The following is a 213,241-nucleotide window of genomic DNA, read 5'->3' as shown; positions in this document are numbered from 1 at the left end:
TGCGCTTCCTGGCTTTTAAACAGTTTATGGAGGCTCGGCTACATTTTACAAATCTAAAGCATCCTAACGAGAGCATTTTTAAAATGCTTTTTTTAATCAGCACAAGATGAACTTGAAGCGCTGAAAAGCCACTGGAGCCCAGTGCCAACAGTCCAGGCCTTAAGCTCTTCTGACGGGCCAAACTGATGTCCAGTAACAACTAGTGCCTACGTTTACACTGCGGACTGAACACAAAGCTAACCAACGACACACGAGCTACAGGACGGACATCTGGACTCGCAGCACTTTCTGTCTGGTTTTCTTTATTTGAAGCACATAAAACTGTAAACAAATCTTGCAACTTGCAATGCAATTTGTGAATGAACCAATTTTGTGTGTTTTTATGCATGATGTTTGCAGCAGACGGAGCCAAGTTCAGGAAACTTGAGCCATAATCACCAAATTATGAGTATGTTTGTATTTATGGCTGTTTGTGTTCTGGTGCCAAACACAAGTTATGCAAAAAATAAAATATTTTAAGTATTGTTTAAAAAAAAAACAATGCAGCTGTAATTTTGTTATATGTTCACTCATTTTTAGAGGAAAATTTCACATAAATACATTTGTAAAAGGACCTAAAGTTAAGGCTGCAAACAAAATGTTTAGTTTGTAAACTAAATATTTAGTTTGAAAACTAAATATTTTGCTCCAACCTAAGTATTTTGTTAGCTATCTAAATATTTTAGCTTATATATTTAGTTTAAAGCTAAAAAATAAGCAAAATATTTGGTTAGCAAGCTAAATATTTAAATTTCTATTTTGCATATTTAGTTTGGAGCTAAATATTGAACTTGCGATATAAGCTAAATATTTAGTTAGCATTTAGCTAAATATTTAGGTTCCAAACTAAATATTTAGCTTGTTAAATATTTATTTTGCTCCTATCTAAATGTAGTTAGCAAACTAAATATTTACATTTTAAGTTTGCATATTTAGTTTGAATCTTAGCTTGACAGACAAATAAGCAAAATATTTAACTAGAAAGCTAAACACGTACAAGCTACATATTTAGCTTGATGGTGAGAATTTGGTTTGAAATTATTTAGTTTGAAGATATTTAGCTTCCAAATACAATATTTTGTTCCAACTTAAATATTCAGTCAGCAAGCAAAAAATATATTTTTTAGTTTACACAATTAGTTTGTAAAATAACCTCAATAACTTGCTAACAAAATATGTAGCTTAAAGCTAAATATTTAATTGGTTAGCTAAATATTTAGCTTGTTATTTAAATATTTTATTTGAAACTGTGACTAACCCTCTTTACCCCAATAGGGACAGAAAATGGATGAATGAAACTGTGACTTTTATAGGTGAATGAAAAACATGTTGAAAATATGACTTTGAGACGAATAACATAAATAATTTCTGTTAATTTTCAACATTATAAACTGGAACCAGTTAAATCCGTTTGGTCTGATCTGTAGTTCATCCAAAGATAAAAGCTTCAGGATCAGAAGTCGGTCGGTTTTTGCTGCTGTGTCTCCATTCAGGCCCGTAAAACGCGATAATCTAAAAATAGTTTGTGTTTGCAAACAGGCCCAGATGGTGAAGATATGCAAACACAAAATGTTTTGTTGAGCAGATTATGATTTATGAGCAGCAGGAGGAAGAATCTGTTCAAATGGATTCAACTTCTACAAATTTCTTCTGTTTTTCATTTTCCTCAAATGTTTAATATTTCAGATCATAAAACAGTGTTTTAAAAACTAATATTTAATTTTGGACCTAAAATTTGATCTTTTATAGCAGGGGTGTCAAACTCCAGTCCTCGAGGGCCGCAGTCCTGCAACTTTTAGATGTGCCTCTGCTGCACCACACCTGAACAGAATAATTAGGTCATTAAGGCTCTGGAGAACTGATCTACACAAGGAGGAGGTCATTAAGTCATTTCATTCCAGTGTTTTGTACCTGTGGCACATCTAAAAGCTGTAGGACAGCGACTGGAGGACTGGAGTTTGACACCTGTGTTTTATAGTGTTTGTTGAGTGAAAATTTCACCTTTAGTTATTAAAAAAGTAACTATATGAATCAGCATTTACTTTACTTAGGGGACTTTCTAAATTCCTGCAGGGGACACAAATGGCCCACAGGCCACATTTTGGACAACCCTGATCCAGATCAACGTTTATTGTTTGGACGGCCTATTCAAAGCCCGGACATGACCAGAACAAGACAAGACAACTGGGGTTCGTTTCCATGTTGGTGATAAACATTTAACCTGCTAACTAAATATTTTAATATAAACTAAATATGTGGCTTGATAAGCGACTTTTTTTTAAACGGTGAGATTTACAACTAAATGAATAACTTGGTGAAAAATAAACATTTTCTCCTCTCATGAATAAATAAACCAAACTGTTCATTTTTAACAGTGTATCTTTACAAACATTTAGAAAATCATTTTATTAAGAACATAAGTTATGATTATATATCATTAATAATGAATAGTAACTAACTCTGCCTTATTAACTGCATCACATTTCGGACGGAGTGAAATAAAAGCTGCTGCTGATTTGAAGGTCGCAGCTTCTTTATGACTCTGCCTGTCATCATAGGCGGGGTTTTATTATGCTGCCCTTAAAGGAAGTTCTCTGAATCACGCTAGTGTCACTCAGGACCGACCAAACCGGAACAGCGGCGCATTCCGAGGAGTTTCTGTTTACCTGTCCGTCAGGTGCGGATCATCCAGCGGCGCGGCTCACCGCGGGGCGCCAAGCGGCTCCAGGCCGTTTCCTCGGCAGCGATGTGTGACTGTCTGATGGCGTGTGTGCGGCGGCTCCTCCCGGAGAAACCGAACCACGGAGACGGGAATAACAAGGTGGATGCTGACGGTAAGAGTCAGCCGGTCAGCCCGCCGCCGCCGCCGCCGGACAGGCCGGAGAGGCCGTCGGAAAACGCCATCTACACCGGGATCTGGCCGTTCGACGCGCGGCACCGGGACGAGCTGTCCTTCCAGGTGGGGGACCTGCTGGAGGTCATGTGCCGCAACGGAGACTGGTGGACGGCCAGGAAGATCGAGAAGAACGGGCGCATCCTGGGCACCGGGATAGTTCCGCACAACTACCTGGCCAGAGCGGAGTCCCTGCAGATGCAGCCGTGAGTACTTTCCACATCACCATCACCCACGGGACGCATTTACAGCTGAGAGCCCGGAGTGACAAGCAGCCGTCCAAGTAAAAAGTTTACTCAGGTTCTCCGGGCGCAGCTACTTTCTGATGGTTTCAACGAACCAACAGCTGTTAAATACAGAAAATGGCATTTAATGAAAACTTTCCACTTTTTTTGGCGCCTCCTCTAACACGACGCCCGCAAACAGTGCCTTTTGTTTTTGCGTCACTGCAAGAGCTAACTGATCAAAACATTATGATATTTAACAATTACATCATAAACGGACCAAACGTTATGTGGACGTTTTGTTATTTTAGACAAAAAAATGAAAATAATTCATATAAATGACATAATTGCAAAATAAAAAAATTTCCAAATCGATTTCCTTCAGTTAAAAATTGATCAAACTTGAACAAAAACGGCCAGAATGTCTTAAAAATTAAATAATCAGACGGACCAAAATATAAAGTTATGTGGAAATATTGTTATTTTTATACCGAAAACTAAAATAATTAATTTGAATGAAATTACAAAACAAAATAAGAGCAAAACACAATTTTTAAAAATCTTTATAAAACTTATTAAACCAACAAAAACAGCAGGTGTGTGTGTGTGTGTGTCTGCATCTGGTGAAGAAATCCAGACATTTTACTCCAGTAAGAGTGGCAATACTTCAAAATAAAATTACTCAAGTAAAAGTATGATAAGTATAAATTAAGGTAATTATATTTATATAGCTCATTTTCAGCAACAAGGCAGTTAAAGTGCTTTACACAAATTAGAAGGAAATACAAACAAAACAACAAAAAAAGACAAAAAGGTAAAAGTACAGCGCAGTAAAAATACATTTTCCAAAAACTTACTAAAGTAACTATCAGCATCCAAATCTCCCTTTAGCATTCAGGATAATAACATTTTATTTTCTTTATTATCTGTTCATGTACAAAACAAGCCTGATTATATCTCAGCATATAATCAGATTAAAAATCTGGTACTGAGCTGAAACCTGCAGACTAGCAGTGATATTTATTCCAGTCCAGATGTTTCCTCTGTGATCGGATCAGAAAACAGGAGTTAGTTACTGCCAACTTTCTAGAGAAAATAAGGAAACTTCTGAGTTTGAAAAGTTAAAAGTTTGCTAGAAAAAAAGCTGAAATTTTGAGATTAATCTCAGAAATATTCTAGAAATTCTGACTTTTTTCAAAAGAGAAAAGAAAAGAAGTTTTTACTTTTTAACTTTTAAACTCAGAAATGTTCTTGCTGTTTTTTTATGTTAATCTCAAAACTTCAGATTTTTATAGTAAACTTTTGACTTTTCAAAGTTAGAAAATTTATTTCTTGAAAATTTTCTAGAAAAAACAAGAACATTTAAAAGTAAAAATAAAATTGCTTGAAAAAACTCAAGGAAATTTCAAGGACATTTTCAAATTTTCTGAGTTTCAAAAGAAATTTTACTTTTTAAATTTTCTTGATTTTCTAGAAAATTTCTGAGATTAATATAAAAATTTCAGATTTTTTTTGGCGGACATTTCCTCCTCTGTTTTTCAATATTCTGACTCTTTGTGAAGAGAAAACATTCAGACCTGAATGAGTCTGTGGAAAAGTTTTAAGGGTGTAAATACTTTCTGATGGTGCGAGAGCATCGCTGTCACCGTCTCTCCCAGAGCAAAGCATGATGGGACTGCAAGGCAGTAAATTAATAACCAGCAGCCTGCGACCGAAAGCAAAGTCCTGAAACTAATCTGGCTCCGAGTTCCCTATCATAAAATGTGAGGTTCCTGTTATGAGGAAGTAATTTAGCCGTGGGATTCAGACGTTTAAATCACCTGAAATCTTTACGCCAAACACCTAAAAATGCTCCCAGTTCTGATTGATCAAATCTAACCTAAAAATGTCCAAAAACGACTTTCAAATTGATGGTTTTGGACAGTCCTGATATAAAAGGTGTACACCTTTTCTCTTTTTTAACCTCACTTTTTCCTTCCACTCAACTTTCCCGTGGCTACAGCTCTCTAACCTGACAATCAGAAGTGTCTCCATGTTGTTATGAGATTATTTTTGGTGCTTAATTAGCTTTAAATCATAATTGTTTGCTACTTTGGACTTTCCAGAACCTTACAGTGTTTCAGAGCTGATGAAAATGTGACCTAAATGTTTTCTCCAAGGCATTAGAGCAGAAACTGTAACCTCCTGTTGAACACTGTAAAAAATGCCTGTCATGCCTTGCATACCAGTGTGATTCCAGTCTGATGAGTTACTCTCCAGTTCATGCCAACCCAGCCACTGGGTTCGTTTCACGTCGGTGTCTCTTGTGGTTTGCGGCTCCAGAATTGAAAGTGCTTGACCGGGTTTTCCCAGAAGCAAGCGGGTTTAATCGCCGTTCCTGGAAAAGGTTCAGAAACTTTGTGAAACTGGTTGTTAATGTTTAGTTTGTGCTAAAAATATGTTTCAGATGATTGAAATAATCTTCACGCTGGCAGAAATATTACGGTTTAACATTTCAACAAACTGTAAAAAATACAGAAAAACTCAAACTTTTAGTTAGTGGACAGATGTTTTTATTAATGTTTTATGCTGCAGCTGAAACAATTAATCTGATTAATCTGATTAATCATGATTAACTGGATTAATCTTGATTAATTGGATTAATCTTGATAAGGCGATTGTTGAAATGATTGTCAATAACCCTGTCACAATAAGAAATAAATCAATTAATCTCATGAAAAATTAAAACAAATTGCATAATTTTTTTAACCAACAGCTGGATGATAAAAGTTTTCAGTCTGGTGTTTTGGTCTCAACCAGCTTCTTTTTGAAGGAAATGTTTGGTTACAGAGACTTCATAATTCATTTTATTTGTTTTTTCTGTTTTTGTTTATTTATTTTGGATATTTAACATGTTTTCCAGTGTTAAATATTCATTAGAGTTTAAAGTTTATTACTATTATGCCACTATCACTATATTATTTGAAAATGGTGTCAAAACAACAATATTATCGTTTATTGCAATAAATTCTGGGGCAATTTATCGTCCGGGAAAATTTATTAATATAACTGGCCTAATTACTACTTTAGTGATCAATTAATCGTTAATTTGAGTATATACATTCAAAAATCTGCCATTTCCTTAAAAAATAAAAATAAAACACGCAGAGTTGTTATAAAACAAAAACGGTACAAAAATATATAAATATTGCATTTTAGATGAAAAACCATCTTTGTTTATAAATATGTTGTGGGATAATTTTAGCTTCACCTGGTTGAAATTCTGTAAGATTCTCCTATAAGCACATTTAGCTGTCCAGTTGTTAATGGATTAATTGGTAAAATAGATCAGCCCTGCACTGTTTAGTTAGCATCATTAAGTTAGCATCAATAAACTGATGCTAACCAAAGTTTAGCTGCAGATAAACTTTGTTGGACAGTAATTATTGTGATAATAAAATAGTTGCTTTGACACCATTTTCATGTAATATGATGATAATACCAAACCAACTAATAAATTTGAATTTAGTAAAGAACTCTTAAGTCGGTTTTGTCTCCATCCAGATGGTTTTTCGGGACGATGAGTCGCTTCGAAGCCCAAAACATCCTAATGGAGCCAGCAAACGAGGACGCCTCTTTCCTGGTTCGGAAAAGCGAGAGGGACAGCATCGGATACGTTCTTTCAGGCAAGAAAAGAAAAACTGGGCTTTTGATTTTACAGCTGACTTCCTGTTTTATGTTGGGGTTAGCAATCTGAACATTAGCTTAACTGCTATCTGGTTGATGCTCTTTCCTCCAGAAGATGGTCTGTTCTTACTTATCCATGCAGGCAGCTAATGCTAACTAATATTTAGTTTAGCGCGTTAGCCTTCATGCTAACTTTGAAAATGTTTAGCGCACTTAGCTTCCCGTGATTCTATTGGATAAATTCCAAAGGGTTAATTTACTTTGCTGTTTTTTTAAGGTTTCAGTGGAATAAAGTTTTAGTTTTGTTATCAACCTTAGAATTAGCAAAGTGAAACCTTTGCTATTAGCACTTTAGCTAATTTTAAAAATGTTTATCATATTTAGCTTATCATACATACATTTTTCCAGATAAATTCAAAAGTGCTAATTTACTTGGATGCTTTCAGTTGAATAAATTATTAGTTTTGATTTTCACCCTTTCACAATTCTGCTGATAGCAGAGAAATATCTTTGATTAATGCTTTAGTACTTTTGCTAACATTAGCATTTAGCACATTTAGCTTCCCCTAAATTACTTTTTTTGGATAAATTCTAAAGTTTTGTGAACTTTCAGTTGAATAAAGTTCAACATCTGTGTTGAAGTATCAACTATTAAGATTTCTTCAAGCAATTAGACGCTTATGTGCTCTTATTTTGAAGTGGCTAAAGATTGTTTGCACAGCAATTGTTTCCTCTCTCCTTGTTTCCTCTTTTTCCACTTTATTTCAAACTAACATACAGACAGTAAAGAGCAAGACATAGAATTACATATTTAAGGGAATTATTATGTAGCTTATGTCAAAATTAAATTGGTGCTCAAAGGTTGCAGATATTAGCATTAGCTTCTGGTAAATATGGTGTTGGTGTAGCGCTTTAGCATTAGTGGAACTAATGTTTACAAGTAGAGCTTTAGGGTTAGCGCAGCTAGCTCTTTAGTTGGCGCCGCTCACCACTGCATGCAGGATAGTGTGTGGAAGCTGCTTCATCCGACCTTCTTCAGACCAGACTTGTATTTTCACATCTTGTTTTTTTAGACTTTACGACTCTTTCCACTTCTGCTTCAGTCTCACCGTGTGTAAATCCTTCTGCAGTGAAATCCGACAATGCAGTCCGGCACTTTCGCATCCTACATAAAGAAGAGAGTTTTTATGTGGAGCAGACTCAGAGGTTCAGTTCTCTGGCTGACCTGGTGAACTACTACTGCGAACACAGCCTCAACGACATCGTCTCTCTGGGGAATCCGTGCAACAAGGTAAAAAGGTGAAATGAAAGCATTTCCACCCGCAGCCATGAATATCTTCTAAAAATATTTGTTTCCGGTACCAGAAAAAGCCAAACATCGAAGATATCAACCACTTGCTGGATGATTGGGTTCTCCCGAAAAACGAGTTCACCATCGAGAACCAACTGGGCAACGGCTGTTTTTCACAGGTCTTCCGCGGTCGCTGGAAGAACCACATCAACGTGGCCATTAAGGTCTTGAAAAATGGTACGTAGTCAACCAAACCGATAAACTGAAGGCTGGTTTTGGGAAATGCTGTTGGAGAAAAAGGTGGTGAAGCAGGGGGACCCAAAGTGGGTCCTTGAGGCCCGGCATCCTATATGTTTTAGTCTCTCCCTGGTTTAACGCACCTGGATCAAATGACGGCTCGTTAGAGGCCTAAGAAGAACATTGACCTGCTGAAAGGGTTGTTGATACCAGGGAGAGAACTAGAACGTGCAGGATGCCGGCCCTCCAGGACCCACTTTGGGCTCCCCTGTGGTAAAGGGATTCACGGGGGAATCCCTTTACAGCAGTGCTTCTCATTTCCAGTCCTCAGCCCCCCCTTGCTCTGCATGTTTTAGATGTGCCTCTATTCCAGAACAGCTGATTCAAGTGATTGCATGACCATCAAGTGCTGCAGAAACCTGTTGATCACCCATAGATTCAATCCAGGTGTGTAGCAGAAGGGAAACACCTAAAACATGCAGGGCAGGGGGGCCTGAGGACCGGAACTGAGAAACGCTGCTTTACAGGGACCTGTATGTTCAGGTCTGAACACCGTTTGGCTTCGTTCACACAGCAGGCAAATGCAACCAAAAATCACTACTGTTGCCTAAATGCATTTTTATCACCCAGAAATTGACCAACTCTGATCGATTCACCTCCCAAATCAATAAAATCAGATGCTGTTTCCAGATGTGGTACTATTTTTTATACTTATTTGATTTCAAAGCCATTTTTCTGAGGGACGAGCCCAGAAAGGGAAATTTCTACTGTTTTACCGACATTAATATCAATATTTAGTGTTTTAAACCATAATGACGCATCATCTAAGTGCTGTTGTGAGGTAATCAGTTTCCACTCAAATACAAATAATCAAACATCCGGAGATATTTTTAGACAGATATGCAACGTAAAGGACCAAGTATTGATCCTTGTGGGATCCCATTTCTGATTATTATTTTAATGTTGATGATGAACATGAACTATAAATGCAAAGTTATTGCAAAATTTACAGAAAAAGATCCAATTTTCTTGTTTTCTTCTGTAGAAACTCAAACATCCTCTGGGTTTTAGAAAATAGAAACAAAATAGCTAAAAATAATCATAATCTGTGTATCTGGTTTTTACATTTCCAAAAACATTTCAAAATGAAAATAGTTTTGCAATAAGTTATTCTGCTTTTAATACTCGAATGAAAAAACATAAAAATAAAAAATAATAAAAAATCTGCAGTTTGATCTATGATTCAACTACTAAATCTAAAATAAAATGTTTTTAATTTATGTTTTAATTAACAAAGTAAGGAGGCATTTCGCAAGTTTTTTGGATGGCAACAGATTGTTTTAACTACCAGGAAGAACAAATATAAATAAAGAGAGGATAGTTTCAGTCTCTGGCTTCTCTGAACTTTTTAACGTCTGTTTATATCTGTTCCCTTTTTCACCAGACTCTGTAGACAACGCAGAGTTTCACAGGGAAGTTGAAATCCTGAAGAGGCTTCACCATCGTCACCTGATCTCCCTGTTCGCCATTTGCATCGAATCGTCGCCGTATTACATCATCACCGAGCTGATGGAGAAAGGCAGCCTGCTGCAGTTCCTCAGAGGTAAACCTGGTGGGATATCCAGGAACTTTATTTAAAATGGACCGTTATTTAAAAGAATTGAAGGTTCCTGGGATCTTTGTAAGAGTATCAAACCCAGATTACCATCCTTTGGTTTCAGGGAAAGAAGGACAAAATCAAGACACTGCATCTCTGATTGACATGGCATCCCAGGTGGCTGATGGGATGTCGTACCTGGAAGAGCAGCAGAGCATCCACAGAGACCTGGCAGCTCGAAATGTTCTAGTAGGAGAAGACTACATCTGCAAGGTGGCCGACTTTGGGCTGGCACGACTCGTCAAGGTGCGTTGGTCAACAGGAAGTTGTTTTGTTGGTTGGTTTGAATTGAATTCACAGCTTTTGAGGATCAAATGTTTTTTGTCCAGGAGCCATTTTACATCTCGGAAGAGAAGAAGATTCCCTACAAATGGTCGGCGCCTGAAGCCATCAGCCACGGGAAGTTCTCCATCAAGTCAGACGTTTGGTCTTTTGGGGTTTTGCTCTATGAGATCATGACCTATGGAAGTGTCCCATACCCAGGTCAGTTCAGCAACCTGCTTTTTCATATTTACGGTACATCCAGCCCTGTTTGGTCCGCTTTAATCCAACTCCGGTCCGTTTGCGTAGAAAGTCCGGTTCGTTTTAGCAGGTGTGACCAAAATCGCTAACTCTGGTCTGCCTACAAACCTCGGCCTCTGACCAATGTGAACTCAGGTGCGATTCAAAGGCACATGTGAATGTCAAGCGGACCAGAAACCGCTGCGAAAGCAGGCAGTGGACTACAGCGCAGGGCATTCTGGGTAAATACAACCAAAACAAACGTGTTAGCTTAGCGCTAGCTGGAGATGGGTTTTTTTTTTTTTTTTTACCAAAGACAAAAGAGAAATCCTACAACCGCTAAAATCTGATGCCACTCCGTCTTTTATTTTGGGAAGAAGGAAGTTGCACTTACATGAGCATGGTTGACAGCGCTGATTGGTTGTTTCTAACCAGGAGCGGTGTATTTCTGCAGATGGCAGTAGAACCACAGGGTGATTTTTTCACAGATTATCCGTCTCATATCCTACTGTCAGGACAAAGTGACACTTTGAACAAAGATATAAAATATTTATATATATGTAGTGCAAATTTAAAACCTAATCATCTGATGAAGTTCTTCCAGCCGCAAATAAAAATAACAACTTATGAGCCGTTTTAGTCTCTTAGCTTAATTGACAAATAAAAAGCTTTTGCTAAAAACTGCAAACATTGCCACCGAGAATGAAGGACGTAACTGTTTCTCCTGTCTGAGTCTAACGATTAAATGATGTTTTACAGGAAATATCTGTTATTTTTAGTTGTTTTGTTTATTTATTTTGGGTATTTAAAATGTCTTCCAGTCTCATTTTAATAATCTTCAGAAGTTAAAGTTTTACTGATCTTTGAAAGGATGAACTTTGGTTATTATACAAATGGTTTCAAAATGGAAATCTTTCCATTTTTCACAATAATTTAATCGCTGTTCTCTCTGTGGGTCTAATTATGTCTGAATTCCTCCGTATTTTCTGCTGTTTATGTTTCTCATTCATCATTTACAGCTCACACCAAACCCTGGAAAAGTTTACACGTTTCTGAAACTCAGACCCCTGCACTAATTTAATGCTTTTTATTCCGGTAAACCATATTCCTCTGGTAGTTTGTGACACAGTCATCCGAAGCTTTAAAATGTGTTTTGATGTTTCAGCAGAAGAGGGTCAGTGGTGAAACTATGACCACTGAGAACCTGTGGAGTTCATGTCAGCGGCTGCTGTGGTTAAAAGCTATCGCATGTTTGAGTGAAGAAATACAAGTTGCATCTGTTCCAGACGGCCGTTTCGCAAACTAACATCAACTAATAATACTTGCGTGTCACATAAACTATAAAACATGGCAGGTTTCATGCAGTTTAGCTCAAATCAGCTTCAGTTAGAAACTAGAGATCAGGGTGAACTCTGACCTGAACCTTCAGGGCCACATAAAGACGGTTCCAAAGTCGGCCTTCTGTCACCTGCAGGACATTTCCAGGATCAGAGGATTAACGTCTCAGCAGCAGAGAAACTCATCCAGGCTTTTATTTTTAGTCCCATTGATCAAAATAACTTTTTGACTCAACAGAAAGAATTTGAAGAATAAATAAACAAAATTTTGACAAACTTCAACTCTAGAATATTAGAAGAAATATCAAATTTGTGACTGTTTGGTGTTGCTGTAATGATATGAAGCACTTTGAACTGCCTGTTGCTACGCTAATAAACCACACCGCTGCTGTAAGGCGTTTTATTTTCGGGTTCTGCTGCAATCAGACGTGCAGAAACATCAGATATCTTCACCACTTCTGCTTTCTCCTTCCTTCTCTTTCTCTCTCTTCTTCCAGGCTTCAACAACCGTGAAGTTTACAACAAAGTCAAGAGCGGCTACCGGATGGAGGCGCCCAACAAATGCCCCGGCTTCGTCCACAGCATCATGCTGAAATGCTGGCAGGAGCAGCCAGGGGACAGGCCGACCTTCAAAGATCTCAAGGACATGCTGGAGAGAAGCTCCTATGAGCTGGAGTCGCCTCCAGGGGGCAGCAGGGAGCAGTGATCTGCATACAAACATGGCCGCCGCTGTGACAGAGAAGTGAAATACGGTAGTTTCACAGCCAAAACGGAGACTGGACGGGCCGCTTTTACAGCTTTAAAGACTCTTCACATCATCACAGCAAGAACAGAATCTAAACCAGGGGTGTCCAAAGTACGGCCCGGGGGCCATTTGTGGCCCTCAGAACAATTTTGGGCAGCCCTTGATTATTATTCAAGACTACTCTAAATTTGAAGTTTTTACTGAGGCCAGGTTGTTTAAAAAAGATACAATTAAAATCTTAAAATGGATTTTAATTGTATCACCCAAGTTTTTGCTTTGAATTTAATGTAATTTATTAATAACAGGTACAAAAGCATCCAGTGGCATAAACAAAACCAAAGACATAAAAACAAATATAGAAAAAGAATCTGAAATATGGTTTGTTTTAAATATGGCAAACATGCGAGATCCTTTTTGAAACTGTAATAATTGTCAACAGAAATCTGACAATCAAAAACAAAATAGTTTCTTTTATTTTTTATTCTGAGCATTTTAAAATACTCAACATGTTGTGACCCTTTGAACAGTTTCAACTTGACTTTTATGGCCCAAATATCAAAAGTTTGGACACCCCTGATCTAAACTTTGCTCAGAAGGTTACTGAAGGTGCAACTTATTAATAAACTTTTACACTACTAGTGGAGATGTTTAAAAATGTGCAATAGGGATGAAGTGTGTCGTCCAAAAGGGATTAATTTCTCTTTGTGTCTTCGTTCCTACAGAGGAAACTAAATATTCTGGAGCTCATGTTCAAGTCTCATTGACAGGTTTTAGTGAATATTACAACTTTCAGATTGTGAAATAAATTTGAATATCAAGACAATCTGAGTTGCAGACAGTTTTAAAGCAACCAGGCTTAAGTCCAAATTTTCCCAAAACTTCATTTTGTGCCAGAGTTGAACTCGGTGGTGAAATCTGGATGATTCTCCTGCTGTGTAGCTTCAAGAGTAACTAACATCTAGATCCACTTTTTTTAAAGTTAAAATGTCTAAATTTGTCATTTAGGGCTCTATATTTATGTTTCTGTGCAAATGTTGACATTTTTATGTAATAAAATAATAATAATCCAAAACCGTCTCGGTGCTGCCCTCTCTGGGTTGAATGGTGGCCACTGCAGTTTAATGTTCCTATTATTTCCAGCTTGATTGATGTTTATGTCACACAGTGGAAATTTACAGCAGCTAAATGTGTTGCTTAAAAAAAGTGGCTAAATATAGTAAAAACAGTCAAAGTTGTTTTTCTGACCACACCCACGTTTAGCCCTGAACGTGGCCACGCCCCCAGAGTCTCATGGCTCCGCCCACTTGAAATTCATGTCAGGGGGCGGGGCTTTGCGTTAAGGTGACACATTCTTTTCCTGATTGTTGCAGACTGTTTTCTTAAATATCTCATTGAATCTCTTTATATTTAGTCACAATTTGCTTCGTTTTCAGATTTCGTAGCCAACTTCATGTTGGTTCTGTTTTAGTTGTTTCGCTGCTGCAGTGATCAGGCAAGTAAAACTGAACTCAGACTTACAAAGAAATGTGCTTAATTTACAGTTTATCATAGAAAAAACCCGATCTGGTTGTTTTGGAAAGCTTGTCATTCAGTATTCCCTCGAGTTTTCACATAAAGGTGGAAATATTTTTATCTTTAGGCAATAATTGGACTTTTGCAGCAGCATGGAGGAAATTAGATAAATACTTAGATAAAAACTGTGAATTGTCATTTTGATCAGTTTTTACATAATAATTGTTAAAATGTAGATTTTTTTAGTTTCAAACTTTTCATTTTTTATTCTGAGAGTAAAGTCAAAGTAATACGATAATTTGTACAATGATAAAGTTTGTTAGGTAAGTAGGATTAATTTGAATACATTTTAAGTACATTTAGATGACATTTGTGTGTAAAAGCAATGCATGGATAAACATTGAAAATGTAATTGAAATCATTTGGTGTAATGTTCACAGTCGGCCAGCAGGGGGCGTCCTAATCTCACGGTACGATCCTCTGATTTGCTTTAGGTCATCAGCAGTGGAGATTGCTCTCCTGTGAACTTTTACCTTTTCTTTTCTATGTTTCCACTTAAAAAATTTGAATTTTGCAGCAGATATGAAATTATATAGAAAAATGTTGAAAAGATGAAAAGAAACCAGACAAACTTATCAGGGGTGAGAAGATTTTTGAGAGCCACAGTGCCGTATTTTCTGGTTTCTTTCATGCAGATATTTTGTGTGAATGCTGGGGTTTTTTTTTGTGAAAACTAAAGAGAAAACAGGAGGGGATAAAATGTTTCCCAGACATCAGCAGCTCCTTTTTCTGCCTCAGGAGTTAACTGGGTCAGACGTGTTTCACGTTACGCCCTCACTCCCTCCCTGACTAAATTCAAAATCTAATCTGCTTCTTTATTATGAACCGAGGCTCTTTATTCCTACTTTCCACTCGTCTGGCTGGGGAAACTCAATGTGGCTTTTTAAATTCTTTACTATGAAAACATATAAATATACAATTTCAACATTTTTACAATAAGTACAACCGAAATAAAAAACTAAATCCAAACATGTAAGTCAAAAACATCAAATTAGACAAAATATTTTCTTAAATTAAATACAAAATAATAAGTAACATCACTATGTGACACTGACTAATAAATTGAAAGTTACTGGAGAACATTTGTCTCAACATAAATGTTTATTTAATCCCAGCTAATCCTGACCTTTAATGCTCCCTTAACCAGGACTCTGGTCTTTTTCTGCCATTAGTTTTCCCAACCAGCCTTCTGTCGCTCCAGAACAGTGCAGAAAGTATCGCTGTGTAAAAATCAACCTGCCAGCACAGACCAGACTTTGTGCTGCAGCAGCATCTTTCCAGGTGTCTGTGCTCAGCGCCAGCAGAGGCGGCTGCATGAAACTGGAGTCTGCTGAGTCACGACACCCAGTTCACCCAGTATGAGCATTTAAACACGAAGCCGGTATTAATAACTTACATAAACCAACAGTACAGACACTTCTGTATGGAAGAAGATTAGGGCCATTAAAAAAACAAGGAAATCTGACTTTAATCTCAGAATTGTGACTTTTGATCTCATAAGATTGAGGTCAGAATTCTGCAAAAAATGTCAGAATTATGAGATTAACCAGAGAAACCCGAGGAAACGGCGCAATGATACCAACGATGTTAACGATACAAACAAGATCGATCGATTGATCAATCAATGGATCCACCATCCATCCGGTTCTGAAAGTTCCCAGGTCATTTCAAGATTATACGGTCGATTCGATTCGTCTATCAGGGAAATCCAATCTCTGCTTCCTCAGACAGAAAACACTGACAGATTTTTCTGCAGGTGAAATATTTTCCGTTTATAATTTCCTGAAATAACTCCACATTAAAAAATTACTATTTCTCCACATCTTTTTGCTTTCTTGGTGACTTAAACTTTAATGGAAAGTATCACTGACTGTTTGTGTCCATAAACAGGTTGTAATTTCTTATCATCCAGATTCGTTTGCCTCAAAGTGTCTCCATTCAGCTGGAGTTTAACATGAAAACCTTTTCCAGTTTAAACCCTCAGACATTTCAGGAAGGATCATTTAAGCAGAATGTCGCCTCCTACTGGCCTTATTTGGATTTCCTGTAAAGTTGCCGTCACCTTTATGCAGCGTGACCTTTGTACAGACTAAACTCATTAATGAGAGCAGCTTCATGCTCCATGCAGAGCATGTTAACCTGAATACAGAGCATGTTAACCTGAATACAGAGCATGTTAACCTGAATACTACACCAGTTATTCTGTGCCATGCTGCTGTACTCAGGTTAAACTGTTTAAATGTTTCTGTCCTTAAGATGATAATTCATCTTTGTTTGTAACGCAACTGTCCTTTCTGACAGTTATATTTTTACCTTGTTTTTTATTTATACATAAATGTCACTGTTTCTAAAGAATTATTTAATTAACAAGCTAAATATTTAGTTTGTAAACTAAATGTTTAGTTCGCAAGCTAAATATGCAGCTTCAAATTCCATCTAGCCATCCATTCATCCTGCTAATAAGCTAAATATTTAGCTTCAAACTAAACATTTAGCTACAAACTAAATATTTAGTTCCAGGCTAAATGTTTAGTTAGTTAGTAAGCTAAATATTTAGCTTCAAACTAAATAACTGGTTTGAAGCTAAATAATTAACAAGCTAAATATTTAGTTTGAAGGTAAATATTTAATTAGAAATCTAATATTTAGCCTCAAACTTAATATTTAGCCTTAAATTAAATATTTAGTTTGAAGGTAAATATTTAGTTAAGAAGCTAAGCACTTAGCTTTAAACAAATTATTTTGCTCTTCTGTTTAGTTTGAGGCTAAATATTTAGTTTGAAACTGGGACGGTGAAAATATGGCTTTGAAAAATTAACCCCCAATTTTTCTCAATAATTTCTTTTTTTTTTTTTTTACTTTACAAACAGCGACTATATTTATTGTTGCAATAATCTTTAAAATCAGAGCTGCTGTACATTTTATATTAACTAATGAAAGATTTTCATGCTGTTGTTTTGGTGCAGAGGGACGGTTTGAGTTTGCTGTCTGTGTGTTTTGGCTCTTTGTGCTCATCCAGGCCTGCTGCCAGTGAAACTCTGAGGTTCAACAAGACGAGGAAGAGCTGCGTGAAAAGCGCCCGGCCTCCTGATCATGTCTGAGTCTGTGTTGGGAGGAGAGGAGACACACCTCACTGCTCCAGGGAGGAAAAATAAAACACTCAGACAGAAAATAACCAGCTTTCCTCCAGATCCTGCATCTTCCTGCTGATCCTCACTGACCTGCTGAGCTTAGATTTCAGATTTTAACTCTTTTTTTGTTTCCTCTGGAGTCATTTCTTCCTGTCCTGCAGGATCCCAGAAAACTGCCTGAAAAAGGTGGGAACTGTTTCTTTCCATGCCGGTGATTCTGTTGTGTTTGCAGAAATTTAACTGCAGGAGTTAATATAATGTTCCTGTAAAAATGTAGAAGTATTATATTGATGAAAGCAAATCGCATGTAGAGGCAGAAACGTATCTGACCTAGAATTTATTTTTTACTCACCTAGTTCTCAGTTTGCAGCCGCCTGAAGCGTCTCCTGTTGGAAATGTCTCGGCAACCAAAGTGTTGATCGCTGCGCTAAACTGGAAGCAACACAATGCAGTGAAGAGTCAGTGTGATGCAATATTCAAAATAACAGAAACAAGCAGCTAAACCTCAGGTTCTGCTGTTATAACGCCTCTGACTCAAACAGTCACCGTTTCCCACCGACCTTTAACCTGAGTTATGTTTTATAAACCTTATTATGATATTATAAAACCCCCACTGTGTGATTTCAGTCAGAGGTCATATAAATAAAAATGCATTTAAAGCATTTTAAAAGAGAATCAATGATTTGTATGGAGCTAAATTGGAGCCATGAAGTTTGTGCAAAAGAAACAAAAATTAATCTGAAATTAAAAAAAAGATTTAAAGCTGGAAGAAAAGTTCAAAAACTGAAAAAAAAAATCAAAACTAACAAAATATTTAGAATCTGAATTAACTGAAATAAGTTTTTAGAAACTGAAAGTAAAGATTTGAAACTGAAAAAAGTTTCAAATCTTTTTTCAGCTACTTTTCAAATTAATTTTTAAAGCAAACTTTATGACCTTCATGTATCTCCATACTTCTCCACCATTTTGGACCTGATCTTGTTAATTTTCCATGGATTCATGGACAGATTTGTTGTTGTCAACAGGCTTTTGTTTCCCATCAGATACGGCAGAAGAACTGAGAAGCAGATCATGTTCTCTGTATTTTAATAACCGTTTTTGCTTTTCATGTGCAGCAGCTGAAAAATGCATCACAGCTCTGGACAATTTTTATCATTTGTCCAGAATTTTTCCAGACCAAATCTGATTCGGTCAGTGAATGGTGCACTGCCTGACTTCATGTTCAGTGAGATTTGATCGGAGGTCAAAGGGTTTACGGCTTGTTTTTCTTGCCCGGCTCCTTTCTAAGACTTAATTGCTTTGCTGTTCGCTGACTGAGCAAATCTTTGTGCCATTACACAGATTACAGCAAACTTGTTTCTCTGGCTGTTTTTTTACCCAACCTTTTCCCATCAATCACAAGACATGCTGCACCTAGTTTAATAAACGTTTAACAACAACATGTATCAAGTAATTATTTACTACCCTTACTTACAAAAATACAATTAATTAAAAGTTAGGCTTGTTTTGGTTCTGCAGACACACAGTGTAGATAAAGCAGGAGTTCAAAATACACCGTTAACATTTCTTATGGCCGAAGTAGCAAAAAAATCAGCAAAAGGGATCAGAATGATTAATCGATCAGTAACTCTCTCCTTCATCCTGCATCTGTCGCCATAGCAACCTGCACCCACAGTAACCATACTGCCTAACTAAATATTTAGTCAGCTAGCTAAATATTTCCCTCCAAACTAAATATTTAGCTCCAGCTAAAGCTAAATATTTGGCTAGCTAAAAAATTTGAAGCTCCATACTAAATACATTTTTATTTCACAAATATTTAGTTTGAAGATAAATATTTATCTCCACGTTAAGGTAAAAGGTTCACTAGCAAGCTAAATATTTACCACCAATCTAAATATTTATTTTCATATTATGTTCATAATATTCAGCTTCAAGCTTCAGTTCTGGTGGTTTGTGGATCTGGATGAAGCTTCAGCTGCTGCTAATAGAAACATTTAATCATTTCAACTAAAACATGTTGTGTTTTATCACCAAAGTGAAAATGTGCAGCAGGAAGGAGGACAGCGACAGCTGAGTGTTGATATGAAACAGCTGTTATGGTTCTGCTCTCTCATGCCAATGGAAAAAAGTTTCTATTTTTACCCCAGTGACCTCTGACCTTCAGATGTAGGTCTCACCAGGACATCAACATGTGGCTTTGTGTCTGAGCGGTGCAACGTCCTGCTGGCTTTTCCACTCAAACACGGCTCTGATTTGAGCGATTGAAGGTAAAACTACAGCAGGATCAGCTCAGATTTATGAAACAAACTGGGTTCATCTGCAGGGTTATGAAACCTGTGGAGTTCTTCCAGCTGATCCAGACCTATTTTAAGATGCACAACAAACAGAGACACAGGTCAAGAGGAAAATAATGAATTTATATTATTTATTTATTTATTGTGGTTATATTTAGTTACTTTACAGACAAAAACAATCGGTATCAGGGCCAGCTTTGTGTATTCGAGGCATTTTGATGCAAAGAGCTCTATTAGCAAACATGATCCCAATAACAGCCATTTTGTTGATATATTTTTCTCTTGCACATTGGTGAAGAGTCAATATACCTTCTTTTTGTTGGTCTTGAAGAAATGGTTCACCTGGGCCACAGGTGTCAAACTCCAGTCCTTCAGTGTACTGCAGGTTTTAAATGTGCCACAGGTACAAAACACTGGAATGAAATGTCTTAATGACCTCCTCTTTGTGTAGATCAGTTCTCCGGAGCCTTTACGATCTAATTATTCTATTCTGGAGGTGCAGCAGAGGCTCATCTAAAAGTTGCAGGACACTTGAGGACTGGAGTTTGACTCCCCTGATCCAGGCTTTGCGCTGCCTACCAAGATGGCGCTGATCACTTCCGGTTTGGACTTGTAGGAACTATGTATTAGCAAAGTTCTCACAAGTCTTCTTTTAACATTACAAGAATAACATAATAGTAATTTGAGGAAAATTTAATATTTGAAGTCTTCACATCAGCAAAAGCAAAACAATATAACCAGAAAAAACTCATACAATTTCAAGAAAAAAAGTGTTTAAATGAGAAAAACGATCTGGCAGGATCAGTTTGGCAAGTCCATGTGATTCTTACTTCAAAATAGTTCTTTACATAATGGTTTAAAGTTCTGCCTCTGATAGTAATTTGAAGCTAACGTATTAAAAAAATTAAGTATTTATTTATAAAACCAAAACCAGATGCTCAAATTTCCGCATTTAAATTTCTTTAATATTTTTTTGTGTAGGAAATTACTATTTAATTTTCCTAATTTATTACTTCATTTTAGTTTTATTTCAGCTATATTGTTGCACAACTTGTTTTCTGACTCCAACGTAAAAATATAAATTTTGGAAGTTAATAAAGGAGTTTTTCAGTAAAATTATCCAACAAGGTGAAATGTCACTAAAATAATCACGATTTCGTCACCAAAACAAACGTTTTTGTTTCTGTTAACAGAAAAAGTTCCTTATCTAAAGCCGGCTGCTCTGCACTGACCTAGGCAAACAGAAATCTCATGCTTTGTGAACTTTGACCCCAGATTTGCAGTTCCTCACAGACATTCCTGCAAACGTTGGAGAACGCAGAGGAAGTGGACATGTTTTTGTTCAGTCATGCATTCGCTGCACGCGGTCCAGTCCACAGAAAGGGCGAAAGATCCGAACAACAAACAGCGACGTGACAAAATAAACGGTGAAGCAGCTATTAATAGCAGCAGGAGAGCAAACTGTTTGATCTGGAACCAATCTGTTTGATTTTCTTCTGTTTGGACTTTCAGGTGAGATCAGATCATCACTTCCTGCCCTGAACACATTCTCCGTTCCACATCGCCACAGTGCAAAAACATCAAATATTACCAAATAGTTTTAGTCCAGTTTCTGTTTCAGTACACATGAAATGAGATAAAGCTAAAAGTAACTTTGCAGCAAGAAATGGGAGAATGTTTTAAGTCAATAGTTCATTAATACTGATGTAAACATTGTAGTTATAAGTGAAATAATCTGCGAGTGCAACATGACATTTTTCCCATAACTTCTATAAATTTGTTTAGAATTTCTGTGCATCTCATCGTTTAAATCACGTCGCAGTTTTCTGTGCGCTTCTGCGTTTTCTTTGCCTGTCTGCGTGTTTTTGCAGTGTTTTGTACATTTCGGCATTATCTTTGCATTTTGCCGTTTTCTGCACATTTCAGAGTTTTCTGTTTATTTTATTGTTTTCTTTGCGTTTCAGTTTTCTGAAAGCTTCAGTGTTTTTCTCTGTTTTGTTGTTTTCTTTGCATTTTCTGCACCTATTTGTGTTTCCACATTTTCTGCGTTTCGTTTTTTTCTGTGTCTTTTGGCGTTTTCTGCATGTCTCTGCGCTTTTGCTGTTTTGTGCAAATTTATGCAGAAAACTAAATTCAGCATTTCGGTATTTTTTGTGCATTTAGGTGTTTTCTGGGCGTGCTGACCATCGTACTTTCAGCCGCTGAACGAAATGCTTGATGCGCCCAGAACGAGCTGAAGCAGGCAGCAGAGACACTCAGCGCCCCTTTGAATGCCACCACATATAAAATAATATAACTGCTGTATTTCCTAATTTGTCTATGATGATCTGTAGATGACTTGGAAACACCAAGGAACATAATCTCTGTCATGCCGACCACATTATTAGCAGTAAATGCTGCTGATCTTCAACATTCTCTCCGTCTCTCCCCGTCTTCAGGGTCCTGACCCGGTAGGTCCAACAGTCTGCGAATGTCTGCAGCATCATGACCAGCGTCAACTCTCCAGCCTGCCTGCTCGCCCGGAACCACTTCTACAGAAGTACGACAAAACCCAGACCCAAACACGGCTTCCAGAAGCTTTAAATTCAGACAAAAGATAAATATTCACCATGTGAGCACTGGCTTTCTTCAAGCTTGAGTAAAGGTTGGAAAATCCACTTTCAGTTAAGAAAATCAGAACCTTTGCTCCTGATCAATGAACCCACATGCAGGCAGTAACTAAACAACCTCATTTGGGTTTAAAGTGCTGGACGGACCAGTGGAAAACTTTACATTTTTACTTCTACAATCCAAGCAGAGCATTTAGAAACAGGAAGAGAAAAACTGATCAGATCCAAACACAAGAAAGACGTGACTGGGCCTCCATCAGCCAGGATCTGATTTCCAGAGAGGAAGACAGAAGTTGGATCAACGCTGGAAATAAACCTTTTCTTATTAAAGAGCAACTAAAACCCAAATCTACTGTTTTTGGTAAAGTGTCTAAATTGGTAATTAATGCTGCTATCTTTATGCTTTTATGCAATTTGTGCAAAAACCATCTCAGTGCTGCCCTCTTTGGGTTGAACGATGGCTACTGCAGTTAAAGTTTCTTATTGGTTACAACAGTACAGCTTGTTGTAACCAATCAATCAGGGATTAAAATGGTAACATCTGCTCCACCTGCTGTGGTTCTCTTTCTCTCAGCTCTGAGTCAAACCCTTTGAGCAACCTGTTCCCCTCCTGGCCTGCGGGGGCGCTGCACCCAGAACCACTGAACGACTTTGAAACTGACTTTATGTGACTAAAGGTTTAACTGATCTCTGGCTTCCAGCTGTAATAACTGAAGCTGTTCGCTGGCTCGATCGTTCCTCTTTAGGTCTAAAGATAACAACTTCAAACCAAACTGGTTTCGCTCATTTCAACCATACAGGCCCAGTTACTCCATACCAGCACACAATGTCCCAGCAGAGACAGAGAAACAAGAACTTCTGGAATATTCACCAAAGACCTGGAAGTGACCCAAATGGAAACTTGGGCATGTTTCCCTCTGTTTACGTAGAAACACAGAAACAGAAGCTGCACGGAGCAGATCCGGGGTGCGAAGGCTTTTGTTCAGCAGATTCCTGCAGATTGAGCTCTCAGCCTGGGGATGAACAGGTTCACGGGAGCCAAGCCGGGAGCGCCTGATACACGAGCTGACATTAAAAAAAGTTCTGGCCCTGGTCCCGTTCACGGCCCGTTCACTCCGGCAGCACGTGATCACACAGGCGCAGAGCATGAGAGCAACGACTGATGGAAACTTTAGGGCTCGGAGGCACAGAGACTGTAAAACGAGTTTGTAACTAAATGCTAATGTGGACGGATTTATTTCCAGGTGTTCCCTCAAGCCCAGACGGGATGAACCCGACGTCCCAGCAGAACGACTCTGTCATGACCCAGATCCTCCTCTGGATCAGGATGGGAATTCCTCCTGGTAAAACATTCACTTCTGCTTTAACCCGACTTTAATCCCACCTACAAGCATTTAATTACGCAATGTAACAACGTAATACTGTTGTTATATTACAACAATATACTAGGCCCATTATAGATAGAAGAAAGGAGAACATTTCCATTAAAAAACCCGTAAATTTAGATGTTGATCTCAGAAATCTTCTAGAAAAACAAGAATTTCTGAGCTTGAAAAGTCTAAACAAAAAAAATGCAGTAATAATTTTACTGACTCTGAGTTTTTTGACAACGGCTCCTATTGGGGGTATTTTAGTCACTTTATGGTGTAATTATGTTTCCCTGTGTTTGCAGGGCTCCCGGTTTCCATGGGAACCACAGGGTTGCTGATGGAGATCGCTCTTGGTTCCTCGTCCTCTCCCAGCACCAAACCGGCCAACCCAGCAGACCAACACGTCAAGTAGACGAAGCAAAAGAAAGACTGAAAGAACTGACCAGGAGTTCACGACAAACAACAAACACGCAGGAAAACCGAATTTACACGGAAAACTTTGAGACTTTTAACGCTGATTGATTTAAGATAAATCTGATGCTTCGTGTCCAACCTTCAAAACATGAACAGCAGTTGGACTTTTGAATTTAATGCAACATAAACACCGAGCTTCACCAAAGTAAAACATGCAGCAAATGAAGGAATGAATGTTTGTACCCTAAATATGTCTGCCCGTTCCATAAATGTCTTTATAAGTTTCCATTTTCATTTATTAAACTGCTCTCTTCATTCATCAGCTGGAAAACACTGATATACATAATTGATGAAGCATAATGTTAGAAGCTAACTTCATCTCAGTTTAGTCTTTCCATCAGTTCTTAAAGCTGCAGTGTGTAACTTTTATAAAGAATAGTTTTTATGTATATTTGTTGAAACCGTTTGTGAACAGATCCTCCCTGAGCTGCTATTACCGTCTGAAGAAATGAACCGCTACCCACCAGAAACAGAGCCAGGAGGAGGGGCTTAGCGCTGTCAATCACCCTCATGTACTCACTGCTAAGTGTGCTAATGGCGGAGAAGCAACTCACCATTACAGAAAAACTGTTTGTAAACCGCCACCGGTGGCTATGCTAACTAGCTTTAGCATTGACAGGCGGAGTGAAAATGGCCCCCACTTTCCTCAAATTTGTGCAGCAGAAAGTTTCATTGTCGCTGCTTTTGCTTTGAACTGCTGCTGATGACCTCTGGAAAATTTTCATTAATATCTTTAAAACACGAGCAGCACAAACCAATACAAATAACTGGCACATTCTGCAAATTTTTCATTTAACCACCCAACTTTATTTTGCATAATATTAAAAACATGTAAGAAACGCAAATAAATAATTCAACTTATTTTTTTGAATAAGAAAATAAACGTTTTATGTCTAAAATGCAATAATGTAGCATTCCTTTAGTACAGTGTGTCTAGAGATGCACCAATCTTTTTTAACTTACGATACCAATAGATACTTAAAACCGACTATCAGAACCACTAGAAAAGATGGATTAAATTTCTGCCCAAACAAATTGAGACATTTTTAAATTTATCTCAGAAATTTTCTAGGAAAAACTTGAACATTTCTGAGTTTCAAACGTTACATTTTTGAAAGAAAGAAACTCAGAAATTTTGAGAATAGGTACAAAAAGACAAACATTTGTGAGAAAAAAAATCACAGAATTTTTTAGATTAAACTGAAAGTAAAAAAAGAAATTTCTGAGGTTTCAAATTAAAAAAATCATAGAAAGACTCTTAGATTAATCTTAGAAATTTTCCAGAAAAACCTGAAAATCACCATTTCTGAAAAGTCAAAAATTTGTTAGAAATAAAACTCGGACATTTTCAGTTATCTGAGAAAAAAATATCTAAATTTTCTGAGTTTCCAAAGTATAAAATGTTTGACTTTTGACAATCCAAAATTTTTTAAATCCTACAGTTTTGTTATTTCTGTCACTTCCTGGAGTTTGTTTACTCCAGTTAGCGATTAATCGATTAATCGTGATTAATTTGACTGGTTTCATTATTTGGTTCAGAAGTTGTAAAGCTCAACAGTGGAGAAACTGGATTAAGAAGTTAATTTAATCACTAATTAAACCTTCAGAACCTAAAGGAACAACTTTCTCTTCTTTCCTTTACAACAGAAACATATAAACTGTTTAAAAAACAATTTATTGTATATTTTTTTACTGTAGGTTACAGTAAAATCTGAACTGAAGGGGAACCTTGTCGCTCAGAGACGGAGGTTAAAGTCAGCTTTCTGATCAGCCAGTGAACTAGAAAAACTGCAGCGTGGAAGAACAAACGCGCTGCAGAGAAAAACCTCTTTCAGCTTCATCAGGCAGAGCGGCCGCTTCGCTCTTTGTTGGTTTTTCCTCTGAATGGAGGACAGCTCTGCTTACATAAGCCCATTTTACACTCATTTAGAAAAATCCGTGCGTCAGGATTCGTCACTTTGATCCACAGAGTTGGAGTCTGCAGGTCCCAATGATTTCCTCAAGTTAAAACAAAAAACGTATATTAATTTGGAAAAAAATATTCTTTTTCCGGCTTTATCATCAGCATAATGCAGATAAAGTTGATTAATTCAGTGTTGATTCACTCCAGAAGATTTTTCATCCAAACACTTAAAGCTGACTTGAAACTTTCTAGAAACAAACTAAATAATTTTCTAAATTAAAACAAGTTATTTTTTTCTAATTATGTGAGAAGCTGCATGATGCCAAACATGCCAGAAATGTAGTTAGGATAAAAAAATAATTGGATAATTATCAATGTGAGCAGCATTTTTCAGCCTGACACTCCTAAAAAAACACAAAACCTTTAACACAACTAACAGATCTTTGTTCTCTGAAAGTGATTTTCTGACTGAAATATATTATTTTATTCTTACTTTTATCAATGCACTACATGTTGTATCCATGTTAATGTGTATTAAAAGACATTGAATTTGTCTAGTTAATCAGAAATCCTCTGACCCCCTGGCGGTACAGCAACATTTAATGGTTTATTTGGGATTAATTAATAAAGGTATTTTTTTTATTAAATTTGAATTGTATATAAATGCATACATAATAAAATGCTTCAAAACATCCATCTGTGTGTAAGAATATTTCTCTTTGTGGATTTAGTTCCTGAAATAAATTAACTTTTCTATTATAGTAAAATTTGTTTGTAAATATGTCAAACTCAACTGAAAATGGAAATGAATTTCCATCAATTATGAATCAATTATTGTGAATTTATTCAATGATTTTATGGTTTCTTATAGCTTGTAGAAAAAGTGACTGGTTTACCTGCACAGGAAGTCCAGATTAGGTCACGTCCCACTTCCTGTAATAGATCAAAATTAAAATGTCTCTCTTTTTATTTCAGTAACACATTTAAATATCATAAATAGTTTTAGACTTGTTTTTAGTGGCTATATTTGCACTTTGGGGGCTCTATAATAGACTGTTTTGCTTTTTCTAACCCAGGAAATATAATAATATGATTTATAAGGGCTCCAAGGGCTGGAAAATCACAAATAATACAAGAAGTTAAAAAAAAGCTGCAGGAAACATTTAGAAAACAAACAAACAAAAATCCATGAGGATAAAAATATTATCCCAAAGTACACAGAAATTATTTCATAACTGTGCAGCTCACTCATGAGTCATGAAATGTTTGGATTGAGAAATCCAGAGACTAATTTGGCTCCTAGTGGATCAGGAGGTAGAGACCTTGGATGGTTCTGGTATGTGATCCAAAGTACAACCAGAACCAGAGCCAGACCGTGTTGAGACAAGATAATCATCAACATTAATCCGATTTAGCTTCAAACTTTTTTTTTAAAAGTTGTAAAACAGTTGGAAGCAGGGTTTAACCAAATACAATTTAGGACTTTAAAATACTTGTTTAGATTAGATTAGATTAGATTAGATAGCATTTATTGTCATTGAACAGAATTCAACGAAATTTCCATTGCAGCTCCCGTGCAAAAGGTCAAATATATACAGTAAAAATAAGCAAACAAAAATAAAAATAGTGAAGTCTATAGCTAGCTTAATTCCTAACTGCTGCTGTTAATTAGACTACCATTATGAATAAACTTTAAGAAAAAGGGAGCAGTACAACATATATATCGCGACAGAAATGTATGAAAGACAACAAACTTGCGGTAAATTATTACTTACCCAAGCTAGTCGATAAAACACCTAACCAACTAGCTAGCATTAGTTAGCATTAGCCTCAACCGCCTCCAATAGGAACGCAATGAAGATAAATGCGGGGAGCTAACTGCTAACTGCTACTTCTGCCTGACAGAAAAGTCCCGAGAAAAAGAAGAAAAAAAAATATAGATTATACAAGATTAAATAATTTTGCAACGATAAAATTTAGGAACAGTATTAACGTATGTATGGTCAACTTGAATTGTTTTTTTTATGAATCCAAGACATTTTAAGGCCTTGATTTTAGCTACATTACTTTAAGACTTTTTCAGGGTGTGTGTTTCTCCTGTAGCTGTTTTTATTTTCACCTGTAACAGCAGATTTACTGCATCTTCCTGCAGACTCTGCATGTATGCAGAAATGCCAAGGCTGGAGTTTGATACAAAACTGCAGATACAGAAGATTTAAAATAAATTAGATATCTAGTTTATTTTAAATCGTCTGTAACTGCAGTTTTTAGTTAGTTTTTCAATAAGCAGACAGAAATCCAAGACAAGTCAGTTACACAACATGGAGTCACTGAGTTCAGTACCAGCAGGAAGAGCTGCTTTTCATTGTTTACAGTTCCTGGACCAAACCCAGCGAACAGCCGCTCTCCTGCTGAAGGTTATTCAAACAGTTCATCACTGGTGAAGCTGTTTGAAGGTTGACCCGCTTCTCCAAATATCCTACTTTTGTAAAGCCATTGGTAAAAATGAAATGAAATATTTGCATTGGCATACCTGCACATAACTATTGTGTAAGATGGATCCACATTAGCTGCACTGACCGTTTCCCTCCTACTCCTCCAATTTGCATCATTTGCTGTTATTTCAACTGCTTGTTTTCTCAGATGGTTTTTTAAAAAAAAACTTGAATCTGAAAAGTAGTTTTCAGCTTCAAAAGAGTTTTCCCTCTCCACTGTCGCTACATGCTGGTTCAGGAAGTGAAAGGCTTGAGTTTCCTTAGAAACTTTAATCTGAACAGTTTACTGAACTAAATGAATTGTTTAACATTCCTCTGCATTCTGTAGATCCAGAAACTGTGCTTTAAATTCTGATGTTTTTAACGGACAGACATGGACACCAAAGCGGCGTTGGCTGCAACAGACTACTTTATTCCGTTTGCAATGTAACAAGGAGACAACAAGGGTAACAAAAACATGAAGGTATGCACCACGGTGTCAATGCGACGAGGTTACAAAGCAAAACGTTACAAATGGTAACGAGCTCAGTTTCTTTTTTTTGTAGTTTTAGTCATTAAAAAATATGTTAAAAAACATGAAATGTAAGAACGCAGCCGTTACTACCACGAACATTTATTAAGAAAAAAAAACAAAACAAAAGAAGTTGTAAATGGGACGATCTCCGTCGCCTAGCGTTGGCGGTTGGTCCGGTTCTCCCCAGGGCGAGGCTGACGAGTCGCAGGATCACGAGGAGACGGGGCTTCCTGCCTCGCTGCTCTCGCTCGCCTGCCGCTGCAGCACCATCTCCTTGGCGATGCAGGTGATCTGACCGGTCGTCACGGCGCCCGAGACCCCCACCCTGACAGAGGTGGCGGTTAGAAAAACGAATGTATAAAACAGGAACGGCTCAGGCAGCTTCGGACTTACTTCTGGTGCGCCTCTTCGGTAAGCGGCGTCATCCCTGGCTGCTTCCCAAAGAAGAAGCTGGACCACCAATGGCCAGAATCCTGCTTAGGGAGTCCTGGAGAGACAGAGCAGCACTTAACGTGGCGTAACCAGCTGCTGAGCTCTACAGCCGAGTCAGGATGACTGAGCAGCTCAGGAAGCTGCTGCTGCTCAGACTCTGGATCTAAACGTACGCTGCATGTTTCTGACCAGCAGGAAGTGAGCTGGATGGGTGCGGCTGCTTTAAGAAAAACCTCCTGGCATCATTACAACCTAGCAGAAATGACTCAATCCTCTGTGGCAACACCAGTATTAACTGATGTAATGTTAGCAGAGAAACCCCAACATGTGGGCAGGTTGGTTTCTGGGTGAAAGTTTAAATCTCTGAGCAACAGTCTGTCACTCCCCTGCAGTTAAAACTCTTTATGGGCGTGTTTATTTTCCCAGCCTAAAAACCAACTTAAAGCTGCAGTATGCAAGTTTTAGAAAATCTTTTTTTTGTATATTTGACAGAATAGTACGAGACAAAATGTGGAAAGAAAAAAAAAAAGAAAGAAAGAGAGTTCCTCCTCCAAGTGCTAACTAGAACCAGCCAGAGCCAGGAGGCGGGCCTTAGCGCTGTCAATCATCTCCCTCTTCCCCCCTTGATCTCTAAGCTGCAGCTAGCAGTTCTTATTGTGAATGCTAAGGCTAGTTAGCATATCTCCCTGTAACAATTGAGTTCTTTCTCTGCCATTATATTTAGCAGTGAGAACATGAGGATGATTGACAGCGCTAAGCCCCTCCTCCTATAGCTCAGGGAGGAGGTGGATCTTTTCATTCTGTGACAACATGGTGAGTTAACTCAAATATAAAAAACAAACATTCTTTATAAAAGTTAACCTGCAGCTTTAAGCCACATTTGAAGCCGTTTACCTGGATGGTGAGGGATGACCTCCCCACTGTACTCCGAACTGCCGCATGAGCTGCTGCTGGACGTAGAGCCGATGCGCCCTGCAGGGGAGGTAAATGTTAATTAGTGATTAAACATGCAGTGAGACGGTCAGCAGAGGCGGACGGACAGAGGGACTCACTTCGGTAGTAGTCGGTGGTTGCGACGAGGGAACCGCCTGCTGGAATGGCTGCCATTCTTCAGGAGTTGGTCACTGATGGAAACCTGGAGCAGGAACAGACTCGGTTACTCATCTCCACTACATGAGGCCTCAATAGAGATGAGCCATATAACAGAAGTTTGTAGGTGCTGACAGAAACTCTGTAACTGTAATTTATTGTGAAACGCTTAAAAAAAAAAAAAAAAAAAAAAAAAACTAAATTATTGATTCTGCCATTTTTATATTGTTGATGCTTCTGCTATTATATTCATTTTGTCGTCCACATCGAGTGGATGCTACTGCGCTGCTCGTCTGCAAACTTTTGACGTTTTTGCTCTCATTTTAGTTATTTTGTTAGTTTTGTGTTTTTATAGCCATTTTTTTTTACTGATAATTGTGTTTAAAATGTTGCAAAGTGTCTTGGGTTGTTTTGAAAGAAAAATAAAATGCATTATTATTTTCTTCTCTCCACACTTTGTTCTTGCCATTGACAAGACATTAATACAAGACAATACAATGCGCGACAATACAATTTTTTTTTAGTTCTGTAGAGCAACATTAAAAATGGCCAAAAATAAATAAACATGTTGCGTTTCATATTCCTAAAAATAAAAAGTCTGCCAACCTCAGATTAGTTTAGATTTTGATCAACTAAAAGGTTTACAATAATGGCAACGAAGTCAAATGAAATGGATCAAATAACATTATAAAAATTAAAATAAAAACCTCTTGTAGTTTGGTGCAATTAATGAACAATGGGAACATTTATTCATTAATGACCCATTGAGCTCCGGTCAGAACTGATCTGGATTTTTCTATTTAATCTCTTTTGACACAAAAATTAAAAACAGTGGGTTTATCGTTTAAAACAACATGAACAGGCTGTGGAGGAGCAGATTTAGGTTCTGCACCATAAACTTCATTGTTTCCATCATGACGTCTCTGTCACTGTTCTGCAGTGAGGAAGAGGAGGAGGAAGAAGGGGGTGTTTACATTAAAAACAGTCACTGCACCAAACCGACATCTTTACATTCAACGCAAATGCTGAACCAACAACAAAAAACAGCAGGTTGTGACCGGTTTTAGACTGAAACACACGGAGCTGGTCTGAATTAAGCTGCTGCTTCGTGAAAATTCTGGGTCAGAACAACAGTAACCCTAAAAACTGCGGTGACCATTTTGTCCGTCTGATACCACACAACCTACCGTGATACGACCGTTAAAAAAACAATTTAAAAAATGCGTTAACTATTAATAAACAACAACGGGTACCGCAACGACAAAGGGAGAAAACGGTTTTATCCGTTTCTAATTTTTAACCGACGTACAGCCGCTAGCTTCCAGCCGTTAGCTCGCCTCGCCTCGCCGAGGGGAGAGAAGCCCTTTCCACCATTTTCTGACCTTAAAAAAAACTCACCTTTACTTAACCCAGACGATGTGCTGATGTTCTGTAGCACCAACTCAATTCAGACGGCGAGGATGGGGGGAGCAAACGCTAGGCGACGGGGCCCATTTGAAAAAAGGTTTTGGGTAAATGTAACCCTCCAAGGTCCGAGACGATATCGACAATGCTTCTTTTCTGAGGCCATGGAGGGTGCTCGAACTTTTATACTGCGGAATGGGTGACGTCACCCAAAGGAGGCGTGGTAACGGAAGTAGGAAAAAAATCATCTTTCTCCCCGTTACATCATGGCTCCACACACCCACAGCCAAGCATAGCAGCGACATGCGTGTCCATATATACAGGGGCGCAGCCAGGAACTTTTCAGCCTCTCAGATGACTTTATTACCCGGTGAAAATAACTCAAAAGTAGTCCAAATAATTTGAATGCATTTTTCTTTCTTTCCTTCTTACAGACAGTTTGTGTTTATGTCTTAGAAGGGACAGAATGAGATGACTGACCATGTTTGACCTGTTTTACTTTTGTCTTTTGCACATAAGTTCGTGGTCCATTTATATCCTAAAGAAAAAGTTAAAAAACTTAAACTATCTCACAAACAAGATATTAAAATACTTGGAAAAATCTTGAAAAACCTGCTACAACCTTGTAGATGCTGCATGAATTCACTAATACAATATTGCGAGAGATTGCAAAAGGATAAAGGGGCTCTGTAATACATTGTAATTCACTATTTGAAGCAAAATTAAAAGCAGATTTTAAAAATGAGCTAAAAGTCAAATAAAGGTGCACTTTTTATTTAAAAAAAAAGTTTAAATTTATATATATATAAAGTATATATATATATATATATATATATATATATATATATATATATATATATATATATATAAATAATATTAATTTTAACTTATATATATATATATATATATATATATATATACAGTATATATATATACTGTATATATATATATATAAACAAAGACTTAAATGTAACAATATATAAAATTATAACTTCTAACATGTATAACTTTAAAATTACATTGACTCATATTAATCATCACCTCAAAGTGATGGAAATAGCAGATTTCTGAACATTTTGTTAATTTAATTTAGGAGAACAAGAGGGAGTAAGTTATGAGGGAAATTGAGTTAAGGTACAGTACCTGTTTTTCAAACTGTCCAGTCCAGACAGAAAGATGTTATAGTATCATTTTATAACAATTATTAGTAATCCATATTTTAGTTTTGTTGTGAAATTAAAATGAAAAAGAACAAGGGACAGAGAGAAATCTCCATACACTTTCTGTAATGATGCTAATTAGCATGTCATTAATCACAGTGTTGCTCACCTTCTTCACTGAGAGACTTGGACTGATTTGGGGGATTATGGCTCCAGCTGAATCTGACTCAACTTTAAATGTGGTAACAAAAAAAAAACACACACAAGTTAGATAAATGAATATCATGCTAAACAAATGTTCCTTCACTGACTAACTGCTGGTGAAAAAGAGATTAAAGTTAACATGTAGCTAAGCTAACAAAGCTAAAAGGTTGATAATCACATTATTTGACCCACCGTTCTTATTTTATAAAAGAACATAGAAAAAAGATAAAAGAAAAAAACATAAATACACAAATAAACAAAAGTTTTCCAAGATACAAATTGCATAATGTTCATCCAGAGCTCTCTGTTCATGAGCCGTTTACTTTTCCCTAACTGTCGAAATTCTTGTTGACATGGCGACCGGTTTAAAATGCGTCAAAGATAGTTTGCAACTAAGAGGGCTCACTCTGTCATGTTTTTACAAAAACAACATGACAAAGACAGTTTGCAACACATATATATCACACTTTGAACAAATTTTTAAACAGTTCTCAGCATGAATTTAGTCATATAATTTACTACTGGATTACTAGTGTAACTTAATTCCACTATAATCTAATTTACAGCATATTTAATTAATATATCATAGGAAATACAATGTCATGCTTCTTGTAGTATTTTAACGCCCGACATCAGGAGAGCAACTAATATGAGTTGAATTAAAAATATGACTCACAGGTTGAGTGACTATGCAACATGAGTCATATCCGGAGCTCTTCAGCTTTTGTCCTGTACCAATCAAAATAACTTTGTAACTACCGCCATCTTGTGGTAAAATTAACCAAATGAAATTGAAGCGTGTAAAAAAATACATTTAGGGCATAAAATCGTTTTTACTTTTTGAAAATAAAAAGAACCTTTGTAGCCAAAGGTAGTAAATATATATTATAGATCTTATAACGCTTATTTCTTACTATTTAAAAGATACACTCACCCAGATCTGAATAACCATAAGGAAAATGTTTCCTCTCATAATTACAACGTAAATTCATTAAACTTGAGATTGTTTGGAAATTATGTTATGGTGCTTCAACAAGGCAGAACAGATCTAAAAATTAAAAAAAAAGCAAAAATTATGGAGCCAAAATCAGGTTTTCATTTAAAGGAATGCTTTATTGATCTCTACACATATACAACAAAACCAGAGATCTTTAATTATTTCAGCATGATTTCCCAAATCTCATCCCTTTCCAGTCAGAGACGAAGACAGGACAAAAAGTGAGTAAAGCTGCACTTCCCTTGGCACCCAAAACAAAAAAGATAAAGGTAAACCGTTCTTGTTTGGCCGTCTCCAAAAATACAAATAAATGCAGAAAAGGTTCATCTAAATCTTCTAAGTCAGTGGGGAAAACATTTCCAACTAAATCACATTTTTTCTCATTTGGAAAAGAAAATTCTGTAACAGACAATTCAAACGTTGGCAACTTCAGCTGAAGGCGTACAAGTTCTCGAAAAACAAAATCTAACCTACCAAAAATAAAATAAAATAAAAATGTAACAACGAAATAGACTTAAAGCAGTTTGATGAGAAGTTATAGTTCCAATTCTTAAAAGACATTTCACTTAAGGGAAGAGAAAAGCTGCAGGAAAATATTTCAAAATGGTACAAATGCAAAGTTTGTTTGAGCAAAACAAAATTCCTCCTTTTTTTAATCAGGCTCAGAAAAAAAACCCAGATTTTCTGCATTTTTTAGCCATTAAATTTAGTTTGTTTTTGCTAGCAGCGGCTAACTTGTGTACATTCACATACCAGTTGGCAAAAAACAGCGTGAGATATTTCTAAATTGACACCAAAATGAAGAAAACCTGTAAAGTTTTCCTCTTTAAGCTAAATCTGAGCAGACGAGAAGAGCAGAAACAAACCAGGGTTGGATTAATGGAGAAAATGTTGAAATTAAAACCAGTTTTTATTTTTATTCCCAGTTGCTTTGGTTTGATTAGTGTAACGAACTGAGAAAAACTGACCCACTAGTGTTTGTTTCCTGCTGTCAACCCTGATTACTACCACCGACGATATAATATAGTCATATATATTTATACATATTGATAAAAATTATGTAAAAACGTTATGCAAAGCAGTGTAAAATAGTTTATAATACAAAATGGGTGCAGTTTTTACAACTTGGGTGTTTTTTGTGAGTTTCTTTAGGTGTGATGTGGCTGCTTGCAGGGTTTGTGAGGTGAGACAAACATGCTGAGACCGAAGATTTCCTCAATCAAACGGCGAAGCAAAAATCTGCATTTAAAGAGGAAACGAACAGAATATGTGCTCACAGTGTGAGAGCAGGAAAAGTGAAAGTTTTTAACTTTCAGTGAGGATCACAGATGTTCAAAAAGAAGGAAAAACGCAACATTTTTTAGTTTCTTTTTCTGATTTCTGACTCAAAATTATTATTTTAATGAGAGATGATAACAGGATTTACAGATTGTAGGACAAAATGCAGAGTGTTGCTGAAGGGGTCAGAGGTCAGGGCTCCATAACAGTACAGTCTGAGGTCGTGAGGAAGATGGCAGCGAGGATGAGGAGGCGGTGCGGTGGGTTCAGAAGGGCGGGTTCTCGAAGGGCGGGTGCTCCCGAGTCGGGGTGGTGTCGGTCGGGGAGCTGACGGCGTCTCCGTTCCCTCTGGGTCCCACCACCTTATGCTGCGCGACACCAACAGGAAAGACGAAGACAAGAACAGGAAACGAGTGTTTAATGATTGTGACGGTTCGCTGACTCAGCACTTTCTGCTTCCTATTTACGGCGACAGACGAGAGACCCGAGTGAAGTCCGAACCACAACCTTCTTCAAATTTAACAAAATCTGCATCAAATGTTTGTGCTGCAATTTATTTTGTGCCGCCATAATTTTAAACACATTAATAAAAGTTAAAAGGGTCATGAAAGGTCAACCAGCCACCCACTCTTCTTCAAATCTAAAAATTGGTGTCAATCAACTCTACTACGTTTGTGCTGCAAACATATTTTGTTTGTCTATTACCTTGAAGATATTAATAAAAATTTAAAGGTCAGAAGGTCAACCAGCTCCGCCACCTGCTTCAAATTCAACAAAATTGGGTCAAATGTTTGTGCTGCAAAAATTTCATTTGTGCCGCTATAATTTTAAACATATTAATAAAAGTTTCCAGAGGTCATGAAAGGTCAACCAGCCTCCCACCTTCTCCCAATTTCACAAAACTGGTGTAAAATGTTTGTGCTGCAAAAATTTTGATTTGTGCCGCTACCATTCTAAAGATGTTATAAAAGAGGTCATAAAAGGTCAACCAACATACCATAACTTTTAGTTAGCGGTAGCCACTAAAACTTGTTCATGTATTTCTTTTAAAGAAATGATCAGCTAACTTAATTTCATTTTGGTCATATTACCATGAGAAGTTGGCTTATGAACAATTTTTCATTGACTTTTAGCGTAAAAACAAGCAAAATATATAAAAATACCCGTTAAGAAAAAAACATTTCAAGCTCTTAATGTTTGTCGTGAATTTCTGCGGTTTTACTCGCCTTCAGGTTTCCCACTTTGTCCTCAAACGACTTGAAGGTTGGAGAGTTTCTAAAGAGCAAAAACATGAATTAATTAGAAATATAAAGTTTGATATCGTAATAAATCGTAAGAAAAACGAGCTTGGTAATTAAATAAGACGCTGTAAACATCAGGAGGAGCTCATCGGTTACTTTACCTCATGGCGGGCATACTTATGGAGTGGCGAATGGAATAGTTGCTACTTTGAAAGCATTAAAGGAAGGAGAAAATCCAAGAGTTACACAGCGAAGCAAAGAGCAGCAGAGATTAAAATGCCTCCAAGTTTAAAGAATATCCTGATCTGAACCAACATTAGCCTTACCTAAAGGAGTTAGAGAAAGGCAGAGCTCTGCAATCGAACCGGGCAGCAATAAAAACAAAACAAAAAAAAAACAAGACAACAATGTGAGGCAACGGCTTCAGAGCAAACAGAAACAGGAACGGGACAAAAAACGGAAAAACAGCAGAAAAAGGAACGGCATGCAGATAAGACAGCAGAAGCTGTTTGCTGCGGATCCAGAATCAGTAAAGTCATGAATTTCACCGTTTTTTGTCTAAAACAAAGGAAAACCACAGCAAATATTTAAATATTTTAAACATGTTGGCTGCTGTTTTCTGACGGCAAGATAAGAACGGTTCAGATCTGCAAGACGCTGCTGGTCTTAAGTAAACAGCAGCAGCGGTTTCACACCAGAACCGGTCCGGTGAGATAAAAAAAAATAGAATAAGAACAAGGCAGAAGTGAAGTGATCATGACACAATAGGGAGGAGAAACTAAACAACTTCTACTTCTCATTTCACTCTAAAAACGTTAAAAACTCTGGTAATTTAAATATTTCCACTACAGCAACACTTAGAAAGCAGGGGCGTCCAAACTTTTTATCACAAGGTCACATCATTTAATCACATCACAAATAATAAACTGAGCATAAAATATTTAATTGAACAAGGGAAATAGTCAATAAGAATTTTACTTCAAAATGGTTTCACATGTTTTCCTTAATGGAAAAACAAAAATCATTTTACAAAATGTATTTTTACTGAAGAAAACTGAAAAAGATTTAGTGTATTCTCAGTAATCAAAACATTATTTAGTCACTCTTTATTTGAAAAATATTTAATAAAACCAGATTTGAGTGCACTAACTGGATAAACATCATCCTATCACCATGGAATTAAAGAGATGGTTTTAAAAGATGAACAGTTTGTGCAGTAACAAATATTTTAATTTGTGAGATCGTTTTGTAATAATTGGGGGAGAAAAAAAGGAAAACTTAAAGTGGGACAAACTTATGTCATTCAAGGACCACACAAAATCAGTCCAGGGGCTGCAACTGGCCCCTGAACCGCACTTTGGACCCCCCAGACTTCAGAGTTTCATGCAGAACTAAAACTATCTGAATTATACATGCAGGCGTGCAGCAGCAACAACGAAGGTTAGAAACAGAGATGAAGAGGCTCGCTGGACGCTCGGGTGGCAAACACAGGAAAAAAAAGTGAAATATTCAGTTTTAGGGTGAAATTTCCTTATTGAAGCTTTTGCCCAACTGTTCAGCTGATACAGTTTCTGTTTTCATCAGAACAGGTATTTAACAGGTGCATTCACACAAGCCCAGAAAAGCTCAGGAACATTTTACTATTATCTACTTAAAAGTGATAATTAATAGGCCAAAAAAATTATCACCGTCTTCCTGTTTTTAAAATCCAAAATATTTCCAGGCATCTTCCTTCAGGTTTGTTGGCGGTGCTTTTACCGCTTCCGCCATTTTGATTTGAAAAGTCACATGGCGTTAATGCGTAAAAAACGGACTAGAAGAATCCATTTAAGCTTTTTATGAATCGATATCGGACCATTCAAAGGAAAATTATCCCAAGAGCAGTGAAAAATGTTCAAGTTTTGCTGCTGTTGTCTCTGTTGTGATTGTTGGGTTTCACCTTGGATTGCGGGAACTTTCGCCTTTTGCTGCTGTATCAAAAACACATCTGGTAGAATATTCAATATTTAATAACATTCACAGACGTAGGCAGAGGAAACACCTGAGCTGTTCAACCTCTAGCGGCTAGCAAAGTGAGCAGAATTAACTAACCCACTCACTCTGCGGTTGCCTAGCAACAACCTGCTGGGCAACTGCCACAGCAGCAGTTTAAAGTTTTGCCTCCTAACTGCTTAAAAAGAAAAAACAACAGAGGTCACTCCATCAGGTCGGCTGTATTTCAGATATTTATAATCAAAAATAATCAATAATTATCGACAGACTGATAAGAAACGCTTATATCCTGATACGTTCGTCAGCCATAATTGTAGCTTGAATTTTTTACGTTTTCTGTAAATTTCACCTGAAAGCCAAACACCCCCAACTTTTAGTTGGTTTTATGTGTTTAAGTCTGTGTTTTCTACTGGGCTTCACCAGCTACAGAACTTCGTTTTAACTTTCCACCAGCAGGTCAGGTCGGCCATTTTATTTGTACCTCATGTCGCCCAGCCTCCTGCTGATGGCCGTGCCCAGCGTGTTGAGAGCGGCGCTCGTCTTCGATCCGGCCTCAGAAAGAGTCTCCTGGGTTTTCTTGTATCTGCAGAAAGAGAACAGCGAGGATGAACAAACAAGATGGAGCCAGAGCGTGAAAAACGAAGGAAAAACATAGGAATACAGAAAGTTAGCAACATGGCTGACGGGAGAGTGAAGCAAAATAAGGAAATAGGGTGTGGGAACTTCAGTTAATACCCAAAATACATTAAAAAATTGTTTATGTGCCATTTTGACAACTTTATTACAGTTTTTTCCTCTATAATCCATGAACATTTCTTTTTAAAAAGAAAACAAACTAAGCAGCATTGGCTTAAGCAGACTAGACAAAATGATAGCAGTAACTGAAGAAAGGGAAATTGCTGCACAATGTCAGAAAAATTATGATTAACCTTCATATTTCTAACTCAATATTTACTCTGTGAGCTTTAGTTTTGCATTTACTACAAATATTAATCAGGAGCATCAGGAGTGATTATTAGGGGAAGTTAACAGTCCATCAAACTGGTTAAACATGCAAAGCATCAAAGCATGACAATACCATGTATTAGCATAATGAAACCAAACTTTGTTTTAATTCAACAACTAAAATACAAATAAAGGAAAAACGTTGCTGTGGGTTCAGCAGTGAGGGTAGTTTTTAACCCACAAGATCTTCCTGTTTTATGCTTCAAAGTGGACATGCACTGAAATTTATCTGATTTTTACTGAACTCAAGTCAAGCAAAGTAGAACATTTCAGCAACAAGGCAGTTCAAAGAGCTTAGATGATAAAAACATAAACACAATAAGATGTTGACCTACATGTTCAGAAAATAAAGTGAGTTCTCACTTCTGATTAATTCAATCAGAAGTGAGCAGCAAAACACAAAAATCAGAAAAATATTGCAGTATTTCACTTTCCAATCTGGGATTAAAAGCCAAACAGAGAAATTGGTTGATGGGATGATAACCTCAGTTACTCATGAAATTGCACAAAGTAAAGAGTGAAACTACATTTGCATGATATGAAAAACATCAGTATTACTCAATATTGATTGTGATTAACTTTCTGTTTATTGACAAATAAATGACACTTGAACATCCTAAATATTTCATGCCAGCAGTCCTTTACGCCTGCAGTATAGCTCATACTAGGTGCGTTTCCATTACAAATGTAGATATTCTGCTGATGTTGCAAAAACAAAATTTAGCAATTGCAATGTTTCCAATAGCAACGTAATTAGAATCACAAGTGAATAAGTTTGTTCACATGGTAATTCATTAAAACCATGTCACGCCATCATCCTCAGACGACTTCCTGTCGTCTTTTTCTTTGTGGTTTCCAGCAGTAGTAACATCCACTTGTTGATCACGTGACTCATGGAAAAAACAAACAAAGCAAAAAAACCTCATCCTAACACCAAAACTTTTTATCCAACTCTACATTTACACTCACAGGTGAAAATGGCTGCAAACAGATGCATAATTAATACAACCATTCATCTTTGAAAAGCAGAAGAGGAAACTCCTGCACAATCAACAAGAATGCAGGAAGTTGTTTCTGGATGGTAAGTCAACAACAAAACGCCTGTCTTTTCCTGCAGCCATACAGAGGTAAAACCAGCTGACCAAACATACTGGAATTCCTCTGGGGTTGCTGGGTAACGGGATGAGTTCCACTGGGGTTTCTGAGTAACGGAATGAGTTCCACTGGGGTTGCTGGGTAACGGGAAGAGTTTTGCTGGGGTTGCTAGGTAACGGGCAGTGCCTGCTGATTTGTGACATCACATTCCACAGGTTTTTGAAATGTCTTATTTTCCAGACACCCAAAAACATGAACTTGCTGCCCAAAAACAGTTGGGTTTTTAAAGGTTTTTAAGCACTTGGACTGCGTTTAGAAGCATTAGAAACCCAAATGGAAGAACAAAAACATGTAAAATGTGAATTTTTCATAATACGTCCACTTTAAATCCATTAACCATTTAAGTTTATCCAGCTTTGAGTTAGGAAAAATATGATGGGTCAAGATACTTACTTGTGTAATAACTGCTCACAGAGTTCGGGTTTTATTGTGATCTGGGATCGTATGGATAAGTCACCTGAACTTCAATGCAGTTTTAGAGAGAAAATGTCACAAAACTGTGGTGGGTTACAGGAAACCAGAGTTGGAATATAATCCAAGATGTATCCTCGTGGATTCAGTGTTTTGTTTAAATCTTAATTCTCCAGATCTGAGCAACATCATCATCCTCAGTAACCTTCAGCATCCTGCCAAACTGCAGCTTAATAAACAAACAGCCTAAATGAAAGTCATGTTAGTTATTTAGAGTCCACCATCCCCTAAGCATAACATGGCCTCCAACACCAGAACCTGAGTGAACCCAAGCTAACTACTGGACCAAATAGAGACAGAAAACAGAGCATGGACAACAGAGAAATGATGGAGAAAAAAGCTCCCAAAATGAAACTCAAAGAAACCTTAGCTCATCTGCAAAGCCAAACACAAGCAAAAACTAAAAAAAAAGGATTAACTCACGCTTCAGAGTGGGTTATGTCATCCAAAGTGGCTGAGGCAGACAGATATCTGAAGACACAACAGCGGGATAATGACACAAAGGAAGACACAGTCATAATAAACAATAATCCTAAAACCTGAAAAACTCTCAGTATAGATCTATAGATCTATATTTGAATATATATATGTGTAAGAACTTTAACAGTCATTCACTAATTTCTACCATTTGTTTATTTACTCCATTAGCAAACCAAAGTATGTGAAGGCACCATTGCTTTACTCCCCATTTTAAAACGGTTTTAATCTAAAAAAAAAAAAAAAAAAAAAAGAAAATCATTTTCCCAACTACAATAAAGCAAAGAAGTATTTGAGGATACAGCAAAAATTTTCACATTTCTTCTCACTGTCTTGTAAATAAAAAAATGCAAGTAACATTTTAATAATATGTGATGCACCAATACAAAACTTTGGGCCAGTACAGGTGGCCAATATTAATATTGCTGTCACAACTGATATCATATTTCACCACCCTTTTAACATGAAAAAAAGATAAACTATTATTTTATTGATTATTTTGACAATTAATTGGAAAAAAAATTGGCACATTCCTCAGATTTCATTTAATTGTTTCAGCCCTAATAAAGTTATATCTTTTCACAAGTAGTTACTCAATTAGGTGATGAGTTTTTTGAATAATCAATTAATCACGATTAATCGTTTCAGCCTTCATAATTAGCTACACAATCAGTTGAAGAATTGATTAATCACAATTATTCAGATAATTCTGATTAATCGTTTCAGCCCAACTGAAGTAATGTCATTTCAAAATTAGTTGACGATTATTTCAATATTCAATTAATTGGATCAATTCGATTAGTCGGATTAATCGATTCGGATTAATCAATCTTTCACAATTAATTACACAACTAGTTGATGATTATTTGAATAATCGCTTAGTCACGATTAATCCACTTAATTGTTTCAGCTCTACTAAAGTTATGTCCTTTCACAATTAGTTGACGGTTATTTGAATAAACGATTAATCATGAGTAATCGTTTCAGCCTTAAAGTTATGTCCTTCTTTCCATGTTACTGTCAACAAGGCGCTGAAATTTAACGAAAAAGAAAAAGATTAGAAAGTACATGACTTTTGAATAAAACTGCTGAGTAATAAAGTTTTGATCTAAAAACTGTCTGTTTTTTTTCTTTCCTGAATACTATCAGCGTTCTGTCTTCAGATAACTGCTGGTCTTTGACTGTGTGACAAATAAACAGGCGGTTTATTGACCAGCTCCACGTTTCAGGAAGCAGGGAGGGCAAAGATAACAACGTGCAGCAGAACGGCTGGAAACGCAGGAAGGGAAATCCTCCCACATTTATACTCCAATGATTCATGCTTTAGCAGATCAAAACACCAGCTTACTCACTCATTAGTGAGGAGTGATAAAATGGAACAAAAACACCATTTACTGCCTCATTTTTACTGTATAAAAACCATCGTTTTGATTCTGGTTCTGGTCCAAATACAGACGTAAAGCAAGGACAAGACGAGTCTGTATGTTCTGACCTCCATTAGCACAATGCAGCTTACAGTACAGCAGCACAGCATCACACTGGGCAGATCTGTGCTGTAATTGTTTCTGAACAGAGGAAGGGAGGATGTTGCTGATAAATGTCTGAGCTGGACTTATTAGGGTGCCTTCAGGCTGAATGAGGACTCCACTGTGCTCTCCAACACGACCTACTAGAGACAGACCGCATGGTAGAAAACATGAAGACGATCAAAAAGCTGCTAAACTTTAGGAAGACACTTACTTCAAACTGACAGGAAAATGTGAACTTCAATACAACAAACATCTTATCAAGGCCACCAATATCTCCAAGAATGACATTGCAACTATCAGTGGAAACTTGATTTTCATTATTTTATGCTTGTACTAAAACAAATGTGTCTTAAAAACAATTCAGCAAAACCGATATAAGCCTCCAGACAGTTGGATACGTTTTTGGAGAAAATATCAAATTAATTTCAGAAATGAAAAATTATTCAAGCCCGAAGCAAGAGAAGGTTTTTTTGAAATTACAAGAATGTAGTCAAAATGTGAGAATTAATTCGTAACATTACGAAAAGTCGTACAATAAAAGTCCTAATACTTTTATTAGTTGTAGCAACATGACACAAGTTCATGATGCGAGAATAAAGTCATAACAGAAAAACAAAGTTTGAATAATACGAGGATAAAGTTGGAAAAACGCTAAGATGATGTCGGAATAAGGCTAGGATAAATTCATACGGGAATAAAGTCGTAATGTTAGGAGCATGAAGTAATACTCCATACAGTTAAACTGAAGAATGTTGAGCATCTTGATGTTATACTTTGGTATCAGTTTTAAAAATAAGAAGGTACTTCATATTTCAACACATCAGCATCAAGTCATCCTTAGCAGCAGGACTTTGAAACGATTGTGCAAACCACTGAGTCTCTTTCAACACAAGAACCAAACAATGTGACATCAGATCTTGATATCTCTATCGAAGCTTTTTTTTAAAAATAGTTTTTTACTTTCTTCTGGTAATAGTGAATTTTTTCCAACTGATACTACGACTTTATTCTCTTCATTAAAAAAAACAACTGTCTGTTGTAGCAGTGTGAGTTTTGTGTACTTTTGCACCCCTGCTTACTAGCTGCTTGCTTTAATCTCTTCACTCTATTATAAAAAAATTTCAACTATAACATGAAAATTAAGAAAAAATTGTGACATTTTGTCCTTACTTTACAACCCTATAAATAATAACAATTAAATCACAGAGTTTTTATAACTTATGCTCTGTGAATTTCTCTCTGACATTTTTATTTGGTTCTTTTGGCACTCCATAGCCACATTTCCCTCCTCTTCCTCATCTGTCATTCTGCATCTCACATTCTTTTCCTCCCGTCCCAGTTTGTCCACTCTGCGCGTCCTGTCTGGTCACTGGAACCAGCGAGGGAGGGCGCTGGGGAACAATGTATGTCAGAGATACAGACACATTTTCCTGCACTGGGTGTGTGTGTGTGTGTGTGTGTGTGTGTGTGTGTGTGTGTGTGTGTGTGTGTGTTACGGTAAATAAAAAGCTTCATGCCTGCCTGCTTCTCCTGTCCTACATTTTTCACCAAATAGATACAATCCACAATTATCTCAACAGCAAACAAAAGAAAAATCAGCCATCTTGGTTTCTGGGTGCAACCACAGAACAAGAGGAGCCACCGTCACCTGCTGGTGTTGGTGGCTGAATGTTAAAACAGAGACCAGACCAGTTAGCTACATCCTGTTGAGTTACATCTATCAAATCTAAAGCTGGTCTGTTCAGTTTATTAGCAAGTCAGGCAGATAAACTCAGTGTTTAAACCAGGGACGTCCAAACTTTCGGTCAGATTGGCCAAAACCATCAGCTGAAAAGTAATTTTTAAAACTAAAATCACTAAAATTTTTTGCTTTTTTACCTACTTATCAATAAGCATGAACTATTTTAATCAAACAAACAAATGAAATAACCAGATATTTTTTGTAGGAGTGGAATTGAAAATAAAAAACTTCAAATCAAGTTTGCACATTTTTTCCTTGTTAAATGAAAGGCATCCAGTTTGCTTATTATTCTGGGCTAAAATGATTAAAAACTGAACAAATATTTCATCTATTCTCAGCAATAAAAACAGGATCTGTCAGTCTTTATTTGAAAACACTTGCTGTATTTAGCCGACTTTGAATACATTAATTAAAAGCAGATTTTTGTGCACCAAGGTGTGTTTTAGAGTCAGTGAGTAGATGTGGTTCTAGTTGCTATAAAAAGGAAACCAGAAAGCTTGGAAATGTTGATGCATCTAACATTTTTGTACGTAAATTTTAATTTAAATAAAGTTTGTTGGTTGCACAAAATCAATCCAGAGGCTACAAATGGCCCCCAAAACTCACTTTGAATATCCTTTGTTTATAAAAAAGTTTTTTAGTCGGGACACGACGCAGCAGTTGGACGTTAGCATCAAGCTAAGCTAGCCCCGTTCTCCTTTAAAGGTTTCCTCTGTCCTGATAAACAGGGTGTCCAAACACTCACTGTAACTCCCTAAAGACAAACACGCCTTTATGCTGCCCTCCTTGCATAAATCACACAGAGACGTGAAGAATGCGTCTCAGCTCTGACCAGAACTGACCTCAAATTCTGCAGATTCTGACCGTTTGTTGTAAACGCTGCAGCGAATTATTTTCTCCCAAATAAAAAAAAACTAGTGAAAAAGCCATTTAGCATCTTAAATTGGGTTCTATTCAGGTTTGAACAGGAAAAAAATAAATAAAATTTTATCTTAACTTCAGCTTTGTCCGGCCAACAGAACAAGCAATTTCACCACATCTCTGCTTTTCTTTCTACTGGGTTGGTTTGTTTACTTGTTTACTTAAGGATCCTCCTTAACCCCACAGAACATTACAACAACATTCATAGTTTTACAAAAAAAATTAAGAGATGAAGAATACTTCAGCCTAAAACATCAAAGTATCTCAGAAGAGTCGTCGTGGATGTGATGCTGTTGCCTGGAAGGATTTCCAGTAGCAGTCAATCTTGCAACGCATCTGAAGAAGCCTCTGAAGGAAGTGTGGTGCTATGATATGCCAACAGCTCCATTTCCAGGCAGCGTAGATGATGTTAAACAGTATGACATCATCAGTTGTTAGCAAGCTCTGCTAATCCACCACCTTCACTTTTGCAGCTCCACTTTAAATCTGAGAGATGTTGGAGTAGGGGATTTGATCTTCGCCCATCATTACTCTTTGCATCCATAAAACCTTTTCATCTCCTCTGGGATTTGAGCTCCTATTTGTAGCTCTTAGCCACTGATCAGCTGCTCCTGGTTGCCTTAGTTACTCATCATAACTTTCCAAAAATAAAAAACATCCAAAAACGAAGGGAATGATTGTCCAAACATGCAACACCTCAACCAAAACCTTTATGAACAAAAGTCTACAAAACAAACAAATTAGAGGTAGTGCAACCGTGAGCAGTCAGATTGACTGCAGTTGGACGTATTAGAATCAGGAGATAAATTTATGCTCGCAGTGATGACTCAAAGGCAGCATTCAGATTGGAAAAACACCGTCTGCTACCAGAACTGAGAGAGAGAAGCTGAAAATATCCACCAGAGTTTGACCAGGGAGGAAAGAGAAGGAAACATGTCATCAATCTAAGAGGAAGAGCCAACAGCTGATCCAGAGAGAGGAAGTCATCTGCTGATACAACAAGACAAACAACTGATTCACACTAAAGGATCCAGAGATGCTCCTGAACCACATCAAGCCTTAATGGGTGAACGAATGGGTGAGTGGAAAAACGAGTCAGATTTGGACCCGGTTCTGTTACTATTAGAACTGAAAGAAGAAAGAATCTCACTTCCGTGATACAAGTCGGACCAAATGTCCAAGAGAATCATCAGAAGAGCAGATCCAAAGTCAGACTGTTACACTTAAAGCTACATTTTCTTACAAACAAAATCAGCAGATTAATGCAGTTATACTGAGGAGGCTTCAGGTTAACAAACAAATCCACACCAACTCTATAACACTCGGTGTTTAGCAGCAGCCACTGCAAACATGGTTAGAAGGTGAGAGGAGTGAGGCACTGGGGGTGAGTCGGAGCGTGAGAGAGTAAACAGCGGCGCCCAGATCAGCAGCAAACAGTTGGTAAAACTCACAGATCTGAACTGGTCACCCTTTCATTCCACTCGGTCAGTTTCTCTGTGGTTCTCACGTAGCTACAAACAGAAACAGGAGCGCGTTACGCAGCCGCCGTCCAGCAGGGGGCCGCAGCTAAGCTAAAGCTACGTCGCTACGAACAGTTCAGGTCCGAAATGCTGCAAATCAACTTCCTGACTGAAAGAATTAAAGCGTAGGGGGTCAAATCTTTAGTCTTAACTCATCTGGAAGATGTCGGCAATATTTCCACAGAGTGAAGATTAATATCGTCTATCTAAATGCATCCAGATAATATACAAGAGATAAGAAAATATTGCAATGAAGATAATATTTGGAAATCGTGATTTCCCATACATTGGGAAATATTGCGATGATAATGTCCCAATAATAATTCCCAATATCACTGATGCTGGGAATTATTGCATGACTACAATGTTGGGAAATAATGCGATGGCAACAATGTTGAAAAATATTGGAATGGAAACAATCTTAAAATATATTGCGATGGCAATAATATTGGGAAATATTGTGACAATGATAATATTGGAAAATTTGCAATGCCAATATTATTGAAAGATATTGCTATGGCAATAAAATTGAAAAATACTGGTAAATATTGAGCTGACAATATTGGTAAGTACAGCAACAACAATAATATTGGGAAATATTGCAATGACACTATAATTTGTGATATATGGCTGTCGTCATCTTTAATCTCTTGATAATCTGGGCTTCCTGCTCTGTGTGACCTTTAGTATTTTTAGCAACGTCATTAGTGTCCAGGGTGAAAAATATAACTTCAAAACTCGTAAAATCTATTAGGCAACAATTCTTGTTCTCCAAACTGGCATAAGACCATGGAGCCATGGAGCCTGCATTATTACGATTCTTCATAATAATGCAGTAATATTCTCCAACAGCTGCACAGGAAGTCAAAAGTTTCAACTTTAATACTTAGAAAAAATTTCCAGGAAAGTAATAAATGCTGAAAAGCAATATTCTCAGACTGAAACAACCTCAGCGCTTTTATTCTACAAAGGAAATCCTGTTTAAAGGAGAGGTAGAGATTAAAATGATCCATCTGCAAACAACACAAATACTTTCTGGATTTATGAGCCGAACCCTCTGGGACCAGAACCAGAGAGGTGACCGGCTTACTGGTACGTACGCTTGTGAGGTCTGGACGTCCTGCCAGCTCTTGGTGATGTTCTGCTTGAGCTCGTTGAGCGGACTGAGACCCAGTTTCCTCTTCAGCTCCGAGGCGTGCCTCTCTTTAGCGGACAGAACCTGGCGCAGCGTGTTGATCTCCTCCTCCACCTGAATCAGAACCGCACAGCTCAGCCTGCAGCAGCTCCTCTCTTAGAACCAGACACTAAACTCTAAAAACCACTTTGGCTGAAGTTCTTTTAAACGTTCAACAGATTTTCACCAGAGCCAGAACCAGAACCTGCTGTGTCTGTGGACCAGAATGTGGAAATAATGTTGAATTTTAGCCAAAAAGGCTTTAAAGTTTTAGATATTAATGAGCCAGAAAACCTCATAACTGGGGCTGCAACTAATGATTATTTGACTAATCGATTATTCTATCCATTGTTTTGACAATTAATCAGATAAAACAGAACTCCACATTTTGCACATATTTCATTTAAACATTAAAAATTCATTAAAAGATGCAAAACAATTTGATTCCTTTATAAAATAATAAATTAAACCATTTAAAAGGCTGTCCAGCGTACGTAACATTTGTTTGATATTTTAATATTTCCAGTATCAACATGTGAAAAGATAAACCTTTTCTGCTTGGCTTTACTATCAGCAGAAGGAGCTTAATGGTAGATTTGTTTTGGTTTAATTACTTCTTCATTGTTTTTTCAGCTCCCCTTTCAGGCTAAATTTAAAGGCCCATTTACGGTTCTGCTCAAGCTGTCAGATCAAAACTATCTGCTGCCAACGCCAAGGCATAGGAAGTCAACACAACTTTGCCATGTAAATTTATTAAAACCATATTACACTCGGGATTCACGGGTGTCTGCCATTAAAGGTGAGGAGGCGCAGGTTGATAAGACTGTCTCTCTAGTTACTACAGCAGGTGGTTTAGGTTTCTTGTCTGCACTTGAAAACGATGGGGTAATTCCACCTAATGAAAGTTTGTTGACTGGCAGGCTGACAAATTCTGATGCACTGAGGAATCTGGATTCTTTATTTGCACACTTGTCTCAGGAGGGGTCGCTGAGTTGACTGCTATGTTTAATGAATATCACTGTTTGTTTGGTGATGTGCCCAGTAGAACACACTTAATCCAACATGATGTCGATGTAGGTGAGGCACAACCAATTTGGCGGCGCTTTTACAGAATATCTGAAGAGAAGCGGAAGGTCATGGACGGCGAGATTCGGTACATGCTTGATAATGGTATTGCTGAACCCTCTGCATCTAGCTGGGCGTCACCGTGTCTGTTGGTGGAGAAGGCTGACAAAAGTTTTAGATTTTGTACTGATTATCCTATGCCACGCATGGACGACTGTGTTGATCAGGTGGGTTCAGCTCCGTTTGTCAGCAAATTTGATTTATTGAACAGTTATTGGCAAGTTCCATTGTCTGAGAGCTAGAGAGATTTCTGCCTTTATTACTCCCTTTGGTCTGTTCTCTTACTCTGTAATGAGTTTCGGATTGCGAAATGCACCAGCAATGTTTCAGCGTCTCATGAACATGGTTGTGTCTGGGCTGGAGGGGTGTGCCGTATATTTGGATGATGTGGTGTAAAGAACATCTGGCTCACAAGCTGTTTGAACGACTGGCACACCTGACCATTAACTTGTCCAAGTGTGAGTTTGCTAAGGCCACTGTTACCTATCTGGTGGTGGGTTAAGGGACAGCGCGTCCAGGGGAAGCCACAGTAAACTCAATTTTGCAGTATCCTGTACCAACCACAAAAAAAGAACTCCAGCGGTTCTTGGGTCTTGTGGGGTACTACCGTAGTTTCTGTAAGAACTTTTCTAAATGGCCCGCGACCCCTACTTTGGACACCGTTGTGGTAATTGGTTCCTGACCTTCGTCAGTTCAAGGTGGAGCTCCTCGGCCTCTTCCTCCGTCAGGCCGGGTGGGAGAGGGTGAGCCGAGTTCGCCGCCGCTGCCGCCGCGCCCTCCGCCTGAACGTCGGGAATGTTGTCTGAGCGATCCATGCTGTTGCCTTTGTTAGGAGAGTTCAGGTTGATATCTGCAGCAATGGATGATGGAAAAAAGAAAAAAAAAAGATTAGAAAACATTACAGAGAGTAAAATTTAAAGGATCCAGATGTTCTTCATTCACATTTATAAAGGAAACTACATTAAGAAAGCAGCTTACCATACTGCTGAAACTGATTCAACTCACAGTTGAAGAAAATGCTCCCTTTTAATGTATTTAAGGCCACTCTTAATCAGTTTGTAAATAAGGTATTTTTTTTAAATGCTTTGATTAATATCATGATGTATTTTAGTCCTATTTTTGCATTGATGTTATCTTTATTTTATTATTTGTATTGTATCTTCATCAGGTTTTGATATCTGTAGTTTGATTTGTAATTGTGTGTTGCTGCCAGTCTTGGTCAGAAATCTTTAATCTTAATGAGACATATCTGGATTACAAGTATAAGTATTATATACAAATACTTAAAAATAATCGTCAACTAAATCGATTAATCATTAACTGGATTACACAGTCTAAAAATAAGTCATTTCAGAGCAGTAATTAAACAAAATAAATAAATACATATATACAGTACATATGTATGTACAAATGATTGATACACACACACACATTTTGCATTTTAGATAAAAACATCTTTGTCTGTAAATATATTTTAGCCAAAACTCCTCAAGTGGTAGTTTTAGCTTCACCTGGTTCAAACAGACTAAAATGTTTGTTTTCTTAACTAAGAAAGGAACTGAATTGTTTATTTTTAATCTTTGAATATATTGCATAAAAAGGCTTCTGTGGTTAAATGAAAAATCTGATGAATCGATTAATCATCAGAATAATCGACCAATTAATCATTTACTAGAGTAATCATTAGTTGAAGCCTTAATGAACAAATGAATTCTTTATTGATTAAGAGCTTGAAACTGTTAGTGTGCACTGATTAGGATTCCTTAACCTTAAAGAACTGAGTCCAGGATTCCTGCAGTGCAGGCATGCAGGTCTGATAGCCGCTCTACGAAACTGAATAAGTGTCGAGTCATTTACCTGAAGACTAATTTTAGCAGCTTCGGTTGAGTCAGAGGGGGGAACAGAACCCAAGAAAGGAGAAAATACGTCTCCAATAAATGCAAAACGACATCGAAATGGGCTTCAGGCAGCTGTAATCTGCTCAACACAACCAAATGTTAATGTAACATAAAAACAACACGCAGCAAAGAAAACTGAACCAGAGATTCAGGGAAAATGGTGGCTAGTAATTAAAGTTCTTCAACAAATCCGACGACAGAGTTTCAGACGTTACTCCGATAAATGATAATATTGTTGTTTTAAGACCATTTTCAAGCAATATAAATGGTAGTGGCATAATAATAATGCAAGAACACATTCTTAGAGATTAATAAACTTTAAATTCTAATGAACATTTAACGCTGGAACTGGAAGACATTTTAAATATCCTGAATAAACAAATCAACAGAAACAACAAATAAAATGAAATATTAAGTCTCAAACAGGCTGGTTGAGACCAAAAAAACAGACTGAAGACTTTTATCATCCAGTTTTAGGCAGAAAGAGAAAAACCATAAATCCTACAAATAGAAATGATTGAGCTTGTTTTCATTTATCTTGAGATTAATTGATTTATTGTGACAAGGCTAAACCAGCTGAACATTTTCTGATGTTGGGAAACGACAGGATTAACTGCCGACAGCTCAGTAATCTAACAGCTTGACAGCAAACAGTGACTCCACCTGTAAGGTATACAGGCGTCACCAGCCCAGACAGGAAAACCCCCGACAAAAACAAAAATTTAAATAAAAACACTGAGGTACACGGATCAGGTAACAGAATTACTCATTGTTTTAATGATTTCCTTTTTTTTAACAATAAGCTAAAAAAAATTTTTTTATTTATGATAAGGCTGTAAATGGGTGGACTTGTTTGGCAGCAGACTAACCTGTCTGCAAACACTGAGGTGTGGAGCAAGTGAGGTCATCCGCCCACTGAACGCCACGCTCTTCTACCTTTTGTTTTCTACGCTCCAGTAGCAGCCAGTCATCCAACGAATCAGAAGAAGCCTCTGACTGAAGACTGTTGCTCTATCAAAGCAGAGATTGTACTCAACAGCAACATCTCCTGGATGCCACTATCAATTATTATTAGCTAGATCTGCTAATCCACCTCCTTTGCTTTTTCCCACCCCCCTTTTTAATCTGTCTGAGAGATGTTGGAGTAGGGGATATGCTTAAGCCTGTCACAATAAGCAATAAATCAATAAATCACATGACTTCTTTTGTTGAAAAATCTGCATTTTGAGAAAAAACAAGCAAAAACAAAAACACATTTGACACCTGGTAGTTACAGCAAACTGGTCAGCTTGCACTTTTTCCCCCACACAAGTCCTAAACTTTTGCCTGTTTTCATTGTCAAATTTTCTGAAATGCAATTTTGGTTACAGAGACGTCATAATCCATCTTAACAATTATTGTTTGGTAAATTTATTTAGGATATCTAAAATGTTTTCCAGTTTAAGTATTAAACTTTCTTTAGAAATGAAAGTTTTTTTATGTTAACCAGCTACTGCTGATTGTAAAAAATAAGAAAAAAGGAACAAGAAACAAACACCTAGTTGCCATAGTTACATACAACTACTGTCTGAAAGTAACAAATAAATAAATAAAACATCCTATTCATATCGCCAGCCAATAGCGCGTCAGTTAGCATAGCATCTAGATATTTCAACGTCCTTAGTGGCATTTCTTTTGAATATTTTAGATATGCGATATGAGAAAATAAAGTCTGCGAATAATTTTTAACAAATAAAATTAAATTACGCTCCACAGAAAAATCTGCCAGATAGTGAAACACAAATAGGCAGAGGTCCACTGTAACTGGCCCGATTTTAAATATCAGAACTGCTTCTAGGTACAGACAAAAGTATCATTCTCCTCTCTTTGCTGCTTATATTGTTTGGATTTTTATATTTTTTATTAGCAATGTGCCCATTTTCTACTGGAAAAACATTTTTACAGTCAGTGGATGCAAATTAAGTTGCCATGGAAACCACTTTCAAGTATAGGAGTTACTATTGAGCCAAAGTTAGCTATTTTCAGTACCAGTGAGGTGTTAAAGTCAGAAGAACGACAGCGACATAAGATCTGATCTTAAATAGAAAGTTGATTTTCTACGACATTGAGAGAAAAAGGCTGTAAGACAGTGAGAGAGAGCAGAACGTAAAGTCGCCGCTTTCATTCTTAGAGCTTCGAACGTCGATCATGGAACATGTTGGAAGCTGTTTTAGAAAGCTCAGAGTTCAGATAAAGAGCTAGATCATCTAGAATACACACAGGAACATTTCTGTAATGCTAACGCAAGATGCTGAGCTAATTGAAAATGTGACCTACAGTCTAGTCCTGTTTCACGGTAACGGCTCTCTGACACTACAGGATGATGTCATCTCTGGTCCCATCATCAATATTTAACCACCACTCAACAGGAAGGCTAGAAAAATATCTGGCATCCTCTTTTTGTATTATAGTTCCTAAAAAATAATCTGAATTTGACCATTTTTCCTTACATGTTTTTATTTAAACATAACTTTGAATGCAAAAGTGATGGTCTAACAATGCCTATGCCCAGAACAAAGTTGAAGAGCAGAACTTTTAGCAAAATGAACAGAATTTAGCATTTCTGACTAAAATACATTATTTTATGCCTCATTTGATCAATTAGTTATGTTGGATTCATGTCAATGTGTAAAAAATACACAAAAAATGTCTAATCAGAAATCTCATGACCCCCTGCAGCATCTCTGTGACCTCTTTAAGGACTGCGACCCCCATGTTGAAGACCTCTCGTGTATACACATTGTTTTGGGAATATTTTAGATTGTAAATTTTGCCCCTACTTCGCAGTATATTATTCTTAATTTTGTTTATTTTTACATTTTTTAACACTTTTATCTTTGTGAAGTTATATGCCTCGATTTTCTGTCACTTTCCTGCTGTTACACCTCAATTTTCCCCCACAATATTCCACTCTATTGTTTTTTATTTTGTTCATTTTATGAATAAAGTTCAATAAATGTTTAAAAATGAATGTTCTGGGGGTGTGTGGAGGTCAGCTGGAGTTAATGACACAGCAGAAAGGAGGTTTCCTCCTCTCCAAACAGCAGCACCTGGTCTCAGTTTCATCACTCATTTAACGAGATTTAGAGGCTAAAACAAGCGGATGTGTTGAAGTAATGGACCCCAGTGACTCAGGTGGTGAAAACTGGGTTGAATCAGCTGATAATGTCAGTGAAATCAGTGCAGGGAAGCTGCTAACATCTGTAACTCGATCCTCCTCCTTTCTCTCCACCTGCTGTTGCTGTTCCTGTCACGGATCGGAGGGCCCGTCCGTCCTCCCAACACCCACCCTAACTTCCCGGTCCAACAGTAAAACAACACGGAGGAAACGGTTTTTTGTTTTATTACAGGGTTCTGGGTGAAAAACCAGGCTGCTCTCAACTTGTTTACGCCGTTTTTCAGCCAGGGAGAGAGCAGACTTGTGCTAACTTGCTCGGTAAGCTAACAATTACCTTGACTGGCTGGGTCCATGGCGTCAGATCAGCAGATTCGGGGTTCTTCTGATCGGTTCTGCTTGAAGCAGATCGGTGTGTTCAGCCTCCGCCTCGGTGTGTGGAAACCTCCCCGACGAGAGCGACCAGCTTCCACGTAGAGAAGGACGTCGATGGGGAACAGCGAGCGGAGTCAAAACAGCCCCAACCAACAGCCAGCTCAGCCTAAGATACTTTCTGTCAAGCTAGCGGCTGCTTTACATCCTCATCCGGTGACGTCATTTAAAAATAAAAGCGTTTCCGTTGACGCTACTATTTTTTGTTATGCAGTCGAGTTAAATGTACTTGCGGGCCAAGAGAAAAAATCAAATCAAATCAAATAGATTTTTTAGGGGATGAAAGGTATGTTATTTATTGTAGATTCAAAGCTTAAAAACTCTTTTGCACATTTTCTGTATTTAGGATCAGTTGAACAAGCTAATAAATCAAATATACTGAGGGCCTTTGTTCTATTTTTGATAAAAATATTACAATATTTTAGTAAAATAAATAAGTCTGATTTCCACAGAAAATTAAGGTATACAAAATTATAGATCTGAAAGATAAAACCTACCCGGCTTGCCTTGTTTAAAATAAACAATTTTTTTTAAAAAAGCAAATAATAACCTGTTAATAGTTTTTCTATTATATTTAGATGTTTTTCAATGCAACATAAAAAGAATATGTGTCACTTTTGCTTTATATTGTGGAGTTTACTAAACTGGAGCACCGGATGTTCACAATGACATTTAATTTAAAGTGAAAAATATGGTTGATAAAAGATGAGTACTTTAATATTTAGAATACTTTAATTTAGGTTTTTTTTAACACTGAGCTGGCAAAATCTGTTGGTGTCATTTTTGTATTGTGGTTGAGGACCGCACAAAATCACTTCAAGGACCACAAATGGCCCCCGAGCTGCACTTTGGGCAACCCTGATTTAAATGTAGACGAAGTACACAAAATATTTTGTAATCAAACACAATAGAAAACGTTCAACCCAAAAACGTTAGGAAAATGTAAAGTTTTTCTTAAGACATTTAAATTATTTTTTCTACTTCATTTAATTAAAATATTAAATGTTTTACTGGTTCACAGAGAAAACATTTTTTTTTAGAATAAAGTTATTTTGTGTTTTTATTTGAAAAACATCTGGATGCCTGAATTTATTTTTGTCTCCTATTCTAAAAAATAAATGAACTACCACCTCACTTGTTTTTCAAGCCAGCACAAAATAGAAATAATTAGTCTTGGAATTTGAAAGTACAATAATTTTCCTAATTTTTGGTTTAAATATGTGATCCTGGTAACAACCGAGAGAGCAGCTATTAAAAAGGAGCTCTATAAAACAAAAGATAAGGTCATATTTAGTTAATTTATGTATTTTGCTACTTCTTAAGGCATTCAATTAAATTCAAAAATACTTTTTGACCCCAAAGTTAAATTAAATAAACCATGTGTTATGCTTTAAAATATTGTGCACTAATTCAAGAAAAGAAAAGAAAGATAAATCAGTGATTTATCTCCAGGAAGTCTCTGAAAAAACGTCACCTTTCATACAAATTCAATCTAAAAACATTATTATTGCTCCTTTGAATTGGAAAGTTGTAAAAGTTTGTCCAGATTGCTTTCCACACAGGAACTAAAATATTTGGACACACTGTCAAGTATAAATACTGGATTTACTATTTATACATACGTGGCGACATTTCAATGCTTTTATTTTGAAGACGTGCCGCCCAAACCGGAAGCTGCAGCCTCCAACCGTTGCAGGACATCCGTTTCTAAAACTTTGCGTGGATAAATGACATCAGACATGTTTTGATGGGATTTGTCTTCATATTTTAACTCATTCTGAGATTAGAAACGCGTGACTTTATGTTTTAATCCCCCAAAATCTACAAAAACACGTTTTACACGATCAAATCTGCAAATCTGATTTGTTCTAAAGTTTCCATCCAGCAATTCGAGCTAGTAAAAAAACCAAAATGTACTGAGACACCCTTAGATTTTTAGACCAAGACCAAAGTTTGGACAAAAACAAGAAACAATCTGCAGTTTGCAGCAAATCAAAACAACTAAAATAAAACAGAAAATAACTTCCTGTGGCACTTTGGGTTTTAAAAATGATCATGAATGAAGCAAAAGAGCCTCATTTTTCCGCTCCTGCTGCAGCTGAGAGACACAGAAACTGGATCTACCAAGAACCAGGACCAGAACCGAGGAGGAGGAGGATGAAAAGAGAGGAGAACCGGAGGAAGGACAGCTCTGTTTCTCCGTATTCTTCTGAAAAAATAAAATAAAATAAATAAGTAAATTAATTCAAGCCACACCTGCATGTTGTTAGGGCAATTATAAACATTATTTTTTGGGTTTTTTTTATAGAAGATGCTGCAAAGCTCTAAATGTTTGTCTTAAGATGAGCAATTTTATTATATTTCTTTGGTAAAGTTAAGAAGTACAATTATATTTTAGTATTAAGATCTGAGGAAGCCAAAAAAATAAAAGTCATAATTTAAACTTTCAAAATAATAACTATGAGTTCCAGACATAATTTTGAGATACAAAGTCCTAATTTTGATTTTCCAAGTCATGATTATGAGAGTTAAAGTCCCAATTTTTTTGTTTTAAAATTAATAATTGTCATATTAAAAATCAAAAGGATTATATTGAGTCATAATTTTGAGATTTAAAGTAATAATTAAGCAATACAAAGTCATAGTTCTGATGTCCTAAGTCATATTTATGACACTTAAAATCATAATTTTGATATTCTTATTAACAATTATGATTTAGTCATGATTATGAAATACAGAAGCAGTCACAATTATTCAAATTAAAATACGAAATACTTTTAAATGGAAATTAAATTGACCTTAAAAGTCGAAATTATGTCTTCAAAATACATAATTATGACTTCCTGTTGGGCTTTTATTAGTTTTTCTTTCATAGCAGAAATGGGCTTTATGAATCCAACAGCCGCAGTCTGAAATGTAAACTGTAGTTGCGTGATTTAACCACAGGGTGTCAGTAAAGGGCGAGGAAACAACAAAAAGAAGAGCAGCGCGGTCTGACCTGCGTGGAGGCGCTGATTCATGTCCGCCTCTCTCTTCTGGGTTCACAAGTAAATAAAACGGCCGATGTAAGACCAGAACCTCAGCAGGATGACCAGCAAGCCCAAAAGGTAGAAGACCAGTGTGACAATCTGGAGGGACAACAGGAAGGAAGCGTTATCAAAGCTGCAGCACCCCCAAAACGAGTAATTACGATAATGACGATGCGAGTTTGAAGCCACTGTAGATAGATAGAAAAAAAGAGAAAGATATAAACTTCTGCGAAAAACCTCTTGACATTTTTAGATTAATCTGAAAATATTTATAGGAAAAACTGAATTTTCTGAGCTTAAAAATTTGCATGGAAAAACTTTTTAAAATTAATTTCATTAATTTTTTAATTAATTTCAAAATTTCTAGAGAAAGACAAGGAAGTTTCTGAGTTTGCAAAGTTGACAATTTGAGGGGGAAAACAACTTTATTTAACACAATCAAGTAACTATGTTCCCTTCAGTTGTTACAAAAATGTTACAAATATGACTTAACGTTTTTACCAGCTTCTTACTGAGCAGTAATGAGCTCAGCAGTTCCACCAGGTGTTTGCTAATTGTTTCTAGCTAGTCTGAAGGAGCTCTGTGGGGGAGGAGCTACATCTGGAAGGCGGGGCTAGTTCCCCCCAGGCATTTTACACAGCTGAATTGTTGCCATGGAGATTAAAGGATTTCTCAATTATTAATGAAAGAATCAAAGCAACACTCCAGGTTTGTTTTTGGTGAGGGAAAAACATTAAAACATAATGGAAAGCTAAAAAAGAGTCAATTTTAAGATAAGATAATTTTATTAGTCTCCCATAGGAGAAATTTATCTTGGATCATTTATATCATACTGCATCTTTAAGAAGTACTTATCAAATACAGAGACAGCTATTTATTAGTATTTTAACAGTTTGTTAGGAAGTTTGATCAAATCATGATTTGATTTGGGCCAAAATGAGAATTATTTTTCCATCCCTGGTTTACAGAGCAGGAAGTTGTTGGAGGTTTTAAGACGGTTCCTCCAGATTCAGGTTTAAGAAACAGCCGAGATGTGTTGAAGGGGGAATCCCCCCATGGCCTAGTGGCATATCATCTGCTCTGAAATGTTACCCTTTGGCAGGGTTTCCCAGAGTGCAGCGCTAATGCTAATGCTGCGCTAACAGCTTTGATCTCCGTCACCTGAAGGAAAGCTCCGTCTGTCCTTCAGAAGGAGGGCAGTTAAACTTAATATCAACTCAACGTAGGGGCTGGTCTGGTGATTATTTTTTCTGGTTCACCAATAAATACTTTGAAGGCCAAAGGAGCTTAATAGGAAATTTATTTTTACAGAATTTGATCCAGGTGAAGCTAAAACTGCTGCTTGAGTAATTCTGGCCAGAACAGATTTCTTTCTTTCATCTTAAGTTCAAAATGCTTGTATTTTTATAAATTTTTGGCTTTTTTCGGTTGTTTTTTTTCACATCACAAGAGTCATATGATCAACAACAGGATGTTACTACTGGAGGAAACAACAAAGAGGACAACAGGAAATAGTAGGAGGATGATGGCGTGGCGTGTTTTTTATTGAACAAACTCCACTGTGATTTTGATTCTGTTTCTTATTTAGTTTAAAAAAACGCAATTGCAAAATTAAGTTTTTTCGATTTTAGTGGAATGTTGGCAACGTTTTAAAACATTTTAATGGAAACACAACCACTGTTCAACGGACCTCTGACTGAAGGAGCTACACCAGGACTGGTGTGGTTCGGGTCGGTTCTATTACAGACTAATACCAGAACCGGACCTGATGCCCTACCTGCTGAGTGTTCATCCCCTCCTGGTCTTTCCTGAGGTTTTCCTCTCTCACAGGCTGCTGTGTCTCGGCCCCAACCCGCTCCACCTTTCTCTCCACCTTAACCTTACTCGGTCCAACGTCACCAGAACCTGGACCATCAGTTTCCGGTTGCAAATGTTCTCCAGCAGACTCTAAAGAACCGGCCGCTGGGCCAGGAGCTGCAGGATCTGGGTCAGCTCCCAGTTCATCAAGCTGTAATGGTTCCACTGGTGGAGAGATGGGAGGTGGAAGTGGCTCTTCATCCGGTTCTCCCAAAGCGTTACGGTCCGGGATTAACGGCTCCTGACATAGTTCTGGTTCTGTGTTCTGGATTAAAGGTCCTTTGGGTTCTTCTGGATCTGGATTGACTTCTGGTTCTTCACAAATATCTTCTACAACTAGTAAAGAGAAAACACACAATAATCAGTGGTTCTTTGAAAACATCTCTATTAAATCCTAATGTTATTTGGTGAAGTTTCTTTTTACTTGTCAGAAGTGCTGACGGAGTCTAGATTAAAAATTTGATAATAAGAGTGGAAAGACGGGATTACATCGTTTTTATAAAAATTCTCCTAGTGGTGTAATTTTTATTTAATTTTAGATATTTTATCTGAGCAACAACAAAATCTTTATTACAGGAACAAAACCTGCCTGCTAGCCTTACATTGGGTAGGTGTGTAGATGTAGCATTGCTATCTTAGTAGCATCATACCCAGCTGGAATTTATGCAAGTCAGGAAGTTGGTGAGATTTGCTATATGTTTTGTTCAATGACCAAGCTAACTAATGTCAAAACCACATGCTAACAGCTACAAGTTTTGATCAGTTATGAAGCTAAATAATAATAGCAGAACATGCTAACAGTAACCAGGCTAATGTCAAAAACACATGCTAACAGCTACAAGTTTTGATAAGTGGCCAGGCTAACTAATGTTACCAATACATGTTAACAGCAGCAAGCTTTGTTCAGTGAACAAGCTAACTAATTTGAGCTTTTTATGCTAACACTTACATTCTTCGTTCATTGACTAGACTGACTATTGGTAACAATACATGGTAACAGCTACAGTTTTTGTTCAATGAAGAAGCTAACAAATGTTAGCTGTACATGCTAACAGCTGCATCTTTTATTCAGTGACCAAGCTAATGAATGTTAGCTGTACCTGCTAACAGCTGCATCTTCTATTCAGTGACCAAGCTAATGAACGTTAGCTGTACATGCTAACAGCTTCATGCGTTGCTCAGTTAGTTTGTTTTTTGTAGTGTGCAGATGATAGAGAGACATAATAAAATATCAGTAAATATTGATTATGGACCATTACAGAAATATATATTGGATAATAATATCAACCAGTAAAATTTTTTTAAAAGTATTTTTAAAGTATTTTTTTGAAGATAAAATCTATTTTTTATGGCGTTAACTATTATATTTCTCCTTGATTTTACAAACTAAACTTATGCTTATCAATTTCTAAATTTAATTTTGCTCCCAAAGAAGAATCTCTTATTCTTACACTCAGAAAAGAATCATTTTCATTTTTTCCTTCCAATTTTGTTTTCTTGCTCACCTTTGTCAAAGTCTATGCTCCTCATCATTTCTTCCTGTTTGCTAAAATTAAACCTGTAGAGACTCAGACTGTCATAGCCTGGTGTCAGTGTCTCGGGTGGACTGGCGCTGGACGCTGCAATCACTCTGCAGAGGAAGAGGAGAGGAAAGAAAATAATACGTACAGAGGGAAAAAATAATGAGTTCATGCTTTCTTTTGTCTCTAATACTTACTTAGAGGTCAATTCTTTTGAATTCTAAGAGTAGGATGAAAAAAAATAAAAGAATTTTGAGAAAATTTCTGTAACAATTCAGATTTATCATGGTAAGAACAAAAAAAAATGCTAAATAATACTCTGAAAAAAACCTTTTTTAATGGTGTCAGTTTCTTACATGAGAAGCCGGTTTCACCTGCACAGGTGTGACTCACCTGAACAAATGCGGCCATATCCAGCTCCTCCATGCTGCTCTCCACGCTTGACAGCAACTTCCTGTTGGCCTCCATGCTATCGCCATAGCAACGCATCAGCATCTGGGTGTGGTTTACCTTCTCGTCTTCTTCAGAGCTGATTTGTTGCGTCATAACCTTCAGGAATCATAAGAATCAAAGAAGAAGAAATGTTTATTTCACTTAATTTAAAGCAGAAACAGTTTCACTGCAGATAACACAAAACCTTGCAGAGTATTTTTGGTCTCGTTTCTTGTACAAATATCTTAATACTCTTGAAATAATACAAAATTAACACAGAAGCAACTTTTCAGTGAAGTATATAATCTTGTTTTAAGTCAATAATTCCTTAATATTAATAAAAAAAGAACTAGTTCCGTTGGCAAATTATTTCACTTATAGAATCAACTGGCCCTGCACCGTTGCCTAGCAACACCGACCTGGCCCAGCCCGTTACCTAGCAACCCAGTTCTAGTTCCATTAGTTCATTTAACTTGTAGCATGGGGGAAAACATCTTGTTATAAGTGAAATAATCTGCCAGTTAAACTAGCTCGTTTTCATCCATACTGAGGAATTATTGACTGAAAGCGAACTCCTCTCTCTCGCTGAAAAGCTACTTATTAATTAGTTTTCCCTCTTTTCAAGTGCAATAAGATATTTGCACTAGAAACTAGGCCAAAATTACTTGGTAAGATTTTGTGTTTTTGCACCGAAAGGACAAAATTATCCATAGATATTTAGAGTATGTATTGATATAAACTACATGTCAGCCAGTGAGTGTTTTATAATGATAAATATAGATGGCGCTTACACTGAAACAAACGTTATGTTGCATAAAAGTGAAGATAATCAGATAAAAACACCAATTCTGACCTTCCGTCTTTCCTCCAGGATGGAAAACATGCAGCTGAACTTGTCACACACGTTCTGTTTCTGGGTGTTGTAGCTCTCCTGTACACAATTAAAATACAAATCTGGAAACTAAAGAAAATGTCATCCTGTCCTTTATTACAAATACAGTACCAAGTCAGTTAGTTTTGATCAAATCTAAGGGGGATTTCACATCTGATAGTCCAGTAGATCTGGTTTGACTGGGAACCAAAACTGAAATATTTGTTACATTTCCTGAGTCAAACCAACCGAACCGTTTGAGCAACCTGATCCCCTCTTTGCCTGTGGGGGCGCTGCACCAAAAATCACTGAAGGAAACGGCACAAAAACCTCTGAAGAAGACACTAAGCGCAACTTCCTTCTTCACAAATTCTAAACAAAAATGGCGTCAGAATTTAGCAGTTGATAATTTCTCTTTTGTCTTTTCCCAAAATTTACAAATTTTCTGTTTGAAAAGTTGAAAATTTTCAAAATTTGCCAGAAAAACTCACATTTTTTAATTAATCTCAAATTTTCCAGGAAAAACAAGAAAATTCTCAAAATGTGTGTGTTTTTTCTCACAAATTTTCAACTTCTGTAGTTTTTCTGAGTTTCAAAACTTGAAAATTTGCCACTTTCGGAAATGTTGTAAATTTCAATGTTAGAAAATATTTTACTTTTGAACTTTTCTCATTTTTTCCCAAGAAAATTCCTGAGTTTTTTCCAGCATTGTTTTATCAGAATAAATTCTGAGATTATTATCAAAATTTCAGGGTTTTTAGGCAGCAATGTACTCCTCCATTTTTTCTACCTGCAATTGCCCTAATACACTGTGGTAGTTTAGAGTTGCCTTTGATTAATAATTGGAACACTGATCAACATATTTGATGATGGAGTTTGACAGAATGTGAAATTTGTTGCTTGCTTTATGATGTTTTTATGATGTAAAGCAATTTGAATACCTCTACGGCTCTACAGGTGTCTTCTATGTCACTGACCAGAGCCTGGACTCTGTCTCTAAACTCCCCAAGAGAACTGATGCCTTCGCTCAGCTCATCCTGCAAAACAAAACATTTATTTTAGCAACGTGGAGCTTGAAACGCGTCCAACATGGCGGCTCGGTTCACCTTCTTCTGCTGGTGGACGTCTGTCAGAGGAGCCACCCGGCAGTTCTGATGCGCTCCGAAGACTTTACAGAAAGAACAGGTGGGAAGCTGGCAGGTGAGACAGTAGATGTTCAACTTTTCACCTTCATGATCAGAACAGGTCGCCTCAGCAGGAGGAAGAGGAGGAGGAAGAGGAGGCGGGCTGGAGAGGAAGATATAACACGTCTTCATTCAGGCACTTTCCTTAATAGGCTGCGTTCACACAGCGACCGAAACAACAGGCGGGTAGAAAACCCAAATATTTTACTAAAGTAAAAGAAAAAAGTAGCATCCAAGAAATTACTCAAGTAATAGTAAAAAGTATTTGGTAAAAAGTCTACTCGTGTACAGAGGAACTGATGAAATTATAAATCATTCAATATTTTAAAATGATATAATCAGATGGACCAAAATATAAGGTTAAGTGGAAATTTTGGTATTTTAAGGACCAAAATGACAATAATTTATACAAGTAAAAACATAACAAAATCAGTTGAATTTTTTTTTCCAAATCAGTTTCTTTCAATAAAAAAACTTGTGAAACTTAAACAAAACAAAAAAACTGCAGGTGTGTGTCTGGTGAATCTTTGGTTGAAACATGTTTGTGTTTTATTCAGTGGGTAGAAAATCCAGACATTTTACTCCAGTAAGAGCACAGAAATACTTCATGATAAAATTGCTCAAGTAAAAGTAAACAATACATTGTAGTACAAATTCACCTAAAAGTAATTTTTTTGAAAACAAGTTACTCGAGTAAATGTAATAGAGTAAATGTAGTTAGTTACTACCCAGCTCTCACCAAATCTGATTTTTTGTTCTTTTGTCTCAATGCGACCTGCATCTGATCTTTTCACGACAGTCTGAACATCAACGGGACCCGGGCTACCTGATATCCGATCTTTGCCAATGTGACCTGAGTCTGTTCGGCCAGGCCTCCTTCATCCTATCTGAACGTCACTGATACTCGACGTACGTCACTAATCTGCGTCCTGACAAGCGGAAGCGGGAAGAAAAACAACAACCATGGCGGACGATAACGAGGATTAAGTTGCCGCCTTCGGTCGAAAACAACTTGAAAATCGTAAGATTTGCCGCACCATTAGCATCTATGTTTACTTCCACAAAGACGGAGCATTTCTTCTTTTTATATGGCGGTTGGCCTAACAGTGAGCGCGCGCTCTGAGTGACGTTATTGCGCCCTGTAAATCGGATGTGCGTCACGTAGCCCAGCGTTTTCTGTTATTTTTAGCGGATTCCCTCCACCTTGGTATTTGGTTGAGCTCCTGTTTGTAGATATCGATGATGTTTTCGACCAGCAGGTTCCTCTGCAGGCCGTAGACGCCGTGGCGATCCAGCACCACGTCGTGTCTGCAGGTCGGACAGCGGAAACGGCCGCTGTTCACGAGCATCGTGGTTCTGGCGTGGAACAAAGATGGCTGCACATAGAAACCAAACCAAAGATAAATAAATAAAATGATGCTGAAATGTTTGGTCAAGAAATTAATACAGGCTGCTGTTTGTAAAAATTAACAACAATAATTGGGGTTATTTAGCTGATTGATAGAGGAAAAAACTAATTAATAAATGGCACCATCTCAAACTATTTAGTTAGCAAAGTTCATACAAAATGAGATCTTACAATAAGACTTAGCTGGGAGCTAAATATGAAGCTCTAAACTATTTATTTAGTTAACAATCTGTTAACTAAATGTTTAGCTTAGTAACTTAATTCTTAATTAGCAAGCTAAATAGTTAGTCTACTCACAAAATATTTAGTTAAACTAAAGTTCCTAACTACATATTTAGTTCACAAAATAAATTCAGAGTTGCTTACTTTGTAGCTAAATATTCAGTTAGCAAGATAAATATTTTGTTTCAAACTAAACATTTAGTTTACAAATAGAGTTAACTATTTACTTTACCAACTAAGTAACCCCCCTCTAATTGAATATTTAGTTTACAAACTAAGTAATTTGTCTGTAGTTTAACATTTATTTACAGACTAAATAGTTAATTAAATATTTAGCTAGTTATTTGTAACTAGGTACTCAGTTAACAAACTAAACCCTTAGTTGACAATTAGTTCAAATCATTGTGTTTACTTCTGATTGCAATAAGTTTGAAAGAAGATTTTAATCCAGTTTCTAACTAAATAATTCTAGAATTAAATATCTATTAACAAACTAAGTAATAAGTTTGTCATTAAATATTTAGTTTACAAATGAAGTAATTAGAGATGCTTGGTTAAAACATAATAATTTGATCAGAGCTTTCAAACTATATATTCATTTTACCAACTAAACTTTCAGTTTACAGTTTAGTTTGTAAACTGACTTCTTACTTCTGCTTCCAATAAGTTTCAAGAGACACTTGAAACCAAGTTCAGAAAATAAATATTTAGTTTGTAAACTGCATATTTAGCTTTTTAATTAAATATTAAGATAGAAACTGCAACAAAAATGACTTTGAAAAACTAACTCGTTTTCTTCTTCTCCTGTTTTGTAGTAAACATTGAGGTTGGATTAATTTTGGGTTCCAGTAATTCACAGTCGGAACGACAGCGGCTGATCCAGGTGATGGCAGCAGTAGGACCAGCTGCCATCACACCAGTTCATACCAGTTAACCACCATCATGTCCCAGTTTAGACTCAGATAATCCAAACACACCCTGAATGTGTGTTTGTGTTATTCCTGCTATGCGGTGCAGAAACAGTGGCGTGTCTGACCTGGTAAAGCTCGTTGGCGCATTTCCTGCACAGGTTGTGTTGGCACGGCAGGATGACGACCGGCTTGCTGAAGATGTCGGCGCAGATCGGACACATCAGCTGCTTCTCCAGCGACGCCAGCGACGCCTCGCGCTCCGCGCCCTGGCTGCTCTGGAGGCAGCTCAGGTCGGCCGACAGAGACATGGCAACCGACTGCTGGGGACAGGAAGTTCGGCTTATTGGTCGTCAATCAGAGCAGCTGCTGGACACATGAATAATCTACTAAACTTTCTCTCTTTTGGTTGATGTGCAGATATGTTCTGACATGTCAGTAAAATTACACAAATATTACACAATATCACCAAGTTGTTCATTTATTAACATCACAGTTTTAAACTAAATATTTAGTTTATAAACTAAATATTTAGCTACGATTTAAATATTTACATACAAATATTTAGTTAATCAATATTTAGAAAACCAACTAAATATTTAGTTAGCAAACTATATACTCAGTTTACAAACTAAATATTTAGCTACAAACCAGATAGCAAGTTACATAATTAGTTTGAAGCTAAATATTTAGTTTGAAGCTCAATATTGAGTTAACAAAGTATATATTTAGCTTAGCAACTAAATATTTAGCTCCAGTTTAAATGTTAAGTTTCAATTTAAATATTTAGCTTGCTAACTAAATATTTGGTTTGTAAGTTAAATAATTAGTTTTAAGTTAAATATTTAATCAAAAAACTAAATGTTTAGTTTTTAGCAAAAATATACAGCTTTTGCTGTATATTTAGTTGCTAATGATGCTAAATATTTAGCAATTAAATAAATGTTAATTTGAATCTAAATATTTAGTTTTGACCTACATATTTGGCCCGGTAGCTAAATACTTTGTGAATATTTGGCTTACTAACTAAATATTTAGTTGAGCAACTAAACATTTAGCACTAAGCTAAGTATTTGTTTAGCAAGTTAAATATTTAGATTTTCAACTAAATATTTAGATTTCTAGTTAAATATTTAGATTTCTAATTGCATATTTCGTTTGAACTGGTGACTTTATAAATAACATGGTTAAAATCTGATTTGAACCCGATTTTTTTCTTATAAAGCTAAATAACCTAAATTATTGCTGTTAGTTTTTGTAACATCGGGTTGTGTTCCTTACATTTGTGTTTCTGGTTTGATAAAGTCAGAAGTTACATATTTTGAGCAACTTTTTGTTACAAAAGGTTAGAAAACATCAAACAGGATAAAAATATTAAAAGGAGATAATAGGTGAGCCTACATTTTCACTATTTATTCTTGTTTTTGTTGCACTTTTGCAAAAGCAGTCAGACTTTAAATAGCCGACCGCAGCCTTAAGGTGAAGCTCAACGGAGATCTTTTTGCTTCTGCAGGTTAGTGGGTCACTCAGTTGTGTTGCCTCCCAGAATAGACGGAGCAAAAGTTCAACGAGGGCTGGCGCCATCAACGTGAAACCAAACGGAGAGAGAAAACTGCCCGGTTCCTACCTGAGCCCGGTTCTCTTCCTGGATCCGGTTCTTCCTCACCGGTTCGTCCTCCTCTTCCTCCTCAGCTTTGCTGCTCAGCCGCAGCCTGATCAGGACCGCAGCAGCAGGAGAACCAGGATGCACACTGGGGTTCGGACTGGTGTGTGTTGGAGTCAGGTTTCAGCTCCACACACACACACACACACACACACACACACACACACACACACACACACCATATGAGGAGACGGCTGGTATGTGGACAGAATAAGACTCTGCCATGCTGTGCTCCGTCTTCTTTTACACCCTTAATGTCCTGCGAAAAGGTGCTAAATATGAATTATTATCTTATTTGCCAAAGGAAACAGCTGATTTTGCAATAATGGAAACATATTTTCTGTTAAAGGTTTGCAGAAGAAATAAAACTCTTCAAATTAATGCAAAAAAATTTTTTTTTTTCTTTTGTTGACAAAACATCACAGTAAACATGAAAACATCACAGTAAACAGCAGCAGCACAAAGTCTCAGAAATGTTCAATAAACCTGTTTCAAAAGTCAAAATGTGTTAAGAATTTTTTTCTGGAAAATTTCTGAAATTTTTCAAGAAAACATTTGACTTCTAACACTGAAATTCACAAGTTTTCTTCTAGAAATTTTCTGAGCTTAATCTCAAAATCTGAAATTTTTCTAGCAAATTTTTGACTTTTTGATCTCAGAAAATTGCAGAATTTTTTTGAACAAATTTCTGGGATTAGTCTCCACATTTCTGAGTTTTTTTATTTATATAGTCATTAATAAAACACACAGTGAGAAATTCAAGCATCAGAACTGTTTATTTTCCAACAGGACATCGGACACTTCATGTAATTTTCTCACACATCTCCGGCCGACAGGTAAAAACACGAGTCCATGCTAAAAACAGAAAAGCCTCCACCTATCTACAGGCTGCGCTGCGTATGTACAGCAGGGCTAACACTCTAAACATCTGCTTCACACACCGGCTAAGAATCAAATGCCAAAGAGAAAATAAATTAAACAAAAACGCTGCTGGATTATTTTCTGTCAATGTTTTGAAGGATGAAGGTGTCAGGATTCGCTCCAGAGCGAAACCTGCAGATTCCCTGAAACACTCGCAGATTTATGTGATGGAAGGATTTTAGCAGAGCAGTTTCTCATGATATGCATGAAAACATGACGAGGAAGTGATGCGATGTATGGCGGCCTATTAGGGACATTATAGATATGAAAAGGAGGAAATTTCAGCCAAAAAACTAAAAAGAAGTACGAGAAAAAAACTTGGAAATATCTGAGCTTCTATAGTGAATTTTATTAAACATCTGTTTCAGTTTTTTATAGCAAATTTCTGAGATTACAATTTCTGACTTTTTTTCAACAAAATTTGAAGTTAATCTCAAAATTTCAGTTTTATTCTAGCAAATTTTTGACTTCTCAGACTGAAATTTCCAGGTTTTTTTTAACATTCCTGCAATTAATCTCAAAATGTAATTTTTTGTTGCAAATTTTAAACTTCAAACTGAGAAATGTTCTGATTTTTTTCTCAAAAAATGTTCAGATTTTTTAGATAAATTTTAGAGTTTTTTGTAGCACATTTTTTGACTTTTCAATTTCTGATTTTTTTTTTTGTAGGAATTTCCTCTTTTCTTGTTTCTATATTTATACTGCCCCTAACATGCTGTGGTAGCAGTGGGCTACAGAATAGAATCAAAGTGAATAAATACGCCCAGTTTTATAAAACTGATTCGGTTCGCTTAAAGATTTATGTAGGATAAATAAATCTCGCTTCATGAGATCGATTGTTGTAAACTGCTTTTCTACGAAAACACGATTAAGTAAGACTTTGGATATCAGTATCGTCCCTTCATGAACCACATAAACAAGGAAAACAAAAACAAAGAGAAAGCAAATACAGATGCAGACAAGAAAACAAACAAAAGACACAGTAAAATCTACAGTAACTTTACACAACATGTACAGCATTTTCACCATTTCACAAAACAAAAACAAAAAACCCCCGGGGTAAAATCAGTGTATAAATTCGCGATGGCCGCTAGGGGGCGCTTCTTTACTGTTCTAGAGCTATTTTCCAATAACAAAGATGCCGGTTGAAACCAGAAGAGTTTCTGTGGCCTCTGTTTTCAACACTGAACAAACCTTCATAAGTTCCTTCATGTTCCTACCTTCATATAAGAAGAAAAAGAAATGGAGAAGAGGAAGAATCAGCTGTGATAAAACAGAAAACCCAAATCAAAATGGCACCTGGTTCTTAAATCTGATGGGAATGGCAAAATCCCATCACTAAACTGGAAAGTTTCCATAATTCGTTTTTGTAGATTCAGGAAGAATAATCTGGCATTCAAAGTAATGCTGGTGATTCTACAGACATGAAATTATTATTAATTATTCAAATAAGCTGGAACAATTTCCCATCTTCAAAGAAAAACATTTTTGTTTTTAAATAAAACTGTTAAATGTTATTGCATAAAGTTAGATATTTCATCAAAGTACTTTTTTTAAAGGAACAATTACATTTTTACAGCTGATTTGGTTCTGATGGGTCATGGCTGATATAATTAAAGCTACTGGAACAAATGATTAATTTGCTACTGTCCCTATTCTTCCCCTAATTTCATACCTGAAATTTTTTTTTTAAAAACACGAAGAGCTCACGTTTACTTTTATCTGCAGGATGAGGTTGAAAAAGAGGGGAAGTGGAAAACTGGCAGGGATGTGTCTGTGTGTGCGTGCGTGAGTGTGTGTGTGTGTGTGTGTGAGAGAGAGAGAGCAGCTGTTAGGGCTGGGCTGCATCTTTACACACAGTGGAGACAAATAAAAGCACCAACTGAAGCTTTTCTCTGTTAAAATATCCCGATCTGCTGAGAAACATCCGAGCGGTTCAGCAAACTAACGCTGGAGTTCCAAAATGTCCTTTCAGAACCAGCTTTTATTTAGTTTCAATTTTAAATTTTAACAAAAATGTCTGTTTCTCTGAGCACATTCCTGCTGAAACGCCACATTCTGTTAGCATGAAGAAAATGAAAAGGTGCCGTTCAGAAAGGCAGCATTCAGTCTCTTTCTTAAAAATATTAAAGATGTAGTTCACATAATTTACTCAAAAATAAAGTCCAGCATTTTAGAGCCGGAATGAATCACCATTAATCGATTATTGAAATAGTCGTCAATTAATGTAGTAATCGATGAATCGTTAACTGGAGTAAAAAAGACTCAAAAAAAGGCCAATAGCTGAAAGAGCAACACACTCAGAGCAGTAATTAAACCAAATGTGAACAAACCACACACACATTGTGCATTTTAAATGGAAAACCTTCAGTGCTTGTAAGTATTTTCTACCCAGAACTCCTCAGGTGTCAGTTTCAGCTTCACCTGGTTGAAATTCTGCACAATTCTCTTATTAATCACATTCTCCTTCTTAATTATTAATTGGTTAATTGAAAAAAAACAGCCAATAGGTCAACTCAAGACAGTATTGATGTTACGTGAAGCAGAAAGAGCTGTATATGAAAATGATAAAATGTTTATTTAGTTATTTTAAAAACTACATTTAATTGTTTATTAGAATGTTTTTACATATTTTGAAATTGTGAAATAATCTTAAGTTGTTAAATGGAAAAAACGTCCAGATATTGCATTTTTTTAAATCTGAGTAATCGATTAATCGTCAGAATAATCTATTACTAATATAATTGTTAAATGTGGCAAAAAGTATGTTTGGCACAGTAAAGCACGGTGATGGCAGCATCATGCTGTGGTGATGTTTCTCTGTTGTGATCAGATAAAAACAGCTTTATGTTCAATTCAGAAATGAGTCCAAATTAACAAAAGTGGCAGAAAATAAACGTTTTGAAAACGGCGTTGAGCAACTAGACATGGTCAACTTTTGGCAACTTTTAGGGTCGATTTAGCAAATTTTTGCCAGTCCATTTTTACAATTATTCTGCATTCCACACAGATTTATTAATTTCAACTGCAGTTTCATTTTGATGCCACAAAAATGTGACATGTTAACAGAGATGTGAACACAAACCTCAAAGCAACGCAACTGAAACAGCAGCAAAAGTTTGTCCAAAAAGCTCCAGCGTCTTTAGCAAGACGAGTGAGTGGGTTAAAGTTGGTGCAGCTAAATCCACCCGATACTGATGTGTTTTTATGCTGTTTCACATAAATATTAATAATAAATTAAAGTGGATGCACCTCCCAGCCCTAGCAGCCTCTTTCTGCTGTGTGTGTGTGTGTGTGTGTGTGCGTGCGAGTGTGTGTGTGTGTGTGTGTGTGTGTGTGTGTCTAGTAGGAGTCGGTTTTGTAGCTTTGGTGCGCTTCAGAGGTGAGCTGGGTGGTTTCTGTGGCCGATGACGGCTGCAGGACGATGGGATCGCTGCCGTCTAGAAGAAAACAGAAACAAGAAAAACATCAACGATTCAAAAAAATTATTTATTAGATCGATTTTCATGTTATTTTTGTTGAATGTGTTGATAACAGAAAGAGCAGATGCAGCGAAATGCAACTAATGGAGAAAGAAAGAAAAGAAGGAAAAAGATAAAAAAGAAAGAAAAAAATCACAAAAAGAAAAGAAAGCTTAGAGGAGGAGCTGTGCCTCAAAGGCGGGGCTAAGTCCACCCGGCCATTTTATACAGCTGAATGGTTACCATGGAGACCAAATAAAAGAATCAAAACAACACTCCAGGTATGTTTCTGACATTATAAACATAAAGAAAAGCTCAAACAGTTGATTTTACATGACATCTGAAGCTGTAAAAATGGATGTAAATGACGAATCTGGTGACGTAATTTGAGATACTTTGAAACAAATTCTGACTCGTCAAAATGTAATTGAAGATATCTTGAATTATTATTCTTAAACCAGAAACTAACTACAGATATCTTAAATTACCATTCACAGTAGCCAAAATAAATCCTTAGACATCCAGAATGTGATCACGGACATTCAGAGGAAACAGATTTGATGGTAAGACGGCTTGCCGTAGCGTCCCGGTCCTCACCTCTCTCGTCTGCAGTCATCTGGGCCTCCAGGTCCTCAGGGGACACGTAGAACTCGGGCTCCTGGTCCATCGGCGGCCGGGGTTTACATTTACCGCAGCAACAGTTACAGCAGCAGCACAGGCAACAGCAGCAGTAGCAACCTGTTGCCAGGCAACAGAAGGCGAACAAAGCCTGGGGGGCAAAGGTCACATGGACACAATGTGAGAAATCACAAATTAAGTTAATCCTAAACGCTGTTTTTAAAGCCTCAAAAAAATCCCCAGAAAATCCCCAAAATAATCAATTAGTCATTGAGCTATTGGAAATAATATTCATCACATTGAAACAATCCAAACAAATTGTGTTCAAATAAATTACCTTTAAAAGCTTAATTTGAGGAATATACAAAGAAAGTTACAAAATAATTGTCTTGCTAGGTTTTCTGACATTTAGCAAATAGAAATATGTTTTGTAATTCTAACTGATCAACAACAAGAAAAGTTTAGTTTGATTTAATTTTGGACAGCGAGGGAAAAAAGGTCTTTTGATTATCTTTAAATATCCGTAAATAACACTTTCTAAATGTAGGCTTTTAAGCAAGCGTTAAACTACAATTCCTTACAAAACTGTGCGGTTTGAATATCAAGCACTTTCCAGACCATTTTCAAGGATTCAAAACCTCCATACAAGCCCTGGATATTGTGATTGGGATGAAAGAGAGCAAACGAGGCTAGAAAAGTGTTCAGGTTCTCTTCATCTACAATAAAAAGCAAACTTCAAACTGTAGTGGGTCACAGGGACGCACCTTGGCCCACCAGCTGGACAGAACAAAGTAGGTGTTGACGTTCTCCTCTCCAAACTGCTCCGCCACGTAGAGGCCCAGGGAGCCGTATTTGTCGTAGATGTTCTTCTTGGTGGGATCCACCAGGATGGAGTGAGCGTTGTTTATTTCTTTAAACTTTTCAGCCGCGTCCGGGTTGTCCGGGTTTTTGTCCGGGTGAAACTTCAATGCCAGTTTTCTGCAAGTTAGAAAGACGAAGAAGCACATCAGATTTCTGATTCAGGCTGTTTTCACACCCGATAGTTTGGTAGAATCAGTTTGATTGGTGACCAAATTTGTTACATTTTCAGCTGCTGCAGCTGCACCAAGTCAAATGACACAAACCCAACCTGTTCCCCTCCTGGCCTGTGGGGGCGCTGCACCAAGAACCACTGAAGGAAACGACACAAAAACCTCTGAAGACGCTGAGCACAACTTCCTTCTTCACAAAATGGAAACAAAAATGGAGTAGCATCACATTTTAGCAGTTGTACGATTTTTTTTATCACAGTCATTTCTCCTGCTAATGCTAGGCTAACGAGTTTGTTTTGCTTGTATTTACCCAGAATGCCCTGCGCTGTAGTCCACCTCCTGCTTTTGGAGCGGACGCCGGTCCACTAAAGTTCACATATGCCTTCTAACCAAACCAGAGTTCACTTCAACCGAACCCAAACCAAGGTTTGTAGGCGGACTGGAGTTTGCTTTTTTAGGCCCGGTTGTGCATTCTTGCCTCCACAAAAGAACCAGACTTTCTATGCAAACGGACTGGTACCAAAGGATCCTCCACTATAGGCACCTTTATCCCAAACAAGATAAATTATTTTTGATTTGTTTGGCATTTTAACCAGACCTAGGAACAAGAGTCTCACTTTTCATTCTTGGCAGAATTGGAAGGAGGCCCAACTGGGTCAGGATGCTTCAGTATTGGTACCAAACATGTCTTTTCTTCTCCTTTCCTTAACCTTGCATTTAATAACAATCCTATGATCTCTCAGGGTTTGTTGCACCATGTGTAACATTCTCCTGTTTGTTTCTGAAATACCTCCCATAGTCTCCTAATGATGGGACATAAGGCTGGATGATCGTAGCTTGTTTTTTAGAAAGGCCCTCTTACAGCTCTCTGTCTCCCTCTAGTGGTAGAAAACATCACAGCAACAGAGGGATTTCCTTCCCCTGTGCGTCAACATTATTGCACACCTGTAACATTTCTTGATGTCCTCTGTTGTGGCGCTCTTGTCGACTCCGAGGACAACGTAGAGCGATTCTCCTGAAGTGGACAGAGTCCTCTGCCGTTGGTGGTCCATGGTCGCTCTGTTGCTCTCTTCTTCCCTTCTCACTCAGCTTCTCCCTTAAACAGACAAAAACAAACAGTGGAGGACACATTTAATTTAAAAAATCATATTAAAATATTAAAGGCTGCTGCAGACAGTTACAGAATAGCAGCACGTAACTCAGGCTGATTTATCCTGCAGCTTAGCTCAGGAAACAGGTTTGGAGTTCAGTAATTAATCCATCCATTTTCTGTTCACCTTTGTCCCTAATGGGGTCGGGAGGGTTGCTGGTGCCTCTCCAGCTACGTTCCGGGCGAGAGGCGGGGTACACCGTGGACAGGTCACCACTCTGTCACAGGGCAACACAGAGACATACAGGACAAACAACCACACACACACACACTCACCCCTAGGGAGAATTTAGAGAAACCAATTAACCTAACAGTCATGTTTTCGGACTGTGGGAGGAAGCTGGAGTACCCGGAGAGAACCCACCATGCACAGGGAGAACATGCAGAAAGACCCCGGGCCAGGAATCGAACCCAGAACCTTCTTGCTGCAAGGCAACAGTGCTACCAACTGCGCCACTGTGCAGCCCTCAGTAATTAATAAACAGCAGAAATATTGATTACTTTGACGATTAATCGGATGGAAAGATCTGAATATTTTTCACCTCAGGCTTTATTAATATAATATTAGAAATATATTAAAAGATGAAAATAAACAAATAATACAATTTCTTTTCTAATGAAGAAATTAAACATATTATTGCCTAAAACTGAACAGTGTTACTTTAGTGAACACTTGATTATTTGTACCAAAACATGCAAAATACTTCAAACATCAACATGTGAAAAAAATTATAAATAATGAATCCAATTAATTGGATAGCAAATTCACAGAATTTGAATGATTTGAATCTAACACTGCCACATGAGGAGTTCTGGGTAAAACATATTTATAGACAAAGAGTTTTTTTTCCATCTTAAATACAAAATGTCTTTATTTTCTTGCATAGCTTCGGCTTAGTTACTGCTCTCAGTGTGTTGTTCTCTAGCAAATGTTTCTCTTTTTTGAGTCTGTTCACTCCTATCAATCAATTACTACATTTGTAGATTATTAATTGTGATCATCTTTGAAAAGCAGAAGTGGAGCCTCCTGCACAACCAACAAGAATGCAGCAAGTGGTTTCTGGATGGTAAGTCAACAACAAAACACTTGTCTTTTCCAGCAGCCGTTGTTCGGCACGTAAATCCAACTGACCCAACGTTCTGGAGTTCCGCTGGGGTTGCTAGGCAATGGCAGGAATTCCACTGGGGTTGCTAGGAGACAGCGGGATTTTTTTGAAACAGCTCATTTCCAGACAATAAAAGAAGCATTAACTTACTGCCAAAAAAACAGCGGGGTGGAATCAGCAAAGTGTCCTCATTGCTATAACCGACATAAAGTAAACACAGCTGCTGTAAACACACAGCAAACTAAACGCCACTCTGATTCTGCGCTCCAACTGATCCGTTTCAACCGCAGCTCAAACTGAATACCATCATAAAACTGAGGACTGAAGTGTTTTGAAATGCAGAATCAACACAGATGGAAAGACAGATGGGTTCCTATCCGAGCTCATCTAACCTGAGTTTCTGCTTTCAACTGAAGATGACACAGAATGACTTTCTGTTTGGCTCCTCAGAGATAACAACGAATGAAACGCTGCTACAAGATGATACAATCAGCAATGATCCATTAGTTTAAAGCAGCGCTGGATAGTAATTCAGTAATAATATATATCATGATAGACACATGATCAATTTCAATAGGTAATACATCTGATTGAATATTAAATATCGTCACCTTCCTAAAGTAATGGCCTAAGTCATTTATTGCTCACAGGGAATTAAATAAAGTCTGGTGAAATCAACTGACTCACTCATTCTTCGGTTACCTAGCAACAACCTGCTGGTAACTCCTGGTTACCTAGCAACAGCTTGCTGAGTAACTTGTGGAGTTTCAAGTTTTGCCACTGAGACTCATAATTGATTAAAAATAAAATACAACATGGAGTGAAAACTGGATAAAACAGAAAACAGGAAAGGTCAGACCACTAGTTTGATAGCATTTCAGGTATTTAAAACAAGAAGCTAATCAATAGTTATCAATAATAATATGTCCAAAGTGCGGCCCAGGGGGCCATTTGTGGCCTTTGAATTAATTTTGTGTGACCAATAATTTAAGAATGGCACAAATTTAGCCATCCAACACTTTTTGTACAATTTTTTAGGATGAACTTTTCCATGGCAAGTTTATAAAAAATGCACAGATATGAAAATTTGGGCCGATATTAACATTGCTGTTAATACTGATAATAGCATTTATCAATATTATAAATATTTCTCTGCACATCTCAACAACTTTGAAAAAAAAAACTGACCAGAAACAGACAGCAACAAGATGAAAACAATCATCAGTTGGTTATATTAGCCCAGTTTCACTAATCGGACCGATACCGATATGTTAAAAAATTACTAATATCGGCCGATACCGATGTTAGTGCCGACATATTGTGCATCTCTAAAGTTTATATTTTCTTACGCGGAAAGTGTTAAGTAAAACACAAAATTTTTCCTTAGTTAGGCCTTATTTTTATATTTTTTATTTAATATTAAGTCTTGCCACTGCCACTCAAACACAGACCTTGGTACACCCGTCCATTTCATTTGGCTAAATACAGCAAAAGGTTGTACAAAAATCGCACTTTTTTGCAGGGAATAAACTGAAAACATTTCATAGAATTAAAAAATAACAATCCCAAAAAGGTAAAGAAGTGTAAACATTTAGGCGAACGTTGCATTTATTGTTTTGTAACTATATTTTTGTGTTGTTAATTGGGGAATGAATACATTCAGTTTGGGGATTTTGGTCACCACTGGTTTAAAATATTATTAATCAGTCATTCTTTAGGTAAACTGGTGATTACATTTGAAGCAAAACTAATTTAATTTAAAAGTTCCAATTAATTTAAAATTAAGAGTGCTACCAAAGCAAAACGTTAGCTTCATGTTTGACAGAGAGATTCACTCTCTGTTGGCTATAAAGGGCCATCAGCCAATTCATTAGCTGATGGTGAATCGGCACTCTGTCAGCATTCACTCGCTGGTTTTCTTAATGGATCCAGAGACGTTAACAGTGCAGCACAAAGGAGGAATAATCTGGACTAAAGCAACCTGGAACGACTGCATATAGATTTACCTTCGTTACCTATTATCCATGATGATAGAGGAATTTTATTAAATCAATTTTCAGATCCATGTAAGATCAGCTCAGAGTTTACAGACTTTTAGGATTCTATGTCAGCGTTTTTTTTGTTTTTTTTACTTATTGGAGTCTAATAGTATAAATTTTATACGATTTTGCTTCTTTTAGGTTTGTGCCATTGAGGTTCTTAATTGTTGTGAGATCACTTTATTGCTCCTGATTCTTTATATTACCAATATTTGTGCAGTTTTGTTTAATAAATGTTTGTAAAACTAAAATGACCTTCTATTTACAGCTGTTCTTGGTCTCCTGTCTTTTATTGCAGCTTTTGCAATTTCAAGTTAGAGTTTTTATTGCTGACCGTCGGAAGTCGTAGCTGTTGTTAAACCTCGCCCAAGTTCATGTCAGCTGCATGTGACTGCAGCAGCATCACATGCACTGATTGGTTTTAACTTTCAGTTTTCACACTTTGGTAACACTTCCTTCAGATCCTACTGGGATATAAACCATTTATAACCAACTGAGGCCAAATTTGTACACATGATTTTTGCTTTTTTCTAATAAATTACAAGTTGCAACTAAAGAAACATAATTGAACATTCATTTTGGACTTTAAAATATCTAAAAGGAACTAGGTCTGAAACGATTAATTGGATTGACTGTGATTAATCAATTATTGTAACAATCATCTGCTAAGTTAGTAATCAAATAATCATTAATCTGAGTACAGAGACTCTAAAAACAACCATTTGCTAAAAGAACAATACAGTCAGAGTAGTAATTAAGCTAAAATTGTACAAAAATATTTACATTTAAGATGAAAAAACCCTCTCTGTCTGTAAACATGTTCTACCTAGAACTCACCTGGTTCTATTTCTGTAAATAAATATCTGATAAAGTACTTATTGGTTTCCAACTTTTAATCAATTGATGAAAAAAGTAACAGATCAGCCTTACACTGCACCTATTAGTTAAGGTAACAATGCCTTAGAACAGCAGAAGATGTTGATAATCAAGCGTAGCTAAAGGAACATTATGCTATTGTATTGTATGGAATAAAAGGATTATTTTGTCATTTAAAAATTAATTGACTCATTTGTTCATTTAAAAATGTTAATGCATTTCTAAGACTTGTGTGGTTACATTAAAAATAAGCAGAATGTGTCAATTTTTATTTGAGTAATTGATTAATCGTCAGAATATTTGATAACTCAAATAATCGTTATCTGCTGCCCTAAAAACAACTAGCTGTTTAACTTCAATGTATTAAAAAAAAAACCTTTAATTAGGACAATAAAGAATCCTAAAAAACAAACAATAAAATCTAAAAAACAAAATGTCAAACACTTCTGTTATTTACTCACATGTTCTAGTTCCTCTTAAAAGTGAAATTGAATATTAAAAAAGTGGTTTAAACCCCAAATACAGGGAAATTTTAATGGCAAGAACTGCACAAAAATTTTACCACAGGTTCCTTGATAGAATCAAATAGAAAATAAAGGGATTACAAGATAACATCTCCCTTGCCTAAACTCATCTAAGAGAACATGGTGTTGGTTATAGATTATAAATGGTGGGATATTGTTTTGATGCATTTTATTTGTCACTTATTCCCATTTCCGACAGATTGGTGCATTTCCAGTGACTGCTACTGAGGGAATAACGTGTATATTACATATAACCTACTATTTATTTTAGGAAATCTGAATATCCTGGATAGTGAAATCTTTCAAAGATAGGAAAATACCTGCAAATCTAGATGAATAATCGGTTTTAGAAAGCTATTTTTTTATTCGTGAATTATTTCGATCATGAATTCATACATAATGCGTTAGAAACAAAGTCTCCCACTGCTCTGTAACAGCTGAAAAGGCAAAACATAAAAATAAAAACCATTTTTATCCATCAGCTTAAATGCACCTGTCTCTCCTAATGTTTCAAACACAGACGTCAGCTGAGACATCAAAAGCGCAGAATGTGCGTTACTACAAGAACTAAACCTGAAAGCAGCGCTAGTCCGAATTGTAGTTATAACTTAACTGAGCAAAGATTTGAGAAGCGAACCAAAAACAGGTTGGTTCCGGAATCAAACTGTGGTTAAAGCGGATAATCTCCCAGCACCGCATCAAACGAAAGCAACCAGCATCCATGTTTGTTAACAGGGGTGTTTAGCTAGTCCATATCCTTGCCTGCATTTAGCACTTTGCTCGCTAACTAATCCAAGGGCAGCAAAGCTGGCTAATGTTAGCCCCCTTTGGCTAACTCTGTGCGTTTCTTACCTCTTTCTCTCCAACCGGAGTGGTTTGGCTGTTGTTGTTTTCCTTTTTGAACGAAGCCAACTTGGAGTTTTATTGTTCTCGCATCTCAGTTTTCGCTTCGCTCTCTGGCGCTAAAGCATTCCAAGACAAGGCAGCAGCAGAAAGTACCGCCGAGCTAACGGCTACACCGGGTGGGAGCGACCTGTCAGTCCGTGACAGCGATCCCTAGGAAACCGCCTCCCATATTATGGCAAGCCGTTAGCGTCAACAATAATCCGTAAATCCGAAGTTGTGACATTTCAACTCAATTAGACTTTTTTGTGTATTCCTTTTTTATTTATTCAACGCTATGAATATAAGTCCACGTTAACATAAATCCAAGATGTAAAAAAAACAAAAATAAAAAACGATAAATGTGCTGTAAAATAATGTATTGAGGTAAGAAAAGCTTACTTTCTGTAAGAATAAATCTACTCAATATATTAAAAGTTCTACCTTTCATGAAAAATAACTGTTTGTTCATAACAGTTGTATTATTAGCCCATCACCGTGAATTGACGTACGTAAAGCACATTATTTACTAGTGTCTCGTTAATGTAAATTATGATAAGGTTTGCCATATTTATATCTATCTATATATATATATATATAAGTGCATATAAGTAAATATGTGAAGAACTTTGAATAATATGAGTTACAACATTTAACTTCCCTTTGGAATCGATTAAGTGGTTTTGAAATTTAATTGTATTATTGTTGATGCTAAGGCTTGCCATAAAACTCTGAAATGCGTGCGCATCGTGAACAGCAGGCGCGTTCACGATGAACAGGAAGTTCACTCATTCTACGTAAGTGGCGTAACAGTCAGACGCAGCGGAGAGAAAACTTCTGAGATATTTCAAGATTTAGCCGCAAGTATTTAAATGTAAGTTTTTAAAAATGTTAAGTTTGTTGTTTTCAAAGGAGTATTTTGTGTGTGTGTTTATTTCCTTAAACAACTTAAGGTTTTTGCTCTGCAAGACTTCGGCCTTTAGTCGTTCATCTGTTTAGCCATGTCATGGGCTAACGTTAGCATCGACAACCAGAACTACACACAGCTAACAACAACTTCGTGGCTTAACTGTTAAAATTTAATTTAGTGAAAGCAAACTCACCACACAGGTTAAAGGAAGACATTAACTAAATAAAACAATCAGGTGTTAGTCAGAAGATAAAACAGAAAACATTTGACAGATGGCTCTGCAAAGCTAACTTTTACAGCATTGTTCTTTATCTGTAGGCTTAGAAAGTTGTTTATGATTAAAAAGTAATTCTTCTTTCAGTCAAGGATGTGTGTCTAAGGTAAGCAATATTTTTCTTCGCAGAAAAAGTGTGTAGGATTTTTGCTTTTAGTTTGGTCCTGGTTGCATTAAAAAACAACTTTCTCGTAAACAACTTCAACTGGGTCAATCCCTGAAATCTGGGTTTTATCATCAACCCCGGCCGTAGAATCCAATATGGCGGTCCGCAAATAAAACCAAATTATCTAGCTGTAAAAAAAACAACAAAAATTTACCAATTTAAATTTATTAAATTAGTAAAAGGTCTAACCAAACACCAAGCTAATGTAACTTGGTATAATTTGTGATGAATAGGGAAAAATGAACAGATTTCACTAGGATTTGGTAGATAAAGAGGAAGTGGTTCAATTATGGACAGAAGTGATTAAAACACTTTTTTATCTCTAATAAATCATGATTATTTAACTTGACAACTTATTATGGATACATAATTTTACATTTTTTGTCTTTTTTTTTACATTTAAAAAACTACACAGTCAGCAGTTTGGACCAAGATGGCAGCTGGTATTGTAAATGAGATGACCTCAGAAAACTGACATCTTGTTGTGTTTTTTTTCCTCAGTTTGGGAGTAAATATGTCGTCCGGCGCTCTGTTTCCGAGTCTGGTCAGCGGCTCTAGGGGAAGCTCCAGCAAGTATCTAGTGGAGTTTCGTGCTGGTAAAATGAGCCTGAAGGGGAACACGGTTACACCCGACAAACGCAAGGGCTTGGTGTACATCCAGCAGTCCGATGACTCCCTGATCCATTTCTGCTGGAAGGACAGAACCACCGGGAACGTTGATGATGTAAGTAAAGATTTTATCTTTAAATTAAGCCAATAATTTAAAACACACATTCAGTGAAATCTGAAATGTTTATTACTTTCATGATGTGATTGGAAATTATTTCACTTAACAGTGCTGTCATATTCTCTGTGGATAGTAATGTATTTTCTATTTTAAACTAAATTAAACCAAAATAATTTCCTTACCTTCTCGTTACTGGAGATGTTCTGCTGTGTTTTGCTGTTGGTTGGCAAAACATTCAAGCTTTGATTCTTGTTTTAGAAACGTAACACAGAAAACTGTCCCAGGATTTAATGATTGGTTTTTTTGCAATGAAAATTCCTGATTGTGGTGGTACTCTAGCAATATTTGAGATAGACTTTCTTATTTAAATGTGGCTTTTTATATTTATAACATGGCATGAAGTAAAGTTGAGGCAGCAGTGTAGCAGAAATAAGAAATACTGCCACCTGCAGGTGGGAGTTAGCATCACATAAACTCAATGCTTTTGACCATTTTTTGCTGAAAATTTTGAATAAACTCTTAATAGCAAAAAAAATGCTGGGTGGTTTTCTGAAAAAACTCAACAGACTAATGTAAATGATAAAGAATATCTGATCTTTATCATTTTTGGGTTGAGTATTTTTTTTGGTGGGGTTGAGTACGAGGCTTATTTTCCAGGAGAACTAAACCAGAACTGAAATGTCCTGCAGGACCTGATCATCTTCCCTGACGACTGTGAATTTAAGAGAGTGAACCAGTGCACCACCGGACGCGTCTATGTGCTGAAGTTCAAGGCTGGCTCCAAAAGGCTCTTCTTCTGGATGCAGGTGGGAAGACGCTGCTAATCTGCTGAATGGAAATCTAAGTGCACATAAGAGACAATTTTTCAAACTGTCAACTCAGGAGCCCAAAACGGACAAAGATGAGGATTTCTGCCGTAAGGTGAACGAGTTCCTGAACAACCCTCCGATTCCTGGCGCTCCGGGCAGCGGAGGTGGCAGCGGTCACGAGCTGTCGGCGCTGGGCGGAGAGGGCGGCCTGCAGAACCTGCTGGGAAACATGAGCCACAACCAGCTGATGCAGCTGATCGGTCCGACGGGGCTCGGTGGACTGGGTGAGGCACTCTGGGTAACGCTTTAGGTTTCACTAGCTGCAGCTCTACTAGCCATAGAATTGCGCAAATTGAAATTAAGAAAATACATTTGCTTAATTTAAACAAAAAATAACTACGTTTTTTCGATGAAAAGTTTTTGCGCTTGGAAGAGGTGGTTTTTCAGCCGTATGGAAATCGATGTACAGTGAACCCTCGCTATAACGCGGTTCACCTTTCACGGCCTCGCTGCTTTGCTGAATGTTTTGGGCAGTTTTTTTTCACAGTGCATTGTATTCTGCGTCCTGATTGGCTAAACAGTCTCCACGCTTCTTCTCTACCTGTGTGCCAATAACGTTACGGTATTTAAATATACGTAATACAGCTTGGTAAATGTTTTTGCCCAGAAGAAAAAAAGAGCGACAACAATTACCGATAACTATGTTCTTCCTTCGAAAAAGCACACCTGCACCTCAGGCTTCAGAAGAAAAAGCCACTAGAAAGTGGAGTCAGGCCGCAGCGTCACAGTCAGAGGATCAGTGAAATACGCGAGTCACAATTTGTCCTTTTGTACTTCGTACTGATGATTAAAATGATTATTTTACTGTAGTTATTTGTAAGAAAGCGTTGTATTTGTTAAAAAATATGCTTGGTCCTGAAAACAGGTTTTGTTCTTTGGTTTCAATGTAGAGTATTTAATTATGCTGTATAATAATTGTAAAAAAATAAAGGTTACTACTTCACAGATTTCGCCGATCACGGGTTCTGTTCGGAACGCAACCCCTGCGAAAAACGAAGGTTCACTGTACGTCACAAAATTGCAATTAAAACACTTTTTTTTTTTCCCCGTCACTTGCTGAATATCCTAATGGAGTCACTTTTTTTCTGATTTCTTTTCCTTCATCACCGCGTTTTATTAGTTTTGGCATCACCAACTGGGGAATCAAGGGAAGTGAATGCCTGCTGAAATTGATGTTGCTATGGCGATTGTGATGGGTTATATTGTGCAGGCCTGATGTAAAGCCTGAATGCTTCATCAGAGCAGCTTTTATAGATTTGTTGTGATTTGTGTAAGGAGGCCTGGGAGCGTTAGCTGGACCTGGACTGGCGAATCTGCTAGGCAGCGGCGGCCCGTCTGCCAGCAGCTCCTCATCCAGGTAAGACCTCACCTCTGCATCGTTAAGACTTCCTCCTCTAGCGTGACACTAACGCTCGGTCTCCATGCTAACCTCAGCTCTAGAAGCCAAGCAGCCACGGCTGCCTCTTCTTCATCAGCTGCAGCCCCCAGACTGAGCTCCACCCAGGCACCGACCACGCCTACGCCTCCTGCTGCCTCCGCTCCTGCCACCACTGCTGCTGCTGCCCCTGCTACTCCAGGTACAACAGCCTTAGTTCTATCTCACACTGCAGGTCTCGATGCTCAATTCTGATTATTTGCATCGTCGTTCATTCTACTAATTAATTGGACTTCTGTGTTAACTGATTACGACCCCAAAGTAGCTCTCTGTTTACCAAATTAATAAAGGACGCCGCCATCTATGGATTGATTTTAAATTTAAGTTGTTTTCACATGTGAAAGTCTAGTAGACTCAGTTCAGTTGGGGACAAAACTGCAACATTTGCTATGTTTCCTGTTTTAAATCAACCAAACCGACCTGGACGGTTCCTGAACTCCATGCTGTTTTTTCCCATTTGCAGCTCCAGCTCAGGCTCCTGTGACGCCGGCCTCCGTTGGAAGCCCTCCTCCTCACCAGCCCATCCAGCTCAGCGACCTGCAGAGCATCCTGGCCAACATGAATGTTCCTGCAGCCGCTGCAGCGCCGCAGGGATCTGCAGGTCAGCAGGCCGTCGGGTCTGCTCTGCTGCTGCAGGGCGACGGAGGACTCTCCAGCTAACTGTGTGGTTTGTCTCCTCCAGTGGACCTGGCGAGCGTTTGCACCCCGGAGATGATGGCTCCCATCCTGACCAACCCTGAAGTCCAGCAGAGGCTCCTCCCCTTCCTCCCCAGCGGAGAGAGCTTACCGCAGAGCGCCGAGGAGATCCAAACCACCCTGAACTCGCCGCAGTTCCAGCAGGTAGAACCAGACCAGGGCATGGACGGTTCTTCATCTGTTTAGTTTGGTTCTGACTCTGGTTTCTGTCTGACTTCAGTCCATGAGTATGTTCAGCAGCGCTTTGGCTTCGGGGCAGCTCGGCCCGCTGATGAATCAGTTCGGTCTGTCGGCTGAAGCTGTGGACGCTGCCAACAGGGGAGGTAGGATAAACACACTGCCTTACGCCCCTTACATTATGGAACGTTTTATTTTTTGTAAATTTAATGCATTTGTCCATCTATTTTTAAGAAATCTGGTCTTTCTGCATCTCAGGCATATTTCTGTTTCCTCCTCAGACGTGGAAGCGTTTGCCAGAGCCATGCAGGGCAGCAAAGGAGACTCCAAAGAGAAGAAAGAAGATGACGAAGACATGAGTCTAGATTAGAGACCAGCCTGCCAAGTCCCATATCTCTCTCTACTTTTTGTTTACTTTTCATCCCACTTCAGCATTGTCTTAAATGTTTTTCTATACCAAAGGCAATGTTTCTACACCATGTAGATGTCTCTCTTGCTGCGACCAAGCCTTAAGTTTTGCTTTCTGCTCTTGAAGTACAGTCTGCTTTTTGGGACTAGATCTTTATTAAAGTACAAATTGGAAAAACACTCAAGCGTCTAATTTTATATGAAAAAGACTTTATTCAAACAAATGAGGGCTCGGAGCGGCAGCTTATTCTTTGAGTTACTTTAAAAACGTTAGCATACAAAAAAGCTTAATTTTCTTGTTTTTTTACATGGGTTCAAAAATAAAAGGGGTGCAGGTCATATGAGAAAGTTGGTTTAAAAAAAAAAAGGTAAATAATGATTATAGAGAAGGGGCAAGTTAAGGTCAAAATTATTGGTTTGCAGTGATTTTTTTGTGTGACTGAAAAAATTAAAAATGTTCTTACATTTACAAAAATATAACAGCTTATTTAACTTAGCTCAATTTAAAAAGCCAAATCCATCAATTTCTATGAATTTAACCAGTTCATGAAGCCCTATTGACATAAATATTAATGTAGTGAAGTCAAAACATAACGCTCTCATAAAATATCGCAAAATTGGAGCATTGTTTTGTTTTACATTTTAATTTTAGATCAGTGCATCTTTATGTGAAACCAATAATGACAGACATAACACAAAAACGTGAAAATATAAAATATGTTGTTTTTTTTCTCCCCAAAGTATAAAATAAATATTAATATATATTTTAAATTAGCTACATTAACATGACACCCACCACCAGTATTTTGTTGTCGGGGAATGTGAAGGCTCTACATGTGAGGGCAGCCTCGGGTTCCGACGGCTCCGTGAACAGACAGCGGTCCAGACAACGTCACGGGTCGACGGTTGACGCTAACATGGCGGAAACAGCCGTGGAAAATAGGAAACCCGTTAGGATGGCTGGCCGTTGTGACGCCACCTGGCGGACAAAAGAAAGTTTACCGAGTGATTAGAAAAACAGGCGTATGTTATTTCATTTTTGAAGTTGTTGTTTTGAGAAAAAAGTACCTTTTTAATTTTAAGAAGCCAGATGTTAAATTAGATAAAGCTGTACAGCGTTTTAAAGGAGGAGGAAAATCTGCCGAATTAGAAGATCGTTGTCGCAGAAGCAGGAGGACCCAGACACTAGGGATCGCGGAAGCAACATTATCTTCGCAAATACTTTAATTAAGGGTCTTAAATTTAGACAAGGCAGTACTATTTGAGGTATATTCTATGTTTTATTTTTTACATGGGACTTTTCTATTAAAAGTTTAAGTCGCGCGCGTTCTGTGACGCCAGGCGGTTGCCGCTACCGCTAACTAGCGGCTAGCAAGCAAGCTAGCTAGCTTTTTCTGCATCGATCAAGGGTAAGAGCAAACATATGGCCATTTGCTACACTTCTCTTGATATCCCCATAAGATTCTAGGTACATTATGTGCAAAGAAAAGCTTGTCACTAAAGAGAGTTAGCAAGCCCTCGAAGAAGAGTTTTTGGCACTAATGGCCCATATTGAACAGGAAGTAGGGTAGGGTCCATAATCACATTTGTTCTCTTAACTGCTGGTGTGAGTTTCATATCAATAAGATAATATTTGGGGGAAAAAAAAACAGGGCATGCAAATATTGTCAGGCTCAACATCCATATAACCAAAAAATGCATCCTCCTCTTAGCTTGAAGAAATATAGAATTAAGAGGGATTTGACTTTTTCTACATAATCACACTTCTCTTAACTGCTGGTATGAGTTTCATATCAATAGGACAATCTTTGGGGAAAATACAGAGAGCAGGCAGATAATGGGGGGTTAATAATTGACTTTGCTTAAAAAAAATGTCTCCCTGCTAATATGGAGAAATAAAGAGCTAAGAGGGATTTCACCTTTTCTACAAAATCACACTTGTTCCATGAGCTACTAATACAAGTTTCATATCAAATATTACAATAGACAGGGGATGCAGATATTGTCAGGCTCAGAAATTAAAATGCATCCCCCTCCTATATTAATAGACTGGATAATTAAGGGTGATATCAAATTTTGTACATAATGGGCCTCTGTTTTGTCATGCAGTAAGCTATTATGGTGTTAAAAGAAAAAGTGGGGAATTCCAAACCATTAGCGGAAAACATATTCATCAGACATTGACTGTAAAATGTTCAACTTGTATGTCTCAATGAAGGTGTCAAAACTGTATTTATTTCAATTCATCTGCGAAATAAATCCTACCGTTTTAGGGCTTACATAGTTAAGAAACATGATAATGTTACAAGTATCTTTAAAAGTTGCCTCTTTGGTCATATTTCAGTCCGTTTTCCCATATGCGAGAGTTTGGAGTGATGCATTTTCCCACGACAGGGCCTGCATTTCTCTGCATAACACTGGGAATCAAAGCCAGGACAACCGCAATGAGGACTGCAACTTCTATACCAACCGAGTAAGTAAGTAAGTTTTTATTTACTGAGTCCGCTGATCTGAGAGTCGGAGAAAGAACTTGGAGCCACAGAAGAAAAGTTTCTGTCTCCTTCGGTTTTTAGTTTTGTACGGTGACGAGCAGCAGATCTAGAGTGGCCCAGTGCCCCAACTATCAAGAAAACTTTGAAATTGCAATATGATTGACCCATAGCATCTCCACCCATTTTACATTATACAAACAACTTTGTTACCTTCAGTTTTTGTAAAAATGCTGTACATATCAAACATAACTTAAAGAGATGGAGGTCAATTTCAAGTTGTCAAATTGTGAAGTCAAAATATTTTTAAGACACTTCGCCTTCTCAACAGCGCTTCTCTGTGATGCCGTTTAGATCCGGTCTCTTAGGAGTGTTGAACTGAAAAGTCGTTCAGCAGATGTGCAGTCCCACCAGGTATTTGCTAATTGTTGCTGCCGCTAGTCTGAAGGAGCTGAGCATGAAGATGCGGGGATGTGTATAAAGTTGATTTTAGATTTTTTAATATCCTCTCTTTAATATCCCAGCCACAGAAATAAATATACATTATGTGTGAGCATTACCAGACACTTTCTGTAAAGACAAAGTGGAAACCCTGAAATTCTGCAGAGAACTGTGATATTGTACTCACTTGGTGCACCTCCAAGGTACATGGTAGCTTTGGTCCCTGCAGAACGGTTCTGTTTGGGGCCTGCGCTCTGCTTGGCGGTTACATCCACAAACAACTTCAGAACGTTGTTCTTCTTCTCCACTGGAAGAATACATCAGCATTAACAGAGAGCGGTTCTGTTTGGGGAAGATGACTGGTTTCTGTAAACCCACCTTTGATTGTGTGCCAGCGTCTATTACACAGAGGTTCTTCAGGCATTAGCGAGGTAGAGAATTCACCTTTGCCACTGATTACCGAAACAGTCACCTAGACACAAAAACATCTTCCTCAGTTTTGGTTTTTAGGATTTCTTGAACGACGACGAGAAGGAAAATCTCCACCTTCTTCCTGCTGTTTCTCTTCTGCTTGGCGAAACCTTAACTCACCTCTCCCTGGCTTAGGAACAAGCTCAGGTATTGGTCAGATGAAGTTCCAGCGTACAACAGCAGCCCAGAGTCTGAAGCGGGTCGAACGTCCAGCTGGATCTCTAGGTCCCGACCCAGAACCAAAGAGTCACCTGCCAGGAGGTGGAGACACGTCAATCAGTGCATATTCTGACCAAAAAAGGATTCAAACAGTTGAAACTTGGAAAAGACGGGGAGGGTAGCTACCAATCTTCAGGTGTCCTCCCTGTTTGGAGAAGTACACTCCAGGTTGTAGAGGGTTCTGGAAGCATGGAACCGCCCCCTGGCTGAACGATGGGCTTCCTGCAGGAACTGCGTTCAGTTTCAGGTCCTTGACGCATCCGATGAAACCATCAAAACGTTTCGGCTGGAGTTCAGACACAAACAGTGAGAATGATGTCTGATGAAGGTGTACACCTTTTTAACTTTATTTCTGTCTCAAACTTGAGATAATCAGAACATAGCCAGTAATCCTCAGTGGGACTTAAACTCTCGCGGTCTTTTAGACCCCATGACTTTTTTTTTACTCTGCATTGCCCATCAGGGTCACATTGACCCCGTGTGCGCTTGGTTTCAGAAACTGACGATCTGTTGTCTCACCCAGACATTTGTCACACTAAGACTGCGGGAGAGTTAAAGAAGAGCTATTGTTTTGGATCATTGTCCTGTTGATGACCCAGTTAGGGTTGGACAAAAGGCCTCATGCTTGACTCAGGAATATGTAACCCTGACCCGGTTTCTAAGGGTGTTTTCAGACCTGATAGTCCAGTAGAGTCGGTTCAATTGCAACATTTGTTACATTTTCACACTGCAACGTGTCAAATGATCCAAACCCTTTGAGCAACTTGTTTCCCTCCTCGCCTGTGGCGGCGCTGCACCAAGAACCACTGAAGGAAACAACAAAAAAACCTCTGAAGAAGACAGTGAGTGCAACTTTGTTCTTCAAAAAATGTGAAAAAAAATGGAGTGGTACCAGATTTTTACTGTTGTAGGATTTCTCTTTTGTTGTTGGCTAAAGACCTTGAGCCATTTCTCCTGCTGGCTTGTATTTACCCATAATACCCTGTGTTGTAGTCCACTTCCTGCTTTTGGAGCGGTCTCCGGTCCGCTTGGATTTCACATATGCATTCGAACAGAACCAGAGTTCACTTCAACCAAACAGATTTGCAGGTGATCCAGAGTTTGCCTTTTTGGTCCAGTTTTGCATTCAATTCTTCCCAAATGAACTGAACTTAATAAGCGGACAAATTGGAGTTAAAATGGACTAAACAAGGCTGGTGTGAACGCACCCTATTGCAGATAGCTTTAATTGGTAAAATTAAAAAGTTTTACAGCACAGTTTGCCATTTAACAGAACCCAGTTTAAGAACCATGTGTCCAGTGTACAAAAAGTCAGGAATTAAGAGGCATCTAGGTCCTTTTTTAGAAAAAATACAATTCCTGAAATGGACATTTTACCATACTTTGACTCCTCCAGACATGGAAAGTAATAAAATAACATTTAATACTTTAACACATCCTGAGCATATGAATGGTGAAAGTTAACTGTGTGAGTTTTGAAATAAGTAAATTTAACCTTGACTGTGGCTGGGACCCCTCCAATGAATAACGGTCCACTGATCCGGATCTTTCTGCCTCCGGCTGTCCTCTTAGCTCGACTGCTGATGCCATCCACCGTCAGACTGATTTTATTCCCCTCATGCTTAATGAAAACCTGTGATAGAGAAACATCTGGTGAACCCATTTCTGACGCGTTACTTTCATGATTTCCCCCTGTAGGAGAATATTGCGATCGACTAGATCAGGGGTTTTCAAGCTGCTAGTGGCTCTTAATAACTTTGGATAAAAATCAAAAAGAACCAGCTGATGTTTTTAAATTTAAAACTTGTGTTTGTTAATATATCTTACCAGTTTTTGAGTTTATTCCTGCAATATTTACATTGAATTTCCATAAATAATGACACTAAAAGTACTAATAATAGGTTTTTAGAGACATTTTTTCTTGTCTTTATGTTGGAATCTATGTGCATTTTTACGCACGCTTTATAAAAAGTGTACGAATTTTCAGGAAGTATTTAGAAGTAAGTAAAAAATTCAGAACGTGTAACCCGGTTTAATGTAGTTATTTGTATGTTATTTTATTTTATTATCCAGGGGGTCTTTTGTGGGCTCTAGTGTCCCTTATATGACAGTAGGCTGACAGGAGAGGGGGGGAAGACATGCGGCAAACATCGCCAGGTCCGGGAGTCGAACCCGTGACAGCCGCATTGAGGACTCAAGGCCTCCAAACATGAGTCGAGCTGTCCCCTACAAGACCCAAATAACACGGCACGCCCGAGTTATTAGTATTTTTATGTACATATCTTGCGTGGAAGACCTTACCGGGTGCCACCGCTCGTCGTCGTATTTGTTCAAGCTGCGCACTTTGACATTATTCCTGGCTGACTCCACCGAGAGGATCAGGTGACCTTTTAGGACGCTGAGCAACATGGCCGCTCCGCCTTGCTGCCTGCTGGCTGCGTACAGAACGCAGCCATCAGAGGAGTTGATCTTCACCTCCAACGACAGATGAGAACTGAGGAAAAATCAGTTTAATTAGTGAGTATTTAGGGCCCCTGTACATGCAATATTAGGGCCGTTGTAGATAGAGTTTGGCAGTAACTACTTATATGAGTAACTTCTTTTGAAAAAATTTCCTTTTAGGAGTATTTTTAATATACAGTACTTCTTACTCTTACTTGAGTAAAATCTCTGGATTTTCTACCCACTGAATGAAAAACAAACATGTTTTAACCAAAAATTCACCAGGCATAGACACACACCTGCAGTTTTTGTTAAAGTTTGATAAAAAAATTTTATTCAAAGAAACTGATTTGAAAAAAACTTCTTTTGCCTGATTTTATTCTTTGTTACTTATATGAATGATTGTTATTTTCCTTCTTAAAATACCAAAATTTCCACATAACTTAATATTTCGATCTGTCTGATTATGTAATTTTTTAATATTAAATGATTGATAATTTGATCAGCTACTCAGTAACAGACTTTTTACCAAATATTTTTTTACCCTTTCTTGGACGGCTACTTTCTACTTTTACTAGAGTATACTTTTTGGGTACTCTGCTCATCCTCTGGTTGTGGATGGGAGTACATTTCTGCCAAAAAATTCTGATTTTGAGGTTTATCGTGAATTTTCTAGAAAAGATTTATCCCCAAAAAAGTTACAAATTTGCAAGAAAAAACATGGTAATTTTTTTTCTTTCATTTTTTTTAATTAAAGAAAACAATTTGCATGTTTTTTTCTTTAATTAGAAAAATGTATAATTAATTAGAATTAGTCTCAAAATGTCAGTTTTTCCTGCAAATGTTTCACTTTTTAACCAAAGAAATTTCAAAGTATTTTTTTCTAAAAAAATTCTGAAATGTCACCCTTACATGGATTTGACCACTGGATTGTATTTCTGGTAGCTGTAAGTGGAGCCGCTGAAGTGTGTCGCTCTGCTCTCGGGGTGTGACAGCTCCCCCTGGCAGGACTCCCTGGTACTGCGGCTGCGAGATCTCGATGGCTTCTTTTGATTACTCTGAGACAGAAACGTGTATACAGTTTCTTGAAGCGGCGGTTCCTTTTTACCTGGAGGAGCAGAGCTATCGTGTGTTTATGCTGTACCTTTTGTTTGCGTCTCGGCTCCTGTGCGATGATCTGCTGAGGTTTTTCAGCAGCTGGACAGTTCAGAAGAACGTTCTCGATTTCGTTCACCTTCAGCAGGTTCTCCACCATTAGATTACCTTGCCTCCTGGAGGCAAGAATCACGCACACATTTTACCTTTTGGTTCTGCAGTCCCGTCATCCTAGTTATATGCAAAGGCAGCAAATTTTGCTGTATGGCAGGCTCTTTTATCATAAAATCGGTTTTGTCCAACTGTCCATAATTACATTATGGATATCTAAAAAATAATCTAACTAGACAAAACTACAAAATTACCATTGACAATCCATAATGGTAAGAAATCTGCATCTACATCCCGACTAATAAGAATAATAATTCAGTATCTTCAATTACATTTTGATGAGTCAAAATTCAATTCAAATTCAAAAATACTTTATTGATCCCAAATGGAAATTAAACAAATTAATTTAATTCATACAATTGAAGACCACTTCAGAAATCTGCAAAGAACTTCCTGTTAATTCACTTCCAACAATGTCTCTCAAATATCTGGAATTAAACTGGTAAAACTGATTTTATGTTAAAATGGCCTGCCATATTCACTCAAAATCAATAGTTAGTGTAAAAGTTGTGCAACCATCATTTGAAAACCTTTTTTGTACTTTCTCAGGTCATTTTTTATAATCTGTAAGAAGACATGGTTTCTCCGTGACTCTGTAGGGCTTTTCTAACCTCTTTATGATGACATTGCTGATGCATCCTGTGAGGTTGTCAACGTTTTGCTGAGGTAATCCTCCCAGGAAGGTGACGTTCTCAGGACCCGTGTAAGCAGGCGGCTTCATGTTCGGCTTACTGTCATTGCTCTTCTTTACATCGTCCATTAAAAGATAAAACCTGTGAAAGCCGACAGTCAGCAAAACACTTGTAGCAACAAAACAGCTTTAGATATAGATTCACAAATCTCAAGTCTTTGAGGAGCAAGTCCAAGTCAAATTCCTAACAACTAAAACAAACATTTTTGTGACTTCTAGGTCACCTAACTGCATGATTTGAGGTTAGAACTGTTTGTACTCAGACTTAAGTTATTACATTAACATTTAAAAAAATTATTACCCTTTAATCAGTCAGGTTTATTTGTGTAGCACATTTCAGTAAACAAGCAGTTCAAAGTGCTTTACATCATAAAACCATCAAGAAACCATTAACAATGTCAAGTACCACCATCAAAATTATCAATACACATCAGATATGTTGGTCAGTGTTCAATTTATTATGGTTAAAAAGCAACTCTACTTATTTTATTCACCATTCAAAAATCCTCTGAAGGCCGCTTCATATTATTTAAAACACTTGTAAATTGTAATATAAGTATTTATGTTTTAAGATAAATAACAGAACAAGATTTAAATTAGTAACTGTAGAATTTCTGCTTTTTAGTCTTTGTAATGACTAAGCCACCAGCTGTTTATCTTATTGTGTGTATAAACGATGTCCTGGCTGTTGTTTTGCTAGCGGTGGCATTGAGCCTTCTGGTTATGTCATCGCAGTGTGCTAGCTGTTAGCTCCTTGAGGACATAACCGTACTGTGTTTTGGAAAAAACTGATCCAATAAAAAGTTTAGCATTGTTTTTGTCATTTTTGTCTTAGGGAACACATAATCCAAATGCTTTCAGTGACGTTCTCGTGTTGGCTTGTGATTGCTTTAGCTGCTACAAAAATGTCTGAATGCGGTAAGACGGGTAAAAGAAGGGGATGTGGAGCTAAAACATCAAGCAATTCAGACAAAAGCACCACTTCATATAGTCCATAAATTACTGATTAAATGTGAAAAGAAAATATTTAAAACCATGTCCACATCCAGCCCAAAGTGTCTTGTAATGTCTCAACTAGCTTGGCAGGAAGAGAACGTCGGTCTATACAAACGCCCATAATATTCCACCGCATCCTTTTACAGGAAAACATTGCAGCAGCTGTAGTCTGTAAACCGCATACCGGCGTCCTTTCACGCTTTCGTAGCACTACGACTCAAGTCTGAGACCACAAGTCAAAGTCAAGTCTGAAGACTTATTTTTGCGACATTAGCATAATGAAACCATCTCTGGCTGTCTTACCCATTGGTGTCAATGTAGAAAGCAACATTGTGGTTGTTGTTGTCGTTGTACGTCTTCTGAGTCTTAACCTCCGAGTTCTTCACCCTCAACACAATGTTGCCCTTCTGCAAAGAGACTTGACAGATTCCCTCCTGCAGCCACGGATGGAAAACAGTAAGGTCAAAGAGTTAATAGAAAGGGGAAGCAGGAAAGATCATGGGAATCAAAGTTTTTCTTTTCTTACCTGATCTTTATGGAAAAACATGAGTCCGTTTTTCTGATCTGTTCTGAAGCTGAAGCTGGTGTAGAATTTGTCATTTTGGCTCCTAACGTCTTTTGGGGCTAACTTCACGTAGCTCTGACCTCTGAAATGAGCTTCCCGAGCGACCTGCACAAACACACAACATTTTAACAAACGGTCCTCCCCTGCTTCAGCGCAAACCAGTTCAGACTGTTCACACGAGCAAAGCAAAAGGGAAAAGAATTAACAGTCATTTCTGTTCGGTTCACTGCAGGTAATTCCAGTTACACCTATTTTAGAGTTGCTAATTAGCTCATTTAAACATCTGATCTACTGATAATCTGTCAGAGTTGGTGTTAGGTAGCCTTTTTTATGTTGTAACTGAACCGAAACACACAGAATTCCACGGCACATCTACATGATATATTTGTCATAGTCAAGCTAGCATGACCTCTGTCCTTTCCCTTGCTACTTTTTTCTTCATGAAAATTAGCATTAGTGAGTATTAGCAGCAAAGCACTGCATCCCTTTTTATTTTATATATCATGCATACATTTGAAATTTAGAGCGTTATATTAATAACATCACAGCTAAAACCAATGCTAGTCATCGTTTTGTAGCAAATGAAGCCTCTCAAGTGCACTGATGGTGGTGTCATCATTTTAGCTCTGTAGATTTCAGTAAGTGTGTTCTTTTACCAGCAGGTTGCTGTTACAGCCAGAACTGACTCCAGAGGCTTTTATGGTCTTCATGTCGACAGTATTGCCGGTGTGCTTTAGGTTCTTGATGCAGGCCTTCACAGAGTTGCCCGCTGAAAACAGCTGCTTTAAACTGGGAGACAAAAAAAACAACAGCTTAAAATCCACATCTATAGCTATGCTATTTTTATTATTTTTACATTTAATATTCAGTCACTCCATCGTTTTTCTCTTTGTTGGTTCTGATCCATAATCAATTGGTAAAATAATAAATCACAATTTTTTTCTAGCTTGTAAAACCAACATGACATCATCATGACATCATGATCTTTTGTCCAGTCACTTGAAAAAAAGACAAAATTAACTTGCAATAAATCTGACCTTGTTTTAAGTCAATAGTTGCTTTGCTCTTTCCTTTGGTTTGTTGTTGTATTTCTTTCTAATTAATGTAAAGCACTTTGAATTGCCTTGTTGCTGAAAATGTGCTATATAAATAAAATCATCTTACCTCACCTTTATGTCTAGTGCCATTGGCTGATTATTTCACTTATGACATGGGAAAAATGTGTTGTTATAAGTGAAATAATCTGCCAGTCAAACTAGTGCTTTTTTTATAAATACGAAGGAATAATTTACTTAAAACAAGCTCCTATATCTTGCTGAAAAGTTACTTATAAGTTAGTTTTGTCTCATTTCAGATATTTGTATCAAAAATGCTTGGTAAGATTGTGTGATTTTGCAGTGCGCCATAGCGTTAACTGAACATTGTCTGTCTTTGACCAATTTTTTGGCTTCCAAACATTAATTAATTAATTAATTAAAGTTTATTTGACAGGGACAGACACACATCGACATAGACAAACTTTGTTTGCATCAAAGTGTTTATAGTCCTAAAGTCTAACTGAGCATCCAAAATGATTCCTAAATATTTTTCTTGTGATTCTTGTTCAACAGAATCCCCGTTGATCTGAATATACAAGGACTGTAATGGTGCTTTCTTTATTGAAAAGCAAACACACTTTATTTTCTTTGTATGAAGAGTTAAACAAGAACTCATGTAACTTTTTCAGCTGGAGAAAAAGTTACACTTTTGCATCTCCTTGATGTGTGATTGCATGGTGTATGTTATCTATTCAGCTTGTTCGAGTTGTTCAGTTTAAGAAATTATTGGACATGTCATTTTTAGAATTAAAAAAAATTGACAACTAGTACAAAAACAAAACTGTCTAGTGCAGCCTCGGTCCTCAGTGAAAAAAGGGTGATGGCTGAAAAAAGCAAAAACGTTTTTCCTCTGCTCACAAGAGGCAATAAAACTGAAAACACTAATAGTTTACAGTCTGTAAATACAGATTGACAAGAAGAAAGACACTAGGAATCCACTATGTTGACATCAGATTTGTAGAAAATTTGTGGAAGAAGGCAGAAAACTAACAATGCAAGTAAAACTGAACACATGTGCACAATAAAACATGGCAGCAACATGATAACCCATCATGGACACCATTCAATCCCTACTGACAAACATTTTCTTTACTTAAAAAGATGCTTTCATGTGGCTCCACTTACCTTTCAGGCAATTCCTCCTCTGGTGCTCCTCCCAGATAGTATTTACCACGGAAATCTGGTAAGTCTTCTGTTAAAGTTAGTGTAAAGATAGAGGCATTGCCATTGAGTACTGTGATCCTTTTATACTTGTCAACCAATATAGTCTTCAGCTGAAAAACAATAAAAAGAGGAAAATTAATTTACAGTTTAAATGACTGAGAAGATTATGATACAGTAAATATGCTGCTGCAGGATTAGCAACTCATTAAAATGAAACTTGAACCTAAAGCTGATAGCAAAATATATAAAATCACTTCCTTTGTTCAATCAGTTGTTTTACTTTGTTGAAAACTAATGATTGGACAGTAATCACTTATAATGTCTAAATGTATGTTCATTTGAGATATGGTTTCTGTTGATAATTGGCAAATGTTAGCTGAATAATGGCTTTTCATTTCTAAATGGAGAGGAGCACCAACCCCCCTCTTGACCCTGCAAAGAACACTGTTGGATAATAGAAGATGGGTTTGCATTTTTGCTCATTAGCTCTTCTTATTTCAGGTATGTTATTGATATACAGCTTTTGGAATGAGAAACCTATCAGTGTGCATCCCCAGTTTCTACTGCTTCACTTAATTACACCACCCAGCAAAAATAAGTTAATGATTTTTGGCATCTGGAAAACGAGCCAATTCAAAAATCTCCCAATTGTTGAGTCATATTCGACGAGCACTACGCCGTTACCTAGCTACGCAGGCTTGATATTCTTAGTGTATTAGAAAAGTATGAAAATATGTTAAATATTCTGGCTACTAGAAACAACACAGTTGCACTAAAGCATAAAACATAAAGTGAGAAACAAAAACTCTACAGCGCTCCTGCTTACTTTAAATCAATATTAAGGAATTATTGACTTAAAACAAGCTACTATTTCTTACTGAAAAGTTACTTTTAAGTTACTTTTGTCTTATTTCAAGTGTACTAAGATATTTGCACTAGAAACTAGACCAAAATTACGCGGTAAGATTTTGTTTTTCTGCACGTGAGAATTTGCTGCCTTCGTTCCTAAATAGGAGCCAAATGATGGGAAGTCAGAGGGTTACCAACTGCAGCTTCATAGCCAAAACTTAAGATAAAACAAAGATAAAAACATGTCAGACTCACAAGCCTTAACTCGCCATCACTAATCTTCAGCAGATTCAAATCGTTACTGTCAGGCGGATGTTCGATCAAAGTACCGTTGAAATCATAATAAAGTCGGAGCTGTCCCTGAAGTACGGCCAGGCACAAAACCTTCTCCTGATGGACATAAGAGAAAGCAGTGAGTACCTCTGAAGAACGACAGCAGACATCAATGAACAGATAACAATAACACAAAGCTGGGAGTGTTGTAATCAATTGAAATGGGTCTTTACCTCATTTTTGAGAAGGACTAATATTCCTTTGCGTGACAGGAGTCTGATGTCCTGGTCAATTGCCATCACTGAACGTAAATGAGTAGAAGTAAAGTTGATCTCAGCAAAGCCGGTTCCATCGAAATATTCCCCGTCAACCACCGAAGACCTATTATAAGAAATTTCTTTCAGCAAGCATATTTAAAATAATAACAATAACAAAGATGACTATTGTGGAGTAGTGCTTTGCAGCAAAAAGGTCCTGGGTTCAAGTCTTACAATTGGGTTTCTGTATGGATGTAGAGTGACTAGTAAAAATATTCATATCCTGTAAGTTTTTGTCACATTATGATCATAAACAAAAATATATTTAATTGAAATTTTATGTGAAAAACTAATACAAAGTGGTATTGACCCTTTGCCTGTGACGTCACAACCTATTTGCTCCTGTAAAGCCTGTTGGAAAACATACATCTGTTACCCTAATGTTGCTTTTATTCAGTTGATTTCACTGTAAAAACAAATAGATAAGGATACAAACCAAACTTGTCATTTTATTGTGTAACTTTTAACGAGGAAAGATACGGTCGTGATGGCTATAACAACCCTCGGTGTAATCGCGGATTTGCAGCGAACACTTTATACAAAGTAAGAACATTTAATCAACACGTCAGGAGGGAATGGATCGGTTTTTAAACTAGCTTTTTAAAAATTTTGTAGCCCCATCCAAGTGTATTACGTTCACAGACAAATCAGCTTAACTTGAACAAGTAGAAGCCATAAATATATTGGCAAAAACAACTTGGGAAAACAATTTCAGCTGCTCTGTTCAGTTGACATGATGCTGGCTCCGCCTCCATGCAGGAGTAGAGCAGACCTCCTACAAACAAACAGTGTTATAATGGCAGAGGAGAGGAACTCAATGTGTGACATTTGTGGAGTCATTTTTACCTTATCAACAAACACTGAAGCAAAGACAGCAGGCAAGAAAATTCTCTAATGAGTCCTACATCAGGTCTGTAAAATTAGTTGTGGGAAACAACGGAGAACTCAACGATAAACCCACGATAAAGCTCAGTCTTTCGCAGCCACAGGAAGAATGAGGATGTGAGTGTGAAAGCTGTGTCAATGCATTTTGCACGTTCAAAATGGTTGAGTAATGACTTAAATAATACTGGCTTGTGAAAATCTGCCTTCAGGAATAAGCCTAAAAATACACATTAGCGGGCGTGCCGTGGTGGCGTAGCGGTTAGCGCGACCCGTATTTGGAGGCCTTGAGTCCTCGACGCGGCCGTCGCAGGTTCGACTCCCGGACCCGACGACATTTGCCGCATGTCTTCCCCCCTCTCCTTCCCCGTTTCCTGTCAGCCTACTGTCATATAAGGGACACTAGAGCCCACCCCTGGAGGGGTAAAAAAAATACACATTAACATAAACATGTACCGCAGTTACTGCGGCACATGTTTTCATGCTGCCTTAGAGCTACCATTGGAATTTACACACATAAAATCAAGCATATACCGTTCTGGGTAACGGTGCCCAGATTGCATGTTCCCCACTGACAACGTTGGACCATGATTTCCTATTAATTTCTTCGAAAACTCCCTAACCGCAGTTCCTGCAGATAAGGGGCGTGTACTTCCAGATAAAGGGACAAATGGGTTGATTGGTCAGTTGCTGACAAACCCCATAGAATGATTGACAGATGGCATCATGTTAATACTTTTGTCCTTCACTGCCGACGTCCGTCATTGCGCCTCTAGTGACGTAGTTGCAAAGGGTCAATACAATTGTGAACTAGAAAGAAAATTATATATGATTCAAAATGTGTTGTACAAAACAGCTGAAGCTCAGTCAGATTAGATGCAAAGTGTTTATGAACACCAGTTTTCAGAACTTGCCACCGATTCTCAACTGGGATTAGGTCTGGACTTTGGCTATGCCATTCTAACAAACAATGAATATGTTTTGTTTTAAACCATTCCACTGTAGCCCTGGAGGGAAAGCAAACAGAAAAAAACTTATGCTGCTAAGTACAAAATTAAGCAAACATGGTCTGACCTGCTGCACGGTTTCTCTGTTTTAGTGTTGAGATTGAAGGCTTTTTCAAAGTTATACAGACTGACTACTTCCTGGTTCAGCGACTCCAGCTGAATGCAGCCCTCAAATCCAGTTGAATTGTTAAATGGGGCGGGAAGCTGAAAGAAAGAAAATAAGAACAAATGTATTTATTTCTGTAAAACACATAATAAACACTGTAATAAAGAACATCAAGTTTATTTATGCAAACAATAAAAAAATGTTATGCTTACAAAATAAAGTTGAAGCTTTGTCTTGGTAATATTTGATTTTCAGATTTCTTACATTTTGAAGGTTTATGATATCAATGCTGCTAGTAGGGCTGTTCAATATGGACTAAAAATTCAATCTGATTTTTTTCTCACACAATCCAGTCTTAATTAGAAATGAGAGAAAACATTTTCTAAAAGGAGCTTTTATTCCAGTCATCCCTTCTGTAAGTTAAGAGAGTATTGGGGTCAGGCGATGACAATGTTGTTTAATTATAAGAATATTATGAGTTGCAATATAAGCAAAACATAGACACAATTTTACCAAAAGAAAGTCTTTTTAATAAGAAAAAATCTTGGATAATAAATCTAACACAATTGCTGTCCAGTGATTGTGCAGAAATTTTTTTGTTTGTGACGCTATCTTTTTAAAGATGTTAGTGTTTCCAGAGGTCACAAAAGGTCACCCCCCCCCCCTTCAAATCAGACAAAATTGGTGTCAATCAAGTCGGCAATGCTTGCGCTGGTTTGTGCAGCATAACTTTTCATCTGTGCTGCTTTTGCTTTCAAGATATTAAAGGTCAAAAGGTCAACCAGCCTGCCCACATTGTCCATATCTAACAAAATTGGTGACATAAATTTTTATTAATGATTATGGCACAAACAAACATCTTTGCAGCACAAACGTAACACAAATGTATGAGATTAGATTTGTGTCATGTGGATTGCTGGTTGACCTTTCATGACCTCTGTAAACATTTTATTATCTTTAAAAATATAGCAGCACAAACAATCTTATTGCACAAACCAAATTTAGCAGAGTTGATTTTGAGGGGTCGGTGGCTGGTTTACCTCTAACCTTCAAACTTTCATCAATATCTTCAAACGTTTTAGCTGAACAAATGCAGTCGAGTTGATTAATGCCAATTTTGTGTGATTTGGGGAAGGTGACCTGGCATGACCTCTGAAAACATGTATTAATATCTTTAAAATGATAGTAGCACAAACAAAAATTCTTGCCGTACAAACATTTGACATCAATTTTGTTAGTTTTGAAGAAAATTGGGGAGTGACTTCACTCAGGACTTTCAGCGCCGTGTTGCAGCATTCCGTTCTTTTGTAACAGTGAGTGTAACCTGACAATGGCGGCACTTGGCCCGCCTTTGCTCACCTGGAAAGAATCTGGGGGTCCGCCAACATAGAAGACTGTGTCGTTGGTTTGGAAGTTGAGCAGTCCCATATCACCTTTGCCCTCCCCTTCTGCCTTGAAGATCTTTTCGTCGTATTTCAAGAAATAAGACATGGACATTTGACCGTACTGGAGAATCCTACATTAAAACAGACAAGGCAGTTACAAGCATTAACTAAATACATGCTCCCTAAGCTTGGAAGTCTGAAAAGCTAAGCACATTTTTAACATACGATAAATTAAACTTACAATGTTTTCGAGTTGTTTTTCTGATCGATTTTTCCCTATAACTGCATGTTTTTGTGGTGTGATTTCATGATTCCGATGGCTACATTTGACAGAAGATGATGTTTATCACAATAAATTTTGCTGGACAATAAATTATCCTAGAAATGACTGCGATAAACCATAATATTGTCATTTTGACACAATTTCCTACTACTACAATGATAACGGCATATTAATCCAAGTACATCCTCAAACTTTATTTTCTAAAGAACATTAACATTTTAAATATTTAAGTAAATAAATAAAACAACAATTAAAATGGATTATACAGTTTTATAGCCAAAATTTATTTTCAAAAAATATCTTTCATTCAGCTTTGACAGGGAAAATAAGAAAAAGTGGCAGGTAGAGCAAAGTACCTACTTCCCATTGTTACATTTTTGCAGCATTTTTCAAAATGCCGAGTTTTCAACGATTTTAAAGGGTAAAACCTCTTTGATAATTGTCCACAAGTAAATTGTCAATCTCATTTTAATTTATCACATCATTAATTGGTAACTTGTTGCTGAAATATGCTACATAAATAAACTGGAGTTCTTTCTCTGACAAAAAACTTTTCAAAATTTGTCAAAAGTTTTGTTCGCTTTGATTCTTACAAAGCCATTTGTAACTATCAATTGACTTTGTGTCATTTGATAGTTACAAATCTAAGGGGGAACAAAATCACATATGTGGTTCCTCAGGGCTCCATTATCAGTCCAAATACAGTATATTCAATATTTACATGCTTACAGTTTCTGAAACGCCACGATTAAGTGGTGTGATAAGCTTTTTCCCCCTCCTTGATTTTTTATTTTGTGCATGTTTGTCACCATAAAGTGTTTCAGAACATCAAACCAATTTAAATATTAGTCAACGTCAACGCAAGTAAACACAAAATGTAGTTTTTAGGTGTACAGTATAACGGGAGAAAAAAATTAAACCTGGGACAGGGTTATCCGATTAATCAATTACTGGAGTAATTGGTAGTTGCAGCCTGACTATGAATCATTGTTAGAAAGGGTTAAAACTCTTACCTATCCAACACAACTCTGTTGAATGTTCCATCAGTTTGGGCATCGTGAGACGACATCACCTTTATAGTTTCTTCTCCAACATTGAAATACCAGCTCAGTATCTTCCCCTCCAACACCATGCCCAAAAACTCCTTATTGGACTACAAATACAGCAGACATGAGTATAAAAATAACACACATTTGTTCCTCTTAGCCATAAAATGTCCCTCTGAGTTGATGTTGTAGGACGTACATTTTTGTTGCCGAGGAAGAAGACAAACTGTGTTTTCGGATCAGTGGTGGAACGTTTTCTCTGCTTTGGCTGTGATGGGCTGATGTACAGCTTCAGGGAGGTGTATGCAGCCAGGTCCGCCAGGTTAGAAGGAGTACGTACCTGAACGGCCGACTTCCCGTTAAACTTCATGGACACGCTCACCTGGAGGGGAAACAGCCGGTTACATTTCGAATCCAGTCCAGACCAATAAACTTTGAAGAAATGTGTAAATACTTTGAGTTTTGGACAGAAAAGTATGCACCTTGTTGACAGTGTTGCGCGCCTCCTGAATGAGCTGCCGGATCCGGTTGATGTTCTCAGAGATGTTTGGCATTTGGACAGAATAATTCTGCAGGTTGTCAAGTTTCTTCAGCAACGTCGGGATGTGTTCTTCCAGCTTTCGAACTAAGAACGAAAAAACATTATTTGAGGGAATGTAAGTTTCAGAGGTATTTGTTTAATAAAATTAAAATCAGCAATATGTCTAGAAGTAGTTGATTGTTAGACTTCTTGTGTTTGCTTGGGACTAAAACGATTGATTGGATAAATTACATGCTGCAAGTATTTAGCTGCAGATGCATCCTTGCATTCACTGGAGGAATGTTGTTATTGCTGTTTACTTTATTATTTTAAAAAAGAATTGTAATCATTTCTTTTTTTCATATTTAAATTTATTTGTAAGTTAAGTTGTTAACTGGGTTGTTTTTTTTTATCAGACTGATTAAAGTCAGAATAATAACATTTTTTGTAACCAATAGATTAATTGATTACAAACATAATCATTAGTTGCAGCCTTAGTTTTGTTTCCTTCCTTAATCATTTGATTACTGACAGGTTACTTATTGATTCTGTAACTGCCAACAGTACAATAATTAAATTTCAATTGAAGCCTAAATCATTTTGAGATTTTAAGAATACATTTTTATAATGAATGCATCCTTTTTCTTTTTATTAAATATTCAATAATGGCTCATTAATTGAGTAAAACAATTTATTATTAATGTCCTACTGAACATTTATTTTTTTAGAACTACCATTCTATTTTTACCGTTTCTGGAAACTGGTGAAAAACAAACAAAAAAAACCCCATCCTACTGAAAAGAAAAATCAACACAAAATACCAGTTGTATTATCACAACAATTATTCTGTTGTGATAATTTAATCCTATTATCCCATAAAAAATAGTAAAACTGCTAGGGCCTGTTTTGTTTATTATATCTACCTTCAAAAATATCAGTTGGTTCTTTGTCATTTTTAGGCATAATTATTAAAAGTCATTGTGGACGATTTGAAGAGCAATTTGCAGCTCCATATGCCATTCCCGATTTATGTACAGGGGGAAAAAATACTAAAATCAAGTACTAAAATCCTTTCTGCAGTATTCCCACCCGTTTCGCTGGCGTTGATCAGGGCCTTGTTGATGTCATCGCTCGTGGAGTTGGTGTCACCGTAAGCTTGTTGCCATTGGTCCAGTTGCTTTTTAATGGGGAGCAACATGTTGTTGACGTCAGTGGCTGTGATGTTTGCTTTATTCGCCACAGTTTTTGCTTCATTGATCTCCTGAGTCACATCTGCAAATAAAAAAAAAAAAAGCAAATGCCTAGAATTAACGCTCTGCAAAAAACAGGCGTGTACAGAGAATTTAATACTGAAACATTACATTAATAATGTAATGTTTGTAAAGTTTAAAAACAATATTTTAAAAATCTATAATATGCAAATTGATGAGATAAATGAATTTATACATTATGTGAAGATTGTTACTGTTGGTTTTTAATTTATCTCAGAAATTGTTCAGGTAGTTGGTTGTATTTCTGTGTTTTGATTTTGTTCATGTGTTTTAAGGTATTTTGTGATGTATTTTTGTAATGATTGAAAAAAGTATGATTTCATTGTAATATTTGCGGTGTGGACCCCAGTATAAATGGTCTAAGCCAGCAGTGTCCAAACTTTTTGTCTTGTAGGCCAAAATTGTGAAGGAAAAAAACCTGAGGGCCAGAAAAATGTAATATTTTTAATAAAAACTTATATGGTAATGCTATTTCAACCAACATGATAATGTAATAGTTTAAACAAATTAAGTAGTAAGATTTTTCTGTTTGTCCTTTTGGTTTTAAACTTGTAAACTATTGTAGAGCCAAAACTTGAGGTTATTTAAAATAAAATTGTATGGCAGAAACAATTAATTGGTTTAACTGGAAGTTAATTGTTAACTTCCAGTTGACAATTAATCGATTAATTGTTAACTGGTCTATTTGCTGAAAGAACACACTAAGAACACAGTAATTAAGCCAAAACTGAACCAAAAATATATCCTATTAAGCACATTTTGCTATCAAATTATTATTTGGTTAATCCATTAAATAATCAATAAATAGTTATTTTTCTCATCAAGCATTCTAAGAATAACCCGAAGAGCCCATTTGATTCAAATTTAACCTGCTGTTGCGTCATCCAGCCACAGAGCTTTTCCAATGCATGAGGCTTGATTTAATCTTTGTAATTCTAGAAACTGCATTGCTTTAAAACGTTTTAACTGCTTACTTGAGGTGGAATTGAGGCTTTTCTGAATTTCTGCCAAATCCTTCACGGCTTGATCGTGTTTGGCCTTGGCTAAATTCAGCCGTTTCTGAGCTTCTTCCAGCTCTCCCTTCAGGGCTGCAAGACAGAAAAAATTATTTTACCACTTCAGATTCTAAAAACTGGGTCATAATTTAAAGCAGAAGATGAAAATCTATTTAATTTTGATTAAAAGACACTGTACTTACTGTTGTTGAGTTCATCGTTCATCTGTTGGACTTCTCCATGTAGTTCCATGCTGTGGTTCTTCAGACCGCTCGCCGACTGTCCAAGGTCCTGGTTCTTTATATTCTAAAAGTATTTAAAGCCAAACTAGATATTAACAGCAACAAAAAAAGATTTGCATACTTTTAAAAAGAAAGGGTGTATTTGTGTGTAGGCGTGTGTGTGTGTGTGTGTGTGTACTTGTTATGCTGCATTTTTAGGACCGTTGTGGTATATTCAATCACCATCTGATGACCTGCTGGTCTTATGGAAACCAATATGGAGAAAAATATAAGCGTGTGTGTTTATGTACCTCTAGAGTGTCATTTGCAGCCTTCTCAGCCATTTTCGCGGCATGTTCTGCTGCAGTGATGTTATTGACAACATTGTTGTAGACTTTTGTTAAATCCACAGACGGATCCTTCTTGGTCTCTGCGATCAAACTGTAGTAGCAACACATCACAGGTTAACGTTGTTTTATTGGAACCATCTATCAATTCTCTGTCTAACTGGGAAGTTTTAGCTGGACACACAGAAGATCCCTACCTGGTCAAGTTCATGGCTAAGGCATTCAGCAGCTCAGCGTGTTTCTCTGCCTCCTCCACTAGAGGGATTAAGGTGTTGGTTGCAGCAAATGTTTGCACCTTGTTTGCCAAAGGCGACCTGGCACCATCTAGCTGTGCTGCCAGATGTTCATATTCCTGACAGATACATTTTAGAGGGATAAATTCAGGGTCTGCTTCAGGTATTCATCACCACTCACTAACAAGCAGTTTGGAACTAAGAAAGATCGATCCAATGTTAAGGTTGTCCTGTATACAGCAGAAAAAAAATAGTCTCAACTTACAAACTTCCTCAAGTTTAAATAATGGAATAAATGACTCTCTAAAGTGGTTAGTTCTTCATCTGTCCTTGGATGGAAACTTAAGTTATTTTCAGACCTGATAGTTTGGTATATTCGGTTCGACTCGGGACCAAAGTTGCAACATTTGTTCCACTGCAGAGTCAAACCAACCAAACTAATTAAAAAACCTGTTCACCTCCTCACCTGTGGGGGCGCTGCACCAAAAGCCACTGAAGGAAATGACATGAAAACCGCTGAAGAAGACACTGAGTGCAACTTTTTTCTTCAAAAAAGTAAACAAAAATGGAGTAGCATCAGATTTTAACAGTTGTATCTCCTTTGGCTTTGGTTAAAGACCACAAGTCATATCTCCTGCTAGCGCTAGGCTAACACGTTTGTTTTGGTTGCTTTTACCCAGAATGCCCTGCATTATAGTCCACTTCCTGCTTTTGGAGTGATCTCTGGTTCGCTTGCTGTTCGCATATGCATTTGAATCAGACCAGAGTTCACGTCAACCAAAATGTGACCGAGGTTTACAGGCAGACTGGACTTCACTTCTTTGGTCCGGTTATGCATCCACACCATCCTAAATTAACCGGACTTTCTAGGCAGTATCCAGTTTAGTTTAGTGGCACAGATTGGATTTTTTGGGGGGCGATTCTAGAATTCTCAGTACCACTTTTGAAATGCTAGCTCTGCATAATTGCAATATATGCAAAATAAAATGAATGTAAACATTTTCAGAGTTGGAAAACCTGATAGTTTTTATAGCACTGAACATAATATTCCTGAATCTTGACTACAAATAACCAATTTTACGAAACTAGAAGTTTGATGCACTCTAAATATTTATGTGTTTTGATTTGTTCCTACCTCTTTGGACTCCTGCAGCATCTGAACCACAGAGTTGACTTGAGTGACATCAGCGACAGCCATTTCTAGCGTGTCGTTCACTTCCTTCTGCTTCATTAACAAGTCTTCGATCTTCCTCTGAGGGAAACAGAGACAGCAGACATCAGATGCACTCACACACACACACGCACGCACACACACACACACACACACACACACACGCACGCACGCACGCACGCACGCACACACACACACACACACACACACTCACTGTTTTATCAGATTTCTTACGTTGTTTTCCTCCAGAGTTTTCTCGTTGATGCTGTTGAGTTCTGCGGCTCTGGCAGTGTTGTTCACAGCTTCGTTCAGAGCGTCTCGCAGGTTTATCATTTCAGTGGTGAAGCGGTGCAAACGGTCCCTGATGGCCTTTGTCAAGTTTACATTTTCCTGCTGACGGTTTGCCAGCTCCTTGATAACACGATCCAATACTAACACAAACATACAGAGGGATTTACTGGACATTTTGTGATCATTTCCACAATATTTTAGCTCAAAATGATCAGCTGAAGCAATTAATTGCGATTAATTGATTCTTAAAATAATCACCAACTATTTTAGTAATAGATTAATTGTTAACTGGAGTATACAGACTCCAAAAAAGGCAATTTGCTAAAAACAACAACAACAGCATATTCAGAACAGTAATTAAACTACTATAATATTAAATTATATTAAATACACATTTTGGATTTAATATAAAAACAACTACACCCTGTAAAAATGTTTTCTCCAAAACTCCTTGGATGAAAAAAAATTATATGTTACTGTGTTTTAGAGAATAAACTGTTTATCTAAAAAAAGGATTTGAATTATTTGTTTATTTGAATTTTTTAATGTATTTTTAAGAACTTGGTGGTTAAATGAAAAACATGTAGAATGTGCCAATTTTTATAACTTGAATAATCGCCAAAATAATTGATAGAAAAATTGATGACTAAAAATAACCAATAGTTGCAGCCTTAGTAACTGTGAGTAGGGGCTCAGATGGTAAACTTACATTTCTCTGTTTCGTTTTTCTCCTTGTCTGCCAGTTTCTTCTGACCCACACAGCTCCTGTACCTCATCTCCCTCAGTATGGCCTGAACCTCCCTGATCTTCGCCTCCTGCCCCTCCACATCCCAATCGCCCTCCGTTTCGTTTCGGGACTGGTTCGCCAAGTGCAGCGTCGCTGCAGACAGAAGCAGACGATGGTCAAACAATCCGCCGTCTGTGGCCGTGTTTTGGGGATAAACAGGCGTTTCTCTCACCGTTTATGTCCATGCTGATGTTGTTAATGAATCTCAGCAGATCTTCTGCCCTGTTGTGGGTGTGGGAGGTACTGTCATCTAGCAGACCGACCCGGCCTGTCATTACTCTTGACTGAAAACACCACACAATTTTACGACCGTGAATTAGGGCCATTGTAGATAGAAAAAAAAACAATAAACAGGAGTAAATTTCTGCTAAAAAATCCTGCCAAAGAAAATCTCAGAGATTAATCTAAAAATTTCTCAGACTTTTCTTGACTTAATAGCAGCAGAAAGAATCAGTTACAATTTCATCCTGTGACAAACACATCTATGTAATTATCTAAAGGAAACTTAAATAAATAAATAAGTAAACAAAAAATATTTACTTAAACTTAAAATGTTTTAATTTGTGAAATTATCAAGACTATCATTTAAGCCGTATTGACTGAACAAGAGGCTTGAATATGTGCGTTTCTGACCTTCTTCTGCAAGTCATCAATGTCAGCTTTGATGGTCGCGATGTCCATGTCCAGCATGTCGGCGCGACTCCTGCTTTCGTCCAGCGTGTTGTTGTAGCTCTCAATGGCGCGCTGGAATCCAGATATTTAAATTAAACACCAAAAACACACAAACAGACAAACCTGTTGATTTGGTGAAGATGTGTTGATCTCACACTGAGCCAACCTTTAATTGGGAACCTTATTAGAAGTTCATGAACTGATTTAAAAATCAGCAACATTAAAAAAACTAAAACACTACCATGCTTAGCTGTGGGTTTCATAAGACAAGGGCTGCAAACAATTGACTTACGATAAATTATTGATTAATGGTTTATTAGATTAAAATTAGTTACGATTGATTAACTAATAACGTCTGCTTAGACCAGGGGTCTCAAACTCCAGTCCTCAAGGGCCGCAGTCCTGCAACTTTTAGATGTGCCTCTGCTGCACCACACCTGAATAGAATAATTAGGTCATTAGCAAGGCTGGGAGAACTGATCTACACAAGGAGGAGGTCATTAAGCCATTTCATTCCAGCGTTTTGTACCTGTGGCACATCTAAAAACTGCAGGACTGCGGCCCTCGAGGACTGGAGTTTGACCCTGGCTTAGACCATCTTTTAGTATTGTAGTTTCGTCTCCATCCAGCAGAGGGCGCTGCTGGTCATCTTTAAACTAAGCTAGATGATAACAGGATTAAAGATGGCGGCCATACCAGAACAGGAAAGAGAAACAACCCAAACAGAGTCCAGTGCACTTCATGCAGTTTTGTTTTGAAATATAAACACTCAACAAGCTCCTTAAATTATCACCTTAATAGCGCTGCATGATGGAGCAGCGTCAACTTCTCAACCAAAAATTACTGATTTGCTATAAAGATGAGGATGTGATCATGACACAAAAAAATCGCCAATAAGTGCAGTTGATTTTGAGGGCTTTCTAAGTTTAACAATGTGAGAAAAATAAAATTTTCTGTTTATTCAGTCAGAATAAAAGTCATAAAACAATTCCCTCAAAGTTTTGGAGACATTTAACACAGGATGCACATTTGGTTTGGTAGCAATATTTGTATCTTGTTTTTCATTCAGCTCCATCGTGAAACACGATGATCAGTTCATCATCGTGTTTCACACCAAACTCACATTGCAGCTCTTTGAAGCAAATGTTTGGCTTGTGTGTTTAAACTCACAGCGACGTCCTGTATGGACTTGTTGAAGCTCGCAAGCTGAGCCCAGGACATCGAGCTGGCGTTGAGGTTCCTCAGCTGCCGCGACATGGAGCTGAAGTCGCTGTCCAATCTCTCCAGATCTTCCAGCAGCACGATGACGCAGCTGTCACACACTGAGTGTCCACACCCACAGGACGCCGTCCGTCAGTGATTAATCCTCCGGTTTCCATTCTCGGTCTGCAGGTATGTGCGATTTACTTACCTTCGCAGTGCATGCCGCGCCGGTCCTCCACAGGGACGCTGTACCTTTCCAAGCAGGCGTCACACTGTCTCCCCGTCATCCCGTTTGGACAGCGGCACTCACCGGTCCGGGGGTCACAGCGACCTCCATGACAGTCGCACCCTAAAATGACCCACAGATCAGTTCAATCAACCAATCAAATTTAAACACATTTCTGCAACAAGGTAGTTAAAAGTGCTTTACGTCATTAACAACACGAAAATTGACAATTGAAGCATTACATTTTGCCTAGTGCCGTCATCAAGACCGTGGTCAGTGTTTCATTTATGATGTTTCTAAAGCAGCTCTAAACAGGTGCTGCTTGTCTAGATTTAAAGGAACTCAGAGTATCGGCCGGTTTGCAGTTTTCTGGAAGTTTGTGGTGCATAGAAGCTGAATGCTGGTTCTGGATGCAGAGCAAACCAGAACCAGAAGTGTAATAGCATAATAATTCCATCCAAGCAGCCTTGGACCTAGCATAGATACAACAATGTTTGTGATAAAGTGGAATAAAATGGTCAAAAAATCTAAACACTCCCATTAAGGAGTCAGTCAGCTGCTGCAACTAAAGCAGAAACAGTGATGTATGACGGTACCGTTAGCCCAGGTGTGCACACTCACTCTTGCAGCCGTCCGGTCCATAGTCCCAGTGACCAGGAGCGCACTGCCTGCAGTTCGGTCCGTTGACCCCAGGCTGGCAGGCGCACTGACCGCTCTGAGGATTACACGGCTGGACGAGCGCCGCCGAGGCCTCGCACTCACACTGACGACAGCCGGAGCACGAGTTGAAGCCGAACGACCCGTCCTTAGAACAACACAACAGGATGGAAAGTTACGCAAACATTTCCCTTGCTCATCAGTTTTCTGAACAAGGCACACAACAAATGCATCTTACCAGATATTTTTGTCTAATTTCTTGTGCAAACATGTTATCACACTTGAAATCAGACAAAACTAACTATGAACTTGTTTTAAGTCAATAATTCTTGAATGTTAAATAAAAATCCTAGTTCTGCTGGCAGATTATTTTCACTTATAACAAGACATTTTCCCACATTATCAGTGAAAGAATCTGTCAGCCGACCTGGCACTTTTTCTTGGTCTATATCCAAGAATTATTGATTTAAAACAAGCGCCAATATTTTACTGAAAAGTCACTTCTAAGCTAGTTTTGTCTTATAGTGTACTTAGACATTTGCATAAGAAATTAGACAAAAATACTTGGTAAGATGTTGTGTTTTTGCAGTGCAGAGGCAAACAATAGGTATTGATAGAAGGTCTTATTGTGTTTTGAACACCATCACTTAGACCTAGTTCCCATTTTGTACTTGATCAGAGCAAAATAACCTGACTTAGTGAGCAAACAGAAGCAGAAAGTGTTAAAATTCATAGACTGCACTGTAAAATCCACAAAAAATGGTCAGAATCCTAAAACTGGATCCTACCTGGCAGCGGTCACAGAGCGGTCCGGTGACTCCAGGTTTACAGCGACACTGTCCCGTGTGTGGGTTGCAGGATTCGGTTCCACATGGAGAACAGTTGCATCCTGCATCACAAAAGGAGTCATTTTCTTTTAACTGTGTAATTTTTGTGCTGTATTTGTTGCTGCCTCTTGGCCAAGACTCATATAGGTTGATAGGAAACAGATGTAAGAGTCCAGCGTGCTTCGTCTATTGAAGGACATGTGCATTGTTAGAAAATTACACCGATTGGTTGAGAATTCTCCACACACATTATATAACAAACTTTAATATGAACATGCCAGTTTGGTATGAAAGGTGGAGTTTCTTCAAGATTTTTGTTATTGTTGGCTTGATTAAAGCAGACAGATACTGAGTCCTCTGTGATGATTTACTTTTGTAATTTGCGTCGCCCAGCTCATGACATATTGGCGCCCAACGTGGGGCTCGAACATGCGACCCTGAGATTAAAATATTTATTCCCTACCAACTGAGCTAGCCTTTAAAGCAGACAGATACTGAGTCCTGCACGATGATTTGTTTCCAGAGAAAAGTAAGTTCTTTGGATTACATATGTTACCCTGAAGCTGAACTCACTGGTGCAGTTTTTGGCGTGTATCGCGTCTCCGTGGAAACCAGGAGCGCAGATGTCGCAGTGGGGTCCTGCCGTGTTGTGCATGCAGCTGAGGCATTCTCCAGTCAGAGGGTGACAGTCGGTGAACAGCATGTTGGGGTCCGTGTTACTGTTGCAGTGGCATGGCTGGCACCTGCTGCCCAGAACCATGGGGTTGCCGTAGAAACCAGGGGCGCACCTGAGTAACAGGGAACAAAGTAACAAACGAGCAAGAACCTGAACCAAGTAGCTGAACCTGGGGTGTGTGTTTTCCCGCTGCTTTAAGGAGAAGTTATGATTACCTCTCACAGTTTGGTCCAGCATAGCCGTGCATACACAGACACTGCATCCTGTCACTCCTCTGCACGCAGCCCTCTGCAAAGCTGCACAAAGGTAGAGCAGGATGAGTTCCTGGAAAACTCAGTAAGAGTGAAAAAACAGCAGCTCAGAGTGTAAAAGGAAGGCTGACTTGTTGGATGGAGCCCTGAGTGGACAGGGACAACTGGAGCAGGACACGGCCTGTCCGTCCAGGCTGTTGTTGCTGAGGAACCCTCCCCTGCAGCTCTCACAGTGGTCTCCGATTGTATTGTGCTGGCAACTCTGGAAAGCATGTAGAGTGGAGTTTATAGTGTAAAAAAGTCAAAAAGCTTTGAGAAAGGAAAGTGAAACTCACCAGACAGATTCCAGATCCATCCAAACACTGGTCCGAATGTCCGTTACAGTTACAGGGAACACATTTTCCCAGGAAGAGTCCAATAGTGTCTCTGTAGTAACCTGGAGCACATTTCTACAGGCAGAAAGGAACGTCAAGCATCTAGTAAACACTTAAGCTTAAGTTTGCCTAGTTGAATCCAAGAAAGAAAAGAGACTTCTTAGACAATCTACATTGGACAGAGGAAAGAACAGAAATCGTTTTCTGACATCCAGTCTAATTCCTCACCTGACAAGAGTCTCCCTGGTAATTGGCCGGACACATGCAGATTTCCACATTGTTTGCATGGCGACCTGAGGTCAGGTCCGCTGCTCCCTCCAACACGGCACCATGGAGCGACACGGAGTGGGCCGACTGAGAGTGAAGGGCTCGGATTTGTAGAGACTCCAGGTTGACCAAAACCATCATCAACTCCTCCCGAGAGACGGGGTTGCCAGTCCGAGCGTGACGGAAACTTCCCTGTAATGACAGGAAAAATAGAAGAAGAAGGAAAAGAGGAAGAAGAATAAGGAAAAGAGGAGGAAGAAGAAGGAAAGGAGGAAGAAGAAGGGGTTTAGAGTCCCTTTGATGCAGTTTCCCATCATATGGAGGAACTGTGGGGATATTAGATCCCAGAAACAGAAGCATATTGCTTTAAAAACTAGCTTTACTGAACATCAGGGCTGCATTGATCACAATAGATTATAACATACTGATTGACAGACAAAACTAGAGTGAATAACTCTGTTTGCTGTGGTAAATGGCCTGTGTCTGTATGGCTCTTTATCAAGTCTAAAGCTCTTCACATTACATTGTAATGTAAATTAGTTCAAATCTTATGTCAATTAGCAAATGTTAATATGAGCAAACAAAGTTTGCATGTGGGGTTCCTCAAGGCCTCATTCTGGGACAATTTTTATTTAAATCTAAACTACTCAACATGGATTCAGAGCAAAGGCTTAACAATCACATAAAGTCTAACACGCCTTAAGCAGCCTAGCACGATCTTAAAAACAATGTGAATCATGTTTTTTGTCTATTAATTTGATTTCTTTGATTTGGTGACTTTACCTCGACTATGTGAACAATTCCCAGGTGAGGGTCTTCAGGCGCGGAGTATTCTCTCTCCATAAACACCAGGGTCATCTGGTTCCCCTACAGGCCACAGGAACAAACACAGAGATGAATTAATGTGCAGTTTGGATGCTGCGGTCCAACCTGGTTTTGTTATTTCGCACCTTCAGAATAATGTCGGGTCGGGAGGCTTCAGCCGGTAGAGGCAGAGCGTCTCCTCTCATGGTCTGGGTGTGAAGGCGGTACCGCAGGGAACCACCGTAAGACGAAACCTGGAGGAATGAGAAGTAAAAAACTAAAATAAAACCAATTAATTCAACTGATTTAAACTGGACAGTCTACTGGTACCTTGTCTCCCAGATAAGTCTTGGGTGCGTGCCAGTGGAGGTCCTGGTAGACATCAGGCACATCACTGAGGTCAGCCTCAATGAGATCCTGATCAGGATACACCGTCACGGGTACTTCCTGTCTGTCTGCCCCGAGGAGCACCCAGCCTTCCATGTCCATGATCTGCAAAACACAGAAATAACCCAGGAGAAAACTTAATAACACCTACACACCTGAAACAAATGAAAGTCTACCAGGACTCCAGAGCTGAAGGACTCAGAGAAAAGATGCATCTAAAGGTGGCAGGATAGAAGCTCTCCAAGATTGGAAACACCTGATCTATTCATAGTTTCCACAAGTCTGAACCGGCAGCGATCAGCGCCATCTTGGTAGGAAAGCCCAGTCAAAGCATGGCTTCAAGACCAACAAAAAAAATATGTGGACAGTTACATGAACAAAATGGCTGCTGTTGACCCATATGAGACGGAGAAGGAAAATATTTCAGACGATGTGGACAAGCTGCCTCTGACCTCATTACCTGCTGTAAAGAGGTCAGAGTGCGTACAACATGGAGGAGCTTCATGGCCAGACATTGATGAACTGAAACAATCACTGTTTTAGTGGATTTTTAGTGGACGTACGAACTCTGTGTGAATAAGAAGGTTCTGGTGACTAGCAGAGTAAATACATCTAGTAACAAACACATAGACTACATGTCCATTTTAGCTAGCAGATAAAAGCTACATAAGCTAAGCTAATTTTGCTAGCTTGGCAGATAAGTAATACAGTACATATCACTGATATTTATCTTAGTATTATACAGAGGAGAGTAAAGTACTCAGCAATTGTTGCCAAGTAATAGTTTTAATAAACTTATATTGTTTAAAAGTTAAGAACGAGGCGAGAGCTAGTTCAACGCTTGCACTTGCTGTTATCTGAGCAACTGCCTACCAAGATGGCCGTCAGTTACAACGTTTACGGACGTGCGACGTCACGTGAGAACAATTAATCAGTTCCAGCCGGATGTGACTGACGTAAGGCAGTCCTGGCTCAGTTCCTCTAAAACAGGATTGTTGATGCCAAACAGGACAGCCAATAATCAATAAATAAAAATGAAGATCTTCATCTTACAGAAGGCTGCAGGTCTGAGTGAGTGAAACCAGCATCTTCATGTTTTAACACATCCATGTTCATAAATCCTTAACGGCGCATCGAATTATGGATGATGACAGAACAGACATCTGAAGAAACGGAAAGCTTCTTATCTCCTGTAGCTACAGTCAGTTGGCAGAAACGTCTCGTTTCAGCTGATCCTGGATCAGGACATAAATCAGTTCTACCTCTATCCGTCTTTTATCCGAGCTTTGACACCGGTCGGTGGCGCCGAAGCAGAAGCAGCTGGTGCATCCTTTCGGGTTGGTAGGGTCCAGGTGGAAGGTACCGATCCTGCACTGGTCGCATCGGGAGCCCTGGACGTTCTCCTACACACACACACACGAACACACACGCACACACACACACACGCACACACACACTTTGAGCTGCCCAAACTGGTGGCGGTGCCTGAAAAGGGACGAGAGTTTTGGGCGTTTCTCCAACCTTGCAGAGACATTGTCCTGTGAAGGAGTCGCACACTTCCTCCTCGGTTCCCGCCTCGTTGCAGTCGCATGGCCTGCAGTTGGGGTAACCATAGAAACCGGGCGCGCAGCGGTCACACTGGCGGCCAACGATGTAGTTCCTGCATCTGGAAACAGATTTTTTTATTTAAAGGTAATCCTTTATCCATCAAACTCTTCGGTGTTTGGATGCTGGTGTGTCTGTCTGGTTTTCTTAATTTTCTAGAAAAATCTTTTAAAATTTTCAGCTACTTTTTGCTTTTACTTGAGTAAAAATATGTCGAAGTAGTGCTACTCTTACTTGAGTATAAATTTTGCGTACTGTGCTCGCCTCTGATTGTAGATAGCAGTAAATGTTTTCCGAAAATTTCAGAAAGTTTGAGATTAATCATGAATATTTCAGAAAAAAATTCTCCAAAAAAAGAGAAAAAAAACCAATCAAAAATCTTGCAAAAAAATTTCTAAATTTTTAACTGTTTTTTTCTGCAATATTTCTGAGATTAATTTCACAATTTCAGTTTTTCTAACAAAACTTTAGACTTTTCAAGCACAGAAATGTCAATGTTTTTTTTCTTTTAAATATTTTTTTTAGAAGCAACTTCTCAGGAACATATAGGATCTTGTATTACATTCATAATTTCTTAATATTGATAAAGTATTAGTACTTTGAAAGTACCAGTACTGGCAGATTTTTACAGTTAAATCAAAACATTATTTCTGTGTTATAAGTGAAACAATCTGCCAGTATTAAGTAATTATAAACTTAAAACAAGTCTCTACCTCTTGCTTAAAAGTTAACTTAGTTTTGTCTTATTTCAAGTGTATTAAGATGTATTAAGATGCACTATAAACTATAAACTAGACCATAAATACTTGGTAAGATTTTTTATTTTTTTTTCCCAGAATCCACTTTGTTTTCACTTCCTAGAAATGAATGTCTGTAGACATCTGATAAAAACTGAAGGAATTTAATTTTACCTGCACTGTCCGCTGTCCGTGTCACAGCTGACGTCAGGAGAGACGATGCCGGGCCGAGAGCAGTTGCAGATCTCACATCCCACCACTGGGTGGCAGCCAAAGGTCTGCGGCTCGCACTGGATGCACTCGGGGCGCAGAGTCCGGGGCGGACAGATGCAATCCCCGGTGACCGGCTCACACAGCCGCGTACCGCAGTTACAGGCTGCAGGGAGAGAAGTTAAATAAAGGAATATATAATATATAATATATATATATATATATATATATATATATATATATAAGTTACCGACAGCCAGAGGAAATGACCCTCAACAACAATGTAATGAAATATACACATGTGAACTTGGAATATATGCTCGAGTATTTATTTCCACTGAAACAAATTTTTATAATAGTAATACATCAAATTAATGTTGTGTTTGTTATTTACATAGAAAACAAACAAACTGACTGTTTAATTCTTATTGAATTGTATAATTTAAATCTTGTTGGCAAGCTAAATATGTAGCTAAAAACTAAATATTTAGTATGCAATCTAAAACTAAATTGCAAAGTAAATTTTTAGAATGACGCTAAATATTTAGTTTACTAGTTCTGTCCACTAGTTTGCAATTTGTTTGCTAAATATTTAGATTGCATACTAAATATTTAGTTTGAAGATAAATATTTAGATGGGAAACTAAATATTTACCTAGCAAGCTAAATATGTAGCTTCAAATTAAATATTTTGTTTGCTAATCAAATGTGTAGTTTCGAGCTACAGTAAATATTTAGTTAGCCGGCTAACTAAATAAATATTTAATAAAACTAAGTGTTTACTCTGGAACTAAATATTCAGTTTGGAACTAAATACTTTATTTAGCTTGCACACTAAATATTTTGTTAGCAAGCTAAATACTTAGTTTCACACTAACTATTAAGTTTGACGACTAAATATTTAGCTCAAAGCTAACTATTAAGTTTTTTAACTAAACATTTAGCTTACTTATTAAATATTTAGTTGGAAGCTAACTTTTATAAATCAATGGAATAGATAATAACCTTTAATTCTAAATATTTTTATGAAATATATGCACTAATGTGAAACATTCTCTCAGTCTGTATTTTAAATTTCTAAACTTCCTGTTTCAGGACTAAATTTTTCACCGATTCTGGACCTGAAAGCAACTGGACTCACGCCTGCAGTTGGGAAACCCCCAGTAGCCCGTGGCGCACATGGAGCAGTCCCGTCCAATCACGTTGGGCCGGCACCGGCACTGACCGCCAAACGGCTCGCAGGCGTCGCTCTCGGCTCCGGCCTCGTGACACGCGCAGGGCATCGCGCCGTTGTTGAAAAACGCCGACAGCGACACCGCCGAGCTGAGGCAGAACGGCGAGGCGGCGGCGGGACTGCAGCGGAAACGTTCATCACGTCAGTGAAGCAGCAAGACATAAAGTAAAATATTTCTCCGCTTGGGCAACTGACTTCACAGAGAAGCTGTTCTGGCCACAGTTGCTGATGAAGTCGTACGATTTGTCCAGAGGTTCTTCGTTCAGGTAGCTGGAGCTGTAGCTCCGCTCAGGAACTACAAGAACATAATCCTGTCGAGACATTAAACGGGAATTCATTCATTCACATTACGAACCAACAGGGAGAGCTGGTAACTAGTTACATTTAGCTGAGTAACTTTTTTTAGTCTTCTTTTACAGACCGTTTCATTAGGGAGGTCAAAAAGTGCCAAAATTTAATCTGTAACAACTCTGAAGATATTTGATTATATGAGCTGCAACAGATTCAGATCAGAGTTGGGTAGTTCAGCCTCATATTTTCGGCGTATTTTGGAAGAACAGAATCGATTTGATCATCTGATAACGGAAGCAAAATCTCACCAGCCACAATGTTCTGCCTGCAGGAATCTGAACGGTGAGGAAAATGTCGTGTTGGGTCACATCCAGCATGATCTGGTTCTCCGAAACCAGAATGTTCCTGCAGCCGTAAGCATGGGGGCAGAACGAGGCGTTGGTCTGGCCTGAAACACACACACACACGCACGCACGCACGCACGCACGCACGCACGCACGCACGCACGCACGCACGCACGCACGCACGCACGCACACACACACACACACACACACACACACACACACACACACACACACAGAATCAAAGTCAGCTAGAGCTCCGTAATTATCTCTGCTGCGTTCTATGGATGCACAGAGTACAGAAATGTTGACATTTTAAATATTAGCTGCAGATGCATCCAATGAATAATCAAGCGTTCACTAAAGGAATGCTAGGTTGTTGCATATAAGGCGATAAAATGTTTATTTTCAAATGTATTAATATTTTTAAGTAAGCTTAAATGGTAAAATGAAAAATCGGAGGAATTTGGAAATTGTTTTTATCTGATTAATCAATTAATCATCAGAATACTCAAGAATATTTGCTTACAAGCTGCATACATAATAATTTCATTTAATTATTATTTTGTAAATATACAATCTTTTGTGAATTTTTTTTTATCAGGATTGATTTGTAAAAGCATACATCAAAGGAATGCTACTTTATTACATTTTAAGGAAATTAAATGTTCCTTTCCCTTTTTAAAATAAGGAGTTGAGAATTTTTAATATTGCATAAAAAAAACTATACTGATTAAAAAAATCAAGAGGATGTAGATTTTTAAAAAATCCAATTAATCAATTAACGTCAGGATAACCGACACAGTACTGCTACAATAATACCATAACTAAAATAATAGTTAGCTGCAGTCCTAACTGTTGTATTTTTTAAAAATCAGTTTCAATTTCACACATTGTTTTTTGGCCTTTTTTTTTTTTTTGGTCAAAGGAGACAAATTTTGTTGATGTGTAAAAGGTGTGAGGTATTTTTTACAGTGTAGTGTTTGCTACCCTGCCAGATGACGCCTCCATTGATGTAAACCTGGACTGGATATGTGGGATGAAGAGGCTGGTGAAAATGGAGGATGAAGACGTAACGGCCGAGAGCCTGGAGGCGAGTCGAGTACACCGCTGCATTCTGGGTAACGGAGACGCAAAGGGAAACTTAAACAGGAAGTTACTGTAAAATGATCATCTGTTTAAATCAGCAGCTTTCAAACCTGCAGCGAGTCCAGGCGCATGTGGAGGCTGTTGTCGGCTCCGAACGGCGGCCGGACGTCTCCCATCCAGACCGGCTCGTCCCTCTGGTTGGGGGACAGCGGCGGGGCGGCGGCGGGGGACGCCTGGACCGGAGCGTCCTCCGTGGACGAGCTCTGGCCCTCCTTCAGGACCAGAGAGTCCGACGGCGTCTGGAAGCGGGACAGGACGCAGGAGGAGCTGCGGCGGAGAGCGATCACAATGTGAGGTCATCATTTCTGCAGCTGCGTTTCCGTCACAAATTCACACAAATTTTTTCAAAATTCTGCCGATGTTGAAAAAAAACTTGCGATTTCAGTGTTTCCATTAAAAATCACACATGAAGAAGCTTGTTCACGCGATAAATCACTATTTATTTATTGACAAATTCAGTAATTTTAACCTTATTTATTTTTAGCAAGACAACAGAAGGAACAGCGGATGAAAAACAACCTTTTGGCTAATTCTGTTCATCAACGTCCCGACCAATCAGAGGCCAAGAGCAGCAAAACTTCAACACATTTTTACATTACTTGAAAGGTCTAAAAAAATTTAAAACAGAAATTTTGAAATTAATTTCAGAAATTATCTAGAAGAAATTTGAATTTTTCAACATTTCAAAAGTTACAAATTTTTTCTTCAGTTTTTTGGGAGCATTTTTTTTCTAGAATATTTATGATTAATCTCAAAATTTCTAAGATTTTTGGAACAAACTGGCTCCTACCTACAATAAGAGGTGGGTAGAGTGTCCAGACATTTTTAACCAGCTCCTAAAACTAAATTAAATTAAATGAGGAAAATCCAGCCATGTCGCCGTCAGTCATCAGAAGAGACGTCGGCGTTGGAGTGATAAGCTCCGCCTACTTGGGAGCGGCTCTGAATGCGGCGTTTTATGGAAACAAACCATCATCTCCCTCCTACTTCCTGTCGTCTTCTTTGTGTTTTGTTTATTGATCATGTGACTCATGTGATGCAAAAACAAGAGAAGTGTTTCCACTGCAGTTTTGTGAAATGCGTCTATTTTGATTTTGATTCCTAATCACAGCGCAGAAACTTTTTATCTTCTCTCAAAATTACTGCATTTCTACTTTCATGATTTCAGATTGTGTAACCTGTGTGTGTGTGTGTGTGTGTTTACCTGTCGTCATAATTTCAGTTTATGTAACCTGTGTGTGTGTGTTTACCTGTCGGGGGAGAACTGTCCATGCGTCCCGATGCAGTGGAGTCCAGGCTCAATAAACTCCAGGGTGAAATCGTCTTTGGGCACCAGGTAGACTTTGTGCTGCAAACAATGGAAAAACGGTGAAAAGATAAAAGTTTAAACAGGTACAGCTACATTAATTCAAATAATGTGATAAACGTTAAGATTTTCTGTCCCTTATTTTAGCGAGTGAAGGAGATTTTTCAAGCCTCTTTCTCATAATTAAAGCTGCAACAAACTATTTTAGTTATCAGTTAATCACTTATCCTGATAACTAATCAATTAAAACAAATTAATTTAACCAGTTATGCATTTTTTAAATACAATATCAGAAATGCATTAACAAATGCAAATAAACAATTCAATTCCTTTTTTTAAAATCAATATTTTATTGATTAAAATGCAATAAAAACAGCTTTTCTTTAGCTTGATCGTTTGTGGCAAAGGATAAAAAAATATTTCAAACATCAACATTTCTGCTTGACTTATTTACTGCTCAACTCTGATTATGAAAATGTAAACATTGGAAAGTCGCGGCGTCTCTCCACATCCAGCTGCTGGGAGCCTGATACACCCAGAGTTTGGTTCTTCATCTTCCAGTGATGGTTCATAGATTTTTTTGTTTTTGTGACGGGACAGAAGAATAATTCTCACCAGAAAGAAGGAGGCGCGATCCGACGACAGCTGGACGTCGGCGTCTGTGGCCAGAGAGAAAACCGCCACCCTGTTCTGCTCGTCGACCGCCACGACTCGACACAGGAAGCTGCAGAACGCAGACAGGAAGATGAAAGAACCGCCGACCGAGAACAAACCGGAGCTGACAGGCAAAACGTTCAGCGCTCTGTGTGTTGGTTTCCATCCTCATGGTCACTGAGGACCACATGATGGATGAATTTTCTTTTTCAAATAAGTTTTTTATTTGGGAAGAAAGATTTCCTGCACCGTCATTAGCTTCAGAGATTCAGGGTCAAAGGTGAAGGTGGAAGCAGAAAGTCCAACACACAAAATCTTACCAAGTCATTTTAAGTTTAGTTTCCAGTGCAAATATCTTGGTACACTTAAAAAAAAAAGACAAAACTAACTTACAAGTAACTTCAGCGAGAAATAGCAGCTAGTTTGAAGTCGATAATTCCTTAAAACTGACCATATTGATTCTTACTGGCAGGTAAGATATTTCTCCCATTTTACAGGTGAAATAATCTGCCAATGAAACTGGAACTTTTTCATCAATATTAAGGAATTATTGTATTAAAACAAGCTCCCATAGCTTGCTGAACTTATAAGTTAGTTTTGGATTATTTTAAAAGTAATATGACAGTTGAGCTAGAAACTAGACCAAAAATACTTGGTAATATTTTGTGTTTTTACAGTGTTCTTCAGGACAAATCTACAGAAAAAACGTTTTCATCTTCGATGCAAAATGAATATTTTTTGTACAGTTTTGGCTTAATTGCAGCTTTCTGTTTTTGTCCCCAGAAATTTGCCTTTTTTGTGAGTTTGTATGCTGTGGTTAACGATTAATCGTTCACAGCTATTTAAACAGTCGATTAATCACAATTAATCGGTTCAGCCCTAGATCAAATACCTGTGTGGTTCAGTTCCAGATAAACAGGAAGTGGGTCAGAGAGGCGGACGGATGGACAGGTGTTTGTATTCACCTGAACTTGCAGTGCAGCAGCGTCACCAGGTGGCGCTGCGTTGGCGCTCCAGGCGAGTTGACGGCGACGCTCAGCGTTTGCGGCAGCTCTTCTTCGCTGGAGTATTCGACCACCAGCGTGTAGTCTCCGGGAGAGGCCAGACGTCCCCGCAGCTCGATGCTGATCTGGACCAGAACCGAACCGTTACAACATCTTTCCCTCTTTTAATGCTGAAGTGTGCAACTTTCACAGAAATATGTTTTTTTCTGATGTTTGTTAAAACTGTCTGCATCTCATGACAGTTTGTTATGGGACAGATAATCTGAGAAAAGGTTGATCTCCTCCATCTCCTCCTTGGCCAAAAACAACCAATCAGAGCCAAGAGGAGGGTCTTAGCGCTGTCAATCAACCTCATGTACTCGCCGGTAAGTGTGCTAAAGGAGAAACAGCATATCGGTGCAGGAAAACCTTTTGTCTGCTGGCTATGCTAACTAGCTCAGCATTGGTTGCATATGCTGTGTTGTGATGAACCAACTGTAGCTTAGCAAGGAGCCACAGATTTTCTACGTAATGATAATTTTAACATGTAAAGAACTTTTTTTAAAATAAAGATTACATTCTGCAGCTTTAATTACTTAATTACTCTTAAAACATATGAAATAATCAGATATTCCAGCGGTCGTCTTACATCCAGCCCGCTGCAGACGGCCATGTCGGGGTGACGCGGCGTGACCCTCTCGGTGGGGCATGGCCGCGGCAGGTGGTTGTCATGGCGACAGCTGGCGTCGTTTCCGGAGATGGAGGGGAAAGAGTCCAGAGACAGGTACTTGTACAGCAGACAGCTGGACAAACATATTTAAAAGAAAGACAATTTAGAGATAATGAACTTTGAACAGAAAATTTGTTATTTTAATATTTTATAGTGATAAAGACATTAAAATTGACATTGCCTGAACAAAATCCTTTGAAAAATCAAATAATAATATTTACTTCTGGCTGTTTTCAGGCACAGAGCTGTATGTGCAGGGCTCAGTAACTCTGATCTGCAGGATGGGAGCTTCATAGTAGGCACTGGGCAGCAACACCAGGTAGTCCTGGAAGACAAGTAATAATAAAAAAAACTCAGTTAGTTTGAAAATAAGGATAAAATATCATTGCAATATTCAGTGGTGCGTTTTATAAGATCAATGAAAATAATGATAAACGTATTATTAGTTATAAATCCAGTCAAAATCCTGCAAATACAAAAACTTCTGTAAAAATATAACTTTTATCATTACTATTATTAACTTCAATAAACTGTGTTGAAGCCTCTAAACAGAATGAAGTGGCTGAAAAAATTGTGGGAAAAAAAGGAGAAAAAAAAAAATTTAAATACAAAAAATTAAGAGAAAAGAAAAACAAACGACAAAGGTAAAAACAGAAAATAAGACGGAAGAAAAACAGGAAAAAATAAAGAAAAAATGCAAAAAGAAAAGAAATATAGAAAAAATTATTCTATGAAAAAAGTAAGCAAAAAATAAATAGATAAAAAAAGAGAAAATTAAAAAACAGAAACAAAATTTAAGGAAATAGAAAGAAAATATAAACTGTAAAAGAACAGGAAAGAAATTAAAGACAAAAGTAACAAAAGATGTTTAGAAAAGATATCTTAAATGAAAAAAGCAAAAAAAGAAAAAGGAGAGAAAAGGTAAGAAAAAAATAAAATATTTAAATTTACAACAAGACAACAAGTTATAATAAATAAATGATAACAGTCATTATGACAGTATGAACAGGGAAATGAAGCCCAGATCCAGGGTTCAGACGACACTGCAGGTGTTCCTGTTACCAGGGAGATCCCCTCCGCTTCGATGACGACGGTCCAGGTTCCTGGGTTCAGCACGAACGGCTCCACAAAGCTGTTCTGGGGAACGTTGACGAAGGTCGGCTGCACACTCGGAGCAAAGACGATTTGTTTGGACTGTTCCGAACCTTAAAACCCAAACATCAGAAAAAAACTGCATCAGTTTCCAAATCTTTCCAAAAGAAAGTTAAACTAAAAATCAGTGACGTGTTGGAGGAACTCAGGAAGAGACAGAACTGATAATCTGCTGTTTTCACTGCAAAAACACAAAATCTTACCAAGCAAGTCTGGTCTAGTGCAAATATCTTATAACACTTGAATGAGACAAAACTAACTTAAAAGTAAATTTTCAGCAGGAAATAAGTAAATAATTCCTTTAATATTGATGAAAAAGTTCTTGTTTCATTGGCAGAATATTTCACTATAACCTGGAAAAATATCTTGTTATAAATGAAATAATCTGCCAATGAGACAAGAACTTTTTCATCAATATCAAGCTACTATTTCTTCCTGAAAATGTACTTTTAAGTTAGTTTTGTCTTTTTTCTAAGTGTTCCAAGATATTTGCACTGGAAGCTAGACCAAAAAGCGTTGGTTAGATTCCGTGTTTTTGCAGTGTTGGGTGGGACGTACCTCTGCGGTTGGCCTGATAGGCTGTTATTTTACCGCTGGAGGTGACTCCCTCAGTATTGACATATCTGAGGATGAATCGAGTCAGATAGACGTCTGCCTCGCTCACATAAACCTGGAGCTTCACCGCAGTCTACCAGGACCGGGTCCGAGGCGAGAGAGAAAATATGTAAGTCTTACACGCTGACATATCTACTGATCTGTGGCCCTGAAGAGGAAAATATACGGAGCTTAAAGACAGAAAGAGAAGTCACCACCACCACCGCTGCAAACAAACGACCTCCGTCTGACGGGACAGGTGGGAAAGACAGACAGGAACGATGATGTTTCTCCACTAGAGTTTTGCTACAATTACAGCTTTTTGATTCTGCAAAAACATTATAAACACGTCGCAATGTGACGTCTACATTCCAAAACTGCTAGCTGACCATGGCTAGCATTGGTTTTAGCTGTCAACATAACCTTAAATGTGTGTGTGACGCATAAAAAAAAATAGTGTTTGCTACTAATTGTCAACACTTGAACAACTAAATAACAGGATTTAAAAAAAATTGAACTAAAACTGGTGAGGGAGAGGGATGTAGGTCGGTTATGCTAGCTTGACTATGACAAACGTAACATGTAGATGTGCTGCAGAATTTAATATTTCGGTTCAGTTTAAAATAAAAAAGCAACAGACACATCAACTCTGACAGATCATTAGAGCAGCTGTTTAAATGAGCTGATCTCTGCATCAGTGTTCACATATTTGTTTTTTCCCATTGTTTCACCTGGGAAGAATAATTACAAAAGTTATGATTGGGATGAACAAGGAAGACAAGAAGAGAGTTAAGAGACTAATATTTTCATTTCTGGTTGCATGTATGAAGACAAGAACTTCAAGTTAGCTGGTCGTTGAGATTTTGTTAAAGTGTTTGTTAAAAGGTGGATCGGGTTCCATTTGTGGCCCTTGAAATTAAGAAATTCCAAACAAAATTTTACATTTTTAATTTAATGAATTTCCACTAGTCTGAAGTTGCCTGTTTACGCCCCAAAATGCGGAAATTGTTTTTCTTTTAATAAGTGAACAATTCAAAGTTCTTTTTATGTTCTGAATCTCTAAAGATAAACAAAAAAACATATTTTTAAAAAGTAATAAGCAGAAATAATCAAGTCATTTATAAATTTTTAATCTAATGAACTTTGTGGTCTGCCTCCAGTCTGAATTTTCCTTTTCACCCCCAAAAATATGGAATTTTTAAAAATCTTTAATGATAAACAAATTTTGTAAAAATAAATAAATGTTTGTTGTTAAGCAGGAAGATAAACCTCTCAAACTAAATGTTAAATTTTTAATTTAATACATCTTTTGGTCCACCAGTAATCAAAATTTGCCCCTTTTGGCCCAGAGGGCAAAACGTTTGAACTCGTCAGGGCATAAAATCAAAGTCCAGATGAATAAATGAGCTTAGAAACATTATTTAGAGAAAACGAGAGGTTCAGATCCACCACCTCCTTTTCCAAATATATTAAGTGAACAAAAAGACAGAAAAAAATGCAGTTTTTCCCCTCATTCTCACTCACAGTTACCACAGTAGTAACTCCTGCCGTCCTCTATGACCGACACTCTGCCCCAGACAGCAGAACCGGCCCTGTTGCTATAGCGAAGCGCCACACGGAAAAGGTCCGGAGAGGTGACAAACACCGACACCAAAACTTTGGACTGCCAAGGAAACGGAGAACCAGGAAAGACGAAAAGATGGGACAGAAAAACAGAGGAGCCAAAAGTTAGAAAGCAAAACGACCCGAGAGAGAGGAAGAAAACGAAAAATAACAAAGGAAAGAGGAATAATTCACAGAGAAATCACCATTGACCAAAAGAAAAGTTTGATACCATCACCTTTAATACCAAACATCCTTTATTCAAATCAGCACATTTCTCTTTGGTGATTAGGGCTTCGCAGTAACCAATAACCAATAAATCAATAAATCACATGATAAATGAATACAAACTCAATCATTTCCATTTTTCCTCTGTCTCTCTCTTTCCACCAAAAACTGGATGACAAAAGTCTACAGTTTGGTGTTTTGGTCTCAACTTTCCCTTCTGATGAAGGACAATTTCTGTCCATTTTATTTATTGTTTCTGTTTTTTTGTTTATTTATTTTGGATATTTAAAATGTTTTCCAGTCCCAGGGTTAAATGTTCATTAGGATTTAAAGTTAATCCAACTTTGAGAATGTGTTCTTGCATTATTATGTCATTAGCATTGTATTACTTGAAAACGGTCTCAAAACAACAATATTATCGTTTATCACAATAATTTCTGGGACAATTTATCGTCCAGCCAAATTTGTTATCTTGACAGGCTTACTTTTTAATTTTTGCCCCCCAGAAAGGTATTGATAAATATATTTCCCTAAAAACATGGACGATTGATGATCATCAGGCTCAATTCATAAGAAAACCACAAATGAAATGTTTTTCACTGTATGATTCTACCAAAGAGAAATGTCCAACATTGTTCATTCATGAAAGAAAAAGAAAGAGGGGCCACAGTCATCTACATATCTCTACATATAATATAGTTTTTAATAAGACAAATGAAGTCAGTATTGTGCAGGTACATTGAATGCTGACCCCACCTGGATCTGGGACATCTGAGCGTAACCTCTCCAGCTGAATTCTGGGAACTCCAGGAGGTTGTAACCGAATCTCACCGGCCGGCCGTCCAGCATGGTTCCCTCCTCTATCTCAAACTTCAAATGGTGCAGATCCGGGAAGTAATGATCCAGACGAGGCCTGCAGGCAAACGACACAAACAACCAACCGTGAAGACATGCTGGATGTTACCGTTCACCTCCAGAAGTTTGGTGCATGTGCGCAATTGCTGGATGGCAAAAAGAGGACCTTCTTTTTTATCCAAGTAAAAAAAGTCACTTTTATTTGTCTTTTTTCAGGGTCTTTGTATCTCCACATAGACCAGTTGCCATGGCAACCATCTGACAACAGCTCTACTGGGTTGTTGTTTTTTTTACTGATCGGAAACACACCAAATTCTGCAGCACATCTACATGTTAAGTTTGCATAGTCAAGCTAGCATAACTATGACAGGCATAAATTTACTCCTATTTTTTCTTCTATCTACAATGGCCGCCATCATACAGAACTTCCCTCTTTATAATTTTTGAATTAAATCTTTTTCCTGGCCTTGTCTTCCACTTGTCGTGTTGCCAATTAGTAACAAAGCCCTGCTTCCTTTTTCTTTTATGTACAACACACATTTAAGAGTTAGTGTCTTATGTTGAGATGCTTCATAAAGAGAGTCACAGTTGAGGTAAAGATGAGGATATTTCTGCATTTATGAAAAAGAAATGCAGTTCTGCCAGGTGTGTTAGACTCACTGGTTACACCTTGGTCCCTCCACGTTGGGTCTGCAGTCACACTGACCGTTTTGTTGGCCACAAAACTGACCCACTGAGCCTCCGATGTCACACTGGCAACCTGGAAAACACCAATGCACATTAGCGACCAGCTAATGTAGAAGAACAGACATTTAAATCCATCAGGATTACTTCACCCTGGCAGCCGAAGTAACTGTGAGTCTGCAGGTTGTAGAAACCCTGTTTGCAAGTGGAGCATGTTCCACTGCAGACGCCGGGCTTACAGTGACACTCTCCAGTTTCCTGCCAAACACAAAAATACAGTAAATATATACAAAATGGAAAAAAACATAAATGTATACCAAAGACATGAACTATTTCTTACATCCATCTCATCAGGAAGTAAAATCTTCCAGAGGAAATTTATGTTATTGACGATATTATTTAAAATTAATTGGAAAAACATACAATTTCACCAGGTATTTTTGGTCTGGTTTCTACTGCAAATATTTTGTTACACTTAAAATAAGACAAAATTTACTTCTAAGACACTTTTCAGTAAGATCCAGTAGCTTGTTTTAAGTAAATAATTACTTAATATTGATGAAAAAGTTCTAGTTCCACAGGCAGATTGTGAAAATGTCTTGATATAAGTGAAAGTTTCACCTAAGAAATAATTAATGTTAGAAATTCATGTACAAACATTTTATAACTCATTAATAACTTGTATTATGCATTAATTAAGGGAGAGAAGAAGACTAGATGATAAAAATGGTCTACGAATGTTTATTGTTCTTACAAAGTCGTCTGAAATGCTCAACTCCAGATAAAATATATATAAGTGAACAGAGTTGGTTCACTATTTAGTAAGAAACCAGTTGATTTTGTCTCCTTCTCACACTTAATAAATGCATAATAAATAGTTATAATGATTTATAACGTGTTTGAAAGATGAGTTAGACTTATATTTCACAGCTATCAGCTTCTCCAGCTGGTGTAGAGATGCTTTCAGAGGAGTAAGAAATGTTTATTTCACCTGTACACATTCTGCAACCCCACTCAGCGTCCCAGCGATGTTGCACTCACAGTCTGCAGGAGAAACCAGACAGCTGTTAGATCTACGGTCTGCATCCGTAGAAATGAGGAAAGTGTGAGATTTCCTACTGGAGCATCCATCAGCGGCATCAGGGGAGAGATTCCAGTACAGAGGTTTACATCTGTCGCACGCCGGGCCCTCCACATGAAGCCGGCACTCACACTCACCCTGCAGGCACCAATTAGAGTCCATTAAAGCTGCAGTATCTAACGATTATAATACATATTGTTTCTCCATATTTGCCGAAGCTGTCATCATGTTGTGACAGTCGGTGAAAAAAATTTAGCTACTCTGTCTTATCCCAGTGCTAACTAGAAACAACCAGTCAGAGCCTGGAGGCGGGTCTTAGCGCTGCCAATCACAATCTTGCATAGCCTGTCGTGAATGCTAAGGCTTGTTAGCATAGCTACCTATATCGGCGGATAAAGTGTTTTTTTCTGTAATGGTAAGTTGTTTCTCCGCCATTAACACAGCAGCGAGTACACGAGTTTGATTGACAGCGCTAAGCCCCTCCTCTTGGCTCTGATTGGCTGTTTTTGGTTCATTTCTTCAGACAGCAGAAGCAGCTCAGGGAGGAGGTGTTTATACGTCTCATAAACGTGATACGGTGACACTTTTAACAAAAATGTAAAAACCATATTCCTCTTAAAGTTACAGACTGTAGCTTTAAATTAAAACTGTTAAAAATGTAAAGCTTTGGAAAGCATGAGAGAAAAAGCAAGCAGGACTTACAACAGGCGGCAGCACAACGTACTGAACGGATCCGGCTGGGTGGCAGGTACCAGCTGGCAGGAGCAAAGAAAACAGGGAGCAAAACAGGGAGTTTTGACATGTTATAATTTATGTAAGGCTCCAATTCAAACTGAAGTACAAAAACAAGTAAATTGTGAAATTTAGCATAACAGATCCGCTTTTGTACTGTAATATTTCCACCTCCAGTAGTAAGATGTTTGTTGTCGGGTTGCAGGCGGTAATTATTTTTTCCGTTTTATTACCTTGGCAGTTGGGGAAGCCGTAGGAACCGTGTGCGCAGCTGTCGCACCGCAGGCCGCCCACGCCGGGCAGGCAGGCGCAGCGCCCCGTCTGCTGGTCGCAGGTGGAGAACCGCGACCCGGCGGGGGAACACTGGCAGGCTGCAGACGGAAACACACAGTCACATCATGCTTTCAATCAGCGGTGTCCAAAATGAGGCCCGGGGGCCATTTGTGACCCTCAAACTAATTTTGTGCGGCCCTCAACTGCAATTCAGAAAGGATCCAAATTTTGCCCGTATAGATGCAGATGGAAACTTATAATTTGTAATCATGGTAAAAATGACTAATATTGTCTTCTTACACAGGAAATGTAAATATTCATCTTTTCATAACCAAGTCTTAACAAAAACCAAATCTATCCAGAGACTTTTACTGAAAAGACAACTTTGCTGCATTTACATTAGCTTCTATTCCCTCCTAAAGTTCACTAAATATAAAAAGATTTTTGAAGAATTGGCCCAAATCCTGTTATTCAATGGCGTCTAAAAGGAACTAAAAATTAGATGATTTTCTTTTAATACAACAAACACGCAAAATCTAAAAAGGATCAAATTTATAAACTCCGAGTCATGATAAGGTTAATGTCAAAATGTTGCAATTTTAACATTAATGTCAAACATTTTCTACAAAAAAGGGGAAATTTCAGAATTTCAAATGTCAAAAATTTCTGAGATTAATTAGAAAATATCTGAGTTTCTGGCAGAAATTTTCTCTTTTTTTCCATCTACAGTACAGTGGCCCAAACACGCCATCATAGATCTACAATAAAGTTGTTTGATTTTAGGTTGTGTTTTTCTGACTTACGCGTGCAGCTCGGGTAGCCATAGTAACCGGGGGAGCACTGGTCACATGACGCGCCGCCGTAATTGGGTCGGCAGTGGCAGATACCCGACACGGTGCAGCTGGTACCGAATGAGGTGCGAGGATCACAGGAGCATTCTGGGAAAAATAAAAAATGTTTAAACTTCAATACAAAGAAACAAACATTTATATTAGACTGTTTCATTAGGGAGGTCAAAAGGTGCCAAAATTCAATCTGAAGATATTTGGATGATGAGTTATGACAAAATGTAACTTTCCTTTGAGATTCATAAAACATTTTAAAACTGCTTTTTCTATCTGCTGCCCTCTGCGCTTCCTGTTCAATTGATTTTATTATTTTCATGTTGTATCTTTTAATTTATTTTCTGTATTTTGTCCAGAGGTGTCAAGAAAGATGCCTATAAATAACATGTACTATTAATATTGTTATTCATTTTTGGAAAGTAACAAAGTTGAAATGAATGAGTGGAATGGAACAAAATAAAAGAAAAACATGTAATAAGATTAACATTAATTCATACATCTAATATTTTTTAATAAGAGAGTGATACTTTATTTAGGCTTTAGAGTTGAATGATTGAAACTGTTTTATCTGTATATTAATACACAAAGTTTTCTTTATGCATTTGTACTTTTTTTCTGTTTAGCTGAATTTTATTTGATTTTATTTTACATCTTGAGTGTTGATTGTGTGTGGAGATAATTGATGATTATCTGACCGCATATTTTATCAACTCTGTAAATATATCGTAAAACAAAAAGTACCTTTTTAATTGAATTAATCACATATAAGGTACAATGTATAAAGATATTTTAACTTTTTTTTTTTTTAAATTAATCAACAAAGTCCCAAAATGAATCTGACCTTGCTGTCAGATTCTCCACAGGCTTTAACTGAAGTTATTGTTGCTGAATCCCGTCCTGTAGTTGATGTGTTAAAAAAGCTGACTTCTTTCCCTTTATGGCTCATTTATTAAAAACCTTCTGGTTTCAGCAGCTGAGTAAGCAAACTCTGGGAGCCGCCATTTTGTTTTTCATAACCCTTGAACTAGACCTGTCTCATATTTTCACATTTCTCTTTTTGTTTTTCCCACCTACTCTAACAAAAAAACCTGTTCTTTATGAAGCACTGTGCCACTCCATAAAGTCTAGCCTCAGATGAAGTGCTTCCATATGTGCGGTAGAACCAGAACAGATAGATTGGGTCCGGTCTGAGGCTGGTTACCTTGACAGTTGGGGAAGGAGTGGAACCCAGATCTGCACTGTTCGCAGCGCGGACCCTGAAACTCTGGCCTGCAGAGGCAGCGACCCGAAGCGTCGCAGCGCTCAGGGAGAGAGCCGACTGTGCTGCAACCGCACACTGCAGAGAGAGGTCAGAGGTCAGGGAGCGTCCAACTAAAGATGCTGCAGTGGCCGAATGGGCAGAAGAAAAGGAGGTAGTCCAAAATGTATGCATTTTTAAAATATCTTCACTGAATGTTATGTTGATTTATAATATTTCAATGCATTTATCCAACTTAACAAAATAAATAATGACATTTAATTTATTTTAAGCCAAGGCTGTGACTTTAACACATTCATTTTGATTAAATGATCATATAGACTCAGAGGCGGAACCTTTGTGTTTGTGTGTTTCTGGTACGCCTCTAAATCTGACACACAAACAACATCCAAAAATAAAAACATAACAGTGATGAAGTTTTTGATTTTGTTTGACCTTATCAGTCTTTTCATTTACTCAGTTAGACAAGGTTGGAAATTTTAGGGTAAATGTAACGGAAATTAAGAGAACAAGAACTGAATTACTAATTATTTTTTAAAATAAATAAAATAGATTTATTTTTATGTAATCAACTAATGAGTGAAAATTTGAGTCGGGCAACATTCAGAGTCAAAAAAAAAGCACAAAGGTCCCGGGAGGAGGAGGCAACCCACGTTGGCAGAGGGGGTAGTTGAAGTAACCAGGCGCGCACTGGTCACAATGGTAACCATGGAAACCGCTCCGGCACATTCCATGGCCAGTCACCAGGTCACATGACCCGTCCAGGCAGCCAGGACCCGAACACTGGCAGGCTGCTCGGAAACACAAACACAGACTGAGAGAGAGGCGGCAGAAACAAAACCGGATAACAGAACCGGACAACAAAACCGGACAACAGAACAGAACCAAATAACAGAACCGGACCAGACAGGAGAACAGAACCAGACAACAGAACATCAGAACCGACAAACAGAATCTGATATTTATTAACAGATCTATGAGATAAAAATAAATGAATCATTATGATTTTAATATCCTGAAAGTAATTTGACCAAACTGAAACTTTAACTTCAGTTTGGTCTGGATGGAGAGGAAGGAAGGAAGGAAGGAAGGAAGGAAAGAAGGAAGAAAGGAAGGAAGGAAGGAAAGAAGGAAGGAAGGAAGGAAGGAAAGAAGGAAGAAAGGAAGGAAGGAAGGAAAGAAGGAAGAAAGAAGGAAGGAAGGAAAGAAGGAAGAAAGAAAGGAAGGAAGGAAAGAAGGAAGAAAGGAAGGAAGGAAGGAAAGAAGGAAGGAAGGAAGGAAAGAAGGAAGAAAGGAAGGAAGGAAGGAAAGAAGGAAGAAAGAAAGGAAGGAAGGAAAGAAGGAAGAAAGAAAGGAAGGAAGGAAAGAAGAGAAGAAGGAAGGAAAGGAAAGGAAGAAGAAAGAAGGAAGGAAGAAGGAAGAAAGAAAGGAAGGAAGGAAAGAAGGAAGAAAGGAAGGAAGGAAAGAAGGAAGAAGGAAGGAAGGAAGGAAGAAAGGAAGGAAGGAAGGAAAGAAGGAAGAAAGAAAGGAAGGAAGGAAAGAAGGAAGAAAGAAAGGAAGGAAGGAAAGAAGGAAGAAAGAAGGAAGGAAGGAAAGAAGGAAGAAAGAAAGGAAGGAAGGAAAGAAGGAAGAAAGGAAGAAGAAGGAAGGAAGGAAAGAAGGAAGAGAAGGAAAGAAGGAAGGAAGAAAGAAAGAAGGAAGAAGAAGGAAGGAAGGAAGGAAGAAGAAAGGAGAAAGGAAGGAAGGAACGAAGGAAGGAAGGAAGGAAAGAAAGGAAGGAAGGAAGGAAAGAAGAAGAATGGACGGATGACAGACAGAAAGAATGAAGCTTCATTGTATGGATGAGGTGAAGGAAGAGAGGAGGGACTGAAAAATTCTTTAATTCCAGATTCTTCGGGATAAATCCTGAAAATCTAAGATCTAAAATATGAACTTCCTGTCCGCCATGTTTGGTGTTCCTGTCCGCCATGTTTGGACAGATCAGTCTGGATAAATGAAGGAGCGTCGCTCGTCTCTCACCCTGACAGTTGAGGCCGTAGAAACCCGGAGCGCAGGCGTCGCAGTGATCCCCGCTGAACCCGGGTTTACAGACGCAGGTCCGGGTCCGAGGGTCCGGCCTGCACGAGTTATCCACTGTCCCTGCCGCGCTGCATTCACAGTCTGCATGGAAAACACAATCACACTAATATGAAAAACAGAAGAAAACTGTAGAAAATGTTGAAAAAAGACCCAACAGAGCCAACAGATTGCAGGTGATCGGAGTTTTTAGACCCACTTATCTCCTCTAAGCTACTTTCTGTTCACACCAGAGTTTTCCCAACACTCCCTCAAATATCTGAGGTAGACACAGAATAATTCACAAGGAGTCAAGGTCAGACGTTTGCTACTGTTTCCAAAACATAAAGAGCTAAAACCTCATTTTGTTTCAGGTTTCAGTCGCGTGATTACAATGTAATCCTCAAACTAATCTGACAAAATCCATCACAACCACCTCAGTACAGAGCGCTGTAAAAACTATTTACCCTGCTCTTCTTTAAGGGGTTTTAAAAACGTTTTTAATTAAAAAGTAAGTTGTGAGGACAATGATATTTACTTTTTCCAAAAAAAACAGAGATTTGGATACACTTAAAAAAACAATCAAAATTTCAAAACTTTTCATCATAATTCATCTTAATTGTTCTTTGTCTAACATTAAAACGTAAACAATAATTAGCTAAAACATCTATGTCCTCTTCAGTTTGAGCATAATTGAACAGAAATAAATTAGCATAGATAAAAGCTTAGTTTATAATTTTATATCTATGCTAACGTCCTGGTTAGCATAGATATACGCTTACTATATAACTAAGTTTAGAATTCATGCGTCTGGTATGTCTGGTTAGCACAGCTAACAAAAAAGGAAGGAAGGAAGATGCTAACTTTATGGTTAGCATATCTAACCAAGCAAATCTTTGGCTTGTAAGATTTAAAATACACACAATGCAAATTATTGTTTGCTTGCATTGAATATGTGCTCAAATCCATCCTACTGCACACTCAGGTTCTGGTTCTGACCAAAACTGGAGAAGTGAAGTTTTTAACCATCACATCAGGAAAAGTGACATGGTTTTGTCTTTAAGAGCAATAATCTGTTGATAAATTAGAATAGATATCTATTCTAATTTTTAGATATCTAATGTCTTATTTCAGTGTTTGAGTGAAGAGAAGACTTACTGATGATCTCTCCAGCTGGTTTCGCCTCACCGTTGTTGTCGGTGTTTGTGGGATCTGTAGGGATGGCTGGTGAACAGAAAGAGTTTCATTTAAATATTGTATCCATGAAAATCTGCAACATTTCAGGAATGTTTCTGCTCCAACTCACGGTAACACTGCGGAAAATTGATAAAGCCGCTGGCGCAGGAGTCACAGTTCTCCCCGGCGTAGTTCGATTTGCAGAAGCAACGTCCGGTCAGATCCTCGCAGGTACCGTCCGTGAACTCTGACTGGCAGTTACAGGCTGGAGGCCAATAAAAAAAAGAGAGAAATGGAGGACAGTCAGGACAAAGATGATGCCCTGAGCGGCGGGAAACTGATCGGGCAGCAGGTAGACTCACGCAGACAAGCCAGAGGGGAGTCGATGGGATGGTCAGGCGACCGATAGTAGGTGGGGATGCAACGCTCACAGTTGACTCCGGTGGTGTGATGCTGTCAGAGAAAGTTTCCAGAAGGTTTACACCATTTATGCTCCATCATTGAAAGTAATAATGCCCCAATGCAGGAATCTGAGGTACCTGGCAGTTGAGGCAGACTCCTCCTCCTCTGTGGTGTCCGTGGACGTCGAGGCTGGCTCTCCGCCGGTCGACCTCGGGATCGTAGTAACAATCGAAGGAGTGGCGGTGACAGTTACAGGCTGAAAGAACCAATAAAACCAATGAAACCAAATAAACCAATGAAACCAATGAAACCAAATAAACCAATAAAACCAATGAAACCAAATAAACCAATAAAACCAATGAAATCAAATAAACCAATGAAACCAATGAAACCAAATAAACCAATAAAACCAATGAAATCAAATAAACCAATGAAACCAATGAAACCAATCTCTAATACCAAATAAATACTGGGGAAATGGTAGGTGTGGATAAATCTACATAATACCACGATTATGCCCAAATATACAGGAAAATAAAGAATAAACTGACAAATTTACATGTAAACCAAGCTTATTTTCAGTAATCAAATTTAATCCGATTAATTCTTTAATCTGTCAGTAAACATTGGAGTTTTTATTTAAAGCAGTTTGATGAAACTGAACAAAGTCTGAACTGCAACCAAAACAATTCTAAACCACAAGGACGTCAGAAACTCAACATTAGATAAAAAATCTTCTTTAAAAGTGAAAAGATTTGCAAACGTTGCCCTTTAGACGTAACTCTGTTAAACCATTATCGTGCTGAGCTTTAGTGAACTTTCTAAATATAACTGCAGTTTGACTCCCAGATATAAATGCAGCTAAAATGTCAATAGCACCAAATTCAAACTGTCAAACTGAAAACACAGTTATGGTTTAGTTCAGTAAACCTAAAACAAAAATAGGTGATCTAAATGTCTAAATATATGAATCTCTAAAGAAATTTATGTGACTAGAGAAGAGTGTGTTGAGTTTATTCACATTTTAAGGTATCTGTATTTAACACTTTCATTTTTCTCCAAACTTGTCTTGTGTCCAATTTTTATTATTCACAGGAGGAAAAAAATGATGCATTATAAATTAATATAAATGTAACCAGAACAACTGAAAACACATCCAAATGTGGTTCCCCTCCCCAACCTGTTTCTGCTGAGCGTCATTAAATTACAGCCAACTCATTCTGTTGAACCAACACATGAAACACATTCCAGTGCAGGCTTCAGGGATCACTCCTTCTCTCTGTGTGTGTGTGTGTGTGTGTGTGTGTGTGTGTGTGTGTGTGTGTGTGTGTGTGTGTGTGTGTGTGTGTGTGTGTGCACCATGTCGGGTCCCACTCACGTTCGCAATCATTAGCGCTGTAGGTTGTCGCAGGTTTCCACGGTAACTGGTTGTACCCGGGGCAACAGTGGTCACAGGAAACGCCGCAGGTGTTGTGCTGACAGTCGCACTGTAACCTGTGAACCGACGAAACGAACAAGATTAGGAGAAAAACGATAAACTCTCAGGTTTCCCTGTTAGGGTAAAGAAGGTACTGATGTTTAACGTTTCCTGCAGAAACAGGAAGCTGATGCTGCAGCTCAGTCCAGCAGCTTCCCTGTTTCCTTCGCCCTCTAATCGGGTCAGTCAGTGACCCCGCTGTCAAAACACAGCAGGGAAAGAGACAGAAAGACTTTTTTTATTACTCTGAGTCTCTTAACCAAGAACTAAAGTCCAGGCAGGACAGAGCGGGACGTGGGATGAAGAGGAAAGAGAAATAATATCAGATTTTTATCACCCAACTATGAACTTTATTCCAGACTGACCTGATTAGAATCAGACTTTTATAAATAGTGAATTTTCAACACTTTTTGCAGGTGAATTTTTTTAACTGCCCACAATAAATTCTGATTTAAAAAAATTTACTGGCAAAATTAATCTCCAAAATTTCATTTGTAAATATTTGTCTGCAAATGTGGTGACCTGAGCTCAAGCTGCAGACTCTAGTCTAGATCAAGTCGATCGGCTTTCAGCCAATCAAATTACGCTCCTTTAATCACATGACAAGCAGCTTCCTGGTTACTGCTAAATGTGGAGACACCATTGTGAAATTTTGTAGGTGACAAATAAAATCTGATATAATTGCCTAGAATAAAAATAAATGTTGTAAATTGAGTAACAAAATTGATACAATTCGCCTTCGGGCAAAACTAAATAGAAATGAGTTACGTTTGGGCAAAACCCACCAGATTTGTGTCACATTTTCCCTCCGTCTACTTTTCCTCAGTGAATGTTAAACCTTCCTGCAGATGAGGCTCCCTCAGCCTCTAACAGACATTTGTTTCATTTACCATCTTAAATCACAGCCTGAGACTAATGAGGAGCTGAAATGAAGCCTAAAGATTGACTCCTCTCATTCCTTCTCTGAACAAATCTTCAAACCCAACACGAAGTCAGGAGAGATTTATCTGAATTCCTCGTTCTGGGTTTCCGTCAGTCAAACACCTGCCAGGCTGCTGTGTGTCCACAGACCCAAATGCCCGTTCTGGTTCTCCAAATGTTTAAAATACTAGAATACCACTCCAGTTACATCATCATATTTCCTCTGCTGGCCGTGATAATTGTTTAAGTTTCATTTAGAAAGCAGACGCATGACTTCACTTTAAACACAAGATCGGTTTGTTTCTGGGTCAGAACTCATGAACTGTGAGTGAACAAGGCAGGAAAATCTTAACGAGTTACAACAACATTTAATTCATGTTTGGGATCAAAAAAGTATTTTTGAAATGAATTGAGTGTAACTCCATTCCTGTGATGGATGTCTGCATTTGAAAGTGATCTGAGTTAGAAAATCAGATGTAAATAGTAACTGTCTGCACCTCCTGCAGGTCTGCATGCATGTTTATGCTGATAACACGTCTGTGCATTGTGTTCAGAGCTCCTTTCACAACATTTTTCCTTTAATCTAACAGTCAAAGCAGATTTAAACATTATCTCCAGGATGCCCAACAGTTTATCATGTTAGCTTGTTATCCGTCTCCGTCCTCTCTTCTCCTCCAGCGGATCCTCCAGAGCGATCTGAGGCCCCATCCATCTCACTCTGCACCAGAAGACCGTCTGCAGAGGCTTCCAGCAAGCCTGAGCAAGTGTGGGTCTTCACACATGCATGGCTGAGTGCAGGAAGAGCAGAAAGTGTGAAGCAGAGCTGCACGTTTGTACATGAAGAAAAAAAAAGAAAAAAAACGCAGACGGGAAACAAGCAGACAGATTTGACTGAGTAATAATGGCTCTTCTGCAGCACCTGAGACTGACTAGTGAGAAAATAAACCCTGTAGTTTATATTCACAACAGTTCTTTACCAACATGTTGTTAAGGTAATGAAAGGTTTCCCTCAGCCACTTATTTCCACACATGTGCTCCATGCGTTAAAACAAGCTCCATCCTGCCTGGACAGAAACGCGCTTCATTCAGGCTGTGATCATAAACTAAGTTCATTTCTTGCCTGAATGTCTGAATTTACAGTAAAAAAAAAAAATTCAAAATATTCCTCTGACTTACTTTTAGTCTTTTTGTGTCCATTAGAAGAATTAAATACATTTTAAAAGAAATAAAAGCAATTTCTGTCTGGTTAAAACTAGCTACTCGGTTTGTATGATCTGAAAAGTGTGGCATGCTTTTATTCTATACGCTCTCTGATTTACTAACAAACCTCGGTCTTGGTTTGGTTGAAGTGAACTCTGGTTTGGTTTGAATGTATGTGAACATCAAGCAGACTGGAGACCGCTCCAAAAGCAGGAAGTGGACTACAGCACAGGGAATTCTGGGTAAATGGAACCAAAACAAATGAGCTAGCCTAGTGCTAGTGGGAGAAATTATTTGTGGTCTTTAGCCAAAGACAAAAAAGAAATCAAACAGCTGCTAAAATCCATTTTTGTTTTCATTTGGTTGCGCTCAGTGTTTCCTTCAGAAGTTCTTGGTGCAGCGCCCCCACAGGCGAGGAGGGGAACAGGTTTTTTTAAAAAGCATTTGGTTTTTTGACACAGAAATGTTGCAGTTTTGGTCCCCAATCAAACTTTCAGCTGTGAAAATATCCTTAATTTCACAAAGCTGGAGTTTTGGGTTTTATTAACAGGTATCAGAGTAAAGTGGGCTGAAAATAAATGCTTCTGGGTGATTTTTCTTTTTAAAAGTGTTTTAAAAAACATTGATTTTCCTTTTACTTCATAATTACAACCACGTTGGTTTATACAATCAAAACACACTGAAGCTTCTGTTTCAAACGTGACAAAATGTGAAAACGTTCAGGAATTGTGAAAACGTTTGTGATGTAAAACATTACAAACATGTCGACTAACATCTACTGTAACTCAAAGAAGTCTGGCAGCACCTCATCGCTGATAATTAAACTCCTCGGTTTGATCTGAAGAATCCCCCTGAAAATTAACCGTCCTTTCACCGGCAGGCTGACATGCAGTAACAGCTTCCAGAACTCATTTCATCACAAGTCTGCAGGTTTGTATCAGCCAGACGGAGCTGAACCAGAGCGAGACCAAATGATTCCCATCAGATTCGTAGCCTGAAGGTTTCAAACCGGTAACTCTCTTTGTGCCACAGTGACAACGTCAGTCAAACATTTTAATAAGATTTTTTTCTCAATTGAGGAAAAACACACACAGAGATTCCACCTTTCAGAGTGATTAAAGCCAGATTTATTCATTTGAGTTCATGTGGGATGGCAGCAGGCGCCGTTTCAACAAGTTTCAACTTTTCAGATGTAAAACTGCTTTACTATTTACTTACGTCAAGATTAAAAAACATTCTGTTAGTAGAAACATCTTTACCTGTTTCATGACCTTATTGAATTCAATCTGCCTTCCAACATGTCTCTGCTTATTTAAACGCTCTGTAAAGGCGAAATTTGGACTTTAACTAGGCCACTGCAACATCTTCATTCTCATTTCTTTTTACCTCTATTAAATCACTGTTCAACACACAACCTGGGTCACGTTTCCTGTTTCACTCTGCAACTTTTCAGCTCACAACAGTTCATGGTTTGCTGCAAAACAGGCCCATATCATCATACATCCACCACTCTGCTTGACAAAAAGTGAAAAATAAATGACCCTGATTCAGAAAAGCCTGATTTATTAGTTTGGACTTTAACTCATTAATTTTGATTAACTAACTACACAAAGGTTCCGGCCAGAACTTTTGTTTCATGTTTCTGGTACGTCTGTAAATTTGACACACAAGCCACAACCGCTAACAACAGAGATGAACAACAAATCCACTTCTTGTTAATTTCTACTACAAGAAACGATCTTATCTGAACAGACTATTGTTTTAAATGGAGTTAGCATATCAGTGAAGCTATTCAAGCCTAAAATAGCATCTCAAAGCTAAATGTAGCAGCAGCAGAGATGCTAACGCTAATGTCAGCGTTCACAGCCCATATTTCTATCAGCTGTTCAAAATAATAAATAATGAATAATAAAAAATAATAAATATTAACCTTGTTGAGCTCGTATGTCTTTTTTTTCAATAACTTGGAAGCAAAAAGTGTTTTTGAATTGAAACTGAAGCTTATTTTGTTGAAATATGTTTTCTTTTAATTTCAGATCCTGTAATACTTGGTTATATCAGTTTTAATCGGGTCCCACCAGTAGCGGTTTTGATTTTTAATGTTTTTCATTTAGTAAAGCAGCTTATGTTGATTCCGTAGACTAACCGCATAAAAAATATTTTTTGTTGTTTTTTTGGGGGCAGGAGGGTCTGACTGTACTGAGCGGCGATTAAAATGAAAAGTCTGAATTGAGTCCCAGTATCAGTTTATTTAAGGTGGCTGGTTCCTACAAGCCTGATGAGACATCAGTTTTTCTCTCATGTATTAACATTTCTCCTTCAGTTTCCTTCAATCCAATGCAACAATGCAAACAAAGCAAAGCGGCCATGTTGTTTACAGAGAAGAAGGTCTTTAAACTGCTTCAAATACCAAAATTTCAATCTATAATTTAACTTTTCTGCCATTAATTAAAATTCAGGCCTGCTAAACTAAAGTTCCCAGAGTGTCAGATGTAATTCCTGATAAATAAAACCTACCGGTTTGAGAAATCAGATTCTTACTTGTAAGGGTCACTGGGGTCGTTGGCGTTGCAGGCCTCGGCGTGTCCATTACACACACACCTTCCTCCGATGCTGATGTCTTTGATACTGTAGTAGTACTGCAAGAAATCAGCAGCACACAGGGAGTTATCAGCTGCTTGTTTTATTAATAAAACCCCTACAACCCTGTTCTAACTGCCCCCCTCGGCGGGGCCTCACCCTGCGGGTCACGGTGGGGTCGCGCAGCGCCTTGCCCATCAGGTGACCCAGCAGCGTGTTCGTCCTCAGGAAGCGGAGCCGGATGTTGGTGGCCTTGGTGAAATCCCTCAGCACTGGCGAATAGGAGAAATTCATGGCCCCGGGCCGGCCGTTCACCAGGGACACCACAATCTGACGTTGGGGGGCGCCAAAGTTATCAAGTGACAAATGAAGACAAAAAAAAATTCCAAATGTAGAAATTCTATAAAATGAAAGATTTTTGTACCAATGATTGTTATTACTCGCATGTAAAGTGGTTGATCATATCTATTTCTTTAAGTTTTGGTGATATTTAGAATAACTTGTGTAAAAAAATAAGAACTGGAATACAAATTCTTACTTTTGCATTAGGAAAAATAGTAAACATTAAAGGTAACTTATTTTTCTTCCTGACACAGGTTAGGATAGCTCTATTTACAACACAATACATGCTAATTAAATTTTTTGCACAAAATCATTCTTAGATAATCAGTTTTTAGTCTGCTCAGTTTGCCTATTTTGTTTTAGGGCCTCTTGTCACTTTAAATCCAAATAAGTTGCTGCTGGCAACGCCCCCCCAAATCAACGTTTACACCTGCAAGTGAAAAAGGCAACAAACTGATGCACAATTACACAACCGAAAAGCAGAAGTGAAGCCTCCTGCACAACTAACAAGAAAACAACAAGTGGTTTCTGAAAGGCAAGACATCAAAACACTTGTCTTTTCCAGACGATAAGCGACAAATCCAGTTTCTGGTGCTGGTTTTTATACAGCGATAAAACCAACTGACCAAACACGACGGAACTCTGCTGGGGTTGCTAGGTAACGGGTGGAATGCCGCTGGGGTTGCTAGGTAACGAGCTGTTCTTGCTGATTTGTGACATTACATTCCAGGTAGTATTCAAGACACCAAAAACATTAACTTTTTGCCAAAAAACGTTTTTATGAGCAGCAGAAACCCAAATAAAATGTGAATTTTGCCTAGTAGCTCCCCTTTAAAATAACAAAATTAGCATAAACTCAACGTTTTAAACAACGTCTGTCTGATACTAAGTATTTCCTGCACATGTTGGATCACCTCTCCGTTTTCCAGCGGGACTATTCGTGAGTACTCCGTGGTGCAGATGATGTCGTTGTCGTTGTTGATCCTCTCGATGGTTCTCTGTCCAAAGCGTTCGATGCAGTCCCTCTTAGACGCTGCAAAACACACAAAGGCAACGAAGGAAATCACAGAATGTTTGCAAACATTTATGGATCCCCCACCAGGTTTACAGCCTGAAGACAAATAAAAAGCAGAGTAATAAAAATATTTTAAATGTTATGACTTCAGTTTGTTCAGAGTAACAAGCAGCTCTGAGTTTTACAGCCTGGAGGCTAACGCTAATTTACCCAACGAGCCGAAAAAACCATGTCATCACTTTTCAGATCCAGTTACAAATTCTAGGTTGAAATGAAGTCTTGGCTTTGACTGGGCCATGAATCTGTGTTGATCTAAAACACGGTTGTGTAATGTATGCCTGACACTTTTGTTTTGTCTCAGTAAAATTGTTTCTGGCATGTTTTAGTTTATTATTTTTATCAGATACAAAAATGTTACATAATTTTGTGCATTTAATAATAATAATAATAATAATAATAATAATAATAATAATAATAATAATAATAATAATAATAATAAAAACTAACTACGAAAAGGGCCAAAAGTGCTTTCAAATTACACAAATTACACATACAGATTATTTTTGGACTCTTGAAGGAAATTATTTGGGATAATTAAATTAAACGGAATGCTATTGATCAATGCTTGGCTGTGTGACGACGTAAGGCTGAACCATTGTAACCAATAGGAGAAGTCAACTGCAGTACCACTTTTCAACCCAAAGAGAGCAGCACTGAGATAAATTTAAGCAAAAATAATGCAGAACTAAACAAATTTACACAAATTTCAAAATTCACACAGAAACATGAATACAGAACCATAAATAACCCACTTAGACAGTTAATCATCAGAAAATAAAGTTGATTTGGGGGTCAGTTTCACGTTAAAGGCAAGCTGAGCCTTTTCCCGACGACGCTAAAATGTGGCAGCGGAGGTCCAACAGAACCTCTCATCTCCTCAGATGCCGCCTCCTCCTTTAATCAGATAAACTCCAAGCTGTGACCTGTTGCCAAACATTCCTGGAATCCCCTGCAGCTCACCTCCACCAGCAGCCGCCAATCAGTTAACATACCCCCCCGACCAGACGACCCCTGACCTCAGACGTCCTGTTAACTATGGATTAGAGTTGTAGCTACTGCCTTCCCCTGACATGGGTGGGTGCAGTGACAAATCTGAACCTTCAGAGTCACATAAAGATGGTTACAAAGTTGGCCTTCTATCGCCTGAAGAACATTTCAAAGAGAAATTCATCCATGTGTTTATCTTTAGCCGCATTTGCTACTGCAACCCTCATTCTAAAGTCCCTACACTCAGAGAATAGACTTTGAAATACTGCTGTTAGTTTGTACATCAATCAACAACTGTTGCTGCATCAACCTTCCAGACCGGTTCTGATTCTGGTCTGCTCTGCATCCCCGGAACCAGAACCAGAACCAAACAGCATCCAGTTTCTATGCACCACAAAGCTGGAACAAACTTTCAGAAAAACTTTTAAGTCTAGAATGAAAACCCACCTGTTTAAAGTTGATTTGATTCATAATAAATGGAACATAGATCAATGTATTGGATGGGTATTGATGATGGCATTTGACAAAATATGTTTGTTACCGGTTTTCCCAGTTGGTAAGTTTAAACTGTTTTTATGATATAAAGCAATTTGAACTGCCTTGTTGCTGAAATGTGCTACAGACATGTTGCAGAGTGACGTCACGAACAATATCCTGCCCTTCTCTGCCTGCTAGAGGGCAAAAAACTGCTGGCTGATGATGACTAGCATTAGTTTTAGCTATCAAGTTTTCAGTATAATGCGCTAAATCTTAAAAGTACACCTGATTTATGAAAGAAAAAGAAACGCAGTTCTTTTATGCTAATTGTCAACACTAAAACAACTAGATGACAAGGTCAGAAAAAAGTTTTAATTTCAGTTAAGGTAGCTATGCTAGCTTGACTTTGACAACCGTAATATGTAGGGGGCTGCAGAATTCTGTGTTTCGGTTCAGTAAAAAAAAAAGAAAAAGAGGTGACCATCACACCAATTCTCTGACAGATTATCAGGTGATTAAATTAGCTAATCTACCACAGCGATCACTTATTAATAATCATTAAATAAACATCAAGCCTGAAAACATAAAACTGCAGTGTTCTGTTCTTTGTGTGGGAAATGTTTGCGTGTTTCTTTTGGTGTCAAATCCTGATACATTAGTGGCAGTTTTGTCAGTTGCTACGGCAACATGTCTATGTGTAGTCTAGCCAACACAGAGAGCGAGAAAATAGAAGAAAACGAGTGTTTTTGAGTTTGGTTTTTCTGCGTGATTTTCCCCGTGGTATACAGTACATGTCCAGGTTTCATTTTGTTAAATCGTTCTACTGCGAAGCCATGGATGGATGGCATGTAAAAGAATCGACTTTAAGGCCTCCAGCGTTGTGCAAAGTATCCGGATGTGAACAAAAACATGCAACTTGACTGACTGATTGATGCTCATCAACTCTGACTTGGTTTTATACTCACAGGCGAAGTACTGCCAGGGCTGGTAGGTCTGCCCAGAGTCCGTGGATCTCTCCAGAACCCAGAGGTCCGGACGGGGAGAGTTGGCAAATTTAATCAACACGTAGGCCACATGGAAGAGCTGCAGAGAGGCAGGGAGAAAAACAAAAGACAACAACATTAATAAAGATAATATATAATGCTGCATATATATGATTTCCTCTGTTTTTGCTTTGTTGTCACACAGACATGTTTTCATTTTAGGGCGTTTTCACGCCTGATGGTTCTGTACATTGCATGAATGGGGAGCAACATTAGTTACATTTTCCTCTAAATAAATTAAATTGTCATTTCAGACCAGATGATTTTGTTATTTATCTGATGCGCTAAATCTTAAGTAATTTCTGTGTAGTTTCTAGTGCAAAGATCTTTGTACACTTGAAATAAAAACTTTAAAGTAGCTTTTCAGCAAGAAATGGGACCTTATCATCAACAATTCCTTAATATTGAAGAAAAGGTGCTAGTTCTATTGGCAAATTATTTCACTTATAAATAGACATTTTTCCTGTATTATAAAATAATCTGTGCTTTGTCATCAATATTAATAAATTATTTACTTAAAACAAGGAGCTGAAAAGCTACTTGTGAGTTAGTTTTATCTTATTTCAAGTGCAGTAAGATATTTATACTAGAAACTAAAAAATACTTGGTAAGATTTTGTGTTTTTGCAGTGGAAGTAATTTGAAAGGAGAAAAAGGTTTATTTTGCAGAACCACGACAAGAAAAAATAGAAGTTGACCTTTTCTTTAGCATCAAATAGAAAATAAAATATTGTGAGGAAATTAAATCTCAGAGAAAAGACTGGAACAAGAAATGACGGATTTGAGATGAGAAGATGGAAGAGAAGAACAAAGAGAAGGAAATATGACAGACGGCAGGTTAATCAGAAACAGGAACAGCAGCCAGCTGCTGGCCTTTAATAAAACCAGCCGACCTCTGCAGTGACCCCAGCGATTGACCTGTAAAAGATGGCCTCCCTGAGGACGCGGCACGTCAAGAGCAACTAAATTCCCTCTGATCTACTGCGTCCTGGTTCTGCCACGAGTGGCTGTCAAACGGCTGATTCCTGGATTTCCCAATGAGCTCCAGATGTTCGGCGAGCCGTGGTGTCGGCGCGGCGCGGCGTGCCGCGGCGCGGCCGCAGCCCGGACAACAAACTGCTCTCAGCGGTACGAAGGGAAACAGTCCGAGCTGAAAACATTTCCCCAGCAGGAACAGGACGCAGCGCAACACATGATATGCATCATAACTCCAAATCTGCTTCCCTGCATGAAGCTACGTATTTAAAAACCGTGACGCATTTCAGTGATTAAACGATGCAACTGTAACCACTCAAGACTTTAAAATGACATTCTATTCCAGAAAAACTAGCAGTTTGGGAGAAACTGGGTTAAGAAGCCAGAAAATATCCTTAGAATGCGGCTTAATCCGATTAATCATGATTAATCGATAAGTGAAATTAACTAATTTAATTGTTAATTGGACTATAAAGACTAAGGCTATTTGGTGACAAAGCATACTCAAAGCAGTAATTAAGAAAAGATTGTACAAAAATATATAAATTCTGCTTTTCAGACAAAAAAAATCTTTGCTTTAGCTTTACCTGGTTCAAGTTCTGTAATAAAAATTACTTTTAAGAACCTTTTTCTATCCAGTTGATAATAGAAAAACAAATGGATCATCCCTACATTGTACTGATGTTAAGTCAGAAAGGGTCGAATTTTTCTCTTATTAATGTTAGAAATATTTCCTTTTGCTGCAGATGCATATTTTACTACAAATAAACAAGAGTTCACTACAGGAATGCTGCTGATTAAAACAGGCAGAGAGAAAAATTATCTGCAGAACAAGTGTGCAATACTTTATATTTTGGTATCAAACCAAGTAAATACAGACAGTATTGATATCCATGATACTGATACCGATACTTTTTAACTAAGTTTGATATAAAATCAAACTTCTGAACTGTAGGTGTTTACGTGGTTTTTTCTTTCCATTATTTTCTTCAGAATTGGGACAAAGTTTATAAAATACTTTAACGTAAATGATTACTATGCATTTCGTGTAGATTTTTCCTAAATAAACAAAGCATATAAAATGACTATTTCAGAACAAAACAGGTAGACAATGAGGTAGAGTTGAGAAAGTATGAAACTAAATAAAATTTTAAGAGGGAATCTTAAACTGAAGTATCAATCTTACTGTTGATCTGATACTGACAGGGTATTGATATTATCAATATTTTGGATCAACCTGCCCACCTCTAATGGTGGCACACAACCTGATTAGTGCAACAAAAGCTGAGCGAACACTAAACAAAAGCATATCTGGAGAGAAATGTCTAAACACATTAGATAATCTTTTAATGTGTTAATGTGTTATCAACAGCAAAATATTACATTTAAATTAGATTTTCTCCTTCAAAGACCATTGATACGACTAAAAAATATAATTTTCTCTTTTAATTTCAGTCTTTTTTTTTTTTTAGCTAAACAAGAGATAAATATTCCAAAGATGTAGATTTAGAGACCAGGAAACAGAACGCAGCGTTCCTGTGTGTCCCTTAGGGTGAAAAGATATTGACCAAGAAAAAAAAATAAAACCTGGACATTCCTTTGAATCCTGGGTTAAAGTTTGACTCCCAGGGCAAATTCCTTGAACCAGAGAAATCTCCACCCAAAAAAAACAACCCTCAGGTGCACAAGCCGTCCCAGTCAGCCACGTTTTGATTTCTGTGTTGTTATATGTAAAAACTGAAGCTGAGATTAAATAATCCAGCTGATGGCGAAATCTGTAAGAGTATAGAAACATCCTTTATTGTTCCACAAAGTGAAAACAGCAGCAACAGATATAGATTCACACAAAGAGTTCTTAAAGTGTTAAAAATAATACTCTTTTTTACAAAGGAGGTCGTTGCTAGGTAACCAAGCCGCTGCAAGGCCCCCACATCGACTTCGGTTACCTAGCAACAACTTGTTGAGTAACTGGCGCAGCAGCAGTTTATGTTTTTCACCACCGTTTAAAATAAAAAATTCCAGTGAAAAGTGAAAACAGTGAAGGTCACAACAAGTTTGGCAGTTTTACAGATAAAAAAACAATAAAAACAAACCAATAATTCATGATATTGTGTCGTAAAATGTTTTTCAGCCACATCAACCAGCCCTGTCCTAGTGCAAAAACATGTTTCTTTTTTTTAAATTGACATGTTTACATATCAATTTAATTTATTGTAATTCAAATTTGTCCAATTTTATGGTAAATGGAATCGCAGCTACTGATTATGGTCAATTAAAAAGCAGCACTGGATTATTTGGTGCTTTATTTAAGCCTGTTGCAATAAGCAATAAATCAAATAATCACATGATAAATTATAACAAGCTCATTAATTTTCAATTTTGTGATTTATTGTTTATCTCTTTACTCTCTTTCTACCAAAACTTGAATGATAAAAGTTTTCTCAGAGACTGAGAATTCATTTTGTGTCGTTTTGTTTATGCTGAACATTTAAAATATCTTCCAGTTCCAGCGATAAATGTTCATTAAAATGTAAAATTTATTGATCTTTGAGAATGTGCTCTTGCATTATTATTATGCCATTTTCATTATATTATATGAAAATGGTCTCAAAACAACAATATTATCGATTATCGCAATAACCTCTGGGACAATTTATCATCCAGAAAATTTTTATTGTGACAGATTTATCTATAATTTGATTCTCACTGTTTAATCTTAAGATCAGGCTGAAAGAAAATTCCCACTGTGGCTGTCTCCAACTTTCAGTGGGAGCCAAGTTGGTTGACTTGTATGAAAACACACTCACACACACACACACACACACACACACGCACGCACGCACGCATGCACGGACGCGCACACACACACACACACGCACACGCACACACACACACACACCCACACACACACACACACACACCTCCACTGGATTTATGGATTGGCAGCGGTCTGCCAGGTCAACCTCCCTAAATTGCTTGCAGAGCCATTAATCAGCCTGCAGTTACCGCCACCGCAGCCAGGCGGCCGCAGGACGAGGCCCGGGGGCAGAACCCGGCGTAACAAACAGGAACCAAAACAAAAACACAACACTTGACTCATCGTTTGTTCCATCTTCTGTATGACTCAGAAATGGTACACTCCAACCAATGAAAATGCAAGATGAATGCAATTATCTGAGTTTTTTCCCAGTATTACTCATAATTTAGTCACCCAGTACTTAACAGCAACCTAGGGAAACTTACCCCACTACACATGCAGACAAGTAGTAGCAAACGTGTTCAGGGAACAACTAGTAGATAAAATACACTTCATCTTCTAGTTCTTGGGTTTCTCACCCCTTTCAGATGGCGCCCTGGGCTTCTGCCCATATCAAAAACAGCCACCGTATAAATGTTTTTAAAAAAAATTCTTCTAATCTTCAAATCAAACATGTCTGAAGATTCTCTGTTCTCCAGGATTTTATGTTAAGGAACTCTTAAGGAAGCCATTTCGTTTTAAACACATTAAATTTTTCAGATTAATTGCATTTGTTAGCATTAGCAGTCCTGAAAAACACGACATTTCACCAAGTATTTTTGGTCTAGTTTCTAGCGCCAATATCTTCAAGTGAAAATAAGACAAATTTAACTTACGAGTAAGCTTCCGGTAAAATATAAGCTGTTATTTAAAGTAAATAATTCCTTAGTATTGATTAAAAAATGCTGGTTCCACTGTCAATTATTTCACTTATAAAAAGAAATTTTTTCCAATTTCCCAAGTGAAATAATCTACCAGTGGAACTCAAACTTTTCAAATCAAGTTTAAGAAATAATTGACTTAAAACAAGCTATATATTTCTTACTGTAAAGTTACTTGTGAGTTAGTTTTGACTTATTTAAAGCGTACTAACTGCTTTGCACTAGAGGAATTATCTGAAGTTTACTATCATTTATGTGTGTACGTCTCAGGAATTCAGGTGTGTGTGTCTGGCCCCAAGCCGGTTTAATGATTGCACACATTCCTGGGTGGTGGCACATTCCCAGCACCTCAGGTAACCATGGAAACAACACAAAATGACAGGAGCAGCAATGCAGCACCACTAATGCAACCCCTACACACCTGAATCAAATGAATGCTTAAAGCTGCACTATGTAACTTTTAAAAAGTATAAATTTGTTGACGCTGTCACTATGTCATGACAGTCAAGAAAGGTAATCTGTGATTAAAAAAAAGAGCTCCTCTGCTTTCTCCCAGTGCTAGCTAGAAACAACCAATCATTTGCTGTCGATCAACTCCCTGATAGCAGAGCCCGTCATGAATGCTAAGGCTAGTTAGCATAGCCACCAATGACAAACAGTTTTCCTGGAATGTAAGTTTTTAACTCTGCCATTAGCACATTTGGTACATGAGAATGATTGACAGCGCTAAGACCCGCCTCCAGGCTCTGATTGGTTGTTTTTGCATTGCAGCTCAGGGAGGAAGTGGAGATCAATCTTTTCACAGATTATCTGTGTCCTATACACTGAAACAACATGGTTACAGTTTAACAAATATGGATAAAAACTTTTTGTAAACGTTACATACTGCAGCTTTAAGGCACTGGTGGAACTAATTCGATGAAGCGAAAGTACACCTGAAAAGAAATGTTAACATTTCTCTATAACTAGTCTGCTTCAACTATTCATTTTTTGTCTCTGCAGGAGACATAAATACATCTGAGAAACGTTTATCAGTTGAATAATTATGCATGATTTTTAACTAAATCAAATGACAAAAAAACCAAAATCTCCTTGATGGAAATTGCAACATCATCATCATAAAAGCCTTTTTGGATTGTAGAAGTTGCAGATTCTGGCTCCAAGTGAATTTATTCAAAACTCTCTGAGCTGCGTTTCCAACTGGGATTTGATGAATCACTGTAACTTGCATCATAACTTAATTAAAATCTTTTTAAAAAAGTGAACCTTCTCTGAGGGAATATTCTCCAGAACTGCTGATACGAACCGACTCCTCCCTGGTGTATAAACAAACCGTTTGGACCACGAAAACAAAGCAATAAAAGATTCCCTGGGTTTTTTCTGCAGACCTCCTGAATCTGGACCTACACCAGAATCTAATCAAGGCTTGTTTGGCCTCCAGGCAAACGCCTCCCTGCTGCGATGACAGAAATAATGTCACTATTTAAACAAAGTTCCTCTGTTAAATAATAACAACCACCAATTAGTGAGTAAAACAGACATGATGTTACCAGATGATTGACCGAAAACAGACACCTGGAGCCGACTTCAGTCCAAGACAAATATGTGAGCGACTACATCCAACCGGCCTCCATGAAAGGAAATTCAGGACAAAACTAGAGGCCGTCAATATCTCATCCAATCAGTTTTCCTAAACTGATTGGATGAGTTTAGGAAAAAAGACAACATTGGGCAACCTATAAATGTTCCCATCTGAAAACCATGACAGAAATATCCCAGTAAAGGATTTCTGATGGTTACATCACAACGTCATCAGCATAAACAAGAACAGGGTTTTATTTTTAAAATATTTAATATTTTGTTTAGTCAATAAGCTGTTTCTTCGGGCGTTTATTGGTGTATCAAGTTCTGTTAGGCTGCTCTTGGCAGTTGGTGGTTACCATAGTAACCAGTAACTGACTGCTCCTCCCCCTTTTTCAGTTGCCGTTGGTAACCGGGGTATATATTAGAATCAGTTCAGTGTTTTCTTTACAAATATAATATTTTAACAGACAAATTTAATACTATACAGTGTTTAATGAGTAATTTTGCTATGTTTTGTAAACGTTTTTAACTATTATTAATGTTGTCCATTTTAGCTATGTTTAATGTTACAAATGTCAACTGCTGCTAATTGCTCGTTGGAAGCTATTGGTTTGTAGCTTGTTTAGGACTATTATATTTTATTTCATGTATAGGGGCTGAGGTTATCTTATAAATCTATTTTTATCAGAATTTTATACATCTTTGAACAATAAAAACTGCATTTTGACTTGTGATTGTTATAATCAATGGAGGATAATGATGGATATTTAATATGAAACTTAACTTACAATGAGGATGGGAAAACACAAATGGAAGAATCCAGCAAATGTAGAAGAAAAAAAAGATGAGCTTAAATCCTGAGGAAGAGGAGAAAATGACAAAGAACCAGAAGAGCTAATTACAGGTGAGTGGGTGCAGCTGGGGAAGGCAGCAGGAGGAGGCAAATGAGGAAATATTAAACAGTTGAGCGGAGGAATAGAAGAGGTGAGAAATACACAAAGCAATGAGAATGAAAAGGTGGACAGAGACCTCCAATTAAAAAGCAACAAATCCAAAGCACAAACAATGACAACACATTCATTAACAAAAGGGAAAAACTAAAATAGTAAGACATAAGGAAATAAATAAATAGAAAACAGAAACTTGTTTCAAAAAATATACATAGAAGTTCCCACAAGAGATCGATATTTCAGGATATCCAAGCGATAATCCAAACCAGACAAGTTTTTACTAATTTAGAGGAATAATTTTAACCAAAGATCACAATTTGCCCATTTCTTTGGGAATGAAACATGGAAGCACACCATGTTTCCTTTTCTTTCATGGTAAAGATGCATAATTATGTGAAAATATTCTTTATTTAAATAAAGTTCAATCATCCCAGCAGATTAAAATAAATCACATTGAGAAATAGGGAAATATGGATCCACTGATCCACTTTTTCACTTTCAATACCAATATCTGAAAACAGATTCAATCCAGAAAAAACAGCTGAATTGATTGAAAATGTTTCTTTTTTTAAACACAGACATAAATGTATTCAATCACACATTTATTTGATAACTTTGCACCAGTTCAGCTCATTTAAATACATCAATAACTTCAGAAGCTTTTTTCAAACATGGAAAAACAACTTGAATTTGTTCAGTCAGTGCAGTTAGGAGTGGAACAGCCAATGTAAAATAAATAACGAAGAAACTGAATCTGACAAAAACCTGTAAAAACAAAACTGCATGAAACCTTCTGTCAAATGGTTCGGAAAGTGCAAATAGAAGGGTTGATATCTACACATATATGGAGCACATTGTACTCAATCTAGACTTTCTCAATACTGGAACAATACAGATATTAATATTGGATCAGTTCGTCTCCAGAGATGCTAGCAGTTCTCTAAAACCAATAAAAGCAGCACGAGTTTACTCCAAAGAGACTCTGAAAGTGTCTTCCATGGACTCTGAACTGGAAGTGTGTGTGCTTTGTGATGAGAGCAGAAGGAAAGATGAGAAGCAAGGCTGGCAGACTGGAAAAGCTGCAGCTGCATCTGTCAACTTCTGGAAGAGATTTAAGACACTTTCTCAGGACAATCCAGAGACACCTTCCTGGCGCCTCGCTCTGATTTATGTAAGAAGCGAAACCAAACGGGGGATTGAAGTCGATTTGCTTCCGTCACACTTCTGAGCCACCAACGGAGGCCGACATGGAGGTCAAACAGGTGAGTAGATGTGAAGCGGTGGTGTGAGACGTGATCTGGCTCTAACCACACAGACTGGCAGGGTTCAGATCCCCTCTAAAAACGGTTACAGCTGCCTATTTCAATAACACCAAAAACACCTTTGTGGGCATCAATACACACTAGAGATGTACCAATCCGACATTAATATCTGTATCGGTCCCAATATTGACAGAAATTCTAGAACAGGTATCAGTGACAGTGAGCCTGATCCATTCAGATCTATTCAGTCTGATTCTATGCTTCGTGCTCTGAGAGACATTTAACTTTATTATTTATAATTCCTAATTTCACTTTCTGAACCAGATGAAAAAAGGTTTACTGCTGTTTATTTTTTTATTGTTTTCTTCATTATTTAATCTACATCTGCTGTTAAACTCCTAATTGCACTGACTGAACAAATTAAATTGTGTTTTTCCAAGTTTGACCAAGCTTGTAAATTTATTGGTTCAATTTAGCCTGTTTTTCTGTATCGGATCCGTATCGGCCGATACTAAATCTCAGATATCGGTATCGGAAGTGAAAAAAATGTATCGATGCATCGTGCAACCATCTTGGAACTAGCGCAGAAGCTAGCACCTACAGTCAGGCTCTTAGCTGTTTCTGCTTTCCAAGCTGCATTTTTGTTTTAAATCCCCAAGCAGACACATTTTGGGAAAATATTTTGGAGTGTTCATCTGCAGAAATGAAGGCGGAGTCCACTGTAGTGGTTTATTGAGTCACTGATGTTTTGTTATTATCTTAAAACAGCTTCTCCATTCTTCTCTGACATTTTCGACCACTCACTTTTTGCAAATAGCAAAAAAAAAGGAAAGCTCAACCTCAGTCTTGCCCTAGAGTTGAGGTGAACTCTAATGCGTTTGAATGAATATGTGAATGCCAAGTGGGCCGGAGACCGCTCCAAAAACAAGAAGCAGATACAGTGCAGGGCATTCTGGGTAAATAACACCAAAACCAACATGGTGGTCTAACGCCAGTGGGAGAAATGGCTCGTGGGCTTCAGCCAAAGACAAAAGAGAAATCTTATAACCTCTAAAATATAACTTTTCCTGAAGAAATGTAAACAGAGTTTTTTTTGTTGTTGTTTCCTTCAGTGGTTCTTAGTGCAGCGCCCCCACAGGTGAGGAAGGGAACAGGTTGCTCATAGGGTTTGGTTAATTTGACAGGAAACGTAACAAATGTTGCAATTTTGGTCCCTAATCAAACCAAGTCTACTGAACTATCAGATGTGAAAACATCCTTAAAACAGATTTATATGCGTTTTTCCTGCACAGAAAAAAACAAGAATTTAGAGCTGCTTGTTACCTACAAATGTCTAAATGAAAAGATTAGGGAGACCAAGCTGTACCTAATCACAGCTTCCACACTTTCTTAAAGCACCCCTCATGTTGGACCCACACCGTTTTCCAGGTGGGATTTGAATCCCCAGAGGCAGCAGATGTACAGATGCAGGCTGCTCCGTTCCACCTATACATCCACAGCGCAGCTGGTCCGTACACGCTCAGCCGGTGAGCTCAGCGCCTCTAAAACATGCCTTCAAATCTAAAGATGACTGCTTCTTCCTCCCCCTTCAATCCTCATGACAGTTTGTAGTGTTAAAAGCTTCGAAGCAATCATGCCATCTTCAGCAAGTTCTGGCAGGAAAAGAGAAGCTGGGTGAAGACATGGCAATGTGCTGTTTGCATTCCAGTATTGTCACAAAGTTGAAAATACCAACATATCCCTGGAGAAAGAAGAAGAAGAAGAAAAAAACTAGCTTTTCAGGAGAAATATCTTTTATACAAGGTGAACCTTAGCTAAGTGTTGCACCAATCTGGCTTTTTCTGCCTGATACCAATTTCCTAATACAATTAAAAACATAAAAATACAGTTTCTGTAATGCAGCTATTGAAAAATGTTTGACATATCTGAGAAAAATTACCCAGTTTCTGTGGATGCCTAGAAATGACTTGAGACAGAAAACGTGCTGGAACTCAGCTTTCGTTGCTAGGTAACAGGCAGAGTTCCGCTGGGGTTGCTGGGTAACGTTACATTCCGGAGGTTTTTGAAATGGTTAATTTTTCAGACACCAAAAAACACTAACTTGTTGCCAAAAAAGTGATGGTTTTTTGAAGCGCTTGGGCTGTTTTTAGAAGCAGCAGAAACACAAATGGAAGCAAAAAAAAAGTGCAAGATGTGGATTTTGCGTATTAGATCCCCTTTAAAAATCATCAAAAAGGCTGATTTAAGGAGCACATTTGTAATCAACAAATATTTTGGCTCTTGCCTGCTTAAAAATGAGAAATTTAAACAAGTTGCAGATTATAAATGAAATTCTCTAACAACCCCCAAAATAACAAATCTGTCTAAATTCATGCGCTTTAATTCCCTGATGTCATTTTCTATTAATAATCCTTGTGCTTTCTATGATAATATGATCGATATTATTGAAACGAGAGTATGGGTTTGGGCACCTTCCAGCCCCGATAAGAGCCACACAGCAACAGGAAGGCCAAGGTCAGAAAAGAGAAGCAGACGTTCGTAGGAGGAGGAGAGCAGATAAGAGAGTCGGCTCCCATCGTGGAAACAGCGATGGACTCGTCTTCCCAGACGCTCCTTATCGGAGCCCAGGAGGAGGACGGAGGTGGAGGGGCTGAAGGTGGAGGAGTCAGGAGGGAGAAGCTCATTATTCTGGACAGTTCTGGTGATTTCTACCTGCAGAGTCTGAAAACCTCCAACAGTCGGCCTGAAAATCCTGTTTGGTTCCAGCCCGTCTCCTGATGCCTGCTGTCTTTCACCAGCTTCTGGGACTTTTCATGTGGAAAATGTATAAAAATCTTTAGCAAATGAAAAAAGTCAAAATATGAATATTTTTATTTAAAGTACCTTCAAGTTTTACAACAAATTATTAGGGCCATATTAATGAAAAATAAAAACTAAATGACCAGAATAAAGTCATAAAGTTACAATAATAAGGATGTAATATTACAATTAATATTATGTAATATTACAACTTCTTCTCACAAAACTACAGCTTTACTTAAGTACAAATCCATTTTTTTCTTAGAGTGGCCCTAATAATTTGCCGTAAAATTACACTCAGCCTTTGTTTATAAATTTAATAGAGGTGGAACTCACTAAAAATCTTAAATAGATTTAACTGCAGAGTCTGTAGTTAATCCAAAACGATGTTGCATGTTTACCATTGAGATCCTACTTTATATCTGAATAGCTTCACTGATAGGCTAACTCCATTAGCACAACTTGAACACAACAATAGTCTTTAGTTAGTCTCTAACCCTGATCACATTGGCTTTAGAAGCAAATATTAACGAGAAGCAGCCGAGAGAAGCCGTTTGCTGATTCGTGCGTCAGATTTACGGGTCTACCAGAAACACATAAAGGTTCCGTTTCAGGACTTCTGTGTGCAAGAAAGGAAAAAAAAACATATTTGCATTAAAAGTTATGCTATGAATGAATCAAAATCAATATTTTAAATCCCTTGACCTTTTATGCTATTTGCTCTTCAGCGTCTCCAGGTTAACATGGAGCCAAACAAGATAAACAGGAGGTGAAATAATTATTTTCAGGCCTCTTTCTGCTGATATTGAGTCAGCTGGCATATAACAAGCTTTAGAGACCGATCACTCCTGGTCATAGTGGAACAAGAAGCTGAGATTTTCCAAATGTTTTTTTTTACAAAAAGAGTTAGACAGAAGAGGAATGAGGGGAAAGGGACAGAAAGGGAGTATAGAAGAAGGAAGGGAGTTTTCCTCTGCCATGACCTGGACTTCCTCCATCTCTCTGATCCACGGCTCCTTTGAGGAGCTTCGCTGATGCCTCATTATGACAGACAGCTGGAGCATTTTCCATAATTAGTCTGAATTTGGGAGAAGGATGAGCGATAAGGAGGAGGAAAGGGAGAGCAGGCTGTCCCGAGGAACAGACGTCACGAAATTTAGGGGACATGAGGCATTAGGGCAAAGAAGTACGCTCATTACTGTGATTTTTTTTTTTTTTACAAACATTTTAAAAATAAAATGGTTCTTAAATAGAATAGAAACACCAAATTAGGGATGCATTACATATTGGTATCAGTGTAATATTCAATGTATCGTAATGATCCATTAAGTAAAACTCTGCTGATATTAACAACTGATGTTTAGTTTCATCTTTTTACCTAATTGATTAATTGCGTACTGCGACAGGCTTAATGGACGCACACGACATTACAAATTTTAGACGAGTCACACTTTGTATTTGAATGAAGCTCAGTGGTCCCAAAATGCTAAAGCTAATAGGGTGACGAAAACACAGATTATAAAGAAAGTAAAGCCTGGAGACCCGCCAGGCTTATGATACGCCAAGGAAAACCAGGATTTACCAATTTGTTGCAAACTATCATCATCATGACGATCATTTTGGGCAATATCCTGTTGAACAACCAGAAACCAGAAAGAAACAAAGGGTGTTTTTGGAAAATGTTCTTCACTTTGTGTTTTCATGACCTGGAATATGAACATTTCTGGGAATTCTTCTCAACAGACGCAAACATTGTTGCTAAAAAAAGTAAGAGTAAAGTCAAATACATTTTCTCCCAGCAGCTTTCAGAAGGTTCTTTGTAGGAAAAACTTTCAACAAAAAGGACTTCATGGCCATTCAGTCATTTAAATATTAGCATTTGTTACGTCTATTCTTCAGGCAGACAGAGATGGCCGGTTCCATGCCAGGTATGTCCAGAATGTGGTTCAGCTTCAGCGAACGCTGAGGCTTCCCAGCTGTTGGTTTCAAGATGAAACGGCTCCTCCAGGCAGCATCAGCTGGGTTTCCTCAGCAGCTCTATTACAGTCTGCCAGGGAAAAAAACGTCTTTATCTCCATCTGCCTCAACAGCAGACAAACCGAGAGCATGCCGAAGGCCGCAGGGTCACAAGGTCAAGCAAACAGCTGCCAGTGTCCTAATAATAATGGAGATGGAGATTCACACTGCCTCAGTGATTTTATCACCTGGACATGGGATTTAAAAGGCAGTTCAACATCCAGGTTCACTTTTAAAACAAGCTAATAAAATGTTCTAAACATCTTGATGAAACTTTTTGCACTTCACTTTTTTCGATTTTATTTTCAAATTGGTTTCTTTCAATAAAAAAAACGTATGAAACATTAACAGAAACAGCAAGTGTTTAACCAAAAACATGCCTGATGGGGGGCGCTGCAACAAGAACCACTGAAGGAAGCAACACAAAAATCTCTGAAGAAGACACTGAACGCAACTTTCTTCTTCACAAAATGAAAACAAAATGGAGCAGCGTCAGATTTTATCGATTCTGCCTTTGTTTTTACTAAAAGACCACAAACCATTTCTCCAGCTAGTGCTAGGCTAACACGTTTGTTTTTGGTAGTATTTACCCAGAATGCTCTGCGCTGTAGTCCACTTCTTGCTTTTGGAGCTGGGCTGCTTGGTGTTTGGAGGTAGGCAGAGTATTCAAAAATTATACTCAAGTAAGAGTAAAAGTATTTGGTAAAAAGTCAACTCAAGTACTGAGGAACTGATCAGATGATCAATCATTTAATATTTAAAAATGACATCATCAGATGAATCAAAATGTAAAGTTAAGTGGAAATTTTTGTATTTTGAAGACGAAAATTAAAATAATTCATATAATTAACAAAAAATAACAAAATTGGGCAAAATATTTTTTTTCTAAATAAGTTTTTCAATAAAAAACATGAAACTTTAACAGAAACTGCAGATGTGTGTCTGTGTCTGGTGAATTTTTCGTGTAGTAAATGTAACCCAGTTCTGTAAAAATGCAACAAATGGGAAGATCTTTCATCCTTTCTGTGTAATTCTGGTCCGTAAAATGTTCATAGAGCTTAATGTAAAGGGCTGAACTTCCTGCCCTCCTCCTTCCTCTGAAGTCTTCCTCTCCTCCCCCACGTCTTTCATTCCAGAGCTTCTTAGGAAAGAGGAGAAACTCAAACAAGCTGCTGCCGCTGACCCGACTGAAACCAATATTTACCGTCACATTAAGAAGGGCAAACGTCTCCTTTAGTTTCCTCTGTGGCCTCCTTACACAGCATTTCATCATTCACCTGCCAGCCTTCATTTCCTCATTAACAACAATCCTAAATTTGATCTAATTTTACATTTAAAACTGAATTTAATGTGAAACTCAGACCAAGCCTATAGAAACAGTTTGTAAGAAGATTTATTGGCTCACTGATCAGATCTGATCCCAACGCTGATGACGTGCAGCAGAGAGAAACTAGCCTGACGACGTTTTGATCCAGAAACACAAAAACATATGGATAGATAGGTAGATTGATGGAAAGACAGAAATATGGATGGATGGAAAGAAAAACAGATGGATGGATGAACGATACATGTTTTGTCCCAAAAGTTATTGGGATAAACAGTAATATTGTTGCTTTGAGACCATTTTAAAGTAATATAATGTAATAAATAGCATAATAATGCAAGCTGGCTGGGTGGCTGGATGGAGGAAGGGATGGATAGAAAGAAATTGGTGGATGTATAGATGGATTTATTTGAGCACTAAAGCAAAACCCAATGGAGTCACCATGGAGACTGAAAATCTGAATAATAATAAGTCATAATAACAATAATGATTTGTTGCATTTTGTTACTTTCCCTCTAATCTTGGAACAAGAATCCAAAAATCCCGACTAATTTAAAGGAAGAACTAAAAATAAGTATAAAAATAAGTCAGTCAGTCTTCGCCTTCAGAGCAGAACAGTTCTCACTCAGTTCTTCTATCAAAATGAACTCATTGTGCTGCCAGATAGCAACGGCAGGCTATTCTGGTTCTGGCCCGGTCCAAGCAGGAAGAAAAGTTCTGTGTCCTTAAGGAAGGGCACAGAACCAGACATGTTGCTCAGTCTGCAGCTTTCCTCAGGAGGAATCGTTTAGATTCATCAATACGTTCTGACCTGAAATGATTCAGTGACAACTTATTCAGGGAAACAATTATAATTTTCTCCAAAAAGCTTTTATCATTCATAAGCCTGTCATGATAATTGACAGGCTGTTGAAGTTATTGTATAATATAAGCAATAATATTGTTGCTTTGAGACCATTTTTAAGTAATATAATGTAATAAATAGCATATGCAATGCAAGAACACATTCTCAAAGATCAATAAACTTTAAATTCTAATTTAAAGTTTTCCTTCAAAAAAAATGTTCTTTAAAAAATGGCCTAGTTTGCACCAGACTGAAGACTTTTCTCATCCAATTTTTTTACTTTTTAATGAATGATTAGGCCTGTTGCAATAACCAATAAATCAATTAATCTCACTATAAATTAGAACAAGCTCAATAATTTCCATTCCCATGACTTATTGTTTTTCTCTTTTCTCTCAGTTTGATCATCTGAGAACGAGATCACAACAGAACCAAACGCCTGCTTTCTGTAGTTCATGAAAACGTCTTATGACCTGAAGGGAAGAAGAAGAAGAAACTCTTCCTCTTCTGTTTCTCCTTCAGCAACAAAGGAGAGGAAATCCAATTTAGGGAGAACAAATAAAGAGTTGAGCCTTCTGGTCAACTGATCTAATCTGATTTTTAATTAATTTCCTCTCTCGTTATGACTGCCGAGTATCAAAAAACACTTCACTTCCCATTCACAACTTTCTTCCATGTTTGTTCTCTACAGACTTTGTGAATGAGTCAAACACACTCAGCGGCACAATGGAGCCATAAAGGGCCCATTGAGAAGCATTCTGGATGCTAAGTCACTGGGAGAGGCTGGGAGCGCTGGTGAGGGCGGGCAAACACGGCAGGACAAAGGCAGCCAGCTGAATAGAGGGTCAGGGGTCAGGGGTCGCGCTGCCCGGCGGAGCGAGGCGTCTCAACCTGTCTGTCTGCAAACAGCGTGTTGGAAACTTTTCCTCCCTCAGGCCGGTCTTGTTTTGAGGGATAAAGTCACAGGAGCAGAAACGGATGAGCTCAAACGCTCTGATGGAGATTAATGGACGCTTTTAAAGGGCCATTCAGAAAAATACTCAGAAAAATTTACTTTTTTCAGCTTTACGTCATTTTGTAAAGTTATTCCCTCATCAAAACAAACATGGACTGTTGCTTTGATTATTTCATGCATGTTCGAGAAATGATTTAAGTCCCTGAACGGCTTCTTAAAATGCCAATGAAACAATTTTGATCAATATTAAGGGATTATTGACTTAAAATTAGCCCCTATTTCTCGCTGAAAAGTTCCTTTTAAGTCAGTACTCTGGAAATAAGATGAAACTAAAGCATTTCCACTAGAAATTAGATCAAAATGACTTGGTAAGATTTTTGTTTTTGCAGTGTTTATCTAGTTTAAGGTTTCTCAGAGTTGAGAAACGGTGGTGTGATTTTTCAAAAATTTGGTCCATCTGGCGTTTTATAATCCATAACTTATGTTTTACAGAGTTAAGTGTTTTTCCAGGAACACGTTAACTAGTTTTAGAAGTAAGGCTGCATCTGATTTGGCCCCCAGCGTTGTGAAAACCAGCCCAAAAAAGGCCAGAAGAAACCTAAAAATGAGCTCCAGTTGTATGCAGCGTGAATTAGGAATGAAGAGAAACGGGCTTCATGGTGATCAGCTTTTATCCTGGTCCGTTCCCTCAGACTCTGCACAGAAGAGTCTTTGTATCCTGAGAGTTACGACTGACATGACAAGGAAGAAAAAGATCAGAAGATTGATTATATTAAGAACGTAGATACAACTGGGGTATTTTGAAGTCTCACGCTCCAATAGAGCGATGGGTCAGAGAGGAAACAGGCAAAACAAAACAGCAGAGTTTCAGCTTTGGCATCACTTCATCGTCATTCATTACAGGATTCATCTAAACGCTGGTGAAAGTAAAACACAGAGAGATTATTCTGGTTCAGAAACGTCTGCTGATCCGGACAGGTACCACTTCCAATGCAATGAGGTTCTGATCCAGTTCCATTAAATTCAGTCTGACATAAAACACCAAACTGTAAAACGTGCAGATCAGACATTAAGATGGCAGAAATCCCTCCTCCTGAGCAAGCATGTGGCGACAGTAAGCCTGCCGCAAAAAGTAATGAATCTATTCATCATAAAAGCAAAAGAATTTCCATTTGCATAATTTATAGTTTTTGTTTTTTCTTTCTCTCTTTCTCCAAAAACTGGATGATAAAAGTCTTCAGTCTGGTCTCAACTAGAACAATTTTGTTTAGAGACTTCATAATTAATTTTATTTACTGTTTCCGTTGTTTTGTTTGTTTATTTTGGATATTTAAAATGTCTTCCAGATCCAGTGTTAAATGTTCGTTAGAATTGAAAGTTTATTGATCTTTCTTACATTGTTATTATACCTTTAACATTATATTATATCTCAAAACAACAACATTCTAGTTTATGTCAATACCTTCTGGGACAATTTATGGTCCAGTAAAATCTGTTACTGTGACGAGCCTATAGGTGGCAGCAGAGAGGAACAACTTAACAAGGAAAGTGAAAAACAGCAGAATTCAGCTTAAATCAGTTCAGTTAGGAAAGGAAAGTTTTAATCCTAGTCTTAAAGGTAAAGCGTGTGTCTGACTCGCAGATTAAAACTGGGAGCTGATTAGTAAAAGATCTGCCTTCCAATTTATTTTTAGGATGCATTCAGTCCGTTTGAATCCACTTCCAAGGTTTCCCCCAGATAACTTGCTAAGCCCGATGGTTGTGGCGCTCGGCGGTCAGTCATCCAGAGGCCCGTCGTGCTTTTGAGTTAAAAAATGTTTAAAGTTGAAAGGAAATTTGAAAATATCACTTGATGATTTTGTGTTATTGATTAATATCTGAACACCAACTATAAAGACTTAAAAAATGCAAACTTAACATTTTATTAAGGTAAATAACTAAGCAATGCTAAGCCTGGTGGCCTATAATACACTGGGGAAACCCTGTGTTTGTTTCTGTAGAAAGTCCAGTTCGTTTGTGGAGGTGTGAATGCGCAATCGGAAAAAAAGCGAACTCTGGTCCGCTTACAAACCTCAGTTTCGGTCTTTTTGAAGTAAACTTTGGCATGGTTCGAACACAAAGCAGATTGGAGACCGCTCCAAAAGCAGGAAGAGTGCTACAGTGCAGGGCATTCTGGGTAAAAACAACCAAAACAAACATGCTAGCGGGAGAAATTGCTTCTGGTCTTTAACTAAAAACAAAATCCTACAAACGCTAAAACAGGGGTCCCCAAAGTGGGTCCTGGAGGGCCGGCATCCTGCACGTTTTAGTTCTCTCCCTGGTTTTACCAACAACCTTTTCAGCAGGTCAGTGTTCTTCTTAGGCCTCTAACGAGCCGCCATTGGATCCAGGTGTGTTAAACCAGGGCGAGAACTAAAACATGCAGGAGGCCGGGCCTCCAGGACCCACTTTGGGCCCCACTGGGCTAAAAAATGACGCCACTCCATTTTATTTTTCTATTTTGAGAAGAAGGAAGTTATGCTCTGTGACTTATTCAGTGTTTTGTGTTATTTTCTTCAGTGGTTTTGGTGTGGCACCCCCACAGGCCAGGAGGGGAACAGGCTGCTCAAAGGGTCAAAGGGTTTTAATCATTTAACTCAGTGCAGTGTGAAAGAGAACCACAGCAGCTGAAGAAGTAAGAAATGTTTCAGTTTTGTTCCAAAATTTCTAAAACAAAAAATTTCTTTAAACTCTTTCTGCAAAATGTTGGACCCACAGATTATTTCTTCACTTCCTATTAGCAAAGAATTAAAATATTCAAGCCTTAAAGTAACAAATCCAAGGTTTCTTGCATTGCTCTGAGGCAGAATATTTCTTCTTGTGACAATATTATGGAGGTAAATCAAACCCTAGAAACCTGTTTAGCTGAGCTATCAGTCATCACTTGATATTAACGTTGAATCTTTAGAAAGCTCAAGCGTTTAAGCTGCAGGTAAGATGTAAGAAAAACCTCTGGGATTTCCCAGATCTGTAAGCTTCATGCTATCCTCCTCCCTGAGGCTCAGAGCTGCACTGTGCCAATTAAAGGATTAAAGGATCAGTTACACAATAAAACACAATCAGGAGCAGGATGAATTCAGTCAGGGATGAAGGAAATGATCTCTTATAGAAAACAATGAAGTTATATTAGCACTGCAATGTGAGTCGGACAAAAACGACAAGAAAACTTGCAAAAGTGTTCCTACCCCATAAACTACTTCACATTGTCTAACAATACAACTAAAAGTATATTTTACAGGGATTTTAAAGTTTTAACCAACGGATAATATTGCATAATTTTAAGTTGAATTACAAGTAAGAACAATAAGTGTGGACTGCATCTGCAGTATTCCCCTTTATAATGAAACCTCTAAATAAAACCGATTGCAGAAAGCAATCCTCCAAAATGTCACCAGAAAATCAATGTTTGTTTGGAAGCCAATCAAAAATATTCACTTGATAACAATTATACAACTTTAGGTATTTAAGAATAAAAATTAAAATGGATCCAAAACTGAAAAATATTCTGATAAATCTTTAAGACTGGTTCAATTTTTAATAAGAATGCATTGTGTTTTCTAAAAACATATTTTTTTCTATTTTCTTAATATAATGCAAATATGCTGGAAGCTTGAAGAAAAAAAAAGTCAAAACTTGTGTTGTGAATCATATTGAAGAGAATTAAGATAATCGAGAGAAAAAAATCTTGACTTTAAAATTGATTTTTTTTTTTTAATGACATTTTGAATTATCAAATTATCAATTATCAAAAATAAAAACTTTTAAAAATTTGAGTTTCAAAAGTGTAAAATTTGACTGAAATTTCAAAGTTTTTTCAAGAGAATTTCAGAAATTAATCTAAAAATTTCTGAGCTTTTCCTAGCAACATTTTGACTTTTCAAGCTCAGAAATATCCATGTTTTTTTCCCCAGAAAATGTCTGAGATTACACAAAACATTTCTGATTTTTTATTGCTAACCTTCAACTTCTGGAGCTCAGAAATTTTCTAGGAAAAACAAACTAATTTCTGAGCTCCAAAAGTCATAAATTAGTCTTTTTACAACATCTAAGAAAAATGTCTGTATTCACGTTTTTCTAATGGCCCGCTCCCGTAAAATTAGGACTATATTACCAATATTTTCTCTATTTAAGTCTAAACACCACAAAAGCACAAAATCTTAGGAAGTAATTTTGGTTTAGTTTGTGGTGTAAATATCTCACTACACTTGAAATAAGATGAAAACCACTTAAAAGTAACTTTTCAGCAAGAAATAGGAGCTAATTTTAAGTCAATAATTCCTTAATATTGATTAAAAAGCCGTTCAGTGACTTATAATAATAGATTTTTCTCATTTTATAAGTAAAATTATCTGCCAATGAAATTAGTGCTTATTATCAATATTAAGGAATTATTGACTTAAAACAAGCTTCTATTTCTTGCTGAATAGAAACTTCTAAATTAGCTTTGTCTTATTTCCTGTGTAATAAGATATTTGCACTAAAAACTAGACCAAAATTACTTGGTAAGCTTCTGTGTTTTTGTAGTGAATTACTGAAAAAAATGACATGAAAATCATGAAATAGATAAAACCAGAAGAAAACGTAGCTCAGCTCCGCAGGGCTTTAGGCTGAAAGCTGCTGACGGATCTGATTACAAGAAACCAGGTTGCTTTTACTCTGTTTCTCACACACACACCTGCACACACACACACGCCCACACACACACACACACAGCATAGTGTGCTCTAATTATATGTTCTGAAACAGACAAGCATCCCCTGTTCTTTCCTCCTCCTTCCGCCTCATGTCTGTTTTCCCCCATGTTTCATCCCTCTTTCCTCTCCTCCCCTTCCTGTTTGCTTCTGCTCACTTTTTGCTTCGCCTCTCCTCCTCCAGGTAGGTTTTTCTCCTCCCCTTTACCTGTGACAACACTTCTTCCACTACCACACATCTGTGGAATGAAGCAATCACACCTGGGCATGCAATGAAAGCGATTTTATTCCTGCTTAAATGGGGAATAAATGAGTCATTTTCCACTTCTCAAATCCTCCTCCCACATTTCACATCAAACTACAGGACAATGAATGTAATAAAGCAAAACTTAAAAGGAATAAAGTGAAGCTGCAACTGACAATTATTTTTAGTAATTGATTTGATCAATTAGCTGCAATTTTTTATTTAACCACCCAACTCTTTTTTTTTTTACACATTATCAGAAATGCACAAAATGATGTAAATAAACAAATATGTCCTTTCTGAATAAGAAAAATAAACTTTTTATTGCCTAAAAATGCAACAACATAACATTCCTTTGGTGGAAAGACATGCTTCTGCAGCTAAAAAAATTTATATTTTTGCTTGACTTAATTCCTGGACTTTCATGTTTCAATCAAAAATCCACCAGATAAAGACACACACCTGCAGTTAAAGATTTTTATTTAAAGAAACTGATTTGGATACATTAATTATTGTTTTTTTTTCCCTTAAAATACCAAAATTTCCACTTAACCTTATATTTTGGTGTATTTTTTAATTTTAAATGATTGACATTTTGATCAAAACCCAGTTCTTGAGTAGACTTTTTACCAAACACTTTTTTACTCTTACTTGAGTGTAATGTTTGGCTACTCCACCCACCTCAGCTAAAAATCTATGAAAATCCTTTGGAAACGTAACTAAAAAGCAGAGATTTGTTCAATTTGACATTTCTACAGCTCCATCTGTGAATCTGACCGTTTTGAAGGTGCAGGGAGGGTAAGACCAGGGGGCAAACGTCCTCTCTGCAGGTTGGGACAGGTTAACTTAAATTCCAATCTCTCCCTCTTTCTCTTTCATTTAGTTGGAGGCAGGGTCGTCTGCACCGTGTCACTGACACAAACTCAAACCCACCTACATTCTTTCAGGATAAAACCGTAGCCGGGTAACTGCAGAGGCTCCCCCCTCTGTGCCTGTTGTCTCAGTAAAGCTGCTCTTGTAGCGCTCCGTTCTGATGTACAACCATTTAAATCAGCCGCAACAACAAGCCGGTTTAAAAGAGCTCAAACTTCTAAAGTTGGGTTTTAAAAACTTTACTTGGCAATGCTTTGTCCAACAGACCAAAAACATACCTGAGAGTGTTTTCACACCTGATAATCCCGTAGATTGGGTTTAATTTGGGACCAAAATTGCAACATTTGTTCCAATTTTGTGTCAAACCAACCAAACCCTTTGAGCTGTTCCCCTCCTCACCTGTGGGGGCGCTGCAACAAGACCAACTGAATAAAACAACACAAAAACCTCTGAAGAAAACACTCAGCGCAACTTCTTTCTTCACGAATTGTAAACAAAAATGGAGTGGTGTCGGATTTAATGATTTCTCTTTTGTCTTCACTGAAAGACCAAGATTCATTTCTCCAGCTAGCGCTAGGCTAACATGTTTGATTTGGTTGCATTTACCCAGAATGCCCTAGTAGTTAATTTCCTGTTTTTGGCCCACGTGGCGTTCACCACAGGAGGGTAGAGAATCCAAAAATTGTACTCAAATAAAAGTAGTAAGAAAGTGTAACAGATTATGGTGAACCTCTCAGGTTAATTGATATTCAGTTCAAACAGAATAAAAGTGAATCTATTCATGTTCATAGTTCACCACCAAAACATTCCCAGCTTGATTGATTCATGTGTAATTATCATTTGTTTGACCAGACAGAGCAGAAACCCAAATGGTACCAGTTTAAGTTTCTCCTCTCAGTTTTAAGCAGCCATTCATTCCTGAATAATGAGACGAGCTGAATTCAGGTTCTTCTGGGAAAAAACAGCCTCATTAGGTTCAAAGTTCTCTGGAAATATCAATGCTATTCATTCCCATACTCTTTCAAACATGTCTGTGCCTGGCACTGTAACACAATCACACAAATCACACAAATCACACTTACTGAAGACACAAGATCACAGATTTACACACAGGTGGAAGGCACTCGAGTACGACTGCCAGGAACAAAAGAGCTGCATTCAGGAGCATAAAGAGGTTCAAGAGGAATACTCCAAAGAAACAACAAAAAAAGGTTAGAGAGGAGTCCAGGATGAGTGCTAAAAAGTGAAAATATATGCTACAAAAGTGTGGGAGCGCATTTCTTTGACTCATTTCATTCAGCCCAGTTGCAGCAGTGATGAGCTAAGAAGAGCCATCAGGCAGATAAACTCTGAACACTCAGATCCGTTCTTGGTAATAAAACAGTTCAAATACAGAAATATTTTGATTTACATGGAGATAAGACACTAAACAATAACATGGTGATCCATAAGTTGTGTGCTACACTAATTATTAAAAAGTTACTTCTGCTAACCAGCACTAATCAAACTTTAGTTCTGCTAACGCTAAAGCGCTACACCAATAGCCTATTCAGCATAGGCTAACGCTAAACCTCTAATCGTTTCAGCCCTACAATATATTCAAGAGATCCGCACAACATTTTACTGCAGCCACAAACATTGGACAAAGATTTAACATTTTAAAAACTTGTTTTCTTGTTGAATATTTTGCAATGGATTACAAAGACGTTGTCCTTTCCCAGTGATTAATCTTCATGTTTTCAAATGGCCACTTACTTAAAAATCAAAGTTGTAACTGACCTGAAAAGATGAAGTTCATCCTTTTAGACACGGAGCCCCTGCGTGTTATTGTTTATATATACATATATTGTTTATATATGGACATGTGCGTAATGCGGGGGGGGGCAAAAAGGCTTTTCATTCACATGTCGTCCATAGAAGCGCTGCTGCGGTAGAATAACTCCATCAGCTAAATGAAACCTGGATATGAAGGTATTAATTTAGTGCAGAGTGCCACAGCAAAGAAAAAAATAACTAAAGACCACTTGTAGTCGTCTTTTTCTCACAGTCTGAGTCGGCTACGCTACGCACAGACTCGTTGCTATAGCAACAGACAGAAACACCACTAACGTTTCTGGATTTAACACCAAAAAACCACTCAAACATTTCCCAAAACAGAACAGAACGTTCTGCCTGTTATGGTTTTACGGTTTTAGACTTGATATTTATTTTGTGATTATTACTAAATGATCACTGTGGTTGATTAGCTTTAGCTGCTATTAGCTAAGCTAACAAATTTAAATTGTCTAAATTTAAACAATTGTTTAAAATCAATTTAAACAATTATCTAATCAATTGTTTAAATAATGTAAACAAACTGCTCTACTGATGACCTGTCAGAGTTTTTGTTTTGGTCGAATCTTTTATTTTTTAACTGAACCGAAACTCATTGAATTCCACAGAACATCTACATGTTACAGTTGTCAAAGTCAAGCTAGCATAACTGACCTACTTCCCTCTCCCTCACTATTTTTTCTTAATTAAAACTTTTCCCTGAGCTTATATAGTTGTTGTAGTGTCGACAATTAGTAGAAAAGCTCTGCATCCCGTTTTCTTTTATACATCAGGCGTTGATTTAAGACTTAGGAAGCAGAAAAAAGGTCAACGCTGTGATGCAACATCAGGCCAACAGGGTTAAACTCAGAAACCAAGCCTGACCCAAAGAAAGACATCAAAGTAAAGAAAATGACATTTAAGGACAGAGATGTTCTGATGACGACCAGAATCCAAACGTCTCGTGTTTCGAGGAGGTTTTCGTGAATCCTACCTGTCCCAGATCCAGCGTAACGTTGACCTGGTTGTATTCGGTGCTGCGGGACAGAGGGGGGCTCTGCCACCATCTCTCCGTCCCATCGATGGCGTTGGTGATGGGATGAGCTCGGTCGCTTTCCTCCTGGCTGCAGATGTCACAGTACTGCCCCTAAGATGGCCGACATGGAGGGTAATTAGGAAGTTGGTCTGTAGAGGAGCCAAGGTGGACGTAAAACTTGGCGCCATTCACGTCTTCTTTGTGATTCAGTTTCTAACTGTACAATAAATTATTCACTGAACTAGAATCATTCATAACCTGAAATCACATCTAAAGATGTTTGACATACAACGGATTTGATTCCAATGGGGAGAATTTACACATTGGAAAACAAAGATTATCAAACAAACCTGTTATAAATTAAAATGAATAATTTATATGGTTGGTTATTAATATTTAATATTAATATTTTGTCATAGACTTCATAATCCATTTTATTTATGGTTTCGGCTGTGTGTAGCTTTTATTTATTACTTTTGGTCGTTGTGCTTTATTTTGAATATTTAAATGTCTTCCAGTTCCTGTGAGTTTTTTTTAGTACAGAAAAACGTTAATTTTTCTGTACAAAATTAAAGTTTATTAGGCTTTGAGTCGGCAAACATGTATTATGTCATTTTCAAAATGTTACTTGAAGTCTCAAAACAACAATATTACCATTTATTGCAATAATTTCTTGGACAATTTATCATCCGGCCAAATTTTGTGACAGGCTTAATCACAACTTCCTGAAGGGTCTAGTTAAAACATAAAACCTTCTGGATAAAACGTAAGGAGGATTTCTAATCATGAAAAGTTTATTTATTGGTTACAAAATCAAAATGAAGTTCATGTGTTCTTCTTTAAGCACCAATAAAGGCAAAATGATTATTATACATGCTGGAAAAATCTATTTTTCACAGCTGTTTGTCAAAGTAGAGACTTTAATTCATGCTCCATGTATTCTATTCATTTCTGTGCTGCACCAAAGAAATGAACCTTTAAAGTTTTCTTTTCAAGACTAAATGTAGAAAACCATTTTAAACACTTGGTCAAAGCCTTTACTTCAAACAGTTTGTCTATTTTTCTCCATAATCCTCCTGATTATTTACTAATCCATCAGTTATTGTAGCGATTAGCTTTATGGATGACAAGTATGAGCCTGAAGAAACTGGAGTAAAAAAAAATATGTCACTGCAGGTCAGTCAGGTTAAAAGTCATTTTCTCCTGTTTCATGGATTTCTCAATGAAATCTTACGCTGTAAAACATTTGAGTAGCATTTTTTAACTTCTACTCTTTAAGTCTAAAGAAATCTTGCAAGTTTTAGATTTTGAACTTAATTTTCAGTAGTAAGTTGTGATAAAAACCCCAGGAGAATAAATGGGAGTTTTTAAGTTTGCACTTAAAAAAACAGAAAGACGAAAAATGTGGGAGTGGGAATTATTTCCCAGAATGCTTAGCGGCTTGTTTTTGTATCCTCCTGTGTGTTTTTAAGGCAAGGATTCATTGTAAGGCAACTGTGAATTTGCAAAAATATTTGCTTTATTTTTTTCTGTTTTACTTTAATAAAACAATGTTTTATTAAACTGCTTAAGCTATATATTTCTGAGCAGAATTCAATATGATGTTTAATAAAATGCATTGTCAGATATTTTATTCATGCAAGTTGAATCAAGAATTTAAAGTCTTGCAATTTAAAATAAGAAATTGGAACAGTTTTTTTGAATAATGTGAAATAATTATTTGGCTTAAATTACAGTATTAACGTATAACAACTCATAACTGAAGATTAATGAGCAATCAGGACTTAAAAAACAATATTTACACAACTTGTTTCTTGTTGTTAAATCAGCTGGATGAACTTTAATTTCTGAATTAAAACCAAAACAATTGTCCAGTTAACTTAATTCAAGTTTTCAAGTGAGCAGGTAAACTTTTATTTTCAAGAAGTTCACCAGCTGTTCAGCATTTTTTGTATTTCTTACTCAAATCAAAAAAATCAAATCTAATTTGGCAAACTGTTGTAACAAATCAGAGAAAGATTAGGTTAAAACCTTGAAATGAGAGATTATTCCTGTCAGTTACTGTCATCTAGCTGATCCTACATTCACACCTTTGAACTATTGTGCTAATTCAGTAACTTGTTTGACTTTAATTAAGGCACAGGCACGAATTTTAAAGTTCCTATAAACAGCTTGAGCACTTTGGAAATAAATGTACCCTGAGGCTTAAAACAAGTCCCTGCAAGATTCTCCAACCTCTGCAGATTAATCCTAATCTAGGAGAAAAATCTCAGTTCAGCAGCACATTTTCATTCGTACGCCTCCTGGGAAAAACTCCAAACTAAACCTGAATATTCTTGTTTTTTTTTTGGTGCCCTCAGGACTTGAAATCCTGCCGGTAACAGGGAGCGTAAAGCCCGTCTGATTGGAGGACACGGGTCAGTCGCTGGGAGGAATGTGGGGAACAGGTGGGAGAAAAACCGAGAGATGGAGAGAGACGTTTTTATGTGCTCTCCCACGAACCTGCAACTCGCTTTTCATGTGTTAACAGAAGCTAAAAAGAGCCCAAAACTCACCCAGAAATCAAAAAGATGGAACAGAAACAGAGGCCGGATGAAATCGGCTGTTCTTATATAACTGACCCGTGTTAAACTTTGCCAAGACCTACAAACTCAGCGGTGCATGAAATAATGACTTGGCAGAGCAGCTGGAGGTTAAAATCAGTGATATTAAAATGATTTGTAGCTAAAAGGTACAGCAGAAAACAGATGTAGGCAGAGGCGAGTTCTCCAGGAAAGCAGCCCAGGAAATTACTCAAGTACGAGTGAAAAAGTATTTGGTAAAAAGTCTATTCAAGTACTGAGTAACTTAAAAAATTACATCAGAGACTCAAAATGTAAAGCTAAGTGGAAATTTCGGTATTTTAAAGAAGAAAAGTAAAATAATTCATATGAGTAACAAAAAAAACTCAAAATGCTTCCAAATCAGTTACTTTCAGTAAAAAAACTTACAAAACTAACAAAAACTGCAGGTGAGTGTCTGTATCTGGTGGAGTTTTGGTTAAAACATGTTTGTTTTTCATTCATCCATCCATCCATCCATCCATTTTCTGTTCACCCTTTGTCCCTAATGGGGTCGGGAGGGGTGCTGGTGCCCATCTCCAGCTACGTTCCAGGCGGGAGGCGGGGTACACCCTGGACAGGTCGCCAGTCTGTCGCAGTGTTTTTCATTCAGTGGGTAGAAAATCCAGAAATTTTACTCAAACAAGAGTAAAAATGCAGCGTATAAACATACACCTAAAAGCAGATTTAAATAAAAAGTTACTCAAGTAAATGTAAGTAGTTATTCTCCAACTCTGTATTAAGGCGAATTAGATTCCTCTAACGACGTAAAATCTTTAACATTTTGCATTTTTACAGCTGACAAAATTAAAACAAATGATTTCTGGCTTGTGTGAATAAATGAACTAAATTTTTATTATATTTCTTTTGTCTATGTATGACAGTTAAACTTATCAGACACAGATTTGCTGCATCTAAAGATCTAATTAGACTCAGAGTAGAAAATAAATCTAAATTCAACTTTAAATTGTTGACTTTTTGTTGGAAAATGCATTAATTTTGTGTAATAAATTAATCATGTTTTCTTTATGACATCATGTCTTATGACAAGATGACATTTTTAAAAATTCAACTAAAAACTAAAGTTATTAAACATGAAACATTTTTTAATCAAAGCATCTTTAAAAATGTTTTCAAAATAATCAATATTGGCACATTCTATTATTATTTCTGCTATATTGATGTATTGGAAAATAATATTAATTTTTTCTGTGGTAAAATTAAATTACATTGTGAAACACTTTAATTTTATAGTTTTTGAAACTTTTTAAAGATGAAATACAACAGTGCAGAAGGTTATCATGGTTTGTGATAAATTCCTCTACTAAAAAGATATTTTAGGTTTAACTTTAGCTCTGTCACGATAAATTGACCCAGAAGTTATTGTGATAAACAATAATATTGTAGTTTTGAGACCATTTTCAAATAACGGCAAAAAATAAAGCAAGAAAACATTCTCAAAGATCAATAAACACTAGAACTGGAAGACATTTTAAGAATAAAAAATAATAAACAAAACAAAACCTTCATAAAAAGATCTGAGACCAAAACACCAGACTGAAGAATTTTATCATCCAGTTATTGGTAGAGAAAGAGAAAAACTATCAATCATGCAGATGGAAAATGTTGAGCTTTGAATTTATCATGTGATTAATCAATTTATTCCCAATATATTTACACAGAGGAGCTTTTGTGAATAAATAAAGTTGCACAACCTGAAAACATCAGAGAATCTGACAGTAATTGCGGTTCTCAGGTCATTTTTAAGCTCAGTCTGTATTAATGAAGTGAAATTAACTCATTCCCGGTCTGCTTCCAGTCCGGACCGGAAGTTAGTGACGTTCTGGACTCACCTGGATGGTCTGGCTCGGGTCTCCGGACACCGGGCCTCCGACCAGCTTGCAGTACAGGTCCTGCAGGCTCCGGCCGGCCTCGTCCTCCCCGCAGGTCGCCGTGGCGGTGATCTTCGTGCCCTCCGCCAGGTTGAAGTAAGGCGGGTGGAGGCTGTAGCCGTTCAGCCCGGTGGCCGGAAGCTCCTGGGCCGCAACGAGGCACCAGCAGCCGAAGAGCAGCGCCAACAACCCGGCTGCGCCCATCATCCCGGTCCACCTGCGCGCTCGATCCGGGAGGAAGAAGGTCCGGCTGGGGGTGTGAGAGCCGCGGTTAGCTGGAGCAAAGCTGAGGCATCTGCAGGGAGGAAGCCGTGGAAGGTTTCTAACTCCAGAGAGGACAGAAAAATGAGAGCTTAGGGAAATCCTGGACAGTGTGTGCGCTCTCCTGGTGGCACCGAGTCCAACTGAACCAGTGGAAGTCCTCCCTCCTCTGAGTCTCTGCAGCCTGTCCCCAGTGGTTAAAGCGGGGAACAATCAGAGCTGGAGTTCATTCAGACACCTCCAAAGACACCAAGCATGACGCAACTACTGAAAATAGAAAAATAAAGTTTCTCCAAAGACACCAAGCATGATGAACCTACTGAAAAAAGAAAATTAAAGTTCCTCCAAAGACACCAAACATGATGCAACTACTGAAAAAAGAAAATTAAAGTTCCTCCAAAGACACCAAACATGATGCAACTACTGAAAAAAGAAAATTAAAGTTCCTCCAAAGACACCAAACATGATGCAACTACTGAAACAAAAAGAAAAGTCTTTCTAAAGACATGAAACGTGAGTTAATAAAGTTAATTTCAGCCAAAAAACAACAAAAAAAACCCTCAGAAATTATCTAGAAAAAACAAGAAAATTTCTGAGTTTGAAAAGTTGAAAATTTGGTAGAAAACAACTCTGGGATTAATCTCTGAAATCTTCTAGAAAAAACACTCCAGAAATTTCTGAGCTTGAAAAGTCAAACATTTGCTATAAAACTCAGAAGTTTTGAGTTTTATCTCAGAAGTTTTCTAGAAAAAAAAGAAAATGTCTTATTTTGAAAAATCAGAGATGAAACTCAAACATTTTTGACCTTTGAAACTCAGAAAAATAATTTTTTTTTCTATACAATTTCTAAGGTTAATCTAAAAATTCCTGACTTTTTTTTTTTTTTTTTTACCAGACTCTAAACTATTCAAACTTGTAAATTTCCAAGTTTTTCTAGAAAAATCCAGGGATTCATCTCAATATTTCTGAGTTTTATCAACAATTTTCTTGATCTTTCAAACTCAAAAATTTGCCTTTTTTTCTAGAAAATTTCTGAAATTGATCTCAATATTTCTGATTTTATTTCTTGCAAGTTTGCAACTTTTGAAACTCAGAAATGTCCTCGCTTTTTTCTAGAACGTTTCTGAGGTGAGGTTAATTTCAACATTTCTGACTGTTTGGGCAGAAATTTGTTCTGTCCACAACGGTTCCGATACACAGCTGTGCAGTTTAGTAGATTTTGTATTTGTTTAAAAGTTACTTACTTCCTAGTTTTTGTATTTTTCTCAATTATTGTCTCCAGAACTTTCTGAGTCTGACTTTAAACCAGGCAGTTCTCTTCCTGGGTTTTAACTTATGACTCAGATGTGGAATTTGTTCGGATGATAACAGGTGGAAGTTAATTATCTGAGTAAAACGGTTCAACATCCAGGTTAACGTTCAAAACAAGCTGCGAAACCTTTAAAATGTTCAACATCTTGAAATGTGTTGCACTTCAGAAGTGGCAAAAGAAAAAAAAATCAGTCGAAAGAACATTTTTCGAAATCAGTTTCTTTCAGTTTAAAACTTATGAAACTTTAATAAAAACTGCAGGTGTGTGACTGTCTGGTGAATTTTTGGTTAAAACATGTTTGTTTTTCATTCAGTAGGTAGAAAATCCAGAAATTTTACTCAAGAGCAGAGACACTTTCCAAGTAAAAGTAGAAAGTGCAGCGTAGTAAAAAAAAATCCTAAAAGTACAATTTTCCAAAAACGTTACTGAAGTAAATGTAATTGAGTAAATGTAACTAGTTACTGCCAAACTCTGGTTAGATATGCGCCGCCAACCCGTCTCCTTCGTAACGGAAGACGAGTCCTTGGCAGACCGGAGTGTCTTTAGGTATCCCAGCATGTCTGGCGTTCCCTGCTGAACCTTTTATTCCTGTGATCTCTGATAAACTGAAGACAATGGATGGATGGTGCTCTGCTATCGCTGTTCACACCAGGATCTAGAAAATATTCGTCGTTTCTGTTTTCTGTTGTGACTCACCGACAGCCTGAACCGGAGAGTCACAGCAGGGGGTTGTTTAGGAAACACAGGATTAGCATGAGACTGTAGATAACCTGCCTCTGTCCCTCACTGTCCCACGGAGACGTTTGTCCTGCCGCTGCAGGAAAAGCCAGGAGTTGGTGGGACTCATTTAGGTGGAATCGGCTGACATCTCTCTTACAACGTAGACACAACTGATGAGCAATTGCTGTAAACATTCAGCTTTCTCACATAACAGGGAGAGATTTTACAAAAGTTACTTGATGTTTTCTCTTTGATACTCTGCAAAAACACAAAATATTACCAAGTATTTTAGTTCTAGATTTAGTGCAGATATCTTAGTACTGTTGAAATAAGACAAAATTAACTTATAAGTAACTTTTCAGTAAGTTATAGGAGCTTGTTTTAAGTCAATATTTCCTTAAGATTGGGAAAGAAGTGGCGTGCCGTGGTGGCGTAGTGGTTAGCGCGACCCACATTTGGATGCCTTGAGTCCTCGTTGCGGGTTCGACTCCCGGACCCGACGACATTTGCCGCATGTCTTCTCCCCTCTCTCCTTCCCTGTTTCCTGTCAGCCTACTGTCACTTAAGGGACACTAGAGCCCACAAAAGACCCCCTGGAGGGGTAACAAAAAAAGATTGGGAAAGAAGTACTTCAGTTCAACTTCAAAAATACTTTATTGATCCCAAAGGAAAATTAAAAGTTGTTGCAACTCATATTGACACAGATTCTTCGAAGTGTTATTGTAGATTATGATGGCTGTTGGCAGGAAAGAGCTGTTGAAGCTGTCTGTGTTTAACATGAGAAAAAGAGCAAACATGGATTTGATTGGATGGTTTTCTAAGGAAAGTTTCTTGAAGAGTCAGAAGTGTTGCACCCAAAGACTCACCAGCACAGACTGAAAGTTTGATGAACCTCCGGGAAACACCTGAGCAGGTGTGTGTGTGTGTGTGTGTGTGTGCGTGTGTTTATGTTTCTCATGGACTCTGGAGCTCTGCCATCTAATTAAGCAACAGGAACCTTTTTAGAAGATGAAAGAGTTTCCATCCCAGTAACACACATGCCTGTTCACAAAGTAGATTCTCAAAAGTTTTACATTCATTTTGGAGAAGTTTAAATCCATCCACAGAAGTTTATCACTGATCTTTGCTACAGCCAAGGTTTGGTTTTGTTGCGAGTTCTCAGACAAAAACAACAACGACTGTTTCCATGTGAAAGAAGGACATTAGAACAAGTAACAGCTGCAGATGAGTTGAAAAACAAACGAATGATTTCATGGATGATTATGGTTGTTTAGATAAATGTTCAGAAAGATTGGCCACCTCTTGTTCAAGCAATATTTTCTGAAGCAATACACTGTGCCCTGCAGGAGGATTAATACTCCAGTGGTTAATCCTAAACTAATCATAAACATTAGTTTTCCTAATGATAAGGCGCTAGAACAATAGGGCATTTAGCGGAAGCTAATGCTAACTCGCTAGCTTCAATTCAAATTATATCTGCCCTTGAAAGACTACATCTCTCGAGCGCCAATTGAAACTTGAATTAGCAAGCTGCTATCAGTAGATCAGAGTGTTTTCTACCACACATAACACCAGGATGTGAGGAATGTAGACAACTTAGCAGGTTGGTTGAAATGTTTCCAGTTTTATGTGCTTCCTGCACAGTACAGAGTCCAGAAATCTCACACATATACTTCTTGTTACACATCCTGAACTCTGACCCATGAACTGCAGTCAGGTTCTGCTTTAACTACACAAACCTTCACTGGGTTAATTTTACATTAATGTAGCTGCTGGTTGGCAGAGGTCAACAACCTGCAGTGGTTTAAAAGAGTGTGGAGGCTGTGTGTTAATGCAGCACAGCTTCATTCACTGACACACTCCAACATTCCACCCAATGTTTACAGGTTCAAAGGTCACACTGATGGCAGCACTCGCTTCATTTTCATTTAGTTGTAAATTAATAATTTTCTAAGAATAACAATTCGGCAGATTAACCATTCTGATTTCAAAACAACAGAAAATGATAAAATGCAGCAAAGTTAAAAAATTTACAAAAAATTTATTTTATTCATTTACACAAAACAGGATTTATTAAAAAACTAATCTGAAGAAATGAGGTGGGGAAAAAATGTTGAATTTCTGACTAAAATAATAATGTTAATCTTAATAACAGTTGGTAGGGGAGGCTGTAAAATGCTACTTTGGATGTTATTTTGGTCAGTTTTTATTTTCTGTTCAGGATTTAAATACCATAAATAAAATTAAACTAAGAAATATTACATGTTTCAGAAACTCATTTAAGCAATGGTTACTAGATAATTAAAATTATTATAATTTTTAAATTAGCTTCATGTTTTTTTATTTACAGATGTGGCTTGTTTTTATTTTTTATTATAAATGTCTATTAAAAATTACATTACTATTAGCTATACATTGAACTCTATTATAAATCTTATGTATGTTGTTATGCATGTTAATAGTGTTTTTTAATCCCTTCCTTCAAACTGCTAGGGAAAATTAGCCTCTATGGCTAATAAGATGATTAATAATTATTCCACACTGAAATAAATAAAATAAAAATAAAAATTCAGCTGGGGCTGCTAGTGTAACCTGCAAAAAATAATCAATCCGTATTTTTATTTTGGCGGGTCAAACTGACGGCACACTTTAAGTTCCGGGTCAGAGGTGAACTCAGATCTCCTCCATTTTTGTTGCTGTTTGTTTTAGGCGTTTTCCAAAATTGTTGAATCGAGCCAAATTAACATAGAGGAAGGATTACATGGGGTGTTTTCTGGCAACGATTCGACGGTGAATCGTTTCTTTTACGTCTTTTGTTTTTTAGTTTTAGTAATAAAAATAAAAAACACGCCCACTTAAAATCTATGTATTGGCGTCTTTAAAATGGCCTTGTAGCTTAAAAGGTCATTCTCTTTTTGTTACTCTTGTGACCTCAAAGTATTAAATAAGCCCTTTGATTTTTGTAAATTTGTCCTTTTTAGGATACTTTTAGTTACTTTTCATTGATTATGTAGACGGCCTACAGAACTCTGGAATTGAATAATTTATTATTTATTTTAAAACATTAAATTATTGCCTAAGAACAGCTGGGTGTTTTTTGTTTTATGTTTTTAAACCTGGGTTGTTTTTAAAAGCAGTAGAAAACCAAATGGAAGAACAAAAACGTGCAAAATGTGAATTTTGCGTAATAGATTCTTTAAGATTCACACTAATGATGAATCGATTGATGTGGAGCAAACCTGAATCATTGTTAGTCAAACTTCATGAACGATCAGGAGTGCTGTTTGGTTATTTTTCTTTGTTTATTAAGCTGAACAGTCAGGGTTTCATGAACATAATGTAAACAGATGATCAGCTGGAAGGAGAATCTCAGTATTCAAAGAGAAACTTTAGGGAGAAACTTGTGAACAGAAGGGACTGAGACCACAGAAGAGAGGAGAGGCGTTGTTGTTTCACCTCACTAAACCCCTTTTATTCTCCGCTTCTCCCTCTAAACTCTATAACTAATCTACTTCCTGGTTTCCAAGGAGATCAAAAGAGAAGTCAGGGACTGGCCACCTGTTGCCGCGGCAACGGTGAACCGCTCCATCAGCTAAAATCCCCCTACTGACACACTCCCACACACACTTAAATTAAGAGGTTGGGACTTGTAGAAGAAGAAAAGCTGACAGGACGGGAGAGAAGTGGAGAATATGATGAAATGCTTCAGTTTTACAATAATTCAGAGTTAATGATGACAACAAATCCTCTGACTGGTGGAGTCCATGTTTCCTCCAGAGCTGCTCCAGAAAAGGAGGAAGGGAGACAGACAGCTCACATCTAAGACTCGATCTGAAAACACTGAGATGATAAATTCATTTGTTTTATGCAGCTAAAGTTTGCTTTAACCTCTGCGCTTTGAACATCCATTACAAGTGGGTCGAAAACTTTGTCAATATTCTGCTAATGTTGAAAAAACACGTTGTTTCCATTAAATGAGAAACACAATTAAAATAGGACGTGAATAAGTTTGTTCACAAAATAAGTCATTAAAAGACATGCTTCTACATCATGGTCCTCTTACTACTTCCTGTTTTTTCTTTGTGGTTTCTGCTAGTAGTAACATCCGGCGGTTGAGATGCGGAAAAAGTTTTCCCATTGCTGTTTTACAAAATAAACCAATTTCAATATAACCAAAAAACCCCCAGCTCATCCTAGCACCAAAACATTTTGCTAAACAACTCTTTTCAAAATTGGCCTGTTTCAACTAAACAAATTTATTTTCAAAATGTCAAATTACGCAATCATGTGATCAATGAAAACACAGTAACTGTTAGGTATTGTGCAATTGTCCATAAATTTGTGCAAATTAGTATAATTTATTAAAAACCAGGACAACAAAACTATGGAAGTAAATATGTGCCATCAGGATTTGCATTGAAAACACCTCTGAAATTTGAATATTGTAAATTTGCACTTACTTTTTCAGTGTTGAAATATATAAATTGTAAACATAATATATTGAAAAAGTTATCACAAATATACAACATTCAACTTTCAGAAGCATTTTTAATTCAAATCCTGATGGCACATATTTACTTCCATACAAAACCCCCCAAAAACAACATGGCTGCTCTGTGCAATTTTTCTTCTCATGAGTGAAAACCAGACAATTGTCCAAGTCAAAACATTTCCTAATGCTGCCATCAGTGTGTGCTCTACACACTCAGCCATAACTCCAGGATGATTATTGAGTAAATACTGATTATCTGTTCACAGCATTCCTCAGATTTTCCACCTCCAACCCAGGATCAGATAGGAGTTTGGCACACACACACACCAACACACACACCCCCACACCCCAACACACACACATGTTTGTGCAGCTATCTTTGCGGGGACTTTCCATTGACTTCCATTCATTTCTACAGCCTAAACCTTACCCTTACCTTTATCCTTACCCTAACCATTACATACCTAACCCTAACCAAAACTCAATTCACACCTTAGTCCTAAATCTGACCCCTGACCCAAAAACAGCGTTTCCCCTTGTGGGGACCAGGCTTCGGTCCCCACAAGGGGCAGTGTGTCCCCACAACGTAGTACATGTCAGGAAAATGGTCCCCACAAGGTATTAGAAACAAACGCGTGCACACACACACACACACACACCTAGATAAGTGACACACAGAGGGCTCACGGCGGATGTGTTTGAAGCACTGCGAGTCTGGGAGGGGATGTTTGGGATCACAGCGGACAAAAGTCTCTGTGTGTGTGTGTGTGTGTGTGTGTGTGTGTGTGTGTGTGTGTGTGTGAAGCAGGTACGAACACGCCTGCCTCTTTGTTCGAAGGCATCAAAGGATTGTTCATGGTGGGCGCTCTGCTCAGTCTCACCACCAGCTCTGACAGTCAAGTCGCTGCTGCTCTTCTGCTCTATCCAACATCTTACAGTCGCCTGACGTTTGTTTCTTCTGCAGACGATGAGACAAACTGTACATTCAAACCTGCAGGCAGGATAGGTGAGACTATTTTATGAACATTTAGATGCATCAATGCAGCTGCTGACTCCAACTTCTATGTGTCAGCTCTGTAATCATTTGAAGCTTACTTGATATAAACGTCAGTCAGTAGCTGCATTTTCATCAACCTTCTAATAGCAGAATTTAGAAATAAATTTGCAAAATGAAAACATAGCAATAAAATTTCAATAAAAAGTTTTAGTGCTATGACAAGGTGTTTTTTTGGGCCATATTAAAATATGTTTCTTTCGCAAAACTAGAATGGAAACATTTTTATCACAAAGATGAAGAAAAAGACGTGAGGATGTTGGAGGATGAAGGTGCTGCTTGTTTTTTTAGCAACTTATCATGTGAACAAACTTATTCCAATGTGGTTTTAATTGGATTTTTCATTTAATGCACATTTGTAATGGAAATGCAGATATCCCTTAAAATCACACATGAATAAGCAACTCAATAAAAAACAAGCCGCGCCATCATCCTCCAACTACTTCCTGTTGTCTTCTTCTTCGTGGTTTGTGCCAGTAGTAACATCCAGCTATTGCTCATGTGATGCGTGTGATGCAAAAAAAGCATTTCCATTGAAGTTTTGTGAAATAAACCAATTTCAATATGACAAAAAACAAACGCACCTTAAAAACTTTATCAAAAAATTTGATTTTTTTTTTAAATTAGTGTTCTTCCATTAAGATAATTTATTTTTGAAATGTCAAATTGTGCAATTATACTGTCAATGGAAACGTTGGACAATAGATCATCAATTGAGATGTTTGCAAAACTTTGTCAACACAATTTCGTTAATGAGGTGTTTCCATTAAATAAGAAATGAAAATCAGAGATGAATAAGTTTGTTCAAGTGATATGTCATTAAAAAGCATATTTTTAATTGCCGCATTTACATTAAGTTAATTTCTTTTCAAAATGTCAAATTGGATAATTATATGGTCATTTTTTGAATTATTTAATTAACACTCTTATTGCAACAGTGGTCCACAGGGGACAGAGGTTCTTCCTACTGAAACTCGTTTTTAATGTTTCCAGCTGTAAAGCTAGCAGAAACACAGCGTTGCCATTGGCATCAAAACGGATTAATGCTAGATTAAACGCAGCCTCCACCCTCCTTTAGGTCCAAACACTGTTTCCACCAACCTATTCGCCTTGGTGCATCTCGCCACTTTGAAGTCTGCCGGCGTCTGAAAGAGGACTTTAAGATGATCCAGACAGCTTTCACAGACAGATAAAGGATTACAGAGAGATATGTAGAAAGGAAGAGACAGAAAAAGCCCCAACAAGGGGCAACAAGGGGGAAGAGGCGGGTAGCACTATGCCACTTAAAAGACTGAGCACAAACATCTGATATGCTTGTGGCAACACAATCTGAGTAATTGCTTTAGGACAAGGGTGTACAAACTTTTTATCACGTGTGCCAAAGTTGTAGAGTCAAAAATAGTCGCAGGACAAAAAATAAAACAAAGAAACAACCTAAACTCAACGAAGTAGCCTGATTTTGTCTCTGTTTAATTAACTTAAAAAAATTAATAAATAGTTTAAAAACTTGAGAGGGATTTTTATGATAATGTGTTAGGGACATTGTAGATAGAAATAAAATTTTAAAAAAATCTCAGAAAATGAGATACATCTCAGGGATTTTCTAGAAAAACATGTTGAAAACTTTTGTAATTTTTCTGAGTTTCAAAAATTGACAATTTTCAACTTTTGAAACTCAGAAATTCCGTTTTTTGTAGAAAATTTTTAGATCAATCTCAAAATTTCTGAGTTTTTTTGGTTGAAATGTACTACTCTTTCTTTAAGAGTATAAAGTACTGAAAAAAACAGAAAGTTTTCCCCGCCTGTCTTAGGGAGAATTAGAAATGTCCAGAAATCAAACTTCATGAAAGTTGGTTAATTTTAGTTGAACAACCAGAGTTTATCCTTCCCAATGGATTTGCTGCTCTGCAGCCATGTACGATTCCCTAAAGCCAAACCTGAAACAAAGTCTTCTTTATGTGCTGTGTCAGGTAAGGAGGCGGCCATCAAAGGTATGCAGGGGGCCAGGTGAGGGTGAGGGGCGGGGTCCTTTAAGGGTCTCCATCCCTGCATGTTGGGATCATTGTTTGATGAGCTGAGGAACTTGTGAAATATTTAGAAAATGTCCCACAAATAAAATCAGGCTTTTATCGGTCCACCTTAATAGATGGAATGAAAACAATACTACCAAATATTAATTCAAAAATATTAGCAGGTTGACCATTTTCAAGACATTTTGCTCTATTTCCTCTGATTTATTGTAGGAATCTGAGGTTTTAAGGGTCAAACTCATGTGGCCTTCTAGACTCCAGACATCAAATCACATCAATTATTCCCTCCAGTTTTTCACGGCTCTGAAGTGATGAAAATTCACGCAGAATCAAAAGATCCCTGCATTTTTTTCACGTGAACAAGTTTTAAAATGATCAAAAACATAAGACATAAAGGTGCAGTATCAGTTCTTATTTTTTACTACACTGCTGCATCAGCTTGATTTTGACGTCAAGTTTTTCCCCGTATAGACAAAAATGTAATTATATATTAGCAACGCAAATCTGTGATTTTGATTGCAAAACATTTGTTTTCAATATTACTTAATTTTACTAAATGCAGAGACAGCTATTTATTAATATCTTGCAGTGTGTTAGTCGGTTTTATCAATATATTCTCTCACAATCTGCCCTTGATAACATTAATTATCTTGATATGACCCAAAAAGAGAAAGAGTTTGCCTCCTGTTACAGGTGAATTAGACGGACAGGTGAGGACAGACGTCTCTTCTGTTCACCTGGAGGACAAAAGGACGGATGTTTGGGAACAAAGCAGTAAAGTAGCAGCTGATGACAGCTATTAAAGATGGCCTCCAACCACAACCAACCGACCTTCACGCTAATTTTAGTCCTAAATGACAATATTTTCTATCTGAACACTGCAAAACCAACATCTTACAAAGTATTTTCTGTTTAGTTCATAGTGCAAATATTTTAGTACACTTGAAATAAAACAAAACTTGCACAAAAGTAACTTTTCAGGTAGAAAAAGGAGCTTGTTTTAAGTCAATAATTCCTTAATATTGATTTAATAGTTCCATTGGCAGATTATTTCACTTTTAAAACGGAAATAATGTCTTTCTATATCTACCAATGAAACTAGTACTTTAAAAAAATCTATATTAAGGAATTGTTTACTTAAAAGAAGCTTCTAAGTTATTTTTGTCATATTTTACTAATTTATTTTCACTAGAAACTATGTTAAAACACTTTGTAAGATGTTTTTGCAGAAAACTAGTAAACTTCTCTTCAAATATTTTCAGATTATGTAGAAGGTATAAACCATTATCCTAATTTACGTAATTTTATTTTTCAAAGTCCACACTCATATAAATCATTAGTATTTAACAATTAGCACAATCAAACTCTAAAATGATTTTAGAATTAGAACCTAAATTTCACAATTAAAAATATTCTGTCAAAGTGAGGCTTTAGCAACAAATTCTACCACAAATAAATAATAACAGTGGAACAACCTTTATTAATTAAAGTATAAATTAATGTGAATTGATCTTAGAAATAACACATAACTAATTAATTTGCCAGATTTCTGTCATTCTATGAATCTACATATATTTTAAATACATAAGTTTTAGGTTTGTAGTTCTATTTTCACCAAAATTAAGATGAGAATTAATTTCTGCTGTAGGTTTGTTAAAATGTTCCTCTGAAATACTTTGGACACCCCTGATGTAACTAACCGTCTATAAAGATTAAAATAACTCAGTTATTGTTCGCAAATCACCACAGCGGCATCAATGAGGGGCAAGTCTTCTTCTGCGTGCGATTTATCAAATGCTGCCCCCTGGTGGAGGAGAAAATTAACTGCAGCTTGAAATTAAACTAGAAAACAAAGAAATGATTTTCTCCTTTTATTGAAGTAAATCTAGTTAATCTGAGGCTCCAGAATCTGACTTTTTAAAACGGCTTTTAACTTAAATAGCTAAAATCAAATTACCTTAACATATATATAAAAAGAAATGTAGGTTTTAGAAATGTTTTTTTTTTTTTAAAGTAACGACTTTCATTGAATTTCCTCAATAGCAGTAAAATTTGAGATTTATTTCATATTTTTGTGGGAAATACTTTTTTTTTTTTACATTATTTTCCAGATATCTCTTCTATTGTTCTTTATCTTAATGTCTATAAATATAAATGACTCAGTGGTTCTTAAAGAAAAATTTAATTTAGTAGAATAAAAAAATAAATGCTTTGTGGCTCCAAGCAGGTTAGATGCTGGACTGAAAGGGAAAAATGTCTCTGGGTTATAAACATGGCAGAACCCGAGTATAGACCAGTTATTAATATTTAAAGCCGATAACTCCAACAGGTTAAGATTTGAAAACCTCAACAAAAAAATAAATCGTCTGGGAATGTAATGTCACACAGTGAAAATCTTCAAAACAAGGAATCGTTCTTGCAGGATTAATGGTCTTGCACATTAAATAACTCAAAAACGTCTCACAGATTAGATAAATCATGAACCTAAATAAAAACATAAACCCATTTTTAAATGCACAATGTTTCTCATTTACTAGCAACTGATATTCAACCCATGACAGACATATTTTGCATATAAATGACTAAAAATATCTTAATTTATCTGCAATTTACTGCTGAATAAAGCGTAAAAAGAAAATTACATTTTATTTTATACGTATAATCTGCTAATCCCAGATAATCCACTCATCTGACAGGCCAGGAACTGTTAAAAGCAACAATTCAAAGCTGGTTCAAAATATTCAAAATATATAACAGGTTCAAAATATTCACCGGTTAATGAAACACAAACAAAATGTTGCTTTTTTCTTCCATTTTATTTAACAAACGTTCCACAGATCCATCCAATGTGACACTCAGAAGTTCCTGCAAGACGGAATAATAATAAAAAAATTAAAGTTAGAGCATAAAATAATTACCAAAAACAAATCAACTTTATGTATTAAATGCATCTTACAGCAAAACCATCTGATATTTTGGTTACGTTTCAGTAACGCAATATTTGAAATATCCAACAGGCTAATTACTATTTATACTTAAAATCTTTTCACAGAAAAGAATAATTAATAATGTGGATGAATAAACTTTAGTTTTTGCAGACGAATTAAACTTTGTTAGATTCTAGATTTGGTTCTTTTGTCCAATTAGAACAGTTTTAGCTTAACACTTTGTTTATAACAGGACAGTTAGCATCTGAATAATCTGAACCTGATTATATTCTCAAGCAGAAAAGTAGAGAATAGATTCCTACTTTGCAACAACGCCGTCGCCCTTGGCCAGCCTCAGGATGGAGTCGTCAGATTCTCCCTGCAGAAACAGGAAAGTTCAGGTTCCACTCCACTGATTTTATTCACTTTATACAGAAGAGAAAAGGGGCCAAGAAAAAAAAATTATTCTGGACTTTTCTCAAATCCTTAGGAAAAAGTCAGAATTCTGAGCTTAAAGTTAGAATAGTGAGAATTCTAAGAAAAATCATCAGGATTCGGACCCCAAAAAAAGTCAAAACTGACTTAAACCCGTCAAAATTCTCAGCAAAAAACATCTGCATAATCAGGAAAAGAAATTATCATCAGGATTCGGAGAAAAACAAAAACAAAAATCCATCAGAATTCTGAGAAAAAACGTCCGAATAGATTTCCCCCCCCAGTGGCCCTGAACTGGGGGGGGGGGAACTGGGGACGTCTTCTGTAACGTTCCCAGTCAGAACCAGTGAAGGTGTACTGTCTGCTGGCGGATCAGACCATGTGAACCACTCAGGGAACCCGGCTCCGGATTCTTATGGACTCGGTACTCAGTGAAGCACGGTGTGTTTTCACATTCTGAGAGCTGCCATTAAGTTTAGTCTAAAGCACGACGAAACCTTCAACACATTCCTGGGTTTGGAGCGCCAACAGGAAGCGGGTCGGCCTTTCCTGGTGTCATTTTAAGAGGGTGAAAACATTTATGGCTGCAACTCTGCAACTTAGTGGTTCATCTTTCCTGCTTTGTTTGAACAGAGTTATGAAACTGATTTGGTTCCTTTTAACACGAGGAACCTTTAGCTTGGGGAATAAACCTGCGTGTTCTTCAGCCAATCAAAACGCAGCAGTTGTTTAATGATACAGGAAAGTACCACAGGTAAGACAAAATAAAAAAAGTCAAACAGAGCCGCGTTGTGAGTGGAAAGAGTCCCGTCTGAAAGCACCTGCTGCTAAAACCAAGGGGTCCGTTTACCTGGAACTCCACATACAAGTTAAAGAGAAATGTCCTAAAAAAAACAATCACAAAATAAACTACAACTAGATGTTCATAATACTTCAGAACACTTTATTAAACGGTAAATATATTAATATTTTTCACACTTTATGCATAATTCTGACCCAACTAGACCCCGACTAAATAAAAAACATTCACTAATACTCCAGCAAATTTAAAAGGTGTTAAAGTTTTAAAAATGTTGATGGAAATTTGTTTCTAGAATAAAATAAAAAGCAAATGCATCAAATTAACAAAAATGTCTGAAAAGATCAGCTTATAAAAGCATTAGAGCTGAAGCGATTAATCAAACTAATCATGATGAAATTGAAATAACTGTCAACTAATTTAGCTATTGATTAATTAATTGGAGTTTGAAGATTCAAAAAAGGGAGAAAAAAAAACTAAACAAAATTATAAACATTTAGCTTTTAAGATGAGAAAAATCCTTTATTTGTAAATATTTTCTATCCAGAAAATTCTGTAAAAAAGAAAATCTTGATTTATCTAAAAAATAAACTGATTAGTTCTGCAATGTACTGAAGTTAAATCAAGCAGAAATGTTGATGTTTGAAATATTTTTCCTTTGCTACAAATGATGAAATGTTCACTAAAGGAATGCTGATATTGTTTAAGCAATAAAATGTTTATATTCTTATTTTAAAAATGAGTTATTTCTACCTTTAATGCATTTCTAATATTGTATAAAAAGAAAAATATGCATAAGTGTTGGGTGAGTTCTACTGCTAAAATCAATAATTAGTGTAAAATTAATTTTTCTTGGCAATTATTTAGTTTTTAGTATTTTATTCATTGTTCTATTAAAATTTTTGACAATATTATTGCTATTTCGTCTTCTTTTGAATACTTATTAAAATAAACTACGTTTGAAAAAGGTTTATTTATTAGCTAAAAACTAAAAATATTTTAACAGTTTAGTTTAACTAAGTTCCTGTGCATAGAGAAATGTGTTTCTGTGTTTTGATGAATGCAGAAGGTTGAAATCTGCTCTTTGTTTGTGTTTCCAGCAGCTGTAGACGTACCATCCTGCGAATGGCTCCACAGATGGCGTAGGTCTTGGACTGACCGTTGAAGCGGCCGGTCACTTTGTCGACCTAAAGGGAGAAAACCAAACAGAGGAACTCATATTTACCCTTTAGAGAGGGAAAAACGTCTCATTAAGTGGAAACAGAAGGGTTTGATTTGCATGTTAGCGTTAAAATAAGCAGAAGTGCGTGACCCGGTCACCTCAACCCGAGTTCCAACAACAACAACATGTTTACAGCAAAACTCAACACTGAAGTGAAACTTTACAGGATGATTATCAATCTGGTTCTGTTTCATGTTGACAAACGTCTGGTTGATTATCAACTTCCAGCAACAGGGACTCGACAGCAACGGAGGTTTTTTCCTCAACAGCCGTTTAATGTTGAAATCTAATTTATGCAAATTACACCTAAATCATGGCCGCCTCCTTCATGCTCATCAGCTTCGTTAAACATTCAATGGATGTTCGGATGTTTTTACTGCATGGCTTTCCAGCTTGTAGTACCGCTACGTCACCATCAGAGGGAGCAAAGCAGCTCTAAAACTCTGCAGATGACATTAAAACTTTTAACATCTGATCTCTTAACCTCAACCTGTTTCTGGTTGATACTTCATGAGGAGAATGAAGTGTTTTCCAAATCTGCCAAATAAAATTCAATAAAAGGAATCGAGCGTCAGTTTGTCAGGTTTTCAATAACTCAAATTTAAAACTTTTTATGAGCTTTATGAAAGAAATGGTACCACTTGTGAGATAAACAAAAAATCTAGTCAGATTTTTACTTTAGTTTATTTACCACTCTTTTTAATCTTTTTCTTCACTACCTGGCACATTTAATTATATGCACACAAAAAAAGGTCATAAAAAAGTTTAGTTTTTTCTTGCTGGCTAGCTGCTAACATACCATTGGTAGCTAACTTCGCTATTTAGTCATGAATATCGTAGGTCTTAAAGGTCTTAAATTTAAATTATAAAGGTCTTAAGCTCTTAAAAACCTTAAGCTTGAGTTGGTGAAACCTGCAGAAACCCTGTATTAGCAACTTGTTGTCAAAACACGAAGATGTGTGAAAATAAAAGTTTTGACTGGCAAAAAAGTCCAGCAAGAAAACAATTACAGAGAATAAGCAAGATTAAATAATGCTGTCTAAATCAATCGCATGATAAATGAAAACAAGCTCAATAATTTCCATTTGAATAAATTTATTGTTTTTTTCTTTTCTCTCTTTCTACCAAAAACTGGATGATAAAAATCTTCCGCCTGGTGTTTTTCCTTTTCTTTTTGAAGGAAAAGTTTGTTTAGGAGACTTCATAATCCATTTTATTTGTTTCTGTAGTTTTAGTTATTTATTTGGGATATTTAAAATGTCTTCCAGTTTCCAGTGTTAATTGTCAATTAGAAATGAAAGTTTATTGATCTTTGAGAAAGTGTTCTTGTAATATTATGCCATAAACATTATATTACAGGGTCTTAAAACAGCAATATTATCATTTATCGCAATAAGATCTGGGACAATATATCGTTCAGTAAAATTGATCATGACAGATCTGGTCAATACTATTTTAAAATATAGGTATACATTTATTTTGATGGAGTTAGTGACTGAGCCGAGCAGCGGATACATTTTCTTTAATCTACTCAACACAAAGCAATAAAAATAAAGTTTAGCAACAATCAACACACCTGTGACGTCTGATCATCAAAAACTCCAGATGACGATATTTGAAATGATTTCTTTTTTATGTAACCACAAATCCATGCCGACTTCTGAGCCAAATAAAATATATTAAATGTAAATTTTTTATGATTATTTTTGGCTTTCAAAATCTGGGAAATAAAAATAATTATTGTAATTTTTAAAAACTAAAAACAGTGGTTTGCCTTAGACTGAAACTGGAGTTGAGATTCCTTTATAAACCGAAAGTTCAGTTTAATTTAGCGGAGCAGAGAAAACACCAGCGTGGCACAAACAGGCCAGACGAACCGAAAAGCTTTAATATTCTGACTTTACCTCAGCGATGTTGATCTGGATGGAGGCGTGGTCCTTGGCGCCGATGATTCTGTTGCTCGCAGAGCTGCAACAACAGATTTAGTTGATCCGTCAGTGGCAGAGCGGTACACATATATAACAAGCTCATATTTTATTGGAATTAGACAAAATGCGGTTGAATTAGAGAGTATGTTGCAATTTTTAGTTTTTGTACATTTAATTTGTCCAAAGGTAACACTTTTGGGAAAAGTTTCCTCACAACGCCAGAAATTGTCGACCTTAGTTTTAAAAATCCAGACTTGGCTGGTGAGAATTACATAATTTAGAATAACTGGTATACCAAAGGTGAACATAATTATTCCTACCCCTGACAGATTTACATTTAAGGTTCCCTGTGACTATTAAGTGTTAAACAGCTTGCCCTATTAGAGGCAAGAAGCTGTCCAGCAGGTGAAGCAGCAGAAGAAATGACAATGAGCTGCTGTTCAGCGAGTGATTCAGATCTGATCTCTCCTCTCTTTACCGTCTTCCTGAAAACAAACGCAGCAGACTAACTAGGACTGCAGGGTTGGAAACGGATTAAATCTGTGGTATAAATTCAATTTACAAGAGTCGAACCAGCAACTCTTCTAAAAGAAACATCATTTTAAATTTGAATCTGTAATAGCTATAAGAATCATTTATGGCTTAATCATAACTGAAAACTAATTATCTGTTCGTGGATGCAAAATAAACTACAACACATCTGACCACGCCCAGTTTAGATGATTTTAAACTGAACTATGTTTCTCCAAAACTGAGATCTGACAAAAAATGCTTCACTTTCCTGAAGTTTTAAATAAAAAAAATGCTTTCAAATGTGAAGTTGGCAATGAAGAAATAAAAATAAAAAATGTATTCCAAGTAATTGAAGGGAAAGTAGCACACTTGACATAACAGTGTTTAATTCACTGCAGCTCCATCACACTTAGATTATAGAGAAGCCAAAAGCTTGAACATTAGAAAAAAAGCAAATATTACTTTAAAAGAGAATTATGCATTTAAAAAGTTTCTATTCAAGCAGATGATGCAAATCACTACTTGTAAACATTTCCTATAGATCTGGAGGTGCATTATATTGTATTTGTCACTTTATGCATTTTATTTTAAAGAGTAAAAATAAAAATATTAAAAATATATACATATACTCCTAAATGACAAAAAATGTCCCATTCAAGGTCACCTCCACTTTTTGTTTTATTTAAGGGAAGTAAACATTTTATCTTGTTTAAAGATGTTTTAGCATTTTATAAGAGCTTTACAGTTTTATCCCTTTAAAATAAAATTATGTTGATCAATTATTCCACCCTTTCTTTTTTCTGCCACTTCAATATATAGTTTCTTTATATTTTCATCATATAAAAGAACTTTAATTGCCTCATTGCAGATTGTCTATTCAAAAATTGGCCTTTTTATAACCAGTGAAAATGCTAATCATTTATATAACAAACATACTGACAATCATGTAATTCTTCAGTTTTGAGTCAGAAACATTTGAGAAGTTTTAATATAAATACAGGAAAGGAAAAAAACAAGAGAATGTTTATAATTATGCAGCTTCTTTAGTTTAAAACTGACCGACATAGCATCGTGTAAATTAAGCTGTAGCTACAGTTCAGCTGAATAATTATAAAAACTCACCATTTGCGTGGGACGTACAGGTCCACAAATTCACCAGCGTCGTTCTGCATTTTGAAGGTTGTGCAGGAGGTCGACTACAAACCTGGAAAACAAACAAAAAACGTAACCGCTGGGCTCTATAGCCGAATGGTTTGAAGGAAATGTGATTTTAGAAAGCCAAGAAGCAAAATGCAGACATGGATGTGGTGACGGGAGCCAGAGACTAACAGAGCAGCTAGCGGCTAACCCCGTTAGCATGCGGACAGCACGGCCGCATGCGGCTGCTTTACACACACGAACATCCTTTATTCACGCAACATAACAGCAGCTAGCGACAACAAGTAACAACCAGACAATTCAATATAACATTAACTACATTAACAACCATAAAACACTGCCGTGATAAACTGAAAGCGAAGTTTTAGAACATTTAGAAACCAGAGCCGAGGAGATACCCACCGCTTACGACAAATGGCCGACAGGAAAAGGAAGAGCTGTTGTTCCGGAAATGAAAAAGAAAAATCCCTTAATGTTTTTATCGCCACCTGCTGGTTTTTAGCTGCAACAACAATCACAAACACCAAGTGCACAGAAATTTGTGTCTACATGTTTTCCTTATTTAAAAACAATGCTTTGAACAATGTTTTGAAGAGCAGAAAATACAACTTTACACAAACAGAACCAAAAAACAAAACAAGGTTTAAGAAAATACCGGAGATTGCTTTTATTTTTCTATTTTTATCTTATACATTGAAAATAGCAGCAGAAAGCAGTTTAAAATATGTACAGTACAGACCAAAAGTTTGGACACACCTTCTAATTCAATGGGTTTTCTTTATTTTCATGACTTTATAAGGCAAGAAATCCCACTTATTAACCTGACAGGGCACACCTATGAAGTGAAAACCATTTCAGGTGACGACCTCTTGTAGCTCATCAAGAAAATGCAGAGTGTGTGCAAAGCAGTAATCACAGCAAAAGGTTGCTACTTTGAAGAAACTAGAATATAAGGGGTATTTTCAGTTGTTTTACACTTTTTTGCTTAGTGCATATTTCCACATGTGTTATTCATAGTTTTGATGCCTTCAGTGTGAATCTACAATGTCAATAGTCATGAAAATAAAGGAAATTCATTGAATTAAAAGGTGTGTCCAAACCTTTGGTCTGTACTGTATATAGTGGCAGAATGCAAATAAAATGAGTTTTTTTATTCCTAATAACTTCTTAACTATTTTTTAATGTTCTGAAAAGAATCTGCACTATTACACATTTCTTGTTTTAATTGTTACATTTAAATATTTTATATAATCAACTAGAATGTATAATTAGACAGAGAAAAACAGATTGAAAACAAAAAAAATGTTAAATTATGATTAATTCATTAAGGGAAAACAACAGGCCTCATTCATTAAGGTCATGGTTTATATGGTAAACAATAAGGAAAACACTGGAATAATTGCCTCTATGGAAGAACTTCAAGGCCAAATGTTTCCAGCAAAAAAGAAACACAAAGCCTCGTCTCACAGTTACTGAAAACCAGTAGATGTGATCTCTGTTTGAGATTTAAAAAAAACCCCAGATGTTTCTGGAAGGTGTTTTTCCCCATCTAGCTTAACTCTAATATTAGTAAACCCACAGTCAAACATGGAGGTGGGGGTGTGATGATGTGGGGTTGCTTTGCTGCTTTAAGACCTGAAACATGAACTTTGCTCTGTGAGGGAAAAAAATGTGTGGTCATGCAGCAGGGCAATGATCCTGAACGCACCATCACTTCCAATGTCTCAAAAAATAAAAATAAATAAAATTGTAGGTACAAGCACTATTTTGTTCCCACAGCAGTTTCTCTTTTTAATGCAGGACAAGGTTGGAGGACTCACACCTGATTGTTAGTGTTTGTAGCAACTTTTGGTGGACAATAATGTAAACTGCTGTTCTCTTCCCATTATTTGTATTTGACGTCCTTTTTGGTATGTTTTTTTTTCTTTACATTGATACTTTGTCTTTTAGCTTTTATACTTGCTGTAACATCAATTGCTCATTTTTTGACAAATAAATCTGAATCTGTATCTAAAATAAAATAAAGATTTTGGTCAAAATCTGGATTTAAACTTGAGCCTTTCTTGCTTGAAAATTCTTCCTATGTGACTGAAAGAAGAGTTGAATTGAATAATTTTTGTAGTTTGTAGGGAAGAACAGGAGGTGGGTCGACACTCTGTCCTCGTCTGTCCCAATGTGGGTGTTGTTTTGGTCCATTCTTCTTGTTTTGGTCCGTTCTGGTTGTTTTGGTCTATTCTGGTATGGTGAACGTTAATGACAATTTTGACGCCATACAAAATACAAATGTTTTGTATGGCGTCACACAAAATTTGCGTGACGCCATACAAGTGCATTTATCATGATAACCGAGCAGAGAGTAGATACTTTCTCCAGCAAGCAGAGAAATTCTTCGATGCACGGACCCATATGCTTGCGTGGGGTCTCTTTTACCACCTCAACTTTTGGAATGATTATGACGCCATAGTTTTGGTCTGCTCTGGTTGTTTTGGTCTGTTCCGGTTGTTTTGGTCTGCTCCGGTTGTTTTGGTCTGTTCTGGTTGTTTTGGTCTGCTCTGGTTGTTTTGGTCTGTTCCGGTTGTTTTGGTCTGCTCCGGTAGTTTTGGTCTGTTCTGGTTGTTTTGGTCTGTTCTGGTTGTTTTGGTCTGTTCTGGTTGTTTTGGTCTGCTCCGGTTGTTTTGGTCTGCTCCGGTAGTTTTGGTCTGTTCTGGTTGTTTTGGTCTGTTCCGGTTGTTTTGGTCTGCTCCGGTAGTTTTGGTCTGTTCTGGTTGTTTTGGTCTGTTCTGGTAGTTTTGGTCTGCTCTGGTTGTTTTGGTCTGTTCTGGTTGTTTTGGTCTGCTCCGGTAGTTTTGGTCTGTTCTGGTTGTTTTGGTCTGCTCCGGTAGTTTTGGTCTGTTCTGGTTGTTTTGGTCTGTTCCGGTTGTTTTGGTCTGCTCCGGTAGTTTTGGTCTGTTCTGGTTGTTTTGGTCTGTTCTGGTTGTTTTGGTCTGTTCTGGTTGTTTTGGTCTGCTCTGGTTGTTTTGGTCTGTTCTGGTTGTTTTGGTCTGCTCTGGTTGTTTTGGTCTGTTCTGGTTGTTTTGGTCTGCTCTGGTTGTTTTGGTCTGTTCTGGTAGTTTTGGTCTGCTCCGGTAGTTTTGGTCTGCTCCGGTAGTTTTGGTCTGTTCTGGTAGTTTTGGTCTGTTCTGGTAGTTTTGGTCTGTTCTGGTAGTTTTGGTCTGCTCCGGTAGTTTTGGTCTGTTCTGGTAGTTTTGGTCTGTTCTGGTAGTTTTGGTCCGTTGTCAAGAACCGTCTGAATAAAAAAGCAAAGCTCAGTTTATCAGTCCATCTTTGTTTTGTCACTTGTCAGATATGAATCATGACAGATTTAAATTCCTAGGCAAAACTGTTTCTATAAAAAAACAAACAGTTATGCCATGTTTATTTTTTTACTTTTATCATGTAATGCATCTGGATTTCAGACATTGAGTCATGAGGTGCAGTGTGAGGTGGAGAGGCAGATGCTGAGGATCCAGTTTTAAGTGAAAAAACGGAGTTTAATGATGATAATGTCTGAATATTCAAAACAGTCCAAAACCCTGTCAGCACTGCAGAGCGGGAAAACGAAACTCAGCACTGGTAGCACAGGTACACGAATGGACATGAATAAAAAAACAAACGACTGACTGTTGGTAGACAAGGACCCGACAAAGACACAGACACACAGGTGACACTAAATACACAGGAAGGTAATCAGGGAACGAGAAACACCTGGGAGTAATCGAGGGGAGACAGAACAACGAAGAGACTCAAGGACACCAAAAACTCAGAAATAAACACAGATCACAACACATTGAAGCTTTGCTATTCAAATATGTTTCACTGAGAACAGTTTTCAGTTTCAGTGCTGCTTGGTTTTCATTTGGAGTTTCAGTGTTTGAATACTTTAAATGTTATTTTCTAACACAGTCAAAAATGAACGGTGTCATTTTCTGTGTCTCGCCTTTCCATTTATGAGAAACAGATGCATTTATGAAAATATTTTTGAGTTTCAGTTCCTCTTGTTTTACTACGGTTATGGATCAAACCATTCCAATGATTTCCAAAATGCAGCATTAAAATTTTATTTGCATTGTGGAAACACAACCTTACCAAAGGTCACCAAGCAGAAAAAAAGGTCACAAATGTGGGAGATATTACTATTAGGAAGCAGAAAATATTTCATTAAGTCATAATAAAACCACATCAACTAAAGTTTTAACATCAATTACAGTTTCATTTTTTGTTTGTCTTTAAGACAAACCTGACAAGGTTCAATGCAAGAATCTTACAGCTTTGAATATAAAAACATGTCAAAGTTTTTATGTAGTTATTTGGAAAAATTAATGTAAACCAGGTATTATTTTACACCCACTGTATTATAACATTAAATAAATAAATGAAAAACAAGTTCATGGTCATAACATGACAAAAGGTGGAATATTATCACATTCAATGCAAAATAATAAATTGTAACTTTAAATTTTTAGAAAGGTTTTCAGCTCCTTTTTCTAATATTTATTGTAGGAAATGGGAATAGCGTTCGGATATGAATTAAATTATGGCAAAGTTTTCTTTTTATTAAACGTGAGAATTGTACTTTTTTCTACATGAAATCTAACAAAGTTAAAATGATCAGACATTTTTATTTGGCTCGAATGTGTTTGTACGTGAATCACACAAAGGTTTAAATAAATTGGGAGTTGTTTTATTAAACTATTTTATCTTTATCCTAATTAAATTATCTTGATTATGTTGAAACATGCATCCCTTCAGAATGAGACCATCAATGTGATTTACTGTGACATATTTCATATTAAAAATAAAACAAAAAGTCCACACTTTCTGATAATACTCATAATTTATTGCTTTTTTCTTGAAAGACCCAGCAGTAACAACCTCAAAGACAAGCAAGTAAATACATTCAATTTTCTGCAGGACAGAACACCAGAGAAGACATAATACAGAAAAATATTATCTATGAAAAAAATGATATTCCAAAAATGAATATCTTATAAAACATTTTCTGAAATGTACCAAAATGCTAAAAAATACAGGAATATCTGAAGATTTTATTACATGTGAAAACATGTAGATGTATCTCATGTCACTGACATGTGTTTCTATTTTAATGACGTTTTTCAATAAAAATAAAGTTAAGTATTTCAATACAAATACTTGTATTGTATGTGGTGTACACATCAAAAAGACAAATAAATAGATAAATAGTGAAGAGTTAGGAGGTGATATTCCACTTTTTGACGCATGTGCATCCGACAGACACCTCTACGGGACAGCCGCACCAGTGGTGCTCGTTGCCGTTGCGAACCCGTTCGAAAACATAAACCTCGATGTGGATGGGCTTAGCGACCAAGTTGTTGTCGCCGCAGGTGGAGCACACAGCTTGTTGGATGGGGAAGTGTTCAGATCCTGACCTGCAAATGAATCAAGAACAAGGAACAGGTTCATGAATACAGAGAATCAGTCCAGGACGTCAAGCTGAGTCAGAGCAGCACATTTCAGAAAGACGGCAGTTCAAAGCGCTTTATAGCACAAAAGCATAATAATTACAAAACAAGCAATAAACATAACATTTTATCAAATGCTGTCAACAAAATCATGAAGCAAATGCACATAAAATACGTTTGTTCACTCGCCCTTCAATCCTGGTAATGTTGTTGAGGTGACAGAAGGCCGACTTTGTAACTGTCTTTATGTGTTTCTGAAGGTTCAGGCCTGATCTCTAGTTTCTATCTGTAGCAACTGAAACTGTTTCTGTTCAGATGGAGAAAATCATGGCGCCTCCACGCATTGATGGGTTCAAAGTCACATGATGACATAATATTTAAGCCTGCTGCAACAAATCAATCAATCAATAAATCAATTGCTTATTGTGATTCTATCAACCAGTGTCGTTGCTTTTGAACTGTTTTGTAATTTGTTTTAAACTTGTGCGTGTGTTTTAATTTACTTTTACTTTTGTGTAACAGGTTGTTGCAGATTTCTGCCCAGATTAAAATGAGATCTAGATCTCAATAATAAAAAAATTAATCGCATAATAAATAATTTCCATTTGCATCGTTTATTTATACCAAAAATGATGGTGAAAATCTTCAGTCTGGTGTTTTGGTCTCAACTAGCTCTTATTTTGAAGGGTAATTTTGTTCACAGAGACTTTATAATTTATTTTATTTGTTGTTTTGTTTTTTATGTTGGATATTTAAAATGTCTACTAGTTCCAGTGTTAAATGTGTGTTGAAATTTAAAGTTTATTCATCTTTTAGATGAATAAACGTTTCTGCATTATGATTATATTACTTAAAAATGGTCTCAAAACAACAATATTATCGTTTATGGTGACATTAGTTCAGATCAGTTCCTGGACTTTTCCTCTAACTGTGAAATGTGTTTTTCTCATTTCATAGAAAAGTGTTTTCACCTTATTTTAACAGTCCAGGGTGAGATGGAAGAGTTCTTCAGCTCAGACACGTGTCTGAAGCACGACCCAGGAAAATCCTTCGAAAGCTTGCAGTTTTCACCACAGACAGATTTGCTGTTTGCTGTTCCCATCAGAACCAGAACCACCTGGAAGGAAAAACGAAACATTCAGAGTCAAAAACTGCTGGAAACTCGTCACTTGCGAAGATTTGATTAAAGTTTCATAAGTTTTTTATTGAAAAAAACTGATTTTGAAATATATTTTGTTATTTTGTAATTATGCTTTTTATATGAATAACTTTGGTCTTTAAGATACCAAAATTTCCACTTAACTTTATATTTTGGGCCAACTTATTATGCAATTTTAGTAATTTTTTAGACATACTTTACTATCAATCAATCAATCAATCGAATTTTATTTGTATAGCACATTTCAGCAGCAAGGCATTTCAAAGAGCTTTACATCATATAAAACACAGAAACACAATGCAATATAGAATCAATAATCAAAACACGACATTCAGTCAAGTTCCATCAATAAATTTGTAATTGATTACATTAAAATAATGCTGAAGTAGAGCTACTCTTACTTGATTACAATTTTTTCACTGCAAAAACTCAAAATCCTACCAATTATTTTAGACAAAACTAACTGAAATGTAATTTTTCAGCAGAAAATATGAGCTTGTTTTAAATCAATGTTTTCTTAATATTGACGAAAAAATAATGTACAGCGAGACATAATCTGCCAATAAAACTAATACTTTTTCATGAGCATTAGGCCATTAGTGAGTAAAAACAAGCTCGGATTTGTTCCTGAAAGAGCCTCAGGTTGCAGAACTCACCAGGAGAGCAGAGAGGATGGAAGCGGCCGCAGAAACCATCATGTCGGTGTGTTTGTGTTGTTTTCCGGGAGAGGATGCCTGGAGTGGCGCTACGCTCTGCAGCGAGCTTTTTATCCTGACAGGGATGATGTAAGAGCGCATTTGAATGCCAAGGAATCACCGCGGGGGCGAACACCGGGAGGTGCCTGGGTTATTTTGGTGGATGTGATTGAATGTGTGTTTGATTTACAGCGTGAAAGGAAGAAAAACGGGGGATTTCTCAAACTTGACACTGTGGATCCACGTGTCATGAAACTCACAAACCGTCAATGGATAGCAATCCATTGTCTAGTTTGAAATATTTTAATAAATAAATAAATAAATAAATAAATAAATAAATAAATAAATAAATAAATAAATAAATAAATAAATAATTAAAAAAAATAAATCAGTTTTATATGTGAAAATCTATTTTAAAAAATCATAGTGTGAAATTGTGGGTGCAGAGTAGCACTACTTCCTCATACTTTTAATCAAGTGAAAGTAAAAAGTAGTCATTTAAAAATGACTCCAGTAAGAGTAAAAATGAATTTGGTAAAAAGTCAACCAAAATATCAATAATTTAATATTTGAAAGTCACATAATCAGATGGGCCAACATGCAAAGTTCAGAGGAAAATTTGCTGTTTTAAGGACTAAAAAGACAATAATTTGTATAAGTAACAAAAATAATAAAATCTGGCAAAAGAAAAAAAATTCCAAATTAATATATTTCAATAAAAAACGTATAAATTTGTAATAAAAACTGCAGGTGTGTGTCTGTGTCTGGTGGATTTTTGGTTAAAACATGTTTGTTTTTCATCCAGAAATTTACTCAAATAAGAGAAGAAATACTTGAAATGAAAATGACTAAAAATAATCTTAAGAGTACATTAAACATGTAACTAATTACTTCCCGTCAGTGATTATTATTCTGTGTTGGCGTGGGTTGCAGAACATGGCGGCGGCTCCTACGTGGGTGTGACAGAGGACTCCGGGATACCACCCCGTGACGTCACGCCCAAGCTCAGTCAGGATCCCGGGAAAGCCTGGTGCGGCTTGCCGCGACACGCCTCCTGCGCAGGCTGCGTGTTTGCTCAGGATTCTTCCTTTTTTACTGGCCCTGGGTTATTATGACGCGTTCAATGAACCACAGGAACATAAAACCGGATTCAGGTGACACTTCAGAAATAGAGGAGATAAATCAACCGTGTGGAAATTTATGTGTGTTTTCAAAATGTTATTAAAGTTGAATTTTGTGCAACGTAAGATTCTGTGTTAAACAATATTTTTATCTTTTTTTTTTAAAGCAAACACAAATAAATCTAAATATTATTGGAAAGGTGAAGTGACTCTTATTTTCATTCAGCTTTTATTTTATGTGGAAATATGTAGAAATGCTTATTTATTTCTTTTTTTAATTATTATTCTCCTTTTTCGGTACAATTTGTCTGTATTGCACTTTAATTTTTCATATTTATCTTGTACCCTGAGAGAATAAAAACAAAGCTTTTTGGCTACTCTGTCATTGTCTATTTTTAAATAAATAAACTACAACGAAATTGTTTATTTCATTAAGTCAGGTGAAACATTAAAAATCATATCTATATTTGTCACACACTGAGTGACGTTTTCTGCATTTATTCCTGTCAGTTGTAGTAATTTTGACTTCCTCTTCATTTTTAAATCAAATTACAATATTACACAAGATAAGAACAGCTTGGAGCTCATTTTACTAACGTAAAGGAAAAGACTGAAATAAACTTGACCAACTTTTACTTCCAGGGTTTAGTTTTTTCCTGAGGAGAGTTACGCCTGTTTGCAGATTTATTTGTAGCGCATGTCTAAAATATTTAAAATAAAATGCAGGTTGGGAAGCTGAAACATCTCGGTGCTACTTGAGGAATGCTGTTCATTTTCCGGGCTGTTTTTCCAAGAAGGTAGTTTAGGAAAACTGCAGATGTTAGTTTCTGATGCAGCTTCCACACTGATTTAACTTTTTATGACCATATAGGACCATATATGTTTCAAATAAATAATCCCTTAATATTGATGAAAAAGTTCTAGTTACACTGGCAGATTATTTCACTGATAACATGGGAAAATATCTCGTTAAAAGTGAAACAATCTGCTGGTGGAACTAATATTTTATAATATAACATAGGATAACAAGCTGCAGTTTCTTGTATGTTATTTTGTCTTATTTCAAGTTTTCTAAGATATTTGTACTGGAAACCGGAGAAAAATACTTGTTAAGAGTTTGTGTTTTTGCAGTGCATGTGCATATTGATTCATATTAAGGTACATTTATTGTTTGAACTATTAAAATATTCAGTTCTAATCATTTTTAGAAGGAGTTTCAGTTAAAGATTTTAGTCTCTGTATTTTCTATTTTCTGATCTTAAACATCCCACACTGAATTTTTTTGTCCTGTCTTGTATCATTATTATTATTTTTAAAATGATTTTGTTGAACCACAATTCAAACGCAATGTCTGATTTTTATTAGTTAGTTTGCAGTAAATCTTTATTTCTAATGTCATTTGTCAATTTCAAGATATTTCGATGACCGTTGTGAGTTTTTGGTCGGTAGCTGAGGAGTACCAACAAGTTTATCTCTGAGTTGGACATTTAATCGCAGCATAATCCATACAAACTTACTGGGACCACTGGAATAGAAAAAATACCAGTATATTAGTTAAGAGGCATAAACGCACTGCAAAAACACAAAATGTGTTTTTGCAACAAGTATTTTTCTCTAGTTTTTAGTACAAATATCATAGAAAACCTGAAGACAAACTAACTTAGAAGTAACTTTACAGCAAGAAACATGACATTTGATGGGTAAAGTCAAATTCACACATTGTAATAATTATAGTTTTCAGAAAACAAAGCGTTTCATTTCCTGTTCATGAGACGAGGTGCCAATGTTTTACAGGGCCGCAAAAACATCCATCCTACACCCGGGCACAAAGCACCGACCAGGGGGGTCCGAACTTTTTGTCCGGTGGGTCAAAGCTGCTGTATTTAAATTGTAGTTCCAAAACTTGAAAGTGTGTTAAGTTATGAGTGTGTTAAGACCTTTGTAAATAAAAGTAAATTTCCACCAACAAAATTCAGAAATTGAAATTTATCTCAGAAATTTACGAGAAAAAATGTCAAAAACTTAATATTTTTTCAAAAAGTGAAAATGTTCAACACGTGAAACTCAGAAATGTTCAAGTTTTTTGTAGAAAATTTCTGAGATTAATCTCAACATTTAATATTCTTTTTTTATTTTTTATCTGTAATGGTCCTGATACGCTGTCTTAAATTTTGCACTCTTGCTGCATTAAAAGAAAAGCAATGGATTTTCAGTTTCTTTTGGGCTCTATTGAACAAATCTATTCTCAGTAGTAAGAAAAGGATTTGGGTCACTTTCCTTTCAAAATGTTTGCTATATTTAGCCAAGTTTAATAAATGAAATAAAAGCTTATTTGGGTGCATCATTTCAATAAAAGTCTCTGAATAAACATGTTGATTTGACCTTATTTTAAAAACACAAACACTTTGTGTTGCACTTTAGGTTGTCCACTGTAATCAAATTCAAATTGAAAGTCTCCATCTGCATCAACGGGTCGAATTTGGATCATTCTTGGATTGCCGTTGGGAACTCTTCTGATTTCTGCACAGGCTGTTTCTTTTTAACAAGGTAAGTTTTCTAAAATGTGCCAGGAAGTGTTTATTTTAAAACTGGCAGCAACATGCTAAAACAACTCTGCAGAGTAAAAAATGCAAGTTTCAGTTTTACTCAGGAATTTGTTGTTGCAACAACTGAAATGATGAATCTGGCCAACCTGACGTAAATTACACTTTCTGTTTGTTTGTAGTTTCTAAAAGAGTAATGTGACACTTGCTCAAAAATAAAATGCTTTTGTTTTAGGGAGCTGATAAATGAATCGAGTGTAAGTTGTGGATTTCCTTATTTTAAGGAATATCAGATTTTTTCCCCATAGTGGGACAGTTAGTAACAATGTTGACTTGCAGTGCAGCAAAACGCTCCTGGGATCCAGACGGCCGTCTGGCGGACATTTAAAAATAAAATCTTAATAAAAATAAAATCTTAAAACTACACATGCTAAAAAAGGTTTGCTGCAACAAAGTTTTCTTAGTCCTTTCTGCATTTTTCGTAGTGTTATATGATGACAAACATCCAGCAGCTCCTACTTAGACTTGAGATGAGAAAACAATCGATCTGCTCCAAAAAACAAACAAAAACCCATAAAAAACAAACTGAAAATGTGAAAAATTAGGGCAAAATGCCAGACACGTTTTATGTTTTGTATCTAAAAAGAAGAAGAAAAAAAGAACTATTTTTAAAACTGGCAGCAACATGCTATATAAATCTGCATGTTTTAGTTTATCTGAGCAGATAAATTAATCTGCTCAGATTACACTTCCTGTTAGGAGTGTCTGTAATGATGCACCCAAAGCAGCGTGAGTCAGACGTTGCTGCTTTCGTCAGTCTGTAAAACGACTGCCTGCAAAAACAGGCCTGCACTTGCAAAGATGGGTAGAGAGTTATTTTAAGCAATGGCTGCACAGCAGATTTTATGAGAAAGTTTTCATTTGGGAGTTCATTGCTGAACTTTGGCATTTGCTTGGAATGATGAGTGAGTTTCTGTGTTGCAATGCAGCTTTTTTTACATCAAATGAAACCAGCAGAAGGTCACAGGTAAGGAAAGGCAGAAACATATTACAGCATCTCCTTTAACTCCATGACGTACAGATTTTCTTAAGATCCTAAAATATTTCAATCAAGAGCCAAAAAACAGACTCCAGTTTATCCTTATAAAACTAATCTACTCATCAAATCCATTGATTAAGTCACTGTGTTCAAACTTGTTGTTTATTGTAGTTCCAAAATTTGAAATAATAATACAAAAAGTAAATTTAACCCCCAAAGAAACCCTCATAACTTGAGATCTCAGAAGATTTCTAGAAATTATTTTGAAAATGTTTGATTTTTGGAATTTTTTGTTGTTTCCAAAGTTGACAGTTTACTAACAGTAAGCAGTAATCACTGCTTACTTACATTTCACACAATTAACTGTGAAATGTTATATTTCACAGTTAATTTTTACTGAGTGTGCTTTACAGTTATAACTGCTTTACTGTAATTGTATTTTATAGTAAAGCTGGTCTACTGTAAACTTGTTTCACAACATAATGTCAGAGTTTTACTGTAAGTTAAAGTTTACATTTTTTAAATATAAGAATATTTTACCATAAACTGAAAAATTTCATAAAAGAAATTTTAGTCCAAGTACTGTGACTAACAGGTATTTATTTTCAGCAGATTTGTAGAAATAAAATCCATTTACATATTCGCAATGTCATAAAATAATAATAATAATAATCCATTTTATTTCAAAGGCACCTTTCTGGCACTCAAGGACACCGTACAAAGAGCGAAAAGTAACAAAAACAATAAAATGTAGCAATTAAAAATAGATAGAATAAATACACAACAATGTATCTATATGAAATCTATATATAAATCTATGTAAAAAATCTATATAAAAAAATCAAGCAAACCAATTGTGTCATATTGAAAAGGCAGATCTAAAGAGGTGTGTTTTAAGTTCGGTTTTAAATTTAGGGAATGACTTTATGTTTCTAAGGTGAGGTGGTAATGAGCAGAGCGACTGAAAGCTCTGCTCCCCATGGTAGTAAGACGGACAGAGGGGACAGACAGATGGATGGAGGAGGATGATCTGAGGGAACGAGAGGGAGTGGCAATATGAATAATATTGGAAAGATATAGTGGGGAAAGATTTTAAAGAGCCTTAAAAGTATACAGAAGAATCATAAAGAACAATGTCACAATACAATATAATGTGCTATAAAACAACAAAACCATAGAACACATTTCCTACATCAGAAGAACTTTTATTCCATTCGTCAAACAAAATCAGTGGGATCCATCTTGTGGAAGCTGAACTGTAAAGAATAAGACAGACAATGTGGGAGGTCATGAGATGGTCAGGAAGTTATCTACATTTTCAAATCGACAGGAAGTTGACAAATTAAGCTGAAGTGACAATGTTCACATGCATAAAATCTTTGTCATAAAGCAGCATTAAGTTGATAATTTGTTTAAAAAAAATCAATTGGACTGAAGTGATAATAGAAGCTGCATAAAGAATGAGCAGGACTGGCTTCACTTCAGGTTTTTTTTTTTTCAGACAACAAAATAATAAACATTTACATTTGGTAAAATACTTACCTAGTTGGAAGTCCTCCATTCAAATTCAGCAAGTTGTTGGAAGAAGGTGGTGATCTGGGAGTTGACACCGACTACTTTCCTCTTGACAAGACTTCCCGTCTTGCGGCTTGTATCGACTTTGGCTGTGCATTTGGTACCAACATCTGGATTGATCCTCACAAAAAATCTTTTAACAGAAATAAAATATATTAATTGTAATTTTTAATGAAGACGTACAATACAGCAATCAGCTATAGTTCTTCGTCATCAGTCAAACTGTCATTAAATTTAATTCATAAATGGCTTGGTGTAGAGTACTTGCCATTGTATCATCTCCAGCGTGGTGGATGCTGACTCCTGATACTCCAGATTGAAGACATAATATGACCCAAAAAAGACAGCAAGGACGCTGGCAAAGTCATGTAGTTGCTCAGGCTGGAAAAATACCTTCTCCTCCATACTGACCATCCACCGGGTTGCAGACATCAAGCTATTTCCTAAAATAGACAAACCCTTGTCAGGCTAACGCTAGTGAGTAAAAGTACAGACTACCATAACAATTACATACATTGCTACGAAAAAATTATAGTGATAGAAAATATTCCTCTTACCAAGCATGATTACCCTTGGTGTAGTGGGTAAGGTCATTTCCATTTCAACAGACATCTTGGTGGAAGATACCTTTAAAACATAAAAGGAAAACTCTCTTAAATATGAATTACTGGTAGTAATTTATATTTAAAGGGCCAGTTCACCCAGATTACAACAGGTTTTTGAGAACCTCATCCCAGAGACTAGACTAGACTTTACCCCTACATCCTGCTACCACTCTGAAACAGCGGATGTGAATGACAGTTTGTGGGGCTAAATGCATTTTTTAAAGCATTACATTCCACAAGTGTTCAGTCTGACGTCTGCTATGGCGGTGACTCCTGTGCATGTGGGACCTGAATGCAGAAAATGTTCTGAAGGAAGCAGGACATTGCTCTATTCCACATGCAAACCGATAATTAGCTGTGTTGATGTTTCTTCACATGACTACAAAATTCTGTAAATTCTGAAGTACAAATGCTGCAGAATTTACACCTGTACATAGTTGCACCTGTTAGTACTGACTTAACTGTAAATTTGCAGGAGCATGGTTTAAACATGTGAACAGTCCTTATATGTAACCAGGGTTGGAAATTAACTTTTTTGTCCACCTGCCACTGTGGCTGAACAAACTCAAAAAATAACAGAAACTACTTTAATTTTTTTCACCTTTGTCCTCATTTACAGACTCTTATACACTATGTTGGAGATGTAATGGTACTTTAGCAGGCTAACCAGCTGTAGCAAGCTCAAAGTTATAGATTAGGTTAGCTGCTCCTCTACATTTCCAGACTATTTTGTGGCTTCAAATATGTTTGAAGAGCTTTTTACCTGTTGTCTTGTCTTTTGAAGAGATGAAGCTATGTTAGCAGTCAGCAGGACAGAACTGCACAGCCACTTGGAGGGAAAAAGCTTGGGAGTTAAAACAAAAAGTCATCTGAAGAAAAGAAAAAAAAGAACAATGTTAGAAATTCATCCTTGCTGACCTACGTAGCTAATCTGCACTTTTAACATTTGCAAGATCATGGTTTAAACAAATGAACAGTCATTACATGTAAAATAAAGAAAAGGGGGAGGATCAATTATTAATTAAGGTTATATTGTTCAACAAAGGATGTAGCAACAATGCTAACAGACACTTAGCACTGAGCTCATCTCAACCCAAAGCCGCCCAAGAAAGATTAAGCGGCAAAAGTCAAGCTAAAACCTTCAACGGTAAAATTAGCACCTTAGCTAACGTTAACTCCGAACCAGCTCAAAAAATAACAACATCATATTTTCCTTTCTTTCACCTCATTTACAGACACGTAACTTATAAGGTTGCAATATGCCAGTTATATAAAACACCAGAGTTAGTAACGTAAAGGTAACGTTATTTTACCAGGTTAACCAGCACAAACCAGCTCATGCTATAATGCTAAGTTATAGCATTATAGCATGATGCTATAAGTTACGTTAACTCCATCTAAAATGTACATTTCCAGACTAGGTTTTGGCTTCA

General features: G+C 37.3%; 8 protein-coding genes across 24 annotated transcripts; 2 read left to right on the top strand and 6 right to left on the bottom strand.

Annotated features, from left to right (window-relative positions):
• The first annotated feature begins 2,599 nt into the window (after window positions 1–2,599).
• On the top strand, window positions 2,600–13,625 carry ptk6 (protein tyrosine kinase 6). Its single transcript, XM_005801928.2, has 8 exons — window positions 2,600–3,138; window positions 6,700–6,821; window positions 7,953–8,113; window positions 8,188–8,350; window positions 9,795–9,953; window positions 10,072–10,253; window positions 10,337–10,490; window positions 12,343–13,625. Exons 1-8 carry the CDS (start codon window positions 2,786–2,788, stop codon window positions 12,549–12,551), a joined length of 1,503 nt encoding a protein of 500 aa, XP_005801985.2. The 5' UTR covers window positions 2,600–2,785; the 3' UTR covers window positions 12,552–13,625.
• Window positions 13,626–28,832: 15,207 nt separating this feature from the next.
• On the bottom strand, window positions 28,833–32,054 carry LOC102224830 (pancreatic progenitor cell differentiation and proliferation factor B-like). Its single transcript, XM_005801882.2, has 5 exons — window positions 31,875–32,054; window positions 30,440–30,522; window positions 30,282–30,359; window positions 29,349–29,442; window positions 28,833–29,280 (listed from the first exon to the last, which is right to left on the bottom strand). The coding sequence occupies exons 2-5, from the start codon at window positions 30,492–30,494 to the stop codon at window positions 29,166–29,168; spliced, it is 342 nt and encodes a 113-aa protein (XP_005801939.1). The 5' UTR covers window positions 30,495–30,522; window positions 31,875–32,054; the 3' UTR covers window positions 28,833–29,165.
• Window positions 32,055–34,336: 2,282 nt separating this feature from the next.
• tpd52l2 (tumor protein D52 like 2) lies at window positions 34,337–55,498 on the bottom strand. 12 transcript variants are annotated; one of them, XM_023332536.1, is made up of 10 exons: window positions 55,260–55,498; window positions 50,554–50,720; window positions 48,672–48,820; window positions 47,503–47,562; window positions 41,807–41,854; window positions 39,234–39,335; window positions 37,087–37,113; window positions 36,922–36,966; window positions 36,746–36,794; window positions 34,337–35,887 (listed from the first exon to the last, which is right to left on the bottom strand). In XM_023332536.1, exons 1-10 carry the CDS (start codon window positions 55,276–55,278, stop codon window positions 35,786–35,788), a joined length of 768 nt encoding a protein of 255 aa, XP_023188304.1. In that variant the 5' UTR covers window positions 55,279–55,498; the 3' UTR covers window positions 34,337–35,785. The 12 variants fall into 12 exon arrangements, with proteins under 12 accessions (XP_023188304.1, XP_023188309.1, XP_023188317.1 ...); XM_023332541.1 differs by having other exon boundaries at window positions 36,922–36,963; XM_023332549.1 differs by lacking the exon at window positions 41,807–41,854 and having other exon boundaries at window positions 55,260–55,497.
• A 1,442-nt stretch (window positions 55,499–56,940) lies between these two features.
• On the bottom strand, window positions 56,941–68,601 carry LOC102236837 (tripartite motif-containing protein 54-like). 3 transcript variants are annotated; one of them, XM_023349949.1, is made up of 12 exons: window positions 68,413–68,601; window positions 66,914–67,151; window positions 65,451–65,623; window positions 64,170–64,350; window positions 64,005–64,100; window positions 63,046–63,123; window positions 62,154–62,309; window positions 61,958–61,980; window positions 61,746–61,870; window positions 60,161–60,576; window positions 58,353–58,482; window positions 56,941–57,563 (listed from the first exon to the last, which is right to left on the bottom strand). In XM_023349949.1, exons 2-11 carry the CDS (start codon window positions 67,094–67,096, stop codon window positions 58,396–58,398), a joined length of 1,518 nt encoding a protein of 505 aa, XP_023205717.1. In that variant the 5' UTR covers window positions 67,097–67,151; window positions 68,413–68,601; the 3' UTR covers window positions 56,941–57,563; window positions 58,353–58,395. The 3 variants fall into 3 exon arrangements, with proteins under 3 accessions (XP_023205717.1, XP_023205661.1, XP_014325306.1); XM_023349893.1 differs by having other exon boundaries at window positions 66,914–67,108; XM_014469820.2 differs by having other exon boundaries at window positions 66,914–67,105.
• A 1,385-nt stretch (window positions 68,602–69,986) lies between these two features.
• LOC102225534 (dnaJ homolog subfamily C member 5-like) lies at window positions 69,987–81,225 on the bottom strand. Of its 2 annotated transcripts, none has more exons than XM_005801885.2 (5): window positions 81,027–81,225; window positions 75,425–75,575; window positions 74,213–74,426; window positions 73,428–73,599; window positions 69,987–72,809 (listed from the first exon to the last, which is right to left on the bottom strand). In XM_005801885.2, exons 2-5 carry the CDS (start codon window positions 75,529–75,531, stop codon window positions 72,712–72,714), a joined length of 591 nt encoding a protein of 196 aa, XP_005801942.1. In that variant the 5' UTR covers window positions 75,532–75,575; window positions 81,027–81,225; the 3' UTR covers window positions 69,987–72,711. The 2 variants fall into 2 exon arrangements, with proteins under 2 accessions (XP_005801942.1, XP_023192188.1); XM_023336420.1 differs by lacking the exon at window positions 81,027–81,225 and adding an exon at window positions 75,757–75,799.
• A 608-nt stretch (window positions 81,226–81,833) lies between these two features.
• On the top strand, window positions 81,834–86,898 carry adrm1 (adhesion regulating molecule 1). 2 transcript variants are annotated; one of them, XM_023331235.1, is made up of 10 exons: window positions 81,834–81,930; window positions 82,908–83,130; window positions 83,823–83,939; window positions 84,016–84,226; window positions 85,281–85,359; window positions 85,437–85,579; window positions 85,901–86,038; window positions 86,120–86,277; window positions 86,354–86,456; window positions 86,592–86,898. In XM_023331235.1, the coding sequence occupies exons 2-10, from the start codon at window positions 82,921–82,923 to the stop codon at window positions 86,678–86,680; spliced, it is 1,248 nt and encodes a 415-aa protein (XP_023187003.1). In that variant the 5' UTR covers window positions 81,834–81,930; window positions 82,908–82,920; the 3' UTR covers window positions 86,681–86,898. The 2 variants fall into 2 exon arrangements, with proteins under 2 accessions (XP_023187003.1, XP_014325305.1); XM_014469819.2 differs by having other exon boundaries at window positions 85,278–85,359.
• Window positions 86,899–86,908: 10 nt separating this feature from the next.
• On the bottom strand, window positions 86,909–179,163 carry lama5 (laminin subunit alpha 5). Of its 2 annotated transcripts, none has more exons than XM_005801930.2 (80): window positions 178,702–179,163; window positions 174,207–174,359; window positions 149,090–149,207; window positions 146,500–146,618; window positions 145,403–145,573; window positions 145,205–145,302; window positions 140,444–140,559; window positions 139,203–139,321; window positions 139,026–139,116; window positions 138,794–138,928; window positions 138,646–138,711; window positions 137,452–137,592; window positions 136,086–136,223; window positions 135,376–135,510; window positions 134,133–134,267; window positions 133,290–133,427; window positions 133,027–133,079; window positions 132,363–132,462; window positions 132,235–132,287; window positions 131,396–131,501; window positions 131,220–131,319; window positions 130,461–130,617; window positions 129,399–129,537; window positions 127,191–127,333; window positions 126,350–126,453; window positions 126,048–126,201; window positions 125,381–125,544; window positions 124,377–124,485; window positions 123,706–123,803; window positions 122,506–122,722; window positions 122,297–122,423; window positions 121,273–121,412; window positions 120,869–120,984; window positions 120,581–120,792; window positions 119,404–119,605; window positions 118,409–118,553; window positions 118,150–118,290; window positions 116,831–116,992; window positions 116,647–116,754; window positions 116,480–116,563; window positions 115,658–115,888; window positions 115,391–115,504; window positions 115,187–115,317; window positions 115,020–115,100; window positions 114,702–114,916; window positions 114,090–114,190; window positions 113,266–113,449; window positions 112,627–112,767; window positions 112,386–112,537; window positions 111,177–111,287; window positions 110,716–110,827; window positions 110,466–110,636; window positions 109,700–109,896; window positions 109,430–109,546; window positions 108,259–108,413; window positions 108,026–108,155; window positions 107,697–107,799; window positions 107,473–107,586; window positions 106,317–106,499; window positions 105,190–105,332; window positions 104,907–105,089; window positions 104,675–104,814; window positions 103,353–103,509; window positions 101,955–102,091; window positions 99,915–100,062; window positions 99,664–99,798; window positions 98,521–98,669; window positions 96,955–97,087; window positions 96,260–96,403; window positions 96,037–96,167; window positions 94,658–94,819; window positions 93,925–94,051; window positions 93,693–93,838; window positions 92,640–92,832; window positions 91,834–91,971; window positions 90,465–90,624; window positions 90,240–90,370; window positions 90,027–90,120; window positions 89,836–89,955; window positions 86,909–87,697 (listed from the first exon to the last, which is right to left on the bottom strand). In XM_005801930.2, the coding sequence occupies exons 1-80, from the start codon at window positions 178,945–178,947 to the stop codon at window positions 87,549–87,551; spliced, it is 11,016 nt and encodes a 3,671-aa protein (XP_005801987.1). In that variant the 5' UTR covers window positions 178,948–179,163; the 3' UTR covers window positions 86,909–87,548. The 2 variants fall into 2 exon arrangements, with proteins under 2 accessions (XP_005801987.1, XP_023186990.1); XM_023331222.1 differs by lacking the exon at window positions 129,399–129,537 and adding an exon at window positions 127,839–127,968.
• A 12,243-nt stretch (window positions 179,164–191,406) lies between these two features.
• Window positions 191,407–198,038, bottom strand: rps21 (ribosomal protein S21). Its single transcript, XM_005801887.2, has 6 exons — window positions 197,994–198,038; window positions 197,556–197,637; window positions 195,897–195,960; window positions 193,886–193,957; window positions 191,860–191,915; window positions 191,407–191,474 (listed from the first exon to the last, which is right to left on the bottom strand). The coding sequence occupies exons 2-6, from the start codon at window positions 197,603–197,605 to the stop codon at window positions 191,465–191,467; spliced, it is 252 nt and encodes an 83-aa protein (XP_005801944.1). The 5' UTR covers window positions 197,606–197,637; window positions 197,994–198,038; the 3' UTR covers window positions 191,407–191,464.
• Between the last annotated feature and the right edge of the window lie 15,203 nt (window positions 198,039–213,241).

Source organism: Xiphophorus maculatus, chromosome 1, assembly GCF_002775205.1.
Source record: "Xiphophorus maculatus strain JP 163 A chromosome 1, X_maculatus-5.0-male, whole genome shotgun sequence".
In the NCBI taxonomy this organism is placed as follows: domain Eukaryota; kingdom Metazoa; phylum Chordata; class Actinopteri; order Cyprinodontiformes; family Poeciliidae; genus Xiphophorus; species Xiphophorus maculatus.
Note: the sequence above shows the minus strand (reverse complement) of the source record. Positions and strands in the feature narration are given on the sequence as shown.

Coding starts and splice junctions, on each gene's coding strand:
- ptk6 (XM_005801928.2), top strand. CDS start 2,786: ATGTGTGACTGTCTGATGGCGTGTGTGCGGCGGCTCCTCCCGGAGAAA. Junction 3,139..6,699: donor GAGTCCCTGCAGATGCAGCC/GTGAGTACTTTC, acceptor GTCTCCATCCAG/ATGGTTTTTCGGGACGATGA. Junction 9,954..10,071: donor CCTGCTGCAGTTCCTCAGAG/GTAAACCTGGTG, acceptor CTTTGGTTTCAG/GGAAAGAAGGACAAAATCAA.
- LOC102224830 (XM_005801882.2), bottom strand. CDS start 30,494: ATGGCAGCCATTCCAGCAGGCGGTTCCCTCGTCGCAACCACCGACTAC. Junction 29,443..30,281: donor GGTCATCCCTCACCATCCAG/GTAAACGGCTTC, acceptor CTGTCTCTCCAG/GACTCCCTAAGCAGGATTCT. Junction 29,281..29,348: donor ACCGAAGAGGCGCACCAGAA/GTAAGTCCGAAG, acceptor CACCTCTGTCAG/GGTGGGGGTCTCGGGCGCCG.
- tpd52l2 (XM_023332536.1), bottom strand. Junction 37,114..39,233: donor AGGAGGCTGGGCGACATGAG/GTACAAATAAAA, acceptor GTTCGATTGCAG/AGCTCTGCCTTTCTCTAACT. Junction 36,795..36,921: donor ATAAGTATGCCCGCCATGAG/GTAAAGTAACCG, acceptor TTTGCTCTTTAG/AAACTCTCCAACCTTCAAGT.
- LOC102236837 (XM_023349949.1), bottom strand. CDS start 67,096: ATGTCTCTGTCGGCCGACCTGAGCTGCCTCCAGAGCAGCCAGGGCGCG. Junction 64,101..64,169: donor ACGTCCACCAGCAGAAGAAG/GTGAACCGAGCC, acceptor TTTGTTTTGCAG/GATGAGCTGAGCGAAGGCAT. Junction 62,310..63,045: donor TCCTGGAGGAAAGACGGAAG/GTCAGAATTGGT, acceptor TGATTCCTGAAG/GTTATGACGCAACAAATCAG.
- LOC102225534 (XM_005801885.2), bottom strand. CDS start 75,531: ATGGACCACCAACGGCAGAGGACTCTGTCCACTTCAGGAGAATCGCTC. Junction 74,427..75,424: donor GACATCAAGAAATGTTACAG/GTGTGCAATAAT, acceptor TCTAACTTGCAG/AAAACTGGCATTGAAGTTTC. Junction 73,600..74,212: donor TGTCCAGCTGGTGGGCCAAG/GTGCGTCCCTGT, acceptor TTTGCCCCCCAG/GCTTTGTTCGCCTTCTGTTG.
- adrm1 (XM_014469819.2), top strand. CDS start 82,921: ATGTCGTCCGGCGCTCTGTTTCCGAGTCTGGTCAGCGGCTCTAGGGGA. Junction 83,131..83,822: donor CCACCGGGAACGTTGATGAT/GTAAGTAAAGAT, acceptor AATGTCCTGCAG/GACCTGATCATCTTCCCTGA. Junction 84,227..85,277: donor GACGGGGCTCGGTGGACTGG/GTGAGGCACTCT, acceptor GATTTGTGTAAG/GAGGCCTGGGAGCGTTAGCT.
- lama5 (XM_005801930.2), bottom strand. CDS start 178,947: ATGATGGGCGCAGCCGGGTTGTTGGCGCTGCTCTTCGGCTGCTGGTGC. Junction 105,333..106,316: donor GATCAACGCCAGCGAAACGG/GTGGGAATACTG, acceptor TTTCGTTCTTAG/TTCGAAAGCTGGAAGAACAC. Junction 97,088..98,520: donor GAGGAGGAATTGCCTGAAAG/GTAAGTGGAGCC, acceptor TTTGTCTCCCAG/TTTAAAGCAGCTGTTTTCAG.
- rps21 (XM_005801887.2), bottom strand. CDS start 197,605: ATGCAGAACGACGCTGGTGAATTTGTGGACCTGTACGTCCCACGCAAA. Junction 193,958..195,896: donor TCCAGATCAACATCGCTGAG/GTAAAGTCAGAA, acceptor TTCTCCCTTTAG/GTCGACAAAGTGACCGGCCG. Junction 191,916..193,885: donor GTGGAGCCATTCGCAGGATG/GTACGTCTACAG, acceptor CTGTTTCTGCAG/GGAGAATCTGACGACTCCAT.